The following is a 250,170-nucleotide window of genomic DNA, read 5'->3' as shown; positions in this document are numbered from 1 at the left end:
AAACCCATGTAGATGCAGGGAACAATGCAAATGATACACAAGTGGATTTGAACCAAGGACCTGCTTGCTAATGGGCAACTGCACTATACAGCACAGCACAACACAAATTTTGAAGCAGAAACTAACCCTAAGCCTAATTATATATTCAAGTATATTTTGACATTCATATATTTGTACTTTTTCAGGTTTATTTAAGCCAAGTGTATCATATTCGATATACTTGGCTTTTCAGAGTTTTGAAACTTCTACATCTTAAGTTTGATTAAAAAAAAAAATTATTGCAAAGCCTGACGTATACAATCAGACGCATGCATTTGCATTTTTGCACGCACAAAAATGTCAAATGTAGAAAATGATTCAAATTAAAACTGATATATGCAAATGTAATTGCATGCTTAATTCTGGCAAAGTTTTACATCGGATGCCATTCCTGCTGCCATCCTCTGCATTTATCCGGGCTTGGGCCCGGCTCAAGGGAGAAACTGGCTGTGCCACACTAGCTCCTGCTACCCGTGCTACCCGTGCTACCTATAGAGGCTTCATTTTCTATGTATGCATTGACCCAATTTGTTGTGACTCTTTTATGTAGTAACTTCATATCTTCTGTTAAAAGTTTAATTATTGTTTCCAAAAGTTACATTTAGCACCAGTTATGGAGCTTCCAAATGTGGATTTTTGATTTTCTGTTCCCTTGAAAGATTTATTGGGACTGATCACTTCATAATGTCATATTTTCCTTCTTTCAGAATTTGTTTTCTTGTCCACAAGATGCACATTTTTTATTCAGCAGCATCAAACCAACAATTGAGGCATGAAAAAGTTACATTAGTGTGAAAATGAAACTTTAACAATCTCAACACCTTGGCTGTGAATGTTCACACATATCCTGCTGTTCTTTTCTCCATTTTAAATAGGCCTCAGTTTACAGAACAACAGAGTACCACACAGAATGGAACTATAGGGTGACGTAAAAAGATATTGCTGAAGTAAATCAAATTCATTTCATTACTGTCTACCTTTGGGTTTTTGCATGTTTGTACAAAAAAAATATGTTTAATATATTTAACTTTGGACACAGACTAGCACATGCTAACCATATCTCCACACAGCTTACTGCATGAGTGTCAATTTATGCTACACGGTTTACGAGGTCAATGACATCCTATTTATGCACACATCTGACTTGTGTAAAATAAAATGTGTGTACGCACAAAATGAGACTGCTGGAAAAATAAAATACACAATACTAAAGTTTGTGGAGATGCACTCGCTGAACGTATTCTCTTTTTGGTGAAAATTGTTGCCAATTCTATTTTTGTATCACACACATTAGTTACTCTGAAGTTAATATTTTTTGTTTTATGCCTCAGTGAAATTTGTGATATATGTGTAACCAGAGAGGCGCTGCAGCGGTCTGATTGGTTGTTTCCCAGCGGTCTGGTTTTGGCAGCACATAATTTAAAAGTAATCAGAGTGGAAACACACACTGTAATGACACAGTCTGTGTTCAAATTACAAGCTGCAATGGAATAGACATGTATGGCATGCTGCATTTAGAAGCATTTAATCATCTGGAGAAGGATTGCATTCAGAATATAGCATGAAGTAAACAACCATGACTCTTGAAGACAGAAGAGAGGCTTTACTGGCATTCTTAATGTAATTTAGTTGCATTAAAGCTGTAATTCCAGTGTTTATCAGAAACTTTCTTTTAGTTAAATGTCAAAACGCTCATCAAAATAACTTCAATCCACTTTCATGAGAAAGTAAGTACGCCTTGTGTTTCGGGAACTTTATCCAGATTAGAATTTTATTTTGATTTTAGAGGATAGAGTTTAACAAGTTGTTTGAATGGATTGGTCTGCTGTGATATTTGTTTTCTAATATTTTATTTAATGAAAAATTTATTGACAATCAATGCTAATCACTTATGCTGGAATGTTTAGACATGTGCATTTGCAATGTTTTGTTCCATCAGATCAGAAACTTGCTTATTTATCCTCTTAGTGATATTTTTCGATGATGTTTTGCACTTTTATATATTCAACAAATTCTAAAAAAATTCTTCTTTTTCTGAGCTTTAGTTCTTTTCTTTGTCAAAGAAAACTTACTAAATTTTAACTACAATACCCACAAAAGCTCATTTTCTTCAACGATGTAACATCTTTTATGGAGAGACCACAACATAATTTTTGTTTCAGGATGTCATTGCGTGGCCCATCTGTTGTCAGACGATCTTTGTTTCAGCTGTTGTGCGCATGCGCGGCCCGATCCTCCGGCTGCCCTTGCGCTCAGCGGCGCGCTGACAGCAGGCTGGCCCGGAGAGCTGCTGCCGCCGCCGGCTTCCACTCCACGTTGTGAGCTGCTGTCCGGTTGCGAGCTGGCACCGAATCTGGACCTAATTTCTGTCGCAGAAAACAAGAAATAGCCAAAGCAAAGAGTTTGGCGGCTTCGGGCAGAAGCTTTCTCCCCCCCCCCGCCGTGTTTGACGGGCTGATTCTGGAGGTAAGTGGCCGCTTTCTGTGACAGTTTACGGCGAGAGCGATGAGCGGTCGGCTGCCGGCGTGTGGCTGTCTCGCATCGTTCGACTCGGCTTCAGCACCGACTCTGTGTTAAATGTCGGGTTGCTTTGCTTGTTAACCAGATAAAAGAATAAAGACAAGTTTTGTTTCTCCCCGGCCGCTCGGCGTCCGCACGCCGCCGCTCGGACCGTCCTGGACGGGGAATATTAACGCCGTTTGTTCCACCGTAAATGCAACGTTCTGCTTTCCTTGATGCAATGAGTGGCCTGATAGTAAATCGACTTGAATGTATAAACTCCTTAATGGAAGAGCAGCAGCTGGAGCTGCACACTGAAGGTGGAAATAACAGTTTCATCCAAACCTATTATTATTAGTTTTATTGTCTAAATTAACTATTTGCTCGCTAATTGCAGGAACAGAATCATTCAGTCTGTAAGTAGAACAAATAAGAGCTCCGTGAGAGGACTGGTCTAGACACCGAGTGCTGGTTATGCCAGGTGGGATTATCATAACCAGCCCAAACTTTGTGAAGAAACGGATTTCATGAGACCTTCCTCACTTTGGAGATCAATTATTTCATTGTCTGGACATTTTCCTGTTTTCAAGATTTTTTTTATTTTGAAAATTCTTCCATTCAAGATGGATTTATGTTACTAAACCCAGTCCAATATTACATCACACTGCAGCCTTCATTCAAATAGTCCTAGCCGGAACTATAGCCGGTACGGTTCTCTCGTTCTCGCATTTTACATCTTGATGGGCATTGTTGGTTTGCAAGGCAGACTGTCAAATAACAGTGCTGTGCACCCTGCAGAAGAGTTCCTTCCGTGCCCCCCCCCCCACCAGCTCTTGTATTTCCAAGAGTTCTCTGTAGAAGTGATAATTTGGGAACAAATAGCTAATAAAGCTGCTCTGTGTTTACGTTTCCCACGTTTTACGCCGTCCTTTCTAAACACACTTCTGTTCTGTACGTATCCGGTTCACGTTTCGGACCCAGAATACTCTGCAAGAGGAGCAAGCGGCGGCTGAAGCACGCGGAATGTAAATGGAGCAGGTAACTCGGCCCGAGTGTTCATCCGCCAACAGAAGTGTTGATGAAGACGCAGGCCGACCTTTGTATGTGATAATCCGATGCCATTCAAGGTGCCCTGTGCCGTATGAAAGGAATACACAAATGTTATTCTAAACACTCCGTGTCGGTCGGAAAGCCTTTCGGCAGGGAACGTGTCAACCTTTGATTCTCTGATGGTCAGAATCCAAGGCCGTGTGGAGCATTCGTTGTTTTCTTACGCACAATATGACAGTCGTGCACATTAATTGTCGCCACAGTCATCAGCATGACTAATGACTCCGGTCGTGGCTCATCCAGACGCATTCCAAAGATTGACCAATAACAATATCGAGCAGCTTTCTTCCCCCGCACTCCCTGCGAATATACTAAAATGAAACTTTAATGCCTGGTTCAAAGAATCCTCACTCCCCTCCGCTGTGGTTCGGCTGCGTTTGGAGATGCACTTCACGCTGTCTGGTCCCCCCATACAGTACGTCTGTACTCCTGGAATTGTTGTGCCGTGCGAGGTGGGAGGGGCGGTGGGCGTGAATAGGACAGGCGTCCCGTGACCAGATTATCATATAGATGCATCTTAGTAAGATGCTAACCTATAATGCAGGCCAGCCCATGCATCATCTAAATGAATTTATAAAGTTGTTTTTGGATTCATGATGTCGGTGTGTGGCGCATGCGGACGCACAGTGGAAGACCAGAGACAACACAGTTGGAATTTCTAATGCAGAGAGGAGGGAAATCTTCAACGCAACAGAACTCGTTAGATGTGGATTATTGGAGTCCCTCTTTGATCAGTAGCCTCGGCCGTCCGACCTTGGTGTTGGAGCAGCAATCTGAAGGACACTGTTTGTCAATATGGGCTGCTTGACTTGCAACGATGAAGTGGATTTTCCAGGATTCCATGCTGGGCTGATTCTCCTGTTCTTCATGTTGATGCTGTGTGTGTGTGTTTTTTTTTTAACATGGTACTTATGCTACTAACTGTCATATTTTTGCAGTGGAGTCTGTCAGATTATGATTTGAATTAGAATTGTATTTAATTTCATGTCCTATAGGAGAGCAGAAGTTCTCCAACACAGAGGCGTCAACAAAGGACAATAAAAACGTACTTTCATCATGATATGTTTTATATCTGGTGTTCACTGCCGTATAAAGTTTGCCTATTAATGGATTGGGGGAGGGATTGTGCGAACATTGCGCTGTCCAGAGGGTGAAACATACTTATTTTGCAATGACGTGACTTTTCCACTGATACAATGAGGTTTTGAAATTTTGTTTTACAATTGAACATATTCCGAAAAAAGATCAACAAATGACTAGCGCTGTGAAGAGTGAAAAATGATAAATAAGAATAAAAACTGAGATGCCACCAGGCTTGACATTGATGTGTTTTTGCTGAGTTGTAAAATAGAGATTAACAATGTTTGCATGACTCCATCTCTGAACAACTCAGAGGAAGAGGAATATGAAAAGCTTCTGGAGTACCGGTATTCCGTCTCCAGTAGTCCAAACAGCCCAGGTACGAGCACCAAAACGCACTCTGCAAACAGTGGCTTATAATAAACAAGCAACAGCTGGGAAACCACAAGAGACCTGATTCTTACTTGAAGAATCAAGTAAGAATCAGGTCTATCAGCCGGATAAATAATAATCATTTTCATGCAATGTGTCTATTTATCATTAGTAACACAAGTGAGATCCTACAACGTATTTTGAAGGACTTAAATTTTAAATCAAACCTTTTGACAAAATCCCAGAAAATATTGAGGCAAAAAGTTTTGGTCAATATAGAGCACCCTTTACGAGATTGCTTCGGCTCGATTGTGGAGTTGTTGCCCAAGGTTATCCCTGCAGCTGGAAGCTGTGTGGCCTTTGTGCTCTTGATCTTCTGTCTCCTTCCTTAGCTTCTGAGGACAGAGGCGTTGGCGTTCATGCTCATGTACAAACACTGCGCTCAGAGTGAGTGTGTGTGACCAAGGCCCCTGTCTGCAAAGGGGCATTATCGGTGGATAGTGGAGGCTGTCTGCGTGGGTTACAGCACGAGTGTTGATTCGTTGAAGAGCAGCCGTCACACCGAGGTACGACGGTCTCTGCTGGTCCTCTGAAGTCGTCTGTCTTCAAGGAGTGAATAGAGGTCTGTTGTACCTCGTCCGGTGTCCTTCAGGGAACAGAATTTATAGTCCTAACAGCGGAGGAGTGTTAAAGTGGAGATTACAGGATCTATCTCCTCCCCTCACTACATTGCTGCTGAAACACTGAGACTCACACAGCACCAAAAGCTGCAATAACAAAGGCCGCATTTATGAACCATGGACAAAAGTAAACTTCTTCTAGCGGTATAGTCTAGATTATTTAGCATTAATGTTACACACAATATGGGAAAATGACTATATACGCTCCTTGAGCGACAGCAAGCTGTATACAGCATGAACACCGAACTGTTGATTTGGTCGCAGAGCTTTGGTCGCGTCCCGTGCTCAGAGTAGATGGGACTAACACAACTACATAGTTTCAGCGCCATGTAACGTTGTTCCTACATTAATAATTAATTGATTGTAATATTTAGTGATACATACTTCAGCATGGGGATGCACTAATCCTGCTGCCATGCAGGTCGGAGCATGGGACTCTCCTTCCTTACATGTGTTGGCTCGGCTGCAGGCGCTGCGTCTCCTGAGTGTAACTGAAGGGGTCTGTTGAGGTAAGCAGTGAAACCTGAGCGGCGTTTCCTGCTGCCATCAGCTCTATCTTCTCTTATTTCAGCTAATCATTCACCCTTATTTCACAGACACTGTAACACTCAGAGATAAGTCTAATTTTACGACCCTGATGTTCGCAGAAGAGCAGGAATCCAATCTGGAACAGCGATCTCTGTGACTTTGCCTCGCTGAAATAAATGCCTCGCCATCCAGGGTGCTGTCTTTTTTATGCGGGTCTCTAAGGAGGCCTCTTCTCTTGAGCTGTATGATGTACTCTGAAAACAGAAACCCTGCAGTACTCTGGATGTTTGCATAGCAGTCGTTGTCAGTTGCCTGCCTGTGCCAGAGCTGGGACTCGTATACCAAACCGCTGAAAGGCTTCTATTACAGGCCATCAGCTCAGTGGTTCATTTACCCTTTTTGGGCAGGGTGAGGGATCCTCGGTGTCCAGACTGTTACTAAAAAGACACACCGCTAAATCCCATCAAGTGTTCTCAACTGTATACATTATGTTTTGTTAGTTGCACTACACAAATATTGATGTTACATTTTGCATATCAGTAAATTTGGATAAAGCTTTTTCTTAAGTATTAAGACATAACACCTTTTTTTTTGTCTTTTGTACTACAACTTATTTTTGTTATTGAGTGCGCCGTGTGTGTGTGTGTGTGTGTGTGTGTGTGTGTGGGGAGACACTCTCCCCCGATTGTGCGCCGCACCTTTTGTAGTAATTTTCCGGTGAAAATTGGCAAAAATGTTTTCGTGTGTGCTAAAAACGTCCCTCACGGTTTACCATGGTAACGTGCATGCGCGTGTGCTTGCTATGAACGTACTTTCGCTTCCAGGTTTAGAGCGGCTTGAGACAGAAATGACGGACGCTGTCCTGCAGCATCTGTTTGCTATTTTGACCAAAGACTGGCACAGATATTTCATATAAGTGTCTGAGAACTGCATTAACTTGTGGAGAAATGGTAGAATATGGGACCTTTAGCATCTGCTGAGTATATGCATAGGAAAAGAGGTGGCAATTTCAAATACCTGGATTGTGATATGTAAATAGTAATAATTTAATTTCTTGTGTTTTCATGTGGTGCCTCTGAGCTCCATTGAGTCGCGCCAGATTGCTGCTGAGGACAGACGGTCCTACCTGTTTGTTTCCTGCCTAGGAATGAATCTCTGCAGCACCTTAATATCTCCCTGGCATATATTTAAGTGCCGTTTGGCTCGTGGGGGACGAGGGACGCTTGTTTTGAGGCTAGCTAAAAGGGACTCGCAGAGCAGCAGCGTGCTTTGCCAGCATTTTCTCAGAATTCACACGCCACTTCTGCTCTGACAGCATGAAAAGATGGTCTTCACATCCTTTTTGTGCTGGAACATTCACCAACTCCCCCAGGTGAAGGACAGATCTCCTACACAAGTCTAGATAATAATATACAAGTTTGCCAGTGAAACTCAGACTGTTTATATCCCCTAAAACTGACTTTTATATTGCATCATGTCTTCTAATGACAAAACTCCATGGATATAACCAATTCAAATCAGAAAATGTCCATTTTATTTTATTCCAGACACATTTGTTTTTTTACGTGGTCTTTTTTATTTATTTTCAATAAGCCTAAAGGGTCACATCCTGTCGAAATGAGCTTTTGGTTATGTAACCCTCCCCATCAGTGAATTAACTTCTTGCTGAACACAGCACTCGGATTAATGGTGGCGACCGGAAGTGTTAAAAAGAAGATTATTAGTGAGTCGGTTGGGCAGGCTAGCGTTCTGTGAGCCAGGTGGAGAGGATGAGCGTTGATGCGGTGTGTTAAAGGAGCTCTCGCGTTTTACTGCCGGTAGCGGCGATGTTGTGGAGTGCTACGTGAGCTGTGAGAGCGATGAGGTGGAATCCAGGAAGAATACTGTTCATCCAGACCTGCACTCATGAAAGCCATTAGCAGTCTCTGCTGCTTCAGATGAGATGCTCTTGCATCTTCACCTGAGCTCACTGGAGTCACGGAATTACATCATGACGAAGGTTCCCAGGGCTCGGCGGAGATGAAAGCCGTTCTGGTGCTGCATTGAGACTCTGATGGGCATCTGACTGCATCCACACAAAACTAAATCTGAACACACTTGCATGAGATAAAATAGTTTTTAGATCACATGTGTAAAGCTCTATAATCACACTGAACACCTAAACAAAAGGAACAACAAATTATCTCTTATTCTTCTCCTTCTGAGTTAATATTCTGAAACTAAATACATTTTTATTTTTAGTAGGTCTACCACAGAATTTGTGTTTATCTTTAAGGTGTAATAATTGTTATATAGTGGGAAATATTCTCAAGCCGAAAATGATTTTATTAAAGCGTTCCTATTATACCTATTTCAAACCAAAACAATGAGTTCAAGGATTTTTGTACACCGCTTGTTACACGCAAAGGCCAGGGAAGCTGCTTGTCCATATAAATGTCAATATGCTTCATAAAATTAACATGTTGGCATGTAGTGACGGGATACTTAAAGTACTGTACTCGCTCTCATTTTAGAAAGTAAAGATCGCAGCAGCTCGTGAAACTGCTGTGTCTTCGGGGGTGGCTTTCAGAGTTCAGTACTCAGCTTTATTTTCTGCCTCAGGTCTGCTGGCCTCCTACAAGGTGAAAAGTCTCTCTGCTGTGATTACTCTCTCTTTTTGAGGTGAATGGATTTACTGAATTGCCCTCAGCCAATGAAATGTCCCCTGTCCACATGCCCAGTGCAACTCTGTTGGATATTATAATTGGCTCATGATGGGACTTCATTAACACAGAACTGCTGGACAAGTCTAGTCAAGAAACTTTATTCTGTCAAATATGTGAAAACGAAAAAAACGAATTGATGCTGTGCAGCATAAATTTGATGAGTTTACAGTTAATCGCTGCATTTATTTGTTAGGATTTGATTTCTATGTTTAATTGTAGTGGTCTTCCTTGTGGCTGATGATGCAAACGTATCTCATCCACCTCACACTAAATATCTTCAATGGCTTGTCAAATCTGTCTTCTTCTAAAACCGTCTGTTCGAGCGTTGGCAATTGTCTTTGCTAATAACGTGTGTCGTCTTTTCCGTTGAGATTGCACGGTTTTGTTTGCCACGTAGTAAAACACAAGTCACAATATATCTTTCTCTTCAGCCTGATCTGAATACATTTTCCATTCCAGAAGATCACAGTATGCATGTGTACAGTAATCCCGTTGCAGGACGTGCAATGTCAAGTAAGTCAAATTCACTGACTTTTGAAAACATAACGGGCTGTTTCGTGATTGGGGTGAACTCTGGGATCGTGGGGGGTGTATTTTACACATCAATAGTACTATTGTATGTACCCTTATGATTAAAAAGTACATTAAATGCACACATGTAAAACTTTACAGGGCTGATTTGCAGAAAATAACAAACTTTCTAGGAAAAAGCCGAAGCCATTTTATTATCATCAAGAGGATAATAAAGGAGATGGTACAGCAAGCAATAAAATGCAAGGCAAGCATCTTTTTCTGCACTGGAATAATGAAGCAGGTCTGAAGGAGGCAGCAGCACTTCTCCCAGCTCTCTGTTCTATCTTATAATTTCCTGCCCGACTTCTTCCTTTGATTCTTTGTCGAGACAAAGATGGTTTTGTGGGAAAAAGGCAGTGACTGACGGTTACATTTCAACTTCCTTATACTTCTGCCATCCTGACATTCACACTTTTACTCAGTCATCTTATGTTTCCTTATAAGGAACTTTTTGAATTGTTGGAGAAAGTTTTTGCGTTGTCCTTTATTCTCTGGCTGATTCACTATTAATTTGTAGACAGAACTATTATGTGTAGTTTATGTAAGTGTACGTGTAAGGTGTGTCTACGTACCTCTGAATTGTATAGATACATTTGTAGTGCTTATTCACTACTTGAATCTACACAGCTTATTTTTCCCTTGAGCTGTCTTTTACATAAACACACCAGCTCACCCTGTCTCTTTCTGTTTCTCCATCACTTTTCCTCAACTCCTCCCCCAAAATAATCCTACAACACTTGTTTGAAATGTTTTCCACCTATCATTCTGTTTTCACAATGGCAGAAATCCCCACTAGTATGTGGCGGGAATTCTGTCTCAATTCCACACATGCCAAAACAGCAAAATGATGATGCTCAACGTGAAACACACACACACACACACTCTCGCTACTGCTCTTAGTAGCAGACAGGGATGAGAGCATTGTGCTTGCTTGGATGCTTTCGGGTCCACAGTGCTGCACTGATTCATTAATGCATTAATGAAGACCTAATCCTCCGCTGAAAAAACAACTCTGAAGCTGCTGTTTCATAACAAAGCAGATGTGTTTCCCGATCCGACCGTGTGGACGTCGCCCAGCTGGGCTTTGTCAACCCGCTTTAGGGCCTGCCCAGCCTTTTCCTCTGCTGTAGATAGAGGACAGCTGCTGTCGTGATCAGACGCCAGCCATTCTGTAGAACTGTCTGACATGACCCGCTCACCAGGCTGAGTAACCAGCCACAAGAGTTTTGTTTGGATTTGTCTTCCTCTTGTCGGAAAAAAAGAGGATGAAATCAGTTCATTTGCCTGTTTTAAAACCTCTCTGCGTGATTGAAAGATTACACTGTGGAGTTCGATGCACTATAGACAGCGTCAGATTGAATACAACTCGTTCTACTCAGGGATAGCCGTATCTTCATCGAAGAATGATCATGTCAAAATGATCCCGTCTCTATAATCATCTTATTTGACTCCAGGATGGATGGATTTTCTAACGCTACCACTTTTCAACACATGGAAAATATCTAATGATGCGTAATTCTTCTTCATAACCTTCTCATTAAAACTTGTGTATCACATAAGTGATATTACATGCAGTTTCAGAGTGAAGCCATGAAATGCTGGAGGGCTTCTTTCCCAGACTTTCTTTCCTATCTGTGAAGCCGGATAGGCCCCAATCAGCTTGGTTCTTTTCGTTTGCACGACTGCTGGCGGGATTGTTGTCATCACGATGTCACCTTTACTACTTTATTTTCCCTCTACTGCAGCAGATTTTTTTTGAGCTGTCACTCTAATGATCACCTTAGCAGGAACCCCGAACCGAGCTCATCTCGTCTGAAAACAAATGTGCAGAAAATCAGCAGATCCGGGTCTGACATTCCGCCTCGTTCAAATCAGCTCCGTCTAAGAAACTTCGGACTAATGAATGCTAATTAACACATTCATTTTTTTTGATAAATTTCCACACATCAATTTTTCTCAACCGTCTTTAACAATTTTTACGGTTTCCTTTTTTCAGCTGTTACATCAACACTTATTTTTCTCGGCTCTGTCTCTTAATCCTCCTTTTGGATGCTGCATTGCATGCTAGTCATTGATAAAATGTAACCTCTTGCACTCATTTGGGTTCCTTGTATAAAATCCCTATGAAAGATTACATTTCCATAATTACATTTTCAGAAAGGTGAATTTTATTCTGCCTCAGATTTGAACCCCATTTCATCTGAGCTGCTTCTCGGATCAGGCTGTAAATCCAGCTCAAGGTGGCAGATTCAAAGGTAAACATAGCCTTGTCCCCATAGGTACCAGCCTTCCTTGTCTCTGTGTGTGTGTGTGTGTGTGTGTCATTTCTTCTGCAGCAGCCGACCCCCTGCCAGCTGTGTCTCACTTGTGTAGTCAGTTTTATTGGCTCTGCAGCAGAGTCAGACATCCCTGTCTCAGTGAGGAGATCACCGAAAATTTGTGCTGCCGTAAAAAAAAAAAGTGAGGAGTCATAATGTTCAGGGTGAGAGTACTTGTACTGAAATACATTATGTTCTACTCAGTGGTCTGCAGTGATGGCGTGAGCTTACATATATTAGGAGAAGGCAGGGGGGCGGGTGTGCCAGGTTTAGCAGGTCAGGGCTCGCATTGCGCTAGAAATTTAGCTGTTTTTCCTTCCCTATAATGTTGGTTCTTTAAACTCAACAATATAAGGGAGCGCTTTGAAGACAATATTCTGGCCTCATGGAATTGTGATAGTATTTTTTCATTGAAAGACATTTAGCAATTATCTGCATTACAACTGAATGTTTAAACAACCTAAGAATATAAATTATGTTTAATAATGTTAACAGTCAAAAGGTCTACAATGATGATTGATGAACGGTTTAGGTCAGCACCTCTCCACTTTGGCTTTCTTGTTTTTCTGGAGCAGTTCTAGGTCAGGCGGTAGAAAAGCTTGATCACTTAAATGAAGGGTCAATTCTTCTTTCCTCACCTCCTGAAAATCTCAGGTTGATCACTTACTGTAATGGAAGTTGCTCTGAACATTCTCTGCAGCAATGTGACAAACATCCAGAATGTAATTTGCTGTAATCTGCACACACAAATTAATTCTCTATTGGTAACATCCTCATGCATTGCCTTAATTTAATGAGGCAAAATCATGCTGCAAATAATTGAGATAATTTACAACTCACTTGGTAGAAAATACAATCTCATTATTAGAAGGTTATTTTGTGTTGTCTGCTATAGAGGTGATGAATTTAAAGGTTTTCAGTTTATGTCGCCAAAATATTCTGCCCGTGTTTTTCGGTAGTTAGTGGTCTTCAGCACAAAAATGTGTTATAATCAACACATTATTATGAAGGAGTCTGCATCCTCTTTTGCTGTCAGATCAAATGTGAGTCACAAATTCTTTGAATGGAGAACGAGGCTTTTTTAAATGTACTTTTTTATTAGTTGATTTTTTATTTAAATTGTTTTGCTTCCCAACCTGCCTGGCGCAAGCTCCCAGGACTTCACAGGGTATTATTTGAAGTCTTGTTTGAACATAAAAGCCAGCTCATAAAAGATCCCTGCAGTGAAAATGATCTAAATAAACACAGCCCTGGAATGCCCTCCACGTGTTCATCAGAAAAATGCTGGGGGCAAGAGAGGTTAGAGGAGGCATTAGGGAGAGAATACCCAAGCATCCCGATGGGTTGGAGTGGAAGAGCAAAGCCATTTAGTTGATATTCCTGTCCGCAATGCCGCATGAGCGGTTGCCTTAACCACGAAGTGCACGACACGTATAAAATCAGGTGCTTAACGTTGATCTTAAACTTTATCTATATCTTCCTGGAGGTTTTGTTGCTCAGCATTTGCATTTGCCAGCTGCCTTCTGTCTTCTGTCTGACGGCAGGATTTATTCTCCTCTCCACAGCTCCAGTAAGTATTTCTTTCAAGTCACTGTGTAGCCAAATTCAGCAGAATGCAAATATCTCAAGATGTCAAATATCTCAGAAAGCTGAACGTGAATATTGGAAAAAAAACTGAATCTCCTTCGTCATTGAATCTTAGTTTCCTGAGTCAACCATACCCAAATTGAATATATTCAAATCCTGCTTTAGCTTAATTTACTGAATACACCTGATGATGTTTTCTGCAAAACACAGTTCGTTCTTAATTTATAAATAACCTATCTTCATAGACAAGTCAGCTCATTCGTGCTCTATGCACTACAAAGCTCCACATTTACGACACATCACTGAGCTGCTGTGAGGTTAAATTGGTCCTCATCTCTTAATTGTTGCAAACGTTTTTCTTTGACTAGATTTTAGAGTTTTTAATTGCAGCTTGGAGAAATAAAAAGTTTAATAGCGCTCATTAGGTTTCTGTTCCCAATGAAGATCTGCGGTTGTGCCTTTACTGTATCACTGATAAAGGACTATGCAAATGAACGGGACTTAAATGGAAAAGTCTTCCATGTCTTTAAAGTCTATATTTCATTCACTCGATTGAGTTTTATTAATTTAAAGCTTGTGAGGATGACTCCCGAGAGCTGCAGGAGGGCTATTTTTATTGAAATGAAAAAAAATATTCTGCTTGCCTGTTCCCAGTCCAGCCTGTTTTTTCTTTCTTGTCGGCATTGTCTTTTTGTCACATGCTGAGCTCACCATCTGGTGTTCCTGCAGCCCCATCAACGTCCTTAAAGCGTCATTGCTGTATTCGTAATCATAATTTAATCACCTTTTATTTGCAAGAATTCTGTGACTCCATCCACAATGTGTTGGCACACCAGTCCACATTTCAGATCGACAGGATACTTGAAACTTGATGCATTGAAAGTAGTGTATTTCCTGAAATTCTGAGGCTTTTAATCTGCAGTGTTTCCAAGCCTAATGATACGAAAGCACTGGCAGCAACAGGTGCAATGTTGTTTACATTCAGATTGATTGTAGGTAAATCATCCATCTCTCTTTTCCTCATCCTCTTTGGTGGCTCATTATATTTAGTCCCGAAGTTTCCTTTGTCAGACCTGTAATCCGGTTTAGAGCAGACATGCAGTGGAAACATTGATCGGTTTTCTCCTCTCACTTTTCTGTGTTGGAATAAGGTTTGTTAGCATTCGCGTGTTTCCTTCATGCGTCTCACGTGTTGCAACATGCTCCATAATTGAGCAGCCGTAAATGCTTTCAAGTTCTGCTGCTGCTGGGGTTTTTAGCTCCAAAACAGAGCAAGAGTAGGATCAGGGCTTTGAAAGCAGACGGCTGTTCAACACACCCAGAAGCTGTTTTGTTGCTGTATTGATCAGCAACCTTTTCCCGATTGTTTTGTTCAAACTCTTGCTCTTTATGGTTGTTTTATTGTAATATATTTTTGAACTGGTTACGAGGATCAATCTAGCCTCCCAGGCGATGTTACACTCCACATGGTTGCGTCACAGGCTCAGGCTCACATCTCATTAGCATTTGACCGTGTGGGCAAACCAGCTTCCTCTAATGTATTGAATGGTGAGAATATATTCTGTGTAATTTAATTAATGTAATGTTATTTTTCATGATGGAGAATATCAAAACAAATGTGTTGAAAGTGGAAGTTTATTCTATTTTTGATTTGCATGGTCTTTTCTCCTGCAGTGAGATTCTGACCAAGAGCCGCACAACTTTGATACCATTGACTGCATGAAGAGGCAGAGTGACGGGACCTTGGTCCTTACCTAGACCCGTCCTACAACACCTCCACCACTTGGCCATGGTGAGTCTCCTGTTGATGTTACCATAATGTAGAGTAGAGCTCTGTGGCACACAGAAAGGTTTGAGGAGGACAAGCCTCCAGCAGCATTGGGACTCCAGTACTTTTCAGCGAGCGTTTCTCATCAGGGATCGCCAGACAGCCGCTACCGACAGCAAGGCTTTTCTAAGCTCTTAATTAGATTAGTTGGATATTGATATTTCATTTAAAATGGGAAAACATCTTTATTGGAAACTGTCTGGTTGACACTTAAGTGAAAAGGGTCCCAATGGAGTCAAGGAAATAGTTGTAGTCCATAAAAAAATGATATACCGGTACTTGACCAGCGAATGACAACCAAAACAAAACTGAAAGCAGAAAATTTCATTGAAGCTCTTTCAATGAAATTTGGATCAAATATTTAGTAGTTTGCGCTTATAAATGGTGTTTTGGGGTAACTATCAATGTAGGGTAATGCAACCCAACTGAAAAATATTTTGTTCAACCTTTTGGCTGCTATGGATCTGACGGCAAAACTGGCCAGTCTCTGTGAAGTCAAGACAACAGCGGCTCATATAGACAACCACGTCAACTGCATGTTTCAGCGTACACACAGTCAACTTGGGCAATTGGGCACTTCATAGCCAAAGTAGGTTTTACCTTTTCTCCTCGACTACAGTTTAGTATGGGAATGGGAATCTGATAAAATGCCATTGTTTTTCTACAAATAATGGTTTATGCACATCCAACCTATACAAAACGTCCAATCTAGCCTGCACAGTAGTAATGAATAGTGTGGATGCACAGTATTAGCTTCCAGTGCAAGAGGAACCACCCAGCCTCTAGACTGATTGTCAGTCAGACAAAAAGTTCACTCCTCTATTCTAAGACATCAGAGTATGTCAGACTGTTTTCCTGGACCGACAGTCAGACGGCCCAGCAATCTTGTCCCTGACGGCAGCAAAAGAACCTGAGTACAGGAGGTTAGCTCTGGAATCAGACATGCTTCTCGGATATACATTTACATTTGTATTTAGCACTCATTGCCTCCTTGTGGAGAGCTGGAAGCTGATTTTAGAAAAGTTTCTACTAAAAACTGAAAACCCACACAAATGGCCTTTGACCAATCAGTGACTCATGATTACACTTGGAAGGAAATCAGCCATGTTCTATTTAGAAATGTGTTTGAAAATTAACCTTTTCTTCTTCACTGTATGCGTTGAATATCTGTCGATGTCCCAGCTGCTGGTTAACCTTCATTTATAATTTAGCCCAAGCTGTATTCTACCGAAATGTGTCAGATGCCCCCCCCCCTCCCTAGTGATCTGACAAAGAGAAGAGCATGTTAAGGGAGTCATGAGTTGACTTCTGTGGCCAATGTACTTAATTAAAGCAGTGAATGTCGTTATCTCTAATTGAGAGGTGAGCCTGAACTCCCAGCTGTCTTGTAAGTAACAAATAAAAGAATATCTGTCCAGAAGCCCTTCTGAGGCTGGGGAAGTCTTAATCTTTTGTTTTGATCTTGTTAATGTTTGTGTGTATACTTTTCTGTCTTATGGTTGTTGACACGTGGCCACACTTGCTACGACACCGCCTTGAATGCCCCCGGCATTTCAACGGGAGATTAGCGAAGTCGTGATGAATGACCCTCGCAACTCCAACCCGAGCCCCAGAGACTCATGGCCATGAATTATTAAAGCACCATCATAAATAACTCACCGTAATGAGGGTGTGCTTACGCACTGCAGGCGGGGAAAGGTGGAGGAAGAGAAAAAAACGGAAGAGAGGATCAGTGTTGGAAAAAGAAGAGATGATTGAGAGAGATAGCAGTCTGACCTTGGACTGAAATTCTGTCGTGATGCTTGGCTGACAGGTCGACACACTCTTGTAAAAAGTAATTTTCACATCAGCTGTTTTTGTCCCCTTGAGAGAGATGGGCTCTGTGCCTAAATGCATGTTGTTAACTTGACATAGTGGCAGGCTGTATCTAGGCCACGCAGAGATCGACAGCAGCGCAGGTTTCTTCAGGTGTCGCTTTCATCCTGCAGACTGCGACGAGCATTTCTGACTCCACAAACAAGCTTGTACATTTGTACCAGAATTGTACCAGCCACAAATTACATTAATGTAATGCACAATTAAAATAATGGTAACCCATCTTTAAACTCTGAATTATAGCTATAGCTTTGAGATGGTTTTTTTTTACAAATATAACTGGGATTATTTCTTTTTTAGTCCACAGATACTTCATCTTGTGTCGACATTCTCAACCTAAAATCACTTATTCAGGCTCTCTGACTTTTTAACAATCAGTGAGATTGCCCCGAATGACATTTATGCTGATTAATGATAGGCAAATAGACCATCTTAAAGGTCATAAAATGTAAAGGCTAAAGCTTTGATCCTTATAGAGTCGCATTTAGGTCCATCAGCATAGATCATTTCTCCCTGAATGTGTCACTCGGATTGTATATGAGCATTAGCTGAAATGAATACCTGCCTGCAATAAAAAAAAAAAAATCTCCCTGTTGTGCGCGCAGAGGCCATTCCGATCATTTGCCAATGATGACCGCCATGTCATGGCCAAGCATGCAACCATTTATCCAGAACCAGAAGAACTGGAGTCTGTCCAGACACTGGTGTCCACTGTGGAGGGAGCCCTCAAAAAGGTCTCTGATTGGATGGATTGCCTCAGCAAATCCTCAGGAAAGACGTCAAACAGTAATGAGGACAACACGTTGGAGGAGGGTGATGCTGAAGTAAAGTATGTCCCACTTTGTGTAATATTTTAGGGTTATTTAAATGTTGATCCTGTGATTATTTGAAAGCACCAATCCAACTATGACTGTTGGTCTGTCCTGAAAATAGTAATGCTTCCGATAGAGACAGTGTTTTCCCTTAATTCTATTTTACACTGGACTGTAAAATGTGCATAACATTATTAATATGTAAATATATTTGTACCATTATCTATTTTGTTTGTCATAAGAAAATGTGTTCATGGAAGCATTGATGGATACCATTGTAGACTTCATTGGGTCTAGAATATATCTTCTCTTAGTAAAACATAGTAGAGGTTGTCCAATTGTGGATTTTCAAGTATTCCCTCAAAAAAAAGAGATGATTAGAAATGGCCATTCTTTGACCTTCATGGAAACGGATACTGAATTGAATATCCAACTCAAGGTAACAAATAAACAAGGAACTTTATATTAGAGCTATTATTTTCCATCAAAGTCACTAAATCCAATTCAAAGGCTGTTGATATGGCTCAGTTCAGCTAATAGCTTGTAAAGCATTCGATTCGGCAGACCCGTCTACATCCTAAATTAAGGAAGGTGAGCATGTTAAGCTAATATATAATTAGAAATAATTTCAATTTAGATCACATTTTGTGTATTAAAATCAAAATCTTTATTGCTGAAATCTGGAAGGTGCCAGTATGTTGCTTGAATAGCAAATATAATCAGGGAGATGTTGCTTTCCTTTGGGACAAAATCTATTTTCCATTAAAAGAGTTGAAATTTCCATGAAAATGATAATCTGCTGTTTGCAGTGATAGCTGTATTTGTATGGTTTTTATGAATTTGAGATACTGAAGCTGGCTTTCGTCCTTTTGTACTCAGGCCGGATGTCACACCCCAGCTGTGTGGGGTGACACGTGTTGGTTTGGTGGCCAAAGGCCTTCTGATCAAAGGGGACTTGGACCTGGAACTGGTGCTGATGTGCAGGGAAAAACCAACCAATCTCCTGCTGTATACCGTCAGCGCCAACCTCCCCCTGCAGATCCAGGTACGTTCAACCACACCAGCAATGCAGTATTTAGCATGGTGCCTCATGAAAGCACAGCTGAGGAAACAACCCCAGGATGGGGAGGCTTTAAATAAACAGCTTTTGACTTTTTGTGCGACAGCAAATCAAGTGTAAATCATTCAGAATACACAACACTTTAGATACATTTTAACCTGAATGAAGGAAAAGCATTCTTATGTCTCCAAACTAATTGTGTGTTACAGATGCCTTTTGGAACTAAATAAATAATGTTTGAGTGAATAAAGCGTTTTTAATTTTTTACCCAGGTGAAAGAGTAACTTTTAGTCAGTAGGAGAATAGGAGCCAGAGACGATGACACTGCCGTTCCCACTCTGATGCTTAAAACCCAGAGTTCAGTTAAAGTTATACCTTAAATAACCCATTTTTACAGCACAGCACTGACCTCCTATTTTAATTGGATGTATAATGCATTTCAGCTACCCGGAGACTTCTGCGTTTCTAACACACATTTCTGAGCTACAGAGTTGTACAAATAATTGTATCAAAAAATCTCTGCCTCTCATGGGGGTTTCGACGGCACCACCAACCCCAACCCCCAAACATCTGCTTGCTAACAAAGCAGTCCCTACGAGCACGGAGGCTAAATGTGCTTCCTGTGCCCCTTTGCAGTTAATTGGCTGCCAGAGCTGTCGTGCTTCATCATCATTTCATCATCAATGAAGGAAACCATTTGATGCCTTCTCTTCTTGAGCTCAACTGACATAGATTGGCAGGCACAAGGGGAAATGGATGAGGTCACTTCACACAGAGATGACATGTAGAGAAAAAACGTAAACATCCCTCTGAGGGTAACACCAATATATATACTGGTATATACAGGCTGGCATACTATGATAAATTAGGTGCCTCAGAGATAAACTGCATCTAAACACAACTGTTTATCGCTGTTGCAGATTTGATAGTCCTATTTGGTATTGACAGATGTACTCTAATGAAATAAAAATAAAAATCAGATCTCTCTCCAATCTTATTATTGTTATAAAAGCCGTGAATTCCTCTCCAGATTAAATCTTTAAAAAAAAATCTCTAGGCAATGGAATTCAATGTATCAACAAAATGCAGAAGCAGATCCCAATGTAAATGCATTTTCTTTTCTTTTTTAAAAAGGAGGGGATTCACTTTGATTGCATTATTATCCTAAATATTATAATTTTAATAATCAACAACAAAAAACAAAAGTAGGAGCAACAACAAAGACTGGACAGAAGGTGACAGAGAATGCTGATGGATCAAGTTCTTAAATTAAGATTAAATTATCAAAATAATAAATACTCTCGGATTAAATTTTATATTTCCAATAAAATTAAACGTCATAGAATAAACATGTATCTGTGCATTGTAGAAAATGACCGAGGACAAATACAGGGTGCAATCATGCGTGCCTGAGGCAGCCATCCAGGTGTGCAGCACCAAAGACCCTCAACGCACGCTGAAGATCACCCTCTCATCCTTAGCCATGAGGGATGAGCGCAGCACCGCAGAAGAAGGTAATGACACCCCACTTCATCCTCTGCCTCCGGGTTGGCAGGATGCTTTTGCTCTTTTTATTTGACCTTTATCTAACAACAGAGGGCTGAAAGAGAGGAGCGAAGAGGGGGAAGGGTCAAACTGGAATTTAAAGGTATGAGAATAATATGAAACTCGATATGGGACATAAGCTGTGGAAAATTGGGAAGGCTGATACTTTGAGAGGGCTGAAAGCTGAGAAGAAAACAGGAAGAAGGACAAAGGGTGATGGAAATAGCACATAGTCGCTGCAGGAGGATTTTTGCAAGCAATGCGTTTGGTCGGGTTTGTTGAAATGGAAAACTTATATCTGTGGTGTCAGCTGAAATATCAGTCATGTTCAAAAGAGTCATAGTTTTGTCTCGACATTGACTTTTTAAGGAATAGATTGTAATTCCTCACGTCAGGGAGACGAAGCGCGTTTCACCCCAGGAGTGGTGAGACAGTCGCAATCATTCCCCATCCAGTGCACTGCGGGGAAATACAGGTGTCTGTATTGTGAGTGAAGAGCACGAATGCTTTGAATATGTTTTCTCCCACAAATGGAAATGCAATTAAAATGATTCAAAGGAGAGTGAAGGGAAGACCTCATGGAACAGCGAATGTTGTTGCAGTCCCACTCCTGGTGGGAAAGATTGAGTTGAGCCATCAGGAAAGGTAGACAAATGGATTCTGCCAAACAGGACAGAAGCAGCAGCTGTCGAGTCACAACAAAGGGAACAAATGATGTGTGCTTTAGGTTCAGCATCCTGGCAACACAAAGACGAATTGTGATTTTTGTTTTGTTTTTGTCTTATCCAGGTTTGGTATACAGTAGTATGAAATCCAATAAACACATTTGTCCCACTACCTCTCCTATGGTCACACAAACAAGGGCAGAACACATTTTCACAACATTGTTTCCTACATTTAATTTTTTTTTAGATTGTTTAGATTGCAGACTTAAGGTTTCTCTCAGACCCTCGAGCTTTGGTTCATGCAGCAAGTTCTGTTTTGGATCAAGTTTAAGGTGGCAAAATAGGCCACCCTTAGTAGAAACCCTTAGTTTCCTCTTCTCTTTCCGCCTCTTGCCTCTTACCAGGACTGTCCTGTTGTCTTTCTCCATCAGTAGTGGCTTTAAGAAAGTTTTGAATTTCACCTTTGTTGGCCCCAACGTGGTGTCATTGCAGTCTTTTACAAAGCAAAAGCTTAACATGTCTCCATTAACCAGAGGAGGTCACGTTACAACTAGTGCACTGACAGTGGAAGTCTCTCTCTCTCTCGTGTGTAATACTTTAAATAGCGAGCCGCGGTTCAGTGAGCAAAGGAATCGAGATATTTAACACAGCAGTATTGGAAGCTGAGGTGACATCGGTTGGGAAACAGCAATTTGTACAGGATGGATTAGCCTGACATTTCTCACTAACTCTGATCGCATTATAAGAAGCTCCCAAATGTTACTCTGCCCCCCTTGGGAAAATAACTGTAGACACATTAAAGATGCTAAATTGATTTACCAACAAAAAGTCAAGATGTTTTGCCAGTAAAATAGCAGGATTCTCATTTTTCTAGTTGATTTTCTCAGCCAGCTTCTCTCTGTGCTCCGATCACTTATTTGAGAGGGTAAATCTGCTCTTTATCTTCATTGTGTAATGATGACAGCACAAAGTGCTTTCAGGGTTAAATAATGGGAACACTCTGAAGTCTTTTTGATGTATAATTTTTGCGTCTTAAAATCGGGTCACCCAAGAACCTGTCAGGAATGTCTTTCCTGTAACGAGTTTCATTTGTCGCTTTAGCCCCCTGGTTTTTACAGTGTACCTCCTGACTGTTGGTTTTGTTGCCATAGCTCCACAGGTCAACGTGCTGCGTGGATTGGCTCTTCTCTGTGGCCCCGCTGCTGAAGAGACACCCCCCCTACCCAACAGCAGGAAAGCCCGGGTACAAGGGGCTTCCCCGACAAATCAAACCAAAGCACTCACTCTCTGCCTCAAGACACGCTCCTCTGTCCCCAATGCCCGCCCCCTCCCTCTGTTGACGACTTCTCTCTGGGTCACCATGAAATTCTGGTCCATGTCTGCTGTCAAGCACGTTGACTTAAAGAACAAAAGCCGTACGATGAGCAGCAGCCCATGTCGGTGCCTCTGTGCTTTAATTATTGGGCTGGTGAATTTTTATTGGCTCAGAATGACATCCCATAATTTAATGCTGTAAAACTGGTGGTAATTAAATTCAACTGAAGTCCTGGTCACAAATCAAAATTCTCCTAAACTGATGTCAGGGAGAAATTGGTGGGGGTTGTCTTATCTGTATGTGGTTTGACCTGTGACTGACGGTTCATTCAAGGCCTGCCTCTGGGAAACACAACACATTCATTCAGGTTAATTTCAATCACACTCCGTTAACAAGTCTGTAAAGACGTTCATTCATGAAATCTATGGAGTCGTGAGTATTAAAATGGAATAATTCAAAGTTTGCTTGTCAAGTTCTGATTTAATTTGTAGGTGACACTCTGCATAGAGAAAATGATCTCTAAATTAGAGCTCATCAGGAAATGGAAATTAAACGTCAAAAGTGGGAGAAAAACCGAAGTCTTGCGTCTTTTACTACGGGAGAATTCAAAAAAAAGAACAGCACTTTATAACTTTAGTTTTTAAGAGACCCGGCACTATGCCAGCATTTTATATTTTTCTTTTGGTGTGTAGCCTCTAGCCAATAACAAAGCTGTAGGTCTGTGTCCTTTTGACCGTGGCCAAGACTGAGCTTCAAACACACACACACACAACACACAGAGAGAAAACTGGAATGAAATGTAGGATTCACTGCCTTCACACAAACTCCAGAGGGTTCTCTGGAAGTGTTGGTGCATTAATTTATGCTTTAGAAAGGACAGAAAGTACGCATTCTTCCAATTTGTTGCTATTTTCTAAATTTTAATTATTAGAATGCAAGTAGTAAATCAGTAGTAAAAAAAAAAAACAATGTTATTAAATAGATTCTAATTTAGAACTAGTAAAAAGCCCATTATGCATGTGTTTGCTTGACATACTCGAGACTTCAGATATTTCAGATAAATAAATACTTCTCTGCCATGGCTAGCAGGTTTAATGTTCATGTAATTCAGTTCAGTATTACATCACGAGTGAAATGCTTAATCTTGAGTAAATATTTCCAACATTTGTTCCACTGAAGAACACTGTTATCCTTAACTGCTTATGTGCTTTCTATGCTATTTAAGTAACTTTAGTTTCTTGCCGCAAATTATTTTTAAGGGGGAAAGTGAAATTGTATTTGTTTTGACTTCTCCAGGTCCAAAAAAATAATAATTTTTGAATAAAAAAAGTTCAGTCTGTCATTGTACTCAAACAAATCATTCCTATATCATATTATTTTTTCTCCAGAGTGGTACATTCTATCACATAAATGTCCCAGGGGCAAAACATGAAGGTCCTCAGTCTTTGGTCTTAGAGGAGTGACATGAAACCAACCCCGAGTCTCTCATCAGCTCCTTCCTTTGTTGTCCACCCCTTCCATCCTCTTCAGCTTTCACTATGGTCTCTACAGCAACAGACTGCTGAACCATGCACATTGCTCCTCAGCTCACATTACTGCAAACAAATCACACATTGATGGGTAAAGCTGGTTTTGGATAGTAGCTCTTAGACTACAGTATAACTTCGTCCGTACAAGCAGGAGCTTTTTATATTGACCTGTATCAGCATTACTGTCAACTTGGTAGGAAATAGCTGTGATTTAATCTCTTGGCTTTTGCTCGTAGGGGCAGATCCGCTACTATAATGACTCCGATGACATGGCACATTTATCAAGATTTAATATTTGCATCTTGGCAAGCTTTAGACTAAAGATATTTCAAGTCGGAAAAAAGCAATGACTTTATATTTCTGTGGTGAGAACCTGTGAGCCTTCACTCCTGAGGTCTGCAGTGTGGTCTGCAGTCTGTTCCTCCTCCTGTCAGTATGCTTACCGTCCCACAGTGGGGTGCCCCTTAGCTGCTCCCGAGAACGAACAGCCTTCACTTTCTTTCCAGGGTGGCATTCTCACTCTCAGATGTTTATGTTGCCGTTGTCATCTGCTGTCACTCTCCTGCTGCTGTTCTCCCATGGCTCGGCCTCCAGTCATGGAAGGAGTGCTCCCCACAGGAACCTGGTGTAAAGAAACTGTTTCCCTCCAACATAAACATCTGACCGACCCCGCAAGAGTGAAAATACTAGCATGGCACCCAAGACAACTGAGCAAGCTGCCTTTATAAGATGGGATGACTTGTTTGTCTTCAAGTATAATATCTAAAGCGTCTGCACTGTTTTTCTGCTTCTCCACAATCTCAGGTATTCCTGAGCCAGAATTTAACAAACCACCAAACTTATTGTTGTTCTTGTTCCAAAGTCTTATTTTACTCTTCAATCTGGGTCCAGAGTTGTTGCCATGCTCTCATTTTCGTCCTGCGTTGTTATTGATAACACACTAATCTGGCGCGTTCCATCGCCTTCAGACACTGATCTGCATCTGGAGTGAGACTCCGGCCAGGCAGCAAGATGCATGCGCTCACATCTCCTCTGGTTCCTTCTGTCAATGTTACGAAAGATCCTGCCTTGTGCATGAGAGCCCTCCCTCTCCCAAATAAATTATGGAATATCTCAATTCCCCTTCCTATTTCATTCTGTCAGATCAGTGGGTTTGTCTAATAATTAACTGTCCATCCCTGCTGCCTGGCTATCTATGTGTTAGCATGGGAAGTCAGCGTGATCTCGCTCAATCTGTTCTGTCTCATCCTGTCCCTCTCTTCAGAGGAGGGTGAACAGGATGAGAATAAGGAGAGGCAAGAGGATGATGATGATGATGAGAAGGATGTCCTGGACAGGCAGAAGTGCCAGGCTGCACTGGCCTCACTCCGGCACGCCAAATGGTTCCAGGTGAGAACAGCTGGGCTGATGACACAGTTGCTTGAAGTCCTTTTACACTCTGGAAGTCAGTGTCAACTCGGATATTTAACCCAAGCTCTGGGAAGTACTTTTTTTATTCTGTATTGTGCAAAAGGAAAACATAACTCAGATTCACTTTTAATCAACATAGGCTTCAAAGCAGCTTTTGCTTTGGCTGGGTTGGTGGGGGATATTTTAGACGCTTTCCGTACATCATAATGTTCATACACGCCTATAGCACATTGTAGCATAATTCCTACAAAATATATTCAATTCAATCTTTCATTAGTGCCTCTGTGACATTTTTAGAAATCACTTTTGATTAGCTCGTAAAAAGTGTTTTCAGCCATCTTTTTTTGCACATATCACTTGCCTGGAATTTCTACTGGAAATGCTAGAAATTTGGCCTTGAAATATCATGAAATGAGTTTGACTGAAAAATTGAGAACTGTTCTAAACAAATGTGATACAATATAATGAATACAATGCAAACAATAAAATATAACACAAATGAAGCAAGTGACTTAAATGTCTTTAAAGGGAGATTGATGAGAAGTACTATGAAATATTTGGTAAATAATGGATAACATAAAAACAGAAACATTGTTTTCCATTGAAAAAAAAAAGGACAAAACCGATTAGGATGAAATTGTGAATGCAACAAGGAGATTCTTTACCAAATCAGGTTTTAGATGATCTATCCTGACTGAGTTTCTTCATCTCCTGAGGAGGCAGGAGGCAGAGTCAAGGTCAGGTGAAGCAGTGAGTAGCTCCCCTGGGGGGGAGGGAGTGCTGAATGCCAAGTAATATCAGAGTGAAGGCCTGATGGTGGACTGAAGGTGAAGCAGTGAAAGGACTGTTTCATTGGATTCACACAGGGATAATATCACCCACTAGACTTCCACTGATCTATAATTATTGCAGAACTGTAGATGCCTCTAGTGATGTTCTTCTCATCACCGCCTTCTCCGTGTCTGGATGCTTATAATAAAGGCACCCTGATAAAATGACCTGCTTTACTGCTGTGAATAGGAATCCATTTCAAAGGAATGTGTCAATTTCTGACATCATTTGCTCTTCAGTCTTCGACACTTTCCGTGAGAGGAGGTTTGTAATCGGTTCGTAGCATAAATGGTACATTTGCTTGCTTGTTTTCCAAAAGGTTTTATGGTTCCATGTATGTCCTGTTATTTCATGAACAAGGTCATTCCATATATGCATTTAATTTTGTATGTCATGCAAATTAAATTCCTTATCTACTCTTAACAAAATAGCAGCATCCTTGGAGAATTGATTCAATTCATTTAAACCTCCTCGTCTTTTTATGCCACCTTCAAAGGGACCGTAGAGGGCAACCCTGTGTATGTCGGTCAGTAACAGAGTATGGCCTATTTACACCTTTCAAAAAGGTGTAGACATAGAGTGACTGAAATAAATTACATTTCAAACATGCATTGCAGAGAATCACAATGGTGTGCAACCCATACATTTTATAGGACCCAGCATTGTCAAACCCATTGCCAGTTTGGTCTGGTAGGCGACCATTGTAAAGTAAGGTCAGACTCAGTAGTGAGCCGGCAGTAAATATCCTAGTGGATCAGCTCCCTAGTGATTAGTCTAGCTCCTCTGTTTCTTGTCAGCCATGTGACCCTTGTAGGTTGTAACATTCCCTCAATAAACAACCACGCTTACCTTTGCCCTGAGAACAATGTTAAATTCATACTTCACCCACCAAGACACTTTAACTCCCTTGGTCTCCTCCTTCTACTGATGCTTAACTCTGCTAATTTGAAGATAACATATCCCAGATCATGGAATGTGTTAGGGGCTCCCATTTTTGGAGCTGCTCAACTAGACTACAATCTTTTTTTTAAGTGCTTCTCATGCTGTTGCTAAATTGTCTGTCCCCTCAGGCCAGAGTCACAGAGCTCAAGTCCTGCGTCATCGTCTTGAGGATTTTCAGAGACATGTGCAACAGACTGCCTGCATGGCAACCTGTACAAGGATGGGTAGGCAATACTCTACAATCCAAATGTCTTAATAACTTATTGTAGAAGGATGTCAAGATCTCACATTAGGTTTAACAAAAATGATTGACGGATGGGATTATTGCTTGCTTTCTTGAGTGTCATCGCTCTGTCCACCCTCTGCAGCCACTAGAGCTGATCTGTGAAAAGGCTATAGCCACCTGTAACCGGCCGCTGGGTCCAGGTGAGGCCTTGCGTCGTGTCATGGAGTGTTTTGCTTCAGGGATTTTCCTGCCAGGTCAGTGATCACTCTTTCATTGTAACCAACAATGTCTGTTTGTTGTTTGCATTTGAGCTTTCTCTTTCTGCTCTAACCACACGGCTACAGAAGATTGCCTAGGGCTGGTTGAGCATAGTTTACCTGTTGAAAAAATGAGGTGAAATGCTAAGTGAGGTTTGAGAGACAGCACATACAGAAATCAGATGACATAAAAAACAACGAGAGCATGAACAGCAGACAAATCTCCATCTAAATTATTTAATCACAGCAAAAAGTGTTGTACTTGTACTTGTACTCGGGTTTGGAAACACTCCGTGAATAGCCAGAGGACACAGACTGGGAAAACCATCCAGCAAGAGCTTTATGTTGATGTTGAGGTTCTGGCAGATTGTCAAATGAAGCAAGAAGGGGAGGCACAGACTGTCCTCAACATTGGAAGTGAACTTTTGTCCTTTAATGGCATTAATGTTGGAAAGTTTAGCAGGTGAGGAGCTGCTGAGGAGACAGATGTAGGACTCACTGGAGGGTATCCCCGGTGTCTCTTGGAAGTCTGAGACAATCTAAAGATTTATGTTGCCTCGAAGACAAGAGCGTCAGCTCCCATATTTTAATAAGGAGGAGGGTGTGCTTCAATTGTTTAGTATTGTCACACTTACTGAAGACTTTTAGAAAAAGCCTTTTTATACAGGATAGTATTGACTCGTATTAAAAACTTTGTGAAATTAGAACAGGGTTCTAATGTTGGTTGCCTAAGACATACTCTCATTTTGCTACATTCATGCTACCTTTATTGTTTCATAAAATAATTAACACTCAGTGGTTAACATCAGACTGTTGTTAATAAATCCAGTCATCACTCTTAGTGCTGAGAAAGGAGTTAATTTTTTTAAGAAACTGCGGTCATCCTATTGTACTCATATGTTTTACTACTTGGTAAAATTAAGCCGCATGTTGCTTATCTCTCCTGCCTGAACCAGAAACCAGTTTGTAAGTGGGTGTGCTTTTCTATATAGGAGGTCCAGGAGTTCATGACCCCTGTGAGAGGGAACCCACAGACGTCCTGTGTGACCTCACTGCCCAGCAGGCTGACGCAATCACAGACAGTGCACAGGTCTGCTGCCAAGCTCCCATTTCCCCTCCTGTCAATGTCAGTTTATTTGTTCATTGTTACAAATAGTTGTTGCAAACTGACTCAAAGAGTGTGAAGAGAGTCTGTGCAAACGTTAAATTATAGTGCTTCCTGAGATGACCAATAGGCTGTGTAGATCAACATCTGGATGTCTGGTGATGTCTATAAGTGAGTTGGTAACACACCGATATCAACCGATGGCAATGGGACAGACCTCAGACAGCCAGTGAATCATTATGGCTGGAATATTTCAAACTAAGGTGAAGGTGCCCATCCCAGGTTCCCCAGTCCCAATGAACCCCAATGTGGGGGTTTTATACGTTTCGGTTTTGTTTTCAGAGGCTTTTCCGACAGAGCTGCTTGAGACAGAAAACACGGATGCTGTCCTGCAGCATCTATTTGCTATTTTGGCCAAAGACTAGCTGTCACAGATATTTCATATAAATGTCTGGGAACTGCGTTAACTTGTGGGAAAAGAGTATAATATGTGACATTTAAGCTTCTACATGAAAATCTGCTTTATCTCAAGAAGACAAAAAAGAGAGACAGATTTACAATTGTGGTTCATGTGTGTGGTTTGATATTTAAAGCTACGATTGAGATTTACAGTTGGTATATCTTCATAGTTCAAGGGAAGTTTTAAAGGAGGAGTTGCAATGCTGGAAAACATGATTTTAGACATCGTTATAACTCGGCTGAGTTGGTAGAGGTCTTTTGTTTTAATCACTGCTTTATGTATGGTTTTTCACCATCGCGCCCCTTAAGGGCATTATAAAACTTCCCTTCCTGTTTTCCTGCAATAAAACCAGCCGCAGACGCTTACTTATCCGAGCATAATCATTAGCTTCACCAAGAAAGAAAAACTCAGCTCAGCTCTGTGAGTCATAAGACCATGAAATGTCTCGACAGGGCGTGCTTCCATGCCCCCTCCCACTGCACCAAAGTCAGCATTTCTTCCCGGAAATTGGGCAAGCAATGCTCCTGTATTATGTTGTTTGAAGGAGGGTTATATAAAGCAAGTCCTTGGCCACCCCAATGACGCCCTGAGCTCATGACAGCACTATAAATAGCTGAGCGTGCGTTGAAGCCCGGACTCTGACCTAAGATAAGCATCCCTTCAGTTCTGCGGAGGTTTGGTGAACTGGCAGTCTAATTAGCGACTTAATGAGCGTGGAAAGAGTCTTCCCTGTTCACACCCACATCCACACAACCACTTCCACTGCTGCTGCTAGCACTGCTGCAACAACAAAGTCTGCCCATGGGCAAAAGAAATGTGGGCTCAGCGTTGAAAAACATGAAGACATCCTGAAATTCAGCTTCACCACACTCTCTCACTCGCCGTCTCTGCCTTCCTGCCAGTCTGGGAATAGTTTTTCTTTATTCTGTTCTTCCACTTTTTATTGTATCAACTCAGTTTATTTTTTTTCTCTATAATGCATGGATCTTCTCCCAACATAATTAGTTGGGAGGCTCACAAGTTTTCACAATAATTAAAGCACATTTGTTAGAAATTAAAAGTTGCTGCCTGTTATTCTGTGATATACCATAACACTAGTGTGTGTGTGTGTGTGTGTGTGTGTGTGTGTGTGTGTTTCAGCATGCGTTACGCCTGCTAGCCCTTGGACAGCTATACAAGGTCTTAAATATGGATCCACTCCCCGTCAGCAAACCAAGGCTGTTAGAAGGTGTGTGTTCAGTTTTTTCAAATGAATCTGTATGTGATAGTTTGTCTGCATGTTGTTCAGTCTGTGCTTTTATGCTACATTTCTGCTGTCATCTGTGTGTATCCACTTGTGTTACTGTTTTTATATCTGCACCTGCATGGGAGATTCTCCTTCATGTGAATCAAGATTATTTCAAAGTTTTAACTTGATCAATTGGGCAATCCGGTTTATTTATTGTATTTGGTTTGGTACAGTGCTCAGACAACAGAAACAGGATTCATTGCAGGAATAGCCTTCTCTTGTACTCAAATCCACAATAGTGAATTTATCTCTACTGTGGGTCTCTCCATAATCACAGCAAGTGATGGGTGACTGCATGCATGGAGATTACCTCTGCACCAAAATTTGTAATTTCCACAGCATGAGTTTCAAGCTAATCTGATTTGTTCCACTCAATATTGAGTCAAACCAACTCTCGAACATGCTGGCTGTATCCAGAAAGCCTCCCGTGTGTCATTTGTGTGGAGCAACTTTGAACACAGTGCTCGAGCTTTTGGTCTGTTCTGCAGGGCTCATGGCTGCTGCTGCTTAATTTGTCTGGTGCAGGTACTTTGTTACACAGCTAAACTAAACATTGAGCATCAGATGAAGAGGGAATGTAGCACGGCAAACATTATTGGCCCTGTATTTACATTTGTGTCTTGCATTGCATGCATCCTTGTTCATTTTGAATGAACGCACAACTAAACATGTAACGCAGGAATGCACACAATGGAGACAATATTATTTGACATGAGGAAGGTACTGTAATATCTCTGATATATATATATATATATATATAAAATATATCTTCTAAATGTCACTTTTTAGTAGATTTCCCAGCCCTCCTCCCCTGTTTACTTTTCTTTGCAACATGGCAGGCAAATTATGTAACTCCTCAGTTTAGATACATTCGGCATGCAATGATTTTAATGGCCTGTTTTTTTCATCAGTCTGTGGTGTTTCACATAATCAATTTGTATCTGCTCTGCAGGCGGCTGTCGTAAGAGGCTCCGTGGAGACAGCGGCTCAAATGACAGAGACTTCATCAAAAGGATGAAAGGTGACTTTTGTCCATCAACTCTCATTTCAAAGAATCACACGAGGATTTGCAGTAGATCACCTAACAAACAGATGAAAATCCTTCTCCTCCCACCTCTGTAACAATAAAGTGAACAAATAATTGTGTTTGAATACAAACAGCTTAAGAAATAATTATATCTAACCAAGGGTAACTAAGTTTTTTATTATTGTACAGTAGTTGGATTGAGCTGGATACCTGGTAGCCAGGTCTTATATAATAAATAAGATGCAAGATTCCAGTTTGTATAACATATTGCACATATTGTATGTGATATGAAATCCAGCGTGTTATTACCTCCGCTGAGGAGGTTATGTTTTTGCTTGCGTTGGTGTGTCTGTCTGTTAGCAAGATAAATCAAAAGGTTCCGGACGGAGCTTGATGACATTTTCAGGTTGGGAATCTTACCAGGAACAGTTGATTACAATTTGGTGATGATGCACCATCATGCAAAATGTCTTCTGGATCTGATCCAGAATGAGGTCAGGAAAATATATCACATTTTAACATTAAAACCCCATTTGTGAGGGTTGCTATGGTGACTTTTGGGGCCATTATTTTTGGTGTAAATCACAATATAGTGAGACTGAGGCCAGGTATCTCCAAAAACAAAGATATTTTTCTGCGGTTTGGCCTATCATCCACACGAAACTGTAAATTTCAGTCACTAAAACAACGGTTTTTGAAAACTGGGTACGTGGACGCCTGTAAAATGAGTTAACTTTCGAAACGTCACCGCTGCGCCGAAAACTGCTGTGACATCCTATGTGTGTGACCTGCATTGACATTCAGAAACGGCATGGATGCCTTCAGAACTTGTCAATTACTGCTTACTTTATATTCCAAAACTACGTTTAGGAGCAATTCTGCCTCCTTGTCGGTCCACACGAATGAGCCCGGCGCTATGTTTCATGTTTTACCTACGAGACGATGAGAGACGGAGCGTTCTGATTCGATAGGATTTGGGGAACTACGCCGCCGATTGATTTGGCATGCTTATGAATGTGTTTGCCAGCACACAGTGAGAATTCAGGAGCTTCTTGTTCGTGCTAATGTTTGTACGTGGGCCTAATAAGCAATCAGGAGGACAAAGAGAATCTCCAAGTGTTTAGCGTGCTAAATCAAATCAAATCAAAAACAACACAGGAGAGCTACAGCTATGAATATTCATGAGATGTTTTACTGCTGAAAAAGAACTCTGGTTATAATTGCATTCATAGCTGTTACTAGCATAATAAAATGGTTTTCAGTTTGTGAATGTGTCCAGTGTGGATTGACATAGGCTGATGTTACATTAACTCGGATACATCTCCGGCTACAAAGGACTTAAAACAGTGAATGAAAAGTAAATGATTCCATGTAGGTACAAAGTCAAGTGTTGGTTAAACATGCATTATGATGGAGACAAATTCCCCAAGAGAAACTTGTCTCTTAACAGAATGTACCGGTAAGTGGATGTTGATTTGGGGATTTGTTTCTGAGTTGCAGCCAAAGACAGTGACAAAGACAAAAGGCTCCAGTTTGCACTGCATCTGTATGACTGCCGAACAGCTAGAAAACGCAGCAGACTGTAAACAAGATGCTTTCTGACAGGCTTGGTGTAAGAGGTGGAAAAAGTGAAGCGGTGCAGCTGAAAGAATTGAGCAGTGAGGATGAGCTTATCTTGCACATCGGGATGCTTTGTTTGAAGAGGATCAAAACCACCTGTTGGGTTTGAAAAAGTCATTCTGCTTTCAGATGTTTTTCACTTCAATGTCCATTTAAGGCAGAGACAGTGCCCAGAAACTGCCTGGATGTGATCTAGCAGGCAGGCTCTGCCACTGTGTTTGATCTCTTCACACGATCACAGCAGGAATCCAGTTTAATGCTTGAATTGCCACCAGCTCAGCCTGTATCTGTGGGCGATATCATTCGTTCATATCATTCACCCAGCTGAATGAAAGCAGTTCAGGGAGAAGTAAAAATGTTCAAGAAGCTGTTTCACTCGTGGCTTTTAAGTGAAAATTCCTCAAAAGGAGGAAGGAAATGTCTTTAGATTTCCTTGTAAATGTTAATGGGGGGGGGCTGAACGGAGCATCAAGTATCGCTAATCTACTCCTGTTTCCTCTACTTTTATACAACGTGAACATAAATTTACTTCTCCAGCAGGAAATCAGGACGTTCCTGTCATCAGCAGAGAATGGCCTCCTAAGGTGAAATTATAGGCATTGATCATTGTCTGTTTGAGTAGAAAACAACTTCGAACTTCTACTTCAAGTCACATCAAGCGGTACATTTATATATTTTTTTTAAGTTTAGGTCCGTTACTATCACTGATTTCAAGGCAGTGGTTTTTTTTAAATGACATTCAGTCAACAGTTTATACAGCTCTGTCTTGTCAAGTGACATTTAAATTATTATCAGTATCACAAGATCATTGGTACTCATCTACCAAATATCTGTGATATCAGTCTGAAGCGTCTGCACAGAGCTCAGAGGATACTAAAGGACGACGCGCTGCCATCTGGCTGAATGCACAAACTCATCCTCCTCAGTCCACGTGTGAAAGTTGTTTTGGTGTTATGACTATTTAATCATCTGTCTTAGTATTTGTTTGTATTAGTAGTACAAGAAACTGTAACTTTAGGTACATTGTCCAATCTTTTGACGTAGCTTCAGTTAAGATTGAACTTTTGATGTATGAGGGTAGAAATAAAATAAGGAGAATATGAACTATATTAGGACAGAAAATAATTAAATTGTATCGGTGGCATGTAAAAAAAGGTGTGCACAATAACAATGTAATTTACAATATGAGCCCCAAATAGTTTCCACTTTAACACAGTCAAGTATTTTGTGTGTGTGTGTGTGTGTGTGTGATCCTGCTAGCTTTTTTTTTAAAAAAGGAAATAAATGTGGACTAAGTATTCAGTGGACATCAGCCAGACCGTGTAAGCATTTTAGGTCAGAGGAATGTTTGTAATGCCTAATTATCTTGTATTTATGTGATTATGGCATTTAACATAATTGTTTGATTCCATTTATTAGAAGGAAAATGCTAAGAGCGCTTGTGGAATGTGGTGAGCTTGCCAGTCATGTCTCAGCTGCAGCCACGAGGCAGCTATAGCTGTAGTTGGTGTGCGTTCATGTGATGAGGACTACTGGCTTCGGAGGAAGATGTTAAGGAAAGGAGTTGCATTTTTTTAGCTGAAGAGTTCTTAAATGTAGCTTGCTCTTGAACGTTTCTCCAATGTTCCTGACCCCAGCTTTAGCCATGTTTCCGCTGCCCGTAAAATCCAAAAAGCATCATTAATTGTGAACATTATTGTTTTGCATGTTTTTTTTTTTTCCTCAAGGTCATTTTTGAATCATTATTGGTTTGCGCTGCCAAGTCAGTGGATGAGTTGTTGTTCTGGTTATGGTTTTAGCTTGGTTTTTCTTTTCCCTTCATCTTGACACAGGAAAAAAAATGTTTTTCAGGTGTATCTCAGTAAAACATAGAAGGTCCTGAAGGAACAACTGCTATCTGCCACAGAGTTCAAGAAGGAAACGGACATCTTTCCTAGTCTGACCGTTATTGACTGCATGGCTACCCTTCCGGCGCCTTTTTAGTGCAAAGGTGCAGCCTGGGATTCACTGGAGCTAAAAGACGAACCACCGATAGCAAAAACTCTCTCCATCTGGATGGTGTGTGCGTGTGCGTGTGCGTGTGCGTGTGCGCGCATGTAGGTGTTTTGTTACATCTGCGTGTCCATCCTGTCTGTTTCTGTCACAGTAATTAATCTAGCAGTCACTGGGATGAACGTCCTTAGCAACTCTCATCTCAGTTCAAAGGAGGTGATGGTAGGCAGTGATAGAGGAATTAATACCACAGGCTGCCATGCAATTATCTCACTGCCTCCCACCATGCTTATGCACACACACACACACACACACACACGCATGCCCTGCTCTTGCTCCCAGCACCTGTCCATCAGCATCTTCCCATTCTTCTTCTTACGCTGCACCAGCTTTTACGGTCTGTCAGCAACTGCAGGAAACCGGTTCACACTGCTGCATCACTAGAGCCCATGCTCTTTATAACAATATACAATTTACGACTTCGTAAAAGGCTAATTTAACTCATTTTAACAGAAAACATCTGAATCCAACATCATTCGTAGGCATGTGGCCTCATTTTGTTTTCCACAAGCTTGCAGAAAGGTTTCATGTTAAGGCCCCAAAACATAGTTGTTATGATGCTTTAAGGTCTCAGTCAGAAAAAATGACCCGCAGAAGGTCATTTTGCCGTGATTCCAACTCGTAAAGTGGCTGGATGGAGTTGCACACATTGAACAGCTTTTTTTTACTTCCAAACTTTTTTGGAATTGGGGGACATTGTTTTTAGTTTGAAGCATTCTTAGTCGCTGATGATTTACTTCCTTTAATTAACATCAAGACTTGTCTGCTTCTTCAAATATTCTTGTTTTTGATTGCATTTTATAAGTGCCTTCATGTTCAGTTTACATGTAGGAGCAGGGCTGTGAAGTAGTGCAATTTATTTCTGCTAGTTTTTATTTTTATTTTTTGTTTCTCACTTGTCTTTGGATTTGTCTTCGTTTCAAGGACTTTATTCCCAAAAGAATTCGGGATACATCCCAGAGGTTCTGTGTGCTTAAGCCTGCTCGCTAGAAATCTCATGGTTTGCAGTTGTGACATCACTGTCATGTGTCATTGACATGATGACAGTATAGTTATAGTCGCTATGGCAAAATGAATAATGAACACACACGCATGTATTTTTTGAATTTCTTCTCTGCCCGAAAAGCACTGTGAGACGTTAGCTAATATCTTTGCAGCTCTTAATGCTTCTCTTAGTGGCGTTGTTACAGCATTTCATATTTTATATCTTAATGACATTTACTTGAAAAGAAAAAGTTCTTTACTTTTCTATGTAAATGTAAATCTTGAGACACCACACGCATGCATATTTTCCATCATAAAACTATTTACAAATAAATTCACCACAGATTGGCAGTTCCAAAACAACGGCATTAAAAACACAATCGCTCAGTTGGCCTGTTTGTCAATTCGTTGTGAAGATGAGAAATGTTTCGAGCTCATGTAACCCAATATGTTAAAAGCTAACATCCATCTCTTCTCCTTTAGTCCTGGACTGGAGGATGACGGATCCAAATCACCCAATGAATGCTCTGATGCGTCTGAACCAGATCCACCCAGGCCTTCAGTACCGCCTCCTGTCGCAGTCCGGCCCAGTCCATGCTCCAGTCTTCACCATGTCTGTGGACATACAGGGAACCACTTATCAGGCCACTGGGAACTCAAAGAGAACTGCCAAGCTCCAAGTCGCCCTGAAGGTACTCAGCCGAGTTCCAAGGGAACCTTTCACTAAACAGTGTCAGGATTTAAAGCCAAAAGGAAGAAATGTTAACACCAAATACAAGTTTAAACCTATTGCATTTAATTGGGTTGGGTTTTGTGTCAAATTTTGATTGAAGATTAGACACTTTAGTTGGAAGCAAAAAGAAAAGGGTGCTGTAGTTCTCGAGTTGTGTCAATAGCTGATGATCGCTCAATCTGAATATCTGCCTCATCACTGAAAATAGATTCAACTTTTCAAAGCTGAGAAGTTTTTTACTTTATTTCTATAATGATTAATTTTAATGTATTCTGCCTCTATTTAATGAAAGGTCCTAATGACTTTACTTCTACATCCATGCGTCAACTATGGCTGTACAAATCCTACAGAGCATTTCAATGCACACCGAGTCTACGTTTCAGATTCACAGTAATAGTCTTCAAACATTTTGAAGACTTCATGATGGAGCAGATTTTCTGCATCAGTTTTAAAAGTAATTGGCTTCGATCCTGCATTGATCCTTCAGATACTCTTCTCATTGCACAGTATGTGATGTATTTCCCCAGCAAAACAAGTACTGTTCTCCGAGCACTACGGTTGGGATCTGCAGCTGCAAAATGAAATTTCAGAAGAATCGACGGTTTTTGCACTGTGTCACATCTTTCTCCTTGATTGACAATCTTCAAAACATCTTTTGTTTCAAGATTTGTTAGTTCATGTCACTTGAGTTTCATTTCCCAAAGCGTCCTGTTCATGGCAAACACAGTGAATGGAGGCTGCTGTATTTGCGAGCACCAGGCTGAATTCTCAAACTCATTCTGGTTGTGTCATATTTTTGGTAGTTAACGGCAACCGGTAACACATGATTCGCTCATTAAAATCACTCTTACTAATTTGCAAATCCACATATTCCCTTTAACACTATGATTTGGGCGATTCTTTTGGATGCCCCCGTCATACTTAATATTACCTTCCCCTGTTACCATTTGGAACATTCCGACCTTGTTTTATGACCTTCTGCATTTCCCAGTCTCTTACCCTGTACCAGTGTCGCTGGCATCAATTGAAGATGAAGTCAAGGAAGTGGCAAATCATTAATTATCAGTTTAGTATTCATTCATTTATTCATTTTCCAACTGATTTGTTATCGGGTCGTGGGCCAGTTTAGTATGTGTTACATAAAATAATGGTATTCCATCTCTTTGAAGTATGGTTGTACAGTGTGTGTGTACAGAGCTAAATTGCATCATCTCTCCTCTCAGATTCTTCATTTATTTCTCTCTCATTCTGTACTTAAAAGGGTAAGATATTAAAAGCTTGAACATCGACCTAAAGCAAGAAATGGCACTCGGGCTTTAAATGAACTTGTTGAGTTTGACTGCTCGCTCGCTCTTTGCCGTGCACATTTCTTCATGCAGTTACAACATTCACACATCAGAGCCCACCAGTGCAGCCAGACTTTGAGTTGTTGTTGTTTCTTTCGTTGTTGAGGATGACCATTTTAGAGCCTCGATGCAGCAGCTGTTAGCTGGTTGAGTCACGAATGATGGTGCGATTCACATCCCTTCTGTGGTGAGTTTAGGGACTGTCAGGGCATCGCAGATACTTCAGCAGTCACTTTTAGATGGCGGTCGTTGAGTAAATTAAAAAGTGGTCATTAAAGATGCAAATTGGGATTGTGTGCATGTTTTGTTTCTTGCGTTCGCCTCCAGGCGCTGCAGGCTCTGGGCTTTGTGCGTGGCCTTGATGGAGACGGGGACTCTCTGAGCGCCGACGAGAAGTCAGATGGCGAAGGCAAGAATGACAGGATGTCCACCAGCTCAAGCTCCACCTCCATCACCTCCTCCAATGACACACAGGAAGTGGTAAGTGCACATAGTGAGACATCCTCTATTTCAGTTCGAAGATCTTGTTCCTACTGGAATTCAATGCATTCCAGACCGATTACTATTGATCGAGTATACTGGTTATGGATATGATGATGACATATGTGTAGTTAAAATGCAAATCTTAGTGTCAACATGACAAACAACCAACATGGAATGACTCATGTTGCTGGCTGTCTCTGTCTCTAGACGAGAGCTCTTGGTCCGATCCTGACAGCCGGAGGTAAAAACCCAGTGATGGAGCTGAATGAGAAACGCCGTGGCCTCAAATATGAGCTGATATCCGAGAGCGGCAGCAGCTACGACAAACGCTTCATCATAGAGGTATGGAAACACACACACACACACACACACACACACACACACCCCACTGCCTTTCATAGAGTTCCTGTCTCCCTTTCAGAGAATCATTAGGAATTGATGAGGGAACATGTTTTTGATGTTTGGCACTGCAGTGCTTCCTGCATATCAAAACATCTTCACACATCTCTGGAAGAAAGGGGGCGAGAGAAAGAAAGAGAGCGTTGAGCATAAATATACTCTCTTCATTTCCAGTATAAAATTTAGTCTATTCTGATGTCTTAATGTGCTAAGAGTCATAAATCTCACAGATCATCAGATCCTAATGAGATGAAGCACGCTCGGATGTTTGAGAAGCTGTGACCAACACATTTTTCATATTTTATTTGAATAAATATCACCATTCTTCCGAGGGCTTCAAGAAATTTACATTTTCATAATGCTAATTACATACTCACTGATTAATTTGGTGTTCACAATGTTACTTAATAATAATAATCAGATCCCTTTACTTTCTCAGCAATTTTCTGGCCATTAACTAAATATCAATTAATAATTTAAGCCCCGTTACAAATGTCAAGATGCCAGGCAACCTTTATATTCAACATTTTTCAGACAACACGCTCCTCTTTTTTGTGTTTTGTGACAGGTGGAGGTGGACAAGCAAGTTTTTCGAGGGACTGGTCCCAATAAGAAAGTCGCCAAAGCCAGTGCAGCACTGGCTGCTCTGAACAGCCTGTTCTCCGGCTCCAAATCCACAGCCAACAAGAAGAAACGGCCAAACCCTCTTGTGAGTGAATGACTATAGTCAGCCTGAAACCATGCAGTGTCCTCTTATAGTGCTGATGTGTGTGTGCAGCCAAAGCGACCGGTCGCCTCGGCACTGACCTTCCCAGCTCTCGCTGCCAGACCTCAACGGGTCCCTGTCATCCCCAGAGCTCCATACATCAGCACCCAACTCGCACACGGCTACATCTCTCCAGGTGAGTCTGGCTGTGTGTGTGTGTGTGTGTGTGTGTGTGTGTGTGTGTGTGTGTATGTGTGTGTATGGGCCTCACACACACACGCACATATTATACAACAACACACTCATAAACTGCCACATGCTCTCTGTGTATGGGTCTGGATGTGCTGTCAGTGATAGACAATCATAGGTCATGTCGCATTTGATTAAGTGGAAGTTAAGAGACGTTATAATAGTCACTTGTTATTTGCTTGCTTTAGAACGTTTCACAAAATGCTAATTTTATCCCTCAACGTTATTTTGAGATCTTGTCAATCTTGCACTACGTTCACACTGCAGTCTGAAGTGACCCAAATCCGATTTCTTTGCCCCAATGCGACCTGTATCTGATCTTTTCATGCCAGTCTGAACAACACATATCCGATTTTTTTCAAATGCGACCCAGGCAATTTGAATATGTGGTCCTAAATCCAATACGAATCCGATCTTTTGCCATGCGACTTCAGTCTGAACGGCCAGGTCGCATTTATCCGGCCCACAGGTCACTGATACGCGACAGTATACATGCGTATTAGCGTCCATATTTACTTCCGCAAACACTGAGCGTCGACGTGTGAAGTCTCTTCTCTTCCGTGCATGCGGGACAGCTTTGTGTCGTAGGGCGTCCACACAGGAGATCACATACAAGCCGCATCTAATTGAACAAACTCGCAAAAAAAATCAGATTTCACAAAGAAATCCGAATTGATCATTAAGGCCTGCAGTGTGAACGTAATGAAACAGAACAGAAATCCGGATGATTGATGGGCTGATTCCTCCATGAACATTAACACAGTTTACTCTTTGTGCTGTGATCAAACTAAATCTCATCGTCTCTCATTCTCATAGGGTTTGGTGCTCCTTATTGTTACAGTCCTGCAGGCGGCCTCCCTCCCTACGGTAAACTCACTGTCCCTCTAGCTATCTGATCAATAATCCATGCATTTGATTTGTTCATCATTACATCCCGGTATTTGAGTTTTTTCTTTTTCTTTGCTTCCTCAGGTTTTCCTTCCAGAATTCCCTCAGTAGTTGTCCCAGTCATCAGACTCCCCACAGCATTCCCCGTCACCCACCTCTACCCATATTAGCATCCTCACTGCATCCTCTTCATAGGAAACCATGTGCAATAGTTGTATTCGGAAGTTTTCCTGATCCTTCACAAACTAAATGTTCAACACCAATATTGAATTCCACAAACATTTTATCATAATCCCAAACTGGCTCCAGTGCCTCCAGAATAATGGATGCACAGCATGATCCCTCTGTGCTGCACTGGAAACCAGCTCGGCTGTTGCATTGCTATGCATGTGATCACAGTCTGAGAAACAAGCCAGCAGGAGCTTAGGGTTTTAAGAAGGGCAGCCCTATTGCACCAGTTACTAAATATCGAATGCAGGAACATAAATAAATTACTTTAGGAGGTAAACAATCATCCCATTTCATTCATTTCCACATCGGAAAGATCCTGGATGCTCGATAGTATAATTGATATAGTGCTAGTTTTAAGATCCCTGAAATGGCTCACTAAATTGGGAACTGAATATCGTCCCACTAAATATACTATATTTTAAAATAGGGAAATAAATGCTTCCAGCTGTGAGCTAAATTAATTATTTCTATAAACCTGCTGTGAAATATATATTATGGAACAATATTATACTGCAGAAACTTAAACACACACTGTAGAGAACATTGAGCATTCATAAACTAGGATGCATCCCATGCTGGGAGCAAAACATCCTCTGCATGGGAAAAGCAGTCATTTCAGGGGAGATCAGAAATACTTGGTCTTCGTGGCAAACAAAGACATGCACTGACTTCTGCAGAGAGCTAAGTAAATGAAGGGTATCTTTAAAAAGCTAAAGACGTAGCTACAGTATGAGAATAAGCGACACCAAATATGGTGAAGTAGACAAAGTGTAACTGTGGGCTTCTTTGTCAGAAGTTTGATTATTCCTTTAAAAACCTCCAGATGTGAATTCAGCTTTGTTTTCTAATTTGTCTCTGTGTTCTATGGATGTTAAAGACACACGATGAGGTTTACAATAATCTGTTGCACTGAGAAAGGCTTTTCCTTTGTTTGAATTTTGAGCGTCAGTTTACGTTCCGGTACTTGTTGGGTATTTGCGCTGTTGAGCCGTTTGTGTTGAGCTGAAATACTTTCTTTTCTGAGAGACATTTTATTTTAACCTGTTTGTAGGTTATGCTCTGTGTAAATAAAGTACTATTTTTGGTTACAGCCGAGTAATTTGTGGTTCCTAAAATTATTTTTATTCATGATTCATACACATTTATCCACAAACCCAGGTAAGATTTACAATCTCTTAATTTTAGATAATGACTTGTTTGGCCATTATATACTATCATAAACATTATTAGACCAGCTAAACAATGTCTAGATAAATTGTCCTGGAAAATCTATGTAACGTAATGTGACTTCCGTGTTTCCATTTACAACATATAACAACTCATTAGGCTTATTTCAGTGGCATAAATTGACTTCTGCTCTCCAGTGCTATAGTTTTATTAAATATAAATCAGTTCAATTCAGATTATTGCCTGAGATATCTGAAATGCTCTTACATTTATTACATATATCTAAATAGAAGTTGCATCGTGTGCATTTGCAGCAGTGTACCCAAGGTATCAGTAATTACGTATTCGTGTAGGTACATCTTCAACACAAACATCTGGACCCACACAGAGTTTAAGGTTTGCCGTGTTTTTAGCCTTTCAAAAATTTAGTAATTAAAACCCAGCACTTGTCCATTATCATTTCACTGTGAAATTCCAGACTGAAAAAACAGGAACCTGGTGAAGTTAAAGCTGCTCCGGGCTGTTGGACACATCAACAGCCCCTAATAGCAGTTTATTTCTACTGTTTGGTGAATCTCAACATCCATGAATCATCTGTGTCGGACGTGGGTGAAGTGGAGTAACTTTCCTGGATGTGCTGTGTCTTCTGAATCCCCAGATATTTAAGGGAGTGTCGGAGCAACCAGAAAACGTCGTCTTCAAACAGGCTCCATTTATCATCTTGCTGGAGCGCTTTCAGCAACAATTAATGTCCTTCACTTCACAGTGATTATGCAATGACTGTTCTGTTAATCCCAGTTGCTTGTGTGTCCTGTCTTTAGGCGGTCTGTACATTGACAGTGCCTATTACCAGCCGCAGACCATAGCAACACCGATCATCATCCACCTGGGCACTCAGGATCTCTTCTGACCCCTCCGACGCACCGAGGCCAGCCTCGGCAGCAACCTCTTTTAGCACTTTGCTTTTAATAAGCTGTGTCGCCGCTGTTCGATTGCTGCAGCGTTGCTTGCAGGGGTTGCTGCCTCCACACGAGACACAGCAGCAATATTGAACGCAACATGGAGGAGGAATCGCCTCGGGACATTCTGGCAGCCACAGTTGAGACTTTACTCAGAAAAAAACATCAATAACATAATAAGGGGGAATGGGATTTGAATGTCAGGAGAATTAGAGGGGAGAGCACACTGCGGTGTGCAATGGTTGTAAAGTGGGTAAAATTAATACAGGAAGGAAATAAAATAAATAAATAGATAAAGGGAATCAAAGACAGCACAAGAACTGCCATATGATTAAGTTTATATTTATTTTAGATAATATCCAGAAATAACTAAATAGTTATTTCTGGATATTATTACAATAACTACTTTAAGCATCTCACAACACTGGACTTCGCACATTGAATCAGTCCATCATTTTAAAAGTTGGCTGATCGGTCTCAGTGACACATTTTGGCAAAATTAAATTAAATTCCAGAAGAGATGAGGAAGAATGTAATTTAAATCCATCAGTATGGGACATTTTATAAAGCTATTTGTAAGCCCGTGGGACCCCATAGATCCCTAAAAAACTTAGTTTTATTGTTTTGTTCTTTTATTGTGAGGTCAAACTGTCATTTATAATGTGATATCTATAAGCACTGCACAAATATAACTTAAAAACCAGTGATGAACCAATCAGAAACCTTTTTCATTATTGTGGAAGTGACTCAGTAGAAGACAGCCCAACAAACCAGGACAAGTTCAAAAGATGAGACCAACTCCAATCAGCACTTTTTATTTACAGCTCGTTGTATTTGAACAGTTTTTGTTTGGTTTCTTTGCAACCTAGTCACCTTTGGAGCGTTGACTGCAGCGCCCTCTGCTGGTCGGGTCACACGTGAAGTAAGGTTGAAGAGACAATGGTGTTTCTGCTTGGTCCAACAGCACCAGTATCAGGGCCTATTGGAAAAACTGATCTTACTCATTTACTTTTTAATTTTGCATTCAGGGGAATTTCTGCCCATTCTGGAGATGACAGTATAACTTCCTCTTTATTGTTTTCCATCAAAATGTGTTTCACATATGTAGTTCCCATAAATTCAGATGAGGAAGAAACTCCTATAAAAAAGGAGGGAATGAGGAAAAGAGAGAGAACAAATGGGGAAATTCATGTAAGAACGAGTTTACAATGGCTGGAAGAAAGACACGAGAGACCAATGAAAGAAAAAAAAATACAAAAGCCAGTAACTAAAGCACTCAGAGAGCGCAGACCTCCGCCAAGCATCTCAGTCTCCCCATATTGTGATTTACACCTAAAATAATGGGCCTGTATTTATTTTTAGATTCCTTAACCATAAATACAAACCTTTAGCAATTGGATTCACATTGATGTCATTAGTTCAGACGTTATTTCCAAAAGGCCACTTTCAGTAACGGCAGATTCTTCTGGATATTCAGATATTGTTGAAAGTGTCCAAAAATAAAAACATTTGTTTGTGAAAATTTACACAGATTTCAACCGGGTCTGTTTCCTCAGGTATTAAAGATAGAACTAGAAAAGCACTCGGAGAGCACAGACCTCCACCAAGCAGCTAATTCCCCTCATAATTAGATTTACACCGTCCACATGGTGATCTGAATCATCATCAAAAGGTTTTAAATTGTCCGTGGTATCTTTATACACCAACCATGAACAGTAAAAGTGAATAAGAGTTTTAAATTGACTTTTTGCATCTGTAAATGGGGAGTCAATTCTGGATCTGATCCAGATGAAATTTGGAGGGGTGGGATAGAAGTCACCACCCTACATGACTGCATCAAATTTCATAAACGTCAGTCAATAATCAACCGAGATATCGAGGAACACATTTTGAAGCTCCATTGACTGCAATGTAACAGAACCTTTCAGAGTGATCCAGAATCCGGGATCTCGTGTGGATCAACACCAACATTTTATCATCTGTTCCTGGTAAGAGTCGCAACATTTCCTTAAAATTTTATCCTGATAAGTTTTGAGTTATCTTGCAGACAGACAGACAGAAACAGACAGAGAGGCAGACCGATAAACCAACGCACTCAAAAACATAACCTCCTCGGTCGAGGTAAAAATGAAAGGAAAACTTATTAAAAATGGAAGAAAGCAATAGAGGAAATGAAGATGTTGAGAAACCCCTACAGAAAGAAAATTACTATTCAAACTTGGTAAAAAAAAAAAAAAATGTGATTGAATGCGTGGATTTAAACCACCAGATGGCAGCACACGAGGCTGATCTGCGCTTAATGAGGCTAAAACACTAACAGCTTTGTCTCTGAGAAAATGGAAATGAACAAAATGCTCTTTTGTCTCTGCCAAACGTTTTGGTTCAAGCAGGATGTTGTCACACGGTGTTAAGATCTATTTTAGCCTCAGTGAATCTCTGAACTTAGTCTGCTGCAAACAAAAAAGTTGATTTACTTGTCACAAGGAAGCTTTGTGCGTCTCACAAACAAAGAGTTAAATAAATAGGATGCTGCTATCTGACTTCACAAAGATAAGCTTTAAGGATGACTTCTTGAACAGAACAGTAGCCGGAAACAGTTCAGTTAATAGCATGTAAAATTTACAGCATGCAGTAACCGTATCAGGAAATGTCTGGGAATGTTTGGGATGTGAATAGTTAAAAATAGTTAAATAAAACTATAAACAAATAGGGATTTTTCAAAATCACAACAAGCCCCAGGAAATACAAAGTGACTTTTAGCTTGAGCCCAGCGTTAAAGGCTTAGAAAATTAATACATATTATCAGGGAAATAAAGAAGTTATATGAATGTAGTTTTACTCTCCTTAATTTAGTATTTTTTTTATTTGCTGCTGTTCCATCCATTTTCTTCCGCTTTGCGGGTCACAGGAGTTGCTGGAGCCTATCCCAGCTTGCTGTAGGCGAAAATCGCTTCATCGTTTTCTGAAACCTTTTTCTTTCTCCCTGAAAACATAATAAATAAACTGGAATTATTCCAGAAGAAGACCAAGTCGAAACATCAATGCAAAATTGAAGTTACGAACATCGCTCTTGGTTATAACACTAAAATAATAAAGTCACTGAATATTTCAGAACTTTCCTACATACTTTGAATCTAAAGATTGAACAGTTAAAAAAAACAGCAACAACATTAATTTAAATGCTCAACATTTTGTAGCTTCTAATTGCTTTTCAGTGAACATCCCCTCCTCTTATTTGATCGCTTTCAAGCTTTTGATATGAGCTGCTACGAGCAGATGTAAGGTTATAAGAGCAGCCTTGGGTTCATTCATCACAAATGCACGAGTGTAAAGAGTAAAAACATGAAATGCCTTAGTAGAAATGACTATATTTGACCTCTGCTTCCTCTTCTGCAGCAGGAAGGATTTAGTCTTGTGAAATATGACTGTTCTCTTTGCACATTAATCACACTTCTGCACTCCTTCCACTGTCAGGCAAAGATCCACTGCAAACTTGACAACTTGAGAGCAGTTGGAGATGAGGCACAGAGGGACCACTTTGAAAGGAGTCTTCTGTATGCAGATCGATTATAAACAGTTGGCCTTTCACGAAACGGATATGCTTCTGTCAGTTATTCTGTAAAAAATGGCATGCAGCATGAAAAGATCAATGAAGGTGATTCCAGGTGATCAGCAGCTGACTGGGGGAAATATACTAGAGGTAGTTTGGACATGCTGTGGATTCATTTGGATAGCGGCGTAGATATAGAGACTTTTAAACAGCTGGATGATGTGACCGAACTGAGGTCTGTCCCGACGCCCTCATTAATTCAACACACACACACACGTCATAGTGGTCCATGGATTGCCCTCTTGCTGTTTTCAATGATTAATTAGCTGCTGCTAATTCCATTACTGATGCCATGTTTGTATGCTGCAGAGACGGCTTCCTGAATAATGGATTAAACCTCTGAATGCTGCTGCTGCTGCTGATTTGGGTTGGGGGCTGGAGAAGAAGAAGGATGCAGGAATGAAATTAGGTTGGAAGCACAAGAGTTCATCATCTAAATGTATTTCTCAAAAGCTAGATGGTATAATAAAACATGGTGTTATAATTTATTTAGTTTGTTCTGTGAATGTCGGGGGCATCATGTGATTTTGAAGAAGATTTAGTTCTCAAGATAAGGCTAAATAAAGATCAATTTCCTCCCGGCATGCGCTCAGTAAGCTGTTCATTGTTAGAAGACGGTTTTCCAGTTATTCGTTTTAATCACAAGTTTGACATTAGACATCTTAACTGGCTGAACAGCCTGACATCCTCCTGTCACATGGGTTCCGTGAGGGAATAGCTGGCTTCTGTGCTCAGCCGCCATCAGAGGACGAGTTCAAGGAGATCCAGCTGAACGCTTCAGCGTCTTGTTGTCAGACACTTCCTATGTCCAAAAAACAGCATTTTATTCTCAAGTAAGATCACCTCATCCCAAGGAAGTTTCACAAAGCGCAGAGCGGTGCACGTGGCTCTACTGAAGAGCAGTGTGAACATGGATGGTGGTGAGCATTCTTTACACGATGTATTTAATCACTTCAAAGTGAAACAGCTTTGTTATTGTGACAGATGTGGTCTGCTTCGTCGAAGCTGCACAACAATCCAACTTGTCCCGCCTGGCAGAAAGAATGCGAGTTAAACTATGATTAAGAGAATGTCGTTACTATGAAGACACCCTTCGAGGCCCATTTTTGGCCCTGTGTTTGGTCTTTTATTTGTAAGATGGTAGAAAATAAATACTAAAGTACTGCAGTTGCGTAACTTGAGTATTGCTCTAATAAATGCCTCCAGTGAAGATCTGTGTGAATGGATTTGAGAGGCAGGGTGGCGCTAACATAGGCAGCTATTATAAGGCCCGTGGGTTGAGCTCAAGTCGCCCACGGGAGCCTAGAGACACTGGTGGTGGTGAGGAGTGGAGCTCAATGTAGGATGGCTTCAAGAAGGAGATTTCAGAGAGGAGTACAGGGCTGAGGTGGTGAAGGAGTGGCAGCGCCTTGCCGATCCATGCAATGACGTTAGCTGGATTATAAAGAGATATTTACATTTTAACAGCGTGCAAGTGATTGGCTATCAGTGGAACAGGCTGTGATGAATACAGCAATATCAACAGACTGAGAGAGAGAGAGAATATAAGCCACCTGGAAATTGATGAGCCTGGAGGAACTGGAGAAGAATATTTATCCTCGAGTTAGTTTTTGGCTTTAATCTTGCATTTCCAATAATCGTCTTATTTCGTTTTAGTCACTCACCCTCTGATGAGCCGTAGGTTTATATAAGTCAATAAGTTTAACAATAAATGAGATAAAGGCTGGAAAAATGCACCAGCCAGTCATGCAGCAGATTTAGGTTTGATAATAAGCAGATGTTTGACGGGAGTAGAAAGCCGGGGAGGAAAGTTCCTGTCCCTTCAGAGCCGCCATCATGTCCACTCACGCAGAGACAAGCTTTGTTAACACCTCACTGCCTACAAACTGCAAATCAACAATCCCTCAGAAGTTCTAAAATACTTACATGACTTTAGCATTCAACTTTCAACAGTCATGTTTTCTTTTTCCTAAAATGGCTTGTTGGAGCTGTTAACACGCCTCATTTAAACTGAGAGCCACAGATGCTGCTAAAGTTGGAAGCCTGAATGTTAAGAATGCTAACGGAACCCCTTCAGGGAAACCACTCTGAAAACCTAGAAGGGCGTTTGGAGAGTTTCCAAAACTATTCCTGTATCCACATCTAGATCCACATCTACCTCAACATCTAATCACCTTGTCCTCATTACTAGGACCACCTCTCCACAAAATGTATTTTAAGAAGAAAAAAAAGACCCCACTGTGAAACAATTATTCAGTGTCATTAAAACAAAACTAAAACCAAGTGGCATCACAGAAGGAACAATAATTTCATCAGATTGTATCAATGCTGATTAGAATAAAGACAATCACACACGAAGAAGACTGCCAGGTGAGAAGTAAGCAGTCTTTTGTTGCTGATTCCTGTCTTTTCTAGGTGGTTTGAGTGTTTTTAAAGTGCGACGTAAACTTGTGTTTGTGTTTATTTGGCTTCCTTTGTAATCTGCATCAGGGAGTCCCTCCGCAGTAAAGGAGTCAACTCTCGTGTGAGGCCAGTGAGTTCATGTTGGACTATTTGATTAGCAGCAGTTTTCACTGTCTTCAGATATTTTATAAATGTAGGATCATGCATTTGCAGATTGATTAACACAAAAACATTATACAGGTTACTTTCCCATTTAAAAACATTTAAGCCTATATCCCAGCTTCAGTGCTTCCAGTTACTGCCGTCTGTCTTTGTGTGCCACAATAGTGAACATAAAAACCCCGTAAAAAAAAAAAAAAAAAGCTTGAACACTGAAAACCTAACAGACAGATCGTGTGTGAATGAGGGGAGAAGAATGGCAGGAAATGAGGATAATGAATAGAAACGGAAGCTGAGGAATTGACGCTTTTTGTATTAGAGGTTCCCACCATGAGTGGGAGCGCCGTACGATACACTGCTAAAAATATCAATATTATTCAGTTATTAACCTGTCAGCATAAAAAGGCAAAATATACACAGTAGTGGTGGAAAATCTGCCAAACAATGCTGAACGGAACGATCGCAGATGCACCTTTAAAGACACAAAAACGCTAACGTCAGTGTCAATGGTGCTTCTACTGTTGGTGATGCTACAGTCCAGCTATTCAAGTATGATTTATGGATGCAGTAACTGACAGATATTTTTAGCAGCATTATCTATGCTTATATTGTCTCTATTTCTACTTATTAGGCGCACACACACACACACACACACACACATGTTTCTTTCGTGGATCAGTTGAGCGTTTGTCACGCACAACTGCAAAAGGTACTGTGAGGAAATGTTTTGCACTCTTGTTCTGGAGTCTGGACATGATTGTTTTGTATCGTCACTTTGTTTGACTGTTTGAAATGTTATCTCATGTAGCTTTGAGAAGTTGTATGGAAACAAATCCTGAAATAAAAATCAACGTGGTTAATCCGATGATCCAAATTGTTGTCCCCTTCAGTCTTCTGATTGTGGTTTGGTTAGATTTCAGCACAAAAACGTAATAATAGCTGGAAATAGATGTTTGGATCAAAGTAGCTGTTTCATGAAGTTCAGACCGGGTGAACAGAGTTTTGTTTGGTGAAGGTTAGAGGAGCTTTGTGTCAGGGGTGAAGGACCAACTGTTTGCTATCCTCATCATGACCTGGAATCACACTGACAAAGTCCTGTCCTAAAAGCTACGCCTTTAAGACGATGAAAGAGTCAGCAGCTCAATCAATGCGTCACATTCATGCATCGCTTCTGCTTCATTATCTTCACACATTCTCTATACTGTAACGTTTGTGCATTCTACTCTCTCTCACTCACTCACTCACTCACACACACACACACACACACCTACACACACACACACACAGTGCAGATGGATAATGATCCGAAGCGTGCAGTGAAAAGCAACCAGAGTTACTTAAGGCTAATAAATGTAACGTTACTCAACAGCCAAGTCAATCATCTGACATGAAGCCCACTGAGCATGCATTTCACCTGCTGAAGTCAAAACTGAGGGGAAAATGCCCCAAGAACAAACCAGAGCTGAAGACAGGGGTCGAGGCCTGGCAGAGCATCACCAAGGATGAAAGACAACGTCTGTGCGTTCCAGACTTCAGGCTGTTATTGACTGCAAAGGATTTGCACCACCAATGCATGTCTGCTTTGGTAAAGAAGAGGGATTTTTGTCTTCTGCTCATCCTGAAGTTTCTACTAATACATTTTTAAACAGTGAAAGATTATCATTATTTTTGCCTTTTGATCTTTTCCAAGATTTTCTTCACTTCTAAGAATAACTGGCAGAGGAAATTATCTGTTTTTACAGTCTTGTGTTAGATTGAAGATAGCCACCATTTACTTTTACTTAAAAGCAACAATGCACCCATTGACAAGAAGAACAAACTGCAAACAAAAGGTCACCAGGCAGTAATGGAAGCTATTTTCATGCTGCTGTCCGGACATTTCTTTTCGTTTAATTTTAGATTTATATTGCAGGTATTTAAAGACAAAAAACATTTAAATAAGCAAATTAAATTTACAACAATCAGAATAGGCCCCCGTGATGTGCTGGCAATGCGTCCAGGAGAGTACCCCGCCTCTCGCCCGGAGTCAGATGGCATAGGCTTCAGCAAGGCGGATAATGATTTAATGGTGTCTGCCTCGATGAGATCTGATATCCTGACGGTCAAAGGGTATAGTGTTGCTAATTTCATTAATGTAATCTGGTCACAGTGTGAATGTAGCCTGAAAGAAGTTGTGCTGAAGAGTAATCCCCATCAGCTGCTACAATAAGGATGCTATTTATCACAAGTCCTGATGCCTGGCCTGGCCATGACTTGAAATGTCACTTCACTGTCAAATTCATTCAACTGGATTCATTATTGTGCTCAATACTCCCAAATTTTAAGTTATTGAACTGCTCGGGGTTTCACAAAAATAAGTCCAACAGGAACGAACAGTGAGCAGATGTCACATTAATCACATCACACGTTGGAAATGGCAGTGTGGGAGGTGGAGAGTTGAGCTGGACCATTTCTGGCTAAACACATAAAATCTCACCCATTTCTAAACCTTTGCCCCCACCCCTCTTTACTGCTCTCTGCCGTGATCCAAATTTGGCACTGCTGGCTTCTGTGAAAAGGCATTTCCCCGAGGGGGGAATCAAGTCTCCGTGTAACCCTCAATTGCAGCCCGTCTCTGACAACATCCCTGATTTTCCCACAGGAAAATAAAAACATAAACTTTGACATCACATGTTTTCGAATTAGGGGATCAAAGATCTGAGTAGAGAAGCTTTGTGGGATCCTTTTATATACCACACACAAAACTAATTTGAGGAATGGAGCAACTTCCATCAAGTTTTAAGAACAGAAATCAGAAAGTCAGGACTGTGACAAACATTATATAATGTCATAATCTGATGTTTATCATCAGGGTATTCTAGGTTTTAAAAAACAACAACCTGATCTTACACATCTGAGAAAACATGGAGTGGATAAAAAAAAGTTTGGAAAAATGCTTATTGTGCTGATAATAATAGTTGACTATTCCTTGAGTCCATTGTCAAAAATATCTCAACGATATACCCCTGAACTGTCATGTGACTCCTAATGCATAGAAAAACCACTTCAGAAAGGCCCTCCACGGCACAGGTTCGACACTAAAGTTTTTCTATGGAGCTCTCCTTGCTGGCCCATCCTTAAGGAGTGGGGAATAGTTTATCCACATCTCCTCTCAAATTGATGAAGGAATTAAGGCTCTAGAAATGCTCTGTCGGGGTCATGAAGGTGTGCAACTCATCATCACTTTATTTCTTACTTATTATTACAATGTTAGGTACATTTGAACTTATGCAATTTTCATGTCATTTCACTCGTCATGTCAAGCACTTGTGGTGACAACTGTTTCCATGGTCAAGGTGGATCGTTAGATCTTAACTTCAAACATGATTTCGATTGTAATAGAGCAGTTCTCCTTTTTTTATCAAACTTATTTGATTTGGTTGCCGCCTTCATTTGTCTTTTAGCTATAAAATCATTGAAATATACCAAACATAATCTGAATTCGCCTCAGGACAATCTTCAGAGAATGTGCAAGGAAAATACATTATCCATTCAATTTTTGTTAATTACCTTGAATTAAGTGCAATAAATTTACATTAGTCCAGTCACAAGAACTAATGTGAATTACACTACAGTTGGAAGCTGTTAATATTTTTCAGCTTTTTTCCTTCTTGTTGTAAACCCACAAACAGACTAATCCCTGTCCCTGTCAGAAATGCTATTCCATTGTGACATTTTGAAGTTTTATTTTTTCCCGTCTGATGTATATAAACACTTCTGAATGGTTTCAGTCCCAAGTATAGCATATCAGAACAAGTGACTGTGACAAATAAGGTCTCACAAAATCAATTGTGATGCTGGAGGGATGCTTTACATCAGGAGCAGCCAATAAACCCCCATAACTATTAGAAACCCCCATTTTGTATATTTATCCATCAAAATATATAGGAGGCAAAACAAAAAAAGAAAGAAAGAAAACGGCAGCAGCTGATTCACTGTCAACACTGAAAGTTAAGTAAATGGTTTTTTTTGGGGGGGGGGGGGAGTACATGCATATAAAGAACTGCTAATCACCCTGAGCAGGAACAACAGAGAAAACAACTACCAGTAAATAAATAAAATAATTTGTCTCTTTGTCTCAGAATAACTTCCTGGTTCAGGGGATATCATAGAATACAAAGTTAATGTTTTCATGTTAAACCACAAACTGCACAAATATATTTGGAGTGCCCCCCAAAAAACCCCACATGTTTAAGGCAGAGGAAAACACACATGAACTATTTTTCTCCTGGAAAGGAGATTGAAGTCCGTCCACCACACATTTTTTAATCACACAAACAAAATGACGGTCAGATGATTTCTTATTTTTTTTTTTTTTTTTGTTCACGCATGTTAGCATCTGGAGTTCTCCAGGGGAAGCAGATCAATAGTTTTAAGTGTTGATTCTTTTATTTTTGCGTTATCTTAATCTACCCTGTATGGGTAGAAATTACATACAGCAATCAAGGCAGAACAAGGAGGACTTTCACAACCTCCTCCAAGATGAACTTTTGAGAAGACTGACAGGATCTCCATGGCCATCTCCCTGCTGCTCAATGCAAGGGGTCCTCACAGCAGGACCAAAATGCACCTGCTGCCACTCAGCTGAGTGCAAACATTAAATCCATCCTCAGACTTCAGCATCAACGATCTGGATGTGGGCCAATCGGAGACGGCAACGTTTTGCTGTCCGTGCAATCGAGGCAAGGAGGAAACAACGGGCTAAAGAGCCGACAAAGACCTTTGCGGAAGACACTGTTGGAGAGACTGTAGATGAGACAGTTACAGAAGCTGTTGCTAATCGCTAGCCATGTTGTGAGGAAGGAAGCAACCTTGTGGTGATAAAGCCCGGCGCTCTCCAGGAGGAAGTAGAGGATGTATGGCATCCACAGGACGTAGAACACGCTGGTGATGCGGAACAGCACCATGGCGTATCGCTTGTCTGGGCAACCTTCGCACCGCTCCCCCCGCTCACCTTTATCGCCGTCCGTCTGCGAGTTGAAGCGGGCATGGCGCAGGCTTATCTCCCTTGTGTGCTGTCGGCAGATCCTGAATATACTCCCATAGGTGAAGCAGACCATGAGCGCTGCTGGGGCGTAGAGCAGCGCCACGATGAAGGCGCTGAATCCCGGGTTGGTCTTCCAGGAGTCTGCGCACCACTGAAATATGTCCCCATGGTAACCTGGCTTCCCCCAGCCAAAGAAGCATGGTAGAAATATGAAAGCAGAGTAAATCCAGATGAGAAGGATGCACATCCTCAATCGGCATGGCGTCACCAGCGTGGCGTATGACAGTGGGCGGGTGATGGCAATGTAACGGTCAACGCTGATGCAGGCCAGCGAGGTCATGGAGACGCTCTTCAGCACAGAAATCATGTAACCAAATGTCTTGCAGGTGAGCTCCTCATTCAGGCCGCTGAGATAATGGAGGAGGGACAGTGAGGGCACCAGGCAGCTCACACCCACCAGCAGGTCAGCATAGGCCATAGTCTGGATGAAGTGGCAGGTGGTGTGGTGGTGCAGAAGCGGGGCACAGTGGAAGACAAAGATGACCACCAGATTACCAGCGATGATGAGCACAGAGAGGAAGAGGATGACGGCCACCTCCAGCACACAGGTTTCAAGGCTTTGGGAGTAGCCCACGGCGCCCAATAGACAGAACGTGGAGGATCCACTTTGGTTGACATCCATGGAGGAGTTCATGTTTGGACCGCAGGGGGGTGGAAGAGTCTAAGGTAATTTCAGTTCAGTGCGGCCATCGTCCTGTCCAGGTCTCTCTTTTTTTAATCCTGAAGCTGCTCGTCCAGTCTTGTCCTGCAAAAACAGTCCATGCCTCCTGAAATCAGCATCTTTTCTCACTTAAGCTTTTTCCTTAAAGTAGCAGTAATTCATTGCTTTTTGAAAAATGCAACCAGGTCCTGCTGCTGCTGCTGTTTGCAGTCCGACATAGAAAAACAAAAACGATACCAAAAGTACATCAAGAGATGCCAGTCTAAAACTGCTCTGCAAGCCATCCTCCCGATGCAGCTGCGTCGTATCCCCTTCTTGACTCCAAATCCTGCGACCTGATCACAGCCAACAATAAAAAAAATAAAAAATAAAAAAAACACTGGCATCTACTTTTGCTCCTTCAGTACAAAGAAAAACAAAAGTTAACGGGAGAGAAAGCAATGCTGACATTCCCAGCAGCTTTGATGTTACAACTCCTCCATGCTGTATCAGCAAACAAAAGCCAGAGAGTCCAAACAGGCAGCATCAGATTTTTGTCAGCGGTCCTCTGACAGGATGAACGCACGCACAGCGTGAGCCAGAGGAGTCCTGAAGACGGCCGGACAACCAGGAGTGGTGGACAACATCAGGAGGAGCTCCTCTGTGAAGCGTCTTTGGCTCGCAGACAGCCGGTTTCCAGTGTGTGTGTGTGTGTGTGTGTATGCATGTGGGTGTGTGCGTGTTGTAGAACACGGAGCGACAGAGAGTAAACTGCCTCTCCCTCTGCTGTAGTGGCAGTACTGATGGTGCAGCGTTGCCACTACTGCCTCCCTCTCCTCCCCTTGCCCTCTCGCTCTCTCAGAAACACACACACACACACACACACACACATGCACGCAGGCACAGATGTTCCCACCCCTCCTCTGTTTCACACATTTTTTCCTCTCTTTCCTTTCGCCTCACTCTCTCTCATCTCGCCTTTCATCTTTCATGCAATTTGTTTTACTCTTTCTCCTCCTACTTCTCTCTCTCTCTTATTCTGTTTCCTTTTTCACCCTTTTGTTGTTAGTGTTGGAAAACATTTATGGTGAAGACGATGTCCCAGAGTGAATAGAACTGCCTGACGTGACATTTTTAGACAAGTACGTTGCATATGACAGTGTCACAATTTTTATTTTGGAGTCTTTCTTTTACCATTAATCAGGTCCTTACTACACACACACATACACACACACACACACACACATACATATTTAATATAATAAGGTCTAAAAAAAAATATGATTAATTATAGCAGAAGAGAGCACAACTTTTCCAGAATCACCTCAAATTCTATTTATTAAATCTGCAGACATAATAGCCCATAGAGTTCAGCATTGTCCCTAATTTTACAATAAATCTGTCAACTAAACCCATTACATTCTTGCTTAGAGATTAGTTTAATTTTTTAAGTGAAGAAGTAAATGAGAGGTGTGTTTAGAAAACTATTAAAACCCGCTTTGGCAACTCGCTCACAAGGCAGCTCACGTCAACTGATCTTTGTTCATCTGTGCTTTTCTTTCTTTTAGCTGTACGTCTGTTTCGTCCAGAAAAGTATTCCTGGAAGATGATTAATTGAATTATCTACTATTAATGAATTAATATTAAGTATTTTACATTCAGTTGTTTGGCTGAATCTAATTGAGGAAGTAGCTCATCCTTTTATCTACCTAACGTGCATAATTGTATCTATTCATGTTTGAGCAGTGATTTTGTTCTTTAAAGCGTGACTATCATGAATTAATTCATTCCTCTATTTCCTCTCACCCGCCCCCCCTATGTCTCTGGACTTTGTCACCGCTTCTCGAATAAAGCCCCTTTCCTTCTGTTAGCCAATAAGCAGTAGGCAGGTTTCCATCACCACAGAGGCTGTTCAAGCCCACCCACATGCAAACAGGCTGCCATCATGTGTGAAGTGAACCCGTTCAAACAGCAACGCACGTGTCAGAGAATCATATCCTCCAATCTTGCTTCTCTGAATGACATTTCCATCTCTACTATCCCAACCAAGACCAAACCTTTCTTATGTCAGGAAGGAGAAGCTCTGTCTGGCTGCGTTTATCATCAGCGTCTGCCACCTTGTCCCAATGAGGCCAACAAACGCATCCTGAGCTGCAAGAGAAATCCTCTGTGGCTGTTTAAAAGAGATTATGGTTATAACAGGAATAGAGTCAATCCAACAATCTAGTTTAGTTTACAGAGCAGAGCAAAGTGCTGAAGCTGCATGAACCGAAATGATATGATGTGACGATAAACCAGTGGGGAGATGGACCTGTAAGTTGCTAGCCACTTAATCAAAGACGTCCTCCACCATGCAGTCCATATTTAACATAGCTAAAATGCTAAATATATGTTCAATGTGCTTTATTCATTTATTGCCTATCAACATAGGCAAGCTCCAGTAATTGAGATGGCCTTTAAGCTAATTAATGTGTTCATATAAAACACACACACATTATGTTCATTATTGCATTTGTTTTGTTTGAACAATGCCATTATAATCTTTTTAATTTAAATTGTTTTAATTTCATTGGTTGTTGTCTTTTGTCGGGCTGTCATATTCCTGCAGAAATCCTAAAAATTGAAATCTTATTTTTGGTTTTAATGAGACCATGAAGCCACTAAATACTGAAACACAACACAAAAGCTCAAGATTTCTATGAAAGCATGCCCTGGTAACCTTCTGTCTAATAAATATAATAAATCTGCTGATTTAGCGTATCATGCTAACACTTCCTGTGGTATCTGGTTAGATGGGTCAAGATGGGTCGCTGCAAAAAAGTCCTCCCTTTCCAGGCCAGCCGTCACAGAGAACACAGACATTGGAAAGCCATTTGCCGTCTTGTTTATGTGTCTATTTTTGCATGTATTTTCAAGGTCAAGGGTCACAGTTGTCACATCTGCCCGAGTTATGAGGCCGAACACTGAGGTTGGCTCATCAGGAATCCAGCTGTCAGACATCTTGTAAGGCTAACATGAACTTGTCCTTACCAAGTCCACTCACTGCTCGGAGTAAATAGCAGGGCTGCCAGGGAACGCCACCTTGTGACCAACCAAGCATGATTTGGAAACATGACAACAGCTGTGGCAGAGGCCTAAGGCAAAGTGGAAGAAGAATTAGAACAGAATCTTTCTCCTTGATCTTTATGTAAAAGGAGATGAGTTGTGTATTCCTTCCGTCCGTCCTTAATGAAGCCGTGAATGTTTCCAATTATTCCCAAATCTGTGGCTATTTATGAGTCATACAAAAGAAAAACGGAGGCATTTCTCTCTATGTTTGTGGTGCAAATGCCACTTAATTAGTATTTTAATTCCTCTATTCGAGCCCTGCTTCAGGGGGGTCAGAGACGGATGATGGACCAATGTCTTCAAGCAGGTGGTCATCAACTGGTCCAGATTTAATGAATGCCATCAATCAATCAAGAGGGAGATAACAGAACGTGAACCAACAAAGAATGACTCAGGTGGAGCTTCGTTTGGACTTTGAACTCTGCACAGCATAAACACTGAGTTAATGGTCTGAGCCATAACTGGTGCTTATATTTAGATTGATTTCTTTCTAGTTCTTCATGGTGTTTCTTTTGAGTGTTAAATGGGTGCTACACAACTTTGAGCGCATGTCCGACTGTATTTCACTGCAATCCTGCATGTGTATGTGACAAATAAACTCCACTTGGTTTGTATAATAAAGTATTACGATAATTACTTGTTGTAGAAAATAATTAAACTACTTACCCTGAATTTGAAACATCTTAAGTATTACGTAAGTATTTTCAGTGACAGTCACAAACCTTTAATGTTGTCAAAATCTTTTAATCTGAAATCTGTTCTTGTGGGCCGTTTAGGTTCACGTCCAGACATCTCGGCATTCAGAGCCGAGACGGCAACACATACTGAATACGGGTCAGTTTTATTCTGTGTGTTCACAACCACTCAGTTCCATTTATGATTCATTGACATATACATAATTCATGTTGTCATAAATTCACACTCGGGTAACTTTACCCCATTTTCATCCAGCTCCTGTTTTTATTCCCTGGAGAACTGCCGGGACCTGCTGGAGCTCATGTCCAAATTAAATTAACCTCAGGCACATGGTTCATTAAGGGAAGGCCAGCCCGGTGCCACGGGCAATTAGCCTTTACATGCACGGCCAGTACTGTATCCTTGCTGTAACACAGGCGGCGAATGCTTTATACATCATGAAAGAAAAAGAGGATGAAGCCTTATAGTGACAGAACCCAGAGAAAACAGATCACATTGGCAGATTGTGCTGCAGCAGGAAAGGTGGAAAGCACAAAAATAACATGTCCCAAAATGTTTGCCTCCCACATGTAGATCTTATGATTATATAAAATATGATGTGTTGTGTTTGATAAAGCTACTCAACAATATTTGATTTTTTTTTTTACCAAAGCATTATGATTAAATACACATATTCATGTAGTGTGTGTGTGTGTGTGTGTGGGAAACAGACACGTGTGTACACCTATGGGAAATGAAAAGTCATGAGCTCATCTCTATTACAGGTTTTTGGATTGTGGGAGGAAGATGGAGAACCCACAGTGAGCCCACCTGAAAAAAAAAAGAAAACAATTCTACACACACCAATCGAATATTAAAATGGTGCCATTTAGAAACTATTCTGTATTTTTATTTCCACATTTTCTATTTGAATTCAGATTCATTTTGCAAAGGGATTTGTCGCAGAAAGTGACTCTGACCATAACAAAAAAAACGTCCTCTTTTTTTGATCATGTTTAATGTACGGTTCTGCCATCATGTAATGGAGATTTACCTCTAATGTTTTGGGCAGTTGTATATTTTCTATAAATTTGGAGAACTGGACTTTTTGTTTGTGTTTTTGTTTTCTTAGTTGCACTACATGTATGTTGAAATTGTTCTTCCATTCTGTCTTTCTTCTTCTATCTTTCAATCAAATGCGTGTTTCAGCTAAGTACTGTCTAATTATTCAAATCCAGCCAGCCAATCAGCCAGTTGTACTGTGTCCTTCCTTTTTCTCTCTGCAAATCCATCCATCCATTAATTAAAACATCTGCTAGCGTACATCAGATTGTCCATCCACTTACATTCCATGAGATTATTCATCCGCATTGACCTTTACCCTGCCCACACTTCACACACAGTACATCATCCACAATCTCTCAGCGTAAAGAATTAGAGAATGGGCCGGTAAATGATTTACCGTATATGCCACTTCTTCAGCATTCTTAGCGCCTATTAGTCAAGGGAGAACCTATGCCGATCTGATTTACTGGAAACCAACTCCACACTGTCATTCCTCATTCCAGACCAAATGGGTTCTGTTCAAACTCCAGTGAACAACGCAGCAGTGAGGGCTCAGCGGATGAGTTATGGGAGGAAACAGGGATGTCTGCCACTAAAACAAGATATTTTTGGTCTTGAGTTGTTTAACAAAGAGCACTTATTTAGTTCAAGCAGACCATTTATGAAAACAATGGTAGACGTCTGGAGCAGCATTTGGGAAAGTGAAAGGTTGAAAGTGCTCGGAAATGTCAAATAGGCTACCTGAAGAATGGACGAGGCTTCTAGCGGCCGGCTGATATACCTCCCACTATTCTTTGGCTAGATTTGACAGAGGAAATGTTGGACTGTGTAAAGGCTGACGGAAAGTCCTATTTGTTAAAACTGTGTTTTGCAGCCACTAAATACCAAAACACCAACAAATAATTGTTGGTGTTTTAAAACTGTGTTTTAACAAATAGAACTTTCTGTTCAGCGCTTCTTGCATCCCAACTTCTAAATTGGTTTTGGATTTGGAGGTTATTCCTCCTCCAAGCTTTTCATTTCAAGAATTGTTAATTTTTCATTAATCAATGAACACAATTAAAGCTTCCCCACCTTTTTTCCAGAGAATTTCCCAACCAGTGGGGAGAAGGATTAAGGGTCTCAACACATCACCCATGGCACGGAGTCTTCCTCGGGCTCAGGGGAGATAGTCGCTTACTCTTCTTAGTGGCTTTTCTCAGCGAAAATGTATCGATTCTGTGTTTGTTTTTCACTTCAACACATGTATATATTTTATGTGTGGTAGCTTCAACACAGAGGCAAGCTGCTTCTCACACAGCAGGGATTATAGTTGATGTATATACTCTGATATGACACTGAAACCATGTCCTGATATGATAAACAACACAACTCATCTTTTAGCTTTTATATCTGGAGACATACAACATGTACTTATCTTGGACCATGTGATGTTTTTCTATTTTCTCAGCCAGATTAGCAACTCGCTCTCTCCGAGGAAGACGAACTAGAGGAAGACCTGGCTGCACATACTTCGCGTATCCAGGATGTCCACCCAGATAGTGTTGAGAGGAACTCGTTTGGTGCAACATTTGCACATGGAGATGTAGACATTTAAGCCCCTCTTAGCTCGTCCACGCTTGTACTGTTGGTGACAAGGTCAGGGTTACTTTCGCACGTGGGTTGCCAGTTTGGGGGATTTCATTTCCAGTTGGTGAAATGGGGTAATTTGCCTACCACACAGCCTGGTGGGATTATACATACCGGTATGGTCTGTATTATGTAGCCCAGAAAACCTCCCTATGAAACAGTTACTATTGAGCACTTCATTCTTATTTTGATCAATATCAAGATTTGGACGTGGCACCCACCTTCTCATTCAGCAGAACTATAAACAATAGTCAGCTGCTCCTCGAAGCATCAAAATCAGGACGCGGTTAGCTTTTCCAAAAATGAAGACAAGAACTTGTTTGTTCAAAACAAAGGACAGCAGATACTCGTAGGAAACGCTACGGGCTGGAATGTTTGTCTATGAGCCTTGGCATTGATTCTGTAAACAGTTCTCGCCCCAGACCTTTGATTCCACAAGAGGCCGTTTCAGTAATAATCCTCCCCTCAAACTACAAACGTTTGGTTTAGCGTTTCTGTTTGATGGCAGCTCAAACAAATGAGAAGCAACACACCACCGCAATCAGCGCTTTGACACAATGCATTTTGATTCATTTGCTAGGGTTTCATTTGTGTCCTTTAAATTGTGACTTTCTGTGATGAGTGATGTCAACAGATGGCTGTCAGTGATTTCTTTCTTTCTGTTTCTGCCCAATAAAGGCAAATAGCTGTGTAAAAGGGAGTCAAATTGAGAAACATCAGTTCAGGTGTTTTTTACTTAGCAGCCAAGTGACAGATGACGTACGAAAATGCAATGGTTTAATAATTCAGCATGAAATTTCAACTCTGAACAAATGTAAACTACCAATGTTAGTGGAGAGTCCTTGCTCCGACTTTCACAGCTCTCCGTTAGCACAGGCCGGCCTGGATGCCATCCTGCCAGGCCTGAAGCCGCTGTACTGCCCATCTGGACTCGGGTACGCTTCTCTGACTCTCCACACACAGCAGCGGGGAATAGCCGGGTGGGTGTCGCTAGGTGGGACCTCAAACCTCCAGCTGATGTACTGTCTGTAGGCACAATGACGCAGGGCAGCAGGAGGAGAGAAAGGGTCCCGGTACCGAAGGACTGCCTCCAGCAGAGAGCGGCGCAACACAAGCCGCTCAAACAGAGGAGACGAAGTGATGCAGACGCCGTCGCTCCTCCTGCAGCACAGCTCCTCCAGAGGGACAGAGGACGGAGTGCAGGAGTCACACTTACACCAGGCTGGACGACGGGCTCTGGGGTCAGGTTTGGGTTCTTGTGCTGCAGGAGGCCGATCGCTATGATCCAAGCTGGCATCCGTTTGCAGCAGAGAGAGGACAGCTCTCAGGTGTCCCGCATCCTCCTGTCAGGACAAGAATACCTCAAAGATTGGATTCGTCCTGTCGCATAAAGTATTTTCAGTTTTACAGTAAAAACACGCACGTTCCTCTGGTGGTACACAAACAAACTGTGGGTTTTGTCCAGGTTTAGAGACACAGTAGTTGTCTTACATCCATTACACTTTAAATAAATACAATGTTTAGTAATGGCAATTAACCAATACAAATATTGAATGTGTTTAGATTGTTGTACAAGAACTCCAGTGTATTTTGCTTAAAAATCCAGGCAATAATGATGGTACAATCTTCTTAATCTAGATTTAAGGTATTTTATTAATATATTAAAGAAAGTTTAAGAAAATAATTATCCCAGTGCTGCAGATCTGCAGCCAAATGTAAAGTGTTTCTGGCTGACCAATGTCTGGCCTCTTCCTGAAGCTTTGTGTCAGTAGTTGAAATGCATTTAGGGCGACAGCCTCCCAGTGTTAGAGAAAGCGGAAAAGGATTCCCAGATCTTCTCCGTTATCTGGATCCAGACCAAACTTGAATGGCTTCAATCCTAATGCACCATCGTTGCCCTGGGAGTCGAGCAGCAGCTTTCGTGTGCGTACTGCTGGATACCGTACGGATCGCGCTGCAGCGGGTTTACCTTGCGTGGCTGAACAGAAGTCGGCTCGACGTCTTGTAAACTTGTCTTCCGCGATCTCTTCACCAGTCGAATGTTGTTCTCATCAACGTATGATACACAGATGGTGCACTGCAAGACACACACATGCCAGAACACACTTTATAGGTTTGTATTTATCTGTAAGAAGGCTACGGCTCATATATCACCATTTCAGTGAATCAGTGGATGAAATGAAAACCTCTGATTACCTTCTCTTTGTCTGGGACAGGCTCCACTTTCCTCTCGGTGTAGTCTTGTCCAACCTCTGCAGAGTAACAGCTGGTTCCGATCAGCCAATCGATCAGCATGGTTGTCTGGATGAGAGGACGCCGAGGTTCACCAGCAGTCATCAGACTACATGTTTCACACTCTAAAAATCTGAATAGACTTGCTGATTTTAATATTAAAACCCCCAAAAATGCCTCTAAACCAGGTCATATTTGCTGAAACAAGTTACGTCTCGATAGCATAAAAGCGATGAGATTAAATGGTGAGATTAAATCCCGTCTTTGCATTCCTTCCAGCCCCTCTGATTGTAGCAGCAACCTGCTATTAAAACAGCTTCTCTTGTCAAAATACAGGCTATGTTTCTCGTTATTTTCCACAGTAAGCCGAGCTCTCCTCTCTTTTTCTCATGCTGCTTCAGTATTAAAATACGAAGGTTTATTGTGGCGTCTTTGTCTTGATGGAGGCGTGCCGCTTGCTGACAAAACAAACTTTCCACAGGCTCTTTCTGCTCCAGCAGGAGTATAAACACGTTGGACCCTCGACCAGTCGCCCAGAACCAAACAAGCTCTTGGATGAAATATATTCAATCAAAGAGGTACGAAATTACATGAAAAGACCCAGCTACAAGTACCTAAAATGTGTACTTAATGTATTTGGTCACACTCAAACGCTGCTGTGTGGAGACTCCATTGTCCTCATGGAATCAATTCAGAGACATTTCACTTATTTTCTGCTCTAATCTGGTCTGCAGTGACTTCAATTCATTCCAACACAGTCGCTGCAAACGATCTCACTGGTCAGTAAAAGAAAATCAGTTCAGTATTAACAGAATGAATGAATGAATGAATGAATGGGAGCTTGTGTCACAGCTAACGCTGGGTGACCTCTCACCAGAGCGTAGTACGACAGCGTGGATCCGATGTAGATGATGAGCTGGATGAAGCTGAACCTTCCCGCCTGAAGAACAAATCAGATTAACTTGAGTGCTCAAATGACACGGATAAATAGAATATTGGGCTGTGCATGACGACGACAGTTGTGTTATTTTATGAATCAGACGTGCTGGTTTTCTGCATCATTTCCTTTCAAACAGAATACAATCTGATGCAGATACCAGGCCGAGTTCATTACGTAATTTCTTAATATCCGAACATCTCCGAGGTTGGAAAATACAGATTAAAATGAAGTTAAATGAAATGAAGTTGCTTCATCCTCTTGCATCAAACAAACCCACCTGTCCAAACACCATGACGTCAAACCTGATCCCGAAGGCTTTGTACAGCGTTCGCTCCTCCACTCCTTTCTCTGTGTTGTACTTTGCATATCTGATGATAAGTGATAAAAACACAACAGCGTGATGCAACAGAGGAACCTGAAACATGAAATGTGTTTATTTATCCTTAAAACTGTTCCAGTTTTCATTCGGCTGCGTTTTCCCGTTACCTCCAGAGGCAGATCGGCTCTCCGCCATTTCCACTTCAGGGGGCCTTTTATTGCAGCTGCAATACTACTAGTATAATAACGGGAATACGAGACACTACAGGTAAAAATTCTGCATTGAAAACTTTAAATCAAAATATATTTGAGTATTATCAGATAACATTTTTAAAAAAATGTAGAATGCTTAATCTGTGAAAGAGTGAGTAACTACAGCTTTAGTGGAGCAAAGATAAAACACTTGTGTAAATTGAGTTAATGCTTCATTAAATTTACTTCAGACTCAACCATGGTTTATCAATTTTCACTTTTTCTTGTCATTTCAGTTTCAGCATAAATAATTTCCTGGAGGCCTTGTTTTTGTTACTCATGATATTTCTGTGAGGAGCGTGCATGTTCTCCACGCATCTGCGTGGGTTCTCCTCCGGGTTCTCCGGCTTCCTCCCGCCACCAAAAACATGAAACAGGTCCAGGTCGTTATTGGAAAAGAGAATTAATTCTCAATTAACTTACCTTGTTAAATGAAGGTTAACAATCATGGACATTAAGACGAGAATGTTTTTTTTTAATGATAGGCTAAAAATAACCAATGCTCCTTTTATGGTCCAGGCTGGACCTGCTGACATTGACCTTTGACCCTCACTCACCTGAAGTTGAGGCCTGGGAAGAGCGTCCTGTTGCTCTCTTTCTCATCCAGCCGTCTGAAGGAGTATTTGGGAATGCAGCTCCGCATTAGTCGGTCCAGGTTACAGTCCCATTTGATTAGGATGCCTATAACGCCTCCCTGTGGTCACCAGAGGAAATGAAAAAAACAAACAAAAAAGCAATGTTGGGCAATGTTGTTCCAAGTATTTAAAATCTTATTGAAGTATAAATACCTTGAATGAATCCAAATCTTTGCTACACATGTAGCAAAAGTAGCAAAAATGTGATTTTCACTGTGAGATTGATCATTTATTGCTAAAACAGATTTTGTGCGGGCTTCTTTCAAGAAATCGATACATGCACAACTCAAATATTGATCTGAACAAATTGTGGAACTGTGTAGAAATATACTTGCCTGTTTCAGCTCTAAGTGGTCTCTTGCTGATGGTGCTGTTGCTCCAAAACTAAAAGAAGCTGCACACTCCAAAACATGGAAAATTCAACTAACTTCCCATCAGGAAGATCGAGAACGCTTATTCCCACCTCTACGGCCATGTCGGAGAACTTTTCTCCGGCCTCTTGGACGACGTCTCCCAGTCTGAAGATGGGGCAGAGCGAGTCGTTTGCTCTCCGGCAGCTCCTCAGGTAGACGTCGTTCATCTGCGGGAGGATGTTCCTTCTGGAAATGACAAAAATAGATTCCAACAATCCCAGAGAGCTCTTCAGGCTAATGGGAAGTGATGAGCGGAAAATCTTTGGGAATGTCATTCCTCGAAATACCTCAATGTGTCCCGTAGCCTTTTTAATATGACTATTTATTTATACCACTTAAATAATGCGGGGAAATAATACAGCAACAAATTTTCTCTAAAAGTTAGTGCGATATTTACAAAAGTGATCAAATAAAACAGGTATTAAAAATACTTTTTGTGTGTAAAAGTATGAGTCCTCACAGCTGATTAATATGAAAGGGACCTTCAGAAACATTTTCAACCTCCATCGGTAGAGAATCAGAGTCTTGCTGCCTCAGTAGCTTCGACCCTGAAGCAGCCTCACCGGATGTAGCTGAAGGCCGGGAACCTGATGTTGTTCTTGATGAGGACGGTGAAGTTCTCCGCTGCTGCCAGCAGAGCAGGCCTGAACAAATGAACACAATAAAGCACCCAGAAAAACACACTGCAACTCCAGCTGAAACAAACGACCATGTGTTCCAATATGATTGTGTTGACAGTGACTCCATGTATTTTAACACTGATCATAAGGCGCTAAAAAGTAAAAATAAATAGATATTTGTTGTTGACGAAAGTGAAACATTTGCAGGATGTCTGTCTTTGTATTTGACTCTCCTCTTACCTGTCCTTGTCTCTCTCTCCTTCTCATCCTAGCTGGTCCAGACAGATGAGCGTTAGGTTCTGTCCAAGGTTTCTGTTGTATTGCTCTGATCACTGCTCTATCTTGCTCTGGCGGCTTCTTTTCATCTCAATAAAATATTAGCTCCTAACAAGTAAAGTGACTTCATGTGACTAATTAACCCACAACGTTTACCTCACTTTAACTAAAATATGTTTTTTTTTAATGACCAAATATTTCCCCTCAGGATATGGCAGAGAATAAAATAGAGCTATGAAAGGGCAGTTGGGTTCTATGTTCTTCTTGGAATTTGTTGAAGGTTTATGGATCGGTTGGAGTCACAAAATGTTCCAGTGGATCATAAAAACTTAAAATCCGCAGTGAAGAGTTTCTTCACAAAGCCTTGTTCAGGATCAGAATAATGGCGTTCACCTCGGAGGGCTGGTCTTGCTTTCGATTGGACACCACGCCGAAACCTCGCAGGTTTTCCTCAACACGTCAAACTTCACACATGATCCAGTTTGAATCCCTACAGGGGGAAAGCAAACGCGCCAAAGTTAACGCCAGAGGCCTCTCTACGAGTCCCGGTGTCCACAGCGAAACCTGTGATCTACCGCGACAGTAAAAACTCCACAATAATCCAAATGAGATTATCACGGATTAGAAAAAATAGAAGAGATCGTTTTTTGATAAAAGGTGCCGATCTGTTGCTTTTCTCCCATCCCAGATTTCACCCGACCTTCATCTTGCACAAGTGGAACCAAAGTAAAGTCAAATATTCAGCGTTTAAGTATATGTGGATTTTCATTCATATTGGAGTTGGTTACATTCTATACGGGGGGGGGGAGCCTTGGCTCAGTTGCCCTACCATGGCTCTGCTGACTCCAGGCTCCCCTCTCGCAGTCTTTATCGGTTTGACACAATCTGCCTTGAGAGGGAATCTGGAATAGAAACATCGAGGGGTTTGTGCTTGCATTGAGGATCCGCCGCGGCAGATGTGCTCAGATGTGCGGGATGTCGTGATAAGCCATCATGTTAATCATAATTAGATAGAAAAATAGCACCTCTGGACATTTCCCCTGCTTCTGGTTCTTTGTCACGATGATGTTTGTCGCCACAAAAAAAGAGTTTTTGTTCTGAAAAGAAGCAGAAACAAAGGCACATTTTCTTTCTTTCCTCTTTGACAAAGACAGACGTCCCAGAGGAATAAGGACCGATGCTGGCCCACCTGTGCTGGCCCGCTGTAGTCCACCACATCCCAGACAGCATCCCCCACCCCGGGCAGGTGCGTCTGAGCCACACCCTTCACCTTGGCGGTGACGGAGCTCACCACCAGGTCAAACTCCTGGTACTTTTTGTTCCACAACATCAAGACGCTGCAACATAGAGGTGGAAAAAAAAGTTCGTTTTAGGGCTGCAGTCATAATCCGCTACTTCAGCATGGTTCAGGACGCACTGAACAGAATAAGAGACTGCGCGCGTCAGAGGGAAGTGGCGCGGCCGCTCCCTGGAAACAAACGTGCGGGGGCTGAAGCATTTCGCATGTTCACGCACCAGATAAAGAGAAGGATGAACCCGTTCAGGCTCCACTTGATGGATCCGAGCCGGACGCTCTGGATCCGCACCAGTTTGTTGGTTTCATACTGGCACAGGGTGCGAACGATGCCGCACGGCATGATCCCTGCTGCTGGCTCCGGAGAGTCCGGACTGAATGTGAGTGAGAGTCCGCTTCCTGTGTGGAAGGTCACATGTCCAGAGTCCTGCAGCGACGGCGCGCAGAGCCGGTCCGAGAATGGATGAGAACTATTCGATCCGGGGGGGGCCCCAGTCCCCACCCCCATTATCAACCAGTGTCAATGGTTGATCAGCGGTACATCAATACAATTATGCTATCAGAAGACTGATGAATGAGATGCATCTTTTTATTTATAAAATAAACTCCTCTGTGGTGGAGGAGGAAAGAAAAGTCTTTTTTTTAATGACAGCTAAAATCACAAAAATAATAAGTGCAGTGAAAGCTGCAGCTCTGTCTATTAAAAAAATAAATATCCTTCCATTTCAGCAATGTGCAGGACCAGTCACTGATATTTGGAGGTACTGGTACATCAAATATGAGTGAGTGAAAACAAATAAAGTATTGTCTAACAAATTTTAGCATGGTTCAAATTCTAATAAGAAGAGCCCTTCTAACTTTTCATGTTTCACTTATAGGACCCGATGAAAGGAACCCTCAGTGAGAATTCTAGAAGCTGCTGGAGGAACCGACAGCAGATAACAGATGAACTCTTTGTTCTACCCCTCACTGCGATCACAAACATGACACTGTCCTTCGTCTTGGCCCAGAGACACTGTGCGTCCCATTATAAAGCCTTCGCATCAGATTCAGTGCACTATACTGCACATATGTAAGGCTCTTCTGTTCCTTTTACTCTGTTAATGATATAGGAACATCTACAAGACACTGATTTCATATATTCAAGAATGTGAGGAAGTATATGTTTTGACTTTTTATCAAATGCACACTCTGCTTTGAGTATAATAATAAAAAAAAAAAAAACATCTAGAAGCAAGAAAGCTTTTAGTTCACATCAATTTGAGACAAGTTAAGGCGAAAAAAGCAAGGATTTGCAGTAAAGGCATCATACAAACTTTTTTTCGATATTGATATTGGTCAATTTATTGGATAAAAAAAAATATTTTTTCTTCCAATAAGAAAATCCTTCTTCAAGGAAGCCTCACGTTATTATCAGTGATTGTTAATAGTCTAGCCTTGCTGAATTTAGTGATGTGACGATAATTATATTATACTGTTGAAAACAATTTATACAACAAAATCAAGATGTAATTACCATCTACATGCGTTTACTCAGGCATGCTGGTTTTATACTTTTCAATAAATTGGTAGTGGCACGTATTCTGAAATAAATATCATACTGCTGTAAAGTGACGCGTCTCACACTATTCCTGAGGAGTCGCTGAGTGTTGTTGCAATTCTACCTGATCGCCACGAGAGGGCAGTAAAGGCTTTGAGTTACTGATCACTTGTTGAAGTTCAGTTCTGTTTGGATCTGTAATGCCAGTCATTGCTGCTGGTGAAATGCGGAACTGTTGACAGAGGAGAAGACACGAAGGTTGATCTAAGACACATGGATGATTCCTGCAGAGTCACCTGCGGCTGGAAAATAAAATAAGTCAACGATGGGGTCAGCAGGTCGGTTCACAGACAGACGAGACATGTTTCCACAATGTCCAGAATCCAGTGACACATTGAAGAAATTAGAGAAAGGTTGTCTTTTTATTTAAAGCCATCATTTAAATATTACACACACTACAATAAAGAGATCATAACTGATCATCACACATTCATTACTGATTGGCAGTGATGGAAATTAGATGTGGATAATTGATGTACTATTAAGTATAATTTAAAGCATATATTTATCTTATCTCTTTCCATTCTTTGCTCCCCTTTATTTATACTTATACATTTTCGAGGTAAACATTGCACTTAAACACTTAAAGTGATTAGTACTACATTAGAAGTTCTAATGTTTCATTAGAAGTTTTAGTCTAAATACACATTTGTAACATTTTTGTGGAGTTGTTTTTATTATTATTTGGGACTGCTTTTTGTGTTTTTTAAGGTATGATGTGCATCTTGCCTCAAGTACACTTGTGATATTTTTATACAATTTTTTCCTTGTGTTTAAACCATTTGGCAAACAAGACAAAGGGCAACGATCACCAAAGATCTATCAAAACAATTAATTCAGAACTGCGAGACAGTCGAAAATTAATAAATCCTTATGTTTGTGGCGCACGCTGTTGGTTAGCAGGTAGGTCTTTGAAAGAAGTGAATGAAATATTAGCTTTTTTAGAAATTAGCTTTTCATTTTAAGTCTAACCTGAACTTAAAAGCACTGGTTACTGCTGCCCTGCACAGCTGCGGAGGCATCGTTGATCTGAACGAGACGCACCTGTTACACATCTCACCTAATCAGCTCCTGCCTCTCTGGAAAGTTCTCTTACAGAACGTCCTCTCCTGTTCTATGTGTTGTCCAGTATTCCGTAGTTCTATCTTTAATACCTGAGGAAACAGATCCAGATGAAATCGGGGTAAATTTTCACATCAAAACGATTTTGCTTTTGGACACTTTTAATAATATCTCTCTCATTACCTCCGCAAAGGAGGTTCTGTTTCTGCTGGTCTTCACCAAGACACTGTTCAATTAGTAGTGGGCAAAGTGATTCGTTGTGTCTTCAAAAGCTGAAGGTGTGCTTTTGTGTGAATAACTTCTAAACTAATAATGATATCAATGTGAATCCAATTGTTAAAGGTTTGTTTTCATGGTTAAATAATCAAAAAATATAGATCAAATAAAGGTAGGCTAATTATTTTTGGTGTCCCATCACAATATAGGGAGACTGAGGTGCTTGGCGGAGGTCTGTGCTCTCGGAGTGCTTTTCTAGTCTTGTAGCTGAGACGCCACTTTTCCACTTTGCGTAATCGGGTCGCGGTTCGTGCTGGTGCCTGTCCCAGCAGGAGGAAAGTATCAGGTGTGCTCTGTGATAGGAGACTGTCAGCGAGGATGAAGGGAAAGGTCTACAAGACAGTGGTGAGACCAGCCATGATGGACGGCTTAGAGACAGTGGCTCTGAGGAACAGACAGGAGGCGGAGCTAGAAGTGGAGGAGATGAAGATGCTGAGGTTCTCCTTGGGGAGTGACCAGGTTGGATAGAATTAGAAATGAGGCAATAAGAGGGACAGTGAAGGTTAGACGTTTTGGAGATAAGGTCAGAGAGACCGGTGACCTACCGTTGAACACCTCGAGTAACTTAACTTGTGAAGCAGCTGGATCTGCCAGAGCAATCCTGCATGTCCGGTGGGTTGTGACTGCATCGCTTTATAAACACACAGCGAGTCTAACACTAAGACAGCTGTATTGCAAGTATTGCTAGAACAGCTGCTGAAGGCTTGTTAGTAACTTGCTGCAATGCAAATGACTCAGCGCCTCAGTAGGCCAACATCTGCAGCCAACGCAGACGGCTCACTGCTGGACGAGAGCACATAGCGTCCATGTAAGACAAATGAACATTTGATTATGAAAGGGGAGACTCTTGAATGACGGATATGCAGCGTAAACCTTTAGGATTTACACGCATGCACATCAAAGACATGCTCAGTGATTATGTGATGCAGCTGCTGAGTTAAAGGGCCAACATCTTTTATTTGTCCCATGCAGACAACGTGAGAGACGTCTGGACCAGCGGCATGCATTTCATCTTGACGCTGCAAGCTACGGCTAATATCCAACCTGACGTGAAACCTTCCAGCCATGCCGGCTTTTGAAACGCTCAAGCGCCCACTACATCAAACGTAACTGTGTCACTGAAACTGCAGAAAATTGATGTTTGACGTAAAGCCCAAGCAGGAGAGCTTGTTATTTGACCGCAGACGATCCTGAAACGCCCTTAAAGGAAAACCGAGATTAGCAGCAGGGGCTCGCATTTCTATCTTCAGCCCTTCTGCCCTTTTCGTCGTGGCTGAGCCTGCCAGGGGTCAGCCGTGGTCATGCCAAGAGGAGAGAACAGGGGTTTATGCTTTCAAGCGCACTAATAACTCCCGCTGCGTGCGCTGGCTCCCTTCAGAGCCATTAGTCCTGCAGAGGGAGGAAGCAGGCAGCTGGAGGTGGGCTGCTTCCATCCACGCGTCTGTTTTACATTAAATGGGCACATGTGGTCTTTGTTTTGAGAAGCTTGGCCGAGATGAACCTATGGATTTCTGAGGCGGCAGATTCAGGGCTCAACTTTGTTCAGGGCCAGTGTGTCACATTAAAGAGAACGTAATGACAGGAAGCACATAACGTGATCCAAGCCTTTCACCACGATGGTAGGCGCTGTATGAGCGGGACGTGGAGCAGCCAATCTGGGACGGACTGTGAGTGTCAATCCACTGCCTGATAAGAATCTGTTACCCAGATAATGCATGTTACAGGTTTCAGCTCAAATATCACATTCTGAGTTTTCCAGATGGAAGATACCAGAAAAACAGAAACATCTGGTTGCTTTCGGTCCACGACTGACATTGACACGCCCGGCCCCTCGCTCAATGACTCGGTGTGTGTGATAATCTCCATGTCCTCTAAATCCCGCAACGTACAAACCCAGCAGTGAATGCATGCACCGGCAAGTAACGAGCGCCACTTACCTTTCCTTGCAAGACAGCATTAAGAAGAATGGAAATCAATATCTTGACCTATGACCAAAGCAATTTCTAACAAATCAGTTTACATGCACAGAAAGAAGCATAAATGAACTACGTTTGTTTTCCTTTATCCCATCATTTCTGACTGATAAATACACACAGACATACACGATTACACAAATATGGTTTAAACATCCACCACCAGGTACATTTATGTACTAATGGTGGACTACGTACTCACGTTTATGTATACTGTGGAGCCTTTAATCAGAGCAACATGACCTTTGTGTGTCTTTAAAGATTTATATCTCCACCTGAAACCAATAGGAAGATTTTCCTCACATCTCTGAACGTCATCAAAAAGAAAACACACAAACACACACACACACACACACACAGCACCTTTGGCTCAGAAGATAGGATGATGTCACTGTTTTACAAATCACAAGCACATCTCATGCTTTTGCCATTATGTTCCAGGTCTCATGTAAAAGAGTTTCATCATTCAACATTTCTCCTGTATTAATTTTAATCTCCGACCAGGATTGATAACAATTGTTGAAAAAATAAACTGTCACCCTCTGCTGGCAGTTTTTAATCTCAACTTTTATTTGCCTAAGAGTGTGCCGTCTCAGTGGGGGTCTAGGTTTGTGTGTGTGTGTGTGGGGGGGGGGGGGGGGGTGGCAGCGCCCTGGTGTCTGGTGCCGGGTGCCCTCTCCATTGACCAGCTGACAGTGCTTTTATGCTTCATCATACAATATTGAAAATGTAATAATGAATAGTTTATTCCTCTTCTGTCAGTAGATCCCATTAAATCCTGCACAATGGACCTGAAATCCAAGATAGATTTTGTGTTGTTGTCCTGCAACTGACCTAAAACTGCTCCGAGCATACTTCTACATTAGTAATGAAGCTTCGCTGCTTCCGTTTCTGCTACTGTGACTGCAGGAATTTACCTAAAATATAATCAATATAATTATTTACAGTAACATAAAATAGATATTCATAACTTGGCCACCATGTTGACTTGAAGCCACTTGTACTGAGAAATAGCCAACCAAAATTACCGATACATAATTGACATATTTTTAAATGCAAAAAAAACATTTTTTTGACAGCACTATCAGAATTCATAAGAATTACTTAAGAGTGGAATTTGCCACACAGACACAATCGTCCGCAACAGAACATATGACAGTGTGGGCTTGCCATCATGGATCCCACCATAATCCACACACACATATATATATTCCCATTAAGGAATTTAGGAGTGATGAAAAAATGTATTCAACCCTTTAACAGGAGCCCACAAGTGGATGCTGGGGCTGAAAGTGCAGGCAGCAGCAGCACAAGTCTGGTCTCTCTGACCTCATCTCCAAAACGTCTAACCTTCACTGTCCCTCTCATTGTCTCATTTCTAATCCTATCCATCCTGGTCACTCCCAAGGAGAACCTCAGCATCTTGTAGAACCACTTCTAGCTCCGCCTCCTGTCTTTTCCTCAGAGCCACTGTCTGCAAGACGTCCATCATGGCTGACCTCACCACTGGTCAGGCCTTTCATTTCCACCTCTGTATTTTTTCTGCCTTTACGAGGAGGCTGATCTTTATCTCCAGATCTGCTATTTTACTCGATCTGTTCGTTCCACAAACTCTTTAACCCCCCCCCAACGTTGCAGACTCTTGTAACTCCATAGAGTAACTTGTGCTGCCCTGGTAATTGTCATGATGTTAATCACGCTATCACGCGTTTGCCACAGATGGTCCCAATACCTTTTCCACTTCATGTCTTTTCACAAGAGGTGGCAGAGGTCCAAAACATGACAGCAGCTCTCAGTTCGAAACTAAATATGGTGCAAAATCAGTATCAAAGTCGCTTCCAAGCCCAGTATCTGTAAAGGAAACTCAGTTAGTGGTACTGATGCAGGGAGGTGACTAGAAACCAACTTGAGTTTCACATGATTTAGATGTAGAATGATGGCATGCAATGCATGAACAAAAAACTAAACATGAAAAAAAAATGGTCATGATTATCGACTGGCTTATTTCAGCCTATTTGACAAGATGCTGACTAACAAATAGTGCACACTTTACGTGCTGTGTAGTCACAACAACTAGAACATTAAATCCTAAGCAGACAGTTTTCTATTTGCAGTATCTAATCTTTATTAGTCAGACAGTTAACTGGAAGCGGCTGAAACCAGCGGAGCTGATTCATCTGCTTGTCTGTCACTAATAAACGCTGCATCTGTTTTTCTTATCTGTGCAAAAACAAAAAAAGCAGAAAAACATCAGGTTGTGGTTTGGGGAGGAATTACAAACCATTCGTCAGCCAACAATATTAGCAATTCTGCACAGCCTCTTGTAATAATATAGTCCGGTGATAATATAGTCCTGAAACACCTACAGATAATTTTTGCATTTCTCTTTGTCTGTGCGAGAAGCAAGAAACAACATGTTTGGTGCGCTGATGGTTACACGTTGGACAGAATCAGGCAGTTTCCTACCGCTTAATCTTTATGGTTAGGTTAACGTCTGAAGTCCTGCGCTGCCTCCAACACAAAGACCTCAGATTGTTATCAATGCCTTCCTCCAACTTCTGGCAAGAAAGGACAAAAGCCTGTTTCACAAAATGTTTAATCACTCCTTTATTGTTGGAATGAAGAGGGTTCATTTTGCACAGAAACAACCAAACCAGCTGTCGGTATAATGGCCTCTGTATAAAGCAGCTGCAGTCAGTAAAATCAATTATACAGTTCGGAAATAAGTAGTCTTCTTATATATATATATATATATATATAAAGCATTCCCTTTTCTCTTTCATTACATTCTTAAGATAACATGAACGATGTGGTGCAGAACTCGCAATTCTTTGTCAGGCAATCAAAGTTTATGAGTGCCTTTTTTTAAATGTCCAAATGGCCTCCAGAAACCTGACAGCTATTACGCAGGAAAGGTTTTGCTGAATTCTTTGCTGCTATTAGTGGTTGTAATTACAGAAATGATCTCAAACTGACTCACGGAGAGTTTTTCCTGCACAAAGCGATGGAGGTGAATCAGAATCGTATACAGAAAAGACAACTGCATCGACAAATTCCTTCACTGCAAGTTTAAGTTTGTTTTTTTCCTTCTTAATTATGACTCCTTGCACTGGCATTAAAAACTACACCTCACATGCACACCAGCTTCCCTTTAATGTGTATAGTAATCATGATTCTGCTTTCTGCCCATGTTTAGTGGACCATTCTCTGTTTGTGAGAGTGAGATGAAAGGATTTTTTATGTACAGCAACATAATGAGCAGCTGGTTAGCTTTTCGGACTGGAAACAGCTCTGGTAACTCAATAATTTACCCTCTAGTACAGGGGTCAGGAACCTATGGCTCGCGAGCCAGATGTGGCTCTTTTGATGGCTGCATCTGGCTCGCAGACAAATCTTTAATTATAAAAAAAAAGAATAGTTACACTCCTTTGCGCATGCAAAGTTGCCGGTTCGTTATGAGGCAGCAATCGGCTTATATACGGCGTTCTGCTCACTGGGAAAGGGGACAAACGCTGATTGATAGCGGATCGATCTGGATTCAAAAACAGTGTCAAACCAGTCATTTCAGTGGGAAAGTGGCAAACATACATGTCGTTGTGTCTGTCTGTCTGTTTATCTATCTATCAATCGCCTAGGCAACGCAGATGAGGTAGAGACAAGTGGGGTTGCTGTATTTTGTTGTCAAAAATAGCGGTCGATGTGTGCAAAAGGGACGGCCAACTCTTCATCACTGCCGCAGGCTAATGGCAACAATGTTAGGTAGCATAACACACCTGGATGAGGTGTCTGATTTCTATAAGGAGGAAGAAATATGTCTGAAATAGGAAATAAAAACCATGTCTTGTCCAGCTGCACTGACTGAGTGATAAATGCTTTGTGAAAGTGAAAATATTGGAGAAGCACTAAAAAAACACACACAAACATGATGTTTTTTCAGCATTAAGCTTATTGCAATTGTTTCCGAATTTGAAATGAGATAAAAGATTTATATTTAATTTGGACTCAGTTGTAAGAGACAATTGGTTACCGGATCAGTCCTTAAATATCCACTTGATTCCACTTTACAGCATGTTGGGGAGGGGGGGGGGGGCTAACCTATCATCATCTGGTTTGAGTTGAGTGGCACCTGGCAGAGAAGGGGTTAAGAGTCACATGGTAGCGGGTGGTATTATCAGACCAGGGCTGTGAAAAAAAAAAGAGAGAGAGAGAGAACGAAAGAAAGAAAAAAAGCGTGCATGTGGAGCAAAAACACGTCAAGAGAACAAAGAAATCAGAGTGTATTTAAAGAGAAGTCGCCCCGGGATCCGACAGTGTGATCCCGGCATCGCGCAACCCGCACACAGCTGCGCCGAACCATCCTCCAGGTGAAGCGGCGCAGCGCGGCGCGGCGCGGCTCGCGGTTCCCGCGAGGATGCGGACTTCGCTGGTCATGTGCTGGTGCGTCTTTGCGCTGCAGTGTCTCCCGAGCACGGTGAGTCAGAGGATGCTTTCTCTTTTACTTGTTGTCAAAGTTGGGGGGGAAAGCAGGGAGAAAACGTTGCTGTGCTGGATTAGAAATTTGGGAAAAAAAATCCAAAGTGATTTTTCAGTGTAAAATGAGTTTGTTTGGTTTAACTTTATTTCTTTTTTTTGGGGGGGGGGGGGGTATTTTACAGGAATGTGCCCTGTTGACTTTGTTCATTCTTTCTCCTGCTACAAGTGCCTCCCTCCCCTCTCCCCCTAAACACACACATAAGCACAGCCTGCACACACACACACACACACACACACACACACACTCACACTCACACGCGTAATACTTTGCAATTGTTTTCTTGTGCAAACGTTTGCGCTGCATTGGCTTTCAAATGTGCACCTTCCTGTATGAATGATTGCCCTGAGGGAATCAAGGCTCTTTCACACGTGCGCATCGATTTCCATGGAATCATCAAGAGCAATGTAATTTATGTTAAATAAAAACTATAGTGATGTATTATATGCCGTTGACCCGCCGGGGAGTTGGTCTCACCTTAAAATGACTATCATCACTAAATACATTTTGTCTGCTCAGCAGCAGCAGCAGAAGTCATGACTTTGCAGGTGAAGCCTCCTCCGCATGCTTGCAGGATGACAGCAGAGTGTTTTGGGTTTGCCTGGTCTGATCTTTGGGGAGGAGGAAGAAAGAATAAACGCAGCTTGCTGAGTTCCCCTGTCTGCAGGCCAGGAAGTAGTAAAGCAGGTGTTCAATGCATTTTGTCACCAAAGCCATAAAAGAGAGGGGTACCCATATGGACCCGTCATGATGGCGTTGTATTTTTACAAATGCTGTCAGAGTCCTTTGTTTTAGTTGGAACCTATTTTCAAGTTGTTAAATAATGTTCATTCATTTATTGGACTGATTTGGATTATTGCCATTTTAAACACCTGTCCACTTACTGTAATTAATTTTTCTGTACAATTTTACTGCTTCCTGCAGCTACTAATTTGTATTTGCTCAGTGTTGCATTATGCATGTCTTTTAAAAAGGAATTGTCTATTCATTGGTATACATAGGAGAAATGATTTAATGTATCACAACAAACAGCTCAGATAAGCAGTTACAGGAAGGAATGTATAGTGAATACAAGGAACAGCATTTCCAGAGAAGGGTTTCAGTGTTTTGGTTTTAGGCAGACAGTTCTGCGGGGCAAGTAATGTTTGGTATGGACTGTAACCGACTGACCGTAATCCTAACAGTGACTGCAGCTCCAAGGAAAGCTGATAGAAGATGGTATTTTTCAGGCATGACCTTTATTATATTGACAATGTTGGCACATTTGTCAGTGAGAACAGTCTTAAGCTATTTAGTGGGTTTTGTTTCCCCTAAAACCTGCTCAAATTATAATTTATTTCATCTTCATGATAGCTCTAAGTAAGTAAAGTTTATATCACCTTTCACAGACAGGAGAAATAGCAAAGTGCATGCTTCAAAAAAGAACAATAAAATAAGTTTCAATGAACTAGTAATAAAATAAAATAGAAATAGAAAAACACAGATAAAATTACAATCACAGAAGGTATAAGTAAAAATAACAAGATAGTCATAAAACAGTCCATAGTTAAAAAGCTTGGAAGAACAAGTGGGTATTAAGATGAATCTTAAACGCATCAAAAGAGTCCACACAACTTAAGGAGAGTGGACTGGGCGCAACAGCCTGGAAGGAGCTGTCTCCTCGCGTCCTAAATGAGTACGAGGGACCATAAGAAGGTTTTGGTCCAGTGACCTCAGCCTCCGTGAGTGGGTGGATGGACACAATAATGTAGGAGGGAGCCTGACCATGCAGTGATCTGAAGGTGAGCACCAGGAGTTTCAAACGGATGCAGAATTGGAGTAATACGAGCCCTTCTGTTGATGTCAGTCCACAACGTCGCAGTGGAATTCTGAACCTGCTGCAATAATCTAAACGTGAGGACACAAAGACTAGCTCAAACTGATGGGTGGATACTGTCCTCCTGTACCAACACTTATTCATTTGATGGGGTAAACACATTTATCTTTCATTTTGACACATCACTCTAACAAGTCCAGCAGGGCCTCAAGCTGAAGTTGTTCAAGTGTCTCTCCATTCAGGCTTTCAGTCATGTCTGGGTTCAGAGGCGTTAGGAATGGACGCTTCTGTGATGAATGATGTGTTCTTCAGTTCTAAAAATCTGGCTGGATCAATTGTGGAGGATCATCTAAAGCACATTTGGTGAGCAAAAAATGTTGGAGGATCATTCCTGCCGACTCAAACCATGTGAACATTTCTCCTCAATAGGCTGACGTTTCATTTTCTTTTAAAGTTGCAGTGTCATTGCCTACACTGAACTACCAGCACTATTAGCCCACAATACACAAGGTTGGCATGGGATCGGTTATTTATTTCCATGCAAGATAATGCAGATTCTGTGGATTCTGCAATTTTATATTTTTATAAATCAGTGGGTACTTTTACTAATGCAGGAAATAAAAAAAACGGTGTCTCCAGAAGAAAAATAATACTTTTCTAATCCCAACCATGTTACACCTGTGTTGACAATTTATGTTGTGTCTGCTGGTCATTTCACTGGAAAGACTCATCTTTAGTTTTTTTGAAGTTTTGTTTTTCTGTTGTTTTTTTATTTTATAGTTCTGTCGTTGTTGACAAAAGAGGTGATCACACATGCCTGGACAGGCCTCAGTTCTGTGGCATTCAGGGAAGTGAAATACACAAAGTGCCTGTTTCCTCTCCAGAGTGAAGAGGAGGAGGAGGAGCCGACGGCTAACTGTGGCTATTGCTTTTGTCAAAAAAAAAAAAAAAAAAACCTTGGTCCTTCGGTTTTCATTTCTATTTTGTCTCATCATGTCGATGCCGTTGGGAGACATGATTGGTCGGGGGAACCGTGAGAGCGAAGGTGACATCAGAGCAGAGCGGGGCTCCCATCGAATGGATCTAGGTCACAGCTGCACCGGACTGGCCAATGAGACTCAACACTGGGGGGGGGGGGGGGGTGCAGTTAAAAGGCCCAAGCATACTCCTATCCTATCACTGTCATTTTCAATCCTTCACGAGGAGAGAAATATGGGAACGGTTGCATCAGTCCTCTGTATGATTTTAAAATATTTCTGCTCAGATGATTCTGCTGACTGAGTGATTTTTGTCAAGACTTGGTGAGTCTGGTGTTCACCAAGTTCCAAATCTCAGGAGGTACTTCATAGACCAGTTATATATAAGTAGATTATATAACTACAATCTGTTGCTGTGTGGCTAGAAGTGCTATTGTAATTTATTATGCATTCAAGGGCATTCCTGTAAGAGGCAGGTGATCTGCTCGTACCACAGTTCTTCCTCCATATGAAATCTGCAACAACAAAAATGCAGATAATATTCACAGATAAATTAACATTGTGCATTATAGTATAGGTTGCAGTTGTGAATGCTGGTTAAAGGTCAGTGGCCTACATCAAAGAAATATGCTGACACAGAGGTGGCAGAAAAGTCCTGTCCTGTTCTCCTCCAGATAAGCGACTGATTCAACAGCTTGCCCAGTCTTGCTGCTTTTGTTTGAGTGCAGACCTGGATGTGAAGGAATCTCTGTCTGCAGGGCAGGAGTTTTACCTGCAGCCACATCGGCTGCATGTCATTACCAATCTGTCTACCTTTACTTCACAGACTTCCATTGTTGCCTTTATAAAGCAGACTGACCTAACCTATAATGTCTGCATGGCAGCGATTGGTCGACAGTAATGTGATGAGCGATTGTGGTATGATCTATAATTTTTACTGGAATTATTAGGGGAACAAAACACTGTCTGGTAACAAATATATCTTGACTAATTAAAATTTTACTCTATGACAATGCAAAATTAATAGTGGAAGTACCACAAAGGGAAACATGACTGAATGAATCAGAAATATGACCCAAAACTGTTGCTGACATACCAGTGAAAGTTAAAGGACACTGGTTTGAGTCAACTTCTAAACCAGTAACCTCCATCTTCCTCTAAAAAAAAAAAGAATAATAATAAAATAAAGGCAATCAGATTTACTTTATAACAATTAATCTCTTGGGAATAATCCCAATCAATAATCCCAATAATGAGCTCATCAGGAAGTCGTCCTGCAGCCAGACCTGCTATAGACTGAGGTGTCAGCAGAAGAGTTCTCTGTGCCAGCAGCGGTAACAAAGTTAAGCAGATAACCAGCTGGTTTGCATCGCCTTCCACTGCAGTGTGTTTTCACATTTTTAAAAGGCGTAAGGGATAGGAGAGTGAGAGGGATGATAACTCGGCATTTGATGGTGATAAATTGTACGTCTCCTCCTCCTCTCTTCCTCAGTAAACATTCTGTTGTTCCCGTTTCTTCAATGAGAGCGCAGCCTTCAAACTGAAGTCTTATCTGTCTGCGCATGACTAAACCTAAAAATTATGACTAATTTTTAGGTTTAGACAGTTTTTGGAAAATTAGACATCATGATGATGAAAGAGACACGTCTGTTGTACCAGCAACAGATTTCCTACCTGATGATGCTAATATTAGTGTAAAATGTCACTGCTTTTTTATGTACTGACATGTCATGAATTATTTGTTTTACCAGAGTGCCACTAGCATCTGATCTAAAATACTTTAAGTACGTATATTGATTGAAAATAAGGGGAAAAAAAGGATGTAACTCTAAATCTAATTTGAATCGCTTATCTCCAATACAAAATTGCACAGTACAATACATATACAGATTTAAATCCGCTGCCTTTTAAAAAATAAGTCAGAATATATGTACTGTATATTCAAGTTTTGTCAACAAAGAAGTCAACTTATTTTAAGTTCTCAAATGATTTCAAATATATTGCAGAAAACCGTAACAAGTAATATGTTGATAGATCTATTTTAGTGTGAGGAGTCCGTTTATAACTTTAATGTGAAAGAAAGTGGAGCCGTGACACAAGGAAGGAAAGCGTGAGGGATAGAATGTAAAAAATAAATTAAAAAAGATCCTCTGGCATCCAGTGGAGCAAAAGAGGAGTGCCTCACAAAATATCCTAAAAATCACGTGTGAAATTCCAACTGTAGAGCTCCCAGCTGTGGCTTTTGAGTACAATATTTGAGTAGTAGCTAATTTCCATCCCGTCTCCCCCCCCCCCCCCCCCATGGCGTGGGTGGAAGAGGGCTTGGTGTCGTACTCAGTCAAGGGTTTCCCACTGAAAGCAGCCAGTAAAAACAGTCCTGCGCCCCTGCGGGTTCCAGGTCACACAGTGACCTGTTGGGGGTGATGGAGGTGGGTTTGTTGTCAGACTGGAGGCACTCTTCAGACACATCCTGTGCAGACATGTTTCTCTATACCGTCGGAATACCGCTGTCAGATCCCCTTGCAGCGTAGCGCTTGTCATCATTATTACCAGAGGCTAGATATGTCCATACTTGTAATGGACGGCTTACGCCCACTCCGCCACCGCCATCACAAACTCCTCCACCTGTCCATCAGCAGCTTCTTGCAGAGTCAGCAGAAAGTGACACAATAATTGTCCCGAGGGTATTTTTTTTCCCCCTTTCTCTAACGGCGTCATAAAGTCTTCTGACAGGACGTCCTTTGTCTGCCCTGAAATTGCACATAAACATGCGAGCATGGCCACAAAACGCTGCCTCAGCAGCCGAGTCACTGACATCAGATCCCTCACGGAGCATCAGGACTTGAACAAATGCTTCCAACATGGGCAGATGGGTTTTTATTTCCTCTCTAAATCTTACAAACATTATCTTTATTGATTATACACATCTGAAAGGGATAAAATAACCGAGGAGAGTAAAGGAACTCTAACACACTACAATCTATAATCGATTAAAGAAAAAGATCGACTGATTAATGCATTTTGATTCAGAAATAAAGTCTGGTAAGTCTGTTTAAAAAAAAGAGAGCACATAGAAGATATCCTGGATGGAGCTGATACTGTTCGGGTTTGACCTTGAACCCCAATGGAAAACCTCTTTAGGGATTTACTCGACTGTGGGGTCAGAAAGGTCAAACAATCCATTTGACACACAGGGGGGGGTAAGTCTTTTAACTACATGCTTGAGTTGTTTTCAGCTCCCTCTTTGAAATTACGGAGGCAACTCCCCGAGCGCCCAGCACTTAGAATTAGCCAAAGCTTTATGACCCTGAAAGCTGACACTCCCTTCACTGCACCTCTCTGATTGGGATCAGGCAGCGACCACCTCCAGTCTAAACTGCTGTGTCTGGAGACCAAGGTCGGCTTGTGACGGCTGGTTTATGGTTCAAATCTCAGTCCTCAACAAAGTCCACGAGGAGTCCAGAGAATAGTTCTGAGCTGGACTCTGTCAGTATTAGTATTGCAGTATTAGTCCTGCATTCAGATACCTACAATGGCCTGTTTACATCAGACTTCTTCCCAAGGCTCGTACTGAACAGGTTACATGACAGTCGTTTCACAAGTTTTGGGACAACAATCAGTAATATTGTTTATGCAGAGTCCTGGTCAAAGGTTAAAACAACACACCATGCATATCAAATCTGTAATTGTGTTAAATAAACTCACATCCCTTTAAATTGCACATACATGAGCTCTCTGTGCTCAGTAGCTCAGAGTGAATAGAAGTGAAAAAGGCAAACAAATACAATTCTGAATTATTTTCAGCCAGTGTCCGGTAGCCTTCGCTGCTATGCTTTGGTTCCGTCTCGGTTTGATAAGGCTTTTGTTGTTTATCGGAGGTTTCTGTCGTTGGTCTGGAGATCAGGAGGGCACATACCAGAGCGGAGAGACAAACCTCAGATCCGACTCATCTCAGAAAACATTAAAAAAAAAAAGGAGCACAAATAAGCCGAGCAACAAGCTGTTTTTAGTTTGGGAGGCACATCTCATGAAAAAAAACCACTACCAAGTCATTTCAAGAAACATGCAGCTAAATCCTCCCCAGTAATGTGTGTACGTAGGTGTGTGCTCTTTGGTGATCCCGACCCTTCAGTCAAAGTGTTTCTGCTGTCTGGAGCACATTCCACGAATCCTGCTGAGTTTTGTTCCCCTTAGCGCACAACAAGAACATGGATTGAGTCCTGCGGTGCTGAGTAAGGCAGACTCCTTTATAAGCATGAGCTTCACTCAGATAAGCTTTTGGCCTTATATATTTCATTTCCTTTGTTTATGTTTTATGGGACTCGAGGGAATTAGGGTTGCACCTTTGATGTAGAATGTATGAAATTAGCTAAAGACATAAAAATTCATACAAAAGCCCCCAAAGTATTCAATCTATTGTACATTAGTTTGCTATGTAAAGATGAGGTCGATTGAACTTGTAAAGGGCTTTCTTATTACATTGCTATGACTTGTTATCCTGAATCTGCAGGATTCCAGATAACCACTGCTAAATGATTGTATAAACACCATTATTTATTTTAAATATTTGTCAAATAGTTTGGCCTAAAATGAAAGTTTTCTGGACATGTATGTTTAATTGATGGTTAACACCTGGCAACACTACAAGTAACAAAGTACAACCAAACTGATGGGAGGCAGGAGAGATCCTGGATTCTGGATCACTTTGAAATTTTCGGTAACATTGCAGTCAATGGAGCTTCAAAATTTGTTCCTGAATATCTCGGTTGATTATTGAGCGATGTTTATGGAATATGACACAGTCGTGTACAGTGGGGGCCTCTATCTTATCACTGAATATCATCTGGATTGAATCCAGAATGAGGTCAGGAAAATGTTTTAGGAATGGGCTGCTTGAATGAGTGTTTGTCTATTTAATAATATAGGATAAAAACTGTGCTAACTGCTCAGTTGAATGAAAAGATCAGTTAGAAGTTAAATTCATTGGTGATCAAATTTAAGTAGATCAGTATAAAAGAGCCGATTTTAAGTTTTTGTTCTGCATTCAGCACAAAATTGTATTTTTAACTACTGTCTCACAGTTGCTTATATCATATTTCTCTTTTAATAAACAAATAAACAAACTTCTTTCTTTTCATTTTAATGCCATCCTTAAAAACAAGAGCTAACCTGCACTCATTTGTTCCAGGCGTCTGAAAGGTTCCATAACCGGCCTCGCTGTGGTGTACCGGACTACCCGAATCAAAGGGAGGTGCATTACCGGGGGCGACACCGCCAGAGACGCTTCGTCCTGTATGGAGGACGCTTGGAGAGGACCGACCTCACCTACAGGTCTGTAACGCTTGCATCATCACACACCGATCGGGTCTGATCGGTTCCTGATGTGTAGAAATATCAAGACATTAAGAACGTGTTCTTGTTTAGCCAACATCACTGCACATAATTCAATCTGTATACCGGTAAGTGGAACTTCATAGAATAACTGTAATTTCTACAAAATATCACATTGCTTGAATTCATTCCAGGCAAAACGAAGACCCTTTTAAACTCAGGATCTGCAAGAGTTTAGAGACACTGAATGAAATCTTGTCTTGAAATTGAATTTGTAAAAACGAGTGCTGGCTTTCTTTCATCCAGGGCCCTGGCACCATTGAGTGTCTGGCAGTCCTCTGCTGGCTGCAGCCTCTCTGTCTGTGTCTCCTGGGGTCTCTTTCATTGTAGTCATTCTTTTAAGGCAAGGCAATATATTAAAACAGAGGAAAAGAGGAGGAGGGGGCAGAGGTCTTTCAATAACAGCACTGGGCACAGAGTAATAAAATTCTGCTGAATCGGAGCAATAAAGTTCACAGAAACACCTAAAGTGATGTTGGTAGCCAGAACCATGGCAGCAACCTGCAGAGTCAAAGCCCACTTCAGGGGCTTCACGGGGCCACCTTCCTTCCATATTGACTAAAATATCAGTGGTGAAAGAGCAGAGCCGCACTAATGAGTCTCGGTGTTTACTTTTGATTCAGAATCAGCCAGCTGGTGGACAAGTTCTGGCATGAGGAGCGTCAATGCTGGGCTGCTTTAACTGGTTTGAATGGTCGCTAATGACAATGAAAGGAAGCCCCGAGGTGGCGGCACAAGAATGTCATAGATGAGAGGCTGACCGAGAGAAGCGCGTTGTCACATTTATTTATTTTATTTATTATACTCCGTGATCAATCAACTATCTTTGATGGATTTGATTGATTGACTGGAATTGGATTTGTACCTGCGGATCTGTCGTCTTTACTTACAGTGTAAAAATCAAAGTCCACTAATTAACTGACATTTATGTTGATAAGTCATTTTTGTTATTGTTAGTATTTTCCTTGATGGGGTTTAAGGATTAATTCTCTTTTTTTACTGCAGGAGTAACTGATTTGAGATAAACGATACGCCGTTTGCCTGATACTCTATCGTACATGAAATGTTCTGCTTCCTGCTGGTGCGATAAGGAGGGTTCTCTTCTTTTACCTCTTGTCATACTGGGGAGATTTATCGAAAGGAAAAGGACGAGACCATGATGCAGTGGTTCGTTAGCAGGCCTGAGGGCGTGAGTAACAGCATGCCTCCCCACTGATGAGACGACTGCAGATATCAGATTAGAGGGAGGCGTGCGATGCAGGTGGTCCCTCCCTGCTACTACACATCCTGCATGTGTATGTTTTTGACACCTGCATTTGGCCCCTGCAGGATTGTGCGATTTCCCTGGCAGATGGGTGAGGAAAAGGTCCGGCGGGTCTTTCGGGAAGCGCTGAAAATCTGGAGTGATGTCACCCCGCTCACCTTCACCGAGATCCACAGTGGCGAGGCGGACATTCGCATCGACTTCACAAGGTGGGAGCAAAGAAGGGCGGAAATAACTCATTATCCTCATTCAGATTCCTCTGGATGTGCTCAGGAATGAATGTGTTTTATGGCAAAGAACAGTATGAATACACGTTGGATTCATTTTGTACCATGATTGGATTTTGGTCAACATTTATAACTAATCATCAGGTCAAAATTTGGATTAGTATATGACAAGCCCAATTCCCAACAGGGTAGGCTGCTGTGTTTACTACCCATTAGCAAATTGGAGCATGAAGATGAAACATGAAGATATTCACTAATTTGTGAAGCGTTCAAGCTGAAATTATTTGATTAGAAGCTATTAATGCTGTTAATAGTAGATAGCTGAGAATTGATTTTCTGTAATGTTTACAGAAACACTTAAACAGTTGCATGAGTCTTAAAGATAATGTTGATGATTTGACAGTTTCACTCCGAGGCGGTTGGATTTTAGGTCTTTTCGTGATGTCAGAACAGGACAAGATCAGATCTTGACAACAAAAAACAACATTTGTTGCGTAGAGTTTCAGTAAGAAAAGGGAACAAGAGATAGCATAGCACGAGAAGGCGAGCGGGTTCAAACTAGATTCAAATCTTTGATGGGGGAAACGTGTCATCTCTGAAATGACTCTTTCATGAGGCCTGCTTTGTTGCTCCCGCAGTGAATTCTTGTTTTCCTCACTTGAATCAGAGATTTTTCTCCAGATGCATCATTTCTCGTGCCGCGGCTGTCTTTGTTTGCCCTGCTGCACAAATGCAACTCAGAACACTGTTCAAAAAAACAGCCATCCATCCATGCAGTTATTTATATTGTGAAGTCTAACGATTTACACTGACTGATCCCACACCTGTCAAAGTGAAACTAATGGAATGTATTTTATTAGATTACTTGAATGTTTTACAAAGGGAAGGCACAGCCAAAATATAAAACACAGTTTTAGATTTCTTTTGCAGCCATTTATAGTTTATTTATTATCTGATTTATTGTTGTCACGACTTGTGTTTCTTATGATCTCGATAACGTTCTACTGCATCTGATTGATTTTGGGGATTTTTATTGAATGAATGACATTTAGTCAGATAAATCGAATGTACCGTAATTCAATAATAATAACATTCTCTGATTCCTGCTTTTAAAATGTGGTTTATTTGGGGTTATTGTTTGGCCTCTGTGATAGATAATAACAAAGTTGAGTTTTGTATTGTTGCTTGGACAAAAAGCCCGTCAGTTATGTTTCTGGTTTGGGTTTATAACGTTCATCATGTGACTTTAATGTTCACCTTTGATTTGTGGCCCTGCAGGTACTGGCATGGAGACAACCTTCCCTTTGACGGCCCAGGTGGGATTCTCGCTCACGCTTTCTTCCCCAAAACCCACCGACAGGGCGACATTCACTTTGACTACGATGAGTCGTGGACCCTCGGAAACCACATGGGTGAGTTTTGAGTTGAGAGGGCAACGACGTAGAGAGCCGAGTTTCGGGAGCCATGTTGTTCCGTTTATTACATTTTACTTTGAAATAGCTCTTTTGACTTTGTCTGTACTGCAATTGGTAGAAATAAAATACTCCATAACAAATAGAAAATTGCATAAGAGCACAGGTGACCAGCGATACATGCAGTATCACGACGCTCTCACTGTTAAATTCCTGCAGGATGTCATGGACTCTGTTCTCACACCCTGTCAGTGTAAAAGCCATGCTGCACTCACTAGATAACACTGGTGCAGCTCAGCCTGTCATCATGGCACTGCACCTAAAAACCAAATGGTACATGATTGTTTGAGCATCATTGTGGGATTTATTGGCAATAAAAACCTGCCACTATGACACGGAATCATATTAATATTATTCGATTGACAGTTATTCCACAACAAAAAATAGATTTAGCTCTGAAATGTGATTATTGTTGTGGTTACATTTTTTAGTTGTTGCACACAGATGGGGAAAAAAAACAACCCCAATCAAAATAGCTCTGTTTGCCTGTTAATTTATACATGTCAGTCTCGAGAACAATACCAGAGTAAAATGACACTGAGGGTTTAAATGATTCATCCATTGTCCTTACAAAGAAATAATATTGGTAATAGATGAGTAAACAGAATGAAGTCCAATATTACTCCTGCTGATACCTGAAGACTCAGAGACTTTTGCAGATGAACTGTTAAATCCAAGATGTCTGTCAGGAGCTTTGATTCTGGTAGATGTCTTACACAATAGTTTGTACTAGTACCATCAGTACTTTTCAGAGTACTGGGCTACTCCACTAGCATTTCTTAGATGTGAAAACAATCTCATGAGTTCACCAGAGTTCACTGGCAGCTCCAGCATGAGGTCAAATATATCCTGCATGTCTGTGACGCCAGTCTTCATCAGGTCAAGACACGAGACAGACATGAGTCAGCAGGGAGGGGACGCGGCGACGTACTTCTTTACGACTCCTTGTTGACTCTGTATTTACACCAGTCGCAAAACATCTCCAAGTGTAAGCCGGTCAAAACAAACGTGTTAAACGCAGACGCCAGTGGAACGACGGGGGGTTGTTGTTTTTACCATCTGCTGAGTCTCGTCTTCTGCCCAACAGGCACGGACCTCCTTCAGGTTGCTGCCCATGAGTTCGGGCACGTCCTGGGCCTGCAGCACTCCCGCGAGCCGGGAGCCATCATGTCCGCCTACTACTCCTTCACTTACCCGCTGAGGTTGAGCGAGGATGACAAGCAAGGCATCCAGTACCTGTACGGCGCTCATCCCAAAGCCCAGCCCTCACCGCCGCCCCCGCCTCCACACCCGTCAAACCCAGAGACCAATGAGATTGTAGCCAGTGTGAGTGGAGCGGATGAAGATGCAGCACATTTATTCTCACATCGAGGAATATATAAAACAAATGCTATTATCAGGAAATGCGTGGTTAACATTAAAAGGTTTAGAAATAGAAATCGCCTTAGTGATAATAAAAAAAACCCGCTTAAGCGTGACTCTGAACTCGTCGTCCTTTGGGGCGCCACGGTTGTGCAGACAAGCTATCCGTTGGTCCTCTGCTTAAGTCCAAGCTGAAATTGCTCAACGACTCCTGGATGGACTGCCAAGATATTTGGAACAGGATGAAACTGATTCACTTCTATAAACCACAAGCTTGTGTTTCATCAAGCACCAGCATGAGGCAGCCTGATCAGCTCGATGCCTCTGCACTGGCAGTAACTTATGAATTGTCTGAGGGACTGACTTCAGTGTTGGCACGGACTGAACTAAAAGATGAAGTGATTAGTGCACAAATAAAGACAGCGTGTTTCTCGCTGCGATATTTTGCCAGCTACTTTTAAACATCTTTCTTTAAATTCCTTTAAAGTCTTCCCCTGTTTTTCACGAGTGTTGCCAGACACGATTGCAAACTGCAGCGTTTGGCTGGTGATCATCAGCCGTTTCCTCACAGAGGCGGCGGTTTCTGTGGTCGTACCCACAGGAAAATATCAAGAGTGAGCCTCTTATAAAGCTACGCCACATCATGCAAGAGTGTATTTTTAAACCATTGATGAAAAACGAGGGTCAAAGACTAAACTTGTCTTTTATCCAATAAGCGTTTTGTTATGTGGGAGCGTTTGAAAAAGGGTCTAAACTTGTAACTAAGATGTTTCACTTAACACTAGTATGTAGAATAATAGACCTGTGTGTGTGTTTGCTTTTTCTGTTAAAGCCCGATGCTTGCCAGACAGACTTTGATGCCGTGTCTATGATTCGAGGAGAGCTGTTCTTCTTTAAGTCGGGCTACGTTTGGCGGCTCAGGGACGGGCATCTGGAGAGTGGTTACCCGGCTCTGGCATCCCGTCACTGGAAGGGGATTCCCGACAATGTCGACGCCGCCTTTGAAGACAAGTCTGGGAACATTTGGTTCTTTCAAGGTGGGCAGAAACATTTGAGCTGCTGTTACGTGGCTGTGGTGTGCAGTGAGCACAGGATCAAGACATAGCATGCACTTTTAAAGCAAGTTTAAACAGGTGTAAAGTTAGTACTTAACGCGATCGAGTCTTTTCGTTAACACTAGAAGCGGTTAACGTCTGTTTCAAGTGAAGCGTTTCTTCAAAGCCCCCTACAAGAATTATGCCATTATGTATAATGTTCTGCAAATGAACATAAATCAAATCAGATCAAATATCAACACACTCGTGCACAATATGAACATAATTGGTTTCAGGATAAATGAAGTTTGTTGTACAGTGTTTTACAGTCTTAATTACAATTTACTCCTCTAAATAAATTTAGCACGAGCATTTTCATCTCACACATTTATATCATATTACTCTTAAGCAGAGATTGTCCCGACTGTCGCTTCAATTGATCGGCATTGAAGTTGTATATTAGTTGCTGCGTAAAATACAGGAGCAGAAAAGCAAACACGGCGCTGACTTCCATTGTTCCCCACGTCTCAGGCGAGAACTACCGGGTGTTCGATGCTGAGCGGCAAATCAAAGGCCCGGAGTCCATCCGGAGCTTGGGTCTGTCAGTGCCCGGGATCCAGGCCGCCCTGCGCTGGGGCCACGACTCCAACTACAACACGTACTTCTTCAAGTCAGGCAGCTATTGGAGGTTCAGCCCCCGCGAGAACCGAGTCGAGTCCATCTACGCACGCAGCATGCAGGACTGGAGAGGCATCCCTGAGGATGTGGATGCTACGTTCAGGGACATCTATGGTACGGGCCAAAGAAAGGCAACTTAACAAGTTTACAGACAGATAGATTGTTTGTGTGTGTGTGTGTGTGTGTGGGGTGTCAGATTGACTTGTCGCTGTGTTTTCTGTCCCTCAGGTTATGCTCACTTTATCCGAGGACGTCAGTATTGGAAATTCGACCCAGTTGGCATGAACTCTTTGGAGGGCTACCCTCGCTACATCGGCATGGATTTTTTTGGCTGTAGAAACGTGTGAGTTAAAGCTGTGGTGGATCAGATTAGCGGATTATTTCTGTTTTACGATGAAGATGAGTTTTTTTGCAATGGAGACTCGTGTGTGTGTTCGAGGAGATGAAGCAGGCTCCTTTAGATCTGATTATGCTTTACTCCGTTTATTGAGACCATTAGACATTTTCTCAGGAAAACCAAGGTATGTTTCCTCAGAGATGGCACCTCGTGCAGCTACACATGTTTATTTTGCACATTTGTCATCCTATGACTGATTGCTGGGTCCTGCATAATGTATGTGTGGTGCTGGTGCAAACGGCATCATTCTCATTTTGCTCCCGCCTTCTTAAAACCTGAGGTTTTGGATTGATTTTGTTTCACTGACCGAATCAATGTGGAATTTTAGGCTCCCTGTCAATGGCTGTCTTCAATTTCTCCTTTGTTTTTTCCTTATGTATGAACAAGTGTGTGAAGAGTGACATCAGACTGAAAGCTGCAGAAGGTACCGGTACATCGGTTCATGATAGATGGCAGTGAGAGTTAACTTGCAACTTTAACCCCAGAAACCAAAAGATGCATTTGCTTAAGTGTGCTTCATTCTGCTCTTGTAAGGAGGCCATCATACATCATCCGTCGGTAAACGATTTTTTTTCTTCCTGAAACATACAATCATTTGGGGTTCTGAAATGAACCTCTGAGGCAGCATTCATTCCCATTCTGTACAGTGTACCTAATTTTGCAGAAGTTGTTAAAGGAAGATCCAGTTCAGTAAATTTGGTCCTGTCAATATAAACCAATTCTCCAGTCAGACTCCATTTAACCATTGCAGAAAATGTGGTAATATTCGTGTAAGTATTTGTTTGAGTTGAGATGTTTATCCCTCCACTGAGACGCGTACGTAATGTCCTTCATGACTTACTTAACTATGTTCACCTGAGAGTTAAGCTCAGGGCAATAAAATCATGATTCTCCTTTTGAACAGGAGCTCATTCATGTAGTTTCCTCTTAGCCTGAAGATGGATTGAATAATGCTCTGACTGTGTAATCGGCTGGTGCTAAATTATTAGTCATTTCTGTGTGTAACGTGTTAGCTCTTAAACTTTCCCAAATATTGTTTTGACAAATTGTTAATCCTGTATCTTTGGGAGGTTTCTATAACATCACAGGGTGTAATATTCAGACGTGAAGCCTGCATCAATCCGCAGTCCACAGCGGCAGTAAGAAGCCCTAGAGCGCCCTCTCGAGTGCGACGATGCCAACTGCACCTCAGAGACGTCCCTAGTGAGTTGTAATGAAGGCATTTCTCATCTACCTTATAAACTGGTGCTTTGATCAGCTCGTGATACCTTCAGGGACAGCAGCTGCTGCATGGATCAGCCATTATCAACATGATTTGGTTTGTTATTTGTTTGGAAACTGTTAATTACGTTTCTCACTATGTTCAAATCCACTACAGTTCAGAAGTCAGTATTTTTTTCTGTCAGTCCATTACATTTATTCACCAGCTCTGGTTGCTAGGGAGTTTGGTCATGCTGTGAACCAGTGGATAAAGTAAAATACATATTTCTTCCACCACTGCTGGATAGTGAATGAACTTTAAAAACATCCGACTCGGATCTTTCTGTGGGAAGAACATCCAGGCTGAGAAAGCCTGATCATGTCCGACATGGCTGAGCTTTTGTACCTGGTTGCAGCACTTAAAATGTGAAGGTTCAGCACAAGTTGTCATCATCGTGTTGGTTTTTCAGTGCGGGACACTGACAAGTCATTGCAGTCTTCGTCTTCGCTTAATTGTTTCTTTAATAATCAATTCCTGTCTTTGTTTTTATCGTTTTAAAAGTCATTTCAAGTATTACTCTGTGATTTCTGCTTTGAAAAAAATATTTATACACAAATAATTTAGCAAAGGTTTGTTGTACATACAATTTGTAGCTTTTTTTTACTGTAGCCTTTAAACTGTACATTCAAATGTATGAAGTGCATAATTTTTACTTTCTAATAAAACTATACCCTGATGGCCAAACACTGTCGTAGTGGAAACTAAAAGTATTTTAGAGTAATAAATGATGTGTGTGGATTAATATCACTGCTGTGATGATGTTTTATCTTTTACTCTTACTAACATAAGTTATGCTCCTTTTTGTTCCTTTATTTGGAGAGTTTAATCCACAAAAATGAATCCTATTCTTTATTTTCCCTAATCATTTTTTACCAGTATTGTTATCCTGCAAGAATCACATATCTCTAAAAAGCCAACTGTTCATCAGCAAAATAAAATAAAAAAAACACCTCCAATTTTCAGTTCATGTATTTTAAATATCAGGATGTTTGGACTGAGTGTCAGTAGGATTGATAATAAAATATATTTTTCCACCAAAATGGGACATTTAACACGACATATCCAGTAATATTCCTATTTGAGAGATGTTGGTTTTCACTGAACATGAAGGGTATGGGCACCAAAAACGTAGCTAGATACAAACACATGTTGTACACAACTGGTCTGGTCGGAAAGTGTTTATTATGTGCAAAGGATGAACAGAAAGCTGGGAATTGAAACAAAAGGAGGGTGTGAAGAGAGAAGTAAAACAACACACACACACCACATGCGCACATTTCAAACACGGATAGAAAAAAGACGTCTGACCACTGCTTCCATGAATCCACTAATTCTCTGAGGGAAGAGGGAGCATGTTGCTTTTTGCTTCTGTCCGTCAGAGGAGATGAAGTGTGAGATGGACAAGTCTTGTTGTTGGTCCATTTGACGTTTACTATTAGATTACTGCTAATCTAATTTGGATGGTTTGAAGTTTATCAATAGTTGACTGTATGAAAATCTCTTCAATGATGATGAATAGCTGGTTGAACTGGAACAATGCAGATTGGGGAGGCTGTTCATCCCAATTGCCCTCCCTCCAATTCTCACTGTCACCTCCCACGTGAGATTTGTTGGTCTCAGGTGGGAGGAGGTTCTTTCCACGTTAGCATCATGTAGGGTTCCAGCTGATGGAAGACATAGTTTTGTACGTTTGGATTATACATAAGAACACCAGCTACAGAAAAAGATGTCACGGCGACAAAACGAGAAACTGCCGCTACACCACGAGTGATGGAACCCCACCAAGATCGTGGCCCATCTGCAGGTCTGTTGTGGTCTGAAGTGTCTTCTTGGTTTGCCTTGATCAAACTTTGGAGGTGGGTCAGCGCAGCAGTGAGATGATCTACACGATCCTTTTGATTTGTCTCATGATGCTGCAATTCTGCCCGAAGACCTTGAATCTCTGTTCGGTATTGTTCCTTCAGTGATTCCAGAATGCCGTCCTTTTCATGGACGAGCTGCTCAGACTCCCTCAGCTGCTGCTGGAGAGCTTGCACATCACTTTGCCTCTCATGAGTCAGGTTATCAACAATGATTCTGTTCTCATTCTCCACTAATTCCTTTGCCGCCTGATGATCATGCACTGCTGCCCGCAGACTTTCAATCTCTTCTTGGTTTGTCTTGTTCAAACTTTGAAGTTGGGCCAGCTCAGCAGCGCGGTGATCTACACAATCATTTTGTTTTGCCTCATGCGCCACATGATCCTTCATTTCTGTTAGAATTATCCGAAGACCTCGAACCTCTGTTCGGTATTGTTCCTTTAGTGATTCCAGAATGCCATCCTTTTCATGGACAAGCTGCTCAGACTCCCTCAGCTGCTGCTGGAGAGTTTGCACATCACTCTTCAGAATGTTGTTCTCATCATTCAGGTTATCAACAATGATTTTCTTCTCCTTCTCCACTAATTCCTTTGCCGCCTGATGATCATGCACTGCTACCCGCAGACTTTCAATCTCTTCTTGGTTTGTCTTGTTCAAACTTTGAAGTTGGGCCAGCTCAGCAGCGCGGTGATCTACACAATCATTTTGTTTTGCCTCATGCGCCACATGATCCTTCATTTCTGTTAGAATTATCCGAAGACCTTTAACCTCTGTTCGGTATTGTTCCTTCAGTGATTCCAGAATGCCGTCCTTTTCATGGACGAGCTGCTCAGACTCCCTCAGCTGCTGCTGGAGAGTTTGCACATCACTCTTCAGAATGTTGTTCTCATCATTCAGGTTATCAACAATAATTTTCTTCTCCTTCTCCACTAATTCCTTTGCCGCCTGATGATCATGCACTGCTGCCCGCAGACTTTCAATCTCTTCTTGGTTTGTCTTGTTCAAACTTTGAAGTTGGGCCAGCTCAGCAGCGCGGTGATCTACACAATCATTTTGTTTTGCCTCATGCGCCACATGATCCTTCATTTCTGTTAGAATTATCCGAAGACCTTTAACCTCTGTTCGGTATTGTTCCTTTAGTGATTCCAGAATGCCGTCCTTTTCATGGACGAGCTGCTCAGACTCCCTCAGCTGCTGCTGGAGAGTTTGCACATCACTCTTCAGAATGTTGTTCTCATCATTCAGGTTATCAACAATGATTTTCTTCTCCTTCTCCACTAATTCCTTTGCCGCCTGATGATCATGCACTGCTGCCCGCAGACTTTCAATCTCTTCTTGGTTTGTCTTGTTCAAACTTTGAAGTTGGGCCAGCTCAGCAGTGAGATTATCTACACAACCATTTTGATTTGTCTCATGATGCTGCAATTCTGCCCGAAGACCTTGAATCTCTGTTTGGTATTGTTCCTTCAGTGATTCCAGAAGGTCGTCCTTTTTATGGGCAAGCTGCTCAGACTCCATCAGCTGCTGCCGGAGGGTTTTAACTTTTTTGATCTCAACCATTAGCTCCTTTACTACAGTTTTGCATTGTATCGGATCTTTCGGAATATTTTGAGAGATTGGTATTTTCTTTGTTTGCAATCGTGCTTTCAGGTTTTCATTTTCAGATTGCAGTTTCTCATGAAGAGAATTAAGTTTGAGTAACTCACCTTCCATGTTTTCATTCTTCTCTTTTAGCTTTGTAAAAACAGAGTTTACTCTATTACTCAGGACACTGCCATTCTCCATTTCACTTTGCTCTTTTGGAATTTGTTCCTTGGTTGTTCCTCGGTTGAGACTACGATTACGTTCTAGGATGGGAATTTTTCTTGAATAAAGTCTTTGACGGTCAGTTTGCCTTATTCCTAAACCATCCATGCGAGGTGTTTCCTCTGAACTGTCTTGAGTGGCTCTGTTTTGTATTTCTGTTTGGCAAAACATTTTCAATGTTATGGAGAAAAAGCTACTTCCCATATGTATATAGTCTCACATATAACTACTGCCCTTTGATCTTGACATCAAAACATATAGGGTGATGAAACCTATGTCATATGCTTTGACATCAAAGCATATAGTGGTGACATCATCTGTTCCTGCTAATATTCTCAAAATTTCCTGAAAATGTAATCACCCTATGCCAGCTTTTGATATCAAAGCATATAGTGGTTATTTCCTCCGTTCTTCGACAAAAATGCATCAACACCGAATGAAAAAAGCCTTCACTAAAATATGTAAAGCCCCTTTGCTGACTTTGCAGAATATTCGTATCCTTGAAATATCTGACCGGGAAGGAAGCTTTGCTATGGAACTAGATGTTTGTTCATCCATTTCGGCCAGAAACTGTCTGTGACCTCTTTGTCGCAGGAGGGACGGGAGGGGGCGTGATACGGAAAAGGCGTGTGCTTTTCGTGCTAATTTAAAAATTCATATTTTCCAGTTGCGGTAATATGAAATATTTCTAAATGTTCAAGAATGTGTCAGGGAATAACTCCAGTAGATTCTCAAATTAATCTGATTCACACCATGGCAGATAACCAATTATTTTCTTTTACATCAATATTACGGACAGAAAAGTAAGATCTATCACCTTTTTATTTTGTAAGAATTATTACAATGTACAAAAAGACACAAATACAACATAATATATTAGCTGAGCCTGGTTGTGTGGTTCCTCTCCCTCTTTGGTCAAAAAAAGAAAGTCAGTGGTCAAAGTGAGAGAGCAGCACCTCCACGCTGAGGGTCATGAGAGGAACATGAAAGAGGGAGGTTTTTTTTTTGTCTACCGGGGGGGGGGGATCTGAATTTGAACATTGATAATAATAATAAAACATTTAAAAAAGGATGGTTGACTGAAGCTGAAAAGACATTCGGTGCCTGATGGAGGGACATCTTTGTTGCTAATGTTGCAAACTAATCTCAAGCAGATGAACATGGTTCCTGTAGGGGTCGCTGATGCTGATTCATCTACCAGGCAGGCGCTGTGTTCGCCAGTCGCCTCATTCGCCTGTGGAGAAGGCAAGGAACAAAGTCAGAACCTTAACAAAGGTCACAAATAATATTTATTTTGTGATTATTGCTGGTACCGTTTCATTTATAAAACACTCCCATCCCAAGTTCCAATATTTTAAGGTGGTGTTTTTAAATTAGAGCTTTTCAGTGCCGATTACACTGTTGACCAATTTTGAACTGATTAGCGAGTCTATAAAATGCCACAAATGGTGAAAAGCATTTCTCTATTTTGTCTTCAAAACAGTCAATGATGGCATATTTTTGACTTTGCAGAAGATGAAACCATATTTGTACTATAATTTAGTATTAATCTTTTACAAATAAACTAAAATAATTATTTGTCTCAGTGCTCACATTTGTCAGGTTAACTGTCCACAACCTGAAGATATTCAGTTTACAAAAATATGAAACAGAGATGAGGAACAAATCAGATTATTTGGTGTTATTAAATTCCTTAAATGTCCCATCAACACTGTTCTTAGTTTCTTTTGATCAACTCCTTGACTAATTGGCAAATAATTTATTTTACAACATTCTTTGGGGACTGTATTCTCTTAATTTGTTAAATCGAGACATTTTCAGACGTTTCAATGACATTTGACCATGTAGTTGTTATTTTTTAAATTTTATGTACAAATTGCCAAATCCAGAAAATAATGAACAGGCTAATCAAAAAGAATCTTACCATGATAGAAGACTACATTGATCAACAAGTTTTCAATTCTTTTTTTCAGTAAACATTGCAAAAGTGGGGACTTTCTGTTCAGCTCATCTAAACATAAATATGAATATTTTACAGAACAAATGATCAAGTGATTGAGAGCTAAATATATCTATGATGCATTGGCATGGTATATAATGATAATAGCCATTGTACCCTACTGTTCAACAGTCTGGATGATCTTCTGATGGAGATCACGTACTGAAGCATACGGTTATCGATTTTCTATTAGCCAGACAGAAACTCACAATGAGGTCTTATTTTTAAGGCAGCCCTGGACATAAAACCAATAAAGTAAATTGATGACTATCCGAAGTTGTTGGATCTATTATGGATCTCTGCCAAACTAACGCACCTTGTGTTTCTGTCCTGATCTCTGATCTTCTTCTCCATCTCTGCGTCGGTCAAGGTCTCCAGCAGGGGGCACCACTGGTCAGCATCGCCTGTGTTCCTAATGGCTATCTCCACTGTGGGGAGAGGGTTCTCACTGGGAAACAATAAAAAAAAAAAAAAAAAAAACAACATCAACAGCCTGTTTATTTCAATGCGGTCCTCCATTAATATTTCCACTGAATTTATAGGTTCAGAACATTTCACAACATCACATATATACACAGCGGCCTGATTACCACTCTTCTTTTAATATTTACAGTGGATGAAATCACAAATTCATCCTGAAACCTGATCCAAGTTTGAATTTTTTTTTTGAAGGAAACCTTGATTGCAAGCACGTAGCCAGAGCAAAGACTATTACATTACATTTACCCTGAAATCTTGTCAACTTACGTAAAGAAATGGGCTGGTAGCTGAGACTGAATCGGATACTATAAAAACCATCAATATAGAAAGGCAGCCATGATACCCAATGCGAGGAAACAAACTTTCAGTCGCATATTTTGGTGGACGGATACCTGAAGGCGTACGTCCTCTGGTGCCAGCTCAGCTGACCACGGATACTGTAGGCAATGGTAGTGACAAACTCTCCGCCCAGGCCAAGCTCAGAGCAAAGCTTAAGAGCAAACTTCTCTGGAGAATTCTCCCTCTCAGACATATCCCACTCAAACTGGTCCACCAGAGAGATGTTGCCAACGTGGATGTTCAACTGGAGCGCGACAGGGATCAACGGCTGATGAAAAACAGCTGTCATGTTTTGAAGTTAAACTGATGAAAAGATGGTATAAAGTGTTTGCCTTGATGATGACCCTCTGGTCTGCCTGGTCCTCTAGGATGCTGTCAGTCGGATAAGACTCAATTTGCTGTCGGATGGCTGACGCAATGGCGGGGACGAACGCCAAAGGACTGAGGTCCAGGTCATCGCAAAGGATCTCGGCAAACATTTCAGGGGTCATCAACTTCTCTGAAATTTTCAAGAGGAGACTTTTCTTAAAGAGTACTGGGATGGACACCTGATGCATTGCATTGTGTCTTCACAAGGAGGACTGACATCTTCCCATTGGCATCATGTTCTCAGAGTTCAGATAATTACCGTTCATATTCCAGGTAAAAGCATCTCTGAGCTTCTGCCCTTCAATCTCCATGTCCAGACGGATCGGAACCAAGACTTCTGACTGAGTGGCATTCTCATGAATCACTGCTGGATCATGGTCATCAAAGCTGGGCAACATAAAAACACAGGACAAAAACGTACCGACAGCAGCTCGATCAAACACTGGACTCATTCTATGTGCATCATAATTATCAGTTATATGTGAAATATCAATACTTGAAAGTGAATTTTTGTTTGTTTTCAATACGCTTTAGACCCAGAGGACTAATTAGATGAACTTTAGAACAGTGTTCAGCATATATTTAACACTTAACTGTGCCAACATGGCAAAACAACAAGTGCTTCATCTACTTCAACAAAACAATCAAGTTTATTTTGGCTTGTAATTTATTAATAAAACGGATTGGTGGTAGCTTTTCAGGTGAAGGAAATTATTAATGTTTCCCATCTTTACATTTTGCACAATTCACATGAAATTGAAGTCATTTAACCTTTTTCCATCAACGAGTTCCTTCATCATTCATCAGTCATTGATGTGAACAAGCAAACAAGATGGAGTTCAGACACAATCCCTGTGCAAATTCATTTTGTCTACCAAAGAGGGAACGTCCTCTTCTTGTCACGACCCAGACGGCTGCGGTTGATGGTGGTGGAGCATGGCACAGCGTCCAGATGGTGAGAGCTGTTGGGCAGGGTGGGAACCCACTGGCTGTTCCTCTTTGCTTTCTGCTCTCTGGTAACATAAGACGACAACAGCTTTGTAGAAATCACAATAAAAAACCACAATGCTTTTTGATCCATCTGAAACGAAAGAATTTTAATGAAGACATGAGGTACATTTTTAATCGCATCAACACAGATGCCAGTATTAGCTGCAAACTGCATTAAAAGCATGCTAGTACTGATTTTCTTTGGTTTTGAGGCATCATGGATGACTTAACCTGAGCAAGGTTTTGCTAAAATAAAATAAATAAATAAAATAAAATAAAAAAGACTTTCGGTTCTTGTCGCTCTGCTCTTTAGTTTAACTGCAGCAGACATACTGTTTTTTTATAAACCATGAGAAGATTACAGGAAGTGGCTCCCACCAGTAATTTATACATTACTCTGCTGGATTAGAAAAAAATCAACTTCAAAAATTCTGTGGAACCCGAGGAGCCTTTCTTAAATACAAATCGATTTAAGATTACAAACACTTAATATATTTATTTTCTCCCGTCTCAACAATGTTTCAGAGGTGATTGTAGCGGAGGTACCTGAGGTAGGCAGGAGGCTCAGTGCTGATGGAGATAGCTTTGTACTTCTCATCATTGCCTTCAAGGATCTCTTCCACCTCTGAAGCCTTCAAAAGGGTAACACTCGTGGCCAGCTGAGTGTAGCCATGATCTGAAGAACAAAAACAGAGAAAATCAACAGAGAAACAGAATCCAACAGGAACAGAGGACGGAACTCACTTGTAATTTAAAAAGAAACACTCGATTAAGAGCTAGTTGTTTAGTTAACCTTTGCTCAAAAGACAGAAATGCATCCATAGTTTGGCTTGATTGAGAAAACAATAAACATTTTAAACAAATTATACAGCACCTTTTCATTACAGGAAAGGGATAAGAACAAAAATTAGAATTCAACGCGTTGCACAACCCCGTTAAACAGAAGATCTATTTAGACAGCATTGCACTGACCGTGCGATGATTCAACTATTTTCTTTCGTTCTTCTACTGATGCCAGTTTTCTCCATAACGACGGGTATCTCTTATACAGGGAGCCTCTAAACATACGGAGGTAGTTTCCCACCTGAACACACACAAATACACACAGAAAGAAAATTAAGAATCAAGAGGGGTGATTGATTAAGGATTGCTGTCATCATTAATTAATAACTGCAGTCAGTTTCAGTTCCTGTATTCGTTATTATAATTGATTACGCTGATAAACAGCTGGAAACAAAATACATTTTTAGTAAAAATAAAAAATCGTATCAAAATTTAGAGTCACCAGAGACAGAATGCAACCAAGTATAATTTAATTTATCAGACTATAATTTTTTACTGCAATTTATTTGACATTTACGATTTTAGTTTACTTACAACTAGCTGTTATTACTGACAGTCATCATTATTATCATCTCCCTATTGAGACCAGATAGTACTACAAAGCGAGTCTTTGTGAGAGGGAAGGCTGTTTAACCTGATGCAGTATTTTAATATAAGCTACTCCACAAACACTACACGACGATATAAATAAAGGCAGCAGATAAACACTCTTAGCTAACAAGTTATTTTATTTCAGCTAGCTCAGACGAAGCCTTGTGAGCTACCCAGCTAGTTGCTAGTGTAGCAGGGGACACCACGGGGTGAATGTGCTGGAGGCCACCACAGGGTGTCGCCCTCTCCTGGGGCGCTTCTCCTTAAAAAGGGAGTGGCTGTTGGCCAAGATGATGCCAATTTCCTGTCGGGTGACCAGATTGTTTGCTGGGCCCACATGCATGGTCGAAGCATCTGATGAGCTAAGCCGGGTCTGTTGAAGACCGGAGTGATTCGAGCTCGGATTCGTAAGGGTTGAATGACTGGGCGTGGGAGAACGACGCCTCAGTGTTCATGTCGCCGCTGCCTGCTGTCTTTTTGTATTAAGTTTAGTTTGAGTTTTGTTTTGAGTTAGTCCGCTCAGTGTCGTACATCTGTGTTTTGTTTATTGTGTAAGCTTGTACGAGCGGACTAACTCTCTTACCTATTTTTATTTTTGTTTATTTATTCTTTTGTTTCATTCTTTTCTTTTGTTTTGTCACTTCCCTCCCTTGTATCCCGTTGACACTCCAATACCCACCATACCCGATCCTATTTTTACGTGTGGTTTTATTAGTGCATGGGTTTGTGGTGTGTTGCTTTTAAGTTTGCAGTGAGTTGGAGTGTTGACGTTGCGGGTTTTTTCCGCCTTGTAGTGCGGTGCTATTCGGGGTGGACTGGGGACTGGCAGGCAATACGGGATAAGGTGAAGAGTGACTTCCCATCTGTAATTTTGTAATAAATACTTGTAACCCTTCGCCATTGTGCTTGTCCCTCTGTGCCCCCCGTAACATTTGGCGTTGTCGACAAAGCAAAACAGGGGGAAGTGACTTTTTTTGTTTGGTAAGACAGCAGGAGCGGCAGCAGCGCAGTGATTCCTCGTCGCGCTGTGACGTTGGCATGGATTCAGGAAGTGACAGCGGCGTGGCTCGGGAGGAGCCGGATAGACAGGCCATGTCTCAGCGAATCAAGGATTTGGAGAATGAACTGGCTGCGTTAAGAACTGCACAAGCTGCCACGCATCCAGAAATGCCCTCCACCTCATTTGGAGCAACGGGTGGAGATGCACGAAATGTGAGACACACAGACTCTGTTATTTACGTGCAGCAGGACAGAAGAATGCCTCGGTTCTCGGGTAAAGTGGATGGTTCCGATGCGCTAACACTGGACGAGTGGATCGAGAAAGTGAGAGACTTTGTGCAAACGAGAGGGCGCACTGAGAAAGAACGTGCCCAAATAGTTTTTGACCACCTAGAGGGCGCTGCCCGTACAGAGATAAAGTTTTTGTCGGCTGTTCAAAGAGAGAATGTCGAATTCATTTTTGATGTTCTTAAGGCAGTGTATGGTTGCATGCACTCCCGTATTACATTACAACGTAAATTTTACAACCGTAAACAGCTAGAGGGAGAGTCTTTCCTGGATTATTCACATGCTTTAATGGACTTACTGGATCAGGTTTCCAAGACGGATGTGCATGTTGCAATTAAAGATTTACGTGACCAGTTTTGTGATGGGGTGAGAGACCAGGCACTCAGAATGAGACTGGGAGATTTAGTGAATTCTAACCCCCACTGGACTATACGAGATGTTAGAGGTGAAGCCACAAGATGGATGGCACAACAGGAAAATCAGTCCCCCAAATCCAAATACAATAATGCTTCAGTATTAAATGAAATGTCTGTCTCCTGCGAAAGTGCTGTGTCTCGTCCTTCAGAGTTTGGGGAGCTGGTGTCGTTGTTGAAGGCACAGCAGACGCAGTTGGAATTGGTCATGAAGGCCTTGGTCCCAAGTAGTGCGCCTCCCCCAAGAGTACGTAACTTTCGACCCTCAAAAGCCGCAGATGGAAGACCAATTTGTTTTAGATGCAACGAAGTTGGGCATATTGCACGTAATTGTCCTGCGGTTACAATCCATCCTAAAGATGGAACCCAGTTCCCAAAGTCATCGGGAAACTAGAACCCGCCAGTGTTCAGAGCCAGACATTGGTGGGGGCTTTGCAGGGCTCTAGTGAGTGTATAAGTTCCAAGTCCAAATGTCCAAATGTATCTACTTTGATTGGTGAGTGCTTGGAGGGGGAGGTGGATTTTGATGGGATCAATGTAAATTCTTTGTTGGATAGTGGATCCATGGTAACAACTCTAACTGAAAGTTCTTTCAAGCAAAGATTTTCTCATTTGTCAGATAAAGAACTCAAAGACTGTGGCTGGTTGGGTCTGAGGGCTGCAAATGGGTTAAAAATCCCGTGCCTCGGTTATATCGAGTTCGATATTACTGTGCTGGGTGTGACGCTTCCACGGTTGGGAGTACTGATTGTTGAAGATCCGAGCGACCATTACATGAAAGAGAAAAAGACGCATGTTCCTGGGGTGGTGGGAATGAATGTCTTGAACTCTCTTTATGTTGAGCTGTGTAAGAGATATGGTCCCGACCTGTGGGAGGCGCCAGTGCTCACAGCAGCCCCTCGTGGATGGAGGCTGGCCCTCAGATACTGCGAGATGATGGAGGTCATGGCCAACTCTCCGGACCCTTATTCCATCAGAGTGCAGGGTAAGAAACCATTCTGCGTCCCTGCAGGTAGCCTCTGTTATGTCCCGGTAACATGTCCACAGATGCCTCTACACCAACCTATAGACCTGTTCGTAGAGCCTCTTGGTCCTGGAGAGGGCAGTTTACCTGAGGGGCTATTGGTTTCTCCCTCTTTAGTAAAGGCAGAAAAGGGCAAGGCATTTGTCCCCATTACTAATGTGAGTAAAACAGACGTATGGTTGACACCTCGAAGAGTTGTTGCTACGGTTCAAACAGCCACTGTTGTATCGGCTGACCCGCAGATACAGGTTTCCATTGACTCTCAGAGTTGCATGGCATATGTGTCCAGTCAGGAGAGTGCTGTCGACGACACTGTATTGGATTGGCCGGAGTTTGAAAATCTGCAAGGGAAGGCAAAAAAGCAAGCCAGCGATTTGCTATTAAAATACAACCAAGTGTTTGCAAGGAATGACCTAGATGTGGGCGGTACCAACTTAATAAAACATGAAATCCCACTATTGGATGAAACACCAGTACGGCAGCCCTATAGACGCATTCCTCCTTCCCAATATGATTTGGCACGTTCCCACGTTCAACAACTTTTACAGAGCCACATTATTAGAGAAAGTAGTAGTCCGTATGCATCACCAATTGTGTTGGTACAGAAGAAGGATGGCTCCTTACGGATGTGTGTCGATTACAGGCAATTAAATGCCAGAACTAGGAAGGATGCATTTCCCTTACCTAGAATTGATGAATCCCTTGATGCTTTGGGCGGGGCCCAGTGGTTTACAACCCTGGACTTGGCAAGTGGGTACAGTCAAGTTGAGATGGCGGAGAAAGATAAGGCAAAAACTGCATTCTGTACACCTTTCGGATTGTTTGAGTTTAATCGCATGCCATTTGGATTATGTAATGCGCCAAGTACATTTCAGCGTCTCATGGAGCGCCTGTTTGGAGACTGCCGTCATCAGTCTCTGTTGTTATACCTGGACGATGTTATTGTTTTTTCATCATCTGTAGAGCAACATCTGCAACGATTAGACCAGGTTTTTTCTCGACTCAAAACGCAAGGGTTGAAGGTGAAGCTTTCAAAGTGCCACTTTTTCCAAAAACGTGTAAAGTACCTGGGCCATGTGGTGTCAGCTGAGGGGGTTTCTACTGATCCGGAGAAGGTAGCCGTGGTGCGTGACTGGAAGCGTCCTGTTAACCTGGCCGAGCTTCGCTCATTTTTGGGATTTGCCAGCTACTACAGGAGATTTATGGGAGGATTTTCTAACATGGCTTCCCCCTTAAATCGATTAGTGGCTAGGCTCCTCCCTCCTGGCAGGAAAGGAAAAACGCCAAAAAAACCTTTGAGCGAAGTTTGGGATGCAGAATGTGAGCAGAGTTTTCAGACTCTTAAGAAGGCGTTAATCACTACACCTGTTCTTGCTTATGCAGACTTCCAGAAACCTTTTGTGTTGGAAGTAGATGCCAGTCACGGAGGGTTAGGAGCTGTTCTCTCCCAGGAGCATGAGGGTAAGCGTCGTCCTATAGCTTTTGCGAGCCGTAGCCTAAAGCCCACGGAGCGGAACATGAAAAATTACAGTTCCATGAAGTTGGAGTTGGTGGCGCTGAAGTGGGCTGTAACGGAAAAATTCAGGGATTACCTGCTGGGAAATAAATGTACAGTTTTTACGGATAATAATCCACTAAGTCACTTGGCCACAGCAAAGCTTGGGGCGACGGAGCAGAGATGGGCCTCCGAGTTGGCAGTCTTTGACCTCACACTGAAATACCGTCCCGGCTCACAAAATACTAATGCGGATGCGTTGTCCCGCCAACATGCCATTTTAAGGGAGTCTGAGACTAGCTCTGATGTTGTCGAAGGGGTCCTGGGGCTGCAGGAAGAGATCAGTACGCTGCCTGGGTTATTAAGGTCTGATCTTGTCACACTCCAACATCAGGATCCTAATATTGGCCCTTTTTTGGAGTGTTGGGAGAGAGGTGGGATGCCTGATGCTAGGGAGCGTAATAAGTTTACTAAGGGCACCAGGGAGTTGATAAGGCAGTGGGGTCGTCTCAGAGAGAGAGAGTCGGTGCTCTATCGCCGTGTTTGCACCCCAGATGGACAGGCTGAGCTTGAGCAACTTGTATTGCCTCAGTGTTTGCAAGAAAACATTCTTCGCTCCCTTCACGATGGACAAGGTCATCAAGGCATAGAAAAGACTTTTCAGTTGGTGCGTGCTCGTCACTACTGGCCAAATATGTACTCTGATATAGAGAAGTGGTGTAAAACCTGTGAAAGATGCGTGTTGTCGAAAGCTGTGCAGCCAAAAGTCAAAACGTACATGGGCACAGTCAAGGCGTCACGGCCTCATGAGATTCTGGCAATAGATTTTACAGTTTTAGAGCTCTCCACTGACGGCAGGGAAAACGTCCTTGTAATGACTGACGTTTTCTCTAAGTACACGCAAACTGTACCTACTAAAGACCAGCGGGCTAGTACAGTTGCAGAGGCATTGGTAAAAAATTGGTTTCAGGTTTTTGGTGTCCCGGGTCGCATTCATTCGGACCAAGGAAGAAATTTTGAGAGTAGTTTGGTTCAGCAGCTCTGCAGGTTATATAAAATCGAGAAAAGCCGCACTACACCATACCACCCCCAGGGGAATGGCCAGTGTGAGCGTTTCAATCGCACCTTGCATGATTTATTGCGTACCCTGCCACCCGAACAGAAACGCAGGTGGCCTCGCCATCTTGCACAAGTGACATTTGCTTACAACACCGCTGTACACCAAACTACTGGCAGGACACCGTATTTTTTAATGTTTGGGCGGGAGCCACAGCTGCCCGTTGACTCTCTTGTTGGAAACAACCAGGGGGAGGACCTTCCTATGGAAGAGTGGGTAGAAGAACACCAAAAATCTCTAGCGGCAGCCTATGAGATGGTACAACGAAGGGTGGATGACAAAGTGGCTCAGAGGGACTCAAGGAATCAGGATGTACCCGTGGCGCCGGATTTTGAGCAGGGAGATCTAGTATACACACGAAATCATGCAGTTAGGGGTCGGAATAAGATTCAGGACTTTTGGGACCCAGCTCCATATCAAATAGTCCGTCCACCTCCGGCTCGAGGAGTAGTGTATTCTATAGCACCTGCAGGTCAGGACGGTCCTCTGCGACAGATACATAGGGCTGAGATGAGGAGTGTGCCTGAAAGTAGAGGGGCGGAGGAGACTGGAGCCGGGGGGATAGAGAATCCTCCCTCTGACGAGAATCCTCCCTTTGATGGTGACCTGACCAATGTTGTCATAGACCAGGATGAACTCGAATCCCTCCCTGGATCAGAGAGTGGAAACTGTAATGCTGGAAATGTGTCTGATCAGGTTCTTTCAGACCAAGAACCCATGGGAGAAACTGATGCATCTTTAGTTTCTGGGCCCAGGAGGTCTGAGAGGAGAACAGCTGGGCAGCATTCCAATCCGCATCGACTGCCTCAGTCGGTGCAGGTCAAGCCTTGAATAACTTGCTGATTTGAGTACATCGTCGGGTCGCCGATGCACGCTGCGGGGGAGGAATGTAGCAGGGGACACCACGGGGTGAATGTGCTGGAGGCCACCACAGGGTGTCGCCCTCTCCTGGGGCGCTTCTCCTTAAAAAGGGAGTGGCTGTTGGCCAAGATGATGCCAATTTCCTGTCGGGTGACCAGATTGTTTGCTGGGCCCACATGCATGGTCGAAGCATCTGATGAGCTAAGCCGGGTCTGTTGAAGACCGGAGTGATTCGAGCTCGGATTCGTAAGGGTTGAATGACTGGGCGTGGGAGAACGACGCCTCAGTGTTCATGTCGCCGCTGCCTGCTGTCTTTTTGTATTAAGTTTAGTTTGAGTTTTGTTTTGAGTTAGTCCGCTCAGTGTCGTACATCTGTGTTTTGTTTATTGTGTAAGCTTGTACGAGCGGACTAACTCTCTTACCTATTTTTATTTTTGTTTATTTATTCTTTTGTTTCATTCTTTTCTTTTGTTTTGTCACTTCCCTCCCTTGTATCCCGTTGACACTCCAATACCCACCATACCCGATCCTATTTTTACGTGTGGTTTTATTAGTGCATGGGTTTGTGGTGTGTTGCTTTTAAGTTTGCAGTGAGTTGGAGTGTTGACGTTGCGGGTTTTTTCCGCCTTGTAGTGCGGTGCTATTCGGGGTGGACTGGGGACTGGCAGGCAATACGGGATAAGGTGAAGAGTGACTTCCCATCTGTAATTTTGTAATAAATACTTGTAACCCTTCGCCATTGTGCTTGTCCCTCTGTGCCCCCCGTAACACTAGTCAGCAGGCTACCTCGTTAGACAATACATTCGTCACATTAGTAAATCATTCCAGCAAACGTTTGGGAGACAAGTGAAACACCAACCTCTGATCCGATCATATAAAAGTCTCCATCCTCCTCAAGCTGAAATTTGACCGGCTTTTGTCCGAACGTCTTGCTCAGCGCCATATTGAAGTGTAAAAACAAAGCTACGTCCAACTGCGCAGGCGCGAGACAAGCACGTACAGTCGCAGAGAGATGACGTTGTACAGTAGTCAAAACAGTATTAAATGATGATTAACATTTATTAGTCAGTCAATTAAGTGATTCTAAACAATAGAAGACCAGGTCTCTGATACTTGTATTCCTCCAACAAAAACTTTATAAGTATATTTCATTTGATGTATATCTTTTAACTATATTAACTTTATATAATTGCATCATATAAAAATGGGCTATTTCATTTACATACCCATTTCACTTAATTTGTATACCTACATATACACACCCATACAATATATACATATATTTAATACAAATATATATATATATATATGTACATGCATACAGTACATACATAGACAGACATACATATACACACACGTCATGCAGTTCTTCAACAGTTGATCACTGCATCATTGGAACATCTGGAGCATCAAATACTTTTAGAGTAAAACCTAAATAGTCTTACAGGAAAATTCAACAGCATACTTCCTTGTAGAAAAGAGGAGACATCCACATCAATATTTTACTTCAGTTTCTGTCCTGCAGATTCCACTGAAACAAATTCCCATTTCAATTCCCAAATCTTTACAGGAAAGAGGCAACAGTAAAGAGAACAAGGGGTTTCATTTTATAAACTTAATGTTTATTCATATATACATGAATATATTAATCTATAACCAAGAAAGAAAAGAATGTACATTGCAAAACAAAATCTATATATACAAATCAATAAATAAACAATGACATAATCAGTTTGTATTCTACATGGTTTCATGTTTTAGGACAAGCAGTAAAATAACTGTAAAACGAAGAGCGTGTAGTTAGAAAAAGTTTGGAAATCCTTTTGTTAAAATTGCAAAATGGCACCCGAGCACAGATCAGGGGAACAAAAGAAAACATGAAACAAACAAACAAGCACAGACAAAAAAAAAACAGCTGGTTTCCAGTTTCTTTTAGCTTTTTTTCTTGTAAACGCAGCCTGTTTGTTCAAACTCGCACAGATTCACAAACATCACGTCATTTTCAACACCAGCTACGATACACAGACCAGTCCGAAATAAACCTCATACCTGGGTCCAGATATTCAGTTTGAGTTCCACTCATATGCACAATGTTCAGGTTCTCATAGAGCACAGGCATACCAAAAGAAAAGATGGAGCTGCTGCAAAAACGTTGCTTTTACCGTGTTCAACTGGGTAAACTCTGGAACAGAGAACAGACATCGCTTTTTAATTAAGGAAGATTTTTTGTTCCAACCAAACACTACAGGGGAAGCGAAACTGCCTTTAAGGTATGTCTGTAAATCTGACCAGCAGTTTAATGAAATAACTGAGCCTTGTATATATGTTACTTTTATTTTGTGAGGTACTTGAAAGTGTTATGTTTTCAGAGGAACTGAATTAAGAAGCACTGGCATATGACTTGCGTGCTGACGTTGGTAACTTCAAGAGAGATATCAATAATGATTTTACAGATATTATGGTGTCTTGATGCTCCTGTTGAGAACAGGAGGGGCTTGAAAAGAATGGAGCAAGCTTAATGTATAGTTAAAAGCAAAAAGTGTAAATACCTTTAATCAGGGAAGAGTATATGGTTGACAAGATGATTTTTTAAAGTCTCGGAAACTTGAACAAAAATAATCCGAAATATGTCAACATGTGTCAAATGTTCTGAGCATCAGAGAAAGTAGAAATTTACAGTACTTCACTTACTAGTCTTGAGAACGCTCATAATTATTAATGAGCTGTGGGCGGGACAATCACATGATTATACTCAATTTATTATTAAAGTGAAAGCTATATTTTGGTTTCATTTAAAGTTTGCTACCGCATTTTCTCAGTGGAACATCAGATGTAGAGTTTGGTTGGAATAAAGAAAATGCTTTGCATTTGGATGTCAACTCACTCTCCAATTTGTTTTTTAATTCGCAAACTTGGTGGCTGTTACAGAAGACGTGAACATATAAGAAATAGAAGGACAGATGAATGAAAGTGTGATTTCTACAGTTTCACCTGCAGCTCCTACAAGCACCTTTGCTTCCAGTTTTTTTTTGGATGACTTGGTCTAAATCTCCACAGGGAAATGGGTCCAGACATCATTGTATTCTCACCCTTTTTATGTTTTCCAGAAATGTGACGACAGTAAACATACAAAGTTGATTTGTTTTTCTCTTTGTCTCACTGTGAAAGGCAGAGGACTGTTAAAAGCAACCGTTTCTCTCTTTCTGTGTTTATTTGGCACATGTAGGGTCAGGCCAGGTGGGACGTTACTTTTGTTTGTTCACAGTGCTCGACATGACGCGCCGATCAGAGAGGTCGGAGAGAAAGGGTGAAAGGTCACAGTGTTCAAACAGCAAAGGATTTAAAACCAAAGTCCCATGGACAACATCTACAACAGCTGGACAAAATACCTCCTGCCACGTCACCATATTGCTTTCCCTGTGTTTTTTTCTCTCTCTTCTTAAACGGGGACGGGGGCTTAAAATTCTTTGTCCTTGAGGGAAATATGAACTTCATGCAGGCGAAAAAAAAGAAAGGCAACACATGGTTGGGGTCATAGTGCAATCCAAGCAAATCTAGTGTTTTGTTGCAGTGATATAAAATATTCAGGAAAAATCCAACCGTAGCTATTTAGTCGAGAAACGTTTTTGGTGACGGTCCCTTCCCTCTGTCAGTAAAAAATCTACTCAAATGCTGTGCAAAGACTCAGAGGAGGCGTGTGAACGTTAGACTGCTGACGTTTGCTCAGTCCCTCTATTGAATAGCAACAAGGCCATTGATGAATTGCTGACCTCAGCGTGGCAGCACGAGATGCAGCACGAGTGTTTCGGGCAGAGTTCTAGTGATACGCCATTTCTGAGCCTTTCCAAAAGCCAAAATAGAAAAGCTACATTTCAAGAAATGCATTCAATAGCGCACCTGACTGCTGTTTAAGGAGCTGAACAAACGGTTACTCATCATCATCATCACAGGTCTCACATCATCCAACGTTTTGTGCCAGCTGGCTCTGGACATTACCAGAGTTTCTAACGTCAGTGGTTCTGTCCAGTCTCTTATTAGATTCTTTCAAAGTTTGCACTCCAGCGACTGGGAAATCAGACATATTGGTTAGATCGTAGAAGACAGAAGGATCCAATGCCTATACCGATATGAGTTAGCTTCATATGTGCCTTGGGAAGGAGGGAAAGCTTGATATGTGCAGAAACTGAGAGGATCGGGGCTCATCAGTGAAGACAGATATTTCAGAACTAAACGGAGCGAGAGAGGCTATGCCCTTTCAAAATAAAAGCCCTTTCAAAATTAGAAACATCTCGACAATGTGACATCACTTTGTTTCCAGTGGGCTAAAAGAAATACGGACCCAAATAAAGGAATGTACGTCACCAAAAAAAGTGATAAGGTGGTGGTTTAGGTTGAATTTTTCCTGGAAAGAACAGATGACAGTTCATACATGTGCGGTCGGACAGGATCACCGTTATTCATCTGAGCTCTTAAACACAGCCTCAATCAAAAGCTCATCCCAAACAGGCTGATTTTAGGAACATGTCTGCTTCCATACATCCCGTACGCGAGCCCAGAGAGGAAAGACTCAGCCGTCATCACCGGCACATAAAATCACAACCGACACCGCGAGTGAGAGTCCTGCAGGATAAATCCGCGCCTGCAATGGCACATTCGGAAAGGAGTCACACTAAGGATATGAAAGATGATCTGCCATGCTAGAAGGCACTCTTCTTCCCATCCAAATGCAAGGGTTCAACCAAAAATTAAAATGTTCTGCATTATGAAAATTCGATTACCATTCTTTGGAACTAGCAACCTTTTAGAATGTCTTGCGTTTCCTTATTTCTGTATATTGTTTTATTTATTTATAAATGTTAATGAATCCACACAAGTTTTTCTCCACTAAGTCACACCATCTCAAAGGGGATAATCATAATGCTGCAGTTACGCAGCAAACCAGCATTCAATTAACAGCTAAAGCAAGCAAGTCAGCTTTTAGTGGCATAGATGGTCAAAATGTAGATCCCAGGAAAAAGTGCTATCGGAAATTTTATAAACAGGTTTCAAACCTGGAATACGGCAGCTGAGCAAAATGTTCCGTTGCCTTCTAACATGGCGGCTGATGGAAGTACAAGAAGTACAACCTCTTAAGAAAAGTAGCAGCACCACATCAGAGTCGAGGTGCAAACACAAACATACAAAGAAAAATTAAATCATGTTGACACAGAGTCTATTAACAAAACGGTCTCACGGTCCATTTCAAAAGAATATACTGCACTGTCGGTGTTAATTGATAATATACACTCAGCTTCTTCCAGCTATCCTCCTCTTGTCCCAGTTTTCTGTCCCGAAGGGACCGAAAGGACAGCCGCGTCCTTCGTGGGGTAGTGGTTACAATTCACTCATTTGAAAAAAAGAAAACATTGGCATGTGGTTAACGGCGTCCACTGGATTTCTACGCCATGTCTCCATTTCAGACTCCTTGACCTTTTAAACACGGCGGCATTCCCAGATCAACAGAGCTCATGTTCTTCCACGTCAGCCTAGCTGGTGGTACAATGCAGAAGAGTTCCGTGCTGCAGTCCAGCAGAACTGTCCACATCAGGAAACCAAGGGCGAGACAGTAAAGGCGGCGGGCGGTGCACTCACAAAACAAGCTCCCTGAAAAAAAAAGGGAGACACATTCGAACACCCAGATGTTACACATGGTTTTACGCACTGGGACCTCGTATGGTTTGTTCTTGTAGCCGCCACACCAGTAGAGGGCGCGCATGAAGCGAGAAGGGCAACAGCTATCTATAAGTGCTAAGGTGCTGCTTGGCTTTCTGCTACTCCACAGAAAGATAGCTTGGTCACTTATCTCCTCTCCTCTTGCATCTCCATGTTCCAACCCCCCCACCCAAAAAAGAAATCAGATACTTCATGTTCGTGTGCCTCCATCTGTTTCTTTTGACAAGTGGAGACCAGAAAGGATTGTAAGTAGTTGGACAGGAAGCAGAAGTGTTGAACCTTAGAAAATCCCTTTAGCAATTTTCAGTCCCTTCTGTTTCATGCGAGGCAGCGTGGAGCTGGCCACATTCTTGGCCCGCACCGGTCGGGCCAAGCCACGCTTCTTCAACACAAAGTCATAATTGGCAGTGGAGTTCATGGCATAGAAAACGTTGGCGTTGTCCGGGATCCTCAGCTCTGTACAACGAGACAGACAAGAGAAGTAGCAACGCATTAAAAAAAACACATTTTAACAATCCAGGGCAGAGTCGACAAGGAATGCTGGAAAAAGAAAAGAAGCTATAAAAATCATCCTAGAAATCCTGACTATGTTTAATGACCCTGGTTAAAATTATTCCTATGACTCAAAGAAGAAAGTACATTGTGGATAAGATGATGATTTCTCTGTTTTCTAGTTTTTACCTTTGTCGTCAGAGATCTTCTGCATGAGCTCGTAGTCCTCCGTCTTCTCCCGCTCCAGGTTGTGTTTGATCATGGCTTTCCTGATGACCGCCGGCGTCTTGTCTTGACTCGTCACCTGAATCACAGGACAAACATAAGTCTTTGTTAAACTGTGTGTCATCTACACAAAGGATTTCATGGTGCCGACATGTTTACAGCAGTATGCATGTTTGGTTTGCCTAAAATCAAACTAATATCCAATAAAATTATTGTATGTATGTGTATTTTCTCCTGAAACATTTGGGCTCACCAGGATGCTCTTGTACATGTTGCCGTTCTCCACATCCAGGCTGACTCTGATGATGCAGCAGTCGTCGACCTGCTGGTTGTACAATGGCAGTGACAGAGTCGAGTAGTTCGAGACCGCCGACGCCGAGCGTTTGTGTGAACGAGAGGCCGACAGCGGCGTGGAGCAGGAGACGGAGGACGAGGAGGCGCTGCTGGAGCCCGAGCCCGAGCTGGAGCCGGTCCCGGAGGTATCCAGAGATGACAGAGAGGTGCACTCCCAGAACTGTCTCATGTTTAGAAGAGAGAAGAGGATGTGAGGATTAAATAACACCGGGATGGGAGAGTAAAGGAGACAATAGCAGAGAAAGAAAGGCTGGAGTCAGGATCATCATCAATGAATCAGTTAGTTTAAGACGGATTAAAGCAGTAATCCATTAATATTGGATCTGTGGACTCCAGAACATCTCTAACAATTTAATGAAAAAATGTATGACTGAGATTCAGTGTTGGAAATGTAGGATCCAGCGTTCCACATTAATCCAATAATCATTGAGATATTTATCTTTGGGTGTCTTCGGGGGCAAATTCATTCATCATTAAATCATTAAAATACTGTGATGTGTAAACATGCCTGATCATGTCTTAATGATAAGCTACCAATAAGAATCAAACTAGATACCGTTGACGTTGAATCAGCTGCTGGAGCTTCTCTCCCCAAAGCAGAGACGGTTAGTTTTACTGAAGGAGTCGACGTCTGGGGACAAGACAGGAGGAGGAGACAGAAAACGTCAGCAAACACTGAACAACCGGAAACACTGGAACACACCAAGGATGCTAGGATGAGTTCAGCAGACACACGCAACAGTAAAGATCCAGTGGGGAACGAAGCAACCAGGAAAAGCTCCATTAGCAAAAGTGATTATTATTGAATCGAGAGTCAATAATAATCCATCGGATCACCACTACTGCTCAAGATTAACAGTAACTTCTCCATTCCACATTTCTCACTTACTTTTCTCTCATGTCCTTCTGGAGAGTCAGACAGGAAGCTGGGGTTCACATCCTCCAGGTCTGAACCGCTGGAGCTGACTGAGGTGACGCTCAGGGCGTCACCGCTGTCCCCCCCGCCTCCTTGGTACGGTCTGTAGTGAGAGTGGTCGAAGGATTTGGAATGAGAGCTGGGGGCGCCGCTGCAGCCGGCCTCCGTCAACTGCCGGCTGGACATGAAGCAAAACACACAAGTCTTACCACCATAACACGAGTTAGGAGTTACACAACTTTAGCAGAGTTATACCACTGTCACTTACTCGCTCCACCGTTTCATGATTCCACCATTCTTCTTGGCTCTGAGCGTGTTGCTCGCTGACTCAGAGAGCGGTTCGATTTCACAGGACAGATTATAGCTGCAGGAACAGGAAGTCAAGTTGGATGTAATGTTACTCTGGGCCCATCACAAGGAGAAGGCAGGATGTTTTTCACAGCCGTCCTTTCAATTCAGGACCCAGGAATCCTGAACTGATGCCAGCAAAATCCCCGAGTCCATGGTTTCGCAATATAATCCAGTTTCCACTGAGGCGGAAGGAGGATCATAAGGAATGGATTGGGTTTATATTCCCACGCTAAATAATCTGGCTTGATTTTGTTTTTTTCTGTAATGAATATAATTCTTTTAGATACTCTCCGCGGGTTTCACCACTCCTGTACGAATCATTCAGGCAGCTTTCCCTCCCCGACGGCTCTCAGCCTCCCCTGAAAGCCAGCAATAGCAAGCTTACGAGCACTTGAGCTAAAGCACTTATCAACAAGATCAGCACTCAAGACGACTGAAACTGAAAACAGGAACGGACCAGGCATCCTATACATGCTGCATTAAAAAAAGAAGATTTACGTAGACAAGAAACACAAAACGCATTTGTTAAAGGATGCAGTAATTTGACCAGAAAACTAAAACTTGATTTTGACAGTGGAGTAAAGTACACTAGTGATACAGCTCCTTTGTGCTCAAGTAGTACTACCAAAATGCATCCAAATAAATCTTGAGCGGATGACTGACCTCTCTGCCTCGCTGAGTTTCTCCACGCCTGCAAACCACTCTCGGAAGTGGCTCTCCTGAGTGAAACTGTAGTTGTTGGAGGCCAGCTGGAGGAGCTTGATCTGTGCGATTACCTCAAACTCCTGCAGGGAGAGAGCAGAGAACGCAAAGGGGAGAGAAAGGGGTTGAATTTTTGTCTACATTTGATCTGATTTGATCTGTTCTGAGTCATTTTGTGCTTTCTTTAAAAATGTACGACTTGAGATTAAGTCAACCTAAAATAAGGCACTGGTCAGGCAGGCTAGAGAGTGAACAGAGAGACAGCGGCGGGCTATTTGTTCCCACTTTCTTCAGCATTGAGCGAAGTAATGTTTTTCTGAGGTATTCTTCATCAAGGAATCATGGATCTTACTGATGAAGACGTGCGTCCATATGTAAGAGTGTGTGCAGAAATTAAATACTGGGTGAGGGAAGGGTCTCGGATACAGACATCACCACATGCATGCAGTGAATCATAAGGGGATTGCTATTCCTAGAATTCGTACCTGACTTATCTTTCTGAACAAATACTGTAAAGTCTATCTTTAATTACAACAGCACAGACAAAAAAAAAAAAATCAACACAAGTATTTCACCTTTCTTCTCTTCTCAAAGTTGATCAGACCACCCTAAAAGGGAGACAAAATCAAATTAGAAATTGATACTTAAAAATTTGCCAAGATTGGTGAATAAAAAAACTAAATTCATCAGAATAAGATTTTTGCCATCGTCAATGAGGGTTCACAGACTAGGAATTTTCCTCTTTGAAGTCGTGCAACATGTAACAGTAATGACAATAACAAATGCAAGCTACAGCGCTATGCTGTAGCATATGCTCCACATTTTAAGCATCTGACCTCAGTATAATCTTTCATAGCTGTGTCCATCATCACCAGGTCTGTCAGGAAGGTCCCCAGGTAAGGAATAGTCCCCTGCATCACTCCCTGTCCACAGAAGGACAGAGGGATCATCAGAGGAGGTAAATATGGAGGTTCAGCGAGAAACAATAATACTGTCTGCAGAGCAGAGCCACTGAGGATGGAGAGACATGTTTTCCAGGTTAGGGTTTTCCTCCTCCACGCGAATGGGCTGCAGAATCTTCATTTGCCACAAGGTAGTGTTGGTGAGTGATTATTGCAATGTGAAGCGGAAGTACTGCCGTGAAAGTATTAATATAGTGAGCAAAATAGAACAAAATAGTTTCTTGCGTCATCTAAAGTTGTGAACTCACCAGGTCTCTCTGCTGCTGGTGTCTCCGCTGAGCTCGTTTGGGGTTGATTTCCAGAGTGGCAAACTTTGAGGTGCCCTCCTGCAGAATAATAATGTTCATTTAAAAAAACAAAAAAAGCATGTACATTTTGTTTTTTTCAATAAAGTCTTATTTATTTGTCAAGTACCTTGAATTAAAAACTTGAACAACTTAAATTGTTAATATTGTATAGATTGAAACCCGTCTGTGAAAAAGAACACTATTATCATGTAAACATTATTTATAAAAGTCTCATAATATGGCACAATCCTGTTTGATTTAATGATATGTACAGACAGTGAAACAACAGTATCTGTAATAGAATACAGCAATGACAACACATCCTTTGTAATGTGTTTGTTCATGCTTCCATAGCAACACCCTAGTTTGAGAACAAAGTGTTTGTATCCGTTTTCCCATGAAACCTCTGTCCCTGAACGCAGCTTAAGGACTGCTCTCTGTGGGAAGCTTCCTCGACTGCATGTTTTATGCAAACCCGGAAGACGACTCGTCGTCCTCAGTTATTCCACAGGTGGCTGTGTTGTTCACGACTGAAGGTTTTGTCAGATCATTTAAGACCTGTTGAATTTATGCTGACAGGACAAAATGTCCTTTCTCACAATGTTAATGAAGATTAAAAAATAACGACTGTATCTCCTCTAAAATGTTTTACATTCCCAGTTGACCAATTCTCCATGCTTATACCCAACTTGACAAAATCAGGTCAAGTTTGCTTTTATTGTGCCAGCGACATCTGACAAGTTTCCAACAAAATATTTTACACAAATAAATAAATACATCAAAAATGAACTAATATATTAAACAACCGCTTCGTACTCATTTCAAGTAAAGTGATCGTAATGTTAAAGTTGATGGACTGCTCCTTTAATACAGAAAATATTGCATTAGATTCATAATTACTGTTGTTTTCCCACAACATAATGTTAACATGAATCTTTGTGGCGTTTAAACATGAGTGACATGCAGCGGGTCTGAACGGGCTACCGAAGGGAAAACTCCCTTCACGAGTGTTTTCTTGAACTCAACTAATATTTCTGAAATCTTCTCAAACGAATTCTGATCAACTGTAACTTACAGACGTATCAATTCATTTTAGATCATGATTACGGATTTCACTCATATAAAAACATCGATGGAAAACAATTGAATGAAACAATTTGTGTTCAGATGCGTAAAAAGCCTTTTATGTAATCACAGAGCACGAATATGAATTCGACATAACGGTCAAGCTGACTCCACGGCACAATATCTCGACTCGATGCTAAATTCCAGGGACAAATAAAATATCTGATCACAGAAAGGTTGAAGCCTCGTGCAGCCGGAGCCAGTCCAGCTGCCTGCCGCCTGGCCTGGGCAGATAGAGGTAGATGGAAGCGACGCCCCACGATGATCTTTTACAGAAGTGTCAGATCAGAGCCGTTATCTCCACCTACCAAAGGTTTCCCCCTCCCTTTGACGTCAACAGGGATTCCCCTCAGAGGAAGCCCGGGGTGTTCCCTCATCGCTACATGAGCGAAACACTCGGGCTCATAAATAGGTGGCCACACATTCACCGGATCTAGTTTGAATTTGATGGTGTGAAGATGCACCTAAAATGGATTCATCCACCGTTTAAAATAGTCCCCGATGAGTAGTTAGTCGTCAGCTTCTACATTAAACTACTGAACCCCTTTTTCTCATAGATGAAAATATAGATTGAACAGTAAACGGTATGCCAGCCTGCTTCATATTGCTACCACGAATATAAGAATTTGTACCACATTAATTGATAATAGATGTATCTATATTGGGAACATGTAGATGCCCCCCGATCAAAGGACATCAGAACATAAAACACTCCCAAGGTCTCAACCCCTCTGTGCAATAAACTCCGCTTAGATCAGCGACGACGACCTGCCAGCTGTCCAGATTCCACCAAGCGTAATAAATACATGGTATAACCCAACAAGTGTTCGTCGCTGCAAGAGGAAATCCGCAGACGGGACAGGTCTCAAAGCCGTACATCCCGCTTCCCTCAGCTCGGCAGCCAGACACTGCTGCTACAGAATTCACACAGGATGATTTGCTCATTTGTCTGATTGATGAGGGCCAATAAAAGGAAAACACGTTTATAGTTGTGTGTCTCGGAGATACATTTTTTTTGGTCAATATCGCAAAGACGCTTTAGTCGAGACGAAGTAATAATTTATAACGTGTATCCAATGGTCAAATAAATTGCTTTTATTGAGCTTGATCTAGATCTCTAAAACGTCGTGAAGCAAGACCAGGAAATGATAAATAGGATCGTATTATGGAGTTAGAATATTAAACACTAAAACCATATTAAGCTACCGGTACATGTGTGTGATTTTTCTCGCTGCCTGTTTGGGGGTTGACCGTGTTTCCTGATGAGAATCTGCGACCCACCTTCACCAGCAGCTCTCGGCTGAGGGAGTAGTTGTTGTCATCGGAGAAGATCTCGGACAGTTCGCGGAAGGTGCGGAAACTCTCCCTGCGGGCAGACGTTGTATGAAGAACGAAACTTGAGACGACCTGCACAACAATATACTTGCATAAGTAGACTTTCAAACCTACCGTGACACTTCCTCCCAGGTCCTCTTCAAACGATGGAGGGCGTTGCATTGCAGGGCGGAGAGGATGGCTCGCAACGAGGAGAAATTCTTTAAGATCCGACACTCCTGAACGCAACACGAACAATTACACAGTCAGAAACAGGCAGAACAAACTGGACGTCGTAATGTTTTGGATGCACTCTCGTTCTGTGTGGAAAGCAAACAGCCGTTAGGAAACTAAAAAATCAACCAGGACAAACAGTAAAGCGGCAGGTTGGTCACTCACCCGCGCCACATCGATCCACCTCTCCAGCAGCCTGGCTCTCTGGTTGGGCTTCAGCGTCGGGTTGCTCAGGCAGGTGGTGATGACACAGTTGGTGACAGAGTTGAACTGGGCCACAGTGGCTCTGATGGTGGGAGCCAAGTGCTCCTTCCCTTTCTTATCCCGCTGAGACCAAATCCCCCCGAGGCAGTGGTAGGGTACCGCCTTCTTAAAAAGGTCCTGGACAGAGCGAGAGAGAGAGAGAGCAACCAAAGATTATTTTTAAAAACAACACGAATACGGTCTTCAAACATTTGACCAAACCAGGAAGGGTTCATGCAAGGATGCTTTAAAGGGTACTTTCACGGAGATGTCAGTTTTATGAGTCATCAGGAATACTCATCACCATATTACAGCAGCTTGAGATGAAACAATGAAAGTCAATTGTCTTCTGTGACCGCGGATGACTTGCGCTTCATTGGCGAACCACCTTGAAATGAAGGAAAGGACAGGGAGGATTGGCTCACCGCATCCATTAGCGTGAACTGCTCCGCCACCATGATGGGGTCAAATGACAGAAAGCTAAACGCAGGAAGCTCGTCCTCAAAGCCGCTCTCTTCCTGCGTGGCAAAAGGGCAGCCGACGTGTTCCCCTGAAGAGAAAGAAAACATGTTGCACAGCGCCGCCTCGCACTGAGCTCAACCTAAACACCGTCCTCGCTCTTCTCATCCTTCTGCCAAGCTCGCTAGGCTCTGACATCTTCGCTCAGTTCTTACGTCTGCTGACATGTACATGCACAGCCAGACTTCTCGCTCCGGCAACAAGCATTCCGATGCGAGAACTGACGACTGCAGCCACCGGAGGCCAAGTTTCCATAGATAACAGCTTTAAGACTAATTAAAGTTGGAATTCTAAACAGGGAAAATAAATCACAGGTACATCTTGACCACAAATTTAATTTCTAGTGGGACTCCATTTTGCTGGAGTCTCTGCTCTGGTTGCCCCCCCCCCCCCACACAAACACCCTTGTCCTGCATTCATACCATCAGGATCAGGCTCACACTGCTGTCGGCGGTAGAAATGGGCCAGCAGGTTGCGGGCGCGGCGCTCCAGGTCCGAGCCGAGGAGGTGGCGGTGAAGGTAGGACAGGAGCTGGTGCAGGCAGTCGTAGTTTGGAGGGGTCCAGAAGTCCTCAGAGTACTGGTCCAACCAGGCTCCCAGGATGGATGAAACAGTGCTACGCCACACAGCAAAGTAAATCGTGTCAAAGTACACATTTTAAAATGACAATTTTAAGCTGATTTCCATGTCGTAGTCACTACAAGCTGCTCGGCTAAATGTAAATCAATCCCTGCTTACCCTTGATTTATCCACTGATCAAAAGGCGGACCTACTCCACGCAGACTAAGTGTCATGACCACACTCTAATACCGATGAGAGATTCAGAATGTCTCCGCTCTGGGAGGAGGCTACTGCGTCTGAATATCACCGCTAAATACATTCTTTGAAGATATCAAATGAAATAAATATTACAGAGTTCAGACTATGATAAAGCTCTTCATATTTCTTAATATGTCAAATCAATGCTTTAAAAAGCCATTTAAACATTGCATTTTTATCCAACTCCTCCAGATACGGCCTGTCGAATGTCTAGCAAAGACAAATCACCCACTAGAACTTCAAACCCTGCATATATTCAGATTCTGAGGAGGAGTGGGCCGGGGGCCGGGGGCTGGGGGCCGGTGCTGCGATTGCTCTCAGTGATTAATGTTGGCAGCTCAATAGTGAAGGCACAGCAGACTCACTTCCTCAGCTCTGTGCAGTCATCCTGGGAGACTCTGTGTGCTGTGGCTGCAGGGACAGTCTGGAGCTTTGCATACCTAAAGGATATAATAATAATAATAATATTAATATTAATAGCAACACTTGTAACACATCATACACATAACTTGACATAACTACAACCCTGCGCGACTTCTGCCAAGCATTTAGCTCGCAAAACAAGAAGAATAAAGCATTAGTTTCTGATATCTCTGACGAATCGCACACGTTTGTAGCTAATGTGCTGTACATCACAGGGAAGTCGGAGCCGGGATTCAATCCCTGACCTATTGGCCACTGGATGACCCGCTCCACCAACGAGGCCGTAGCCACAGTTGTTTATTTATAAAGAAATGATTAAACCAACAAATTAAATCTTGAGGTCCTTCTCGGGAAAAGGTGCACAAATCTTTTTTTTTTTTTTTACAGTAAAATTTGCATTTTGCTGTTTATGTTGTAAATAAACATATTTAAATTTACCATATATTATAAGTTATGTTAAAAATAGAAACAAAGCCAATATGTAGAATAGGGAATAACTGTAAACATAAAAACATTCAGGTGGTTCTCACTTACCGACAAGTCGGAGATACGGCGGGCTTTCCAACATTTTTAAGTATGCACTGGCAGCGGAGGTATGAGTGAGTCGGGCATGTGTACAGTATAAATGTCATTTATGTATGCAAATATTAAAAAAAATTCATTCATCGATTCATTTTCATGTCCGCTTTATCCGCCTTCCGGGTCACGGGTGTTGCTGGAGCCTATCCCAGCGAGAGGCGGGATATAAACCGGAAGCATCGCCAGCGCATCGCGGGGTAAAGTTGTTAATCAACGGGAGTTTGGTATAACGATGAAATAGTTTACCGACGGGGTCTTCGGAACGTAACTCCGTCGTTAAGCGACGACCACCTGCATTAAAAACTACCCGTCTACGTTGCCGCTATTGAGCAAGTATACATTTGAAAGGCAAGTATGAGCCACATTTATTTTCTTCCATGTGCGTCTTTAAAATTAAGAGACTAATAGCCTGAATGCAGAAATGAGCCATGAGCAGAAACTCGGTTTTCCTCCTCTGACTATTTCATTGATTCGATTTTCTGTCGCCTGAAACCGTAAAATCAGAGCAAAGTCTGAAAAATAAACATTTTGGATTTCTCCATCCTTCCATGTTCTTGTGGGGCCAAACATTTCCCCTGAAAACTACTCGTGTGCACCGAAAAGCGTCGCCTGCCGTCCCCGTACCTGTTGAGCAGGAGGTCCAGCACCTGCTTGGTGGTGGCGAAGGAACGGTAGGTGCAGAGGAAAATGGTGACGTAGGTGGAGTCTTTGCCCCTGAACGCCGACACCATGTACTCCACCAGTCTCTCCAACGTGCCGGCCTTGATGGTCCGCACCTTGCACGTCTCATAGAGACTCAGGGCCGAGTCCGTCTCGACGCCCAGCCATCTCTGTCCTTTGCTGGCCGACTGGTGCAGCTGCACTTTCCTCAGTGTGATGGTGAAGATGGCGTCCTCCTCGGCCTCTTCGCCGATCTCCTGCGTCGAGCTCTAGGATACAGAGAAGACAGGGAATTAAACTAACAACCTCAGTTAAGGGCTTGTTTTGGCACCAAGACTTGCTATATCCTTTAATTTCCTTCAAGGAGACACGTTGGAACTAAGTAATTGAAATGGCTGCTTTGAAAGGATGTCACTGTTACCATGCCGATTGCAGAGTTAAAGCCCTCTAATGGCAACCATCTGCGTGGACTAGCTCTCTTCCATCTGGCCCGTCTCTGTGAGTCAGCCCACGTGAATCATGTGCACGGATTGTTTGGTAACAATAGCGTGTTACTAAACAGAGCTTACTGGATATGTGGTCCTACAATACAAGCTGCAGCCTGTATGTACCAAACAGGGAATCAGCACAAGCTGCATCGAAAGACAACTCTGAAGGCTCTTATATGTCACCGCCATAAAGCCTCGTTTGATTCTCCTAAATACAAAAAACAGACTCGCAACAAATAACAGAAGAGACGGAGCTTCGTTCGTCATCACGAACAGTCCTGCACCAAACGTCACCAACAATACTGAGTGATAGCCAACAGAAACCAGGGAAAGGCTTACAAGTAATCATTTCTCCTTAAAAGCTAGCTCATCAGCACGAATAAGAAAAAAAATGAGGTTTCACAGCATTTTAACCTGAATCGGCTCATTTAGTAAAATGTTCAGAGCAGCACGGTGGTGCAGTGTGTAGCGCTGTTGTCTCACAGCAAGAAGGTTCTGGTTCTGTACAGTCAGGTTCAGTTTTACTTCTCCCCACTCCATTTCGAGCATCATATAGGCCTAATTGTTTGTCTATTATGGACTGTACAGCTTATTTTCCCTTTATAATCTATTTTATTTGTTTTTCTTTGGCCACAAAACTGCTCGAAATAAATAAACTAACAACAGACGGTAAAACCTTCACAGCCTGGCAGAGTGGCGTGCATCATTCAAGCTGAGGCCGAGACGGAGGAATAGTATGTAATCTCACATGCCAGTCATGCATCATGGCCCCTTGCAGTGCATCCTGGGAGGATTAGTCATCATTCCTTAGCAAATGCCTGTATTTATTAATTTTCTTTTATCAAGATGTCTTTGCTTACATCTAAGTCAGTGCCAAGACCTTCTGCTGTGTCTCTGTTACCATGGAGATAGGCTCAAATGAGAATGGCTGTGAAGTTGGAAAGCCAATTTAACTTGAAATACCAAAATAAAATACAATGAAATAAAATCAGAAAGAATGTACATGATACACTTTATTCTTTACGGGCCTGACATACTAAGATTCATGTCTGAGGATGTAGTCCATTTTCTTTATGTATAATAATAGCCATCAATTAGTTGGAATAATTAAACCAAAGAAAAGTTAAATGATGAGTTTAAGCCTGTAGAGTTCAGTAAATAACTCTCCTAAAATAAGATTGAGTAAAGTACATAAACGAACGTGCTCACTAATTTCAGAATGATATGATCACCAAATAGTGAAGAATACTACAGACAACTTCAATCATAATAAATATATTTGTTCACTACAGTGCTACTTCAGACACGACTGAGGGCAACCGGCTCCGATTGGTGACAGCGTCAAATTCCTGGTGAGTCATGTGACTTCTTTCCACAAAAATAAAACTTTTTCACTAAAAAGTCCAAACTTTAAACACTTTCACAGGAGAGATCCCACCAGCGTGTTACAGAGGGAGGGGGTTGGTGACAGATAAATGGGGGTGGGGGGGGGTTAAACCCCTGGACTGTTGTAAATCCCGCGCAGCCTAACGACCGACGCACAGCTGCAGACGAGGACCTTGACAGCAGGAGCGGCGCTTATCAGGCGAACCACAGAATCACGCCAAGCTTTGAAAAATGCAGCGTTCAAGGACAGCCGCTCCGCTCCATCCGCAGAGTCAATTCCCACCACTCATCCATGTTCCAACAAGGACGAGCGTTGCCATGTGAACCAAACTCTGCCTTCTCCTCGAGCAAAACACCGACCGGTCAATACTTCAAACAGAAGAGCTCAGCAGCACCTCGAAAGGGAGGAATTATTGGGTCCCTGCAGAATGCAGAGGACGAGCTAGACTTTCTCTTTTTGAAAAGTGTCTCGAGATAACATCTGCTGTGATTTGCTGCCATACAAATGAAATTCACTCGGATGGACATGAAAGCCGTCTCTGAAGACAGCTATTAATATTCTCAAGAGGTGTTTTCTTGGCTCGTCTTGTGACCTTGAAAGTAAAAAAAAAAAAGAAATGTGAAAATGTTAAAACTGCAGCAGCGTCCACGTCCTCATCGTGCGTGAGTCTCCTCCACACACACACTAACACTGATCAGCTCTACGTTCACCCAAAGAATCCTGACCGTGAATGCAGATGTGGGCAGGAGGAATGTGAGGTGAATGAACGTGATCGGAAAGAGGAAAAATCCGATCACACAATGTCAGACTGCAGGAAGAATGGATTCTGTGTGTGTAAATCGGGCAGGATGGTGTCTTCTCCTTTGCACACTTAAATCGCAGCTGTCACAAGGTTGAACTGTTGAAAGACACAACATGACAGTTTTACATTTTAAAGTTAAGCGACTCCTACGTGACCTTATCTTGATTAATTCCTCTTCTTGAAGCTAATCCTTATGGATCCTCTCGGCAGCCAAACGACTCTTGGTTCAGTCCTAAACCTTTTAGCATGCCATGCCTCTCTCCCCCCCCCCCCCCCCATGTTTCCTGTTAATATCCAACAAAGGTGGCCTTTCATCCCAAAAAAAACTCATTGCTAATAAAAAAAAACTTCTACCACTTGTTAACATGTATACAAATCCACAGGAATTCAAGAATCATTATTGTGTCAAATGAGATTTTTAAAAGAAAATGCTTCGAAAACCACAAGGGTTCAAAGATATTCTGGTGTCTTTTCACCACAGCACTTTGTAAATGAAAGCCGAGGCTAATTTCCATCTCAGAGTGGAAATAGTTCACGGTCCCTGGCCTGAACGTTGAAACCCAGTTAACCCACAAATGCAAGCGTCTTAGTTTAGCAACTGGAAAAGCATTCAGAGAGCGCAGACCTCCGCCAAGCAGCTCATTCCCCTCCTAATTAGATTTACACCATCCACATGGATCTGGATCATCACCAAAAGGTTCTAAATTGTTCTTGGCATCTTTATACATCAACCATGAAAAGTAAGAGATCAACAGATCAACACAAGAACAGGCAGTAAAGGAAGCCCTCATTCTGGGGTGGGTGCGCTTGGAGGCGTCTGGCAATTCACGATGCTCATCAGCAGAAAATACACCTGCCTCTATGAAAAGCGGCCCCACATGACCCTCAGAAAGCCCCTCAGCGTAAAGCTCTAAATATAGAGCATCAGGGAGATTCCCAGTGGAAAGAAAAAGCCTGGCCAAAACAGTGGACGGCTAAACAAAGCCAACAACAGCGTGCCCCCATTACAGCCCCGTAGCACAAGCCAGCGACTTCCTTTTGCTAACAATCGCTGAAAAAAGAGAGATCATTTGAATGTGAGGCATGAAGCAGCAAAGGGGGGGCATATGTGAGCAAAATATTATTCTCAATGGCAGCAACAATGAACTCCAGAGAGTCAAAAAAATAAGATGTTGTCAGAGGTAGAGGACTGTTTCTGCTGAATGTCTGAATAATTTGTTTTATTTATAGTCCTGTAAGTAGCACAACTACCTTTAGAAAATATCATGCGTATCAGAAACGTCACGAAAATGTATAGTTTCGATTCTAACGAACAAAGTTTCTCTTCCGAATATGGATCTCACACAGCAGCGATTTCCCAGCATCTGGGATAACTTGAAGGTTTTTGGGGACCGTTTACTTTCCAGGCTCTATTTTTACCTTTGCTTGCTCGTCTTTCATTACAAAAAAAGACATGAATTCACACATGAACAACATGATCTGTTAAATCCTGTTAATCGATCCGCCGTGGGCCGAAGAACAACCGATCAGATTTGGGAGGAGACCTCGGTCCACGTTTCCTGCCATCACGTCATTTATTTAGCTGCAACTGCAAATAAGCCCAGAAGATTTGGAGTCTGTTTACATCGTCTAGAATTTGGAGGAAATTCAAAGCGAGAGGAATGACTTGTGTTGTACTTTCTTTCCAAGCACCTTCTACTTATTTGTGCTTCTTGTGTACGTGTTCATTTTCACTCGATCTCAACCAGCTCCCTGGGCAGTTTGGAAAGGTTTTAGTAAAGCATGACAGCAACAAAACGGATATAATCAGCAGGTAATTCAGCTCTTTGCAGTTTGCTTTCTTTTACCTTCTCGTATGAATGAGTGAGCGTGCTAATTTAACGACACCAGACAGACAGAGAATGCCAAATCGGACGATTTGAAGATTTTTTTCCAGGCACCGGGCCGCCACATTCCAGTTGCTGCCGGTTTCTGTCATTCTGTCTGTCGCTCAGCCACTCCACTCGCTCCAGACCGAACAGTGGAAACAAAAGCTCCTCTGTTCCCGATCGGATGGGCCCGGCTCCTGTTGCTCGTTGCAACATTCAGCCCAAACTTCTGCCCGTGCTTCGATCAATGCTGAAATCTTAAAATAGAGGCCACTGGGTCTAATCTCAGCTCCCTCACACGGCTGCTCCGTGTCCCGACTTGACATCCGCCTCTGATCACTTCTAATCAGCCGGAGGCTCATTAAAGTCACAATTCTTTTTCAGGGTAGAGCTGAGTCACATGGATAAAGAAAAAAACACACAAATCATTTCATTGATAAAAGATGAATGAAACAAAAGTTAAATTTAATTTAGAGCTACAAGTTGCTGGTAAACATGACGATGATGATGATGATTCATCTTCTTCTCTGGTTTTCTCTGCCACTAATTGATTGTTGTGTGAATAAGTGGACAGCTTGAAGGGCTTCCTGTCAAAGGCCTTTTGGGTCTTCATGAGCAGCGGTCTAGTCTCCGTTTAGCTGGTTCGTGTTGGTTCGGCCTATAATCCTGCTGGTTAGCTACCAGATTATGGTGTTTGGAAAGCTCTCTGGACTAAAGTCTTAATTATGGCTATTTTTAGCTTGAACGCTCGATTGTGTGCCGTTTGTGTGCAGCAAGATACGTCTGTATGAGCGTGGTTTACTTGGCTCCCATCATCACACAACAACTGGGCTATAACAACATTAAAATGAAACAATAAGAAAGCTAACGTTGTAGTCAAAGAGGTACTGAAGTGCAAATGACGGCTGTGGAGTATGACGCGTTGTGGCTGCTCAGTCAGGGCTGATTTTGTTAACCAAAGCTATGTGTCAATAATGGTAGTTTCAAAATAATCAAATAATCAGAACCAACCCCCCCTCAGAAACTTAAAATCAGGATTATCTGAGAAGGAAAATGCAAAGAATTGTTAATTACCATTGTATAAAATTACAAAGCCAAAGTCTGGTCTTAGCAGCATTTAATGTTGATCTGGTTGTGTCAAACAATAAAAGGAAGGACATTTGGATTTAACTGGGGCAGCGCAGGTCCAGCCTCCGTCAGAAACTTTAACAAAGCGTGTAGGAAGGCATGAAGGAATCTGATCTGATTGCAAATCTCCATTCAAAAGCCACCTGACCCCACACATATGATACATATCATTCAGATCCTTGTCTCGTGTGGGTTGCATGAAGCAACCCCCACACCCTGGTCCACCTCAGACCCAGTAGCCTGTCTTACTGTAACAAATCCACGATGCAGAGGGGAAGAATCCCCTCAGCAGATGCAGGCGGGGGATTACGCATTAAGTAATTGTTTTAGAGAAAGGATTAGATCAGGGCAGAGAGGACATGAGCTACCTCTTTGAGCTCAGGATACGCAGCGGGAAACGTATTCGTCTTGGTCACGGGCTTGCAATATCAGAGTTAAGCACATACAAGCCACAGAATCAAAAAGGGAACATGTGGACAGCAGGCCGGACCAGATGGGCTCCATGCGGTATCAATTATGATGTCCTCTGCCCAGGCCTTATATAAGCCTGATAAGTATGGCTCGTCCTCCCTCTTTATCCGATCCAGCGTACAGGCAGACCTGGAGAATGTTCCTCTGAGTCATACAAAGGGACATTATGAACAGAGCGCCATGAAACTGTCTTTGGGTCATGAGTAGAAGAGGCCAGTGATCCAGTGAAGTTATGTGTTTTATATTTAATGTTAAAACCATTAGCGTTCTATCTTTGGTCATAATAGTGGGTTGGCTCAAATTTATTAGGATATTCAAGAAGGGTTTTGAACTGGGGTTTTTTTAATAAAAAAACATAAAATGTTACCTTGGGCCTTAGGATGGGCTTTTTATTATGCTTTTTTTTTTTTAAACAGATAAATTGATAAAAATAATGCAAGAAAACGTCATTTGGATTCTGAAAGTTTTTTACCCGCCACTGAGGCTGGGAATTTTCTCTATTGCATAAACACACAGCATAATACACGACTAGTGTAGCGGTACTTAACTTCTGCACCTATTTACAGTAACTCTACATCATAGCAGGAAATACCAATTTGTGGTGTGACAAACATACCACTTACTCGCAGTGCCAGCATAATCTGTATTAAATTATGTTAAGCCTTGACTCAATAATGGCTTCACTGGAGGCGTTCAGCAGAAATAGCCCCAGTTTTAAATGAATTGAAGAGCTGTGCAGAGAGAAGCGACGCCGCAGAGGTGAACCCAATGAGAAGCACAAGTCATCCTGTTGCTGTCCTCTCAGGCAGATGTTTAAAGCCTGTCATTATCATAATAGTAAATAATTACAATTATAATATTATATTATATATTAACTCAGTCTGTTAACTCGATTGTTCCGAATAACTTTTTTGTTTTCTTTTTTGTGGTTCCTGCCAACTAAATTCTAATCTTATAAATAAATAAATTAAAAAAAAACGATCCAAGAATTCCTGAGTCTCCCGCATCCTCAAAACTTTCCCCGGATCCCCCCCCCCCCCCGGCTCCTCACCTCCAGCAGCGGCAGGTCCGGGTCGAGGTGCGTGAAGCTGTGCAGGACCACCGGGCTGCGATCCGCGACCACCTCCAGTCTGACCCCGTCCCAAATGTTCCGCACCCTCCACGACGAGTCGAACATCTCGACCAGCTGTCCCGGTTTGGCGCTGTGCGCCTCGGATTGCGTCACCGAGAAATAGACCATGGGTGCCCGCAGAGCCGAGGGGCCGGTCACAACGACGGCGGCGCCATGTTTACTGGGTTAATGGTGTTTTTAAAGCGCGATGCCGCCGCTGCGGTCGGTCATCGCTGCTGTCTGGACTGGGAAGCAGAACCATGACTCAGAATGGGGCTTTTCTAAGCCCCGCCCCTGAAAAGCGTTGCCTTTGGGGCTGTCGGAAATATCAGAAACTTTACAGGGAGACCGACGTTCTTCACTTTCATCCCGGCACTAAATAACTTAGTTGTTTATGAACATTAAAATGCTTTAAAAAAAATGGCTTCAAACATTACACTTATCAGATTATTACAATGGCAGAATACAATATTTTAGTTAAGTAGTCCTTCAAGTTTCATGTTCAATTAAGAAGTAAATGTTATGAATGGACCACACTAAACATTTTCTTCTTTGTTTCGTTCTATTGTAACAGACGTTTACGAGGTGTCCCTGAACGTAGCACTAAGACACGCATTTGGGGACTGTCAGCGGTTTTGTTGCGTCTGTTCTCACTGGAGCAGCAGCGGCTTGTGGGACAAAAGAAAAACACAGTCCAGGACTGTTCCTGCTGGTGATCAAACAAACATTACAAAATGTCTCAGGACAATAGCGCGAGTAGAAATGGGCACAATTGTAAAGGTAATTTGGACATGAATGACTTAAAATGTCTACACACATTAAACAAATTGCAAGAAACGTTAAAGGGAAGTAAATAAATAAATGCTTTTGGTTCCTATTTTTGGGGCTATGTCTCAGAAACCATCCTCTAACCTCCCATTCAGAGACTAAACAAAACTTGTAATAATGACAACAGAAAAAAAATCCCCAAATTCCCTAAATAGCGAAAGGCACCACTTCTGTATTTGTCAGTTGTGTGTATCAGGTTTATTGAAAATATATATCAGTGTTTGAGCTATGTTGTTATTCCTTTATGCCCTCTCGTCACTTAGTTCACACAGCAGTTCTGTTATACTGTATATCATATTAAATATGGAAAACGATAACCAATATGAATCACTGAATTATTGCAAATCCTACTTTAATGCTTTATTATTTAATTGAGCTCACATTTTAGAGTAAAATATTACTTGTAAAGATGCAATTACAACTTTTATAAAAGTCAAGGATCTAAATGTGGTTATTATAACCAATCATAAACTAAATGATCAAGTGTGAACATTATGGGTCAGGTAAAGCCCCCCCCCCCCCCCCCCCCCGAGTGTCTTCCTTGATCAAATTACAAATATTTGCATGATATATTATTTACATTGCTCGCAAAGCTTTGCTCAATAAAGTCTAACACTGTAAAATTAGCAGTAATATAAATATTTGTCATTTCTTTCAAGAAAGCAACAGTTCTGCAGTAAAACATTTCACCAGAATTACCACTACAATGCAACTGTGGGAGGAGACCTTGAGGATCTAACAGTTTGATGTGTAACAGCGCCTCCTAGTGGACAATGTCAGAATCGATTGTCTGACATTCCGAGTTTAGATGAAATAAATCATCACTGACTCAAATTGTATTAGTCTGTTTTAAAAACCAATAACAACACAGTGGGATCCTGTATTTACAGGAAATTAATGGAGACCTATTGTATTTTGTCATTTGACAATGGCAGAAAGAACAGGTGTGAAAGTGACAAAACAACTGCTGCAACAGCACAGCTGTGCGTGTGTGTGTTAGAGAGAGAGAGAGCGAGAGAGAGAGAAAATCAAATAGTATACTGAATATTTAATTTGCAATTTTCAGGGCAAAAGAAGTGCACAAATGATTTAAGGTTTTCCGCCCTTTCTAGCAAAACACTCGTGATTCGAGGCGTTACGGACCAGTGTGCATTTAAACTATGCATGAAAGAAGACAGTGTGACAGAAGTCTGAACTTTTCAGACCCTGATTTTATCACTGATTAAATTAATGATCCCACCAAAATGCATCCTTTTGTGTTTTATTATGGTCTAAAATCAAGATGCAGTTTTTTTAACTGAAGTTTTTCCTTCTTTTTGACCAGACATCAAGACCTTAGCATAAAGCGGACTTATTTCACAGTTAAAGGATAAGGCTGGTGTTATTTTTCATATAAAGAGGAACCTCGGTTTTCAAAACAAAAAAATTGAGTTTTAAATGCCTCGGAAGTCGGAACCGATTTTTGGAGTACCTGAGTCGGTTCAGTTTGAGTCGACCTGCCGTAGGAGAAAGACTGTGCTAGTTTTATCCCCATTTGCCTTTCAACAAATCCATCATTAGTGAACGTTTCAGCCAAACACCATCAACATGGCTACCAGATAAACGGGCTGTTCTCAAAAACCTGCCTACAAGCGTCTCCCCGCATTGATAACAACCATATCAGGAAACTGATAAAGTCCAGGCAACACCAAATAATGCAGAAGATTCTTGAAAAGCATTGCATGCTCAAGACTCCTGCCAGAACCCCCCCCCCCCCCCCCCGCGGAGGATCACTGGGAATAAATGGGGGCTTGTGGTTGTACTGGGTTTGCTGCCAGGTGCACAATGTTCCCCAGCGCTCCACAAATAATAAATCTGCAACAAATAAAAGCCGACGAGTGTGGCGGACATGGGCAGAATAGAGTTGCATAACCGAAACAAACAGACTGACAAAAGGAGAGCAGTTTCATCCTCGTGACGAAGTTGTAGATTAACTGGGTTTGTTTCGAGGGTTTTGCTTCAACTTTTTTGTTCTTTTGAGGCGTAAAGATGTGAACATTTGCCATTTACCAGACATAAACAACTTGATCTAAAATATCTTTTCCAGCAACAGTGGGAAGTTATTTTAAGTGAAACAGCTGAGAGGGTTGGAAGTTCAGTCGTTAGAGGAGCAGTTTTCTGGCTTATCACCGATCACCAATACTCAAATCTTATTTTACTGAACTCAAACAAAACCTGTTTTGAGCCTCTCGCCAAAAATAAAGTGCACAGCAGGATTTTGCTTTCACAAATAAAAGGCAATCACAATGTTTGAGGTCGTTAATAAAAGAACTATCTACAGGACACACTAACAGAACCACCAGTAAGGTGTCCAGAGTTTCAGGTTTTCTTTCTTGCAGTGCAAAAAAAAAAAAAAAAAATGACCAAATGCAAAATGTCAAAGTCAAATTGTCAATCTAAAAATAACTGTCACCGGCCAGAGTGACAAGCAGCTGCTGGCCGACCAACCAGACAGACCGGTGATCGACAAACAACAGAAAAGGGCAGTAGCGAATGATAGAGATGGTGATACCGGCTGAACAGCGACACCAGGACCAAGGGCTTAAAGTTTAAATGGAATTCTGGAATAAAAAAAAAAGAATTCCATAGAATTGAGTTTATGATTCTTTGAAACAACCATTTCCAAACAATGTAAATGTTAATGGGCTCCTCCACTTTGTCGCTCGTATTAATTTTGCCTTTGAAATGGTTCTACTGCCGGCGCGTTCCACGACACCGAATCATGTGGCGTAAAGCCGTGCCGTCATAGATGGAGGGAGAAAGCAATATCGGTGCTGCGCCTGTGGGTGTTTGTAGTCTGTAGAGAGGAAAGAAGCGCCGCCTGTGATGCAGCTCATGAAATTAATGCAGATGACATCCTGAGTTACCGCCACCAGAGGACACAAATAGGTCTTACAAATATCACAGCTCGTAAATTTCATAGCAAACAAGACAATTTCAGGGAAATGTGTCATTGGTTTGGGTCATAAAGCAAGACTGGACGTTAATCCTTCAGCCGGGTTTATTCTACGGCACCAAAAGCACCAATTTGGGCCAATGAGCCTGTGTCTTAACAAGATGTGCTGCAATCTGATCTCTGATTGAACGGCAGAACACAGGACAATCACAGTTCAGAGAATTCAACAAGCCATCACACAAACACAAGCAAATGTCCCTTGAGGACTGGTTTCTATTTTTAAGCCCACTTGGATTTAATACTTCATGCTTCATCAGCTTTTTACAATCAGTTGACAAGAAGGAGAATGCGTTACTTTTCTTTTCCGTATCGCGTCGACAGCTCCTATCGACATGAAGCCTTCATGCTGCTTCGTGTTACCTTTGACACCGATAAATATAATGACCTTTAACAGGGCTGAAAATACAGTCAACAAGCATCTCCGTCTTTTTGACTGTTAGAGTCTGATTGTTCACTGGAACAATTTTACTAATCCATTTTAGAAATCTTCAAGTTCAGGGTCAAGTCCAAGCCACAAGTCTCAAAAAAAGCAGGGACAATCACAGAACTTCCTTCCACACGTGTTTGAGGTCATAAAAGTAAAGTGAAGGAGTTTTTTTTTTAGAAGCTAATAATAATGTTTGTTAGAGTCACGCCGCATTGGACAGATTCGTGTGAAAGCTGATCCGGGTGAATGCCATCGATGACTCAGCCCTCGCTCTAGATCTGATCTTCCGGACAAGATAACCCAATTCAATGCAGCTTCTTTATCCGTGTCATATCTACATATGTTTTTTTATATATTTAAGTCGTGACAGGCAGCACCACCACACAGCCAAATGGTTTGCACACAGTAAAGCAACCTTTTAAGCTTAGGACATCAGAGCATTAGTAATAATGGCAGATACCTCTGAAGAATTAAAATCAACATTCCCTAAAAAAGGCACGCAACCACGAGCAGCAGCGGTCTGTTACGTTTAGCCTGGTCACATAAGGCATTCGGGTATACAGCATTCTTCACTCCAACCTGTCTGCCGGTTTTCCTGACGGTCCGGTAATAATGATCCCAGCAGACACTAGCCCTGATCAGCAATCCATAACTCGATGGGCTCCAGCACCACATCACGCCTTCGATCAAACCTCGGCCCGAAACTTCAGGACTCAAATGAGCCTGGAGCAATAAAAAAAAAAAAAGAAACCCATCAACAAGCCTCTCGAGCTCCCACTCCCCTCGACACAGATTGGCTATCCGCGACATTCTTCATATTTACTCTACCAGCTGGGTCAACAAATGACAGGAACAACACTAGAAAAGATTAACTTTTACTGGAAAAAAAACAAATAGTATGAAATGGGTTCCCAGAAACTCAGCAGGTCCGTCCACGACAGCTCAAGGTGAAGTGAAATACGGCGCCAAAGCGCAACAACAACGCAGACGCTGCAGGAAACGGGCGATGAAAGGGAAATTCAGGTCATGTAGTTTGAAGACATGATCAATGTACCTGCAAAACAGTGTACAGCATATCAGTATATACTATGGAGAAGGTACCCGAGACTCAGTGGAAAATAAATCTAAATATGAGAGGACCCTTTTATTTATCGTGATAATATGAGTTAAGGTTTGGTGGAGCTACAAAGTATACTCTATCTCACTGAGATCTGTGTGCAGGAACCGTGAGCCGTGATGACATTAAATCAGCATTAGTTTATTTTAGGAATAGATTAGATGTAAATTAGAGGATTGGAGAAGAGACCTTACTTCTTGGTCTGTTCTCGTTTCTCTCGCGCCGGTTTTATCCATTTAAACAAATACCGTTTTACCTTTCCTGAAGAAAATCAATCTGTATGACAAAACACTTTGATAAAAGCACCAGATGACGCTACCCCTAGAGATTTATTTACACCAGTATTTCGTAATAAAACTTCAACCGGAATTTAAGGACTGAAAAGGCAAGTTACTGTGTGCCACCACATCTATAAGCCTAAGTCGGTGTTGTCAATAAGTTCAGATATTGTGCATAAATCTATGACTGCATTAGCACATCCTGAAATCCGGCGCTCCGGTACCTGTTGCAATTTTCATGGCTGTACTTATCACTGGTTTCTGCTTCAGTGAAAAGTTGCGGCAGAATTTGTGTGCATAATTCACGAAAGGTATCGCGAGGGGGCGGGGAATAAAAGATCTTTGTTCCCTCATCATCATCATCCGCTCGCTGCTGGCCTTGACATACTGATGGAAACAACTCAGGCCGATCGCAAGAGCTTTTTAACTTCTTGCAGCAAACAGGAGCAACGCGGAACACAATCAGAGTGAGGCTCAGAGGGTTCTTCCTCTCACCGGCTGTAGAGCAGTCTTCCTCGACCCCAACTGCTCCACAATGGCTGATTAGAATGACTGAACAGAGTTCACACTGGGATAGGAGGTTTTCCTAACACGCACACAATAAACCCTTTTGATACCTTTATAGTGTAAAACTCAGGAGTTCACATTCTAAACGAATTAAGATAAATATCTTGTCTTTTATTTTGATATTTTGTGGCTTGTCTTACATAACAATAAATATTCTGCGCTCTTTCTTAGTTGTGGAAAATGATGAGGCACAGCATTGATCCAGACACACACACACACACACACACCCGCATCGTACCATAGTACTGGAACTCACCATGTCTTCCAGGATGGTGACGGGAAAATCAAACATGCACATCTTGACAGGTTGAGCGAGGGCTCTGTGCAGGTTGAACGAGGACTTGGTATCCATGCTGCAGAATGAACATCCCACTGAGCCTCGGCTCGACTCCTCGCACCGCAAAGATGCACGTCAAGCAAAAAACAAAGAAATGAATGAAACAAGAAATCAGCTGTCAAGACAGAATCCCACAAGCCTCCGTCTCTCACCGAAGACGGCTAGAATTCAGAGGGGGGGGGGGGGGGGATCCCTCCACCTCTTTCCTAGTCTCCTTCCAAGCCAACGACGAGCCTGTATTCCCCTCGTTTCCCCTCCCTCCTCCTTCCTCTTCTCGTCTTTCCTCCTCCCCGCCTCCTCCTCCTTGCACCCCCCCCCCTCCCTCACCGGGGGACATCTTAACTGTCAGCAGCTGTTCCCTTGTCTGTCGGTCTTCTCGAGGTGTTGCCTAACACGTCAACATCGCTCGGCTGTCGTGCCACGACCGCAGCGTTCGGACACAAGTGTTCCGGACGGCCGCAGAAATGTACGCATCCACAGGACAAAGAAAAACAGAAAAGGCCTTTGCCAAATGAAACGCAGCAGGAAGACGGAGGAGTTACGGGAGTCGAGGGCCGTTAAAGGTGAAGCACGGTGACGGCTTCTGAAATCAGCTTCCCTTCTCATTAATGTCGTGGCCCAATAACAAGCCAGACATCTGGCAGAGGGCCAACCCTCTTAAGTGGGTTTTTTTTTGTGATTAACTGCATGAATGACAAAAGTGGCTGATGTTTTCTGACATTCAGCTGCCACGGCGCTGTTTGATCTTTGGAGGTGTGGATCCTGAGTAGCTCATCAAGCTGCCTGTTCACTGTTTACTAAGAGCAATTGTCCTGTTTGTATGATTTTTGCACGGTTTATGGCTGCAGACGCTTTGCAAATGATTGCATTCTGTCCGTATTAGCATTTATATAATGTCCCAACAGTTTTGAACTCAGGGAAGCCGTTGGATACAAATCTAATCCTCCGTGTGCACATGATTTTGAGTATTGCTTGCTGCATCACCCTAAATACAGTGGAATCTCGGTTCTCGAACAAATTGGTATACGAACAAAAAATGGAGTTTAAAATCCCTCGGAAGTCAAACAGATTTTCGGAATTCGAACACACGAATGGCGCAGAAGTGAATTAAAGACACGCAAACGAAGGCGGAGTCTAACTGAGTCGGTTCCGTTTGAGTCGACCTGCCGTAGGAGGAAGACTGTGCTAATCGTGTTTTTGTCACTGAGCTCTTAGTCATGGATCTAAACAAAGGCAGCAGTAATACTACTGGAAAAGAAAAGAGGGACGTAGTGAGAACAACTGTTGAATTAAAGAAGGAAATAATCTGCAGATATGAAAATGGGATTTAGCTGCGCAGTACGATGTGGCGAAATCGATCATTTCGACTTTTCATAATAAAGCTGAGCAAAAGACAAAGGGAGTTATTTTATGGGGGGGGACTCCCTTTCAAAGGAATAACCCTCCACATATGACATCACAAGCCAAGATGGTATGTAAATAATCAGGAATTGGGCTAAATTAAGTTTTATTATGCTTTTGTTTTTCTTATTATCTAGACTTTTATGCATTATCTGTTATTTAGATACACGTAGTTACATATTAATACAACTGTAGGCATGTAAATGAACATTTATCTGGTGCGTAGGAACAGATTCATCTCGTTTCTAAATCGGTTTTCAAACAGTATTACGGAACAAATTACCGGTATGTTTGAGAACCGAGGTTCTACTGTATTACGAAATGAATGATTATAGGACGATGCTTCCAGTTTGATTTTCATTTCATCATAAAATTAAACACAAAACCCAAGCTTTTTAAAGTGTTTCAACAGAAACTCAATCTAAACCTAAAACATTTAGCTTTGCAATAAAAATCAGTTTTACTGGGGGCGAGAGGACGAGAACTGATTCAGAAACATCTCCAGCTGGACGCCATGCAAATGGTGTTCTTCATCACTTTGCAGTTTGAACCTGAAGGCTCAAACCAGTGTCCTGCAAACTCTACCCACATATAGGTCACATGGCTTTTACTGCAAATGGCTAGAAAGGAAGCGAGTTTGCTTTGACCTGAAGAAGAACTGCCTCAACGTGTTTGTGTTTTGTTTTTAAAAGCCAGTTCTTTATCAGCTATTGCACCACTTTCCTTTAGTGTTTCATCATCGTGCAAACATACTAATCTGAACAGTGTAAACAACCACTGTGCAATTATCAACTGTCTTTTTCAGAATGCTGTTGCTAAAAAAAAAAACAACCTGATTCAGATGCAAATGTTGCACAACATTTAGAATAGAAATGAAAGCAGCGCGTGAAGATGGAGCGCTTTTATAGACACGGTGACAGAGCAGGAAGAAGAGCTGAAGGGAAAAAAAGCAAAGAGGAACCGGGAACTGCTTTCACATGCAGAGGCTGTCCCAAGGCTGAATACCATGAGAGACTCGTTGTCATGGAAACACTGAGGCAAAACCGGCTCTTCGCTGGGCTGCATAAGAGAAAACCCCTCCTCCCGTCCTCCTCTACAGATACCAGGACAGGACAGGGAGACAGCGTGTAAAGTGCTCGTCCACTTCCACTGCAGGAAGAAACACGAATCAGACGTTCTGTGGAGAATGTGTTGAAACTAACAGAGCCCAGTTCACTGTGGAGCTGCTGGTTCAAATCCACATCCCCCCCCCCCTGAATGTATGCCTCCTGGCAAACAAAATAAATAGCTACATGCATAATCATTACATAATCGACTTGTTTTTAATTTCACAAAAAATGCTTGTGTTCAAGTTCTACCAGACAAGAATACAGCTCAACCCTGATTACCGTAAGTCTTTGTTATTACTGAAGAAGGAACAAATAAAAAAAATAAGGATTTAATTTTACATTTCTGTCATGGAGATGGTGCATCAGGAAATGTTACTACTGCTGCTGTAAATGCCTGGTGGGGCCTAGAGGTCAACAAGACCCCCTGCTAGGCTAACAAAAGGCTAACGATGCTAACAACAATCGTCTCCAGAGACATCATCTGACAAGTAGTCCCCCCTACATTCAACAGAGGCCGTCCGTCACCATGCCTGTTGGCTCGCACGCGTTCATTAAGACGCTCTTTAGCTGACATGAATTCATCTGTCTGAGGTACACATGTTTATTTCTATTTTCTTTGTAGGACTAACATAGCAGAGAATAATGAAAAAAAAGGCGGCTGCAGTCGTAGCTCAGGTTTAGTGAAGGAAGTGACACAGGATATAATGATAGAGAGAAAAAGAAAGAGCGAGAGTAAAGGAGACGATGAGAGAGGAAGAGCAGGTTGTTCCCACTCCGACAGGATTGCCATTTTGTCCGTGTGCTGACCCGATCGCAACGAAACGACGCAACAATGAAAGAGTTATCAAATGCGATTTGTTTTACAGTGCATCTGGGACTAAAATTCTAGTATCATGATAACCTCATGTCAGAGCAGACGGGACAGACGGCGTTTGAGAAACTGAACCAACAGCTGATCAGGAATAAAAAGCACAACGCTCGGAGGCGCTGAGGAATACGTCCGGCGTTACGCTGCTCCAATATTGGGCAACATTGTTCAAACATTTCTCCAGAGCACAAAATGCATCTGACCAGAGGTTTCAAGGACAGACCTTTTGTCCCTACACAAACCTACTGCTTCTGAAAAGAAAAAGCAATAAGAAAAAGCCGTAGGGCTAAAATGTGAAGGGAAAACGTCTGATTCTCGTCTCACTCTATCAGACAAAGTAGTCAGATGTGCCTGGTGCGAGGGCAAGCCTCAAGTAAAGGGTGGTTTCTGGAGCAGCAACATATCTGACTGCTTTATCTACATTCCATCCAAAAACATCGACATCATCAGCCAGTGAGAGGAAGCTGGATTTACGTGAGAAAAAAAAGATTAAGAAATGGTTGCTTCCAGTCAGATCAGTAAAATCCAGACGGCGTGGGTGTCAGAGTGACGAGGGTTAAACAGGCCCGTCAGACAGAGGCCTCCCATCCTGCTCACTGCACAGAGAAAGGTGACCTTTGACATCGTGGTCCAGACACGCCGTTCACTTGAAGCCTCCGAACAAGTTTTCATACATAAATACATATACAGTACACGTAGACTGTAGTGCAGTAAAACTTCATTGAAAATCTCCACAAAACATTTTTCTTCCTGCAAATTCTGTGTCACAAAACAACTGCTAGTAAATAGGCATGAGGATGGAGCGCACAATTTCAGCTTCAATTTCACTCTCAGACCGACTGGTGGGGGATGTAAGTGCCGTAACCGTGGCGACACGAGTGAAAGGGGTGAAACCTCAGTGTTTGAATAACAGGTCAGCTTGTCATTTACAATATAGGGGAATATTTTGGAAATGTCCTCAATATTAAAAAATAAAACAATTTCCATTTTTTCTCAAATCGTTTTTTCTCTCTCCCCGTCTCCATAGTGAAACTGTGGGTGTTGCTAGGAAGCCTGTGGGCAGCTTCCAAACAGGCCGAAGCCCAATCGCCGATCCACTTGGCAGTTTTCACATCTTTCACAGCTTTTGAGAATCCCTCAAGCACGCTGAAAAAAAAACGTGTTCCCAAAAATAGACAAGTAAAATTCTACAAAAGCAAGAGATTCCTTTACATGAGCTTAAAATATTCTACAGAAATAAACTGAATTCATAAGGACAAAAAAACAAATGACAATTTACTGAATTATGTTCCAACTCCATCGTTCTCTGCCGTGTCATTGGAACACATTCCAGTGTCCGCTGGGACGAAACATACTGGAACTCAAACACAATGCAGAACCCGAGCAGACAGAGGGGAGACTACCGATCAGTATTAAACGATTCACAGAAATTGATTAATTTCCTTCTGCCTGACTGAAGTATTTCCAGGACGACAACATGAACATCTAACAAAGCCTCCACCAGTATCTCGTCTGCGTCTCACCCTGAGCGAACACACCTTCCATTACTGTAGCAATGCTGCATTATTGATGTGTCAGCTTTTGTTTATGGTCATTGATGCTACGGGGGGGGGTTAAACAAGAGGAAGTGACCCCCTCTTTAACATCAATCCGCACCAGTTCCTGGACAGAGCGACTGCCGGATTTCCTCGAAGGTGCTTCCAGGCTACAGCCGAGGTCAACGGCGACGTCACAGAGTGCGAGCGAGCGTGACGGACAGCGCTAGTCTCCATTGTTTCAACAACAACAACAAAAAGACAGCAGCTTTATAATTCATTGTCTCGTTCAACCATGAATGAAATAAGAACAAACAAGTGGCAGATAATAGAATGAAATGAGAAAAGCAGCTCATTTCCAACGTAGAAACATTTTCAACAAACAATGGATGAATTCACTGACATGCCTCAGTTGTTGCCTTTGCATATTACTTCACCGTTTAGCGGAGCGCTTGATACTCGCAATACATATTCAGCAGAATATACATCATTATGCTACTAGCAAGCCGTTAGTCTGTCAGTGAATCATTTCGCACATAACAAAATGTTTTGTTCTTATTGACGATCTTGATTTTTTTTATTTGATTTTTTTCCCCACGGGCGGTTCTGATGGAAACACGTCGTCAGAAAGCCTGCGAAGCTTCAGCGAGGGTGCGAGTCTCTACAGGTCGGGCAGGCCCTCACGTTGGACAAGCCTGCACTGGTATGTTTTTACCTCATGAGGAACTCAATGCTCTCTTCAGCAGTAAGTGAAGTAGGTTTTTGATTGCTTGCTTCAACAATGCACACAAAATTAACTAAAAACAATTACAAATAGTGATGATTTGGTGCTTTTCTGTTTTTTTCAGATGAAAACAAAGAATTGAACAAAATCATCTCATGATTTTCCACACATTTCTGAGCAGTAAAGAGGAAAGTCTACATATTAAAGTTTGATTACAGTATATATATATTTTTAATGCCAATTGTCGCCCTGTATTTTTGCTTTATTTATCAATCAGTTAACTAAATGTGTCAAAAATGATTCATTTAAAAAATGTATGTCACGCAGAACGAATGAATGAAAACAATCACCTTTTATTCTTGTATTCTTTTGATGCCTCAAACTTTTGGATGTTTTTTTTATTGTTTTATATATCTGTATATTGTATTCATTTTATCTTTGGTCTGTTGAGCAAAACAAAGAAAGTGAAGATGTTGCCTTGAGTTCTGGGAAACGATGAAGGGCGATATCTTCGGTTATATTTTTGGACATTAAACAGACAATAAATAAAGATACTGTGCAGATTTATGCAAGCGTAGGATTACAGGATTTAGATGCCTTTCAAGGATGTATGTAAAAGGGTCAATAAATACAAAATAGTTACCTTTATGCAAATGAAAATTACCTTTATGCAAATGAGCTCAGGTGCAATCATGATTCAAAGGGGTTTTAATGTTTAGTTTTCTTACCTGTTTTTCCAGCATGATCATTCTCCCAGTATCATGACCTTCATGGAGTGAGTATCCATGCGAGTTCAGGTTGACCCTTAAGAACACTCTCCCTCTGCCAGCATCTTGTTCTTCATAAAGGAGCGTGGAGAAGAAGAGAAAAGGTGCTAGCCAGCAAGCGTTAGAACTGGAGAGCTGGTAGGGATCCTTTTAGGGGGGGGGGGGGGGGGTGTCCTCGCTGGCTTCGGCATGTCTCGACATCGATATTAAAAAAAAGGCATCAAGGAGTGTTTATCGTGGAGGAGGAGACGGGGAGGGAGGCTGGCTAACGTTAGCGTGCTAGCGCTAGCCAGCTGAAACCTGCGCGATGATCAAAATGTTCAATGTCTCCTCCGGTCCTCATCCATCGCCGCCCCGCTCAAAATAATAATAATGCAGCGGAGAGGTCCTCTTCGGCGTCGGGTGTGAAGTCTCCGATGTTCCACGGCGACGGCATCCCAGTGAGGAGCGGTCAGTCTGAGGAAGACGAGCCTGGTTTGACCACCGAAGCGCTGATGCTTAATGGATGCTGCTGCTGCTGCTGCTGCTGCTGCTTGAGGGGGGCTCTGTTTTTTTCCAAGACAACAGGCCGCTGCTGCTGCTGTTGTTGAAGAAATAAGAAGCTCTCTGGGAAAAACCGACGGCTTTGAACGCACCACACGATGCGCTACGAAAAAAGGACGAAAATTCCATTTTAATACATCCGGTAATAGTTTTAATCTTCTGAAAAATATAATAAGTTTGTTTAGTTAAGTCTAATTCAATAATAAAACATTTAAACGGGTGTAACAGATTCATAGTTATCCTTCAAATCAACAATAATAACATTGTAATCATTACTATTCATAGCCTTAAGAATAGTTTTCCACTAAAATAATTAAAATGCATTTTGACAAAGGATTTAGTTGGTGCATTTCTTTTTCGCTCTTGGCACATGCACTTTGTAATAAAAACTAGAATTGCGATCCAAGTCCACAAAAGGGGCTTAAACTCAGATTCAAGGAGATGAATTCCCGTGTGGCAGATCATAACAGTCAACCTCCTCCAACTTGACCCACATGTGGAACAACAGCCTTTGAGTGGAGTGCAATTACCTTTAAGGAAAATCCATCAGATCCACGCTCATTGGTCAGTCTTTGTTACTCTGCCCTGTCAAAACCGGATCCATTCTAAAGTTATTCCTCATATTCATGAATAATGATTTGGAATCATAGAGACCGCATGTGTCACCATCTTTGTACCCATTGCATAGAACGCATCAGAGGAGGCTGCACACGATGGATTGTGTAAAATTATATATAATGATAATGACATTAGTTATATCATCTCATAATCACGAGATAATTGGTTCCCATCGTTCCACCTTTACGCTACATTTACATTATTTAATGTGGTCTAAGCGCGAAGGGAAATTGCCTGTCAGCCTGAACTTCGGGCAGCAAAAACCTGTAAAACCAAAAAGGTTCTCCCTCGCGATGCATTTTGGGACTTTAAATCCAACATGGCTGCCGCCTGGGCTAGACCGCTTCTTAAGGTCGGTTGGGACGTGTTTGCCCGTCGGGCCGGTACCGTGGGCGCACACGGGTCACGGAGGGCGTTCGGCACTGATGGATCCGTCGTCCGCCATACGCTGTCCTCCCTGCGCGGAGGAAGAGGAGGAGGAAGGCTCCTGGGCTGTGCCTTTGTTCTCGGCGGAGGTCTCGGCGTATATCGGACCGTGAAGTTCCGTGTCCAGCAGCACCTGGCCGAGGAGCCCGCCCAGGTGAGTGGGACCCGGATGTGCGTGGACGGCCTGACTCCAGCGATGGAGCGAAGTGAACCTCACCACATTACATATGATATTTATTTATTTGACAGATTTATGGTAATAAAGAATATTGTTTTTGTCTTGTTGTAGTTTAGTGTTATTCTACATGCTATTCAGACTTAAATCGTGTACCATGCTGGGTTGAAAGCCGTGTATAACAACGTTATAAAGCGTGTTATCGTCCTCCTTCCAGGCCTCCGGTGGCGGTCTGAAGCTGACCCTGTACCAGTACAAGACCTGCCCGTTCTGCAGCAAGGTGCGGGCGTTTCTGGACTACCACGGCCTGCCGCACGACATCGTGGAGGTGAACCCCGTGATGAGGCAGGAGATCAAGTGGTCGACCTACAGAAAGGTTCCCATCCTGATGGTGAACGGCGAAGAGGTGAGATGACTAAATCCAGAGTGTTTTTCCGCGCCGGTTTCTCTCCTCGTCGGATTTACGTGTAATAATTTTGCATTCATGAATTGCTCTTCGGAGTAACGCCTCTCTGCCCTCAAAGCCGGAGCGACCGTGTCGGATAAACCGATAAATGTACGACGCCAGAAAGCCACTTCAACCCTTTTCTCCCGTCTGATAATACTTGTTATTGTTGCAATCAGAGAATTAATTGCAGTTTGTTTTTTTTCCTGATCTGCAGCAACTGAATGACTCCTCTGTCATCATCAGCTGCATCAAGACGTATTTAATCAACAAGTAAGTCGTAGATCCGTTTCCTCGCCGGACGTTGAGACGTGCGTTATGAGGATCTGCCTTTATCCTACCATAAAAATCAATGAGTTAGAGTATAGGTAAATTATTGCTTTATCACTCTCTGGGTTTGTGAGCCTCCACCCAGCAGGATGGAGGTTTGACGGTTTAGAATAGGAATCCGAAAACTATTTAAAAACAGAAATACACAATTAATTATTGATATTAAATAACATTTCCGTTACACATTGCCCTAAATATTCTGCGTGATCCTCGTACTGCAGCTACAACCGTTGATTAGAAACTGTAAATAAATAAATAAATAAATGATAAACTGAATATTATTTGGATGAAGGACTGTTGGTCAGACAAAACTAGAAAATGTCACCTTGAACTTTAAGAAATTATTTTTCACAGATTTTACAGTCAAAGCAATCAGTCAGAAAACACATCAGCAGATTAATTGATCAATTAAATATTTACTAATTTCTTTTTTTCTTTTCCAATGAAACTTTTTTGGGGGCAATTTCTCTTTCATTTATTAAACCGCTGAGCGCCAACACCACTGAGTTACATTTCTAATGTTCTAAATGACTTTGCCACCGGAGGGCAGAGAGGAAATGCACTTTGCGTTGTTTGTTGTTTATCTTTGTCATGCAGGAATAAAAGCATGTCGGAGATCCTTTGGTGCTACCCGGAGTTGAAGTCTGTGAATGACAGAGGGAAGGAGGTGACGGAGTACAGCAACAAGTACTGGCTGATGCTGAATGAGGCAGAGAATGTAGAGACTTACCCAGAGAAGGGGATGCAGAAGTAAGTCCAGGCCTGCTGCTGACCCGCACACCAGAGATGGAAATCACCACGCTCTTATTTTGAAAGATTCCAATACAGTATGTCGCTATGACGTCAATGAAAACTGTGTGTTATCTGAATTCTTTCATATTTAGCACCGATATAGAACCCTCGTTTTTACCAAAAGAAGGTAAAGCTGTTGTTGATTTGTCTAAATACAAGAGCAAAAAGCTCGAGACTCATCGCTCTAGAATTTTACACTTTAATTGATCGCTTGTTTTAGTTCAGCAGTCGAGCTATAAAAGCAGACGTTAAAGTTTTGTTGCTACTATGAGCTAAAGTTACACTGCCTGTGTTTTCAGAGAGGAGGTTAAGTGGCGTCAGTGGACCGACGATTGGCTCGTGCATCTTATATCTCCCAATGTGTACCGAACCACCGGGGAGGCGCTGGCTGCCTTCGACTACATCGTACGCGAGGGGAAATTCGGCAGCTTTGAGGGATTCTTTGCCAAATATGTGGGTGCTGCGGCCATGTTCCTCATCTCCAAAAGGTTGAAAAGCCGGTAAGGTACAATGCCTGATGCCTGAAAGACATCTTTGGCTGTTGCGTAGGAGGGTTGGGGCTTTGTAGCATTTAAGTGGTGAGTTTTTTTTCTTTTTTTTTTGCTTTATTGGCACAGGCACAATCTGCAGGATGACGTCAGGCAGGATCTCTACAAGGCAGTCAATGACTGGGTGGCAGCCATCGGCAAGAAGAGGAAGTTCATGGGTGGAGATCAACCCAACCTTGCAGACCTGGTGAGGGAATGCACACGTCTCTCTCTTAGCGCGCCAACTGATTAGCAAGCCATTTCCTAGCATGCAGCGATTACTTTTTAATATATTGGCCTATAATGGCTACAGCAGGAGAAACCTTTCATTTTTATCCAAGTGGGAAATAAATCGTCCTTCAAACAGTTCGCTACGAGAAGACGTCACCGTTCAAGTGGCTGCAGGTTGCTTTCTGCGGCTGCATCTGTTTTGCAGGCGGTGTTTGGCGTCCTGAGAGTGATGGAGGGCCTGCAGGCGTTCGATGACATGATGGAGAACACCAAGGTCAAGCACTGGTACAGGCGTGTGGAGAGGGCATCGCTCAACCACGAGGGCCAAAAATAACGGCGGCGTGAGTTGGAGTGGTGAAGGTGAACACAGAACATGGAGCGCTTCCAGCCCCCCCCCCCCAAAAAAAGAACTGAACAAGCTGCTAGAAAGACGGCGACCATCACCAGGACGCAGGATGTTCCTGTTCTCAACGGGACTATTGCCCTTATTGATATCCTGCAACCACAGATATGACTGTAAGCTTGTCTGTCTGTCTGAATGCGTTAAATACAGACTTGCTGATAAAGAGCTCGTACTATTGAGACGCTTCCTGCATCGTTTTATAATCACGTCTGCAGTTTCTTGAATGGCTACTACTGACCTCTGCTGGGGAAGTGTGGGAACTTCAACATTATCAAGCCGTGTCTGGTCTTGCGAGACATGCGAGACATGCCTCCGCCGAGGAGCTCGTTTGTCCGTCCGTCCGTCAGCAAGATCACTCGAAACATTCTGGACCAATCTTGATGACATTTTCAGAACATTTTGGGATTGTTGCCAGGAACAGGCCTGAATTTTAGTGATCTGGAAGAGATTCTGGATCTTTGAAATTTAAACAACAATAATATAATACTAACATTGCAGTCAATGGAGCTACCAAATGAGTTCCTCAGTGTCTGTTTATTATTGACCGATGTTTATGGAATTTTACAGTCGTGTAGGGTGTGGACCTCTATCCTACCGACAAATTTCATCTGGATCGGATCCAGAATGAGGTCAGGAAAAGAAATGTCAACTCTGATTCACTTCAAGTTCTTGTGGTTGGTGTATAAAGATACCAAGAACAATTTATAACCTTTTGATGATCTAATGGGGGGGGGGTGGGCTGCTTGGCGGAGGTCTGCACTCAGTGCTTTCTTAACACTATTATATATTTTGTTTGTTACAGACGGTAACCATTTTCATGACCAGGACTCACATAATTGTGCCCATCATTATGTCCATGAGAGAGCTGGACAGTGGAAGCTTCGACTCTTTACCATCATTAAGCAGCATGAAACAACTCCACCATTGAACAACAGTATCTGGCTGAAAGTTTTGATCTTGTCTTGTGGGTCATCACCAAAATGCAATAAACTGTTCCTGGTGAGAGTCCCAGGATTTCCTGAAAATGTAATCAAGATCTGTCGAGAACTAGGTTATCTTGCTAACAGACAGACGAACCGGCGCAGACGGAAACATGGCCTCTTCAGTGGAGGTAAATATGTGGCTCCTGAAAGGTCACCCACCCATGATTTGGGGGGACCAATTCACCTAAATTGTATGTTTTTGGAGGTCGGGGAGAACATACGAACTCCCTCCACACAGATGGGATTTGACCTGGGTACCTTCTTGCTGTGAGGTGACAGCACTTCCCTCTACGCCACCGCCACCGTGCCACCCCGCCTTTTATCCTCAGAACCATCCATCTGTCCGTTTTCTTGCAGGTGAGATGATTGCCTCATCTCCAGCTGCCCTGTGACCCGCAGTGCGGAGGGGTGGCTGTAGATGGGTTGCTATGGTGACCTTTGCTGCAGGTTGATTTCTGCCTCTGCACAGCTGCGGAGGCATCGAGACGCACCTGTTACACATCTCACCTAATCAGCTCCTGCCTCGCTGCACGAGTAGTAGGATTCCCTTTTGAATGTACTTGATATGCAAACTGCATGGCAATTTCTGAATTGATTATTAAAACTATGGTAACTCATTGTTTATAGTTGTAATATTTAAGTACAAATGTTTTACTCTATGGAGGAACAATGATGCTGTTGCGGCCTCCACATTGTTCTCAACGTGGACCCAGCTTGTATGAATTACCTATGCAAATTACAGAGGGTGATCTCTGGTCCGTGAGTGGCTCCAGTCGAAGTGGGCGTGGACTACGTCTGTAACGTGCTTCGGCTGCGTCCGCCTGTTGATTGGTTTCATCATTTCCTGCCTTCATCCACCAATCAAAAGGAGCTCATCTCATCTGAAGCTATTTAAATCAGTCGTGGGGTCAACGGTGCTGCTCGTCTCTGCTGTTTAATGAAGCACTTTGTGTTTAGAGAGACTCGGCACACAGCTAGTTTAAATAGTGATCTCGTTACCCAGTCGGGAACTCAGATTGTTCCTGAACTATAACTTGTTGCTGACAGTCTAACAGTTAGTTTACAGATTGAGTCTCCTGCTACTATACCTATTTCAAAATTTCCCCTTGCTATTTCCACCAAGCACATTCCCCAGAATTAAAATAATATTTAATGGCTTCTTATGGAAGAGTAGAAGCTCCAGACTGTTTCTCTTTTTTCAATAGAGATTCACAGTATGATATGTTATGGTACTTCTGGACAGTCCAATTAAGAAGGCTTTTGTTTTACACCATGGACAGATAGATTCATACTCACTTAAGGTCCCACTTCCCACCTATTGATAACCAGATAAACCCAACATTTCCTCCCAACCCTATTGTAGTGCGAAAGAAAAGAAAAGACTCCTCTTCCCTCCGTCCAATCTGAGGTAATACCTACTTCAGACCGGGCAAAGCCGAGGATGGTTGTAAGTTTAAGTTATACGTAACACCATGAACAAATCTTCAATGTTATTTTTCCCAAGCAAAGAGGGCAACTGCCTTAACATGGGAAAAGAGGGCTGACCCTGGGAAGGTTCTGTGGATTAGGAACCTATCTTCAAGGCTGGCTTTGGGGGAAATTACAGCCTTCAAACTGGAGCCGGTTGAAAACGTGGGGGGACAATTGAGTCAATATGTTAAGAACGATGATTTATCTCACTTGGCAGAGAGTAAAGGGACAAAGAATCACATTTTTCCTTAATGACTACATTAGTCACACAGGAATAGTCGCTGTGTGGCCACGTCAGCAATGCCATGGTTTTAAAAAAATGGCAAAACCTAATGAAGATACTGTTTAAAAACGTAATTACAAAATAAAGCCTGTAGTGAATTGTAATTTAAAGGTGCGGCTCGGGACGGGGATGCCATCTTCCTCCATCACGACTTCCAGAACATGGAGCTCAGCTGGCCTTTGGGCGGACTGATCTGTCGGCTCCGCAGTGAATTCTACGTGTGGAGACAAAATTGGTTAGGATTGTCTTTCATTCCAGTGTATCAAATCGTGATTGTACTTTATTATAATCCTTTTTCTTTCATACGGTTTCAGGGTGCCAGACTGCTCGGTCAAATTTAATGTTTTTATGAAGCACGGAATATAACAAGAGATGTCGTCCGCTGAGCAAACGGAGTCGGAAATAAAGCAAGACCGGGACCGAATTCTACTTTCAAATCGTGAACAATTAGTGTCCTCTCAAAAAATTAGTGAGTAAAGGATTTCATAAAAACGGTGCAGATCAGTGTCTGCCCTCTTCCCTACTGGCAGTAGCAGTTTGTGAGCAGAGCATACCTCTAGAAACTGTCGGAGTCTGCAGAGTGAGCCCAACTGATGACTGCTGGTCACTTCTTCGATTCTGGAAACACAGAAAAGAGAAAAAAAATCAGACCGGGAAGTTAAAGTTGTGTCGGTCGTACGCGACCTGCTGGTGAACAGCGACAGGCTGTCTCGACATCTGAAGCGAGAGCGTACCTCTGGAGGTATTCCTCCTGAAGGAGCAGGAGAAGTTTCCAGAACTGGCCCTGATACTCCCTCACCAAAGCATTTCCACATACCTGAAGAAGACAAAGGCCAGTGCCGTTTAGAAATACAATAAAGGGCCTGAGACATCATGCATGAAAAAAGATGTGTCGTTATTTATCTAATAACGTGTCCCTTATGATTTGTTTTGTGACCTTTTAGAGGTGCTATTTTCACAAACGTGTTGCCGTCTTACTCGCAGCTCCTATTTATTAACGTCTGCCAGCAGCATGAATGAGGTTCAGTGCAGAAAGAGGATTCAATAAAACAGCGCAACTATTATGAATAATATCGGTTCACGGTGATTGAATAAATGTTTACAACCCCCCCCGGGGAGGTCCACGGTGCTGAAGACTCTACAAAGCAGGCAAACTGGACTAGAACTCTTTGAAGCCAAGCACAATAAGACTCGCCTCCAGAAAGTCCAGCAGGACCGTAGCCGTGATGTCTGCCAGAGGCGCCATGTTGAGCATCTGCGCCAACCAGCGCCAGCCGTGGTTCAGACCGTGAGGAGCAGCCTGAAACGGCCAGTACAAAACACAACACGTTAAAAAAAGGTCTGAAGAAGTGTTTGAAATGGTGAGTGGAACTTAAAGAGATCTCACCCCCTGCTTGGAGCCGTGGGGCCACCTCTGCTGAATAACGGCGGCATACAGGCGGATCATCCCGGACATCCTCTTTAGGAAACTGTCCTGACCCTCCACCCCAGAACCGTCCACACGGTAACCAAGAATCCTGATGAAGACAAGACGTACTTGATGCCAATGTGATCTCTTTTCTTTTGATGATGAACATTTCCCCCCCATCTGCCTGACCTCTGATATTCCTCCACAGATGTCCCCTCCTTCATTGGGGGATAATGAGGAATGGCATACGGACATTTCTTGTGCAGGTGGGCGAGGAAGAAGTCTCCCACTTGAGGGTGCAGCTCCCAGATGCCAGAGGCCACCGCGGCGATTGGGAAAACGGCTTCGTGGTGAGAGGCCACCTCTTCCTCGCCTTGTTTCTGCAGGGAGAAAATCAGCGCCAGAGTTCCACCAGAGCACGTAAAAGTCAGTTACGCTGGTTTGAAAGCTCACGGTTTCATTTCCACTGGTTTAAGCCATTTTACAATAATAATAATAATAATAAAAAAGATGTTTCCTCTTCAACTGATTACTGAATTATAGTACAGTACAATTCTGAAGGATCAGACAACTGGGAAATGGAACCACTTCATAATTCCTGAAGTTAACCATAATATTTTACCTACAATAACGAGGGAACAACAATAAATTGTCTATTATAAGAAGCTAAAAGCTGTTTCTGGAGACTCAATGAGTGAACTATCAACCCATCAACTACTTGTTGCCGTGTCGTCTCCAGCCAAAGACACGCCCCCTTCCCTTTTAAACTTCTATTAAAGCAGCCGTTGCGTGCTCTGCTGGGCCTCCTTCCTCAGAGGTGACTCATTAATAGATCCAAACAGCTTGCAGGGGAAACTCACCACAAACTTCTCAGCCAGTGCGTAGCTGACGAACCCCAGGCCCTGTGGGTGCTGCGAGGTGGAGACAGACTTCCCACCGGACAGAACCTCCTGTCCTGATAGCAGCTTGTCAATCTTGTCAAAGATCTTTCTGAGCTGTGACCCAGAGTTGCAGGAGATCTGACAGACGGGGATGGTGGCTATTTTCCGGAATTCCAGTTTCTGCTTCTTTGTCTGAGTCGAGAGGAGAGACGGGAAATCACTCCTTAGGATTTCTGTTCACAGTGAAAGTACCCAAATCAAACATGTTTTAAAAAAAATCACAGGACTGTCAGCAAGAAGGCTGGGGATGTGAGACTGGATCTGGAAATACCAAACGCCATCAAGACAATCTGGAACCAGTGTGGCTTTACTCCACATGATCCAGAGTTATAAAAGAAACAGTGCCGGTAGTAGAAGCCTTTGAAATGAGATGAGCGCTAGCGTGGAGACACGAGGCCATTAAACATTTAGATTTGTGGGGGACAGGCCACAGAACACTAAAGTAAAACAATCCGGATTCACGTTTTCCCCAGAGTGAGTACTGAAGCCTCAGAATTGTTTCCTCTGATGGTCAGGAGGGGCTGAACTGAAATCAGCTGAACTGGAACGTGAAACCGGCTTGGAATGCCGTTCATCCACAGAAAGTCACCTGGGCATCTTTTGGGTTGTCGAGTTGCTCGAAGGCCTGAACGCACCGAGCGGTTGAATCCTGCAGCTCCTTGCACCATTTCAGCGTGGCGTCCTCAGCGCTGTTCTGCAGCCCTGGAGAGACACGACAATGAACTGCTTTCGTGGAGTCTCTCCAAATCCACGCGAGGGGTTCAAGTCTTATTCTTCTCATTCAGATGGATTGTGGGATTATATATTATAGTGGAATTACGCGAATGCAACAAACACATTTCACGTTTTCCAGCCGAGCTATCCTCAAAATCTTTGCCGTCATCGGTGTTTGAGGCACAATGCATTCTGGGATACTGAGATCCACACAGACGTCGGACTTGGGACGGTACGCAGGTTTTCAGAACACTTCTCTTACCTTTCCTTTGTGCCTTGTCCTTTGACGACTGAACCGCCTTCTTTAGCGCTTCCTGTTGCTTCTGCAGCTCCACCTGCTTCCTCCGCTCCTCTTCCTGATTTTGCTCCTTCTTCCTCTCTTCCTGGGCTTTGACAAACTCCTCTTGCATCAGGTGGATCAGATCTTTCATGTCATGGAGGGCTCGCTCGGCGACGGTCATGTCGTCCACACTGGGGAACTCGCCCTATCAAAAACACAGCATTTATGTCCCTCGGTCTCCTGATGTGGGATGATTCACATCACCGATCTAATCTGGTTAATCTAGAACTCTAAGAGGAGCTAGAAAGAAAAAAGAATGCATCAACCTAATCGGGAGATTGATTTTGACGTTTCAATTACCTAGGATGCCTCTTTAAAATTGAATCTTTCTCTAATCTTTCTCCCATTGAATGTAAAACCTTCAATTCAGAATTGACAGTTAAGCTGACCTCTGCAGTCTTTCGCACGACCTCTGACACCTGAGTGCACAGCTGGTTCCCGCGGGTGCTGAGGGAACCGAGGCTGGCCAATGGGAGATCAGCTTTGTTCTGGGTTGATGGATCCAGCAGCTGGTTGAGTTGCAGGATCTCCTCCTGGATGGCGTTGAGGTTACGCACTCTCTCCCTGCCCTCCGCTTGCCGCTGTCGCTCGAGCTCGGCTTCCCGCATGCGCTGTTGCTCCGCCTCCCTCAGGCGAAGGTTGAGGATCTAGTACAGGGGATGATGAAGAAAACTTCTTCTTAATGTAAGGGGGGGGGGGGATTTACTTGATGGCACAGCAGGTGGCGCTGCTGCCTCAATCCCTTAATTATCTTGTTTACACATGTTCAGGTCTTATACCTTATTTCGGTGTCGCTGCTCTTCCTTCAGCTTCTCTTGACGGCCGATACTCTCCTTAGTTCTGCAGGGTGGAAAAGCAGATACAGTGGTACTTCTACTTACGAATTTAATCCGTTCTGGGAGTAGCTTCGTAACGTGAAAACTTCGTAAGTAGAGACGCATTTTGAATGTAAATGCACTAATCCGTTCCAAGCCCCGCAAAAGTATTGTAACTGTTCATGTTTTAGGAGTGTTCATTATTCCTACGCTGCAGAGAGTCCGCAAAGGCATCCAGGGAGGAGGGGCGGTGTGTGTGTGTGGCGGTGCCGCGAGGAGGAGGAGGAGAACGGGAGAGCTGCGGGAGTTAGGGAGAGTTACCCGTCGTGTGCTTATTCCAGCGTCCGACGGACGCTACATTATGATATTTTTTTTAAATATTAATCTACCTGTTAGCTGTTACTTTTTGTCCTCTTTGTTTACTGGTCCTTTGCGGTGTTTTCTGCCTCGCGTTTCTTGAAAAACTGATCCGATGACGTCTGCTTTTGCCGGCTTTTGACAATCCGTCGGAAATGTGCGAGGCAGACGTCATCATAATGAGCAATAGCCCGACTTGTCAACACTTTTTCCGGGTGACACGAGGGGGACACGAATAGCGTGCTGGGATACACGCATACGCAACGGGTTGCCAGGCAGATTTTAGGCGATAGCCAATGGCAGAGCAGCTTCGTAGCCTGAAACGCCTCCATAACGAGAGGCAATATTTTCCCATTCAGATACTTCGTAACCTGAAACTTTCGGATGTAGGGACATTCGTAAGCTGAGGTACTACTGTAGTTAAAAACAAACATTGAGCAATGTTCAAAGCCCCGAGACGTGCCTCCTTGTTGGGCTCTCTTACTCTCTGTCCATCATGTCCCTCATGCTCTGGTGCTCCTGCCTCCGCTTCAGCTCCATGAACTCTTCGAAGCGTTTAAGTTGCTCTGACCCAGAGCTCGCCACCGTCACCATCTTCTTTTCCTGAATCTCCTGCCACAGTTTGAGAGCCATCTGAGAGGACAGACGATGATGATGATGATGAATAAATGGGCAACGGATCATCATCTGCACTTTCAGTTCATTAGTCTATCAGCAAGAATACACAGATCACAAAAAAAGAAAAGAGAAAATCACGCTCAGCTCCAACTCCAGACGAAAACGCCGGTGAACATCTCTGAAACGTGCTCAACCGGAAGATGGGTCACCAAATCGGAGCCGCCTGAACGTTTGCATCAGGAGTGGAAAGGTCACTCAAGAGCCACGAGAAATACTGACGGAGAGCACGGCTGTGATGGAATATCAGGGTTTTTGAACTCCTCTCAAGTTAAAATATCAGTTCTGTTTGGGTTAAAAATGGATCAACTAGTTTTCTTTGCATCTTCTGTGCAGGTTCTCAGTCATCCAGGTCAAGGAAAATCACAAAGAGCAAAAAACAAAGAGTCAACTGGACTTGTTCATGTTTGGTTGAAGACGTTTCTCCTCTTATCCAAGAGGGTTTAGATACTTATACCCGCGTTGGAGCAGAAAACAAAGAAAGGACAGAAACCACCAAGGCAATAAGACTCCTCAGGAGTCATTAACATTAGTATGGTGACGCCCCCCCCCCCACCCTGGTGGGTTTGAATCTGACCTTGGCCTTTAGTCGGTATTCTTGTTCAAACTTGATAATTTGGCCGGCCACCTGCGTTGCGCTGGGTGACAGCAAGGAAATGGAAGGGGGCGACGCAGGACGGGACACTTCTGCATCTTCAACCTTTTCTTCATCACAAGGAGCCTGCAGCTTATTAACATTACAGAAACAGAGACGGGGAGATCAATGGTAACTGCAAAGAACCCCCCCCCCCCCCCTCCTAACCTTTGTCATTAGCATATTCAAGATGAGGGCTTTACCTGCTCACTCTCCACCCTTAATCGGCAGGATCCATTAACTGCATTACGCCTGGCATTGCCATCGCTGCAAGAGAAGGACCCCGTGGAGGAAGCAGGGGCCGAGAACTCTTTGGGGAAAGCAGGGCTCAAATCCCCAGAGCCGGAGCTCAGAAAGCAGGATGAGCCCAGAGACAAGGGGCTGAGATGCTCCAATATGAGCCCACAGCTGGAGGACAGGCAGGGGGCATCTTTAGACCCGGCCAAGATGTCCTGCAAGAAAACGGTTCCCGTTAAAAGTCATTTAGAACTAACTGGATACATTATTGCAACGTGGTTTTAATTGTTAACAACGATGTTTAATCTTAAATCCATTTCGTCATTTCAATCATGCTTAACAGCCCGAGTTCCTAGCCAGCTAATAGATGCTAAACATACGCGTAGACTCACCGCTCCCTTTTCCCACCAGCGTGGATCGAAGACTATTTTTCCTTTGGGCGAGTTTTTTAGCGCCTGTAAAGTGTTCCACCGGAGATCTTCCCGAGACATCACGAAGCAAAGTGCGCACAATGCGGGTAAACAACCAGAGCGGAGCCCCTGAATTTCAGGACGGTGTTTACAGGCTTTATTTGAACGAGATGAAACCAATACTGACGTCATTTCCGCCACCAAACGAAAATTACTTCCTGTCATAAACGCGGAACTCACATTGTACGGTGGCCCTGAGGGGAAAAAAACACAATAAAATAAAATCACGCAAACTAAAAAGGTTCTGCCGGAAATGGTAGGTATCTGCCGTGATTTTCTTTTTATTGCGTACTCTATAATTTCTTGTGTTTTGTCCTTCGGGGCCACCGTACACACACACACACACAGTGACTGATCTGGCCCAGATTACTTTACAACCCATATAATGGTAAGAAGTTAATAAAGCGAGATTTCTGCATCTAATAAAGTCTGTGCAGAAAACAAGACCAATGTAATTGATAAATTAATACTTATTTTTCCATCTTATTTATAATTGCATATGAACAATATTTTTTTTAATCTTGAAAAATCTAAGGAGGGTTTCTCGAGAGAAAAAATAAGATATCTAGCTACACATAAAAGCTTGGAATGGACAAGAGTCATCCAAAATCTGGGGGTCATTTTCAATGAGAATCCAAATGATAATCAGAGATTATTTTTAAAACTTCATTCATAGACAGATCATATTTTGAACACATGGTAATGTGGTGATCTACTCTGCAGCTGCAGCGCTGTTTCCTCACAGCAAGCAGGTCCTGGATTGAAATTCAAATCAATCAAAGAGAAAAGGAATCAAGGAAAAAGAGAGAATCAGGATCAACAATCATGTAGGAAGTACTGGTAATTTATTCAAAAAGCTTATAAATACATTCATTCATTCATATTCCGAACCGCTTTGTCCGTTACCGGGTTGCGGGTCGTGCTGGAGCCTATCCCAGCAGTCAACGGGCGAGAGGCGGGGTACGCCCCGGTTTATTGCAGAGCCACATAGAGACAGACAATCATTCTCACACACTCAAAATGTCTACATTTTATAGATGGTACATATAATTCTAAGGTCAAAATCAGGTTGGAGAATTTGCCAGTCCGCTTCCAAGCAAAGGCTCACCATACATGCTTCCATTCATGGTCTTAAGAAACTGAACATAATTCTGCAGACTGCGGTTTGTTGAGTCTGACTGTTTTAATCTTTCTTTCATGTTCTGCAGCTGATTCTGGAAGCGTCGCTCCATCTGAGGGAAAATAGAATCACACACAACTTTTACATTTTTATACCACATTTTGTTACAATACTCAGCAATTCCCAAAAGGATCCATGGACAACTCTTCATTTCTTCATTGACATCTACAGCAAATCTTCATAGGTACAAACTTGTCGTGACAATGGCACTGGTGGAAGATAATGACTGTACTCAAGTACGTAAGTACATTTTTTTTTAATGCTGTTTTACTTGACAGGTGAAATTAATGTATTTCGAAATATAATAAACCAGAAGTGGAACCAAGTATCAAAGGTAAAAGTACTCTTTAAAGTTTAAACAAAATGATCCACTTCAAAATGTACTTTGTATTCTGTATATAATTTTGACGTTTAATTACATCTATAAAACTAATCATATATTTTAGATAACCCACAGCTACAGCGCTCTGAATAACGTACCACAAAAGTCAAGTACAAGTACCACAACACTGCTTTTGATTACAGCAATTGAGTACATATAACTGCTGTAGTACGGACATGTTTTGTGGAGGGATCGAGAGACGTACCTCCTCCTTGCCTCGCTGCAGTTGACTTTGCTCAACTTTGGTTCTGCTTAGCTGGCTCTGCAGGTCCAAGGCTTTAGACTGAGACACTCTCTCTTTGGTCAAAACCCTCTGCATGTTGCTTTCCACCTGCAGGCCAAAAAGAAAAAAGGTTTCCTTCACCATGTATACACGCACTACAGTATTCATAAAAAACAACAACACTCAGCCACGAAAACAGAATTCATTGACCAAGAAAGGCTAATTAATGGTCCGTATACATTTACAGATTATATACCAGATAACAACTCATCTAACATTATATTCATGATTTATCCTGGGTCTCTTCAAAGTGTTCTTCAAAGTGTAACAGAAACGAGATTGTGTTTTTTAATTCCCTTGTTAAAGGGAGAATGAGAATAATAATAATAAAAACATGAGGATTTTTATCCTGCCTGTTCGGTTCCAGATAGATTCAATACTTATTCCTAAATGTAAAAAAAAAAAAAAAGCACAAACTATGACCTTTGTGGTGCCTGTTCAGATTCATGCTGCAGCATTGTCAACAAATATTTTACTTCCATAACACTACAAAATGCATCAGGGAAATGTGCAATATAAAGCTGTGACCGAAGCTTGTCCGATAAGGGAATATATTGAACTTGTAACTTTATTTAAATCTGTGGAGTGGATGGATTCCTGATCATAACCGTAATGAACAATAGTTAATCAGAGTGTCTGTGGTCAATGATATAGTTTCACACATGTCTCTGAGCATCATCCAGCGTTTGTTGCAGCTGTCTGGACAGGACGCTGCACTCGCGGCTCTTTCCCTCCAGCTGCTGTTCCATATGCTGCGCTCTGGCTTCCGTGGAGGAGAGGCCTTGAGACATCGTTTTGTTTTCAACCTTCATGTCCTCAAGATTCCTACAACAAACAACACAAATCAACAGCTGCGCCTTGGAATGTGAACACTTTGTTGTTTCTGAAACGCAGAGAACTAGCGGCCTACCTATTGAGACGTGTATTGTAACAATTGTTCCACTGTACCTCTCCATGCTGTGAATTTTCTCTTTGAGGACATTGTTCTCCTCCTGCAGGAGCACGTTCCTCTGCTGAAGCACCTCCAGTTGAGAGCCTTGTTGCTCCACCTGCGGAGGAATATGGAGAGACATCGCAGCTCAAGTACCGGGGAAACGGTTCGTCTCGGCCTGATAATTATCACACTGGGGAGTATGACTGACTGCTGTGTAGCCATAGTTACATTAATGACAGACGTGGTCATGTGATCGATAAAAACGGCATCAGGTCAGCTGCTTGTGAAAATCTATTACAGTTTGGAAACAATTTTAAAAAGAATGCTGAAAAGAGCAAATGTTTTTGTTAATCCAGAATTATTTCACATCACTTAATTGATTTATGTTTGTGTTGATCTTTCAGTAGATTTTCTACGTAGTCGGAAGATGGGCGGAACCCCAACGCCCTGTACCAATGAATGTCCAGCACATCTACAATAGTAGTAAATTGTCTGAGCACCGCTCCACCTCAGGTGAAGAAGAAACTTGACAGGATCGGTGTCTTTTTTTATTCTCATTTATTGATTAGTTTAGATACCTTGTGTCTCACTTCAGAGAGGGTGGAGTTGAGCTCCACGTTCCTCCTCCCGTGGACGTCAGCCTCCTGCTGGACATCTCTGAGCTGCTGCTGTGTCCTGCTAAGCTTGTCGGGCAGCACTTCAAGCTCTCTGAGCCGGCCCAGCAGCTCCCGTTTAACCTGCTCCTTCTCCCTCTCCAGCCTCAGCTTCACCTCCCGGGTCTCTTTCTTCATCATCTCAAGCCTCAGGGAGGACTCCTCCGATTCCAGACGAGCATGCTGCACCTGCACAGAGGAGTGTGATCATATCACAATGCACGAGTACTTTAGGATGTATTTATTTTTCTCATGACGACAGTATTTGCAGAGTAAAGCTGCAGTTCAGAAAAACAGGAAATATATTTAATATGTTATCGCCTCTCTCAGATAGCCAACTCTGCTAGAACTAATCGACTGCTTGTGTTTGTTGTGATTTGGAGTGAAAACTTTAGTCAAATGTTTTATCAATTCAATATGATATAATATCAGTAAGTCAGTTTGACCCGCAGCAACATTTTGAAAAGAAAATTGTTTTGTAGGTACAGTATTATCTTTTAAGATCAGCGGCATCGGTTGGCGGTAAGGCTCCATTTATTTAATCTTTACATTTAATAAACTGGAATCAATGGAAGTTTTGACATTTCAGAAGCTTCGTTTATGACTTTTCCCGAGTACCTTCTTCTTGTACTTCTCCACCAGGGTGTCGTGTTTTCTGATTGACGCTTTCAGATGACAGGCTTCAGACTGCAGGCCTCGTTGCTTCTCCTCATGTGATGCCAACAAACCCTGATATAGGTTCAGAATGAATAGCAATGAAATACTTTTGATCAAAGATGAGTCGACACAGCAGAAGAACTTGCCAGTTTGAGGAAGAGTGATGAACAAGGAGATTTTAATTTAACAACCACAACTGAAAACACAGATTCGCTAAACTCTCTCGGATGTGTGGGAAATTTGACATCTGCTGACGATTCCTCTGAAGGTACCGTGAGTGTTTGGTTTTCCAGTTTGGTGGAAGTGTTTTCATCACTAAGATGATGAAGTTGATCCCAGAGCTCGTCTTGCTCAGCCCGACTCCTCTCCTCCGCTGATTGTAGCCGAGAGGTCAGTTCTGTCGCCTGCCTGTGAAGATATGAGCAGCATGTAGTTTGTATTTAACCAGTTCGATCCAATCAAACATACATATCTTATCACAAATATCACAATGTGAAAAATGACACTTGCAGTACAAATGTAAAACTTTGTACAAGCGCTTATATATTTTAAAAGCAGGTTGTAATCATCGTGTCTTTTGTGCATCTTCTCTGAACTTTTAGAAAACTGTGATGTTTGAGGAAAGTGATTCAACGTGCAACACATGAAGGGTTTTCATACTGTGTATAATGCTGACACAAAAGCATCGAAAAACTGTTTTACAACAAACCAAGAGTGTGTCTCACAGGCACTCAAAATGTACACTCACAACTTTAGGACAGAGATCTCCTTTTCCAGCTGCTCTTTAGCAGCTGCCTCTTCAGAATGGCGGCGGCACCAGTCATTGGAGGTGGAAAGAGCTCGAGCCAACTGTGATTCCTTAAAAACATGCACGTCTTAATATTATTGTTCGTATGTTAGACAAGAAAGGGTTTTTGTACTACCTAAAGTTCATTTGTGTTTTTGGACATTTTGCTAAGTCTTGCTACAAATGTTCCTTCACAGAGCGACTGTACAAACTCAGCCATAACGTTCTGCTCAGTGAAAAAAGGAATTGTGTAACGCTAGCTGTCCTCAGCTCCAACCAGTGTTTGCGTTTCATTGGAGTAAAGGCTGGCTGAACATCCTCTGAGCCCTATCCATGTGATCATAAAAGACACTACCTCCAAAGATGTATTATTATTATTACTATTTGTTGTCACACAGCTAAAATCACTGACTGTGTGATTCTCAGACACTCTACTGTGACTCTGTGGTGACACGGACCTTCTCCTGCACGCTTACTGCAAGCTGCCTGGTGGACTCTTGGGTCCGCTCTGCCTGCTGGGTCAGCACAGCGATCGTGTCCTGATCTCGCCGCTCCCGTTCCTTCTCCATCACCCTCCGCTGCTTTAGAGACTGCAGCTCCTCCTGCAGGGTGAGCAGCTCCTCCTGCTGTTGCTCATCGCTGTGCTGCATCCTCTGTGCACATGGCATAAGGAACAGATACGAACAGATACATCATCCACTTTCCTGACAGACCCTGGAGTCTTAATAACAGCAAACAATGGAAACGTTGGGTTAGAAAGCCGACTGCAGCTTCTGGCCTCCACATGGGAACAAGGAACAAACATTTCAGAGTCTCCTTACCAAAAAAAAGGAATGATTCTCTCTCAAATCAGAGCAGAAAAAGCAACAATGTGTAACATTAACTCGTCAAAGAACAATCGTTTTGCCTTCAAAACTGAAATATGTCTCCATTTGATGCCGACAGTGGCACCAATTTCACAACCTGTTGTAGTTTATGTTCACAGACCTGAATCTGAGCAGTCAGGTGCAGCTTTTCTGTTTCCGTTCTGCTCAGTTCAGATTCCAAATGATAGCGAGTCGACTGTAAGACTCTTGACAGGTCCTCTGTTGTCTTTGCTTTGTCCTGCATGATGGAGAGAAGCAGGGGGAAAAGAGAGATTCTTGAATGAATGTACGAAGAAAAACTTTTTTCTGACAATTTATGACAGAAATGTTTGACCAAGATTAAACAGTGTGGTCGTTAATACCTTTTCAAAATCCAAAAGCTCAGTAAGCTGAGATGCTTCCTTCTCCTTGCTCGTGAGTTTGTCCAGAAGTCGCTGCAATAGAAACAGGAAAGCTCTCGTGTGTCTCGTGACTGACAATAGTGAATCAGCAGCGCACGTGATGATGTGACCAGATGAAAATCACTCACCACGTTCTCTGCTTCACTGTCGAACATTCTCTTCTGCAAGGCTTCCTTCTGCTCTGACCACATCAGTGCTTCTCTCTGTGGACGCAACAGCACAAACAAGCAAGTAAACGTCAGAAGACAAAGAGCCGCCCGTTGACATTTGCTCTCCTTTAAGCTTTCTTCTCCATCTTGTACCTCATATCCGCTCCACTCCCTGAGCAGCTGACGGAGACTGTCGTTCGTGTGGCTGAACACCAACAACTTCTCCAGCAGCAAGTCCTGCTGCCGTACCAGGGAGGCCGTGTGCAGTTTAGAGAGCCGCTTATCCTACACAACATTTGAGAGAATAGAAAGATGTAATGTACAGTGGCAGACATCCTCCATCTCTGTTACCCCGTTGACCTATTAAGTGCTCGTAGTTATCATCTGTCGCTACCTTAGCGAGGCCGTTTGTCGTTTCCTTCACAGCTGCCAACTGATTAACGACAGCTACGCCATCAATTTCTGCCTCTACAAGAGCCCGAAGGAGCATGTCTGTGTCTCTGTGTCGACCCCTCGGCGGCACCGACCTGAAAGAAAGGGTGGAAGGGGGGGGGTGGAAAGAAATGAAGTGAAATAACAATTTGCATGCGCACTGAAAATTAGATTTGAGGTATTTTACTATTTTATTTTAAATACGAAACAACACAAAGCCACGTAATTGTAAAGCTGCTGAAGGGGCTCCTACTTCCTGAAACCATTTTATTCTTACTCTTTGAAGAGGAGATCTTTGGACACTGCAGCCAGCTCCTCGTCATCACACTGATGTTGGATTCTACCTTCTGGCCGTTGCTGTACTCTACTTCTCTGATAAGGCAAAAACAAACAAACAGAATCATGTTCACTGAACATACACATTCAATCCACAAAGGTTTCCAGTTGAATGCTGAGCAAAAAACCACAATCAAACTATCTTAAAAAACATACTGAAATATTCAATGATAGCCACAAACCTTTACACGATAAGTATATGTATGTGACCTTATCAACAGTAAAACGTTACAAAGCTCATGTTTTAACACGTTCCCCTATTAAAGCACTCAGAGTTTGTCTTCCTTTTTGCGCTTTTAGCTGTATTCGCTTGCTGTTTCGTTATCAGCTCTGGTTGAAAGCATCGCAGTCAAGTGGTAAATGAGACCTGATGCTTTTGTGAGTCTGTATCTCTTAGGCAGGACGGCTTTCCTGGAGGAATCCACGGCACCTTGGGCCTCACTCCACGTCCCATCAGATGGCCATCATTTGTCCCGTTCTGCAGAAGAAACCCCCCCCCCCCCCAGGGATCTCACAGATAAAACACTTGAAATTTATTGCATCATGCTATGTTTCATGAAAAAGACAAAAACATGCATTATGCATATTCATTTATTTCAGTATTGTAGTAGTTATATAAGAGAGAATATACAAAGTCCTGGACACCAATCAGTGCGTATGATGACTTTAGGAAATACAGACGTTCATTAAAACATATAAATGAATTGTTTCGTTTTATAGAGTAATTAATTAATAACCTGTGGGGTCTTGTCAGGACTCCTCCTCATATACACATGTACAGGAGTGGTCTCCGGTACATGTACGTGAATTGGCGGTGGCGAATCCCGGGTTTTCATTCTTTCGAGAGGTTACAACGACGTTTACGCCTCGTTAATGGACCATCAAAGATCCAACGAAACGTATATTAAAAAGAAGTCCGAGAGAAGTCTCGTTTTCAGAGACAAATCTCGACTTCTGTCTGTTAAAACTCCATTCCATTCACACAACGCTATGAATGGACAAACGCCTCCCCTGATTGGCTTGATTGTAGTATATCGCTCTGTGATTGGTCGGGGGGATTGTCCGCTCCGAGCTACGTTGTCCATGGTAACCATAAAGTCTTACCTCTTAAACTTCTTAAAAGGCGTTTAGTCAGTGTCATCTCCGCATAAATTAGGCTAACGATCTTTACTACGTAAAGTTTCATTCGAAACGATTTGCTTTACTATCCTCTTTAAAAACATGAAAAACAAGGTCAAACGCACCAAGAAATCCAAAATGGTGGCAACAGAGAATCAACATTTCATGTACCGTTTATATTGCTGTAGCTTAATTACTGTATTTAGTATCCCAGTATTATATTAAACAAATCAAATACAACAAAATTTGAACAGTGGTAGAACTGGTTTGTGACTGTGTGTGTGTGTGTGTGTGTGTGCGTGTGGGGAGACGCTTGGGTCGAATGTGCGCAGCACGAAACAATTGAGGTGACTGCATTTCCTGTTTCTTCTTAGAGAACTTCCGAATCTGAAGAGCGAGCTAACGCCAAACTACATCTTAAGGTCACAAATCACCACCTGGCGACATTGACGGAGTTAACATAAAAATATGTGCATTAAACTGAAAACAATCGACACTCGTCGGTGTTTGCTCGACGCACCGCCTTCGCTTTGTGACTGCGCGGTGCTAGCGGCTCGAGCTAGCCTGTTTGATGTGCGCGCGAGGGCAGTAATGGCGTGCGGCAGGAAGCTGCTGCTGCTGCTAGCAAAGCTATCGCCGCTGGAGAGGTCCACGTTGCTCTATGTCTACTCTGTGCTCGTGTTTTCTCCCACCGAGGCGTGCGCCACCGAGGACGGGGGGACCAGCGCAGCCGCCCTTTTACTGTGCAGGTCATGCGGGCACGAGTTAGCGCACGGGACGGACATAGAGTTCGTCCCGAGCAGAATGGCGATGTCCATCCGCAACGACACGCTGGTCGGAGGACAAAGGGTTAACGTTCAGCTCTTTGAAAATCCCCACGGGCAGAAGTTTGAGGTGATCACGTTCAGAAAGGCCGACATCAAACAGCACTGGCCGGCAGACGAACACTTCTCCTGGTTCCCGGGGTTCTCCTGGACGGCGGCCACCTGCCCACGGTGTGGAACTCACCTTGGTGGGTACAAACCCGCGCCGGGAACGGACACGCAGGTGTATAACGAGGGCATTTACCGGGAATTTAAACCTGCTTTATTGATGCGTCCTTCTGCAAATCTAAATAATGGATAGTGAAGTGACAAAAAAAATAATAATTCAAGCTTGGAGCTCAGCAAAACACTTCTTCCCAAACTAGCGATCCTTGTTTGAACTGCTGACACATCGTAGATATTACCGTAGGTGTGGTGCACTGTTAAAATACATCTGCTGTACATAAACCACTTTCAGATCAGTGTTTTTGTCCCTCCAGGCTGGGCCTTCCAGCCCAGTGTCTGGCCAGATGTGGTCACGAAAGCCAAGTTCGACGAGTCCCAACGCACCTTCCTGGCTTTAATCGCCCACCGTCTTCTAACGGAAGGCTTCGCTTCAAGTCTGCTCGTGACTCCGAGATCCTTCGTGAGCTGACGGCCCGCGACTGAACAATCACCAATAGTGCCTTTGCTGCTGCGGAAGTCTTATTTTTTAAATAAATGCCGGTGTCACTTGCAAACTCCCGCGTGTAAATACATCGTTTTATTATTGTAACAAAGTTATACACCTCAAATTTTAAACAGTTCTCTCCGCCAGCACAAAAAACAATAATTCATTCCATTTTAATTCCAAGATAAGCTTGTTTTACCCACAATGCAAGTGTTTTTTTTTTTCTCCATTTTGTTCTTTATTAAAAATGTCATTTCAAATCTCTTGGATATCTGTAAAACAATACAATGAAAACAAAAAAATCCCTTAGAAATGGTGTCAAAATATCCACTGTCCCCAATATCCAACATACTCCTGCCCCCCCCAAATGTTACAAGTCAAAGGAATGAGCTGGTACTCGTTAACCACGGGGGGAAAAAAAAAAAACTATTTTCTGCGGGGGATAAACACCCTCACTAGAAAGAAAAACAATGGATAGAGGTAAACTAGCGGGTCACTACGCCACGGCCGGAGTAAATTTACCACATAACCTTAAACAGGGGGAATACTGTGTGATTTGTCTTCAAATTCTACTCGGGACGCCGCTGATTCTATGTATGTGGGTTTTATTATTTTTAGATTATCCCGGGGATGGTACTCACGATTCAGGAAATAGTGCCATTGGCTTAAGAGGAGTCAAAGGAGAACACAAGATGGCACCAACAGGCAAAGAGGCTTCAGAATGGAAAGTGAAGCACACCGATTTAAAAAGCAAAAACATACAAATGAAATAAAATTAAAATTAAAACCTTTGCTCCCGAATGAGAGTGGGGAAAAACAAACAGGGAATAGAAGGTTGAGGGTCTGGGCAGACGCCATTTTAGTCATCGTCTCCATCGTCGTCCTGCAGGAAGAAAACGAGCAGTGAGTGCTGAACACGAACCGAAGAGCATCCATTCGACTTCGTGCTCGTAGTGCTTTACCTCTCCGTCCTCTCCGTCATCCTCTTCGTCCTCGTCTCCATCTTCATCTCCCTCCTCATCTATGTCTTCGAGACCCTCCTCGTCGTCTTCATCGTCCTCACCTTCGCCCTCCTCGTCATCCATGTCAGGAACCTGGGGATAAGAATCACTTTCAGCTTCTCGCTCCCTCACCAACCTAAAGACGACATTTTCAGGTCTGATCGAAGGAATACAACCATCAGTAAGACGGAGGTATGAAAGATCAAATCTAAACTAAGCGGCGTCTGCTTAGGATGTCAATACGCCACAAGCGGACGTACGATAGCCTGGTCATAAACTCACCAGGTAGTATTGCAAAGGGTTCGGCCAGATGTCGTCCTTGATGACCTCGCCGAGCTCGTCGGCTCCTGCGTCGGCGTGGTCAGTGAACCAAGTGAAGAAGCTCTCTGGCTCTTCATGTTGCCTCTTCCTTCCTGCTTTGTTCTGTGTCTGGCTGGAGTGCTTGGTGAGGTCCTTCAAATGCAATGACAAACAGAAATGTTAACTTTCAAACGTTAGCTAGCGTAACACTTGAAGAAATCTCGTGTATTTTTTTTACTACAAGCGTTCACGCCCGTCGGGTAAATGAAAAGCCTAAACTCTGGTTTCACAAATGAAAATATTTCACCGAATAAGATACGAACCTTTCCTGATTTCCATTTGATTTCTGTTGACTTTGAAGACGGGTCTCCGCTCTCATTCAAGTGGAACTCTTTGGAAAGAACTTTGTTTTCGAAGTACGGGTTTTCGTCAAAATACTGGAAGGCAGAACACACCCAGGTAAGACACGGAGGAAACACACACCTCCATCTTTCACGCAACACGACGATACTTACAAAATCTATTCTGTAGCCGGATTTGATGTCTTCAAACTCTGTCACCTCCACTCGGCACAGGTAATGAAGTGTTTCTTCATCTTCCTCTGCCAGTAGGGCAGAGACTGCGGGGTAAAACGCAACACCAGAGGTTCGTCTTGAGACAATTCACAAGTCGTGTACGGTCGCCATTGTGATTTCACTACTTCCACGAGCACACACCACAGGATCGCTGTAAGCCTGTGTGATCTACCGCACAAAAATTGCCCGGTTACTCACCCTGTGGATGGTTGACAAACGTGGTGACCCAGAAGTTGGGGATTTTGGCGATCAGTTCTGACCTCTTCTGAAAGAATGGCTGGCGGAGTTTGTTGTATTTCTGTTCTACTTTGAGGATCTCCTCACTGGCTTGCTCGTTCAACCTGAGTGGAAGGAAAGAGAGAAAATTAAATGAAAACAAATTACAAAAATAGATTTCAATCATTTATACTACTCATTTGTGGGGAAAACACCCTTAATTTTAGCTCTAAACAGGTTAACCAGATAATAATCTGAAAAGTTGAATTCAAATATCACCCTTTTGGGGCTGGGGTTTCCATCAGACTGCAGCAGACTCTAACCCTAACCCAATTTCACAATTTATTTCTGCTTCCTATTACAAATTTATGACTGAGTGTAAATGAATTATCTTACCTGTCAATTTCATTTTGAACTTCATCAATGTGTTCAATTGCTTCTTGCTGCTCTTTCTCTGTGAAATAAGAAACACACAGAATTAATTTGACATGGAATTCAGATATCAATAACAAGGAACAAAACCCATCGATTTTTATACGGTAGCTGGAAGGGGCAGTCTGTTCCAAATTCACAAAAAATAGTTTCGATGTTGACTATGGCCAATCCAAGGCAAGCACGCAGCGGGAGGCGTGAGACGCCCGGATCTGGACTGCAGGAAGCCGGACTCCTCCGGAGGGAGAGCAGCCAGTAGCTGCAGCAGGACGGATCCGACGCTCGGCTGCGAGAGACCGAGGCCGCGTGGTTTAAACGTGGGACATCCGACGCACGCACAGGGCAGAAATAACGTGAGACTGAGCGAGGACCGAGTCCCGATGCATCCAAAAAATAAAAAATAAAAAAAGCCACGTGAAGCCACCGAGTTACCAACGACCCAGTTTATCTGATCTGTAAAGAAACGCATTAGCTAGCATTAAATAACAGTACAACAACAACACTAGCTCGCTAGCCGCTAACGACCGAATTAAAGAGTTAAATTTCATATTACTGCAACGCTACAAGGACAACGTAAAGATCGTCTTTAGAATACGAAGCGATGATTCAGCCGCGCACGGAACAACAATCGTGAATCGTTGCACATGCCCGCGCAACCAGCATCGAGCGGCGTGACCGGCCACGCTGGTGATGCTAAGTGAACTATCCTAGCTAACATGGCCTCTCAGCGAACAACAGCGCGCTGGAGCAGCGGCATGCTAATAACGCGCTAGCTGCTTAGCTTCCTCCGGATCAATAAATGTGAATAAAACACAGGGAACGGCTACGATCAAGCGCCTGGTAGGTCCCGAGCAGCCAACAAAAATCAATGCGATCCACCCGGCAATAAACAACAACGCGCCTCGTGGCGACACAAATTATATTCGGGACCAAAGTGAAAATGGCGGTGAACAGGAGGCCGCCATTCCCCTTACCGGAGGTATCGTCCGCTCCGTCATGGTTCGAGTTCAGGTCCTTTTTACTGACTTTTGCCGCGGATGCTGACATCTTCGCAAGGCTGGGGAAACTCACGGGCGTCTGACGAAGAAGCGGATCGCTTTGAATCGAGTTTCTCCCCGGACAGGAGAACGTTAATTCAGCGTAAAGTTCAGCGCGCAGGAGCCGACAACGTGCTGCGTCGCACACACACACACAATGCAGCCGCCGATGCGCGAGGAAGTCACCGCGAGCGCAGCTCACGCGCTCCTTTCATTGCGAACGCGCCGCGGCCGAGCGGAGAGCCCACTGGCTCCGCCTCTCAAAATAGGTCTCAGTCCTGCACTCTAATTTGCTCATTTATTCTTTTATATTCCGTTAAAAACGCATCGAAATGAATTAAACATCGAATTATTAGCTATCTGTTTTTCTATCGAGAGAATTAAAACTCAATTGTGGGCAGAGAGTAGATTTACTCGGGCCGGGCCAAAAGCTTTCGTCGGACCGACGCGCACTTGCGCACTTAAAAAAAATAAAAAATAAATAAAGATTCTGAATTTCATTTGAACGGAGCGTCATTCTGGTGGACTCTGTCCCAGCCGCGGTGTCTGTTAGCTTTAATCATAAAAACGTAATATGACGCGTGTGCTGCAGTTTATACGATAAAATAGCTCGAGTACTCCTTCACGGTGTCTCCATAACAACATCAACGAGGACCTTTAAGACCGGTGACAGACCATTCATTAAAGAGAGAGAGGGAGAGAGAGAGAGAGAGAGAGAAAGAGAGAACTCAGCCATTCCCATGCAGAAAGAAGCCTCTGTAAAAAATAATAATAATAATAACACGGAGAGAGAAAGAGAGAGAGAGAGAGAGAGAGATAGAGAGGGAACTCTGCCATTCCCCTGCAGAGAGAAGCCTCTGTAAAAAAGAATAATAATAATAACACGGAGAGAGAGAGAGAAAGAGAGAGAGAGAGAGAGAGAGAGAGATAACTCTGCCATTCCCCTGCAGAGAGAAGCCTCTGTAAAAAAGAATAATAATAATAACACGGAGAGAGAGAGAGAGAGAGAGAGGGGGGGGGGGGGGGGGGGGGGGTTAAAGAGGAGCTAAAGAGGATGCAGCGGGATGGGGATGTTGCAGAGGACTCTGCCAGGAGGCAGAACAAGCAGGACAGGCTGTGTGAGATCCTGGTCTCAAGATGCGTGAGCCGCACCAGGAGAGCCCTCAGCCAGAGTGTGTGCGTGTCCGTGGTGTGCGTGTCTGTGTGCGTGTCTGTGTGCGTGTCTGTGTGCGTGTCCGTGGTGTCCGTGTTATGAACGCACCATAACATCACGTGACGTGCGTTCCAAGGAGACTGAAAGGTGGAGGGTCCACGTTCCATCTCCACAGAGGATGACAATTTAGCAAAGGAGCGAGAGCCTCGCCCCGTAGGTTAGTGAGGTGCAAAGTCATTCTGTTTTCTCCTGACTCGGAAACATTGTTCTCACTGCTTTTCCTTTGATCTGCTTTTGTCCAGTGCGGATATGAGTCACATGTGCAGCTCTGTCGTTGGTGATTTCCTCGTCTTCTGCCTCCAGTTATGGTAAATCTCGCCTGTTTTCAGTCGGCGTGTTCTCGATGAATGTTGCTCCCACTCCCACGTTGACCCGTGTGGGAGTGGGACCCGGTGATGAAATTGCCGTTGCTGTCTCTTTGATGTGATGTCATTATCCAGGATCAGATGTTGTCCACAGCCCAGCAGATGCTTCAGGATAGCCGCTCCAAGATTGCGCTGATCCGACTGCAGATTATCAAAGTGGCCCAGGCGGGCGGCGGCGGCGGCCCTGCTGGCAGCCTGGACAGCTTTACACATAGAGGTCAGAGTCCTCAGCCTTAAAGGGTCATTGCATATAAACATCAGGACTTTTAAATATCAAATTAATGTCATTTTAGAGACAAAAAAAAATTAGATCTATAACCAGCCTCAGCTTCTTCCAGCTTGTATTACAGCTATCAAACTCATCACCAACAAACCCGAGTCCTGCAGCTACTCATGATTCTGTTGTTATTTATATATATGTTATATGACAAGAACTCATTTGTTTTTTCCTTTTAAAAAATTGTAATTCATGTCAGAGGTCAGTGTTGTCCCTCGGTCCTGAGAGTCTAAAGGTAGCATGCTTGAGGATTATTTAGCAGCGTTACGGGAAAGCATGCTTTTATCTGGCTGTTCAAGAATCTGCAATGAATCTCAGGCATCCAGTTTGTTTCCTGCTGCTATATTAATGAAGATATGTGGTTTGGAGGTTTTCTGCTTCAATGAATAATTCAAGGTTAAAGGCTGTAATGTATGCCAGGGCTCCCATTTCATTTAAGAGGGTTAGGATGTAAGTAAAAAAAATAAAAGTGTGTTCAATTCAGTAAGGTTTTAGTGGCCCCAGAAAAATTAGATATCTTAAAAGCATGTGTGGGTTTTTGCTTTTGAAAACTTCAAAGACAATCAGTGGAACATTTTGCAACTTCAGTTCAGGAATAGCGCTGGAAATATCAACTCGTGCTGGCTGAAGTCTTCTTTCTGCCAAATGTCATCTTTGTGGGTGTCATTTGTTAAAGGCTGAAAGTGAAACTGCATTTAACAAACTGAAAGAGTAAAACGAACACAAGCACACAAAATGATTCCTCGCCGGACAGTGAATGGATATGAAATTCGAGACAGGTAGCTCCGTACCATGTTTCCTCTGCTCGTGTTTCTTTATCCTAACCCTTGACATCCTTAACGCTCATTGATTCCTTTCTTTGTAGTAATCTGCTGGAAACTGTAGTCCTCTGTAGACGGTACATTCACTGGGTGTCCAAGTGTCTGCTAAATGGACAGGACCATGCTTATTTTATTCCATTCTACTTTCTCAGAGCAATCCACACCGGATTGTGTTCCGACGAGGAAAAATGAAACATCACCTCCTTTAGAAATCAGCAAAATATGCCTTTCCTATTATTCCTGGTAGTCATGTAGGATTTGTCAAAGAAATAATACACAGTTTATAAGATGTGTTTCAAAACATGATTATCAGAAAAGTACAAGTTGTTGCCATAGACCCCTAAAAATGAACATTTATGAATATTAAAATAGCACAACTCCAGCATGCATTTGATGTGCATGTAGTAGTTTAAAAGTTATCCGCTAGACAAGCACTCCGCAAAAAAAAAGAAATGAAAATGATGAATATTTTCAAAACAAAGTAATGAAAGTGCTAAGAATATATCAACATTCACCACTCTTGCATTAGTTGTTTTTTTTAATATAGATAGACAGACTACAACTATATGCAGTGGGCATTAAAAAGGTTATAATATGTGACAGAAAAAAATACTATTCCTTATTTCCTTAAAACAAAATGCATCATACAGAAGGCATTGAACAATGTTCACTGTTCAGAATATATTTAATAAGGAAGATCATCAAAGAGCAAAATAAACACAGCAGTGATGACAAAATCAGCATTAGAGCTCCAAAGCAGTCACTTCTAGCAAGTGGACATTTTATTTTTGCACTTTTCTTAGTCTGAAGTATCAAATCATTATTTAACTGTTCTATCTATTATTGGTTTATCTATTAGGTAAGAGGGTTTTCCTCACAGTCAGTTTTCATTTAGCCTCTTAGAGCTACAAATTTCAAAAGTCATTTTAATACCTGAATTGTAAAAAAAAAAAAAAGTAGTCTTTTTCAGTAGTGCAATGACACAGAGAAGGTCTCATTTCAGTTTATTAACTTTAGAAACACGGATTGAGCTGAATTGGATTAAATGAGGATGCATTGTTCCCCCTAAAGGACTTCCTTCACAGTGAAATGATCTTCCTCCCAGGGATGTCTCCAGGCACTGCCGGTCTTGTGGACGCTCATTTGGCAGAGCTGCAGCATTACATCCAGAGAGAGACTGATGGGTTGGAGTTGGCCAAAGATGTGGTGAAGCAACTGGAGGCAATCTCATCCATGGATCAGAAGGCGCTGGCTGAGGTAGAGATTTTTGTGCCCTTTATTTTTCATCTTATAGGTAAGAGCTGATATTTATATACACTGTTTAACTCTCGATCAGGCCAAGACCCGGGTGCAGGAGTGCTCCCAGAAGCTGGACCTCCTGCAGCTGTCCCTGCAGAAACGTTTGAAGGAACGCAGCCATGATCCGTCAAAGCCTGAACCTGGACCTCCATCCCCTCATAGCTCCAGAGGGGAATGTCTCCTGTCCCCCTCCCCATCCATCCTCTCTAGCAGACCCGCCTCCTTAACTGGTACATATCATTGTAAATGAAGATGTTCCAAGCTTTACTGACAAAGATGTTTGGTCTGAGATGATTTTTTTTTTTTTTGCATTATTAATTGTCCGGTTTATGTGAGCATGTGCTTTTATTTGCATCAGAATGATGGTCAATCTAATATTAAAGGCCTTCCATAATTTTGCATTATATTTGGCATGATTTGTATTTCATGGATTCTGCACAGAACCAAAATATATTGTTGAGCTATTTCTTTTTATTATTATTATTATTGAGTATTTCTAAGAAATGAATTACAAGTTGAGTTCTGTTGTATTTTAAAGTCAAATATGCAGCTATTTTCTCTGGCGACATGAGCTTCCAGTATTTGAACGTGGTTTACCATACGCTGACCTGTGGATAATCAGGACATGTAATCTGTTGCTTTTGGATGGTAAGCCAGTCTCGGCCTAGACGAGGTTAAAGAAGAGGGGGAGTGTTTTGATGATGTAACGAGACAAACCCCTGTGGTTGGTCTGTTGGTAGCAAACAATAAGTCCCAGGCCCGTGATTTTGTGCTCTACAGTAAACGAGGATGTGAACGCTTAGACGGCGAAGATTTAAGGCTTCAGTTTGAGATTTAGTCATGCAGACAAATGAAAGGTTTCATTTTGAAAGGCCGTGTTAATTTTAGTCAACGATTCATCGCCAGCCTGAAGATGTATTTAATATGTAGGAAGGAGCAGTGCTCAAAATGACTTCAGCTTCTGTGTAGTTGCCTTTACTCTCATTTATATAGCTACATTGATCTCTTATTCAAGTCTGTATTAAAGTCATTACATTTGTTTTTAGGAAAACTTGAAGTCAGACTTCTCGGATGTGAGGATTTACTGAAACCCCAGAAACACTCGGATGTCAGTGAGGATGAGTCACTCGCTGCTCGTGGGACGGACGGACACTTCAGTAAGTGGACAGTTTGCATTGTGAAGCATTTAGCTCTATTTCTTTCATTTCAGCATGGGATTAAATTGTATTATTGCTGGCCAAAGTACCAATGTAATATTTAATGTACTAACGCTAAATAAGCAAAAAGGTCATCTACAGATTGTTGTTTTCACAGATTAGACATTTCTGAATAACTTCCTTAGTAATCTTTACTCCATCCACATCAAAAAACATTTAGTAATGGCAAACTTATTAACAGAAAATTCCAAACAAAGTATGCTGAAGCCCATAAAGTGTCCTAAACTATTCTGTTACTAGCACCAGAGCGCAGAACTACAAATCATTTTATGGATTCGTAGTTGTTACTTTCAGATGTCAGAAACATTTCACTCACACATGAAAGATGCTTGCTGTAAGTTCTGAAGGTCCATCTTAGGTCGCTGTCCTTGAGCTTGTTGCCTTATACACCGTATCTTTCTGAATAGAATGTCTCTTCAAACGTTAGGTTCTAAAAGGTCATGACATTTTCTGGCAATTCTTCAAAGCAGAGAAGACGAACGATAGCCTGATATTAATTCAAGCTTTAAGCTTTGGCACAAAGGGAATTATGAATTCACAGCAAAGTTATCCAGCGGAGTCTCCATGACATTAACTGATTAAAGTTTCTGGTACGGCTCCAGCTGGAATGACCCACTCTAATGTGATATTTCTTCTCATTTGATATAAATAACTGCTGCTCTTAGTTTAAGTGTTTCTTACATTCAGTTAGAGATTAGGTGACGAAATAAGTGGAACGTGTAGCTGCTGTCTGTAGTGAATATTCCTTTCATTAGGATGGTAATGTGTCAGATTGAGCAGCTTCATTAAATGACAAATGTTAAGGCTGCCCAGTGTGTGTGTGTGTGTGTGTGTGTGTGTGTGTGTGTGTGTGTGTGTCCACTCTGTTGCAAGCCACTTTATTATTACTATTATGGTTTGGGCCCAGTTTAAATTATAGTAATGTGCAAATAGCAGCAAAAGAAACCAGATGAAGGTGAATAACTGTCGTAGGCTCATGAAATAATCTGTTTATTCATCCTCAGATTTAAAAAGCTGCTGGTAGTTGAAATGATCAGACTTTGTCCACTTAGAGACGCCAATGCAAACATGTTCAGTAAGTGAGCAGGGACTGTATGAGCCTGATCCTGACCTGCGTGAGGGGAAAGGCTTTCTCCTAACACACGCTGCCATCACCCCTCAGTGGAGATCGGCGTGGTGCTCAGGCTGGACACCAGGGTGGTCGGCCGGACGCACTGGGCAGCCGCCAGCAGGCTGAACTGGGATCAAACGTTCTTCATCCAATTGGAGCGGGTGAGTCCAGCGTCAGACATGCTGTCAGTCCGTCGGTGAGTCTGCTCACACTACAGGAGACTAGTGGCTCCATTGTGATACCTGAATCTGAGCTTTTAACATTTAGACTGTCCTTCTTCAAACATGAACCGGGACTGTGCTCTCCTGCTTCAGTGGCCACTTGTCTTTGACTCTTAAGCAGAGACTGCAATCAATTCAGCAGCAGAGAATCTCGTTTGGTTCATGGACAAAATAAAACATTAGAGCAACAATAACGGCCTCGTCTTATTGTTTCTGACTATTTCTCTGTAGCTTGGAAATTCATTCTTGACTGATGAGAACAGATCTGAAAAGATCAAAGTTAGCTGGTATCGTTTATGCTGGTTATGATCTAGTAAAGTTGACCATTTAATCTCACGAGGGTGAGAGGAACAATTAACCCTTTATTGCCAAGCATATCATATTTGATACATACATGGCCTTTCAGGAGTTTGAGACTTCTACTTCAGAAGTTCGATTTTTTTCCCCCCCGAAAAAGCTGATAGATACAAGCACAACACATGCATCTGCATTTTCCGTGAAAAGAATTCTGGATTTTGCAAAAGTTATAAATCAAATAAAATCATATTAATGTGCATTGATTACTGCATTACACCACTAGTTTTACTTGATTAAAACAACATAACACTTTTCAGGAAGTCATTTGCGAAAGTCGTAGTTCTGTCTCTGGCCAGCAGGGGTCCCCCTAATACTTGTAAATATTCAATCATCACAGGCGTATTCATTTAGCAGACAGGATCTTACCATCTATAAGCACGTTGGGTGTTTAGAACAAGTCAGTTGATGTTTGCTCTCTAAAAAGAGAGTCATGTGTATAACCAGGAACAGAAAAATACAAAATCGATTTTTTTCTTCAGAGATTGCCAATAGACATTCTAACAATGCCCTCACGCCGTTCTAGTTGACAGTGACAAATCCAGCAGCATCAGTTCCACCTGACTTGCTGTCCAGAACATCTTTGCAGCTCCAACCATCTGTTGACATTTGTGCGATTGATTATGTGCTTTTTGTGTTCTGCTGCCACATTGCTGGTAGTCTCGGGAACTGGAGGTCGGCGTTTTCTCACGGGACCAGGGGCTGATGTGCGCCGTCGCATTCCTGCGACTGGAACAGATGATGGATAAACCAAACCAAGACCTGGAGTTGAGTCTAGAGCCACAGGGTATCCTCCATGCCAAGGTACTCACTGTGCATCACACAATGTCTGGTTCTCCATTGATCTTGTTTCTGGATCTTGGTTTCTGATATAAGGCATTCGGTGTTGGGGCAAGGAACTATTTAACCCTTTATTGCCAAACCTGTCATATTTGATACACATGGCCTTTCAGGATTTTGGTTCCATTAAGACCTTATTGTCCAAAAAATAAGAGTGTCCTGACGATTACTTCATGGTGCCGGCTTTAAAGGGTTAAACATGAAAGTTTTTCTCACATCATTGAATAATATGACAAAATATTGCTCAGCAACAGAATTGTACTACAAATGCATCTTTATATATGTCCTCCATTCTTTTGGTGAGCCCACAAGAGAACATTAATTTTGTAGAAACTGTGAAATTTGGCGAACCTAGAGCGTCGAGTGAGATTGTTCCAGAGTTTTGTTTTTATTATATTGATGGACACACTGATAACTATATAAAGTTATGTTACTTTAATGGGATGGAATCTGATATATATATATTTAAATACATATTTATTATGTAATCTTAGATATTGTCAATGTTAAAAATGCATTTTTAGGTTGTTAAGTATATCGCTGTACACTTGGTATCAATCTCCTGATTTAATTTAATTTAAATGAATTTAATCTAGCCATCTTCTGTTTTGGATTTTACAGTTTCAATTTATTGACAGTGTTGTTGAGCGCCAACCGAAACTGAGACGTCAGCGATGTATCTTCACTAAAGAGAGAGGTACAAATGAACAACCAGCATCCGAACCTCATTGTCATCACTTCATTTGTCTGATTGTGCTGCGTTCACTGGTCCTATGAAGCGTATCAGAATTGAAAGTATTCACAGTCTTAACTTTTCTGCTGTTGGTTGATTTGTGTGTCTGATTTTATTTCTTCCTCAGGGAAGAACTTCCTCAGAGCAGCCCAGATGAACATGAACTTTGCCACATGGGGTCATTTGATGATGAGCATCCTTCCTCGTTACAGCTCCTTCACCACGTTCAGCTCGTCCGTCTCTACGTCCCCCGACTTTGTGGCCAACAACACCCCACATTCAACTGAGGAGGCGCCGCAAAGCACCGCTCCTCTGGCCAGGTACAAAATGACCTGAACACCTTAACTTTAACCTCATAGTTAATGATCAATAGAGCTTAAACCAGACTGTTAAATTCAAAACGTGCATCGTCTGCAGTACCTTATTACCAAGGTGGAGTACAGTTGAGAAGATTTCAAACTCTGTACTAAATCCAATCAGATTAAATATACTTTACTGATCAATGGGAATTGGGACAATAACTTTTTTATTCTTTGTGGATCCTGTTGGATTCAGTTTTACGATCTGCCACAGTTTGTTGTTTTGCCCAGGTTCACCTCCAGTGGAGCTCCAGTAATTAGGCTCAGCATCTCTGAGGATCAGGCCACGCCCACTGGCCCGGGAGACGTCGCCGCCATCATCACGACAGACGACTCATCTGTGTCTGCAACGCAAGAGAAAGTGGTGAATGAGGAATCAGCCACGAAGGACATGCATCAGACTTAAGTCTAAAGGCACACACAGCTCTGATCGCTGCACTTTATGCTCTCAGCTAAATGCTTGTATGCCTGCTATATTTTTACTATATATATATATAATGAATCTCTACTTTTAATATAAACACTTTGAATATTCTCATTTTTATGAATGGAAATTGTCGCCTCTAATGTAGATTTAGGAATTTATTCAGGACCTAGCATGGAAACTTTAAGAAACACCAAACTGATTCTCAATTTTCAGTCATTCAGAGCTCTCTCTTACACTAATAAAAAAGTGTTATTATTTAAAAAATAACAATAATAACAATAATAGTGTCATAAATGCAGGAAATCAGGCAGGAAAACATTGTAATTGAAGGGTTTAAACTTTTTTCTGTTTGCAGTCGTCCGTAAAACACCGAGAGGGAAGTGAAGATCAGCCTGTATCTCCTTTAAAGTAAAAACTCATTCATTCACACCCCTCTTATCTTACTACTGTAATAGCTAAGAATGATTTATTGTGTGTTTTTGTATTTCCTCTCAAGGATTCAGGTGCAGGATTACAAATATATCTCAGTTCTTGGCAGAGGACACTTTGGGAAGGTAACAGCTAAAATGTTCTTCACTTCAGCTCGACATGTTTGACCGAAGCTCATGCAGTCTGGCCTCAGCTGGTGCCTTGTGGATGTTTCTGTCAAGGTGCTGCTGGCAGAGTGTAAGACGACGGGAGAACTGCACGCCGTCAAAGCCTTGAAGAAAAAAGACATTGTGACACGAGATGAAGTGGACAGGTGCCTTTAAAAGAGGAAGCTTTTAAAGAGTTCATTATCCAAGTTAGAAAAAACAAAAACAAAAAAAGCCACAACAACAAACAGGTTTAGGAAGATTCACTGTGAGTTCATCTGTAATTTGGAAAGAAGAATCTTTTAAACTCTTTCAAGTAGCAAAGAGTTAGAAGGCATTACCATCAACATTTAAATCCCACCGGAAGCAGGAGAAGGTTTTTACATGTATAAGTACATGTACCGGTACTCAAAGTACTTTTAGGACATGAAGTAAAGGTGCCTCAGTAGAAGCTAAAGCTTTATGAGAGACAGAACTACAAGCATCAAGCTCTAAAGATGGCAGTTTGCTGTACAAGTCAAGGAGAATATTAATTAATTTGTATTAATCTGGGGAAATATTCTGCAGCCTTATGAGTGAGAAGAGGATCTTTGAGATGATCAACGCATCCAGACATCCATTCCTGGTGAACCTCCATGGCTGCTTCCAGACCAGCGACCATGTCTGCTTTGTCATGGAATATTTGGCAGGTGGTGACCTCATGATCCACATCCACAACAATGTCTTCTCCGAGGCCCAGACCAGGTTTGAATGCCACGATCATTAAAGGCACCGGTAAAAAAAAAAACGAAAAGAAAACCCCCCACCATGCTTGCTTTACACTCCCCAAATCAGAAAGTCGCATTACGATCAATGGAAAGTCAGCAAATGGAATAACAGACTGCTTTAAGATCAAATAAAATATTGACTTTATTCATCCCAAACTGGAAAATCGGTAACATATAAAAAAAAAAGGCAAAAAGCATCAGGAAGATCACAAAATAATCTAAAGATCAAGAAGAAGAGTAAAGAAAGATTACAAACAGTGCCACGGAAGGGAAATGTGTTTCCATGGTTGGTGTTTTTCCAGTTAAAATGACTTGTTAGTTATAAAAACAACAACTTTGCATCAACAAAACATCTGTTTTTAGAAAACTGTTAATTTCTCTTTCCCCCTCTCTGCAGATATTATGTAGTGTTCTCATGCTGACTATAATCCATCATCTAAAATCTATTGCTGTGGCTATGTGCAGGTTTTATTCAGCGTGTGTACTGCTGGGTTTAGAGTTCCTGCACCTCAATAAAATCATCTATCGGTAAGTCCTGTCACTGAACAGTTGTCCATTTTACACGTGACGATCATACAATGCTTAACTTTAACTGTGTATTGTCATCCAGAGATCTGAAGCTGGACAACCTGTTAATGGATGCAGATGGATTTGTGAAAATCACAGACTTTGGTCTCTGTAAAGAAGGTGAATGTTCTAAAATAGAGTTTCCCCAACAAATTGGGGAAGCTTTACAGAATGTAGATATTTTATATTTTATTTTACGTGCTTGTGGTGATCTCCTATCTGAAAATCTCCATGTAGATGTTCTGATGCCAAAGTTGAAATGGTTGAAATGGTACCGACTCATGCCCATGATTTCTGAGTGAAACCTTATTTGCTCCACTCTAACTGATGATCCTTCTGTGACTTTTATTTTTATTTTATTTTTTATTTTGGTGGGGGGGGGGCGGCAGGGATGGGTCACGGAGATCGGACCTCGACTTTCTGTGGGACTCCTGAGTTTCTGGCTCCGGAGGTCCTTACAGACGACAACTACACCCGAGCAGTGGACTGGTGGGGGATGGGCGTCCTCATTTATGAGATGCTCGTGGGCGAGGTTGGCATTCAGTTCTCCCTCTCTTGTTTTTAGCTTGCTGTCAGTATTCAGCATTGAATGAACTGACTTCATGCAACTAACTCAATCTTTCTGCTTTAATACTACCGTAGTCTCCCTTTCCCGGTGAGGAGGAGGAGGAGGTATTCGACAGTATAGTTAACGATGATGTGCAGTATCCAGGATGTCTCCCCCCTGGTGCTGTCTCCATTATTCAGAAGGTAGGAGTCTCTTATCTGCAGATTTACTAAAAAAGGAAACCTAGAATGGAATCCCTGTCCTTTAAATTCAGTCTAAGATCTTGGAATATTAATATAAAACAATGCTAAAGGCAGAAGACGAATCCTGATCAAAGACTATTATATTTGTAAACCGAGAATGAACACAGATAATCTTTAATAGAAATCTGTAAATATAGAGGTAGACATTGTTGCAGGTCTACGGAAAAAAACAAACATTAACAGAGCTCAAATGTATTCATAGTTGTTGAAGAAAAACCCGCTGAAAAGACTTGGAGCTGGAGAGAGGGATGCGAATGAGGTGAAAGGCGACGAATTCTTTGAGGTAAACCACTTCCCCCCTCATTCCTCAACATCATTTATTTTCAAAATAAAGGTTTAGCCACTGAACCTCTTAATCAAATATGAACATTTGTAATGTTTTTTGTTAAAATCCATGTCCTCTGCTTCTCGTTCATGGCCGAATGAGTTGCAGCCTGTGACATCTCTCCACTCGACTGAATCTTACGTTAATCCCCAATGATTCACTCTGAATATGTAACATCATTGCTTGCTTTGTGAACCTCAGACCATCGACTGGGAGGCCTTGATGACGAAGAAAGTCAAACCACCGTTCCTGCCGTCAGTCAAAGAGTCCACGGATGTCAGCAACTTTGACAACGAGTTCACTCGCCTCCAGCCAATCCTGTCGCCTCCCTGCAAGCCCTTCAGCCTCTCTGCAGAGCAGCAGGAAGCCTTTGCAGACTTTGACTTCTGTGCTTTGCATGGATGAAGAGGTTTGTCTTGTGGCTGGGAAGGTTGTCCACTTCAGAGGATAAACTGGCAGATTGGCAAAAATAAATAAATAACGCAAGTCAACTGCTTATTTAGTTTCTGAAATGTAATTCTTAGTTGAGCAAGCAGCTACAAACGGAAAATATTTGGCTCGTTTCACTAATCAAAGGTAAGGATGCGAGTCTTTGTGCTGATTTCCATGAACAATTTTTAAGACTGTAGATCAGCCAATAAGCACTTCTCACAACCTCACTGCACTGTATGCCAACCTTTAATAACCATTGTTCTCATAACTAATAGATAATCAATTACGTGTACATATTTATCAACAACCCTTTAAGCCTCTGTATAGTCACTTTATCCTCTGGAGCATAAAACGATTCCATTCTACTAGCCCTTAAGGACACCAAATTACCGCTTGATGGCGTCGTCTGCAGCTCAGCCGTCTCAACAGGACTGCGCACACAATCCCATGGCTGAATTTGCTGACTGTTTTTTGCCTTTATAGACAGCGATTGTAGCCCAATATCATTTATTTGGAGAGTCATGCCTTATTCTGACTGTTCTCGCAGTAACACAACTCTCACTCGCCTCATCGGTTCCTGCAACTTCAGTTTATACATCTTAGATTGGATCTGAAGAAACGTTTAGGGAGGTGAAACACATTTAATATATAATACTTGATGAGCTCATAAAATGATCACCACTTCCTCAAGAAGCTTGGTATCTTTAATCTTAGCTACGATAGAAACATGGAGGTGCAGCGTAACGGTTTGAGGGAAGAGGACTTTATCCCTCCGTAGAGGACAAAATACTAATTAAGGTACTTAAAATACAAACATTTTTAGTCTCCAGTGATTAAACAGGGAAGAAACTATTGTCCTTTAAAAAGAATGCCATATTCCACTATACTACAGGGATTAAAAAAAATAGTGCATACAATTAAAATGGCAAAAACATGTAGTACATGTGTCCTAAAGCTACTTTGCTTCAGAAATATATTTATAATAGTTGTCATGTATTCCAAAAGGTAGCATGCAACGCTAACTCATTTTCACTCCTGAAGCTATGTCGGCTGAACTAGTTCCTTGTGCATTAGTCACAAATTGTATAATTCTATAACGCGTTAAGAAGAAATAATGGACAATTCATGAAAGCGTATGAATATTACAGTGACAAAAGGAGATACGTCAAACCAAATGTTAACGCTAGATCAACATTTTTGGTCGTTTCCACACTTAGCTCCTTAAGAAATCCCCTTTAATGCTGAATATAAGGATGGCAGGCTAATCAGACCGCCTGTGTGCTAATTGTTGAGTTTAACAGTGGGATTAACTAAACATATAAATTATACATGTAATTCTACTAATTGTCAAGGTGCCCCTCCTAACAGCCTGTTCCATCCTCTTCTTAGACATATTCACCGTGCTTTGTGGCCTTTGCGTTTCTTTATTTACAACAGAAGTAGCTTTTGTGCTGCCGGTTCTATGCATCACTGTGAGAGGCTTTGCCCACTGCCTTGACCAAACAGATGAAACAAGCTAAACCAAGCCTTTATATACATATAAAAAAAAGAAGATGAAGCCAACATGGAAATGTTTCACGTATCTGTCGTCATTCCCTCGTAGCAGAGACTCGTGGATTTACATCAGCCCTCGTGAAACAGCTGTTTTGTTAGACTGTAGAAGTGCATGGCACTGGTGAACCTGTGCACTAAATAAAAAAATTAAACTGTACTTGCTAGTGGTATTTAAAAAGCCATAGATACTAATACAGCCATAATAGTAAGCAAAATATATGTATCTTGAATTTAGCAAATCATATTCTGTGATAATAAGCTTTATAATGTCAGTGCAATAAAAGATGGGGACAACAGGGATGAAACTCGAGATCCTTGATTTTATTGAAGTGCACCCAGAAGCCCTGCTAGTCGACTGAAAATACACCAATGTTTGAAACAATCTGCATTCAGAAAGCTCTCTATTGGGCAATATTTTACTGTAACTCTGAGCTGTGAGACTTGCGTGTGCTCGACTTGAATGATTTTAGATATGGTGTGTTTGATCTGTAACATGGAGTTCAATTGCTTTTGAGGCAAATTAGACCACTGTGTCAAAACCTCAAGGCAGGATATTTGTACTTTTTTTTTTCTCCTTACAACTCGGTGTTTGTATTCCCAGGCCGAATGTTCTGCAGGATTGCCCCCCCCCCCCCCCGAGCATACCACTGACCCTCCACCTGCTTGGATGTGGTTATCAGCTGATATTAGTAACAGATAACCAGCATTTATGTAGCTGCTGTAGCGCCTCACATTTCTGCTGTCGGATATTATTACTGGTATGTGCCAGCATGTGTATATGAAGCATCCTGATTAAGAATGTCAGTCCGGACAGGTGTACTCTATGAACATCTGTATCATCAATCTTTTAATATACTCTCTTGTTAATAAATACATAAACAGTAAAAAAAAAGCCTCACAACTTTTAATTGAAAATGACGTGACAGCAAATTCTGTTGCGCCATTTTAGAGTCTAATTTAAAATGGATGCTTTCGAGGTTGATTTATTTAGGTGATTCCCCTCCCCACCCCGATGTGGATGGCGACGTGCCATCTGGCTGGAAGTCAGACTGAATTTGTGGTACTTTTGTGGTACATTTGCTCCCACACCACTGTCCTGCAGATACAGAAGAAATCCCACAGGTTGCAGAAGACTCCTCGGTCAAAAGGGTTCTCCTCGTTTCCGCAGTTCTTCAGGTATGAGATCCTGTGGCGGGACATGAACTCCCAGGTGGTGCAGTTGATGGAGACCAGGTAGAGGTGGCAGCCCAGCAGGAGCAGCACCACCACAGAGAAGACGGCAACGACAGCCAGTGCGGCCAACAGGAAGGCATTCGCTCCGAACCACAGCTTCCACGTGTCGCCGGGTGAGATTCCAGACCTGAAAGATTCACACTGCCGTTGAGAAGCATCGCCGACGGTGACGGCTTTCATTTTCTGCTGTTTGCCTGAGCATTGAACCTCAGCAAAAGAGTCTAAATATATTGCCGTATTCTAAGTGGCACAGAAAGACATGAACATATTTAACTTGCCAAGAAAAATAAAACAATTAAGGAGCATGGCAGCTTTCCAACAAGTAGAAATACTCTGTCAGTTGGTATTAAAACATCCGAGAGGGCAGGTGGGGGGGGTTAAACATGAGGATCAGAGAATGTGAGCAAACTCTACAGATAATTCATCTTTGGTTAGCTGCTGGCCAAATGAGCCTCTGAAGTTCAACCCTTAAATACTAGACTGACCTGTAGTTTTTTCTAAAATTGACTGACTCGGCTGCTGAAATGGTTGAAAAATGGCTCAACCATCTTTATCTATTTGGTTTTTTTGCTTTATGTCCATTCATTCTAACATCTTGAGATAATTTTCTATACGTATATTTCTTGTCACTTAGACCAACTGCTCCCAACATTTTTTTGCCTCGTACCCCTCAAAATGAAGCGATCCAGTAACTTATTCCTTGATTGATCTGAATGACATTTCCTGAAGGAGTTAGATTACATGAGTCAATTCAAAGCAAAATGGGGCAACGATTAAAGGAAAATGTGAAGCAACTCAAATAACTATACTATTTTTCATCATGTCTGTTACTCATCTCTCTCAGACTTCTCATGGGGTCCCATATAACTGGCCAGACCTCCTAAAAAAATCCCCGTCTGGACTGAAAACACAAGACAGGACAATAATGTTCCGTTGTAGCTTCTAATGCTCTGCTCATTGATATTTGACCCAATCAGTGGATTTCTCACCTTCAAGAGATGCAACTAAATTAAACTCTAAGGCGAGTGTGACTTTCTATTCCAAAATCTCATGTGTCCTAATGCTGTGGAGATAAACCTGCAGAGCAGAGTACACCGTCACCATGTGATATCTGTCTAACGCAATATCTGCAAACGCGTGATCGCTTCATGAAGCCGATCCTGAAGGTCACAGGTGTAGTGTTCAGCAGACGTACAGCGCAATTTGAAGTGCCCACAGCAGGGCGAGCAGCTGAACCAGCAGGTAGACAATGAACCAGCGGTGGTTCCGCTCTCCCACGCAGTTCTCGATCCAGGGGCAGTGGTGGTCGAAACGCCGGACGCAGCGTTTACATGTCTGACAGTGTTTCGCTCTCATCGGCTGCTGCTCGGAAAAAGACAGAGATCTTCATCGTCTTTTTGTTTGTGAAGAATCATATTTTACCAGGAACAGGAGAATAAGGTTCATTTGCACACTATGCTAAAGGGCTAAAGACACAGAATGAAAACATGCTCACGGTCATGTTTATACGCGTTATATTTACGTATATAGATATAAGCATGTTCAGGTCTGAGTAGACGGCTGTATTGAAGCAACATAAATAAATACGACATTCTAGGCAAGTACAGATGTACAAAACTCTACATTAGATAATACATGTCATATAAATAGTACAAATGTAAATAAGCTAAAAAAAAATCTTTTTGAATACTTTTAGAGAATACGCAGATTTTAATTGCCCTGCACCATAAGGTTCCAAGATGTTCTGCACCAGGAATCATGTTATCAGATTGTTTCTCCATAGAACCATATTCATGAAGAGAATATTTTTTAAACGTTTTAAAAATATTCCAGATTTTTTTTTTGTTGTACTCTGAAACGACATGCTCAAATAGGACCGACAGCACGTTGGCAGCTGGTTACCTGCAGCAGGCAGTATCCACAGCGACGCAGTCGAGGGGCCGAAGACTGAGGAATCATCGACTCCATGTCCTCGTTTGAACACGGACCACCCTGCAAAATAAAAACTAGCCACAATAAAGGTTTCGAAAATTAATTCCCTCCCTCTTGGCAGCTTCTCTATTGGTCAGTATGAACTTCCCTAAGAAAAATAACTTCAACAAACTTCATGCGATGAGGTGACAGTTTCATCCGGTATAGTCTTGTCCAATTTGCATGATCAATGCAACGTCATTCAGTTGAAAGAATCGCGGGAAACGTCTGGAGAAAGACGCCTGCTGAACATCAACCACCGCAGTGCAATAAAAAGAATGAGCTCACCTTGACAGCATCAGTGTGGAGGAAGCCAGGGTCCATTAAAGAAACAGCAAAGTACAACAGCACCGACAGCACAACCAGCAGAAAGAACAGCACCGGCAGCAACAGCTCGCCCTGCTCCTCACACTTCCGCAAATCTGCAACAGAGTAAAATGACCCGTAACTAATCCAGATCTGATGCATTTTGAATATGAATATTGGTGCATCCAGGACATTTTAATCCCTCATTAGCATAAATCACTGCTAATTTCCATCGTTAAACAAGTAGGAAGTTGCTCATCTTGGAATATACTTACCGGTGTTGTGCAAGAACAGTGCGAGGGTGACGACCCATGTCAGAAGGGTGTGTGTGGCCCGAACAAGAAATCCGGCCCGAAACATGCTGCGCGCCATTCATCGAGCTTTCATTAGCACGGTGGCTAACTAGTTGACGCTAACTGATTAGCCTCGTTAGCTAGGTTTCAACAAACAAACATCGTTACATATACATCTATCGCATGGGGCACTATAAGGGAGAAAAGCACAAATGTCAATTCCTCCAGTTGTCGCTTCCTTGTTTTTGTACGGAAGCCTGCGCAGTACAAAATAATAGGGATGGGACGAACAACACTGTGGAGTGCGCAAGCGTGAAACCCTGGATTGGTGCGCGTATCGCTTTAACAAAAAGTCACGTGACCGATACAGGATGTGTCGTCCGGAAGTGCCGCGACAAAAGGAAACAAAATGTATCGACTTGTTGCGGGTTCGTGGACGGAGATTACATCGTTTCCTGTCGCCTGCTGGATTTCCGCTTTGCTCCCATTCATGGGTCGTTCTCGGAAATGTGTGAATGAATCCATCTTTAGTGTTATTTATTTCATATGATTGAACACTTGGGTTAATAAAAGCCCATATAAACATTTTAACTCTGAATTTTATTATACAAGTTTACTATATTTTAGCACCTAAATAAAGCATGAACGAAGCAGGAGTAGGAATATCGTTAACCTGCTACCCAACTCTGAAATCCCCTCCTTAAGGGATGTGTGTAAAGGTTAAAATTAGGATGCCTCTGCCACTAACCCCATTTGATTTAATTAAAAGTATCAACCGTTCGACAGAGATAATCAAATTATATAACAGCGAGAGCCACCGAATAGAATTACTGAAATTTGTAAGAACAGCTTTGACAAAACCCCAGTCACCATTCTCCCAAAGAATTTCCCTGACAACGCCGGATGTAATTTGTATAATAAACCAGGACTCTATATCAACCATGAAGTCGACACAAAACTACAACAAAAACCTTAAATCACAAAAGACAAGCCGTGAATAAGTAGAATGGCGTTTGATAGATGCCTCACTCAGTATCAAATACCATATTTTTGTATTCCCCCCACCCAAGATGGAACCGTGTGATAACGAAACAGAGCTGTGAGAAGGGCCGACTGTGTGCGGCACAGGACAGAATTGCTGAGTGTTCTTTTAAGCAGCGCAGGAAGACACCACGAAACTGAATGTTGAAATTGGCATTTATTTGCATCAAAATGGTCCGTTTAAAAACAATACTAAAACAGATTCTTTACAAACTAATTTAAAACTCAATACCTACATCCCCATGACATTCACAGGCTGTTGCAGCATTCATTAAAGTGCATGATGTCGCTCTTCAGTGGTTTTTCTGAGTAGAAACGTTGAAGTGAAAAACGTGGAACCTTTAAATTAAACAATAACCTGAGATGAACCAAGAATATACGTATAACACGAGGACAAAACCTCACCGACAGACACTATACCGGTACATTGAACCGGAAACAATTAGCAAACAATGAGTTATTTTCCCACCGCTTTGACTGGCGGCAACAAATTCCCTCTCAGCATTTCACAAGACGATCACCTTTAGCGTTTAAGGCTGCTGCCTGGCGTTCTCACCCATCCTGAGTAGAGCATGTTAAAACTAGCAGTTGCATATTTGTCCCTTCATACAAGTCACATGCAGCGTCACACATCCTCATTCTTCTAGAGACAATAAAAAAAAAAGAAAATACAGAATTAATGGAAATAAATACTCTATAAATCACTCACTCATTCAGGATAGGGGAGGAGAGAAATCAAATGTACTTGTGCAAAATGCTTCCATTTCGGAACACTCTCTTCCTATTGGAAGAAGACACACGGCTCATCTACCACGTAAAAACCTTTCCGTTTCAAGACAGAGGGCTGGCAATGCATGTCTTACAGATTAATGCCTGCAATGTGGCGCCAACCTTAATGAATAAAAAAAATAATTAAAAACTGGTCCTTGATTTACAGTCTCAAATTCCTCACGGGTCTCATCTCACAATAGCAACAATCACACACCAACATCCTGAGCTCACAGAGTCCACATCCACCACACCTTTAAGACTTTCAGTCTCTCATCGGCTGACATTCACAGAATGTGGTCGTCAGGGACCCCCCACCCCAGGGCCAAAAAAAGGTACCTGCGTGTATTATCCCATGAGAGCGGGAGGGGTCCTGTCACGTTTGGGCGAGAGGCGTCAATAGTCACGTTCTACCTCTGTAGCCACGCGACAACGACTGAGAGAGAGTCAACGCGACGTTACTCCAAGGTGCGTCTTCATGCGCTCGTACACCACGTAGCTGATGCTGACAGCAGGGATGACTTTGAGGAAGTTGGGGGCCAGGCCTCTGTAGAACCCAGTCGGACCATCCGTCTGCAAGATCTGCTTGAAAAGGCCAGTCATCGTCACCCGTGGGCTGCCCACGGTCGCAGCTGGAAAGACAGGACGGGAAAGGTTACGCCTCGATGTGGAAAGACGCCGCCGCGGTAAACCCCCCCGAGGCTCAGTGTCTCGCCAGCGGAGGCCTCACCTTGAGCTTGCATGCGGGTGCGGATCAGAGCCAAAGGATAACTAGCGAGCTGACCGCAGGTGCTGGACACGGTACCGCAGGCCAGCAGGACACACACCCCGGGGGCAGCGCCCCCGCTGCCGTAGTGCTGCAGGTAGCAGTTTTTCAGAGTCTGAGGGGAAAGTACGAGATCAGATTAGACCCATTTGCTCTACCGTTTCTTGGCCTTTCATATTATGTTATCAAGCTCATTCTTGTTTGGTGCCAAATTTTTGTTGCCGACGCAACACGTTTCAATATTGCTTGAACAAATAGAGACTGTTTGCTTGGAAGTTTGAATTTTATCAGGACAGTTGACTTTAAATCTGAGGGCATTATTGCGTCGTGGCCACTGCTCACCTCGTACACAGCCAGGTCAATCCCCGCGTAAGGGATGATGCCCAACATATTGGGGACGTAGCCTTTATAAAACGCTCCGAGACCTTCTCTCCTGAAAATCTGCTTGGCACAGTCAGAGATCCCAAAATACTGCCCGGTTGTTCTGAGAGCGAGACGCGTTTTCAGGACCTGGGGACAGATTTATTCCAAAGGAAACAATTTATTTAGTTGCAAGTTCCAGAATTCCACGCGAGGTCTCCACATTGATATATTTTTTTTCCAATTCCAGAAGCCATCTAGCCAATAGTCACCTCCATGGGGTAGATTGTGCTCTGGGATATGACTCCAGCCAGAGATCCAGCAATGAATCTTTCATAGACACAGACAGTCTCCTTATCGCTGCAGATCAAACGTTTAATCTGGAGAGAGAGAACCCATTAGTGGATTAACCTCAAAGTGTCACGACCCTGTTTTTTTCTTCTTTAGATTTAGAGCTCAAGAGTCACCGTGTTGTACCTGCTCGTATGCCATGAACTTGAGGGCCGTCTCGGGGGCAATTTTGATGACGTTGACACCGTTGCCTCGCCACAATGACCTCGTACCGCCCTCTCTTATCATCTGCATCAGCCCAGTCATGACGTGCATCTTGTTGTTTCTGGATCCATACACCTGAGAAGGAAGCTCCAGTTCATGAGATTAAAAATCTGACAAAGACGAGTTCTCAGTTTCCGTCTGCGCCGGCAAGGAATGAGCAAACACAGCTGCTTCAATAACCAGGAGGGCAGGAGTGATTTCAGGATCAGCCAGTCAGCCGCCATGTCTGCATCGTCTCCTTAAAATAATCAAGGTCAGTTTAATTAGCCAATGGGGGGGGGATAGAGCACACGCTGCCAACCATTAGGGGTGAAAGTCAACACGACTGTCGCGATGTCGACTTTCAACCCGGCAACTGACGCAAGTCGAGTTCATCGACCCAGATCTTGAATCTGAACTTAGACCTGCACGGCGTACTCTGACGATTACGAAAAAAAAAAAGGTGCGACCGTCCCATGTGAGCCATCATTGGTCAGCGGTACAACCTGCCCCCCCCCCCTACTCTCACATGTCAGTCTATTGTTCATTAACTGGGTCGTGACGCTTCTGCAAACGTTTACTGAACAATCTCTTCCATGTTCCTTCTCGATCGCATGACGCCATCGTGTTTCGAACGAGAACGTCACAAACACAATCAGAACGCGATTTCTGCAGCACAAAGCGCCATTCCACGCAAAAACACAACGTCATCAAAAACACGGTGGAACGGCGGAATCACAGATCACATCACGGACCCATCTCCCAAGGCCCAGCCAATGACATTTCCCCATAGGTTCATGGTCTTACCTGCATCATGACCTTGAGTCTGTCGAGGGGAGCGGTGCAGGTCCTAGAAATGGATCCCGCTACTCCACCGGAGGCCAGGTGTCTCCACCACATGCCAGTGAGCTTCTCTTCCAGGGTGAACTCATCAGGTACCGTAAGGTTCTCACCCACATCAAAAATCTGCAACACAGAGACACATCGGCTCCTTAAGAACGCATCCAAACTTAAGATGTGAACGAGGTCAATCGTGAAGACGAGATTAATGTATCAAGGAAAACTTGGTTGTAATTTGTCTTCATGATTGTTGCTTGACCCAACATACGATAAAACAGTTTGGGGAATTATGAATCACACTTCAAATCGCGAAAGGTGCGAGTCAGGAAAAATGTTTCACAATGATCCAGGTGAGGAGCAGAGGGAGGACGCAGGCTACCACCAGATAGACAAACCTACATCTCTGTCAGACCCCCCCCCCCCCCCCTTAACTTAAGAGTCAGAACTTCAAAGCACTTTTGTTTTGCATGACTTTCTGGGAAGACTACCGGTACCTTTATTTAATAATTGCTTCAGGTCACAGACCTGGTCCAAACAGTCGATTTATAATCCTGGCGGACACTTCCAGGAGCTTTTGTGGGCACCTAGGTTTCATCGGTCAGATTGAAACTGTGACCACATAACATTAAATAAAGTAAAATGATCCCGCCGTTCACGACCCATCAATCCGGTTACAACTATTTTCTTAGATGGGGCGACTCCAGCGCCGGCCCTGGTCCAGCATGCCAGTGTCTCAGCTGTCTGACGCAGGACACGGCGCAGCATTGAAAGCATTTGTTCAGCTCCTAAGCTGCTCTGTCCTCCCGCTTAAGCTGTCCTGTCCCGAGTTCAGTACTTGCTGCTCCTTTTACATAACCAGACAGACAAATAGCCAACATTTAATCCTGCCAGAGTAGGATTACATGACACTGAAACATTTATGGGATGTTAGCAGTGGCATTCTCACATGACCCACTAACCGTGGAGTGTTTCCAGTAAAGGATGATCTCGGGAATGTTGTCCGTCCTCTCCATCGTTGGATGGCTGCTCCAGTCTTTACTGCTAATAGTTATTATTCCATTTGTATCCATGCTGTAAAAAAAAGAAAAGAAAAAGTTTAGTAAGATATTGAAACCATTTAAAAAACAAAAACAAAAGTATGGAAGGGAATGAAATGGATGAACGGTTTACCTCCCGAGTGCCTTTTCTGCATGCTGCGCGGAAATATGGACACCAAGGTCTCGAAGAGACTGCGTGAACGCCTTCAGATCGACACGGCCTTCAAAGGAAGCAATTTGTAAAAAAAAAAAAAAAAAAAAATTGAAACACATCTCAGACTCACGTCAAATGAAAGCGAGGGAACAAAGACATCCAAAATGAAGTGACCAGCTTCATACCTGCAGTCTCACTGTTGAAGCTTTTCACCACGAGCTTCAGGTCTTTCTCATAGTCCTGCAGATAGTGAACAAACTCCTCAAAGTCCAGCTGCACATCTGCGCCACTTCCGTCCCCCTGTAACGTTTTCTGAAAAGAAGCAAAAACGTAAAGCTCAGAGAAGGCAAACCAAACTTTGGAAAAGGAGGCCTGCGGGGCGAGGGGCAAGTGGGCAGTTTGCTGTTAGGATGGCTTTGGGGAAACCAGTTTGGGGACCGAGGTGGTACATCTGTGGTTCCACCTTGATGCGGCTGTTTGAGTTTCTTGTATTCAAATGCTTTTAAAACTTTTGTCCATTTTTACTGCCGCTGAAATGTAGCATTTTATCATTTGTTGTCGTTTCACATTACGTGCCGCACGACGGCAGATAAACTGATTGAGACATTATACTGCCTCGACATATCAAACGTCCAAAGACCAATCTGCCCTCTCGAGCATGAGCCGAGCGACGCCAAAGTCCCACGGGACAGGCTCACGACCCTCCTGCTGAGCTCCGGACATTGGCAGTCTGACACGACTCGTTTGACGTACATTTCTCCAGCACCAAGCTGGAAGAGGAATTATCTCCGTGCTTCTGTTTGACGTCGACAGCGACGCCGACCTGCCAGCAGCTTTAAGCCTGTAACGAACTCCGGGGGCTAAAAGAAGGCGAGGGCGTCGGGGGTCGCACAGCCCGTTGGCCAGCACCGATACCTGACCAGCGCAGTGCAGGCGCATGACTGCAACCAGATAGCCACCGACCGCAGAACGTTCTAATGTCACTTGTAGCACACACACACAGACACACACACACACACAAATAAATGATTCCTGCAGAAACAGCAGGACGTGCATAAATGTGACCCATCGCATGATTAAAAATGGAATGTAGCATCACAAGGTTTAAGAATTCCCATCAAGCTATTCCTGTACCAAAGCATGTCGGCTCGCAGCACCGAGCGAAGAGAGGCAGGCGTGCCAGTGTGACGCTGGTCCCATTACATAAAGACTAAACTACATTTAGCATTCAAAATAGAGGTTTGCTGAATACTCTTAGACCAGCATATTTTTATGAATGTATATAACATTCACTGCAAGAACAGTTTTCAAGATACTCTAATCTAATACACATATTAGAGGCTCAGTTCACCAGTAATAGTATCCGGAAGGTGCATGTGTGAATAAAGTTAGGATAAATTAAGACTTCTTTAATAGCTGTAAATGCGCACACCACAGCAGAACATTCAAAAACATCAAGAAATAAAGCCAAAAACGAAATAGAAAAATTTTCATTTGCAATTATAAGATGCAGGCGCGAAGAAATTAATCAAATTCTAATACCCAAGCACATTTTCATTTTAAAACTTAACCATGAACTCTATGGCGTCTGTTCCTGCATTAATATTATGTATTTATTTTTAATGGCATAAACCTTCGACACCTGGCTGAAACAGCGCAGAATAAATTCCTTTCTCGGGTGGATCTTCTCGGTGAAACGATCTGGGACCGGTCCAAGAAGCGCCGGCTCAGTTCAGATGGTCAAATTCACGAACACAACTTTAAATAAAACTGATGCGGCATTAGTATCCTGTCAGTGATAAAAACACCAATATTAAAAATGTAGAAACGCGTCTAAAATTAATGGGATCTCTACCGAAGAGTCTGTACAGTACTTGCGGTTCTACTTTGGGGCCTTGTCGTAAGGCTTTCTAAGTACACGCTGACATTTCCGGCGCCCGGAAAGAAGGGATTTCGCGACGACCGTACTTGGATTTAAAAAAGCAGGTTAATGTAAAAACTAAGCACAAAACTATTTACTTTTAGTAAATAACGCGAGTTCACATTCAGCGATCGTTCCCCCCTTACCTTGCGCCATTTTTGGTACGTTGATAACTCTTGGGACGGCAAGAAGACGCTCAATTTATTGAAGAGAGACTTCAATTCGGACGGAAGCCCGTTCGACTCAAAATATTCCACTTCGATTGGATCGGAGTTCAACACCGGCACGTAAAGGCACAGACCGAGCATATCCGGGTCGGGAAACTTTAGAATAAAAAGCAATAAATAAATAAAAAATAAACAAGCCACCAGCGTGACTCCGTCTCTGACAGCTTAACACTGAATGAAACGCCGGTAAGGAAACGCCGGCCTCTATATGGTAAGAGGCCACGCCCATTCCAGGAATAGCCACACGTCATTGGTTGTTCCAGGTATCCCGCCTATGACTACGTCATTTTACAAAGCCAATCTGACAAGCGGCCCATTGAAGGAATCGGCCGTGCTCGATCCCGCGCGCTTCTCGTTGAACCAATCCCGTTCCCCCTTTAACCACCTGCTAAATATTCCCCACAATTTATTTTACCTGTTTTTTTGTGAATTTAAGAAGCTAAATAAGCCTATTCTGCACATTTTATTTCGTTCGTTGCTTCAGTATTGCGTAATTCTGACCACTAACTGTGCAGCATTAAGATCTTTAAACCTCGATGTGGAAATAAACAAGGAATGAAGAGGGACGAAATCCAAAAGAGGCACTGAGGAAATGCCAAAATACACCATTTGAACCCTGAAGGCTGTCAGCTGATCCTGTCTGAGTTCACACACGCACACACACACACACACACACACACACACACACACATGCAATGATCTGCCCACAGTAAGTTAAAATAATATCTGATGTCCCATCCAGGCTGTCAGATGAGACAGTCCTTGCATCCCTATATCGAGGTCGGGTTTGAGGTTGTTGTGCCGTTTTACTGCTGCTAATACACATCTGTGTATCCACTCCTGATGCTGCTGTTTTTGTGATGTGTTCTGTACTTATATGTTTTATTGTAACTTAGTCATTACTGTTACATGTTGCACGACTTCACCGAGAAAAAAAATCTTAGTTTGTGAACCCTCATTGACAATGGCAATAAACTGATTCTGATTCTGATTCTGTTTGGAAGTATAGCTTTTGCTGATTAAAGTCACGAGAAGTTCTCAAATGTTCATGGTGTACCGGTAGGTTGAAATCTCAGCAGCGCATTAACACGGGCTAAAGTCCGGAGTGAACAAAAACATGTTGGTAGAACTGTTCATGAATCTTTTGCATCACACAGCGGAAGGTACACAATAACCCCGCAGGGCAGAGATGCGTCTGTTTCGACAAAAAACCCGAACCAGAACCCTAACCTGCAGGATCAGACAAACAGGTGAGAGGTGAGGGTCCATCATCTAATCAATGACGTCAATGTCTCAGTGCTGCAACACCATAGCGTACATGTTGTTGTGGAAAATTGCTTTGGCTGAATTTCGGAGTTTTTTATTATGTAGAATGATAACAATTTATCAAATGCACATCTATTTTGAAATTAAGTTAAACTGAAGACAGATAGATGGACAGACAGACAGACAGACAGACAGATAGATAGATAGATAGATAGATAGATAGATAGATAGATAGATGATAGATGATAGATAGATAGATAGATAGATAGATGATAGATGATAGATAGATAGATAGATAGATAGATGATAGATAGATAGATAGATAGATAGATGATAGATAGATAGATAGAGAGATAGATAGATAGATAGATAGATAGATAGATAGATAGATAGATAGATAGATAGATAGATAGATAGATAGATAGATGATAGATAGATAGATAGATAATGATATTCTCTGTGTATCTGTATATCTACTGAGACAGCAACAAACCTTTTCTACACAGCAACTGTGTAATCCTGTAACACAGTATCTCATAATTCCAGATTGTATTTAATAGACAGAGCCTTGCTGTCTTTCCTCTGGGACTCGCTGTTGGCTGAAATTGAAATTGAAATTTGACATAATAATTAAAAGTGCCAGAGATTGTTTGATCTAATCATACTATTTGCAGGCAATAGTAATAAATGGGAGTAAAGTGACTCACTGATCAATTTAGAACAATGATGTGGGATAATGTACCTCCTTTTTCCCAGTCAGTATAAAGCAGCCAAATATTTTATTAATTCTGAAATAAGAAAGCAGAGCTTTCTATTTTATGTAACCCAATAAGAATCTATTTTCTTCTCCTTCTTTCGGCTCGTCCCGTCAGGGGGTCGCCGCAGCAAAGCAGCCTGCTCCACTTCACCCTCACAAGCAAACATGAAGCAAAACTTACTGTAACAAGTATGACCCTGAGGAGAGGCGCTGACTTGTGCCACATGGTGGCGCTGTTTCACCGCTAGATATATGCAGGCTGGAAGTAACGGAGTGCCCAAAGAGCTGCGTCAAGTTAACGAGAATGAGTTCACAAGTGACCAGAAGTTAACAGATTTGACTTTGAAAAGTAAAATATAAATATATACATTTTATTATTGTGGATATTAAGGCTATTGCATTACAGTATTACATTTTTGGACGCAGACAGATCTGCGTAATAATTAGCAATACGTTATTATCCATTCATCACGGTAGATTGATCGATGAATCAGTATAATACTGCAGCCGGTAACGGTGGAGCTAAATACAATTACATCATCCGCTCCAGGGTTGCATGATGGTTTCTAATGCTCTAAGGTTAAATATATGTTATTCATTTTATGTAACACCCTCTGAAATGAAGTCGTAAGATAACATTAAATTAAAACACTGATTTAAAATATAAATAACTGGAACTTTGTTGCCTGAATTATATTCGGTTCCGTCGCTGGTTATTTGTTCTCACATCATGACGAAAGTGCGGTTTTATTTTGAAAGATATGAAAACCGGAAGTCAGATGCTGCGTTAGATACCTTTACGCTAATGACGCAAAGTTCCTCCTCGAATAGCCGAAAGAAACAGGAGGAGGTGGTAGAAACGTCCTTTTCTGTCATTTTATTCGGTCGAAACACAAGCGATGAACCCAAACTTATCCGGCATGTCTCCCGGTAAGTCGTTTATCACTTTGAACCCAGAAACGTAGCACTTTATTCACGCAGTTAGTGAACACGCTGGATTTGTTTTTCAGATGTTTGCGCTGAATCATCCGTGAAGCGGCGGAGTTCCACCACCTCCTGAAGGCATTTCGCCTTTTTCTTGCCACCGTTTCCGTCCATTCGTGAGTTTTAGTCGCGTTTCATGCGAGTGACGATTTCCACACGATGGCCTTCTTCGTGAAAAAGAAGAAATTCAAGTTCCAGACGCATCTGACGCTGGAGGAACTGACCGCGGTGCCTTTCGTCAACGGGGTTCTGTTCTGCAAGCTGCGGCTGCTGGACGGAGACTTCGTCGCCACTTCTTCCAGGTAACGACCCGGTCCATCATCCATGCGCTAATGGCACTATTTAACATTTGTAGATTGTTTTTCCTCTCATAAGATAGACTTCAATGCACTTCTAGCACATTTTAGTGCATTTACGGAGCTTTATGTTAAACTCTAAATATTTCCTGGAGATGTTCCTGCTTGTGCTCTTTCTTGGCTGTAGCATTTTATATAGCCTCTAAACCTCTTTGTGATGTGTTTATAATAATTGACAGTACAGTATTTCTTTTATAATTCAGAAGGTTTTTTTTTTTTTTTCAACCTTTTTCAGATCATTAAAACCGTAAACCCCCCCCCCCCCCCCCCTCTTTTTTTTTTTTCTTCTTCTTGCTCACACGCTCGCACAATTCAACAGGTCTGCCAGAGCCGCTCTTCTGCTTTATGAAAGCCGGTTTTCCTCCGGGTCAGATTTAAACTCGGGCCGTTGTGAGGCGGCCTCTTCAGCTGGACCAGACTAAACGCAGCAGAACCTTTCAGAGCAGCTCACATTATCTTCATCTACAGGCTCTGATCCTCCGAGAATCACTTTCCACTCTAAAATTCAGTTGTGTCTCCCCCCCCCCACTGTGGATTCTTGTTAAATGACGCTATGAGGTTTCATTTGTGGGCTTTTCATCTCGGCGTGTGGAGGCTGTTTGAGCCATTATTAATTACCTCATTATTCTGAAAAAAAAAAAGTCCATGTTTGACCCCCCCCCCCCCCCCCCCCCAAAGAATCCCACAACTAACTCTTATTTCTCTCCATGCCGTGTTTGCGGCGTCGAAAGGACCTGCAGACACTGTTGAGTTTTTAGAGTTCCTCCAAGCCGCCGCTCCGTCCCGTTGGTGCCTGAGCGCCCGCACTAACCTCAGCGATTAAAACAAAGCGGCCCGCCGCGTTGCTGGCTGGCTAAGTGTTTCCTTGGCAGAGAATCTCTGAACGGCTGGACCTGATTTTCCACGGGCCTGGATTGTGATCAGAACTCGGTTAAGTTAAACATGATCCACATTTAGGTGTACTGTAGATGATGTTTAAACAGGGGGGGGGGGTCAGACGTCAAACCGAGCTCACGGATGCATGTTCTCGCTCTCTGTGTGACCTCGGTAGAAGTCAAAATCCTCCTCTTTGGATTGGCTCGATCTTCCTGTCGTCCTGTGGCATCGTCCTGCTGGACGAGCTTACCTGGATGCTTTTAACGAGACGTAAACCCGGTCATGGAATAAATGGAACATCTGGATGAGGTTTCTTTACGTGGCTATTTTTCCATTTTCCTACCTTTCATCGGTGAGGAAAGAGCAAACTTGGTGTTTTGCTAAAAATGATATGTGAAGAAGAGATCGTCGTTGGGTTGCGTTCAAAGACCAGAACAATTCGGAGGTCATGTTCCTGCAGATTCTTTAACTCGTCCAGAAACAGGAAATGTTTCCACGCTTCGCAGCTCAATGGAGCCCGTCGGCCCATTTTAGACTCCCGTTTTGGTTTTAGTTGACTTTACTGTCAGCTCTCTCTCTTCCAGGCAACAATTTCAGAAAAAACATGAAACGTTCTGCCCTGCTGGCTTCAGCGCCATTTTATTCCCCTCAGACATGCAACAATAAGACGTGAGCAGTCCCGTTTAAAGTCACGTGACCTCCGTGTTAATCTACTGACCAACCTGTTACCGTTTTAGCTTTAAGGTTGTTGGTTTTTGTTTTATCCCATTTGAAACCTTTTTATTCTATGGCGTGTGTTTCTTATGGAAAGCTCTTTGAATTGCCTCTTCTTACTCGTTGTTTCTGTCGTGTTGCGCCTCATTTTGACATTTCTTTTTAAAGTGACCTGCGTTTGCGGTGCATTTGTGTTTGTGCTGTGAAGTCAGGAGCGCTGCGTGAGATTCTTGATACGCCAGTTTAGGTTATTTGTTCAGTCTGCCAGTTTTGGGGAAGAGTTGAAATTTAGCCGTTGGCTGGCAACAAATGGATGCAGATGTTCTGGGGGCATCTGAGGAAGAGTCACGCTGACCTTTGGACCTTGGTTGGAAGCGCGTTGCCATGGTGATGATACTGATGCACCATTGTGGCTCACAGAGCAGCGGTCGTCTTATTTAATCCCAGCTGTTCTCTTCATGTTTAACTGAAAAACAGGAAGAGGACAGCCCCCCCCCCCCCCCCCCACACACACACACACGCACACACAACCAGTAATTCCCAAGAACGTATAAACATAAATAATTAACATAAAAGTCACACGCTCTTCATGTGGTAGCGTCCAAAGTAGTGCAACCCTAAATGTGCTTCCAAATTAATTTAGTAGGTTTTTTAAAAGTTGTATTTTTTTCATATGCATGTTGAAAACACATCACGTTTAAGTTTGCCAGTTTATGTCGTAATGCAATAAAAAGAAAAAAGGCGTTCGTCAGGTTCATGGCCAAATAAGATTTATTTCACTCTGCTTTCCGAAAGTTTGCAAACTCCTAAGAATATTTGTGAAATAACAAACTGGATTGTTTTGAAATCCCTTTCCCATTCCTCTGAGTCGCCGTCATCAGCCGTGAGGCCTTCAACGGCTGACCTCAGAGGTCACCCTCTTCTGAGGAGGTTATATAACAACCCAGATCCCCCCCCTCCCATCTCAGCTATCAGCTCTGTGACTGAGAACAGGGACCTCTCAGAGGAGCAGGCGATGGTGGCCGGGACACTCGCTCTGCGGTGGACAGAGATTAGTATTATGTCACAGACGGGACAAACGGGGTCTTTGTACGTGGCTCAGTCGGGCCTCGCTGTGTTGTGGCTCAGGAAACTTTGGGGGGGGGGGGGGGGGGATTAACAGCGATCTGAAATAAAACTCTGGAAAGCAAGCAATCAGCAGTTTGTTGTTCCTGTAGCTCGTAAGACATCCGAACCCCTCAAGGACAGTTTTCTGTTTGTCTGTCCCGTCTGTGTTTAGTCTGTTTTTGATGACGTAACCATTTTAAGGAGCGTTCCAGCAGACAGAAAACCCTTTTTGTGTGCCCCCCCCCCCCCGTTGTTGTACAGTTTTAGTTTTACTGATATGAGATTAAACAGCATTGCTGCACATTTCTAAAACTTGGACCCGGCAAACGGAGTCGTCAAAGGCAACGCGGGGCTTCTGGAAATCCTTCAGGCACTGTGGCTCGTTCTCCTCGGAACCTTTAATGAGTTCATCGCCGCGAAAATGGTTTGCTGCAGGGCAAGTAGATTCTCTGTTTCTTTTTTTACTTTGATCTTTATGGAACCTTTATTTGAATTGAAAACCAACTTCTAAATTTGACTGTTCTAACTGTTTTAAAAAAAGAAAGAGGCCGAGACTGAGCTATAAAAGTCAACACATCCCACTTCACGTAACAATCCCAGCCATTTATATGGGAAGATCCCCAAACATTTACGCATCCAGTATGAACGGTCTATCGCAGACTTTATTCGCTTGTTTTGATAATAAAAAAAAGCATTTTTAAAATTCCTTCTCTTGCTTGTGATGCGTTTCACACAGACGACTCTCCGCTCAGTAAGTTAACGCCCAAAAGGCATCACTTTAGAACTGGTGCTGGAACAGAAACGAGGAGCGGCCCGCTAATTGCGGCCAGTCGGATTTTCCTCCCCACTTTGTGCCTCCTTTAGGGAACCACATGGTTTCAATCTCGATTTGGCAGAAAAGCCGCGGTGCGTCAGCTCGGCCTTTTGTCAGATGCGCCTTGTTTTTGGACTTGCCGTTTACATTTGGGACATTTAGCCAGTCGATTGTTAGTCTGCGCTGCTCACTGGGAACCTTTGCTGTTTAAAGCCAGCTGTAACCACGACGACGCCATCCAGACTCTGGGTGAGAGGAAAGACGAGCGATGGAGATGGACTGAACAAGGACAAGGGAGGGTTAACACACCAGAGGTGTCGGTGTGATGGAAGACCCCCCCCCCCCCCCCCTCATGTGGTAGTTTATCTTAGAGGTTGACTGTGTGCAACATGGAGCTTGAGAGATTCTGATGTGGCAACGTGCACAGATTGTGTTCATTTCCTGTTCAGAGGAATTTCATCGCCGGGCCACGCACACTCAATCCAGTAAGACGCTTCAACAACACATTCCCCCTCACGTTCAAGCACTTAAAGTTGTGTGTGGATATTCCAAGGTCAAATGAGGTTCCTCAGGGTTACGCAATGCAGCGAAATCCAAAGTCTTGAGCTCATTGCTAACATCTGTTCACAACAAATGGGCTGTTGACTCTTCACTGAAAACACTGATTCAAGCTTTTCTTCTTGGGGCATTTATTCCTCACGCGACCGTCACGTTGCACTAATTCGCTTTTTTTTGGCCATTCATTTTATTTTTTTTATTTGGGGACATTTTGCTTCCATAAAACAAAAAACGAAAACTGATACATAGCAAACCCCCCCCCCCCCCCTTTTTTCCTTTGAGCTTCCACACACACATCCCTGATAAACCTTTAGACCTTCACTCAGAACAACGGAGCGTTGGTATTTTATCACACCGACACCTCTGGCGTGTTTACGCTCCCTTTTCTTGTCCTTTATACAAAAATCCAGCCCATCTTCTTCTTTTAACCCCCCAAATACAAATCCTGATAAAAACCTTTCTACCCTGTGTGATTTTCTAAATGTTAAACTTCTCTCTGCAGGCTTGTTAAACTCTTGTAAACTGCGTCTCGCAGTGAAACACGTCAAACATTACAACGAGCCAGGTTGTACAACGCCAGAGTAGTGATGTCTAGGATTTCCATTTTGATTTTGTCCATCAGGTCTTAAATCTGGCCCCGAGCTCCTTTCTCGCCCGATTGTTTCACAGGTTGTGCTTCCCGGCAGGACCGTTCAGGATGCAGTTCTTGGAACCCTCGAATTGTACCAGGGACATTTGGGCGGAGCTTCCTGGCTGTCCGTCGTTCACGGTCACCAGCACTTGTTCTGGGACTCGGGTTGAATTCTCCAGCTCCGCTGCGCTCCCAAATAGCCATGCATGCCATTCTGTACATTCCACGCCGGGTGCCCCCACATGCCCAGCTGGCACACAGGAAGATATGTGGTTATCGGTGCGAGAGGACGTTTCATTCATTTGAACTGCATGCCTGCAGAATCTGATTTAGATTGAGGCCTAACGCTCTGAAGGCTTGGGCCTGAGTTTTATTTCACATTGCACCTTTTCTAGTCGCTAAAGAACGACTCGACCGGTGGGTTCAGGAAGAAGCCGCCGGTTGAGTCTGGTTTGAGGTTTTGTCAACCCGATGTACCGGTACCTGCAATGTGTTTGCTCGTAAAAATAAAATGTGTCGCTTCTTTCATTGCCTAAAAGAAAATGCCGCTTTAAGTAATGCTGGAGGTTTTGCGTGTGAGAGAGGGGAGGAGAAAAGGAAGGAAGAAGTCTGAAGGTTTGTGAGGAGAGCTCTGAATTGATTGGGAAGAGCAGCTTCTGGACAGCTGCTTCCTGTTTTCATCTCACTTTTCCAGCCGTTAGCACACTGACAGTGTTTAAGGGGGGGGGGCGTGCCTGCATCTATGGGGTGTGAGGGTCCCGTGGACATTAGTCCTCTGGTGTCCGGCCAGGTAATAAACACTTATCGTCCTCCAGACGGTTACTTCTGGAGGACGGAATTGTGTGACGGAATTGAGCTGAATTTCTGAATTGAATGGAACCAATAAATGGGTTCCCTAAAGTTCTGTTTAATCGATGTTTCAACTTCATAATTAATTTGAACTAGTCTCGATTCATCCAAGAACTAGTTGATATTAAGCATCATTTTGTCCTAGAAATAAAATAAAATACTGCCTTTGTTGCCTAATACATGTAATAGTTCTGCCATAATGTGGAAACAATTGCTAGTATTTTTTAATTTTTTTCACTACCATGGTGAGACCATGTTAATCTATAATCTATATATATATGCATATTAATAAACTAATAATGACTTAAGGGGTAACAACCTACCGTTGACGTCGCCACGCTGAGTCTGACGACATCACCATGACGTCATAGCGCCTCATATTTTCACAGGCATGATGGCGTACCTTCCTGTCGGTTGACCTTTATGTATCAACGTAGTGGACCTGCCCTTTATAACATGTTTATTCAGTTCATTCCATAGCAGTTACACAAATGTGTAACAAATAAATGAAATATTCATTAAAAGGAAAGGGGGGGGGGGGTTCTATTCAGGAGTGCACGTGTTTGCTCAACGGTTGCTGGCGAGGATGAAGATCTCCGGGGTCCAGAAACATCCGCTGTGACTCCTCCTCTGCTGGCCTGTCCTTGCGTCACTGCCCCTCCTGCAGGATCGCTCTGCTTCCTCAGCACTCTGCTCCCGGCCTGTTTATCTGAGGCCTCGATGCGACCCGACCCTGCCCCATCCACTGTTTGTGTTTCTGCTGTGGATGCCCCCCCCCCCCCCCCAAGAGCCGCTCAGCCAGGATGAGAGATAAGGATCCCATACTGCAGCATTGCATTGCTGACGTGTTGAGTCATCACATGCTTGGGGGTCCTGTCGGGGGGGGTCAAATCAGAGACAGCATGTTTACATTTTAGGGTGCTGGACAATGCTCCATCAGTCTTCAAATCGTTAGCATGATTTACCGAAGTCTTGGGCGATGCTTATTAATGATGGGGGATTATGCTATACAGCTAACGAAATGAGGAATGGCGTGTTTACAGCTTGCGTGGTCATGATGAAAATCATCCGTACATTTTTAGCCCTGGATGATCCAGTCCTTAATAAAGCTCGAGTCATCAAATCAGTCGCCATCTTGTTTTACGCAACAACTGAGGCACAAACTCTACACAGCGACAGAATTACACGCTCTGGGGAGTCAATACCCCTATTAATCACAGCAAGTCCCCGGGCAAATAACTTACTAACCGACCCCCCCCCCCCCCCCAGGTTCCCTTATTTAATTTAGAATGTGTCTTTCCATTGGAAGAAGTGTGGAAAATCTTCTAATACTGTTGCGATGGAGGTTTTTCCTGAGTCCAAGCAAATAGTGTGGAGAGAGCTTCTTGAACGACTTGGACCTCGGCGGTTCTGACGCTCCTGCAGTGGACCGGAGACTCAACATCTGCAGATCGTGCATTCAGACTGGGCTCAGTTCCTGCGTTAAAAATTAACCAGAACTAAATGTAGATTGTGTTCCTGATATAATGAAAATCATTCTTCCCTGAACTGCTGCTACTCCACTTTAAGGAAGATTCTACTTTGTGTGTAAAACCGTGTGTTTTTTTCTCTATTTTTCATCTTTCGGAAGTTGAATTTGGTCGAGAGACGGCAGCTTTCTGTCTGAAATGACATGTTACCACGGCGAGGACGACGTGCACAGTGCCAGCCTTCGTATTCTGTGTTCTTCGCCGCGTTACCATGTCGGCTGTCGCTTCTGTTCACCAGGTCCAGTCTGTCGACGTCGCTGCAGCCTGCTTGTAGTGCTGCTTGTATCTGGCCTTTTCGTTTTAGCGTGCGTCGTGTGGCTCTGTGAAACGTTTCATGCTGTGGTTTTGATCTCAGAAATTCTCCATGTTCAAAACAAAACTAAAGATGCAAACTCAAAAAAAAAGAAAAGTCTGCTTCCCCCTAAGGGAGTTTGTTGCTGCAGCTCAGAGGGTAACGAGTTCTCGCACATCATAAATTATTCTTATCAAACAGTCCTGACGGAAAAACCTGGTGAACTTTGCGTAACAGATTTTTGTTAAATGTCACTCCCTCCTGCATGGAAATTAAAACGTGTGAACGTTGCAGGTGAGATAAAAACCAAGAGGCGGCGGGGCTTGTAAAAATGTCCGTGGCTGAGAGTTCTGCTGTGAGCGTCCTCCCCTCTGGACTGCTGGCAGAGCGCCTGTGGGTTTGAGAAGTGTGAGGTTTCCATGGAGTCTGAACAAAGCCATCTGGAGGGAGGAATGTGGTTTGGGAGCGCTCTCCGTTACACACTGGAGGACCAATTACATGGAGATCCTGATCAGAGGGTGTGTGTGTGTGTGTGTGTGCGCGTGTGTGTGTACTCACATACACGTACATTTTATTCATTGTCAAACTGATTTTAATACAGTATCTTAAAAACAGTGTCCTCCAAATAAAGTTATTTCATTTTATGGTAACGTCATAAATATACAATATTTTAGTCGTGGAACTGCGATTGTCTCCATTGTATGTGCAAATAGAAACTTAGAGCTGATTCTGTTAGACGTTTTTTTCTCAGCATGTTGACAGAATGTTACGTTTGAAGAGACAAACAGAAGGAGTGCAACTCATTGTGCAGAGATGGTGAAGGGGTTAAAGGGGGAGGGGTGTGAGGAGCAGGTGCTGCTATTTAGCTGTGTGTGTGTGTGTGTGTGTGTGTGTGTGTGTAACTGTGATTCTAACAGAGGAGGCGACTGATTATTCACACAATGGCCTCAGACTTCAAGATGACTTTACGTTGTTGTTGTTGCAGAGCCTGATATGGAGGCGACCTTCTTGGATGATTCTACCTTCTGTTCTGTGCTTTTTCTGGTCGCTACCCTTAAACTAGATCATCAGTGTTTCCCAAACACAACATGACGCGTCTGTGATTCATATTCGCTGGAAGTAAAGCGAGTTTTCTTAGTGCTGCTCTGACGGATCTCATCCCCAAACGCTGCGCACGAGGCCGGGAGAAGCTGGATGCTATAACTGGAAAAGATGTCTTGCTCTGAGTCACGAACGGGGAATACAGAGAGCCGTGTCGCCAAGTTCCGAGAAGCTTTAGGATTGACCTCACTGTCAGGAAGGGTCTGAGTAAACTGGACTTGTTTCTTCCTCGTGCATTAACACGCACTTCAGATCGTTGCCGGGTTAGCTTGCATGTTTCAGTGTCACTGTGAAGTACCATTGAACTCTGACGGAGGCAGAAATGGAAAAGCACTTAGATGTACTTGGATGTCTTTACTCATGCTGTGTGTTTTTTTTTCCTCCTTACAGAGAGGAGGTTCAGGAGAACTGTGTGCAATGGAGGAAGAGGTTTACCTTTGTGTCCAAAATGAGTGCCAACCCCCACACTGGAGTTCTGGATCCTTCCGTCTGCAGGCTGTCGGTCAGGAAGGTACGCCTTTTATCCCATCCTCCTCACGTCTTAAAACGAGAATTAATAAAAACCTCGTATCAAAGCATGTGTTTCTGGACTCGTTTTAAACGCTGCTGACGGCGTTGGCTCTCGTGTTTGACAGATCCTCTGGAACGTGGTAGCTACAAAGGGTAATGAGATCCTGACCCTCAAACAATGATTGCAGGAGATCCCCGGCCTAAAGGCAGTGGGCGGAGCATTTCCTCCGTGTTATTGTATTTGATTCAAGTAATCACAGGCGTCCGAATTGTATCATGTCTGAAGTTTTATCGGTAATAACCCGCAGATTCTTCAGTTGATCCGAAACAAAGGGAAATGTATTGTTAAGTATTCATGAACGAAAACCGGAATGTATGTGGGAGCAATCCTGGTGTGTGGTCGGAGTGAGTCCGTGCAATCCAACACACCTCAGAAATCTCTGGCTATTCCGGTGCGGACCGGACGCCGGCGCTCCGTGTCCTCGCTGCCTCGGGGTCATGCTGCCTCGGGGTCACGATGTCTCGGGGTCACTCTGCCTCTGGGTCACGCTCCGAGGAAGCGCGAGTCGTGGCCTCGGCCTGTAATTTCAGCTCTCTCATTGGATCCCTGGAATTGGAGGTCTTTGTAAAACAAAGTTGTGATCAAATGGATAACCGGCTTCATTATTGTTCCCCCTCCCCCCGCAGGAACTCAAAGGAGGGAAAACCTATACGAAGGTAAGAGCGAGCGCCTCCCTCTCTGTCACGGTCACAAACACGAGCAGTTACAGAGGAGTTTACGTCGGGCTCTGCAAACCTCCGAGCTCTGACTCGTAAATATTAGCTTTTTGATTTCCGTGCCTCCTGGAAGACCAGAAGCCAAACAGGAAGTCACGTTTAAGGTTAAACACACGATGAAGATAAACGTTTGCCGATCCTTCGCCGATGTTGCCCGACAGGAACCGTTTCCTCTTGTTTGTTTTTTTTAAAATCATTCTCCATTTAGTTTTCCTTTTGTTAAATATACCCTGCTTCCCTCCTTAGAAGTTGGCTTCCTCAAATACACACACACACACCTATGAAAACAGTTCTTCCCAAAGCAAAGGGAAACTCTGAGAATGAAGAATGGGGCCGCTTCAGCTTGACAACGCTTCAGAGATCCTTTCAAAATAACACGACGCGTTTATTTCAGACGAAGGCGTTTTCCGTCGTGAGGTGTAGCTCGAGGAAAACCTTCACAGCATCCCAGCTTTGTTGCATCTAACGGTCACTTTAATTCCGATTTGACACACAAAGGTTGAGCGCGCACACACACACACACACACGCACAAGATGTTTAAAGTAAAATGGATTTAAAGTGCCTCCCGAGATTTACCACCTACGTTTATTATCCTGATTTGAAACGTCTGTTCGCTTTATTTTAAATGGCAGTAACGAACGTCCTGCAAGGTTTCCTGTATTTGAAAACATTGAGTTTCCAGCTTTTTTATTTAATATTTTAGGCCAGTCTCTGTTTAGAGTAGCTGGTTAAACTATTTGTTTTAAAAGTAATGCTTTCCTTCACTATACCCCCCTCCCCCCCCCCTCCCCTTGCTTTTTGTCCTAAAGTGCCTCTGGGTCATATTTTGTGAACGTACAAACAGATTGATTGCATCTTTTTTTCATTTTATCACCTCACTATCATTCCGACTTTGATGTGCGACGGCCATTCCAACTTTTTAGGTGTGTTTTAGACTCTGAAGAGTCTTTTCCTCGTGAGAGAAAGATGTTTGATTTGCTCCGGCCTCCTTGCGCTTTCATTTTACGAACCACCCACTAGACCTTTATCATCAGCAGCTGCTTAAATGTAAACTGTCATTGTAAAAGCCTTCATCGGCGCTGCTTTTGACTCGGTCTTGGCTTTTCCTCCCTGTCCTACATTAAAACTTGTGACGTCAGCGATGCAAAGCCGCCCGATGAGCTAAATGATGGGCGTTGCTGCGATCTCTTCTTTTATAAACACACGGGCCCAAAATGAACGCCAGCCAACCTCTCCGTTAACCGGTCCACTCTTCCTCGCTCTCAGCTGGGCTTCACCGACCTCAACATGGCGGAGTTTGCGGGTTCTGGCTCCACCGTGCGCTGCTGTCTGCTGGAGGGATACGACACCAAGAACACCCGGCAGGACAACTCCATACTGAAGGCAAGCACACGTCCAGCGTTCAGGCGGCTGGGAGAGCAGACAAAGACACTGCTGTGTGTTCACTGGACCGTCTATCGGCAACACCATTAAAATAGGGAGACGAGTTATGGTCTGTTTTCATTCAAATATCTGTGTCCATAAGAACATTTAGTGAGAAGCCGCTGAGCGGAGCCGGTCAGGATCAGTGACGATAACACTGCATGCTGATTTGCTGCTGTGCAGGAAGGAGATCGGTTGCACAGGAAAAATGGGGGGGCGGGGGGGGGGCAATACATTGTTTAGTCTTCTGTTATATATGTATATATTTATGGTAACTGTATGGCAAAATGTCTTTCTCTGTATCTTAAAGGTGATTATTGTGATGACGCTCCTGTCTGGAGATCCGTGTTTTAAAACGTGAGTAGAAATTGATGGAGCACGCCGGTGACATCACCTTCCTGTGTTAAAGCTAAAACCAGTGACTGGAGCACCTCGATTTAATTTAGTACTGGTTACGAGGAGAATTCTAGTTGGCAAAGGGCAAAGCCTGTTTGGTCTGTGTCTCCGCATTCTGAGCCTGTACCCCCAGGGGCCGCCCTGCGTGGACAAAAAGGACAAATGCAAATGTTTATTGTGAGAGAACCGCACATCTCACTCGGTTTGTCCACATTTTTTAAATTTATGTTATTTGCCCTTAGTGTTCACTTGTTTGTTACGTGTTTGTCTTTGCTATTTTTAACCTTTTGATCAGATTCTTGAGCTCCATTCAGAGCTTCCATCTGTGCTCCGTGTTCTTCTTGACTCAGTGACTCGGTCTCCCCACCGTCAATAATATAAGCCTTATCTAAGTTGCCAAATTAAGCAGAACTGCAGCTCTGTGCTCATTTAATCTGTTCCAGATTATAAATTTGGGGGGGGGTTCCTTGCAGGTCTCCCAGCACTGCAAAGTCCATCTCCATCCCAGGACGAGGACACACCCTACAGCTGGACTGCAAGGGGGAGGGAACGGCCGAGCCTGGGCCGGCGGGAGGGATTTCTCTGGGCCGAGCAGCCAAGCCTCGGCCTTCCATCGTCAGCTCAGGTATAACTTAAGTCCATGCGGTGCTGGACGCCACTCTGACAGCCGGCTGCAGTTTGTGTCGACTCCTGAAATGAGTCCTCAGGAGCCTTGCAAGATTCTAATTGGTTACGTAGTTTTATTACGATTTTCTTTTTTTTTATTGTAACTTTTTTAAATGATGGTTATTTTCTCGGTCTTGTGGATTTGTTAAAATCTAATTCAGTTTATACTCATGATTTTTTTTGGGGGGGGGGGGATAAAATGAGACAATCTGGATCTCTGCTTTAGGTAAATAAAATGGTATTGGATCAAACCCTTTATTCCAAAAATGGCGACGTTTATGTCCAAAGAAATTTGAGAACACATTGAATAAAACGTTGGCCTTATTTGGCTGTATGGGGCTCCAATAAGCCTTTAAGAAAAAAGAAAAAAAAATCAGTTCTTGGATCCAATTTCAAAATAAATGTCATCGCAGTGATTCCCAAGAGAAATGAGAACAAGGTGAATATGAAAGATCAGAAATGCTTTCTGAAACTACATTCCTCTCTTTCATGTCTTGGCCCAACCAGCCTCACTCCACTCAGAAGTGTTTCATTGTGGTAGGAAATGGTTCAAAGACACCTTCTGGAGAGGATTTTACACGCGTGAAAAACCACCTGGCCGTGACGCTGTCTGTTCCTTTTGATTTTAAAATGAAAGGTGTTCAACGCTTAGGCGATGTTCATGGTGTGCCTGGTTCACGGAGGTTTATATCTCTGCCGTGATATTAAATTATGACCTTTTGATCTAAATGGTGGATCCCGCTCAAAACAAATATATGAGAACGAGGTTTTGTGATTTGGTTGTTTTCAGGTCTCCTCGAAGAATCCGAGGGAAACCATCTCGGCCCTGCAGACGTCTTCCAGTCTGGCCACTCGCGCAACTCCAGCTATGCAAGCCAGCAGAGCAAGATCTCAGGTACAAGATTCAACGGCGTTTACCCTTAGACGCCATGAGCATAAAGATATATAGAACATAAATTCATTATTTAAAGTCGCTAGATGTTTGCTGACTCTCTTGGGTTCATGAGCGAGTAAAAAACTTTATTGAAAGTGCACCAGTTCAACAACAACTCGATGTGCTGAATAATTAGAACCATATTACACTTCCTAAGAGCTTAACGTTACAGATCAGGACATTTAAAGCTCCTCTAAAGCGCCGGTTCCACCCAGATCGACACCTTCTGTCCCTCCACCCTCTGATATCTTCTCACCCCCCCCCCCCCCCCAGGCTACAGTACTGAACACTCCTGCTCCTCCAGCCTGTCAGACCTCACACATCGTAGAAACACGTCGACAGGAAGTAGCACCTCTGGAGGGCTGGGCTTCAATGCTGACACAACTACAGAGTGCGACAAGGACGCTGGGCGTCCAGAGAGACCCCCTCGACCTCCGTGGCCTGTGCTACCCCCTAACAGGCCCCCCAGGTAGAGGCATACTCTGGTCTGGGATTTACATGCATCCCACTTCATATTCACATGATTAATAAACGAGGAAGTTCAGGATAAACTGCTGTATTTTTAAAATACTTTTTTCTTCTCAGGAGGAAGCAGGACTCTGTGGAGAGCCACCCCTCCTGGGTGAACGACACTCGCATGGATGCTGATGACATTGTGGAGAAAATCGTGCAAAGCCAGAACTTTGCAGACATCAACAACACTGAAGGTAGCGTGGGGACAAAGATCGCTCCAGAATAATCAATAATCATCTCTTCGTTTAAGTTGCCGTGTCAGCACGGTGCGTTAGGGATTTACATCGCGCTTGTTTGAAGGACACAGTTCACATGGTTTTATATCCTTGATGTATTTAAGAGGCGCTCTGCACCATCTTCGGGCTAGACTCCGCCTCCGGTTTTGGCCCCCAGCTGCTGCTGATGTAGTTTGTCTGTTTGTGGCTTTCAGACAGCAACCTGCGTCTGTTTGTCAGCAGAGACGGAACCACTGCTCTCAGCGGGATCCGGCTTGGAAACAGGTGAGAGGCCCCGCGCTGACGTTCTGCCACTTCCTCTTTGTCTAGCACTTCCTCCTCTTGAATTGTGACAGTATGGGACGAAGACAGACGAGTATGAGAGCTTGATTAAGTTGTGTTCTAAACAATGTTTGCAGTCTGAAGACTCAAAGCTCAAATCTGTCAGTTAAATATAATACATATATATTAAACCCTCTGGTATAGTTTGATAATTAGATAATTTGTGACTCAGAATGCAACAAAAGTAATGGAAAGTTAAGTATTTGTTTTGTTTTCTCTTTGCAGAATTACATGTTTTTATTATTTATTACACATGAAAATCTATTTGTATTCACGCAGGGTGTCTGCTGGTGGATACGAGCCTGTGGTGATAGAAAGCCATTGAAGCGAGACCAGCGGGAGGGAGGGCGTGTCGGCCCAGGATCGTCTCGCCTCTTCTCTGGATGGTATTCCTGGAGTCTCAGCTGGTCTGATGCCATGATGGGGAAAACCATGCCAATCGTGCACTTTATGTAAAATGTGTGGCGGCATGCTCGTCTGCACGGCGGGCCGCTGTTTCCGTCACGTCGTGAAGGCGGCTCGGAGTGGAAGCACCGATGCACAAACACTTCTGAGACTGCGTTGTTGTGTGTTTACCTGCATCCGTGTTGTTGCCTGTTTCTTTTTCTCCGCTAGTTTATCCATCAGAGTTTATCCTGTCCGATGCAGAGCTGGGATGCTGCAGCCATGCCTGCTAGCAAACGTTAGCGTCGATCCTTCCAGGATGACGTCTAGTAATTTAATCGTAAAAAGCAAAAAAGATGAGCACTGGTTTTACTTTCTCTTTTCTTTTAATTTTCTTTAAGAAAAAATTGTAAAATGTGTTTGCGATGCAGCTTCTCCAGAATTAATCTGGTACATGCCTTTCTTTTTTCTTCACACTGCCTGAAATGGTGAGTTACCCCCCCCCCCCCCGGCTTTGTGTTAGAATGTAATGTAATTCAGCTTCTAACTGAGGCCCAGCTCAGCAGAACATGATTAAGCAGGTTTTTTTAATGCAGTTTCCATAAAAACTGCATAAAAAAATAGGAGGTCCAAGATTTGAGCCGTTGACTTCCACCGAGTGCCAAAACATTCAACTCTGAATGTGATCAGGAGTTTAGGAAACTAAGCTGCCGTAAAGATGCAGAAACTCTGAGTCGCTTCAGTTCTGTTTTTCTGTTTGAACTTGTTCCCTGTTGATTAGGGAACCGCAGAACCACTTTGTGCCTGAAAGTCTCTCTTGAATGATCCTGAAGCACCACAGAAACTGTCTGAACAAACAGCGTGCTGTCTTGGTGAGAAGAGAATTTGTCTCGTATCTTTTTTATTTTATTAAATCTCTTTTCTTTTCATGTTGTAACTTTCGGTGAAGCCTTTTATTTGAAATCTCACTGTATACTCACTGCGTGTATAACTACTGCTTCATTGTTAACAAAATGAGTGGACAGCTGATAAGACCATTGGTGTGGTACAAGTTGTTCTGGCTTTACTGTGTCCTGCTGAAGGACTTCACTCCAGGAGGGATTTGTGCAGCAGCGCTGCCTGTAGCGGTGTTTTGTCGCCCCCTGGCGGAGCAACGGCCTGCTGTTTGCATCAATCCCTGAGCAATGGTTCCAGATAGCTGGGATTAGGAGGGTTTGTTTACGTTATCAGGTGAAGAATCCAAAGAGGCAGATAAAAGGTTTAGCAGTATCTATAAAGGAGGAGGCAATCAGCTGGCTGGTTGCTGCGGTTTCTTAGTTTTAGAAGCAAAGTCTGTGTTCCGAGGTTCCGCTCCATCATGTCCACTTAAAGATGGAAGGTCTGAGTCTCAATCTCATTTTCCAACAAAAAGTTGTCAGTGTGAGGAATTCATGCTCTAATTTAAAGGTGTAAGTCGTATCGCTAAATGACGGGGATCTTACCTTCCATGGTGTTCCAGGAAAAATCGAAGCTATGATCCCGTGACGTGGTGTGTGTAAAATCAAAATGATATCGAACACAATGTGGAACTGCAAAGGATTTATGCTTGTGCTTCATTTTATGTTGAGCAGCAAATCAACAAGTAATTTGGGCCTGAGTTTAACTGACAGAATCTGTTTCCCATTTTCACAACCCAAATCTTGTTTAAAAATTATTTGCTGGTGAATTTAGTTGTGTGACTTTTGAAGTTGTAGTCTTTCGTTTCACCTGTTTACAATATTCGAGTGAAATCACGCTACACTGCCCAGCCTGTTTGTATTCTGGATGTTTAACCACATTATTCTCACATTTAGGGATGAACCACTCTCCTAGTCTGGATTTGGGTGTGCTTCACCACAGCCTTTAATATTCTTTTAGAACATATTTATATATTTTTATTCTTTTGAATTTTTTTCTGGAGGTTTGTTATAAGCTATGCACACAACTCACCCCCTGAGCTTTTTTTTTCTATTAGTAATTCTAACAAAATGAGTATATGCTAAATTCATAGAGAAGCCAGTTGGAACTGTTCGTCCAATCACCAGATAGTTCACATTAACATGTTTTTGTCATATTTCTGCAGAAACAATAAAAAGCTAATCTGAATTTGTTCTGTGTTGTGTTTTTGATCTTCGGGGCCTTATTGTTTCAGAAGCTCCTAAATGTATGAAACCCGATTCGAGTGAGGAAAAACCAACCACAATAATATAAGGTCAGTGGGAGCCACATAAGAGAGATCCTCTCCCAGTTTCACTTTGCTTATTACACATGAATAAAGCAGATGTGTTGAATGCTGCTTGAAGGGCAGCCGATTCTAAAGCAAAACGCAGGCATGCTCCCACTGCTTCCGGAAATACGTCTTTGATTCCCTCCTTTCATCACTGAAGTGTTCAAATAATACTAAATAAACTGGAAATATTTCTTTTTAACCATGAGACTGATAAATTGCCTCTTTATAGCTCTTATAGTTGTAAATTAGTTTATCATGACCAGTTTCTGTAAATTAACAGTCCTGCGGTTAAAATTGGAATTCAGCAAGATCTAAATATAGTGACAATATTTGATGCCCTGTGTATTTTGAGGGACTTCATAATCAGCTCGTCTTCCTTTCCTGATGCAAACACTGGGGACCAATGACTGAATGCTGCAAAATCAGGCTGAATGAACTCAACAGTGGAGTCACATTGTGAACAACAGGATATTTACAGTGTATTCAAAATACATGTGATATTATTTGTAAATCCTGCACAGAAAACTGCAAAACAACTTATCAGGGAAACTGGTAAGAGTGTACAATTGAGGTATCCTGTAGGGAGGGATGGATGGAGGGATGGATGGATGGTGGGTTAATCTCTGTGCATCTTGGTCTCATGGGCAGTGCTGCTGTTGAAATAGTACAAACTAGGCAGGTTGTTTGTAGGAAAAATGACGATTTCACTCTATTCTATGCTACAAAGATAAAATTAACAGGGCAAATGTTATTGGACATTAAAATGAGGCTGTGGATGTTCATGTAAAGACAGACATGAAAGGGTTAATAGGGGGAAAACAAGTTTGGAAAACTGAAATCGGAAGAAAGAGAAACCAAGACAACGTTATTTAAGCCAGATCTCAGCGTGAATAAAATTCAGCGGACACTTGAGAAATAAAAGCCTTTTGAGACAAATTGATTTTAAACCGACAAAGTTATAGACACACAAAAAAAGAAGCCCATAGTTCAAAGTCAAAGTTGGACAAGGATGTCAGAGACAGGTGGAGGTTGTACGCAGAGACATGAGTACATATTTGAGTTGTGAGAGAAAAGCTCCCCGTCATCAAAGGTCCGTTCTGTCCAGCTGTTGTTCCTAATGGTGAAACCCAGTGAGGAGAACGCAGGAGTGAAGTATGGGCCTCAAAATGCTCACAGACAGACAGACAGACAGACAGACAGACAGAGAGACTTCATCAGCTCCACCAAAGATGTGTTCCAATCAAATCACGAGCAAATGAAGCCGAAGCTGCCGGTTCAGGTTAGTGAAACTTGTCTGACTGATTTAAAGCCGGTCTTACTGGCTGCTGACACAATTTGTGCGATATGTATGGATCTTTTTTTCATCACAGCCTCATTCACACAGTGTCAACGCTGTGAATGTACAGGCAGCAGCGACAGGGCTGGCTGGCAAACAAAACAAATGTGTACCGGAACATGAATTGCTTCCTCAATATTCATTTCATGTTAAAAAAAACATAGATTTTTTTTTTTTTTTTTTTTCTGATTAAACGTTTTCAGAGCTGGTTTTGCAGTTAATTATTTTTGGAATGGAGCAAAAGTGCATTAACAGTTCTATATAAAAAAATAAAAACTCATAGACGTGTGACTTCTACTACAACAACACATGCGTGTCTAATGCCGCAGATGACCTGTGCTTTTCAGAACCATAGCCACCCGTTTGGTTTAGGCTTCTATGATCTGACTCCGGGCCCTTTTTTGGAGGTACTGCTGTTTGCATAGCGTAGCCCTGAGTTACAACTTCAATAAAGGGCTTTCAGCTCTAAGCCACTGAAACAAACACAAAGTTAAAGCCCACTGGAGCCTTGCATGAATGAAGAGGCTCCAACAACCGTTCCAGAGTGAAACACATTCAGCTCCGAGGAGCAAACGAGAGGATTTTTGTGAGGATGCTTTTTTGTTTTCACAGGCCAAATGAATAAATGTGATCAGTCTAGTCAATTCTCTTTAAAGGTCACATATTATGCCTTTTCCCCAACAAGTTAACTCAGTTCCCAAACACTTACATGAAATATCTGTGACGGTCTTTGGTTAAAATAGCAAACAGAAGCTGCAGGACAGCGTCCCTCTTTTCTGTCTCAAGATATGTTTCAATACTTGATTTCAGAGCTGAGCTACGCAAACAACGCAGGATTGACTGGATGGTTTAATTTAGCAGTTTCGGGGTTGCTAATGATCCGAAACCACCAAAATATGAGCGTAGAAACGAGAAACGCTTTTATTTTTTTCATAATATGTCCCCTTTAAGAACCAACTTGTAAAGTATGTTTATGAATTAAAGGTCGCTGAGACTGTAGGGTTCAGTCACTGCTGCTCACTGCAGGGTTGCCGTAGTTACATTTGGTTGTAGCTATGGTTACCATCAACTCAGCTATCGAAGAAGCCCTACAGTGGACTGGGTTGAGTCTGGATTGTGAGGGGGGGGGCCACGGCGAGCGCTCTAACTGTAGGCAGCCGTGATGACGACAGAGAGTCGGACTACTTTCACACCTTACTGTGTGAATTCATCCGCTCAGACCAGATAGGGGCGATTGTGAATTTTAGCGAGCTCTATTTTAGTCACATCTCACTGAAATGTGTTTTACAAGCAGTTAAAAGGCAAATAAGCTCATCTTGGTTTGGCAAAAGAGAAAAACTTGAATTCAGAAGATGTCAAATTCAGTTTCCCCAGGGAAGAAGATTGTTATCTTTACTCACTGGACCAAACGCACAGTCCTTCCTCACATTCTGCTGAGGAAGTGAGCTCCTTTTTTTCTCCTCCCCATGTTTTAAAATCGAATTCTCTCAATATCATACAAAGCTCCTCTTTACGACCGTAACTTTCAAAAGCACAAATTGTAAAAGTGTAAAGCAGATCGCCAGGTTTGCGTTACAAATACATTTGCAAAGTACTTCAAAGAACAATGGGCTGGTTTGATTGCACAGTTTACAAAGATGAAGGATTTGAATACCTGGCCTGAGTTGACTATTTTATTACTTCATACTTAGTGCTTCAGGAAACGTAAATGTTGCAGCCGTTAAACTAGAGTGAGCTTCAATCAGCTGCCATTGGAAAGAATACTCTTGAAATATTTAGTAATGAAAGAAGAGAGGTACGAGAGAGGTATCCATTTTATAGAATAAAATATTTCAGTCACATCCATGCGCCGCCGTGGGCAGCTCCATTTGAGGCGCATCAGAACGACGTGTGATACGAGGCGTTGAATCTGAACCTCCTAAAATCTGACGTCAATATTGGCGGAGGACTCCCGCATTATGGTTTCATATTCTAGTCACCATAGAAAACACAATTTAGTGTTAAAATGCAATTAGTAACTTTTAAAAACACCCAAATCGGTACTCAACCTTAAAATTGCAGGTATTTCTCACCTGCAGGTGGCGTGTAGAATTTGAGTGCTTCAAGATAGAAATATGGTCCTTACAAAAATTCAACTTTTGAAATTCTTTAAATTAATTCTCAAAAGAGAATTTTTTTTTTTTTTACATCTTTGCAAGATGAGAAAAGAACGGAGGATGAGATTCAGCTGAACTGCTGATACTTTGAGAAGGTTTGTGGGAGCAGAATCTGCAAGTGCCCTCGATCATGTGTACAAACAACAACACCAGCTGATGTTTGGGGGGGGCACGACAAACTTCAACCTAAGCACAAGATTTGGTAACAAGCCTTTTCATGGGGAGTAAGAAAAAGTAAAATGAAACATTTACAGTGTGCAAAACAACACAAGGAGCAATGGACAGGCGAATACTTCACTCCTTTGGGGGAGGGGTGTCTCAGGGTGGGAGGGGCATGGTGGCATCTGAGTTTTAATATAATTGGTAAACTGTACAGGGTCCTGTATAACGCTGATGGGGGGGGGGGGGCAGTGTTTGAAGTTGGGGTTCTCCTTTGGGCTGCACTACCTGTGGACCGGCAGGTGCAGCCCATTGAGGGGCTTGAGTGGGTGGGGCAGGTGAGGCTGCAGCTCCAACTGGGCGAGCAGGGAGAAGTGGTCCGAGGGGATGTGAGGGTGGGGGCAGCCGGTGATGCTGTTGTCGATCAGCCACTGGCTGTCCAACGGCCCCACGAGGCCCAGGACGCTCATGTGGGTCTTGGAGAAGAAGATGTAGTCAATCACGCCCTGCGGAAGTGAAAACATGATGCCAGGGAGTCAGTTCTGTTCTGTGTCGTCATGGAAACAGAGTAGTCAGTAACACCTTGGATACTCGCATCCTTAGACCGATATAGTCCCTCTCTCTCCTCTGGACAAACCACTTCTCTAAATTCTCCTCTCCCTGCTCGTCCTTTTCCACGGAAGAATTAAGAACAAATAAATGTTCAATTAAAGCAGAAGTTTAAAATGTTTCTGCTCATCTAGCTTTTAGCAGAAAAGCGTCTTTCTCAATGTCGAATTTCACAAAAACACATTCATGCATGCCCCGCTTCTCAATGCCACATTCACCCATTCATACTTCCTCTCAAAGAAATGAGCTTTTGGGAGACCATAAATGAAGAAGCCATGATAGACGGATATAACTATCCATTGTTCGTCCCACTCATTCAGAAAAGACAAGAAAATGAGATTCTTTGTCACACTTGAAGGCAGCAATTAAAGAGGCCCAGAGAAAGGACAAGCAGAAGGGAAATACAAGAAAGCTCGACTTGCCACTATTTAGAAAAAACAAAAAAACAAAACTCAGACGCTGGGGAGAAAAAGGAAGTTTATCGTTTATCCACTTCAGTGTTTTTATCAAAGAGGGTGTTGCAAAGTCTCAGACCCTTAAAAGCACATTTTAGTCTCACTCAGATATTTGTAGCGCAATTTGTAGACCGCTAAAATGTTCTTGTTTGATTGTCGTCCATCGGAAGGGTTCACGTTGCATCAAACGTGAACCAAACCTTTACAAATCAGCTGACTAAAACGCCCGTGTGCAACGACTTGCTGTACCTTGAAGTCGTACGTGTAGTTGGTGTAAGGCATCAGATTGCTGTCGTAGGCGCTCTTCAGCTGGAAGCTGTGTGTGATGCTTCCGTCCGAGTTGCCGTTCTTGCCGTTGCAACTGAAATTGGTCAGACATTCATTGTAGCGAAGCTCCTTGAAGTCCTTGTGGTTCTCAGCCACGCCTCCATTGCTCAGATACTCCACCACACCTGGGTCACACACAAGGGGTCCAGTTCACCGTCAAGGTGCGCCACATAACATCCCAGTTAAATGCATTCATCGCTAAAACAAAATGGCTCCCAAATTGACTGCGAGTTTTTATCTTCTCTGATGCAAACACTCAATACTACCATGAAACATTCCTGAAATGTGAGGCGGTCCCCACCGGAGTCGGGCAGCGAGTTGAGGTCAGCGCACAGGACGATGGGGATGGAGGACGGGTCGGAGGCTGGCGAACCAGTCGCCATGGAGCCCGAGGCCCTCTCAGCGATGCTCTTTAGCTCCGACAGGAACATCATGGTCTGGATCAACTTGACGTCGGAGTACTCGGGGTCCCAGTGCATGTGGGCGTTGGCCACCAGGATCAACTGCCTCTCCTGCAGTGGCTTCATGCCTAGAACAACGTGGATTATAACATGCACAGTTACATATATGTATGGAACTCTAGGAACTACGAGGAATTGTCTTTTATAACGACTAACACGTGTTTATTGTCACAGCATGGTCGTGCGTGGCCATCATCAGGGAGTCAAACGAACTTGGGCAAAATAAATCCTGACTTTGGACTTGCTTTTGTTTGAGAAAAAAAAGTAAAAGTAAAATAAAAAATAGCTCAAAGGAAAAGAGAACGAGCCCCCCCCCCCCTGAACAAACTGCAGGCTTGTGCAGGATTCGTGGTGTGAATTCATGAGACTATTTCTGCCGCTTGTTTATTTATTTAGCAAGTTGATTGATTTTCTACTCAAACACTGATTTTTTTTGGGACACAAATTCTAGGTACAGGGCGACCTTGATCAGATGCATTCAGTTACGTCATGACTCGCTTTATTCAACTGATAAAAGTACAACTATCTTAACAAACATTAACAACATATAGCTGCCCTAAACCTGCTGGTGTCCAACAGAAACAACTTAACAGGAGGCTTTCGCTGTGTTGTGATGAGACAACATCCTGGATGGATCTGGGAAGACGAAGGACGTCGGCTCGGATAAACGGCACAAGACAAAGGTTTGTGTTCTCTGGAGCAGACGCAGATTAACTCCGTTTGTTCTTACCGCCGGAGAACATTTCCTTGTTGACTTCCAGGAGAACGGCCACCCCGATGTTGTCTTTGGTCATTACTCTGTTCAACATGACCTCTGACCCCTCAGAGTTGGCCATGGCCACCTGGTTGAACTCCACAGTGTGTTTCTGGACCAAAGTAAATCTGCAGAAACGTCCACCGATCAGAAGAAAGATCCGTGAACGAAGTTGAGGACAGAGGTCAGAGTCAAATAAACTTCCGTAGAGCTCAATCCTCATGAATACATCTCTGGAACTCACTTGTCGGTCTTGAAGAACACAGCGCAGCCATCCACGTGTTTTCTTTCCTGCTCAGAAACAAGTTTGGCGCGAGACTTTGGACAGAAGTAGCCGTCGTAGCCGCGCTCCTTTAGCGTTTCCAGAAACAGAGTGTAGTACTGCTCCGTCTCCACCTCCTGCAGATACACAGGACAAGGGATGTCAGCAAAATGACTCGAATGCACTTCCAGGTCAGTTTAGACTCTGTAGTTTGGTGGGGAAAAAACAAAACTAGAAAAGCACTCAGAGAGCGCAGACCTCCACCAAGCAGCTCATTCCCCTTCTACTTAGATTTACACCGTCCACACGGTAATCTGGATCACCACCAAAAGGTTCTAAATTTTTCTTGGTATCTTTATACACCAACCATGAAAAGTAAAAGTGAATCAGAGTGGATTCTGATTTATGAATCCATAAATGGGGTTTTAATGTTAACATGTAATAATTTTTTTCTGACCTCATTCTGGATCTGATCCAGAAGACATTTTGCGTGCTGTAATCCAAGATCTGATATTCATCCTCTCGTCAAAACTTTTATGACAAAATTCTGACAACACACTTATCAGCCCCACTGGTATTTTGGGTTTGGAACTTAGAAATAATAACAGAAGGATTGAATAGCTCCACTTGAATGAAGAAGCAAGCACTTCCTGCTCGGAATAATGTCTGACATGTTGCTTCTTCTTTGGAAACGAAGACGATCTGAAAGTTGAAAAGTAATCGAGGAAACTCAAGGAAAAATGCTTCATCCAGACGCCCCTGATTTACCTGCAGGCTGATGATGTCAGCATCGCAACTGGTGATATCCTCCATGATCCCTTTCTTGCGGTACTCCCAGTTGAGAGCCCAGGACGGGCAGTAGCCGTAGAGCTGTCGCGTGGCGTACTTGTCACACAACACGTTGTAACACATGACGGTGAACACGGCTGCAAAAGAGGAGGGCGAGCAGATGTGAGCGAGGATGAAAAACAACGTCACTGACGAGAAGTCTGGTTTTAGTTTCATCACTCTGGTTTCTTCTGCCCATGAATCTGAAACGGAGTTAAAACGTTTGAACAAACGGACGACGGAAACACCGTTTGTACTTTGGCTGGAACGAGATGTGAATCCGTTCTCGTGTCTTGATGTCTACGGTATGAAAGGACTAAAAGAAATTGAAAGTTTGTTCAGGAAACTTCTTTTTTTTTGACTCGTAAGTAATTCTGGCTGTGTTCAAACAGACATGTTGGATGGATCCTGCGACAAAGACACAACAGCCTTTTTTTTTTTTTTTACCAAGTTTAGAATTACAAAGATTTTACTTGTCTACATGATGATGTGCAACAGTTCAATAAAAAGAAATATAAAGACAACGCTAATGAAATCTAACCTTATTTAATAACACTTAAATAATTTGACCCAGACATACAACAATTATCTTTAACGTTTTCAAGCAGAAGATGTTTGACCCCGATGACCTTACCTGTTGGAATCATTTGGTCCCGCTCTTTCAGAGTGATCCAAGGCCTTTGGGGGAGCTGCTCTGGGTGCACTGCAAACAGGGCGGGGGGGGGGGAATTAGCAACAAGCGCTCAGGTAGCTGGGAAGAACACAATAGTATATACATGCTATGAATAGCAGCTGCTGGCTCCATATCCATGAGTTCTAATCAGCTCAGGCGTGGTAAGGTGAAGTAGCCCGGACATTCACCTGCTAGATTGTCGAGCATGTAGTTCAAAAGCTTTCTGGTTCCGTCTGGCTCCTGGTACAGATTGAGGATGTCTGGAGATAAAGGGTTTCCTGCAAAATAACTATTTATTATTAGGTCACTTTCATGCACAAATGATCACTTGCATTTGGCAGAGAGTGGCAAGATAAACCTGTCAGACCTTCATTAACACCGTAGATAGAAATCTGTGGTCAAAGACAAAACGCACCTTTCAGGCCCAAGGTTTGTAACTGGAAAAGCCGCCCAAGTTCGTAAGGCAGAACTCGTAAAAGATTGTTGTTTAAAAGCAATTCCCTGTAAGAAACGGCACAACAGTGTCAGTATTCTCATGCCTTTCTTCACTTTCACAAAATGTGCATCAGAAAAGTGGAACATTTCCTGTTGCTGACATATTGTTACTCATGTCAAACATGTCACCTCCGATTCTATTTGTCTTTCAGTTAAGAGCCAAGTGAAGTTTCTATTCCGCTGATCACTATTTTTCCTTCCATTTTCAAATAAACGAGGAAAGCACAGCTGATGAAAAATGCGTTAGTGAAAACAGGTCCATGCCTGAAATCCCTAGAGGTACCTCAGGACCGACCCACGCTACCTGAGAGAGACCATGTTGCCCAGTTCAGCGGGCAGGCTGCGGAGCTTATTGGACGAAAGGTTCAGGAAGACCAGGTGGGGCAGCTTGGAGATATCCGGCGGGATGCGGTTTAGATTGTTGTCGTTGATGTGCAGCGCTGTCAGGTGGGTGAGTGTCCATAATGAGCTGCTCAGACTCCTCACCCGTCCTGCACGCAAACAAACGAGGGTGAAACAGATGGTCCCTAAAACAATGTGGCTTTCAGATGTTAAGCAAAACGCAGCCTAAGTTAGCAATATAGATTCATTTTACATTTTGCAACAAACATTAATTTCCTTTCAAACATTGCACCTTTTTCAAGTCAATCAAGCGTGGAAGTCCGTTTTTAAAACAACATCATTCTTTTTGGAGTGGAAAAACAACATTTAGATCATCGTATGACTTTAAAAACAAACTGAAAGAATTCAGAACTGTGACTTTAATCGTTAAAAAACAGGAAAACATTTTTTGATTTAATAGAGGACTTAAAAATGACAAAACAACCCCATAAGACTGGATGAAAAGTGATAATTACATTTACAAAATGTTTTTTTATGTAGCAAATCTCAATCTCACACAAAAAATTAAAATTAAACACCTGAGTGTGTATTGATCCTTCACTTTTAACCATCCTGAGATAGCATGTCAATTGTCAACTATTACGATTTTTTTTTTCTAGTTTTACTTGCAGTTTTGGGACAGAAATCAAATTACGTGAGTTACATATTTTGCTTGCTTCAACAAAACGAGTTTTTGCAGCTTTTCAAGAGGGCAATAATATGATTATTTACAAAGTTCATCTTCGGTATAATTTCTTCATTAATCCGCATTTTTTTTTAGAAGAAATCCATGCAGATACAGGGAGGATATGTAGGGGACCCCCCCCCCCCAGTTTGAATCTGAACCACGCCACCCCCATGTCACTCAATCTTTTTCTTTATGTAGGAGTTTTGAATCCAGACAGCAGCTTAGCTGTTTTTCCACTTCCATCTATTTATTTACGACTGAGCTTCAAGGCCTCCGTTGGGAAGTTTCCATTGGAGCAGATCAAGAAGGGCAAGTTGGACTGACCAGATATCTCAAGCTCGGCCCAGTAAGACTTCTTTCCATTGGCCGCCTCCTCTGCTGACATGATGGTGTAACATCTACGGGGATCTGGAGGATCATATTTTTCCTTTGGCATACCTGTTAATCTGAAAAACAAAGCAATAACAGAAAGATTTTAATTGAAATTAGCAATGATTACCAATTTTTGTACTGTTGTGAAAAGACCACATCCTCTATCATGGCAGAATGACAGATATACGCAAATTTACGCTATTTCAAAGCATATGACATTTCACTGAATTCTGTCCAGCGTTTATGAGGAGACAGACTCGTCTTAGACCTCAGTATCAAGTACCCAGGATGAACAGTACAGAGGGAAGGAGAATGTGGAAAGGAAGTGAAGAATGTCATTCCCACTTTTGAGCTCATTTGTCAGACACCGAGATTATTTGCTGGAAAGCAGCCTTCATGCACCAAAATGTTAAGCATCACTCCTTTTTTTTTTTTTTTTTTTAAGCAGGAGAAGGTTTCATGTTATTTAAACTCCTTTGAAGTCAGCCTGATGCTAATGCATGGGTAGGATTCATGTACTGTAAAATAAATGTGCAATTTGGCATGATTTGTTATGATCAAGGGGCAGCCCGGTGGCGCAGTGGTAAGCGCTGTTGCCTCACAGCAAGGAGGTCGCGGGGTCCGAATCGGACTTGTGGCCTTTCTGTGAGTTTGCACGCGTCTGTCTCCGGCTTCCTCCCAAACATGCTTAGGTGGATGGGGTGACGCTAAATTGCCCGTGTGAGTGTGTGTGTTGCTGATTGTCTGTCTCTGTGTTGCCCTGCGACAAACTGGCGGCTTGTCCAGGGTGTCCCCCGCCTCTCACCCATGAGCTGCTGAGATGGGCTCCAGCTTGGCCCGCGACCCGATAACGGACAAAGCGGTTGGAGAATGAATGGATGAATGTTATGATCAACTGACCTCTGATGTATATGATCAGAATAGAGTGGAAAAGGAAATAGCACAGGGTGCATGATATCAGATTGGAGACTACAAACGTTTGAAGACTGATATAACCTGTTTACACACGACTGGATCACTACGCCTGAGTACCGGCACTACTTGAGCTAAACGCCGTTTTCATTTGAATCATACGCAACCTGACAGCCATCATACTGAAGCTGTAGTTACTTTTATCACGAGGCCGGGCTGTTGTTAACATTGTTTCCAGAGGCGACCACTGATAATAAACATGACAAACACTACATTCGTTGTTTGGCAACTAGAAGACTAATTATTTCAACAGGCAGGCGTTTTGTTGATGGAAAACATGCAGAGATTGCAGCTGCGCCAACAGCTGAGGGTCCAAACATAGCTCTGTCAGAAGTGACAAGCACCTACGGATGGGCCCATCCAGGTCAGACTCGACCCAACGACCACCCGCCGTCACGCGCGGCTAAAGAGGTAAACACGTCATCTCGAGACTCATATCTACACATTTCAAAGAGTCAAAGCTATTTAAAAAAAAATGCTCGGAACAGACGCCGAGCAAGTTAAGCTCCCTGCGAGCTAGAAGCACCGCGCTGGATTTGTTTGGCTAACCCGCTGCAAAGCGCACGTCGCCCGCGCTCAGCGAGGCGGACTGCGGGGCAGACCGAGTTCAACGCATTTAACGATGACGTTCTCCACGGGACGGTGTGGATAACGCGCGCAAAGTCCGCGTTTACGTTACCTTCATTCGGGGGCGGGAGAAGACGATCTATGAGGGGAATCGGTGGAGACATGCAGACACGGTGGTTGAACTCGCGTAGACCCCGAACGTCTCGGAAACAGGAGGAAGAACAACAAACGCGGCTTCCGCTAGTACCCGCCCCGCGCGCACACGCCGTCTGCGTTTGGCACGCGCCTTTTCATTTATTTATTAAATATAGTTTTAACGCATTTCAGGTACATTATTTGAAAAAGCTCGATTGTGAATACAGCATTTTCTGTATTAGTTTACTAAACTTAATTTAAATCTTAATTTAACGATACATAATAAAAAGTAGGATAATGAGAACGTTCCATTCTATCAATGTGAATAAATATTTATGCAAAAATCAAAAGCATACCGAATTTGAATCCAGATTCTGATAATTGAATTTACTAATGTAATGCTTATATCGATTTGTATCATATCCAAATAAACGAACTAATTGCAAAATTACATGTTTTGAATGGAGCGAAGGTTTTATTTCTAAGCGGAACTCCTCAAGACGCATCGTTGTTTCCACACGGGCCAACGACATTCCCCAGTTATGGCGACATGCACGCGGACAGTGTGGAAAGGTCAGCTGTTTATCTGTCATATATTATTTTATTCTAATTAACAGCATAATAACAGTTCGTGTATTTAAACGATACGTTCGCCGAGTCATCCAGATGACGGGTTTGGTTTCACGTGTCCGCTCATTCCAGGAGCAAACTGTTAGCTTCACTGTTAGCTTCACTGCTAGCTTTAGCCCCATGAGAGGCACCAATGCATTAAATATTACCTTTACTTTGTGTGTGTAATAATTGAACACATGTAGCAACAGCAGCACTTAGCATGACATCTAAATAATCGTGCTTTGCTGTTTTATTTTATTACTGACGTAATTGTTAGGGCTATTTCTAATTAAGTTTAGTTTTAAATTATTTAAAAATATATATATATTTGTAGATGGTGCAGAAAATAAATATTTGGTCAACAGCAAAAGTTAAACTCAATACTTTGTAGTGTAACCTCGGTCGGCAATGACGGAGGTCAAATATAGTTCTTGACCCGGTTTCCACACTGTAGCCTGTCTTTGGACCCGCTCTTCCATCCAGAGCTTCTCTGGAGCTGTGAAGTTTCGGGGCTGTCGCCAGGCAACGCAGACTTTCAACTCCCTCCATAGATCTTTTTGTTGTATGAGGTCTGTAGCCTGGCTGTAGGTCTGTAGCCCCCCCCCCGGACCTCGCCATACTTCTTACACCACTCCTTCGTTCTCCAGGCGGTGATAGACCTTGGAATGATTGATTTCAGGCTCAGGATTCGTTTGTTTTTTTGCAGGCTTGATGGAGACTCATGCTCTCCGGTTCTTAACTAGGCTTTTTTTTGCTTTCTTAGTCTTGGCAGGATGTCAGAGGCAGCTCCTGAGAGCAGGCGGATCTGTCTACGCAGCCGCCTCGCAGAACGCACCAAGGAGCCTGCCTGGCAGGACATTTGCTTCCGTCAGGTGAGTTCAAGACCTTGTGTTTACTTTAACGTGCTCCACCCAAAGACGCTTCTGTGGCTTTAAAAATTATCTTTGGAAGCCGTTTCACCTGTCGGACGTTTTGCACTATTAGCTGATGGACTGTGCGCTGGAGTGTTTATCTTCATGTAAGATGTACAGTAACGATTAAGAGAAGACAGAAATAGGCCTGTTTACAAATATATTTATGTCTCCTCTCTCTCTCTTTTTTTTTTTTTTTGTCAGACCAGTGAAAAAAGTCAAGAAAAGGGAACAAAAGGAAGAGAAGAAAGAAAAAAGGGTCATTAATAATAAAGACAGAGACGAGCCCTACGGCAAGACGCCTCGGGCGCCTGTGGATGATGTGTACATTTTGAAGTATTACGCCAGGACTATCTACGACGCGGAGGAAGCCATCGATATGCTGAAAGGCTTTCCAGTTTTGGACTTTACTCCCCCTGATCAACCACTTTACATAGATCTGAGGCTTGATATGAAACTGGAGAAAAAGGTAATGGACGTTGGGGGGGGGGGGGGGGGGAACATAACACAAAGCTAAGTTTCTAAAGCTACGCAACGATTTAACAATCAGCTGTGAATGAGCAGACTCGGCTGCTCCTGGAATCCCTCGGGTTGGCTCAGATTTAGCGTCCGTTAATGTGATTAATACCACAATCATGACACTGTAATAAATTCTTCATCGTATTCATTAGAATGGTTCTCATTAGCCTTCATTTGGGGCTTGCGTTTATTTTATGACATTGATCATCTCTCTCCAGAGCAAGTCTTTGCGTGCGTGTGGATGTTTCCGTTTTTAATCTGGCAAATGTTTCTGCTACGTAATAAATTATAAATAGTGGACAGTTAGAAAACATTTATATTTTCAGATTAAAATCTTTCAAGCCTCATTGCATCAATCAGTAGAGACAAGTTAGAATGTAACACGCATGCGCTACAGATGAAGCCTTGCATCGATATTGCCCTGGAAAACCTTTTTTTGCAGAACAAGTCTCGGAGCCAGACACTGTAATGTGTGTCTGTAGGCTCTCAAAAGAAAACGTTGTTGTCGACTTGGACCCTTCTCTGCTCTTCTGATTTCTCATACCTCTCAAATCATTGATTTACAGTCCAGTCTGTGTTATAATGTTGTCTATGTGGATTTGACTTGATGTTGTCACAGACTTGTGAGTCTCAGACCGGCTGTTACAGTCAGGCTTCACACCTCAGTGATATTTACTGCATCAGCCTTTTGCAACATGAGCAATTTTGGTTAAGCAGCAAAAACGTTGAGGCGCTGAGGAATAAATACCTCATGAGTTTGTTTCCACATCACAGGACTGTTGAGTTGCTGTGAAGTCCAGACAGTCCACGTGAGGCTCGACAGCCCCACGCTCATCTGTTTCTGCTCTGCCGTGCAGAACCGTATGGTCTTATGCATAATTAGTTAAGCGCTCTCCAGCGATATAAAAAAATGTATGCAGAAAAAAAACCCTGAATTATCTAAGCTTAGTCTGTGATTGTCACCCCTCCTCATTCCCCTGTCCTCTAAGTAGTTGTTGAAAAGCAAATACTTGAATCCGTTTTCTCCTTCCAGAAAAAAGTGGAGCCCTTCATCAGCACACTGCTGCTGCCGCACCCCTTCAGGACGGAGACGAATACAGTCGTCGTTTTTACTGAGGTGAAAACCTTTTTACGTCTTCTCCTGCAGCCTCTGTGTGTAGATCTTAATTTCATGGTTGATGGGCTGCTCTGCTGTTGATGAATTGCTTTAATATTGTTTGGGCGCGATTCCCATGTGAAGCAGCACCTTTTATTTGCCACCCCATTTGTCTGTAATGAAAGGACTCGTGCAGCAACTCTTTAGATCCCAGGAAGCTTCAAGCAGGGTTTGAATAATAATCCTGTCAAGCACCGACGGCTGCGGTTTATAACTTAGAGTTGCACGCTAACGACCGTAATGAACACCACTGATAATGAATGACGCCAGTGGGCTCTGACACTCGTGCACACACCCAGATCAGATTGGAATTGATGCGCCTCTGTTTTTCCTCACAGGATGCCAATCAGGCTAAGTTTGCCCTGGAGAATGGAGCGGTGTTCGCTGGAGGAGAAGAGCTCGTAGAGAAGGTGAGTTGGTTTCTGTTCTTTTTTTTTTTTTCAGTTTAATTATTCGTATAAGCTAAGTTGAAAATGGTTATTCTGATATATTGATAATGGAAACATGTAAATATTGTGATATTGATGTCCTGTTTTCTTTTGTCGTTTCATTTTGGGTTCCAGCTCTGTGTAAAGTCCACACGGTGACACCTCTGAGCTGTGCGATCAAACGGCCACAGTGTGCATGCTCCTGGTTGTAATGCCTTGATTTAATCCTCGTCTCCACCAGGCTGAGGATGGATAGCGCCCCTGCCGATACTGACAGATTAATGCGGCTGCTGCTCTGCAGACTTGCTGCTTTTGTTATTTTAACAAAGTGTAAGGAATCATTCTGGTTGTCTCTGAGGCAGAAGGAAAGATTATTTGTTCGGTTTTCTTGTCTGGATTGAACCAGTAAATCAATTCTTTCATTTGTCCCCAAAGAGCACAACACTGAAACACAAACAAATCATAATGATTATCCGTCCATCCGTTTGTCCGTCCATCCATCCATCCATCCATCTTCCACTGCTCATCCCTGAGCCCATAAATTCTGTCCATAAAGATTAGGAGCTGAACCGGTGATAAAGGGAGGCCCTGCCAGAGTCCAACATGCGCCTGGAACAGGCTTACTGCCAGCAATGAGAACTAAGCTCTGACTTCAGTCATACAGGGAATATAACAGGATATATCTGTGTATATATATATATGTGTGTGTATATATCTTTGTACTTTACAGCACTTTGGGCGAGGTGACTCCAGACCTTCTGCAGTTTATGCCACAGATCGAATGCAGCGAGTTAGCTCCACCCTAATAAGATGTTATTCCCCTCCAGATCTTAGATGACGACATTTCAGCTGATTACTACGTCGCGGTGCCAGAAGTTTTGCCGAAGATTTTTCCACTTAAAAACAAGCTGAGGAAGAAGTTTCCAAAAAACAGCAGAGGTAAGCCGAGGCTCGAAACAGCCTATCCACCCCGGTGTGTCTTCTCAAATCAAAGCTTGACTCGCATCCTGCTTTCATTTACAAACTCTCTGCTCTTGATCACGTCTTTTTTTCTATTGTAACAAACCCTTTCTTGCTACTCGTGTTGTGTTTCTTCCATTTGTTACGTGTAAAGTCATGACTACGGAGGAAAAAATGTGACGGTTTCTTTTCACTGTCTTGCTCTGTCCGCTCAGGCTCCGTCGGCATCCACATTCTCAAGATGCTGGACCTGTTTAAAACGTGCCACGTGTTCACGGTGGACAGCGAATGCTATGTCCGAACCCAGATAGCCACGGTACGTTTCAGTGTCTCGACTGTAGCTGTATAAATTCAAGTAGGAGAATCAAGCAGCAGCTCACAGAAATAGAAATGGTAAATGTCGTGTAAAATAACAGAAGTGCTATTTTATCTGGTATTATTTCCTCTCCGCAGCTCAACATGCCCAAAGAACACATCCTTGCCAACATGAAAACTATCCTGGCTGATGTTTGCTCCCACAGACCAGCTAATTTGGGTACGTTGACCAAAGCCAGCCAGTCAATCTAAAACACATCAGCGCTACTTCTGTCAGCAGCTGATCATCATCATCATCATCATCATCATCATTCATCAATCTGCATTCACACTGTATGACCGCCCTAAAGAAAAGGGCAACGGAACGTTCACTTTGATGCATCACACAGATGATGCATGTCTTCTAACTGATTTGTGTTATGCATAAGAATGAATAGAAACGAATGGTAGAAAAAAAAAAGATGTATGATTCGCCGTAGGAAAGTGAAAGTAAAACTTTAACTTCAAGCACTGACCCCAGATGCGCTCCCCGAGGCGGTGGGTGAGTGAGAAACGCAGCCTTTTCACTCACTCGGAGTTAATTTAGTTGATCTTCTGTGCAATCGGTTCACTTTCAGTTTGATAATAAGACGCAGAGTGCAATCCTGCGACTAACGGACCGTCATTCGGAGCGGCTAAATACAATGTCATTAAGAATAACCCCTCTGAAATCAACTGCTGCGCTCTCAGAAATGTTGATGAGGAAACTTTGTGGCCTGGAACTCTGCATTTTCTCATTTGTCTCGGATCTCTCTTTCGAAGACCATTTTCCTTTACTGGCGATCTCGGACGTGAATAACTGCTGCAAAAAAAACTTTCATAAGAAAATATCATATATATATATATATCTTTGAAAATGTCAAGGCTTAAAGTTCAGTGTTCTCCAGCAGCAGAGTGAAGCTTCCCACTCAGTCCTCCAGCCCAGCTCAGTTTGAAAGCACGCAGCAGTTCACTCCCCGACGAGAGGGTGCACAAGGCATTTGGCCAGAACTGAATTACAGAAGAACCAAAACATTTAAATATTTACAGATAAATAGAATTAGCTGCATGAATAGCTGAGGAGTTTTCTTCATTTACATGAATGTTTCCTAAAGAGTCATTTGGACAGAAGGTTATGGTGGCAGCGTGGGCTGAAACCAGACGATACTTAGTGGATGGAGGCTTAAACCTGAGAAAAGAGCGCAGAAATTCAGCATGCGTGGGTGAGGAATAGAAAAAAAACAAAACCCAGAGGGGCTTGTGAGCATTATTCATGAGGAAGGCACAACCAAATACGGAAAAATAAAGAACTGAATGCAAGAAATGCGTGAGTGCCGAAATAAGTATTCATAAACAAGTAGATTTTAGAGGAAAGTCGAATACTGCAGGGAATCTGCTCATTTCTGAATAACAAGACATGCGGAGGACGAGTGGGTGACAGAAGGCAGCTGTTTAGCATCGTCTGATGTTCTGATGTTATCCTTGTTATTCAGGGGATCAAACATTTTTTTTTGTGGTATCAACTAACCTTACATTTTATGCCTTTTTTGTCCTCATATCGGTCTCATACACGTGTTTTTTTCTTTTTTTTTTGTCGTCTCATCATTCCTGTCTTATAGGATCAACATTGCGTGTCTTTAGAGATGTCAAAAATGCATTTTGATATCGCACCTCACATCTGTACAAGCTCTCAACGATGGCGTCTTGTTCTGCTCCTCTGCCTCCCTTCAGGGCCTTTCGTCGAGCGGGCGATCGTCTCCAGTCAAGCCAGTGAAGCTCTGTGGTTTAAGACCGACAACCTTTTACCAAAACCAGCAGAGGAGTGACCCGTGTCGGGTTGTAAATACGCACTTCATTGAATAAAGTATTTGTTCTGGGTGTGACCACTGAATATGTGAAACATGGGTTAAACATTCCCAGGAGGGTTAAAGGAAGACGAGACGCATCTGACTTTTATTGATAATGTTCCATTAATCGTTTGACATGAATTGTTTTTGTGGATATGCGGAGGACATTAAAAGATGTCGCTGAGCTTTCTGTTTACTTGATTTCCATCATTCTTGTAATGATGCAATGATGTAATTTGCCTTCAAGCACAATTTGAGTGGCAGCCCATATTTAACCCGCAGGATTTAACGTGATGTCGGTTCACCCTTTGCAGCTTCGGCAGCGTCCATTCTAGGAAGGCTCTCCACAAAGTCTGAGGGTGTTTATGGGAATTGACCATTTTCCCAGAAGGGTATTTGTGAGGTAAGACACTGACGTTTGGATGAGAAGACCTTTCTTGTGGTCTCCACTCTGATTAATCAGTCCAGTCAAGTTCTTCAACACCAAACTCGCTCATGCATGTCTTTATGGACTTTGCTTTGTGCAATGGGGCAGTCATGTTGGAACAGGAAGGCGCGTGAAAAGTCTCGGGAGTGCTGAAGCATTAAGAGTCCCTTTCATTGGAACTAAGGGTCTGATCCGAAAACAACCCAGTACGCCACGCTGATCTGAAGATGACATGAAGTCTGGAGGTCCGTAGCTGCTGACTGCAGAAGGTTGGCGCCGATATGCGCTGGCTGACCCCGCTGTGATTTCCCATCGCCGACCACTTTGTGGCTGAGTTGCTCTCGTTCTCAGTCGCTTCCACCTTGTTGTACTACTGACAGTTGATTGTGCAATATTTAGTAGTATTACACAGTATCTTATCACATGGACGTGATTGGAACATTCAGAGATTTGGATAGCTGAGCAAATATATTTATTTTAATGTTGGGTCTCTGTGAGGTTGTCATAACTGAAGGGGAGCAAATCCCTGTGTAACACACTGAAACGGCAAGAGAGGAAGAGGCTGTTATCAGCGCATTGATGCCTATGGTCGTTTAACCCTTGATGTGCCGCAGGTGCAGTACTGCGATCTAAACACTAGGGGGCAGTATTGATTGTTGCGATCCGAGGGTTAATGCAACCTGTTGCAGCAAAAATCGGATATTATCTCAGATAAATACTCTAAACAAAGGATAAATTGTTTTTTTTATCTCGGGATATCTTACTTAATTCATAAATGGCTACGACTCCACCGACACACTGATTCCACTGATGGTGGGCTGAGTGTCTGCTGTTAGTCCTTTGAAGAAAGTCATATCAAGGCCTGGAGAATTTCTAAAATGACTGGAAATCCTTGCAAAGTGTCCAGAGATTCATCGCTCTCTCTCCCTCCCAGCTCTCCGAGTCGATAGTCACTCCTTGAAGGAAGAAGCCATCGATGGAAAATAATGTTGATTTAAGAGCAGAAGGACTTCAGCAGGCAGTGTCTTCACAAATAAATCTGCACCTGTGTGGAGTCAGAACACCAAGTCCGGGTCAGTTCATCCACTGATTTCAGTCCTCGAGATAAAGCTCAGCTCAGAAGTCTGCAATTAAACTGAAGAAATTGTATTTTGGTCTATGTTAGCCTGTGACTTTCTCTACGCCCTGCTACCTCCCCCCCCCCCCCCAGCATGCATTGAATTAGTGCAAAAGATTACTCGCCTGTCCTTTGATGATTTGTAGGTTGATATTCTGTCTGAGACGGAGATAAGTTACAACTTTTATAGGTCCCCGTGGGGAAGCCGGGCTGTGGCAGCAGCTAGTGAAATATGATTTGGCAGTGAGGAGGAGGGAGATGAGATGACAGGAAAAGGCAGCGAAAGTTGCTGAAACAGAAACGGGTGAAATGATTTTACTGTTAAGAAGTAGGAGCTTCGTACAAGTTTTGTGTTTCTTTAATTTATAATCAATAAAGGAGCAGATCAATGGATATTATATGAACAAATAAAAAATGAACAAGAATGGGAAATGTTATTCATTTCATAAGCAACATCAGATAAAATGACCTTCAGCTTTTTGTCCTTTTAGCCGTCCTAGAGGCGGAGAGTGTTTCAGTCGACACGACTTTTAAGAACAATAAACAAAAAGCTCAATTAATATATAACATGAAAAAAAGAGAAGTATATCAGCCCCCATCTGCTTGATGAGTTTTTGCATGAATTACTGAAAAAAAACTTCAAAGTTCAGTTATTCATCGCTTTGTAATTCGACAATATTTCCATGGTTACAAGCAGAGATTTACTGCATGAATGTGAAAATGACCTTAATTTAACTTTTGTATTGAATCTGATGTGAGAATGAAAAGTGTTTTATTTAAATCATTTGCTGGTTTAAGAAGAAATGTCAGAAATAATGACGGTTAAAATGTTTCTAACAGAGAACATGTAAATTATTCTGACTGGTTAATGGTGGCGTTTCCAGGATTGTAGGCTGGAGGTCAAGGTTTCACCAGACTTTTTAAACTCTTTGGCTGTGTCAGTGGCTCCTGGTTATAAATAGCAGCAGGGTGCAGACAGCAGCGGCATTAAAGCCGAAGAAAGAACGCCTGTTCAAAGGCAAAACTCATTCTGATCCCTGTTTTTGGCAGAGGACAAAAGGGCCGAGAGGAGATCGAGTTACTGCCATGTGACGCTGAGGAATCTCAATCCTACACTCCCTCTGATTAAACATTACACCTCCATAGAGAAAGAGGAATCCTTCTGTTCTAAAGTATAAGATAGTACAGACAGCAGCTACATCCTGCAGAAATATATTCTAATACACAATGAAGACAAGATGCTTTATTAATATCCAACAATTTAATTGGAAAGTCCCTGCAGGATCAACACATTTAGAGGAAAGTAATATACACAACACCTGTAAATAAAGTCCCACTTAAAGCTGTATTATGTTTCATGGAATGTTAGTTCTTAATTAAAATATTAAGATGACCATAAACTGGCACCGAGAGGTGTTGAGGATAAATCAAAGTTTGCCAGTCGCTAAGTATTAAAACATTTTCAAATTATGCAAAGTAGTACAGAAAGTACAATAAGGAACAATAATCCACAAAAGCTCAAAATTATACCAAAAGTTTAACTCAAGAGACGATACAGTATTGAGAAAAAGAAAAGATATTACAAAAGAGAGTTGAGAGATTGGAAACTATATTCGGAGCCTTTATAAATGTATTTTGAAGAATATTGACCTGTGTCTTTTCATTTAAATAATGCTATAACATGACCTATAAGGCAAAGCCAGTTTAGGTCACCTTAAACAGACCAGAACGGTGTGAGCCCCCAGAGCTCTAATAAAGGGACGATTAAGGACACCAAAAGTGAGATTAGCGCTGAATAAGTGAACTCCACAGAGATCCACAGAGCTCCACAGAGCTCCACAGAGCTCCACAGAGTTCCACAGAGATCCACAGCGCTCCACAGAGCTCCACAGAGTTCCACAGAGATCCACAGAGCTCCACAGAGCTCCACATAGTTCCACAGAGCTCCACAGAGCTCCACAGAGATCCACAGAGCTCCACAGAGCTCCACAGAGTTCCACAGAGATCCACAGCGCTCCACAGAGCTCCACAGAGTTCCACAGAGTTCCACAGAGCTCCACAGAGCTCCACAGAGATCCACAGAGCTCCACAGAGCTCCACATAGTTCCACAGAGCTCCACAGAGCTCCACAGAGATCCACAGAGCTCCACATAGTTCCACAGAGCTCCACAGAGCTCCACATAGTTCCACAGAGCTCCACAAAGCTCCACAGAGCTCCACAGAGCTCCACATAGTTCCACAGAGATCCACAGAGATCCACAGAGATCCACAGAGTTCCACAGAGCTCCACAGAGATCCACAGAGATCCACAGAGTTCCACAGAGATCCACAGAGCTCCACAGAAATAATAATTTCTATAAAGCCCAGATTTCCATCTGTAAATGAGATGAAATGATCAGTCGCTATGGTGATTCATTCATCACTGAATGTCGTCGTCCCCCCCAGAAAAAAACGACTTCTCTCCCACTTGTTTTAATCTTCATGGATTTTAGTCCCCATTATCTGAGATTATGATCTGCGAGGTGGGTGGTGGAGGTGTGTGTGTGTGTGTGTGTGTGTGTGTGGGGGGGGGGGGGGGGGGGGGGGCAGCTGGAGAGAGGTGGGACGTCCTCCTGGAGAGAGGAGGGGAGGACGAACAAGAAGGAGAAGTAGAGGGAGTTAGGGGGGGGATCGGGGGGAGACAAGGAGACCGACGCGCTCAACTCTCTCGCGTCTTTACGCGTCGCTGCTGCTCATTCTGCTGCTGAGGAGAGGATACAGGCGGCACGCTGCACTTGGCGAACTGTTGTTGGAAGAGTTTCTGTCCGACTGGCGGAGCAGTCAGCAGTCGGGGAAGGAAGAGGTGGATACTTCTCCTGCAGGTTTCGGATCTGCGCCGCATTCCAGCCCGGAGCGCAGCGCAGCGCGCAGGAGTCGGACCCCCGGCGCGTCTCCGTCTCTGACCTCCCGGTTTCTGGATCTTTCCCGGGTGTTTTCTTGTACTCCCAGATCTAAACGATGTACATTCTGTGCACTGTCTTCATTTAAACTCGAGAGAAACACAATCCCGTCGCTCTCCCCCCCCCCCCCCCCCCCCCCCCTCGACTGGATCCGGACTTCATGCCCTTCTCGGCTCCGACCATGGGGAGATGGTGGACGTTTGTCAGCGCTCTGGCCGGGATCCTCGCCGTTCCCCGCGGAGTCAATGGTCGGTATTTTGCTTTCCACACAAACCAGTTGTCTTAGTCTTTGATCAGTGGAGTGGTGCCAGCTCGGAGCCACTGACCCCAAACCAGCACTGAATCACACACACCTGTCCAGGGCAGCCGAACTCTGCTTCATCTCTGCTCTCTGTTCCCACTGACCTGGACAGAAGCAAATGCAACTTATTCCTGAAGTTGTCAGTTGTCTTAGAACTCAGATATGGACACCTGGAAGGAACCTGGATTCTAGTTTCCACTGATCAGGGCAGAGATGTAACTTTACGCCATTCCATTTTGATCTGCTGTATCTCACAAAGTTGATTGGATTTCTGAATGACCGATCATTGGTTAGATGAAGTCAGAATGAGAAAGTCTAATTCACAGAACATATCCTGTAAGGAAATATGTCAGGACTCAGCCTCAGTTAGGAAGCAGCCTAATCAAGCTGCCATTGCCATGCAGCCAGTATTCTGATGAATGAGGTTATAACCCGCTACGTGCATGAGGATGGATGTGTTCTCAGCTACGTAAAAAAAAAACCTACAGGAATCGAATTAGACCGATTCTTGCAGAGGAATCAGTTCCTGAGGTGCATTTTCATTTTTCCCTAACTGTCCGTGTCTCTAAATCGGATCCAGCTCATGTTGTCTGTTCTATTTAAATATTCAAAAGTCTTCCCATGCAGCACTAGCGGTCCCAGTAGAGGAGTTATAATGCATAACACTGCCAGGAGCAGAATCTAAAGCGGGCCTCCTTCCGGACTGACCCATTAAAACTTTCTCCTCATTCCTCATATTCTTTATTTACACACAGCAGTCTTTGATTTAGAAAGATAAAACAATACAACATAATTAGCATATTGACATCACCTTGGCAGAAATCCAACGTTCTTGGCAGCACTTGCATCAATGAAATTATTTTAAAAAAGCCCAGTCCTTCATCTCCGCCCGCTGAGAATAGACCACGTTGGTGTTGGCAAGACGATAGAAAAGTTGAAATGTTAATGCATTGAGTTCTACCCAGTGGACGATGATGCACAATGTAATGAGGAGATGAGCGATTGCTAATCGGGCTGAACACGCCAGCGCTGGTCATTCTTAATTGTAATTGGAGGCTTACTCAGTGGAAGTTTTCTACTACTATCCTCATAAAATCCTCTGAAGATGTTTCCCTCCAAATGGATTTATCTGCCCTACAAAGCCAAAGTGGAGTATCTGCACAAATTAGCAACAAGAATAAAGATGTTTTATTTTCAACAAGTGTAAGCACAACAACAACAACAACAAAAACTTCAAGAGAATGTGGCGGCAGCACAAAAAGAGAAGATTCACAGTTTCTACACTTTTATTTCCACAGAAAATGACTTCAATTTGTCACAAATCACAGTCAATTTCAAATGTCGTATGTTTAAAACTGTAGCAGCCTTTGTTGCACCAAAGAACTCAAACCCTCAAACCCAACCCCTATAAATACAATGTATTCATATTTCCATTTGACCTCCAGGTTGTTGCAAATATGAACAAAATGCAAATATTTATTAAAATCCCCCCCAAGTCATTTCCAACCTCCATCACACTGAATTAATGCTCAGGGATAACCTAATGCTCATTTAATGTGTGAACTGTTCAAAGTGTTGATAACTGTTCCAAAACGGATAGTTAGTGTCCGGACACTTTTCTAGAGCAGCAGAGCTGATCTGCTTCTGCAGAATCTGCCTCAAACTGATTAAACTGCCAGAGCGCGTTCTGCAGAGCAGAGAGATAAAGTGGCGGCAGCATGTCGGGTAAGCCCGTAGACACACTCTTGGGATCCTTGTTTGAGCATACATCTGTATTCCTGTTCTGTGGAAACGGACCATTACGGTAAATGTTTATCTCACGCTATTCCCCCCCCCCCCCGAGACAGCTCAGATTTCTCCAGACCGGATTTGTGAAGCTCAAGATGGGCTGAGGCGTGTACGACCACCCGTCTGTCAACTGTCTTTGCATGTTGCCTTCAGATTGAGCATAAAAAAGGCTAATCAGCAGCAGCAGCTCTCTTCAGAATAAAGATTGTATTCTTTTTCTGGCTTTTAAATCTCCATGAAGCCTAAATCATAATGATAAGTGTGAGTCAGAGCTCAGTTTAAGGAGCGCTATCTGATGGGAAGTGATTTCAGGTGTGTCAGGTGCTAAGTTTTCTTAGCTTATTTGTCTTCACTGCATATTGCTACTAGTATTAGCAAAAATGTTACTCTTGATTGATAAGCCTTGAATATAAACAAGCTTTTTTTGATTGGTGAAGTTTGGTTTTAGGGATACACAGCAAATTTTAGTGACTTCGGCTCATCGAACAGGGATTGTTTTAGCATTGGTTGTTTGGTTGTTATGTTTTTTTTTTTCTGAAATGAATTATGTTGATGTGTTTTAAATAGATTTGTGTTGTGGCTGCATGTATCTTGTGTGTATTTACCGTTTACAAAATGCACATCCGGTCGCTAAGACTGGTTCGTCGGGCCGTTTCCATTGACAGACATAGTGCCGTCTTTAGTTAGCATGGAAGTGTCTCAAAAATGGAGATATTTATAGGCTTTGAGCTTCACACGTAAACAGAAGCAGCGCTCCTTTCAGCCACTGACGGGTGAAGTGAGGGAACAGCATGTGGAAAACATTGTCGCTCGTCTGAGCTAGAATCCAAATGATGTTTCTAAGAGCCCCACTTAGCCACAACACTAAGGAGAAGAAGACATCTTAAAAGCTGTTAGAACCACTTTTTTTTTTTTACTTGAAGGACATTTTCAGATCAGTTTTGAAATGCCACTTAATTTCGTATGTCTTAATGCCATTTAAAGTTTTCCTCTTCATCCCTGTCAGCCAGGTCGTCCTTCACTGCCTAACCTGATTGTTAAATATCTTTGGAATGGCATGTAAATAAATTTGGGCCCTGTTTAAATGACATCACATAAGAACAAAATAAGATCATGATGTCCTGCTTTGGATTGTGCGTATTCTTACATCTGAGGCTTCATGGTTGTGCGTGATGTAAGGGATGGATTTAAACTACGCCTGAGCAGGCAGCAGCACCAAAGTAAAAATAAGTTAGCACTAAGTATAGCTTAACTTGAACTAACTAAGTGTTGAGCTTGATAAACTGAACATTAGATGTTCTGGACTGGGTGAGAAATCTCACACACAAAATATATTTAAACATAATTTATCGTTCATGTTTTAAAGCTGTAAAGTGTACATTTTTTTTGTTAGACATCCTCCAGCAGCTTGTTGAACTCACAGATAAGTGATGATGAAAATATTTTTGCATTTTCGTTCTTGGATTATTCCTCCGCAGGGATTCAGAATAATATAATTCACCTCTGATTGGTCTGTGTTGCACAAACGTGTCGTTGTCGACAGCACCACACTCGAAGGGTTAGACGAACTTACGCGCTAAAGTTGAAAGGGAATCCATTCCTTTTCTTTCATGCGGCTGATCTACTGTTTGACCTGCACGTGTACAGGAATTACATGCAGTTACAGAATTCCTAGCAGAAATCCATCTAATTGATCCGTGTGACTGAGAAAGGTTGGATCCTGACTGAAGCCTGACGCTAATGCTGCCTTTCTTTCTCCCCCCCCCCCCCCCTCCAGGAGCTTGCATCTACATGGGATCGCTTTATGCGGTAGGTGCACCCACTCTTTCCAGTCTCGTTTGATCTCCTCATTGGTCTCCTCACAGAATTAGGACCATTTGTAAAGTCTAATGGGTATTTGCTCCTCCATTATTCATGGGGGGGCATTACCAGGTTAGTATGACTGACAGCCGAAGCGGTAAAGTGTGTGCACGTGCAGCGATAGGTGGTTAAAGGCACATGCATTATCAGTGGGGGGGTTGCTTCACATCCTCTGCTGTCTGCGATGGAGCTGAGGAAATGCGTCTCATCTATAATGCATGCCTCATCCTGACGTTGTGGACGGTAATGGCGATGAGAGAGCATGATGAGGCTCAGTGGCGGAGGAGGAGCAGCTGACTCCTGCTGCTCCTGCCGATTGAAGGTTGGGCGCTTTTCAGAATTCGACAGACGTTTGTGATGTGCTGTATTCCAGCGGGTCTGCTCTGCAGCGGCTTTATATTCTTTAAACGCTGCTTGGTGGATCCTCATATCCTTGCTGGAGACTTAATTCAATGCTTTGAATTGTCGTGTTTGACTGGAGACATCAAAAGAAGACAAGCCACTTTGTTCTCTTGTCCATTAGGGACTTTCCTGTCCTCACACTTTCAAGTATTTACACCTTATAAGTTCCAGATGTAAACAGACAGCCGTGCCCGAAACCCAATTCTTTTTATATTAAATTTTGTTATAGAGAATTAAGCGAAGGGGTCGTGATGATGTTAGTTTGTGATCAGTTTTGAGCAATCTGTAATCTATTTTCCCAGCAGAATCGCAAATGTCCTCTAAGATGGCAAGTTTATTTTTAGGTAAAATTTCAACAGCAATGGGATTCAAAGAGCTTCTACACGACAGCAAAAGGCATCAGTAAAACAGAGAGAGACAAAAAGAAACATTCATTTAGAAATTAATGAGAATTAAAAATGCAAAAAACACTTAACGTCATGCTGCAGTGTGAGGAAGGACTAATGAACTGTTAAAAGATAAAGTCCTTCAGCCTCAGTTAAAAAGAACGGAGAGTCGTGGCAGAGCTGCAGCTTTCTGGGAGTTTGCACACATATGTGGGCGGGGCTTAGCAGCTGAACGCTGCAGCTCCATGTTTCAGGGACAGAAAGCAGACCTGTTTCAGATAACCTGGGGGGTCCGACTGGTTCATAATAATGGAGCCACCGATCAGAAGCGACTTCTGCTCATGGAATCAATGTCGCCTCATTGATTGGCAGATTGGCCGCCGTTCGAATGCAGAGCTACGTTCAAGCTGGCAGCTCTTCTGAAAAGAATCACTTATGATGAAATGTTGGACTGGGATTAAGTACATTGTTATACTGTTATTATAGATGCGTTATATTTTACATTTTCTGCCAATGCCATTCATTCATTCATTCATTCTTTTATTCATTCAGCTGCTTTTCCAGGTAATTTGCTGTTGTTAAATAACAAAAGAGGATGTGTAACCTCACCTTAAGGTGCGATGGTATGAAACATGACGTGGAGTGGAAGGAGGGTTCAAGACAATTTAGAACCTTCACAAAAACATAAATTGTACTTTATGAGAATCCATCTGTAACATTTGTCTTTTTCCTTTTGCCGTCTGAGCGGAAGATGAAAAGAAAGTAGTTCTTTGTTGAGCACTTCACAAAAATACCACTTGTATCTTGCAACAACTTGTATTCTCTCTTTAAAAAAAAAAAAAAAAGCCTTAACCACGGTTCTCAGCGATGGGGTTGTGGTTCCCAGGCAGAATAATGATGAGCTCCTGCTGTGGCATCAGCGTAATTACAGTAAAGCTTAAAAGAGTGAGCAGTAACATACCTGCAACTGCCCGGCCTCATGCTTGTAAATGCACAAGAACACATCCTGCCTCCCCGTGTTGCTTTTCTCCAGATTTGAAAGGGTATAATTGTCGGAGTGAGGATGTAAAGACAGAAACGCATCAGTCAGTGTTTTGTAGAAGGGAAGACGGGGAGGAGGGTTGGTGGTGGAGGAGAAGGGGAAAGGAGGGCTTTGTGGGGAAAAGCAGAGGGCTGGAAGACGGGTGAGGTGTCCCAGCATGTTTGAACATTGTCGGGAAAAGTCCCTTCTGGAGTTCAAAGTGAAGAACCACACACACACACACACACACACACACCTGGACTGGTAGCCGGATAGGAACTAATGAAAGATGCAGATTACAGTCCAGGTTCCATCAGAGGCCCTGAGGCTGCTCTGTGCTGGGTGTGATAAACAACCTTCTCACACACGATCAGCTTCCTCTCTCTTCTTCTTCTTCTTCTTCTTCACACTTGAACTTCTTTATGAATGTGCATTTTGTGTTCAGAATGACGATGCGAGTCATTGGAACATTCTGCATGTCACAGCATTAAATTAGTATGCGTCCAGACGTTAAGATTTCTGGCTCGCACTCGATCGCTTAACGTGCTCGGATCCGTTTTGTGCAGTCAGTGCTTGGAGACATGCATCATGAAGCTGCATAGAGTAAGATCACTCCTTTAAATGTCTGCTGACAGGAGGGAAGGCAACACAAAGTCAGGAGGTCCCTGACCCTTTGAGCTGAGTGCTGTAGGATAGAGGCCTCAGAGCAATTACACTGCAGAGGTACAAATTGAACCTATTGTTTACATTCTCTAAAAAGTTGATAATCACCCTTGATATTTCTCTTTGTGGGTTTTAAAGGATATTTGTTTTTGCATCAGTCTCTGCTATGAATAATACTTTTTGGTTCGTGCTCATCCACTGACGAAACTCTTGGTCTTTAAAAAAACAACAACCTTATCCGTAAAAATGAATCGTGCCCGTTACCTGTGGCGTAATGAGTGAGATGGATTAAAAGCTTTCAACACATTTCCCTCGGAGTCCTACATCTGGACTCGATCGTTCACTAGTTGTCTATCAGCTCTATAGCTCTATCAGACCCACAGAAGGCTGAGCTGAGGACCCGGCACCTTCTGTGTATTAACCGAGATGTTAAGTGACATCACCTCAGGCCATCTAAACCATGGCTACCGGTGGAAGTAGAAGCTCTTTCATTATTTATCTGGAGCAGGTATTAGAGGAACAGGAAGAGTCGAACTTTGGGAGTGTAAAATTAGACATAACTCCAGCTTCATTTGAGTAAACGGATTTGGCTGAAAGGTTGGCTCATTGGTCGTCTTTTATGACGCTGCAGTAATTCATACCTCATGTTTTTATAACATTTTATTCAGTTAAGCACCAGATAAATGGAGCGGCTTAAAACGTCCGGTTAAAATTGAAATGATGTGTAGAGGATAAAGTATCGATGCCTCAAACTTGAGTTTAAAAGGAACCCATCCCTTCCAATTTCTTTACCCGACAGCCGTACAGGAAGAAGTTCTACATGCGTCCCGGCAGATTCCGATACTGCTTAAAGTGTGCCACCAGGCCTGACATGCTTCTGAAATACAGCGTGCAGCCCCCCCAGTGGAGGACAGCGGGCCACGGCAACATGCAGCACCATGTCCAAATATATCATCGGCCCCTCAAGGCTTGAATTCCTGGCATTGCAAGTTGCCATTTCTGTAGGAATCGAAATGTAGGGCACCTCGAGAATAGCACCATCAACAAGAAGGTCCAAGCAGCGATGCCAATGCTTTGCAAAGAGGCAACGCGTTAACCTGAAGCGTTTGTGGGCATTGGTTCTATTCCAAACCTCTTGACCGCATGGGCTGCCAGTTATGAGATGATTGTTGATATGTGTCATTCAGGAAAATTAGGAATCCACTAGCTGCTCCCTGTGCAATAGAGGGGTTCATTCCTCCCTGACTGACAGCGCCTGACACTTGAGCTGCTGATTCAGTTCCTGTTCCGAGTCATTTTGTTTTCCATGATGAGCATTGAGCAGCTCAAAGTCAAAGACACAGCCGAAGATTGCATTTCCAATCACACCTGCATCTGAAGTGATACCAATGATAATGGTTGATAATGGTATAGTGCCCTGCTGTAGCCTTTATCTTATTGAACCAGTGTAATCCCATTGATCTTCTGTATATCTGTATGATAAATATTTTCCATTGAACAAAGAATCACACAGGTCTGATTTTTATTCACGGTCAAAGAAAAAAAACAAACATCCTATGACAATAGTGTGTAGATTGCGCTCACATTTTTATGCACCTAAAAATAAGACAACAATTATTTAGATGCAAATGATTCTGAAAAGTTGTCCTAATTATAAAATAATAAAAGCAAAGAACAATGGGAACCAGGGTGTCAGTGTTTTTAAGAGGTTAGCAATGGAATCTCAGTATCGGGGCTTGTCCTCCATCTCTCTCTCCATCCCTTCTTGCTTGCTTTCACCTCTTCTTGGGCCTCCTGTCTCTCCAATGTCTTTCCTTATTGGCTGCAAGTCCTTCTGCTTTTAAATGTGTGGCCACTTGGAACTCCTACAAGCCACTTCTCTTTAAGCTTCAGTGGCTCAGTGGGTTGGGGACCGGAGAGGGGCCAGTCTACCTCCAGGGCACTGCCGAGGTACCCTTGAGCAAGGCAGTCCCCCAAACCGCTCCAGGTGCACCGACCATGGCAGCCCCCTCACCGTTTACTGTCGGCGTAGCGTGAAGCCTCGACGATGTAGCTCAGCACTGAAGCGAAACGGCTGCTAAATATTAGACGGAAGCTCTCCTCCAGGTGTGTCCTGATACATA

General features: G+C 42.7%; 17 protein-coding genes across 18 annotated transcripts; 7 read left to right on the top strand and 10 right to left on the bottom strand.

Moving 5' to 3' along the window:
• The first annotated feature begins 15,191 nt into the window (after positions 1-15,191).
• Positions 15,192-42,445, top strand: LOC137917893 (spermatid perinuclear RNA-binding protein-like). The gene is made up of 17 exons (XM_068760622.1): positions 15,192-15,283; positions 17,800-18,023; positions 18,886-19,051; positions 20,436-20,580; positions 25,385-25,509; positions 27,432-27,527; positions 27,672-27,783; positions 28,779-28,876; positions 30,492-30,579; positions 31,592-31,660; positions 36,806-37,014; positions 38,729-38,881; positions 39,092-39,226; positions 39,852-39,992; positions 40,062-40,185; positions 41,055-41,105; positions 41,211-42,445. Exons 1-17 carry the CDS (start codon positions 15,281-15,283, stop codon positions 41,294-41,296), a joined length of 2,025 nt encoding a protein of 674 aa, XP_068616723.1. The 5' UTR covers positions 15,192-15,280; the 3' UTR covers positions 41,297-42,445.
• An 11,871-nt stretch (positions 42,446-54,316) lies between these two features.
• On the bottom strand, positions 54,317-55,375 carry LOC137893213 (probable G-protein coupled receptor 21). The gene has a single exon (XM_068738662.1). It carries the CDS (start codon positions 55,373-55,375, stop codon positions 54,317-54,319), a length of 1,059 nt encoding a protein of 352 aa, XP_068594763.1.
• A 7,277-nt stretch (positions 55,376-62,652) lies between these two features.
• On the bottom strand, positions 62,653-69,181 carry p2rx7 (purinergic receptor P2X, ligand-gated ion channel, 7). The gene is made up of 13 exons (XM_068761062.1): positions 69,060-69,181; positions 68,734-68,881; positions 68,570-68,641; positions 68,374-68,446; positions 67,938-68,034; positions 67,212-67,292; positions 66,699-66,834; positions 66,158-66,294; positions 65,308-65,398; positions 64,965-65,030; positions 64,055-64,159; positions 63,828-63,935; positions 62,653-63,201 (listed from the first exon to the last, which is right to left on the bottom strand). Exons 1-13 carry the CDS (start codon positions 69,179-69,181, stop codon positions 62,713-62,715), a joined length of 1,725 nt encoding a protein of 574 aa, XP_068617163.1. The 3' UTR covers positions 62,653-62,712.
• Positions 69,182-78,160: 8,979 nt separating this feature from the next.
• mmp11a (matrix metallopeptidase 11a) lies at positions 78,161-93,829 on the top strand. The gene is given in 11 exon segments (XM_068760879.1): positions 78,161-78,220; positions 86,262-86,404; positions 87,794-87,937; positions 89,234-89,367; positions 90,515-90,753; positions 91,622-91,826; positions 92,355-92,615; positions 92,730-92,844; positions 92,922-92,970; positions 92,972-93,022; positions 93,803-93,829. Coding segments are annotated over 11 exon segments (1,428 nt in total).
• Positions 93,830-98,646: 4,817 nt separating this feature from the next.
• smarcb1a (SWI/SNF related, matrix associated, actin dependent regulator of chromatin, subfamily b, member 1a) lies at positions 98,647-110,575 on the bottom strand. The gene is made up of 9 exons (XM_068761046.1): positions 110,492-110,575; positions 102,974-103,085; positions 102,548-102,677; positions 101,887-102,024; positions 101,271-101,398; positions 100,975-101,141; positions 100,696-100,886; positions 100,140-100,271; positions 98,647-99,058 (listed from the first exon to the last, which is right to left on the bottom strand). Exons 1-9 carry the CDS (start codon positions 110,573-110,575, stop codon positions 99,019-99,021), a joined length of 1,122 nt encoding a protein of 373 aa, XP_068617147.1. The 3' UTR covers positions 98,647-99,018.
• A 5,041-nt stretch (positions 110,576-115,616) lies between these two features.
• Positions 115,617-132,933, bottom strand: LOC137918218 (ral guanine nucleotide dissociation stimulator-like). The gene is made up of 18 exons (XM_068760979.1): positions 132,745-132,933; positions 125,514-125,818; positions 124,253-124,327; positions 123,491-123,684; positions 122,975-123,099; positions 122,472-122,687; positions 122,208-122,311; positions 122,040-122,124; positions 119,595-119,672; positions 119,221-119,307; positions 118,960-118,992; positions 118,346-118,467; positions 117,600-117,695; positions 117,305-117,509; positions 116,972-117,046; positions 116,315-116,575; positions 116,026-116,140; positions 115,617-115,800 (listed from the first exon to the last, which is right to left on the bottom strand). The coding sequence occupies exons 1-18, from the start codon at positions 132,931-132,933 to the stop codon at positions 115,625-115,627; spliced, it is 2,541 nt and encodes an 846-aa protein (XP_068617080.1). The 3' UTR covers positions 115,617-115,624.
• A 14,278-nt stretch (positions 132,934-147,211) lies between these two features.
• On the top strand, positions 147,212-150,480 carry ptgesl (prostaglandin E synthase 2-like). Its single transcript, XM_068738505.1, is given in 8 exon segments — positions 147,212-147,224; positions 147,227-147,498; positions 147,737-147,925; positions 148,182-148,237; positions 148,892-149,044; positions 149,386-149,586; positions 149,704-149,821; positions 150,050-150,480. Coding segments are annotated over 8 exon segments (1,131 nt in total). The 3' UTR covers positions 150,179-150,480.
• Positions 150,481-152,902: 2,422 nt separating this feature from the next.
• gle1 (GLE1 RNA export mediator) lies at positions 152,903-159,595 on the bottom strand. 2 transcript variants are annotated; one of them, XM_068761078.1, is made up of 15 exons: positions 159,497-159,595; positions 159,060-159,319; positions 158,811-158,994; positions 158,043-158,191; positions 157,166-157,226; positions 156,776-157,033; positions 156,309-156,531; positions 155,922-156,034; positions 155,252-155,464; positions 154,581-154,771; positions 154,371-154,500; positions 154,179-154,283; positions 153,718-153,800; positions 153,538-153,601; positions 152,903-153,197 (listed from the first exon to the last, which is right to left on the bottom strand). In XM_068761078.1, the coding sequence occupies exons 1-15, from the start codon at positions 159,593-159,595 to the stop codon at positions 153,129-153,131; spliced, it is 2,202 nt and encodes a 733-aa protein (XP_068617179.1). In that variant the 3' UTR covers positions 152,903-153,128. The 2 variants fall into 2 exon arrangements, with proteins under 2 accessions (XP_068617179.1, XP_068617180.1); XM_068761079.1 differs by having other exon boundaries at positions 158,811-158,954; positions 159,071-159,319.
• An 812-nt stretch (positions 159,596-160,407) lies between these two features.
• LOC137893403 (outer dense fiber protein 2-like) lies at positions 160,408-167,580 on the bottom strand. The gene is made up of 17 exons (XM_068738866.1): positions 167,372-167,580; positions 167,002-167,112; positions 166,576-166,670; positions 166,261-166,393; positions 166,020-166,151; positions 165,846-165,920; positions 165,679-165,750; positions 165,438-165,554; positions 164,909-165,103; positions 164,412-164,521; positions 163,936-164,071; positions 163,625-163,735; positions 162,932-163,195; positions 162,368-162,468; positions 162,082-162,244; positions 161,342-161,467; positions 160,408-160,806 (listed from the first exon to the last, which is right to left on the bottom strand). Exons 1-17 carry the CDS (start codon positions 167,468-167,470, stop codon positions 160,639-160,641), a joined length of 2,208 nt encoding a protein of 735 aa, XP_068594967.1. The 5' UTR covers positions 167,471-167,580; the 3' UTR covers positions 160,408-160,638.
• Positions 167,581-168,325: 745 nt separating this feature from the next.
• Positions 168,326-169,669, top strand: si:ch211-51h9.7 (uncharacterized protein LOC558400 homolog). The gene is made up of 2 exons (XM_068738870.1): positions 168,326-168,765; positions 169,057-169,669. Exons 1-2 carry the CDS (start codon positions 168,345-168,347, stop codon positions 169,209-169,211), a joined length of 576 nt encoding a protein of 191 aa, XP_068594971.1. The 5' UTR covers positions 168,326-168,344; the 3' UTR covers positions 169,212-169,669.
• Positions 169,670-169,814: 145 nt separating this feature from the next.
• LOC137893407 (protein SET-like) lies at positions 169,815-172,931 on the bottom strand. Its single transcript, XM_068738869.1, has 8 exons — positions 172,725-172,931; positions 171,715-171,772; positions 171,301-171,443; positions 171,043-171,146; positions 170,851-170,964; positions 170,510-170,680; positions 170,189-170,320; positions 169,815-170,109 (listed from the first exon to the last, which is right to left on the bottom strand). The coding sequence occupies exons 1-8, from the start codon at positions 172,795-172,797 to the stop codon at positions 170,086-170,088; spliced, it is 819 nt and encodes a 272-aa protein (XP_068594970.1). The 5' UTR covers positions 172,798-172,931; the 3' UTR covers positions 169,815-170,085.
• Positions 172,932-174,446: 1,515 nt separating this feature from the next.
• On the top strand, positions 174,447-185,473 carry LOC137893404 (serine/threonine-protein kinase N2-like). The gene is made up of 19 exons (XM_068738867.1): positions 174,447-174,582; positions 176,569-176,720; positions 176,800-176,992; positions 177,809-177,919; positions 179,142-179,251; positions 180,326-180,469; positions 181,127-181,202; positions 181,366-181,558; positions 181,841-181,961; positions 182,380-182,432; positions 182,521-182,578; positions 182,675-182,766; positions 183,167-183,343; positions 183,832-183,894; positions 183,977-184,053; positions 184,323-184,465; positions 184,576-184,683; positions 184,946-185,026; positions 185,270-185,473. Exons 1-19 carry the CDS (start codon positions 174,447-174,449, stop codon positions 185,471-185,473), a joined length of 2,292 nt encoding a protein of 763 aa, XP_068594968.1.
• A 2,239-nt stretch (positions 185,474-187,712) lies between these two features.
• On the bottom strand, positions 187,713-190,936 carry LOC137893197 (palmitoyltransferase ZDHHC12-A-like). The gene is made up of 5 exons (XM_068738646.1): positions 190,840-190,936; positions 190,553-190,680; positions 190,190-190,279; positions 189,483-189,649; positions 187,713-188,414 (listed from the first exon to the last, which is right to left on the bottom strand). Exons 1-5 carry the CDS (start codon positions 190,934-190,936, stop codon positions 188,099-188,101), a joined length of 798 nt encoding a protein of 265 aa, XP_068594747.1. The 3' UTR covers positions 187,713-188,098.
• A 1,116-nt stretch (positions 190,937-192,052) lies between these two features.
• slc25a25a (solute carrier family 25 member 25a) lies at positions 192,053-198,586 on the bottom strand. Its single transcript, XM_068760729.1, has 10 exons — positions 198,425-198,586; positions 196,543-196,669; positions 196,337-196,424; positions 196,126-196,237; positions 195,134-195,292; positions 194,270-194,422; positions 194,065-194,172; positions 193,775-193,942; positions 193,397-193,547; positions 192,053-193,298 (listed from the first exon to the last, which is right to left on the bottom strand). Exons 1-10 carry the CDS (start codon positions 198,584-198,586, stop codon positions 193,114-193,116), a joined length of 1,413 nt encoding a protein of 470 aa, XP_068616830.1. The 3' UTR covers positions 192,053-193,113.
• A 2,783-nt stretch (positions 198,587-201,369) lies between these two features.
• eeig1a (estrogen-induced osteoclastogenesis regulator 1a) lies at positions 201,370-216,440 on the top strand. The gene is made up of 12 exons (XM_068738352.1): positions 201,370-201,458; positions 201,539-201,814; positions 210,730-210,850; positions 211,537-211,566; positions 212,894-213,010; positions 213,360-213,406; positions 213,919-214,070; positions 214,902-215,006; positions 215,319-215,514; positions 215,631-215,752; positions 215,989-216,058; positions 216,395-216,440. Exons 2-12 carry the CDS (start codon positions 201,672-201,674, stop codon positions 216,438-216,440), a joined length of 1,149 nt encoding a protein of 382 aa, XP_068594453.1. The 5' UTR covers positions 201,370-201,458; positions 201,539-201,671.
• A 5,439-nt stretch (positions 216,441-221,879) lies between these two features.
• cnot6l (CCR4-NOT transcription complex, subunit 6-like) lies at positions 221,880-230,449 on the bottom strand. The gene is made up of 12 exons (XM_068760741.1): positions 230,355-230,449; positions 228,656-228,777; positions 227,567-227,753; positions 227,183-227,268; positions 226,956-227,045; positions 226,729-226,797; positions 226,035-226,192; positions 225,249-225,403; positions 224,981-225,132; positions 224,091-224,318; positions 223,712-223,914; positions 221,880-222,904 (listed from the first exon to the last, which is right to left on the bottom strand). Exons 2-12 carry the CDS (start codon positions 228,765-228,767, stop codon positions 222,683-222,685), a joined length of 1,662 nt encoding a protein of 553 aa, XP_068616842.1. The 5' UTR covers positions 228,768-228,777; positions 230,355-230,449; the 3' UTR covers positions 221,880-222,682.
• A 459-nt stretch (positions 230,450-230,908) lies between these two features.
• Positions 230,909-237,318, top strand: mrpl1 (mitochondrial ribosomal protein L1). Its single transcript, XM_068738592.1, has 9 exons — positions 230,909-230,950; positions 231,753-231,861; positions 232,105-232,369; positions 233,453-233,536; positions 233,914-233,985; positions 234,831-234,942; positions 235,179-235,279; positions 235,417-235,498; positions 237,028-237,318. The coding sequence occupies exons 1-9, from the start codon at positions 230,920-230,922 to the stop codon at positions 237,120-237,122; spliced, it is 951 nt and encodes a 316-aa protein (XP_068594693.1). The 5' UTR covers positions 230,909-230,919; the 3' UTR covers positions 237,123-237,318.
• The last annotated feature ends 12,852 nt before the right edge of the window (positions 237,319-250,170 follow it).

This window comes from Brachionichthys hirsutus, chromosome 4 (assembly GCF_040956055.1).
Source record: "Brachionichthys hirsutus isolate HB-005 chromosome 4, CSIRO-AGI_Bhir_v1, whole genome shotgun sequence".
In the NCBI taxonomy this organism is placed as follows: Eukaryota; Metazoa; Chordata; class Actinopteri; order Lophiiformes; family Brachionichthyidae; genus Brachionichthys; species Brachionichthys hirsutus.
This window is presented reverse-complemented; position numbering and strand designations above follow the sequence as displayed.

What these genes read in the sequence shown, in the direction of transcription:
- LOC137918218 (XM_068760979.1), bottom strand. Translation starts at nt 132,933, where the DNA reads ATGGTCTATTTCTCGGTGACGCAATCCGAGGCGCACAGCGCCAAACCG. An exon ending in GACTGCACAGAGCTGAGGAA is followed by an intron (nt 123,685 to 124,252) that starts GTGAGTCTGCTG and finishes TGTGTGGCGTAG; the next exon opens with CACTGTTTCATCCATCCTGG. An exon ending in ACCAGCAGCAGAGAGACCTG is followed by an intron (nt 119,308 to 119,594) that starts GTGAGTTCACAA and finishes TTCTGTGGACAG; the next exon opens with GGAGTGATGCAGGGGACTAT.
- gle1 (XM_068761078.1), bottom strand. Translation starts at nt 159,595, where the DNA reads ATGTCTCGGGAAGATCTCCGGTGGAACACTTTACAGGCGCTAAAAAAC. An exon ending in AGCAGCGACACCGAAATAAG is followed by an intron (nt 157,034 to 157,165) that starts GTATAAGACCTG and finishes CCCCTGTACTAG; the next exon opens with ATCCTCAACCTTCGCCTGAG. An exon ending in CACTGGCTGAGAAGTTTGTG is followed by an intron (nt 154,772 to 155,251) that starts GTGAGTTTCCCC and finishes TTCTCCCTGCAG; the next exon opens with AAACAAGGCGAGGAAGAGGT.
- mrpl1 (XM_068738592.1), top strand. Translation starts at nt 230,920, where the DNA reads ATGGCGACATGCACGCGGACAGTGTGGAAAG. An exon ending in ATATGAAACTGGAGAAAAAG is followed by an intron (nt 232,370 to 233,452) that starts GTAATGGACGTT and finishes TTCTCCTTCCAG; the next exon opens with AAAAAAGTGGAGCCCTTCAT. An exon ending in GAGAAGAGCTCGTAGAGAAG is followed by an intron (nt 233,986 to 234,830) that starts GTGAGTTGGTTT and finishes ATTCCCCTCCAG; the next exon opens with ATCTTAGATGACGACATTTC.
- slc25a25a (XM_068760729.1), bottom strand. Translation starts at nt 198,586, where the DNA reads ATGCTCGGTCTGTGCCTTTACGTGCCGGTGTTGAACTCCGATCCAATC. An exon ending in CTTCAACAGTGAGACTGCAG is followed by an intron (nt 196,425 to 196,542) that starts GTATGAAGCTGG and finishes CTTCCTTTGAAG; the next exon opens with GCCGTGTCGATCTGAAGGCG. An exon ending in GCACAATCTACCCCATGGAG is followed by an intron (nt 193,943 to 194,064) that starts GTGACTATTGGC and finishes ATCTGTCCCCAG; the next exon opens with GTCCTGAAAACGCGTCTCGC.
- p2rx7 (XM_068761062.1), bottom strand. Translation starts at nt 69,181, where the DNA reads ATGCCGTGCGGCATCGTTCGCACCCTGTGCCAGTATGAAACCAACAAA. An exon ending in AGCAAGACCAGCCCTCCGAG is followed by an intron (nt 67,293 to 67,937) that starts GTGAACGCCATT and finishes TCATTTGTTCAG; the next exon opens with GCCTGCTCTGCTGGCAGCAG. An exon ending in CCGGCCTTCAGCTACATCCG is followed by an intron (nt 66,835 to 67,211) that starts GTGAGGCTGCTT and finishes TGTCATTTCCAG; the next exon opens with AAGGAACATCCTCCCGCAGA.
- LOC137893197 (XM_068738646.1), bottom strand. Translation starts at nt 190,936, where the DNA reads ATGGCGCGCAGCATGTTTCGGGCCGGATTTCTTGTTCGGGCCACACAC. An exon ending in ACTGTTCTTGCACAACACCG is followed by an intron (nt 190,681 to 190,839) that starts GTAAGTATATTC and finishes ACTCTGTTGCAG; the next exon opens with ATTTGCGGAAGTGTGAGGAG. An exon ending in GCTTCCTCCACACTGATGCT is followed by an intron (nt 190,280 to 190,552) that starts GTCAAGGTGAGC and finishes TTTATTTTGCAG; the next exon opens with GGTGGTCCGTGTTCAAACGA.
- LOC137917893 (XM_068760622.1), top strand. An exon ending in TTCAGGGATTTTCCTGCCAG is followed by an intron (nt 27,784 to 28,778) that starts GTCAGTGATCAC and finishes TTTTCTATATAG; the next exon opens with GAGGTCCAGGAGTTCATGAC. An exon ending in CCAATGACACACAGGAAGTG is followed by an intron (nt 38,882 to 39,091) that starts GTAAGTGCACAT and finishes CTCTGTCTCTAG; the next exon opens with ACGAGAGCTCTTGGTCCGAT.
- LOC137893403 (XM_068738866.1), bottom strand. Translation starts at nt 167,470, where the DNA reads ATGAAAACCCGGGATTCGCCACCGCCAATTCACGTACATGTACCGGAG. An exon ending in GAGATCTCTGTCCTAAAGTT is followed by an intron (nt 164,072 to 164,411) that starts GTGAGTGTACAT and finishes ATATCTTCACAG; the next exon opens with GCAGGCGACAGAACTGACCT. An exon ending in TGGAGAAGTACAAGAAGAAG is followed by an intron (nt 163,196 to 163,624) that starts GTACTCGGGAAA and finishes TCCTCTGTGCAG; the next exon opens with GTGCAGCATGCTCGTCTGGA.
- eeig1a (XM_068738352.1), top strand. Translation starts at nt 201,672, where the DNA reads ATGGCCTTCTTCGTGAAAAAGAAGAAATTCAAGTTCCAGACGCATCTG. An exon ending in AGGACAACTCCATACTGAAG is followed by an intron (nt 213,011 to 213,359) that starts GCAAGCACACGT and finishes TGTATCTTAAAG; the next exon opens with GTGATTATTGTGATGACGCT. An exon ending in AGACATCAACAACACTGAAG is followed by an intron (nt 215,753 to 215,988) that starts GTAGCGTGGGGA and finishes TGTGGCTTTCAG; the next exon opens with ACAGCAACCTGCGTCTGTTT.
- cnot6l (XM_068760741.1), bottom strand. Translation starts at nt 228,767, where the DNA reads ATGCCAAAGGAAAAATATGATCCTCCAGATCCCCGTAGATGTTACACC. An exon ending in CAAGGAAATGTTCTCCGGCG is followed by an intron (nt 224,319 to 224,980) that starts GTAAGAACAAAC and finishes ACGTTGTTCTAG; the next exon opens with GCATGAAGCCACTGCAGGAG. An exon ending in CAACTCGCTGCCCGACTCCG is followed by an intron (nt 223,915 to 224,090) that starts GTGGGGACCGCC and finishes TGTGTGACCCAG; the next exon opens with GTGTGGTGGAGTATCTGAGC.
- LOC137893213 (XM_068738662.1), bottom strand. Translation starts at nt 55,375, where the DNA reads ATGAACTCCTCCATGGATGTCAACCAAAGTGGATCCTCCACGTTCTGT.
- LOC137893407 (XM_068738869.1), bottom strand. Translation starts at nt 172,797, where the DNA reads ATGTCAGCATCCGCGGCAAAAGTCAGTAAAAAGGACCTGAACTCGAAC. An exon ending in CCGGCTACAGAATAGATTTT is followed by an intron (nt 170,965 to 171,042) that starts GTAAGTATCGTC and finishes TCTGCCTTCCAG; the next exon opens with TATTTTGACGAAAACCCGTA. An exon ending in ATGACGGAGAGGACGGAGAG is followed by an intron (nt 170,110 to 170,188) that starts GTAAAGCACTAC and finishes TTCTTCCTGCAG; the next exon opens with GACGACGATGGAGACGATGA.
- si:ch211-51h9.7 (XM_068738870.1), top strand. Translation starts at nt 168,345, where the DNA reads ATGGCGTGCGGCAGGAAGCTGCTGCTGCTGCTAGCAAAGCTATCGCCG. An exon ending in ACGGTGTGGAACTCACCTTG is followed by an intron (nt 168,766 to 169,056) that starts GTGGGTACAAAC and finishes TTGTCCCTCCAG; the next exon opens with GCTGGGCCTTCCAGCCCAGT.
- smarcb1a (XM_068761046.1), bottom strand. Translation starts at nt 110,575, where the DNA reads ATGGCGCTGAGCAAGACGTTCGGACAAAAGCCGGTCAAATTTCAGCTT. An exon ending in GAGCCTCCTGCCTACCTCAG is followed by an intron (nt 102,025 to 102,547) that starts GTACCTCCGCTA and finishes TTATGTTACCAG; the next exon opens with AGAGCAGAAAGCAAAGAGGA. An exon ending in ACCAGAGGGTCATCATCAAG is followed by an intron (nt 100,887 to 100,974) that starts GCAAACACTTTA and finishes GTCGCGCTCCAG; the next exon opens with TTGAACATCCACGTTGGCAA.
- LOC137893404 (XM_068738867.1), top strand. Translation starts at nt 174,447, where the DNA reads ATGTTGTCCACAGCCCAGCAGATGCTTCAGGATAGCCGCTCCAAGATT. An exon ending in CTGCAACGCAAGAGAAAGTG is followed by an intron (nt 181,962 to 182,379) that starts GTGAATGAGGAA and finishes TTCTGTTTGCAG; the next exon opens with TCGTCCGTAAAACACCGAGA. An exon ending in CTGTCTCCATTATTCAGAAG is followed by an intron (nt 184,684 to 184,945) that starts GTAGGAGTCTCT and finishes ATGTATTCATAG; the next exon opens with TTGTTGAAGAAAAACCCGCT.